Here is a 288,358-nt window from a genome sequence, read left to right on the forward strand (position 1 = left end):
CATTCTCGAGACAACGTGCTACTTGATCGTCATATAAATATTTACTCATTTTGTTTCAATATAATAAAAACCTATTAATTACATGTTAGGTGATGATAAAATAAAGCATGCGTAACTAACACCCTGGGGTAAATTTCTACCCCACCTACCTGTAAAAGCCAAACGGATGATTTTTGTCACATCCCGCGTCTACGAGCTTAAAGCACACACTCTGTATTGAGAATACACAAAACGACATTGCTCTAGCTTCACTAGAAAAAAAGATATGCCAATTTTTATACGCCTGGGGTAAAAAATTACCCCACGGTGTTAATTAAGGGTTAAAACTAATATATCTTGAGATCTATTGATTAAATGTCTACTAAATAAAGATGGATGGATGCTGTAACTCTTCCTGTACCAAATCAAGTAAAAATAATATGATAAATATTGGTCATTATTTTACAATCAATTATTTTCTAGAAGAAGTGCAGTGTTACAACTTACCTCGTGCTTGGGGCAAGTTGTAACATCTAGCGGGGCAAGTAGTAACGCCAAAAAAACGACAATAATACCTTTAATCATTTATACTTTTCTTGTTTTTTAATAAAATTCACATCTTTCAAAAGTAAGTATTATACAGGGTGTTAGGTAAATGGGTTTATGAGCCGACACTAGCCCATGTTAACATGGGCATATAAATGGTATGGTGAAGTCAGAAATTTGATATCATCATTTTAATTTTTTTAATTTTCATACAAAATAAAGTTTATAAAATCCGATTTGTATGAAAATTAAAATAACTAAAATGAAAATGCACTTCTTTAATTGAAAATTAAAATAACTAAAATGAAGATACACTTTTTTAGTAAGCAATACCTAAAAATAAAATTATAATAAAAAAAACTTTTTTAAAATCAAGCTTTATCCTGAAATGCAGTTGTACTAAAACGAAAAAAATCATTGTATGCCTGGTTCAAAGAATTTCGAAAGCTTGTATCGCGCATGGAATTTATTCCTCTGTTTTTCTGTTTGCGCTACAAGCTTTCGAAATTCTTTGAACCAGGCATACAATTAGTTTTTTCGTTTTAGTACAACTGCATTTCAGGATAAAGCTTGTTTTTAAAAAAGTTTTTTTTATTATAATTTTATTTTCCACTTTTTAGTTGTATCTCAATCTCTGGGTCATTATTTAGCACCAAAGTGCTCGAGAAGTCGAATCCAACGAACACAAACTCGATAAGATTCCGCCGTTTCGTTTAGGAGTTCCTCTATGGCCACCTCCTGACTCCATCATCAGGACCCTGGACATCATCTAGCACCCATAGTTTTTTCATTGTACGTCAATGACATCCCCAAATATCCGAATACGGATTTAGCCCTCTTTACGGAAGACACCGCACTCTACAAGTCCGGACGTAATCGGAATTACGTCATCTTGGCGCTCCAATGCGCAGTCACACAATTAGGCGAATGGTTCAGGAAGTGGCGCCTCGAGGTAAATCCCGAAAAAAGTGCAGCAGTGTACTTTTCTAGGGCTTTGCCTGCGAAACGTCCTCCGGTTCACATTCGTCCTAATCTCCCTACCCATCTCACCTTATTTGAACAAACTATTCCTTGGAAGAGTGAGGCCAAGTACTTAGGTGTCACCCTCGACCAGAGATTTTCGTTCGCTCCGCTCCAATTTCTGAAAACAGACATCACTGCCTTAAGCACGCCAACTACTCCACAACACAGTAGCTCGTTACACCGTACTCGCCGGCGAGTACGAGGCCCTGTATTTCATTTCGGACGGTACAGACATGTACCGGGCCGGTTCTCCCCAATCCGTCCCCCGGACACGGCCTGAGCCCAGGTCCGAGCCTACCGTGGCGCCCTCAGGCCGCGTCCGTAGTCTCCCTCGATCGGGCCCACTCGAGTGAGCCCACCGTAGGCTGGACTTTGGTCCAACACCGCGGTGGGCAACCCTCTAGTTGGGTTCGCCACTGATCGGGCGCCTTATGCGCTCGATACGGCCCGATCGCGAACGTCGGTATGCGACCGACGCGGACGAACCTCGGCTTCGCTTCGTGAAGCCCACGCTCGGCCTTGTTAGCACGCGCACCAACGATTGCCAAACGGCTAGAGTACCTTCTGTACTCGCCACTCTGCCCGGTGAAGCTGGAAAAGCTCTTCAAGCTACGTGCGCATGTCCCTTAAAAAAATCATCTAGCACTAAACTGCTTGAAAAGACAAATCCAACGAACCCAAACTCGATGAGTTTCTGCCTTTTCGTTTAGGATTTCCTATGGCCACCTTCCAAATCCATCATCAGGACCCTGGACATCATCTACCACTAAACTGCTCGAAAAGACAAATCCAACGAACTCAAACTCGATGAGTTTCTGCCTTTTCGTTTAGGATTTCCTATGGCCACCTTCCAAATCCATCATCAGGACCCTGGACATCATCTAGCACTAAACTGCTCGAAAAGACAAATCCAACGAACCCAAACTCGATGCGATTCCGCCGTTTCGTTCAGGAGTTCCTATGGCCACCTCCTGACTCCATCATCAGACCAGCTCAATGGTACCATAACATTGCATTGTCATCGTACTTACATAAGTATACCAAATTTCAGCTCAATCGGTTGAGGAGAAGTGGTTTTAAATTGAGTTGCAAGATTTGTCCCACACATACTAACAAGTGAAGTCAACAATATAAAGCTTGTAAAAAATAATAATACCTATTTGAAGAAACACTATTATAGCAAAGTAATAATTATTAAAATTTAATAGTAGGTAATGAAATGAACCAAGTAATAGTTATGCATTTACTTAAATCGAAATAACAAAACAAGTTACTTCAGTCAACTAAAAAAAGTAATATCATGAATTGTAAGGAACATTGAGAGGCGTGAGGAGCCCTACTATTTATACTCATCGTCACTGGTAAATAAGTGCTGGCTTGGACTTAGCACGCCGACCTTGTTTTCTAATGGGAATCATTTTGCTTCCAGTGGTAGTTAGTCCAGTCAATAAAGCATTATAGATGGAAATCCGTGGAACACAATTTTTGACTTCGGGACTTTATTGAGACTAGTTAGGAGGTGAACATAGCAAAAGTCCCCGCCCTTAGCCCTTTGAGCCGCCGGGGAGAGGGGGGTTTAAAGGTACCACTTTTCGGTTTTTCGCTTAATCCTCGGAAACTATGCGTCCTAGTGACATGATTACTATGAACCAAAAAAAGCTTATTCAATTTGCTACAGGTGAGATATCCAAGTTTTTCTATATCTTGTATAGTTTTCGCGGCATCTGTCTAGAAGGTCTGTAATATTGGAAATTTTATTTTTGTCTTACATGTTCCCATCAGGAGAAAATCGACTAAATCAACATTGAGCAAACATTCTAGACAAGCGGGAGCATGTTAAGCCTAATTCCAGGGAAGGGACTGCACCGTGTGTATGGCTAAGGGCGGGGACTTTTGCTATGTTCACCTCCTAACTAGTCTAAATATAGCCAGAAAGAGGGTCAGAAATTGTGTTCCACGGATTTCTCTCTACACCGTCGTTAAAGCATTCATTGACTGGACTAAGTGTTGTTAATTTCAGCCGAATTGCTTGATCCAAATGTATTTGCATACATATTTATTGTAAAAGTCGGGACAGTCGGCCAGTCCAAATTTGGCAACTGTGTCACTTTCTGGAAAGCAACTGACAGTTTTTTATACTCGCCAAAAGTTTGCCAGCTATCAGTGTAGTTTAAATCTTTTACTGTAGGATCTTTAACTATTTTTTTGTAGGATCAGATGCTATTATTTTTATATTTATGCCTTTTTTTGCCCACAAGTAAGCTTCCGTCCATTGTCCAAACTCAATAGTAGGTGCCTCAGGTAACGTAGAGGATTGTAATGACTATATTGGGCTACCATATCGGTAGCAACAGACAGAAATCGCGACAGAGGAATTCTATTATGAAGTTAGTTCATTAGAAAACATATCAAAATAAAGAACATAAGACCTCACATGGAATATCAGTAACCAATAATTATTAATAATGCAGCTTACAAAACTTTGCTTGAAGTGAACTTTTTAGTAGTTTGTTGGAAATAACTTCAATTGGAAAAAATCGAATCTATCTTAATATTGAAGTTGCCCTCTTTGTATTTCTAGTCGCTCACTTAGTAATGTAGTCGCACAGACAGAGTTTTAATATCTAAAATGGTTTAAACATAACACACTTTTTTGTAAGTTCGTTCTGCATTTGATTATTAATCAATATTCGTCGTTAGTCCCTTCAACTGGTATAGAGAAAAATATTTTTCATCAGTTTTGTACCTTATGTTTTCTCAATAAGGTTCAAAATATGGTGGCAACAATTCTGCCACTATCAGGTAAAGGTTTAATGATAGATTGCCCGGAGTCCTGCTAGCAGGACTTAAAGTACTTCCGGAAGGACGCAAAATTAAAAGATCACAGTTTCATAAGTATACATTGTACAAAGTTCAAATTTACACGAAAAAATAGAGTGTTTCTCTCTCTTTCACCCAATAGTGCCCAAGATCGAAAAACGCGACTAACCGTTAGTCGGAGCCCGATGGCGCACGAGTATACGCGGGGGCAGCGCGTTCGCGCTCGCGCGACACATTTTGACGCGCGCCGGGCCTGGAGTCGGCAATATTTTGGCGATAATATTATAATGAATGTGAAGTATTCCAGCCTAATCAAACATTTATAATTTATTTCTTGTTTTTGTTTTTAATTTGTAGTGTATTTGTAAGTGATAGGTGTAATTTCTAACTCGACTTGGTGGGGGCACTACCGTGCCCCCAGATACAAAGTGACGTACCAAAGTAATTAATTTAAGTTCTTTATTATATAGTTCCTATTAGTTAATTTAAAAGAAGATAAACAAGTTTATAATATATTAAGAAAAGTAAAAGACTGATTAAACGAAATGATTCTACGACATGACTTTTTATTTAATAAACACTAACCAAGTGTTTACTACTTCAGTAGGCCTAAGATGCGCGCCGCGATAAGCGGTTATCACGCCATTTTATCGATTTTGCCCATACATTTTGACGTCGATAAAAGTTATCACGGCGCGCATCTTAGGCCTACTGGTGAGGATGAGTTCAAATTTGAAGGTCACCGTACTGCTGGAAGGACCAGCAAGCAAACACGTACAAATTGCGTACTTGCGACGGGCAGGACTTGCGACAATCTTCTGGCAGGACGTTTAGAACAAAAAACCAGTCCTTCCAGAAGAGCTTCCAGCAGGACAAAGCACCGGGCAATCTATCATTAAGTTAATTTTTCGCTTACTCAAATTCATACCGCTCAAGTTATTAAAACAGTATGCCATCATCAGTCAGTTATTTTTAGTCGATCGTTTTATAAGTCCCCATTTTAATGTTTGGTAATATTTAAACATCAAATAAACATATTATAATTTTAATATTGCATTTAAATAAAAACCTACTTTTGGAGTGAAGCGATCTTTTCTTCGTTATTTCTTTATAGATCACTTAGCAATCTGTTTCTATAGCTAAATAGTAATTTACGAGTTAGCTGTAGCAGCAATTACCCAGAAGTGGTAGAGAACGCTTCAGGTCCGACGAGCCCCACCAACGTTGACAGTATGGATATGTACGACCAGGCTTTCGGGTCCGTGGCCGAGTCCCCCAGTATTCGACGCACCTGTGGTTGAAGCCCCCCGATTTAAATAAATTTAATATCATATTTTTTTCGGCTTTTGCACTAAGTACAGTCAACGAAAACCATGCATGTTTGACGCTATTTAAAATGATGTATTTATTTTTTTGTTAAAAATACTTAAAACTTTTATAATTAAAACTTTTATTTGTAGTTAGTTAAATGAAGAGAGAGTAGAGTTATTTTAAAGACTGATTGTTACAATTATTTTGATTAGGTAAAACGATTTACATGTTATTATAGGTAAATAAAACCTATGATAAAATATGATAGGTTAAAATAAAACCTATTATATTTTTAGGTATCACTATGGTAAAATAATATTAAACATTTATTTGTACGATCAGTATAAATATTTATTCGTTTATAAATATTTTTGTGACTGACTGTACATTTGATTAAAAATTGCTTCTATCTGACCGGGGGCGTCGACCACGGGTGCGTCAAACACAGGGGGACTCGGCCACGGACCCAGGCTTTCTGCAATATCTGTAAAAATATTGTGAGAAAAAAAATACATAGAACCTCCTCCTTTTTTGAAGTCGGTTAATAATACAGATTCTGGACTATTCGTAGACGTCTACGAGCTACGAGCTACGACGCGTGAGCGTAGTCACTTACGCTACGGACAGCTACGGCACTCTGCCTACTTTGGCGTAGCCACAGAATAAGTAATAGTACAGGTACAGAAGGATTACTCCGCAAGTCTTGCTACGACGCGATACAGTGGAATTCAGCTCGCACAGCACTACGTACCTACAATTTTATTCACCTACAAGTTTTGTCTCTTTCTATCGCGTGCCTCTGAACTCTTCTTACGCTGTTAGGGTTTCTGTCTAGTGAAAAAATAATTAATCTAGGTACTTATTTGTAATGAGGTACGTATTTAGGTAAGTATGCATTCATTATGGAAAACCTTGGGAGAGGCCTTTGTCCAGCAGTGGACGTCATTTGGCTGAAACGAACAAACGAATTCTGAGCAGTAGTCATGGTAGGTTAGGTTCCTATACTATCCTAAGAATTATTGATTACCTTATGGCCTACATACCTTTCAGCATCTTTGGGAAGCGAAAAAAAAGATAAATCCGGTAGATTTCTTTTCGAATTTTAACACCCGAACGCCGCATAATATTTCTTTCTCTTTATGTCAATTTTTAAATAATACTTCGATCATAGAATTNACGTGTTAATGTATTGAGCCAAATTAAAACACACAAAAAAGTGGTACCATATGGGACCGCTAGTCTATAATGGGTTAACATGATTGTTTGTTACTCTTTCACGCATAAACTACTGAACGGATTTTGATGAAACTTTACAATATCATTTTTATAACCCAGAATAACATAATATAGGCTATAATTTATGACGATCTGTGACAAACTAAATTTCACGAGGGTGAAGCTGCGGGCAAAAGCTAGTATCTTATTATATCTATACTAATACGCAATAGCTCTATCTCACTCTTACAAAGAGTGACCGAATGGAAAGAACGGTGTATGTCTCAGATTAAGTGTTAGGTGGATGTGCATATTACGTTTCGTTACTTTTGCTATATGAAAAATTTCTTTTTCCAAGGTAATCCTGGAATAGCCTAAATAGCCCGATCTTTTTTTCTAGGTAGCCTAAATGGCTACCGGTAGCCGTTTGCATTTTTTGGTCGCCATTTGACCCCCGAAGGTAGCCTAAATGGCGACAATTCGCCTAATCTGGCACCACTGGTGCTCGCGCGCCCAGTAAGTAGTACCAAACCGACACTACAGAGGGCGCCACTATCGGAAAGGAACCGAAAAAGCTGACTTTAGGTAAGAAAAACAGGTGCTAACTCAATGATGGATTCCGGATATTGATACTAAACAAATAATANACAGAGGGCGCCGCTATCGGAGAGGAACGAAAAAGCTGACTTTAGGTAAGAAAAACAGGTGCTAACTCAATGATGGATTCCGGATATTGATACTAAACAAATAATAAAAACTTTTAAAACGCAGAAACTGACTTTTATCTAAAGGTAAACTAATTGATAACCTTTAAACTGTATAAAATCGGAAATGTTTTTATTATTTAAAGTTTATAAATTGGGATTGCAGAGAGCCGTGGTTTGCGTTCGTCAGGCAGTCAGTCGAGGCACCTTTTCAGTCCTGAAGGCACGGCGAGATTCCGGCACCCAACCCCACCACCACCCTTTGCCGTGGCACCACGGAATGGGGACAGGGCGCGTCCCGAACCCATAAAGAAGATTGTCTTCCCTCCACTAATTGAAACAATATTTGTGTAGACGGAATGAACTTTGCAAGTTGATGAGCGAGGTGTAAAGATTTGTTGACTAGCTGAATGGAACTAACGGTATCTAAAATCAATCGATGGATGGGAATTTTACCTTGGTGTTTTATAGTAAGTTAACCATGTTATGGGGCAGGAAATTTATTAATAATGTACTTTATGTATTTGGCAACTGTAATCAGGTACAGCATTATTTACTCTGAGGGCTTTTCTTTAATCAGCAGAATTCATGAACATTATTTTCACGTTTTTAAATATCTTCTCCTTTACTTCTCTTGCAAGTGAGAGTCTCTTGATATTAAAAGATGAGACTAATTAGTGAAGTACGTATGCAAGTAATTTATTAATAAAGAATCTAATTAGGTTAACATTCGACCTTCACCACACCTGCCTGAGTGGTGCATAGTCTCTGCATTAAATGCTCTTAATTATCTGCAATAGCTCATTAACTCTACATTGTGTGCCCACTTTTGAAACACATAGAATAGAATAGGTTCTTCTTGGTTCTCATATTTGTCCTTTTAAATATCGTCGAATTTATGGACCTAATAGTGCTTTCTAACATGCCGTGACCTAAATACCTATCTAAACTCAGACACTGCTCCATTTAAATCAAACAATCTGCAAATAGATGAAGGTTATATCAACAAATCGCTAACTCGTAAGTGCTAATAAAGCAGATGTTACGACTCGTCCGGCGAAGCGGTGGCCTATAAAAGGGGCGCTAAAGGTAACGAAGCCCATAACGAAAATGCCGCGCGATTGTCCCGGGCTAACATTTGGGACGTCCAATTAGGGTGGGACACTGCGGCCGGCTACCCCTACAACGGCTAGTTTATGGGGAATGTTTCGGTGAAAACTGATTGCGAAGGGGTTACCATTAATTACAATCAGCGATATAATTTAGTGTGACCTTTAAGATTTAGCAGTGATATCAATATTAGGAAATATTAACTATTAAGAGTTTTGAATTTATACTAGATTGGTTTTTTAGCTGAAAACGTTTACGCTCAGGATTCAATTCGTTTTCGTTAGTTTAGTTAGAGATGCGTATTTTATCTTCACACTACTACGAGTAGATGGATTTAGATGAAAATCTATGCGTAAGCGTAGGCTATTTGATCGACATTTACACGAAGGAAGTTGCCGGCAAGAGCTAGGCAGTAAATTACTGCAGCAAAAATTCGTTAATTTTTATGATATTGCGAAATGTTTATACGTAACATCACCGTCTAGTATAGAATGATTGATGTAAAAAGTACCTATCAGTCAACCCCGTGTCCCCTATGCAGTCAATATAAGTGTTTTGCAAACACACACATGGTGGTTGTATAGCGAACAAACTTTTTTACTAGGGAATACCAACAGAAATGAAACATCAAACCTTCTTTCTTTCTTCTTTTGTTGCTTATTTGATTATTCTCAGTGGTTCTTTATGTACTTCCTTCATGAAAAAAAATGTAAGCATCACGCAGTCACGCTACTTTATTGAAATAATGTTTTATCACTTTGGGTAGTAGGTATGTGTAAAGGAGAGTTATAAAAAGACAAAATTTTGCAAACATGTTTAATTAATAACCGAAAAATGTACATTATTCATTTAAAATACTACAACTTCATACATAAATTACATAAATAACAGGCAGTACATTCAGTAACAACTCTGATTCACAGGCTGCGGCCAGCGGGGCAGTTACACACGGGATCGATTACTCAACTTATAATATCAAATAATTTTATACCGATAATTAAGTTTTTTTTATGATTATCCATCACAGTGAGTAACTGCATTTGTAATTCAGAGTAACATAGAATAAATACGTTCAAACACAGTTTATATTATGCAAATTCGGATAGTAAATTTCAATACACGAATAAATAACTTTATATTGAGTCAGATTAAATTCTCTGATTTAGGATAGGATACGCCGAGCACGTCAGGTGCAAAAATATGGACACACTTGCAGTGTAATAATATCGGTGCAACTGTTCACATTTTTGGATCTGAGTGACAAAATATACGGCGTGTTAAAATATATTTTGCTAAATGAATTATCTAATTGGTTGGGCACGCAAATCATAAGCTGCAACCGTGGGCTAAGTCGGGCAAGATACAATAATACCCAAAAATATCAGTAATGTAATTAACGCCAAAGATTGCAATCTTATACAAAAAATGTTAACGTGGCAGTATTTACGATAATATTTAGTTAAATTACAAACAAATACATACATTCAACGCACATACACGTCTCTTAGTTTAAAAAATAACAATATACCTACACACAAAGTACCTAAAACTAAAATATTTTACCGTCTATGACTAATATATACAAATTTACAAATATTTACCTACTTTGTCTAACCTCTTCGTGTTGGTTACAGAATATTATTGCATCTGATTCGGGAGCGATTGTTTAATTCGAAACAAAGTAGCAATAAGGGTAAATTATTTATTTAAATGCTTCATTAACAGGTGCAGTAATTAAATAATAAACATAATTATGTAACTTTGTATTAGAATCACATACATACTTAAAGCAAACCAGTTCTCACTTTTCTGATCAGGTAATTTGTAAACGATTTGAGGAAAAAAGATCATTTAGATTTGTAACAAGTTCGTGTGAAAAATGCAATACCTTTCGAAAGTTTTCAAAAAGTGATAGCGAATAAAAGAAGGGAGTAAGTTCGGTTTTCACTTTCCTGATCAGCCAACTTTTACTCCAACATAAAACATCAAGAAAGAAAAAAACCCTATAACATGGGCCTGTGAAGTTATGACGTACGTTTATACCACGCGTTCTCGCGATTTCTACCAACTACGCCTTTACAAATAGTACTACAAAACGTTATTCATTTAGGGATATGTTTGCTATAAACAAATTATTATGTTACAATTTAAAACGTTGTAATCTCTTCGAGTTTACAAATACGAGATCTGATTGAAAATAATATCAATTCCGCTCACAGTTCGCGGATCGAAACATAAAATATATCAAATCAATCAATAAATAAAAAAATATTCTGTTTTATTTATAAAAAATCGTACAGTTAAGTTTAAGATACCTCAATAGTAAACTAGACTAATAAACGACTATCGTGTTTAGTTAATAAAATTAGCATTTTATGATTCTTGGTTTTTACTGGACTTTTAACAGAAATGTTGCAACTTATTTGTTTCTCTACATAAGTGCAAAAACAAATGTTGTATGAAAACTACCATGAAACACCACGAATCATAAAATCGTATCATTTTAATATATTAATAGTTAAATGTGTATTTTATAACGTGAAATTTCTAAATCACAAACGGAAAATATGATTTGTGCTTAAAGTACAGTGATAATGCCCGTAACAACTATATTGGTCACAAGTGCTGAGCCGTTTTCGATACACATCCACATACAATTGGACTTAGATACCATTTCAATGACATCAGAATTACTCGGTAAATGAAGCAGGAAAATTAAAAGAATAGAGGCGTATTTTTCAATCAGCTTACGATATCATACAACTTGGTTTCGTATGTGAATTGGAGATTTAATATTCGTAAAATACGCCGCTCTTTTTCAATTGTTTACGGCAGTCTATATTCGCATTTCATGCAGTAGTAATTAGGTTCAATATTTTCAAATGGAACCTATTTTTTATGCTGTCTAGAGGACTTTAAGCCTTACTGATGCGTTAAGCTTATAAGTTTTATCCCTCTTATTCATAAAATTTCAAACAGTGGATAAATACTTTGTCACTTTCTGGCAAATGTTGATTTCAATAAGACAAAAAGAGACAAAATTATTGCAACTGTTTAAAATTTCATGACTATGTGGGTTTTAATGTCTGATATGAGAATTGATATAATATGAATTGATCCTAAAAATATTCGTTTCGTCATCATTTTCTGTAATTGACTTGAGCAATGGTAGCCGCTTCCACAATCGCTGTTAGTTCTATGCTTTATTTAATAACCTAGCGTGTATTTTAGTTACTTTTAAAATCGAGTCATACAATGACGTTTTTATGTTGGCTCGTCATATTATTTTGTTTAAACTTTTACTTATTATAATTACCTAAACTACGATTCAAAAAGTTGAGTTGGGTTACAAATGTATACAGGGTAGAATATACATACGATATTAATTTTATACGTCATAAGAATAATGTTTAAGGATTTGAGAAAATGTACTATGCCATATTTTTAGTTAATTTTTTTGGGTGATTGAAGAAATAAGATATTTAAAATAAGTTTTTGCTAAGAATAGCAGTAGATTATGAGCAATTTGATAACCAGATGAATATAATAAGTCTACGAATCGTCACGTCTTAGAAAAAGGAATATCATTAAAGAAAAGTGCAATAGAGTTACAAAGAAACAGAGTAAAGTTATGATTTTTAATAAAAAATCACACTAAAAGAATACAAAATAATATTTACAATTGTCACAATCACAAACCTTCTGCGCGCTTTTTCAAAGATTTGTACTACATAATAAATAAAAGTGTCAATTTTGTTGTACCATTATCTGAAGTGTGATCTCTCTTTTTCCCCTTACTATGGTATTAAAATAACATTTTGTTATTCAGCAAAGCTATATACGATATATTAGAGTTATGCAAATAAAGAATTGAAATTAATGAAGTTTAGTATATTTCCATTTTATCCACCAAGGCGAAAAAGAGAGACTGCAATACTATGTGGCACAATTTATAAGTTCTAAAAGGAAGCTAAATAAATAAAGCAATCATCATGAAATTCGTATCAAATCGCAGTTACATTATTATTAATGGTCGAAGTAATTTCTTTTATTTTATCGATTTTCACTCAAAGTTTTCATGCAGACCTGTTTAAAACTTACGTGAATTAAATTCTTATTTTTTTTGCAATTTATTAGATCTAGTTTAAACTAATTAGAATAACAATTAATATGCCATTGATGATCCATGAGCTGTGTCCATTATTTTTAGGCAACAAATACTATTTAACGTTAATGAGAAAGTTGCCAGTTCATGTTTTTATACAACTTAAGTAAATAGTTTTATGGAAAAAAATAAATTAGGAGACTAATCTCTGTTGATATAAAAATTGCTTGTTTGCTTTATACCAACAAGAGATGGGTCACAATCAAGAAACAAAGGAGGAATCTATTGATCAAAGTTCAAATAAATGAGCCGAGTCTTCGAGCTATATTGCTTAGCAATATTGCGCCAATATAGCGTACAGCAACATTCGAGTATTGCCCAAAAAATGTCCGTTAGCCAAGACTATATTTCCACAATATTATTAAACATTTTACTCGTCCACAAATGCCCTATTAAGCCTTGTATTTACTAGGCGACAAATGTCACGTGTCACGTTTTACTAAGGGGCAAACGACATCATATCATTCAACATTTCATGCTGCAGTACTCTTGCAATTTAATATTAGACAATGCTATATTTACTAGTAAGCCTAAGATGCGCGCCGCGATAAGCGGTTATCACGCCACTTTATCGATTTTGCCCATACATTTTGACGTCGATAAAAGTTATCACGGCGCGCATCTTAGGCCTGGAAGTCTTGCTACGTCATGTTACCAACACATGTAACATGTATCTCCTACCGAATACAAGGCTAAGAAGTCCGTCAGACTAGATTACCTCTCAGGTGGCTACTCGCTTGGGGCCTGAGAGGCCTCACACGGTATTGTCGTCTGGCCTCGGACGAGGCGCGGGCGGCGCGGCGCGGTACAAAGGATTCTTGTTCTTGACTGGGAGAGGATGCGCTTCTGTGTTGAGAACCCACTCGTCTAGAGATAATAGGCTGTCGTCCGCGAATAGTAGGTAGAGGTACTGGAAAGGAAGATTGAGTTTAGATTGTAGAAGAAATGGAGGTATTTCAAGCGGTTTTTGAAAGGCTTGACTTCAAATAATATTGTTGGTATGTGTTAACTAATTTTAGCTAAAGAACTATTTGCCAAAGAACTTGAACAATTGACAGTTCCAATTAGCGTATTAAAAAGCGTTTGAAATCGGTGATATTATTTCATCATTATAATTCCAGCTACAGGACGTCTATTGCTGAACATAGGCCTCTTCCAATGATTTCCAGAATTGCCAGATTCCAGATAAACTAGGCCAGTTGCTAGCGGCCTGCATCCAGCGCCTTTCTGTAACCTTTATAATGCCTTCTATTCACTTTGTGGGTGTACGTCTCACGCTGCGCATTATTTATAAAAGCAATACTATCAACAAGACCGTTTAGAGATGCGGTACAGTCTTCCATCGACAGTCAATCGATTACACGGGACTATTCCCACCTTTCGTTCCCATCGCTGCAACTCCTGTGTAGCCAGGATTTAAAGCTTGACCGCCAATAAAAACCCAACCAGTGAAGGTAAAGTTTATCCCGGAGAAAATTAAACGGTTATTCAATTTAATCGATCAGCAACTAACCTTGAGGAGCCTAACGAAATGAGGAGATCCGTAAACGAACTAAAGTCGCTGACATAGCCCGACGGATTAGCAAGCTGAAGTGGCAATGGGCAGGGCACATAGTACGCAGAACTGACTGTTCTGGAATGGAGGCCGCGTACCGGAAAACGCAGCGTGAGACGTCCACCTACAAGGTGGACCGACGACATCGTAAAGGTAGCAGGGAAGCCTGGACGCAGGCCGCTACCAATCGATCAACATGGAAAGCATTGGGGGAGGCCTATGTTCAGCAGTGGACGTCCTATGGCTGAAATGATGATGATGATTAATAATAAATAATTAATAAATATCCTTAGACATTTTACACTGCGCTTCTAGTCCCAAACTAAGCAAAGCTTGTACTATGGGTACTAGACAACGGATATAAACATACTTAAATACTTTTTTTTTGTAAATACATACTTATTATACATAGAAAACACCCAGTTCAATACAAACAAATATGTTCATGCACACAAATGTTTGTACTGTGCGGAAATCGAACCCGCTACCTCCGGAATAGTAGTTCGTTTCGAACCACTACCACAGAATAATAATAAGTACTACGTACAGAAGTTTTACTTCGCGAAGGTATTTAAAAAAATGTATGCTCAATGTCATTAACAATATGGTGTAATTTAGCCTGTCTCAAGAGTCAAGCACATTTTGTTGACAAACGTCAGTGATCGGCACTGCGCCGAAGCTATAGGGCTGACTTCGGTAAAATGATGTGACGTGAGGTGCCAAACTGCGGAAAATGGCGGAGGAAATACATGATTTAGCATAAATTATCATGAATAATATTAACTACTTATTTACCTCTCAGTGTCTTGAGGCAACTTAAAAAAGTACATTCTGTGTTTTTATTATTATTTAGGCAGTTAAATACTGCACAGTATTTAGAACACCATTTTCTTTATTTTCTTCCATCATACACAAGAATACGCGTGCGTGAGTCAATGTTCGCTCGTATGTGAGGCCTTGTCGAATAGTATCCTGTAGGTGGGCCATCGTGCGTGTTTTGTTTTCGATGTAAACTCGCGGAGATGAACAGGCCTGCCACTACACCAAACGGCCGATAAATGATGATGATGATGAACTAACCTTGAGCGTCTCGGCGAGGAAGTAGCTTTGCTGTACGTCGTCTCCTTGCGGGCTCTGGTGGTACACGTTCACGAGCCCCGTGTAGCCGCCCTCCACGCGGCAATGCTTCTCCAACGCCTGGGAATTATTCATAGGTTTTAACGAACGACGTCGAATCTAAGGACTGGGAAAGATGATCGACTTTAAGAGTAGGCGCACACCGTTGATTTTTAGTTGGCCGATAGTTGTGCCCGATTTTAAATTGTATGAAGAATCGGCCAAATCGAATCGGCGTAGTGTGCGCACTCCCATACATGCCCATACTGATCAACTGCCCGACTAAACTATCGGCCGACGAAAAATCAACGGTGTGCGCCTACTCTTAAGGGTCAACGTCATAACATGCTAAGGACTCGTGTATCTTATAAAAGTAATAGGCGTGGTTTAGCATGATTTTGTTTGATATTCTTTTTATTTCTTTTGGTTTCGGTTTCGGAATTAGACTGTCATCAAAATAAACATCTAAAATTAACGTCATAAATTGCTGTTACACTAACACAATATTGCTGAACAATATTGGCGAACAATTTCTGCTCCTGTTGTTTACTTAGATATTTTGCCAAAATAACCCAAGCACTGTTTCGAATTGAATTCAGAAGGGAATGTCCCCACTATATTGCCGTGTCTGGACTGTGACGACAATATCGCGTGAATATCCGCAATATCGTTGTGGAGTCGCAACGACGCAATATCGTCACTATAATGAGGCAGCATTGTTGTGTTCCGGCAGTTAGAGGTAAGATAGCCAGTTCCTCCGTGGTTGAGGATTCCGGGTGAAGCTCGCTTCCACCTTCGGCCTGATCGTCACTTACCATCAGGTGAGATGCAGGCCAAGAGCTTCCTCGTTGTGGATAAAAAAAATATATCGCCACTATATTGAAGCAATATCGCCACTATATTAAGGCAATATCGCCACTATATTGAGGCAATATCGCGACTATATTGAGACAATATCATCACTATATTGAGGCAATATCGTCACTATATTGCTTGCTCGTACCTGCACAGCCTCCCAGCCCCAGTCGCGGTACTTCTGGTCGCGCGTGAGGCGCCACATGATGAAGTAGCTCTCGAAAGTCTCGGGCCGAAGCAGATAAACTTTCTCGTTGCTTTTCTGCGCGCGCGCCTCGACCGCGCCGCTGAATCTGAAAACAATAATTACCTATGTTAACAAAATATTATTCAAAACAATATGATAGGGTAGGTAATAAATATATGAGCTTACACACAGCACACGTTTCACGTTGATTCCGCCACTTCTCAGCGCTAACCGATATGCTGTTCCGAAGCGATAGTAGGAACAGCTGTATTGGGACGGGTTAAGTGCTCCGTGAAGCGTCTACATTACTAATTAAAAATTTGAATTTGAAATGGTATGGATAATATTATGGTTTTTGTGTGCAGTGTCGACCCTGCCGCTGTGGAAATTCTCGAAGGAGGTCTTTGTCCTTTGTCTTCTATTGGCTGAAATGGTATTTATTTTTTATTTATTTATTTTCCATATAAATACACACAGTAAACATTAATATTTTCTGCCAAACTGTGACACAGTTTGTCGGCAGCAGTTCTCACAGTACTGTTATTACATAGCCTCTAAATAACATTATACGTATAGGTACAGACGACGGCACGCCAAGTAAAACACTTAGGTTGAATTGCACGACCCCACCCCAATCGCGACCACAACAACCGGTCCCTTCTATATGGAGTTTGACAGACCCTTGACGGGATTACTAATGTTTGGCCAAAAAACGTTTCCCAAATTATCACATCGCAAACAACGTTTCGCAAATTTTCATTTGGCAAATTCTCATTTAGCAAAACAACTTATTGCAAACTTTTAATTCGCAAATATCGTTTTTGGCATATTATTGTTTAGCAAATTATCGTTTGGCAAAGTATGTTTTGCCAAATGTTTCATTTGGCAAAAATATTTCACGATAAACTATTTACAAAATAATTTGATTGGTGCATAAAATGGAATACAAATTAGCTTGTGGTTATTATTTTGTTTAGTGGATAGTTAATATAAAATTTGTTCTAAATTAATTTTCATATTTCATTCTTTTTATCGAAATTTCCAAATGATTCATTAACAATAGAAGTGATTCTAGCGCTCGGCGGCCGCTGCCGCGGCACGCTTCGCTCGCCTTCGCGCGTTAAGGGTCACTGTTCTAACCTAACCTAACCTACTATTTTCTGCAATACCTACTTTCTGCAACCGTACTATTTTCTGCAATGCAAAAACCATGATCATCTGCCTTATGCTTTTATTTGTGGGAAACGGTGGGTAAGTATTAAGTGAAGTATCAATTTGACCAAACAAATTATTTGGGATATAATATTTGGCAAAATAAAACATTTGCTATTTAAACATTTGCCAAGTAAAATTTGGCCAAATGATATTTTGACCAAATGAATTAGTTGCGAAAAGTACAGTTGCTAAAAGTTTATTTGGGAAATGAAACTTTGGCGATAAGTTGTTTGCGAAGTGAAATTTGGCGAAAAGTAATTTGGCCAAACGGAAGGATACCCCCTTGACGTTTGTTAAAGTTAAAGTAAGATGGTGTAACCCACCCCAAGGCCTCTTTTCTTACTGATAAAATGGTGACCGCCGCTGACTTTTAATTTTTTGTATGTAAAAGCACTTTTCACTTTTGTATCGCGTAATACCTGAAGGCCTCAGGCCCAAGCTTGGTGTCCGCCCGCGCGTAGCTTTCATGGCAGGTGTGCGTCAGCTTCTTGGCGACATCCATGTAGCGTTCCGATAGGCTGTTCTCGAGAGTCGTCGATGCCAGCGCGAACATACCACCTGTAAAATGAAGTTATTTAACTTATTTATTGCTTCAAACATTTGCATAATATTGTTGGGTAATCCACTGCGAAGTTAAACAGTCCACCGGTGCCACATCATATGGAAAGCCGACCCCACATAATGTGAATGGACGAGGGCAAAGGAATATTTAAAAGATAGCCTCATAGCGTTATATAAAGTTGTGCCGTCTCTTTTAATATTTCTTTTAGGTTTCTGTTTTCTAGTACAATAAAGTGTATTTACTGTTATTATTATAAATATTCGGTGTTAGAGCGAACATGGTTGCTTTAGTTATTCATTGCATTATACATGAGCATATTATTGTATTCAGGGCCGGATCTACCTATGGGCTGATTGGGCTGCAGCCCAGGGCCCCGGGGTTACAAGGGGCCCCCAGATCCCGCTAAAAAGTAGACAATAATTTGAAAAAAAAAAAAAAATAGTTGTCTGTAAAGTCGGTTTACGGACGATATTTTTACGTGATAACGTCATAAGAAGTTTCAGCCCAGGGCCCCACAAATTCACGATCCGGCCCTGATTGTATTAGATGCGTTGTTGTTATTTTACTCTTGTTGTGACATAATCTATAGTTCGCTTTAACAATTAAGTGTCTAAAGACTAGTAGGATTCATATTAGGATATTCATCACGGTAAAATGTGTTGTAACAATGAAGAATGGTAATAATTCACAGACATTTAAAATTTTGAATGAAGCTATATGATTGCAAAAAAATTAAGCCGAGATTGATGCCCAGCGGCATACATACACACACAATTAGATGATAAAAAATACAATTACATACATTACCATTATTCAAAATCCATAATTCAGTAATGTATCATTGAAGCATTATGTTTTGGGAAATTCATTGTAGTTGACTAGCGAAGCGTGATGAACCTGTTTGGGTACCATGCATTATAATATACACCGACGGCCAGTTTCCGTGTCCTTAATTGGCCACGTGTGTCTTGCTAATGGCGGCATATTTGCGATAGAGCGTTGGAAATTATTTCAATAACATAATAGCTTCGTGGGTCAGTGCCTATTGTACGGCCGATGACAATTATTTGCATTTTAACGGTTAAAATGTTCAAGGGCGAGATCCGCCATGGAATTATTGTGTTGACCTTATTTATTGTTGAAATTAAATTCGAATTTATGCATGCGTTCGTTCCTTAACCCTTACATGAGCATCGTTGTATAGTCACGAAGCTGCTCTTAAATTTATCCACTTTAACACGCAGCAACGTGCAGTGGACAAATACGGCTCTCAACCCTATCGATACTGATGGCGATGGTCCACATCTATTCGAACACGCAGCAGTAGTGATGTGCAGCGACCAAATATCGCCTCAACCCTATCGATACTGACATGTAAATCACGATACTTAGTTGTGTTTCATCATCTCAAACATGTGGCAATAGTGACGTGCTGCATGCAAATACCGTCCTCGATAACATTATCTATACCGACCTGCGAAGCACGAGAGGTGGTCCATCTTCTCCTCGAACACGCGGCCGTACTTCACCTCGGCGAGGTAGGCCAGGCCGGAGGGCGACACGCGTAGCATCTTGTCGAGCGCGGCCTGCATGGCGGCGTCGAACATGACGCGCGCCTGCGAGTCTTCCCGGTCGGACACCAGCCAGGCCTTCAGCAGGTACTCGTAGAACGAGTCGCCGAGCGCGCCCAGCGATATGTGCTCTGGAAACAGTCATCAGTCATTTTATTTGATTTTGATTGGTTTTGCAATATCGCGAGCGGATTCGTGCCACGTCCGATTCGAAATCGTGGGAATACGGTCCGGAGTTGTCGTAGAACTATCTCATAAAGGAAGCGCTGGATGCAGGCCGCTACCAAATCTTCTTCTTGTCATGTCTACAACAAACCCACACAGTATCAGCCCAAAACTCTGCTACAAGAGTGGCCTGCGTGCCCAAACAACTGCACGCAGGAAGATTCAATGAATGCTACTGACAACGCTACCAAATGGTCGATATAGAAATCATTACGGGAGGCCTATGTTCAGCAGTGGATGTCCTGTGGCTGACATAATAATGATAACGCACTATTCCGATATCCGTCAACAGATTTCTCTAGTAAGTTTTCAAGATTGACGGATTCGGATCGTACACGTAGTGCCAAATCGCTCTTAGGCTAATCACAAATTTAACCACGGGAGGACAAACATCCCGTGATATAGGTGACCCACGCTGAACTGTCCCACCAAACTCAATGACAGGGGGGCGCTACCATCGTTCAACTATATGGTTTCCAACATGGCAAAAATCGGAACTAGCGATCCGGTATTGACGGTGGCGCCCCACTGTCAATGTCAGGCATAGGACAGTTCAGTATTTTGGAACTATAAGAAATTCATTCAAGACACGCGTAGCAATGTGTCAATGTCTGTTGCGTATATGAACATAAATGTAAGTCATCAAGTGTAAACATTGGTGCGGCGAGAAGTGAATGAGTAACAAAATGTTAGAAAAATGGTTGGGCTATTTTTGTTTGTTCTTATTTTACGCTTAAGTATCTAAAACGTAAACGCTCATTCTTACGCTTCAGTATCTAAACAAAACAGTTTCAGTATCTTGCGTGCTTAGCACATAAATAATGTAGAGCCTATGGGACAAAGTAATGTGCGTGTAGTAACCGAGTAATAATTGATTAAATTAGGAAGAGCCTTGGAGCACGCACCTTGTTGGTTCGTTAATAGAAACGACTTTTGCACTTGGATATTCTCGAAATGGAAGAAAGTCATGGGAAACCATTCGATAGATAAATATGTGAGCTGGAGTTTCTAATTTTAGAAATAACGATAGTTAATATGTAACCAGACAGACTTAATATAGACTCTTAACAACAATTTACCAAATGAAACATTTGACCTTTACTATATCGAGCTAAACTCAATGGACACTATTCCGATCTATTTCAATTTAGAAAAGATTTACATTCAAAATTAACTGGGCTGGTGTTCGAACCCGTGACCCTTGACCCCAAGGTGATTTGCAGTCATTGAGCCTTCGATCTGACTATCGTCGTGTAATTTAAATGTAGTAGATATAGTACTAATTTAAAGCCATGGACCTATAAAAAAAGGCGGACGGAACTCGCGCTACAACAAAACTGTGACGCAAAATTTTGGCGTTTGTCTATTGTGTGAGTGAATTTAGGGATGCCATGTTAGCCAAAACATTTTACCCATTTATCTTAAGAAAAACATATCTATGGGCAGATATGTTACTTGGAAATGTAGACGAAATTATATCGTGCCATTTGAAAAGGATGAAAGATGAATACTTTGAGGTAGACGCGAAATTTTCAAATTTTCTTACGTTGTTTGCAAGTCAGTGTCAGGTACGATTCACGCAGTTACAAATTATCAATCTTGTGTACCTACGTAATCATATTCTTATGTATCATCAATATTATTATCTCTGATAGATTTTAACATACAACCTGACACTGACTTGCAAAAATATAAGAAAATTTGAATTTCGTAGTTCCACGCCCTTGGGAAGGATCAAATCTGCCTACGAAAATATATATTATCCCATTAAAACACAGTTATTATGATACATTATTTTATTTCAATAGTATGCGTAATAAAAACCTAAAAAGTCTTAAAATTATAGATTTCCCACTTTTCGGGTAATTTTCCCACGTAAATAACTGAGAACACTGGCTTTTGACGTATTATTTTGTCGGGTGATTGACGTTTGATTTTAATATTTTAATGTTTATAAAATCGGGGAAATAAGTGATTAGATTATTAGTTTACCTGTGAAATGTGATTCCTTGATTTTTGTTCGTTCGATCAGAACGGTTTTTACACAATTTCACCACGCAAGACATGTCGTATTTGTGTTTTTTTTTCGCCGCGTAAATGTGTCAACTGTGTGAAGTTTGCACTCGAAGTGGTGTATCAGGGTATGAATGTGTGCGTGCCGGCCTGTACGTACAGGCGAGCTGGTATATCCTAATGTCACAGTATTTTGTTGATGAGAATCCGTCCGTGGACGGCCCCTAACCAGTTCCGACTTTCAGAGTCCGCTGGCTAATAATAGACGAGGCGGACAAGCTCTTCGAAGGCTCATCAGAACAGGCCTCCGACTTCCGCCAGCAGCTGGACCAGATTTTCACCGCGTGTGGCCATCAGCAGCGAAGAGTGGCCATGTTCAGCGCCACGCACACGCCGCCGGTGGCCAAGTGGTGTCGTCATAACATGCGTGGCTTGCTCAACATCACTGTGGGACAGAGGTGAGGTTCTTACACTGTAGCAGTCATCAGACAGCAGCTGGACCACATCTTCAGCACGTGCGGCCACCAGCATCGGCTTATTCCACTATTCCCCATTGACAATACCCGTCAACGGGGATTAGTAAACTTTATGTTCACTATTCCCCGTTAACGCCAATTGGAGCTTACAATAAGATAAGATAAGATAAATTTATTGAATAAAAACTTAGCCTAAATACAAGAAACTTAAATGGGACTATGAAATTATTTGGTTAGTAACAATATGTTAATTAAGGTAGTATACCTAAAGTAATTTAACTAATAACTATGTTAAAAAAAATCCTAATATAACGGGGAATAGTGAACAAAAAGTTCACTAATCTCCGTTGACGGGGATTGTCAACGGGGAATAGTGGAATAAGCCCCAGCAGCGAAGAGTGGCCATGTTCAGCGCCACGCACACGCCGCCGGTGGCCAAGTGGTGTCGCCACAATATGCGCGGCTTGCTCAATATCACTGTGGGACTAAGGTGAGACTCTTACACTTTAGCAGTCATCAGACAGCAGCTGGACCAGATTTCCAGCGCGTGCGGCCACCAGCAGCGGCTTATTCCACTATTCCCCATTGACAATCCCCGTCAACGGGGATTAGTAAACTTTATGTTCACTATTCCCCGTTAACGCCAATTGGAGCTTACAATGTTAAAAATAAAATTCTAATATAACGGGGAATAGTGAACAAAACGGGAATAGTGGAATAAGCCCCAGCAGCGAAGAGTGGCCATGTTCAGCGCCACGCACACGCCGCCCGTGGCCAAGTGGTGTCGCCACAATATGCGCGGCTTGCTCAAAATTATATCGTGCCATTTGAAAAGGATGAAAGATGAATACGTTGAGGTAGACGCGAAATTTTCAAATTTTCTTACTTTGTTTGCAAGTCAGTGTCAGGTACGATTCACGCAGTTACAAATTATCAATCTTGTGTACCTACGTAATCATATTCTTATGTATCATCAATATTATTATCTCTGATAGATTTTAACATACAACCTGACACTGACTTGCAAAAATATAAGAAAATTTGAATTTCGTAGTTCCACGCCCTTGGGAAGGATCAAATCTGCCTACGAAAATATATATTATCCCATTAAAACACAGTTATTATGATACATTATTTTATTTCAATAGTATGCGTAATAAAAACCTAAAAAGTCTTAAAATTATAGATTTCCCACTTTTCGGGTAATTTTCCCACGTAAATAACTGAGAACACTGGCTTTTGACGTATTATTTTGTCGGGTGATTGACGTTTGATTTTAATATTTTAATGTTTATAAAATCGGGGAAATAAGTGATTAGATTATTATTAGTTTACCTGTGAAATGTGATTCCTTGATTTTTGTTCGTTCGATCAGAACGGTTTTTACACAATTTCACCACGCAAGACATGTCGTATTTGTGTTTTTTTTTCGCCGCGTAAATGTGTCAACTGTGTGAAGTTTGCACTCGAAGTGGTGTATCAGGGTATGAATGTGTGCGTGCCGGCCTGTACGTACAGGCGAGCTGGTATATCCTAATGTCACAGTATTTTGTTGATGAGAATCCGTTCGACTTTTTTTATAGGTCCATGTTTAAAGCATGAATTGCTCGACATGCTTGTTAAATAAAGGTCATCATCATTACATCAATCATGGACAAAAGTTAGTCCTTTTTTCCTCGTCTCTTTTGCACTACAACTCCTGTACGAGTATATCCAGGTTCAGGACTCTTTTGGATGCCAATGAAACGCAACCAGTGAAGGTTGAGTAGTCTGGGGGATAGCAGACTTGAAGTTCTCGTCTGATACTGGACAAAAGCTCCCCACGAATTTCCAGTTAGCATCCAGGTATTTGATTGCCCATAAACGTCACCAGATCGTCAGTCTAGCTAGGCAGTTAGAGGCCCTGTACTATGTGTTCCTTCTTGAAGAGTAGTTAAATAAGCGTGATAAAGTAATGTGGACTCACTCTGTCCCCCCTGTCCAGTGCGCGGGTTGATAAAGTCCTAGAAACCCAACCGGTGAAGGTAGTGAGTAGTTAGCTAGCTAGAAAGAAAACTCTGTCTGTCTTAGCATATGGATAGTTAACTAAGGGTGATAAAGTGGTTCATCTCGACAGATGGATAGTTAATTATGCATGATAAAGTAATGTGGACTCACTCTGTCCCCACTGTCCAGTGCGCGGGTTGATAAAGTTCGGGTAGAGGTCGTTAGGTTTCTCAGCGTTGTTCAGCACCTCGCGGATTCGGTCCACCTTCTGCCTGTACACTGAAACACGAAAACAAATGATAATGTTAAAATCTCAATACGATTTCTGTCTCAGCCGGGCTAGGATGCGCGCCGTGATAATATCGACGATTTATGTCAAAAAGTATGGGCTTATCGCGTAAAATCGATAACTGCTTATCGGGACGCGAATTGTAGGCCTACAGAAGTTATATTTGTGTGCAATGTGAAACATTCATATGAAGAATTCCAAGACCAATTCTGCCAATTAAGGTATAAGTGAGGTATCCCATGGTTCCATAAATTTAAGCCTTATGCCTGTAGAGTAGAACCACAAAACCTTGGTATAGAAACCAAAGTGTTCTAATAAGTCTTAGAAATAAATAATTGACAATTAAGTATTTTTTTTGCTCTCAATGAACTTGTGCAATTAAGTCAAATAACCGGCTTGCAAAATTACCAAATCGACTGGCACCATTTACATAACAACACAAACAAAATTGTTTACCCAGCTGTAATGATTTTATCGTCATACGTCATCATCACACATGGTATTGTGTAAAATGAATATGCTCATGTATTTTTATAATAGAAGATCGAGATTCGAGATATAGAATGAAAGAAGTTATTTATAAACATGAAGTTAATGAAGAAGATGTTTATAAATCAGAAAATATAGAGATATTATTATTTAAAAAAAATAGTGGACATCTATCGTTTTTCGATAATATTTTCAAAGGGAGTTGTAATAGACAATTATTATTATTACTTTACTTAACCAATAAAATGGTTTTAATAATGAAATGAAAATTTATATATACAAATTTCATAGATACGAAATAAAAATAATTCCCGCTGCTGACTTTTTGTGGAACAATGCAAACGGAACAAACCTCCAGCATTTCCTCATTCAACCTAATAGGTACATACCTATGCAAGTCATATTTTATAAAATAAATTGATTTATTTGACCAATAAGGATTGTTATGCTGGCAAAATGAGCCAACGCGTTGTTTTTTCCTTGACGGTGTTGGCACGTTCGGAGACATTTATTTATGTAAAGTATCCTACACGGTATCATTTTGTATTTTTTTTAATTTTGCGTTATTTCTAGCTTACGATAATGAAGGACGGAATTTGATAGCATCGACAGTTCGACACCCAACGAGATATGTATCGTGTGAAATCGCAGTGATATGTCACTAATTAAAATTTTCATCATATCGTATGCATATTGAAAAATATCAATCTTAAAATATGAAATAACAGGCAGCGAACATACAGCGTATCCTTTTTGATACAATCACAACAGTAACACTTGATGTGATAATTTATATTTATTAGAAAACAGATTTTCTAAAGGTTAATTCATGTATAGCCTGACCAGGAACATAAAAACCCTCGCCATGTTGCGGAAAACTAATGGTACTAATTTCTTTTAATGGCAACAGTAACTGAAAACTTCATTGACATGTCACCTTGCATGTCAGTCTATTGTTGTCAAAGTGTAAACAAACTTTATTTTAAATGTTTGCAATTGATTTTGTGAATTAAATTGCTAAAATATTTTTATAGTCGTGAAAGAAAAGTGGTTCACGATGTGTTAATGTATTTGTCGAAGAGAAATACTAAGGGTTCGGACAATATTTTCATTGAATAATGTTTCCGACAAAGGTTGTCAAATTGACTGACATGTTTATCGTATAGTACAGTCCACTATGAAAATTAGCTGTAGTCTGTTTCAACTACCTATTTTAAAGTTTTTTGTCACTTTCTAAGTTTTGAATTTTATGGAATTGGGAAAGAAGTACCGAGTTTGAAGCGTTCATGAGCAGACATTGCAGTTGAATATTCAAGTTCTGAATTTGATTATTGATGAATAATAAAATAAATCCTACTAGCTCGATTGATGGTTTCATTTAATTTATTTAAACCAGGTTACCTTTAATAATATTTTTCGTTAATTTATGAAAATATCAAATTAGCCCGTAATCCTGAATCCTGATACATAAATTTAGCCTATTAATTTAACACATGTACGACTGTACTCAGTGTTGCACTATCAAATGCAATTGAAGCGCCTCTATGCCAGGGTTTTTATGTTCCTGGTCAGGCTATATCTAGTGATCGCTAACTAATATAATGAAATGTATCATTGGCGTACCATCTTTGCCGGTGACGTCACTAAGGTACGTGAACTCCATGTGAAGGGTGCCCACTTCGGAGAGGATGCTGTTGGGGCCTGACCAATGGTACTGACGACCGACCTGAAAATATCGCACATTTAATTAGTATTGGAAGCGAATATCGCTTGCATAATGTACGAATATCGCCCTTTAGTTTATTCAAGCGATATTCGGTACCTATGATAACTATTGCCGGTGATGACTTTTCGTGAGTCATCCTTTGCTTATGTTTGTTGTTGTATGGATATTTTTCTAATTAGTTTCAGTTGCTCCAAATTGTATTGCGTTAAATGAAATCATCATCATCATCATCATCTCAGCCATAGGACGTCCACTGCTGAACATAGGCCTCCCCCAACGCTTTCCATGTTACATGAAATACGTCTTACTGCAGTTAGTTTACATTGGTAAAGTAACGGTATGTTATGCTAATACATATTTATAAAACATAATACTTAGTCAAGAATGCGGAATCAATTAATGTAATTCAAAATTTACTTTCCAATAAATCCGAGTTATTAGTATTTTTTTGTTGAATTCATTCGTGTAATATACGAAGATGATGAATTTTTCAAGTGAATTTTGTGCAATACCACTAATTATATCATTTTCATTTCTGTTTAGCCGCATGCGTAAACTAATAATAAAAAAAACTGTATTCGAATAGTTTACTTGAATATTGTGCTTTATTGTAATAAGTATAATTGACATAGGTTTAATTTAACAATCAAATTAATTTAATGTTTCAAGTTTAAATGCATGGTTACTGAATTAGGAAAAAACCATTAAAGTATCCTTTCGTTCCTTCGTTTCAGCCGAATGACGTTCACTGCTGAACAAAGGCCTCCCCCAAGTATCCTTTATTGCGAGTAAAATAAAACAGCTATTATGGAATCGTTTCTATATCCTTTATATTGACCAACACGAACCCCCGAACTTTATATCCGGCGGTAATATGATTTCGGAGTGATTACAAGACCGAAACTAAGTTACTTCGCGCCCTCCTCACAATCTTCTTACACAAGTTTTGTTGGTTCTTTGTGTACCTTAAGCCCGTATTAATAAAACAATCTTACTTTTGAGCGTGGTTTACAAGTTTTAATAGCGTTTTTTAATTTAATAAAAAGTTAGTAGAGTTTTAATTATTAAATACTCGTAAGTGGCGGATATTGCGTTACCGTTTTTGCCTTATTACAAAAATTATCCAACTATGACGGCGTAAGAGGTGCTCCTGTTACCTGCTAATATGATATCTCAGCCCCTATTAGGTGTTCAGTGGCTCTTAAGATTGTTTAATAAGCACTTAAAAGTTTTTGCTTGCTTAATGTGTGTTACTGTTACGTACTGTTTTTGTTCGCGAACACCACTTTAATTAATAGTAGAGCCACTTGAGATGATCAGCGGAATTGACGCAGCTACCATTGTCAAAACAAAACAATAAATAAAGATGTACAAAAGAAGTACAGTTTCTTGCAAGCTAGCAAGAAATGTTATTTATACAAGTCGTCGATATTTAATTTTATTTTGCTAAACAACAAAATCAGCTAATCGCTGAGTTTAGTGCACTCATGCTCAAATAAATATTGAGTTTAATCAGTAAATCTATTATCACTATCAAGATACTCAAGATAAGTCAAGTCAATGTACCTACGAGTATAATTATGTTACAGTCAAAAAAACTAATTTCGATCATAACTAATCTTGACTGTAAAAATCAGACAAAAGTGGTATTGACCGATGCCCTTAGTTAAAATCAATTCTAACTCATATTTGCAGTAATAGTAAAACTATTTCTGACCAAGAGCATCGTCAAAATCACTTGACTGCAAAATATTGGGTGTTAATGGGTGACTATATCATATCGGATCTAGTGTATAAACTACCATACATATAAGTAACAAGTTCCAAGTCTTCTCCGGGCCGTATTTTCACGGATTCGGATCGGGCCTAATACGAAACCGCTCTACAGGGTGTTAGGTAAATGGGTATATGAGCCGACACTAGCCCATGTTAACATGGTCATATAAATAGTATGGTGAAGTCAGAAAATTGATATCTTCATTTTAATTATTTTAATTTTCATACAAATCGGATATAATAAAATTTATTTTGTATGAAAATAAAAAAAAAAATGATGATATCAAATTTCTGACTTCACCATACCATTTATATGACCATGTTAACATGGGCTAGTGTCGGCTCATATACCCATTTACCTAACACCCTGTATAGATGGCTTAATCTAAGATGAAGCTACACCCTGTATAGATGGCTTAATCTAAGATGAAGCTTCAAGACAATCTTACCTTAGTAGACGGGTTTATGAGCGCATATGGCAGGCCAGTAGGTGTCTCGAAGGCCGGCAGCAGAGCGTCCGCCACTTCCGCCGCTTTGTCCTTGAACACCGCATCGCCGGTCAGCGCGTAGCACGAGAGCAGACCACCCACGAATCGGATGGTGGTCTCGAACACTGAGAGGTCGGAGTCCTGGGTAATAAAAAAAGGTGTTTTAGAAACAAGCCTCAAAAGATCCCACCACTGCAACTCCTGTGCGACCAGGATCTACAGTTTGACCGCCAATAAAAACCCAACCAATGAAGTGTTAGCAACGAAAGGATTAACGCTGATTTGGCTATCAAATTACACCTGAGGAACGCGGGGAGTCGTACGGGATAACAAAAAGATATTCCTTGTGGCATTCGAACGTTGGCCGCGAGCTAGAACGCCATTGAGCCGAGAGCCTTCTAAAGTATTGAGTGTGTTGTGTACCTATGATTGATGGCTTGATTTGTCAAATTATGGTATTGGTGAATAAGTGGGTTTCAGACTATTTGTATTTAATATCCAATTTGTGAGTGAGTATGTGTACGAATCTAACATAAGGCCAATCTTTAATTATCCTGCTTTCGCCTCCGAGATTTAATTTACCATGTAGTACCCCTGTACGACAACCCAATCCGCACACAATATTCAGCGCAGTAGTAGTAAAAAACAAAAGAGCGGGCAACCCCACCCCTACCACGCTGTGGGCTCGGTGTCCGAGCGGTCTCATTATTTTAAGTTGTGCAGTGTAGTGACGAGAATTAGACCCAACACAAGGTTGGTTGTAACAACTATTTTGTGCAAGTGCTCGTACATTTTTATTATAAGCGTTGTGACACGACGCGTAACTTTGACCCATTTTTAGCTCCAAGTTAACGCGCGATGTTAACCAGTAGCCATTTTTTGCTCCGAGGTAATGCGAGATGTTACCCAGTAGCCATTCTTTTGCTCCGAGGTAATGCGAGATGTTACCCAGTAGCCATTTTTTNTGTTAAGGCGAGCTAAAATCAATAATTTTAACAGAAAATCAATAAAATTGGCTGTTCAGAATAAGGTCACATTCTTTCAAAAATGTTTAATCAATATAACTGCAACAAAACTGTCTTTGACAAGTTTCAGCAGCTCGACTCTATCTCACCTTAACCTTTTATATGGTGATTCTCTGGGAATATAAAATAAAATGGACTCCCATCCAAACCTAGATCTATTCTTGCCTGTCGATAGACGTACAAAATAATACATAAATAGGGAACAATATTAACAGGAGCTAAATAAACTATGTATTTAACATTTATATCAATCAACATAGTTGTACCACCTTAGGTTATTATCAGATATAGTAATAAGTAGTGCCTATGTTTATCTTACGTTACTCGGAAGCGGAGATGAGTCAGTCGAAGCGCTTAATTCCAAAGTGCGTCGTTTGCTCGGAGGCTGCGCGCGCGCCGCGATTTGTCATTAGCCACAATTACTAGCTCTAGCTGTACTTAATTACCTAATGGGCGCCGCTTAATATATCTAGGATGAGACGCACCCGAAGAGACGAATACGTCCTGGATATCTTAAACATAACTGTTTGAAAAACTTTCTGTAATAAACACATAGAGTATGGATAGGAAAAAGCGTATCTTTGAAAATATAGATGACTAAAATTACGTCAATAGGTCAGCAACTTAAGATGATACTCGGTTCTGAAAATGGTATTTAGAGGAACAATGAGTTACCTACACGAACACAGCGGAGAAGCGGTCTCTCAGATAACAAAGAATGTAGAGAATCACTACATAGACAAGAGTCGGGTAACGCACTTTTCTCTAACCCAATTTTATTTTTCTTTGTTAATTCGCTAACTTGCATACAACATAAAGTAAAGAATTAAAATTTTATTACTTTACAACACCAATAAAAATAACGTCACGTACGTAAGTACATAACGGGACACGCTACGGACGTATTTGACCCAGAGTAGCCGAAAGTGAAAAGACGATTTGAAACCGAATTCCTCAGAGAAGACATATTTATTTTTGGCTTGGATCATCATCATCAACAGCCCTTTACAGTCCACTGCTGGACTATGAGCCTCCTCCACTATAGTGGAGGGAGGCTTGGATAAATTGTTTCTTTTTAATCAAGAAAAGCATTCACAATAGATAGAGGGTGGATCGTAAATATCGTATTTGATAAACATTTATACCTGATATTTCCCATCTGGTGACCTAGAACGAGGAGACCCGACCCAAAATAATGGGAAATAGCTAGGGCAAAGAAAAAGATTTCCCCTTATGGAAATAAGGGTCTAAATAAACAGACAATAAGGAAATCATTATATGATAGGTATAAAAAAATCGTTAATCTAACAACAACTTCATATTCACTAACAACTTAGCGCCTACAGCTAGAGGCGTTTCGTAGTATGCATTGGAGCAAAAAGTCCAAAGGAACTACGGGATTAAATGATCAGGTTGTGGTAACGGCGCGGGCGCAGGAAACTGTCGTCCGGCGCAGTGCGGCGGCGGTGGGTGGCACTTGACCAGGCGCATAGGCCCGCATTACCACCGATTGTTCATAACTAGGGCAATCACTCCCACTTTCAATGATATAGCAACAACGGCAAAGATATTTAATATTCCCCATCCGTCCCTCTCATTCAAGCTCGCAATCTAGAATGAGTGAAAGCGAAAGATAGAGTTCGAAGTTTTCTCGGAATTGGTGCCTAACTGCCTAGTGTACCAAACGTTACTATTACAGATACTTTATTTTGATTGTCATGGTGCCGGAGCGGGAACCCTAATTATGCGAAGTGTTTATGGGTGATACCGCTAGTAACAAAATTATGTTTATCTCATACAAAAGAAATTATCCTGTTTTCGCCTCCGAGATTTATTTTACCATGTAGTACCCCTGTACGACAACCCAATCCGCACACAATATTCAGCGTAGTAGTATTAAAAAACAAAAGAGCGGGCAACCCCACCCCTACCACGCTGTGGGCTCGGTGTCCGAGCGGTCTCAGTGACGAGAATTAGACCCAACAAAAGGTTGGTTGTAACAACTATTTTGTGCAAGTGCTCGTACATTTTTATTATAAGCGTTGTGACACGACGCGTAACTTTGACCCATTTTTAGCTCCAAGTTAACGCGCGATGTTAACCAGTAGCCATTTTTTTGCTCCGAGGTAATGCGAGATGTTACCCAGTAGCCATTCTTTTGCTCCGAGGTAATGCGCGATGTTACCCAGTAGCCATTTTTTGGCGAAAACAGGATAATTTAGATCGAACTTCACTTGGTAAGTTCGTTTGATCATTTAATAATAATCATCATCATCATCAGGTCATTTGGTCTTTAATGCAGAAGGACGACCCTCTATTTAGCCAGAGGCAAATTGAAGATTTGGTCTCCACTGGCAAGTCGGATTGGGGAGGCATCTTCCTTTTGTGTGGAAGGAATGTTTACAACAAGTAAAACAATATTTATGAAGAATATCGCGAGGATCTTCTCATTCCTACATCTACTGAAAAAATTCGTCACGTTGCGCATTGGCATCCTGACACGTCGGCTCCAAAATGGGTCTTCGACTTGAAAAATTAGCCATCACCAAGCGAATAGGTGGGCTAAAATAAACTTATCTCAGTTATTATTGACGTAGAGACAATAATTTAATTCATTATAGGAACCACTTCATTTCATTGAAGAGGATTAATAACGTGCTGATAAGCATATAAAAGCCTGATGTCTATCTATTGTAGTATCGCACTTGTGAATGCTGATTGCTGACACATTGGTATCAAATAACGTTTCGTCGATAAAACATGCATTCATCACTCGTTAAATGTTATGAAATACTATTTTATTTTAGGATTTTGTAATCAATCTTGGTCTTTATATCGTACTGAACAAAACAAAGCAATAATTTCGCAACAAATCTTACCGTTATTAAGCCACCGAGTTGTCACGTTGAGAGGAAATTTAATCCGTGACATGTTAGCTGATTTGTTCAAAGTAGGTAATGTTTTTGTTACCGAATAAAAATTTAAATAACCAAGACTGTTTTTGTAGTCGCTAACGCGAAAATACTCGATAACCATGTTACGAAACGAACCGCAACAGTGATAAGGAAACAGTCAAAACATTTTATCAGAAAAAATATTTGTAGCACTGCTCACATAGAAGTGGTTCGGCCTAATTTCATCCGAGATGCTAACAACAGGTTAGAGGGCAAGCCTCTTGGCACATCGCGGCATCGGCGTGATAACACAGACGTGACCCACTTCCAGGGTAGGGAGGTCTCGGTCACTTAGAAGCGTAGGAGTTCCCGGCGACTTAAAAGAGCGGGTCAATTGACAGTCAAAGGGATAAAAAATACTAATCCTGCATCAGAGATAATAAAATGTAAGTAATTATTACAAAAAGTGATGAACTTTCACGCAGTCAAAATAATATACAAGATAACAGGCTCTATCTTTGTTTATGTAAAGTAATAAACTACAGAAGTAAATCAATCTACTCGTAGAATGGTGATCAAGATAATGCAATTAAACTTTTATGTGGACCATAAAATTGTCACTTTAAAGTAATTTAAACGGTTACCGAAGGTATTAGCTCCAAGTAATTAAGTACCTACGACAGACGCTGCGGTTCTTCTTGGAACGTGACGCGAGGTTAAATCTTGCAGGTGTTAACTAACTAAGCTTGAAGTTTGGCGCCAACTTACTCGGAGATCGAGAGAATCTCTAACTAAATTTAGCTGGTTACAAAGCTCGATGGAGAACGAGTGACGTTAAGCCACAGAATAAAAAAAGCGTGATCGATATCGCAGGTATTGGAGATGAGACCTTTTTCTGGCTCCTGTTCTTAGATTTAGGAATAAGGCATGGAAGAACAAGTAAAGAATTGAACGCGGGCGATCAAGCGGTCAGGTTTTGTCAAGCTACGTCTTGAAAAACTGTTGTAAAACTCATCGTATTATACAGGGTGTTGAGGCCTTCAAAAATGGTAGCGCTGAGTTCTCCACCGCCGAAATCATCACCTATAGTCAATGGTTTACTATGGAACCCTTACCACTTCCCCGATGTACAGATGTTCAGCAACCCAGTCGCGTCCCTCTTTGAATTCGTCGTGCATTCCCAGCAGGTACAGCGTGTCAAGCCCATCGACGATGGTAGCGCCGAGTTCTTCACCATCAAAGTCATCTCCTAAAGTCATGGCTCCTAGTTTACTATTGATTCCTTACCACCTCCCCGATGTGCAGATGTTCAGCGACCCAGTCGCGTCCCTCTCTGAATTCGTCGTGCATCCCCATCAAATACAGCGTGTCGAGCCCATCAACGATGGTGGCGCCGAGTTCTCCGCCGCCGAAGACGCTCGACAGATGCGCACGCTTCGATATCGGCTTCAGCTCGTTCTTGCCCCACGCGTATAGCTTGTAGTTGTTCCACGCGTGCCGCATCATCTGAGAACAAAGTATGACGTTTAGACAGATCTAAAAAAGACTACATTGAGAGATAAAAAATAAAATAAGTGCGCATTCTGGAAAGGGCCAACATAAAGAAATAAGAAATTTTAATTTTTTCGTAACCTTTTAACGTTACTAGAGAGTGAAACAGTATGCTATCGTGTAATACTGGAATTACAATTTGCGAGTTAATGTAGAGCTGAAATGGTAAATGGAGAGATTTACGAATTTATTCACACATAAAATAAATAACGACGTAGAATCCATAAAAACAGCTGTGAAAACTGAAAATATTGTATAAATTCGTTGGAAAACGTAAAAAGTGAGTTCCGATCGTCGAGTCAAGAGTTCTTTTATCGTTCGTTCGTTTCAGCCGAAAGACGTCCACTGCTGGACAAAGTTCTTTTATAAATAAACTCAATTTAATTGGGTGTTACTGTTAATATTTTATTGACCGCTTGCACAGTGCTAAATTGACATTTAGTATGCAATATTAAACTACTATTTAATCAAGGAGTAAAACAGGGCTACGTCGTACGTAACATTTACGTCTCAAGATTAAAAATGTGAGTCCATTGAGCGTGTAAGATGGGCGCACTACAGCCCATTCAGCCTCGCTCTTAAAAAACTGCAGTCGTTTTTCCCTGCAAATGTGGCTATAATATTTTCATAAACCAAAGGCGACATTTCACGTCTCAAAGGCGCAGCATGAACGGGTCTATTTAAAGCGCCGCAAAGCCTTCGCCGGGAACAAGTTTTAATCTCGGCCGGACCGAGGCGGGACTCTAATGAAAGGATATCGGACTTTCGTCGAGCCATTAATTATTATTAGGTCCCGAGAACTTCGCGAGTAAATCACCAATGACTTGGAAAAACTGAAGACTTTACCAATTACAGTTTAAATAGACCGAGAAACGAAAATTTACATTTGTAAACGTCGCTTGACGATCTGCCTTCGCGGACCTCGCTTAAGTGGAGGTTCAATAATAGCAGTTTTTAATGGCGATAAATTGCTGAGATGTGATAGTAAATCATTTATATGCTGCTAGCAATTTATTATTATGAAAAATGTTCTCATAATAAATGTCCAGGTATCCTATTTTATAACTTTTAGATTAGCTGGAACACGTAACCAAGCTTTAGTACAACAATAAATTAGTTTTAACAAACTTCACATAAGTATATTATTTGCAAAATAATATGAAAAATACTGGTATATTATAATTGCACACTAAACAAAACATCAGTCAGAGTAACATTTTTGTTGCAAAATTGAACCTAATACAACTACTATTCGTATGAGTATTTATCTGCTATACTACGAGTACAACAGATTTGCATAGCGTAAATAAATACGGGCACGGTTCAATGGCCACAACCTTTTTATTTTGCATACGTAACATACTCGTACCTGCACTGTCATGGGGACGAAAATGGATAATGGCCACAGTAGGGTTGCCAGGTTTTGAAAATCGACAACCGGTCTGGTACCCAGCTTGGCTGGTCATTTGTATGAACAGCGACTAGCGCTAAGACCTCGAAGATCTTTGTCAATTTATTTGTGATTTTTTCAACTAGTCGTAAATTGACTGGTCAAGCGTTTTATTAAAATGTCAACCCACGGCCTACTTTTTCCTGGTGATAAGTTAGTCCTGTTATGGTTAATTATAACTATGTAGTGAACATACCTAATAATTTATGCTAATTTGATATAATATTACACTCGAAATCAAAAGATATTTGCAATTATCTTATTAATGAGTCATATGGGCGACTCTTGCCGATCGGTTACCTATACCAATGAATTTTTACGATTTTAACTCGTATCCCACCTGAGCAACATAGAGTCGTTTCTGCGTAACGTCTGTGATCTGATCCAGGGGTATCAGCATCGTCTGCTCCGCCGCGCGCGAGGATCTGGCTGCGCGGGCGCCGGCGCCGGCCGGGTGCTCCCTCCCACCCCCCACGTTGGATAGGTTTAGCACGAACAAAAACGTGAGAGCGAACGTCACGCTCGCCATCAACAAACGGGCCAGTTTACGCATCTTCATTGGCAAAACTTATTAAACACTAATTAAAATATTTATTAATTTGATTTGAAATTCGCGGAAGCGGGAGACGTGCTCACGCCCCGGCGATTGGGCACTGTCTGATTGATAAACGCGAACACAGACTTCTATTACTACAGCTAACGCGAGCCGATAGACGCGTGCCGACTAACCGAGCAACACACATTGTTATCAACACAAATTCCAATTAAGTTTACAAACACTAGAGCCAACAATTACGGCTCGTGCTCATCAACTAACATAGGTCGTTCAATTAACATTAAAACTATCTTGGCTGAACTGCTTGGTGTAAACGTCGGCATCTGATATCAATTTGCTGTTATTACACATGGTAATATGACATATTTCCTATTAGTTATATTCTAATAATATTATAGGACTATTATTAGGTATACCTTAATAGAGTATAAGTATAAATTACGTTTTTATCTACCTCAATTACAGCAGTTTGTGCAAAGTTGCGATGTTATATTAAATAAACATTATAATAAGCTCGGTTATAACTGCCTGTGGTCTCGCTTCCTGCACTTGTCTAAAATTGTCGGGGCTATAAGGAAACAATCTGGTATAACTAGCAGCCCGTTAGAAACTCGATAATAAGATATGTATTGCGATTAAGAAGCATAACAATTTAAGTGGAATATGAAAGAAGTCTAAGATCCTAGATTATAATCGCGAGAGTGTAACTCTATCAAGCAAAAGTGAACCACATTTGATATACTGTAAAGTATAAAAATGAAGTATTAAAAGAGTCTAATCAACCTCTCACGTCGAGGTACAAACAGGATACATACCTAAATAGATCTACAAGTCACAGTTCAACAATGAATAAAGAACGAAAAACAAAAATGAAAGCTTTATAAAGTTTATTATTTATGCCCAATAAAATACAAGTAAAACCCGATACACGCACGCCCGAGTTGAACTTACGAACTTTTAATAGTTGCAGGAAGGTTTAAATAAACTGTGTTTATTAACGACCAGTTATTTCACAATTTCTTGGTAATCTTTGCAGATGAAATAACAAATTGATAAAAAAGTAGTCATCGAACCATCTCTATGTTTAAGCATTTCCAAGAAGATTGATAACCTTTGGTCATCGTGACAAAGGAGATTACCTACCGGTTGAGACACAAACGCCTTTTTAATATTGATTAATCGTGTGCAATTATCTAGTCTTTTTTTCTATTTCTAAATTATTTATTATAATTCCAATAAGAGAAATGGCATGTTATGCCAATTAAAATTTTATCGCCTATTGATAATAAATGTTGGAATTAATATTCTAATGTCTGAAACGTATTAAAATGCATTTGCCAACGGCATTAATACTGCTTAATGGTGACATTATTCATACTGAAATGGGAAATAAAGAATAATTGTCCGCATTTATAACGCCACCAGGACACCGGAGGACAAAGCGGGATAAATTAACGAAGTCCAATAAGACTGCTGTCAGCGAAATAAGAAACGATGAGGGTGATAAAAGATTCATTAAAATCGTTAATACGTCGTATCAATAGCCTCATTTGAAAAGGAGGGCCGGACAAATTATTGGACCGATAAACGGTCCGCGTACTGTTAATGATAATATTTAATTAACTCTACTTAAGCAAAGTTTCGACATTCACTGAAATTGCAAAGCTTCCATTAGCTATAGATATGATGACTGAGGAAGGAAAAGTCAAACATAAAAGTCCACAATAGAATTACTCTGAATGGAACTCCGAGTCATCTCTCGGGTCCGTCTTGGAGGCGATAATAATGAAACGACGTATTACATCGTGGCGGAATAAAGCTCGAGGAAATATAACTGAGAAAGCCAGTGTCTTCGTTGGCCGAAAACGAGAGTAATCCGGATAGTGGATGATAGTGAAAAGTTAGTGGCAATATGCCGACACCAGCGCGCGGGGTAATCTCGGCGCCTGTAATTAAGTGTGAGAGCGGACGGCGAGTGCACTCCGGACCAGCGTAAATCTGAGCCTCCTCCAGATTTACTGTTATGGCCCGCACAGCGACCGTAAGACCGTTTTCTCGGCACACATCTTCAGAGTGACTTATCGTCTGTGCGGTCGTCCAAACTATCACTTACTGCCGTGCTCCGCCACTAAACGCGTACCGATTCCCTAACTCGGCTTATTTATCGCAACACATCGCGGCTGTCTGTTCGTTTCAGTGTACCGCTGAGTTGTATTATCACAATCGGATCCGACCCCGTGAGTAGGGCGGATTGCTGTAACGTAAACCGATACAATTTAACAAAGGAATCAAATGATTCATCATTCAGTAATGTCCTACTTATTGTTATGATTTTAATTTATTTATTACAAACAATAAAATTATGAAAGTATTACAGTAAATTAAAAGATCTCACATAAAACAATTCATTATTAAATGTTATATTTAAAATGTAATTCGCTTATGTAATTATTATGTATTGAAATCGTAAACAGGAAAATCTTTGGTCGAACAAAGTATAGAGTGCAGAATGATTACACAAACATACTTCTGTAGAGTATAAATAAGATGTCGCGTCGACAGCATCTATGGATGGATCGCGATGAAGCTGTCATAATGTCAACGGGCTCGTTCGACACGGAATATACTCCCAAGGAATATCCAGCGACGTTCCAGCCCGTAGCTGCAGCGCGGTGTCAATTGACGCCTTGGCAGTGATCGATTGTTCTTAGCCCAGAACAACGACCGCCTATTTTACTCCACGTCTACAGTTACGCAGCACATTCGCGACGAAAACACACGTTTATCTTGATTACTTCGACGTTGACGGTACCAAATGCGAACTAAGAGTCCGTAAAATTAAAATTTACGAAGATAGGAGCACAAAAAGGCGACGGCGAAAGACGTCGATTAAGCGTAAGGCGAGATTTCTCTATCTCAGACAGGGCTGCTGACTCCATATTAGTCCATATTTTGTTGCTAAAACATTAAGAGCTCGTTTGCAGATCTACTCATTTTTCAGCCATAAATCGCTGTTGCTTAATTTACTGCTTACTGCATTGCATACAATAGGGTACTTTGTATTTAATTACATTTTATGTTATAACCGGTTATTTATAATGCAATACATCAAGCAAGTGAATATAATAAATAGCTGCCATCTTAGACGATTTGTGTTGAATCCGCGCTTTAAGCATGGCATTACGGATTGAGCTGTTCTCAAAAACAAGACAAGGGCTCATTTGAGTCCCTGCTCCCTGCCTCCGAGTGGCATTTATTCACGGGCCATCAACCCGCAGAGCAGCAGTGATCGGGGATCAGCGGCGACATCGCGATAAGGCCAGCAGACGCGGGCGCCGTTTGACTTTTTCCACTAATGGAAAATCTACATAATGGACCACTCCCTCCGCTGATTCGATTTGTTCGGGGCTCTGATGCGCTCAGCAATTTTTGGAATCGATAAGTCTGTAAACAATAAGGTTTATAATTGAAAATTCTAGACTTGAACAAAACCTTGTTAGCTGATATCGATATCACATTTTTTTTTTCGATATTCATCTCCAGTGGTTGAATTATTCGTGTTAATGATGTACTCAGTAAATTATAGATTCGATTGCTTTGAGAAATACGGTTAATATTTATTAAAAGCTCTACATAAATCTTGAACTCCAATACTTACACCAGTGTTTGTTTATAGCATTCAGCACAAGAGATAAGTATTCTGAATAAAATATGTACAATTTGCTAACGAGCAACTCATATTATACAAATACCAGCAAGATTGATGATGATAGTTACACTTTAAAAATAACTAGACTTACTGCAAATGTTTAGAGAGTGAATCGAATCATTCGAATACTACATCGAATTCATTCTTTATTCGAATGATTTTATGTTGCTCAGTTTTTTACCTTCAGGAAGGCGACAGTTTTGACGTTATTTTTTAGCAAAGTGAGCTCGCAAGTGGCCTGCCTTTGTGACTTAACTTCCTTTCATGAGGATAAAACGAGCGATCGGCGGGTGTCTCTCCGGCAAACATGGGAACCCTTGTAAGCGATATCCAATAATGTTGGGCCCTTGAGCGCACTCGTGTTTTATGACCATTACGGGGCACCCGGTCCAAAAGATTTGTTACCAGTTTCCGGCCAGCTGATACGCGAGACGCCAAGATCGAATCGCATCATCATTCCGGTAAACATGATAAATATTTAATACGACGTGGGAACGCGCCAGAACAATGAAGTGAGTAATTAACGTACCATTGCACCGCCAGTTTTGCGGATTCTCAAACCGATCCTACAAAGAATTCTATTTACAAATAATACAAACAGTATTGTATGAATAGAACAATGCAAATTTATTTTTATTTGGCATCCCGCTGGCGCGAAGCGAGGGGCGGAATCGGAAAAAATATATTTGATAGAGGTTTGCGTACCCTACATTTATCATTATCACATTGACGCCATGGCAGGTTGCCGCACCTTCGCTACGCGTAGTAAATCAAAAAATTTGCCAGTTGTGACATGCCAACAGGAACCACTCAAGTCCGTTTAGTGAATTATGTTTCTGCAGCTTTTCGTCTGAATGTATTGCTTGAAAATTGTATAAGAGTTTTCACCTTAATCCCAGGTAATTTAGTTTCGGTTGTCTCAAACAAACAACAACAAAGGCAAAGAGCCGTAGAAACTAACGGTCTCTATTTGGGACTAGGAGTTCATAAAAGAACAATAAAATAATACAGAGGAAACGTTCCAGTCGCGTAGAAAAGGAAAATGTGACTGGAGGGCATTTATGGAGGTGAGTAGTTAGCGTGCGAGCCGGCAGGTGCGCGAGGAAATATTTTCACACTTCTGTAGCTCCGCGGACGAAAAGGGCGCCCGAAAAAAGCGGAACTACCTACCAAAAGATAAATCGATAGCTCCGACGCACTTCATCAATATTTGTCGCGATTAAATAACGCCCTAGATAAATAAAAGAAAGTTTCCGCTTAGGGACAATGTTTTGATACAGAAATAGGTTTACCTTTGAGGAATAATCATGAGAGAAATGCTAATGTTTCTAAAACATTCACGTGCGTCACGGCAAAACAATCATCCCGTAAAATATCTCGTCTAGCGACTACGGCGGGCCCTAAAAAGTAAATCGAGCCTCCTTCATTACTTATTCCTGTCAAGGACCTTATTTTGCATTGGAGATTTGACGTGGCCCATTCCCGAAAAACAATGCTGAGAAACTCTGGGAACTCAAGTTCATTATCCTGTTATTTTTTAGAAAATCGCCAGTCATTGTTTTTAACCTGATCATGGTTTTAATCAAGATACAGAACAATTGCTTTTCGCTGAAAATATAAACGCAAACAGAATAATGTTTCACTTGATGTGCACTAAACAAACTGCAGATAAGATGTGTACAATAAATCAAGAGATGAATCTATCTCCAGAAGAAATAAATTTATCGAGCTGAATTTATGAGCTGACTATCTAAAGCAGTATTTTATTCAATAAAAGAAGCTTTATTGTTGATATTGCGCATTGGCATTAAGTATTTGTTGCTCGAATATAGCCGTCACGCTTTATTTGGATTTTGAATTTTCCCACAATTTCACGAAGCAAACTAGTCTATTTTATGAAGGCCGTCAGCGGCATTGGTCCTTGTGGTATAAAAACGTGAAATGAGGTTAGAAGTAGGGCTGGTGCGGCATTGTGGCGGGCATTCATTTGAATTTATAAATGGGTGCATGCATGTAAGCGCGGGCAATGAAACCGCCCATTCACAGGGCTGTAACACCGCTCTATTTGTTCAGGACAACGTAGACGGAAGTTCGTGTAGGCGCGGATCGCCGACACCGGTGCGTTTCCGCCGAGTCGGCCGCGCGATGCCAATGTGCTGCTGGCAGTGCCAGTGCTGAATACTAGTAGCGTTCTGCACTGCTCTAGAATACAGTTCACCAGGATTATCAATGAAGCCAACATATGGTGAAACACACCTTTGTTACCTCAACTCTATTGAGTTTATGCTATAGAGACCTGAAGGGTACACACATTTCAAATGAGTTGTTCTGACTGTGCGCTGCTTTAGATTACAGATTCACCAGGATTGGAGTCGATAAAGGTGGTAAAGCACAAAGAAGACGAAACTGCAACTCTATCTACTTTTGAGATTATGCCCGAAAGTAGAGGCTCGAAGGAAACAAACCTAAAGAGGATTTAGGACGCTATTTGGATCAAATATGTAATTGCTCAATAATGAATAATAAATAAATAAATAAGGTAAAAAACTTTTCAAACCAGCTGCATCTTACTTTGTTTTCTATGTCTATAAGTGTTTTCCCGTGTCTAAGTATACGCTTCTGAAACCTCTAGCATGAAAAAGATTTAGGTCGACGAAGACTAGAAATAAGAAGAATATTTTCTCATTAAGGAATACACCAACATTTTACCACTAACAACTCACAAATTTCAACTACTGTATCATGCCTTGTTCAACAACACATTCGTTTCGATAATTCCAAAAGCACCCACATTTACCACAATGGAAATAGCAAAACTGCCACCCGATGCACCGGCAACACTCAATAACCTAACACGGGGTATAGCACAATGGCCACCTATCTGCGCTGAACCACGCTATTGTTGGGAACACACGAGCGTGTCATTTATCTTCAAACCTAGATAAATCTGAAAACCGCAATTGCATTACTATCATGCTGTTTGAGCTGTTTGCACTAGTTGTAGTGCGACCACAGGTTGAACAGGCTTTGAATTTGTTATACGAGCCAACCTTTTAGACAAAAGTCAAAAGTCAAGAAGAAGGGGTAGTTTTATTTGGACACATGGACATGCAAGACATTCTCTCAAAATAGAAGAATAGGCAAAACTATAATTTTAAAGAATCGAGCACATTTTGCCCAATATTCGGTATCATACCTGCTTTGGTAATGCATTGCTTTAAGCTAATATTAATTATTATTACATTAAAGCTTATCATAAGCTTCATATTGAACCAATCACATGCTCCAAACTCAGTTCGAATCAAATCATTTATCGTTTACGAATAAAAAGTAGCGCATGTAGCGCAATTTCTTGACGTCACTAATAAAAATTAATGAGACTTGGAACCACGAATAAGAATAATAGACCAGGTAATAAAAACTTATGTACTTAAATATCTTCAACAATATTTTTTCAAAAATATAATAAAATCATTAAAATCATTAATTGGATATGGGCAATTAAAATCTGTTGAGGTGTCTGAGCTTTTTCATTACTCATGTATTTTTTTAGGAACTTCAAAGGAATGTGTGAGGTAGGGGTAGGTGTATTTCACCGAGCCTGAATGCTACTTCTCATTCGCTGAAAAAGGTAACGTCAGCACATTACGAGATATTATAAGTAACGTTTGTGTTAAACTAGAAAACAATGAAAAACTTTCAATAAAAATGAACATTATTCAAAAGAAATTGTAAAAACTTACTTCAGCAATTTACTGCGCTATACTTCAATGGCTTTCGTGACTACTGATTGTAAATTAATCAGATTTATGTGATCCAATGCAAACGCTATTAATTTTAAATGTTAATAAATCCACTGAAATGGGCCTATCAGGAAAATATTACTATTTATTCCTTGAGTTTATGAATAAAATTAATATAATAGTGGATTTATATGAGCTGATTATTATTTAAATTAAATTTACATATAGTTGATATTATCATCAGTAAATATTATAGAGTAGGTAGGGTATGGGAAGGAAGAAAGGCTAATCTGCGTTATAGTCGAGAGGCGGGCGGAGGAAGCGGCGAGTTTATCTTCAGTGTAAACTTTCATTCGGCGCCTCTAAGCGCGGATTTAAGGCTCGGCCTGCAGCGCCTCGAGATGCACTATAAACTAAAATGCAATGTTCACAGCGAGAATTTACGAAGTTCAGCAAACAGCGCAACGCTTAAATGTGTAAGCAAGCAACGTCAGCGAATACAGCTGACGATATGATTTGATTATTCTGCTTTGTAGACTTTTACAAATGTTTGTGCCAACAATATAATGTCATCCACGGAAATCTTCAAGTATTTTGTGCGCTGCTTACACAAAGGAACTGATGGGCGTAGGAATTGAAACTAGCACAATAGTCAGGTAGAGGGCTTTGTTGTTAGGTAGCGAATTCATACAAACCAAATATTTGAATTCCGGAGTGCCCGGCACAATTTTAATCACGGCCAATGTAAAAGCCTCTCTGAATATATCACGGGTTTGTGTTCTGTTAATTTAAAAGTGAAAGCCATCGGACTCCCAAGTGCAGTCTCTGTTTGTGAGATGCAAAGCACTGCGACTTGAAATAATGCAGATTAAAATGAAAAAACGACATATTTACGTATATTACTAATCTGCATAATTCCCAAGCGTTTAAAATAATTTGGTAAAATTATATGAACAAATACGTAGTTCAAATCATGTGAATACACGCTCGCATATTGATAATAATCTTGCAATCATTAAATCTGTTATCTGCAGTTACTGACAGCCGTTACAATAATCATTCTTAGTAACCATCATTTTATCACCTTCGTTTTAAATCCCTAAGGGACCACTTTAATAACGAGTTAACTTATATCAGAAGAATCTGTTATCTGATTATGTTAGATATAAAATATAATTACATATATCAAAATACCTAGGTTCATCTTTTATTCGGAAGCTAATAAGAATAACATAGGGGAGAGTTCGGTATATTGTACCGCCGGGTAAATTGTACCACCCTCATATTTCGTAAAGTATTTATTGAATGTCTGTAATTGCAACACTCAGCGATACACAACTAAAATAAATTAATATCGGCCATGTGGTTTTTGCCGTGACAACAATAACGTGTGTTTTATTTTGAAAAGTATTTTTTCATTGTTTTCAAGTAACTTTTGACAATTCATGTTTAGTTTGTAATTTTGTTAAATTTAATCACAGGGTGTTTCTAATATATTATTTAGAAGCGTAAATTAGTGTGGATTACAATTATTTGAAACATTTTTCGGTATTTATAAGCTATATTTTTTACCAATTTTGTAAAGGCACTATCACCTAGTCGGCTAAATTGTACCACACCAAATTGTATGGAACTTTACCAAAGGATTTTGAATTTTTTTTTAGTAAATCATATTTTGAAGTTATAATAGCGTAGTTATGTTTGACTAACAATAAATGAAAGCAAAAGACTGGCAAAGTAGATTAGGTACAAGTGTGCGTTACGATAATTGGAATTACAAAACTTGTACTCAAAATCGTGATAACGTGTAAAACAATATCGATTGTCTATGTTATTAACTACTGTTCCTTTTCGTTTCCTAATTTGTTAAGAATGTATCGTATAATATTTTGCCATAGTTTTTTTATAGGCTTGAAATTTATTGAAATTCAATTTAGTAACCCTGTGGTACAAATTATCCAACCGGTTGGCTAAATTGGACCGAAGCTCTGAACTCGTACTTTGTTGATTTGTGCTAAATATACAACAATCATGTTAATTAATACTTATGAAATAGTAAGTTGAATAATGTATCTTTTATTATATACCATGGACATTAGCAAAAACAAAAGAAAACTATGTGTAAAATGGGATTGAAAAAAACTGGTCCAAATTAGCGGACTCTCCCTTATCATAATCTACGACGTAATAAAAAAAGTTATCGCGATTGTAAAATCAACTTCAAAGATTTTTATAGCGATTGAAAATTAATCAATGACACAAGAACAGTGATGTATCAGAAAACAAGGTATAATTTTCATATAAGATACTTCATTATGATCAAGTTTTAAAACCAGTATTTTTATTAATATAATTCGCTTAACAGGACACGACTCAACATTTCTTCCAAGATCGAATGAGAATCATGAAAGAGTACATTATAATAAAAATATGACAATCCATAAAATTATATTGAGTTGTAAATTTTTTATTCAAGTATGTAAGCATAGAAATAAAAGGAGTTATATTAGACAGAGCTCTATTACTGTGGATATTTATAAGGTTTACAATTTACAGACTGTGCAGGAGCTGCCGTTCTTTAATATCGCAATTAAAATAATAATGACACACCGTTGACTAATAAATTTAATGTCAAATGCGTAGTAACATCGAAGGACATAAAATACCATATTGTAATAAAAATAAACAAATAATGTAGAGACATAAAACGAGCATGTGAAAATGTCTCTTACGCACGAAATAGGGTGAATTCAATATGGGTTGTCCCAATAAACTCGGGAGACTAATATGAAACTGGGACAAAACCACCTGGGGTTTTAAATAGACGAAAGTTTTTATGAGTGTAATTCAATTAACTAGTTTTTTTTTACTGCGACATCTGAAAAAGTTCATTTAGCAAAATTAAACAAGTCATTTCAAATATTTGCAGTATAAATCTTATTCAACCAAAATACAGTTCAAAGTGTAAAGTTAAATAAAGCGGATAAGCTATGTGGCTTGAAGGCGCCAAGCCAAGGCGGGTGAAGCAGGACAGTGGATATTGGTAAAGTTTAAAGGGTTTCTTGGTGCATAGTTCGACGTCTACCGCCGGTATATCAAGAGTTTTACAAGTGCAGCCCGCGCTTATGAGACAATGACCAAACTACAATAGCTTATAGTATAATAGGAATTCGCATTCAATGAGATTCGATTTCAGAAAGTAAATAGAAATTCGGAGAGCGCAAAGTATTTGGGAACTCGGATTAAACAAACACCAAATTAAGTCACAAATCTCTTGACAGTATTTTCATGGTAGTTTAATCAAAGTAATATGAGAGTTAGAAAAAATACTCCTCCGGCAGTTGGACAAATTTCTCCGACTCCGCATTGCCGAGAATGCTTGTACCATTGGGCGTCGTATAAAAACTGTCCGGGTACGTGTCTCGCGTAAGCCGAATGACAATAAGAAGCTGTGGAAACTCGATTTGTCGCAGTGGACGAGTGCGGACGGGCCTAACGAGTGCGCCGATGGCGGCGAACATGGAAAGGGCGGTCCGAGGATGGCCCTCCGGAACTGTACAAATACCATTCTGCATTGCCATCCTGTAACGAAATACCTGTAACATTCCACATCTTTCATTTATTTTCGCCAACAGACATTAAAAATGCTGGTGATTCCGCAAGAAACTGCAAAGTCAATCTGCCGTAGTGGACACTGGCGATACTTAGTGCCTAAACACGGAAAGGGCGTTTCAAAGACTTGCTTCTTAGAGGCAAACCGACGTTGGCAGAGTGCAACTGTCAAGCGTTCTAAAACCATTTAAGAGGTATTTTTGGTGACCTGTATTTAGTTTATAAAAACTGGATATTTAAAAATAGGGTCCTGGGTCAAAAAGCAAGTTTAATTAGTCCGTCAGTTAACTTACTCATATCAAAAAATACTGTACACGTATGTTTCACTTCTTCAAACTAATGAAAATTTAAAGAGATAAAGCGCCCCAAAGTTCATAAGAAGAGGCCCGTGACGTCAATGAGTGCATAAAAGTGCCGCACTTTGTGACGTCGCGCGGAACTTCAACGCACCATAACTATGTAATTATTTGTTAGATTGACAAATAAAAATATAGGTGTCCAATATTTTTTGATATTAAACATGACGGACTAAAAATTTTTTTCTAGGAAACTAGCGTATTGTAACTGCGTTTGATAGGGTAAACCACCCAATTATTGGCACTTTATTAAGCAGCTACTTCACAAAACCGGTAAAATTTGCATGTAAAAATATGTTTTATCAAAGAAAACAACATTTATATTGGTCTTTTAATCTTTGCAGAATATTATAAAGTACTTATCATTAATAAATTAAATCATTTATTCAATATAGTGTACCTTTTAAAAAAATACCTCAAAATACCAGTTACTGGCATAGCCAAACCTTTTATTGGCAGTGATGATTACCTATTATTGGCACTGTTCTCGTAAGACTGAAAAATAGCTGCTAGGTCTTATGTAGAGGTTTTAAAGAGATTCATGATAGATATAAACAAAATAAAATCCTTTGTTATAAGAAAAGTAACATTTATTTGTATAGGAACATACCATATCAGTTCAAACGCTTATATTTAAATATGGTTTTAAACTTTCCATAAACACTTTTATCTCTTCGGAAATACTTTATGCTACTGATTTTTATTTTATCCCGTCAACAAAAAGCTGTTCTTACTCGTCAGTTAAAATTGTGAACGGACCGGGCTTAGAGCGATGACCAGGATGTTTCAATCTGAATCGTATAGTAGACCGTGGTACCACTTTCAAAGCCTTTCAAAGGCTTATTCCACTAATCCCGGGGATTAGTGAACTTTCATTAATCCCCGCTAACGCCAATGGAGCTTATAATGGGGATTAATGAACTTTTTAGTTTATTTTATTTTTCTTTATTCAGAAAACTACGTTAAAAAATAAGATACTAATGTAAGAATCATGTACCTTCTATTCATTATTGGATAAGAACTCACTTATTGAATATTTTAATTATCAAATTAAATTAAATTTAAGCCTGATTACAAAGCTATTAATTTACACCATTTTTATCTTGTTACATCTTGGCCCGTATGTAATCGTTTCCATCTTCTTTTAAATGATGAATGGGGAATAACGATTCAATATCCATAGCGCTTTTGGTTAATCAGGTAAGTGTTAATTTTTTTAAAGTAAATTGTAATCAGTCTTAAATTTAATTTCATTTGATAATAAAAACAATAAATGAGTTCTTATCCAGTAATAAATAGAAGGTACCTGATTCTTGCATGAGTATTTTATTTTTAACGTACTGGGGATTAATTAACTTTTTAGTTCTTATTAATCCCCATCATAAACTCCATTGGCGTTAACGGGGATTAATGAACAAAAAGTTCACTAATCCCCGTTGACGGGGATTGTCAACGGGGATTAGTGGAATAAGACTTTGAAAGGCTTTGAAAGTGGCTGAAAAGATAATATTTTTTATTGGCACCTTTTTAACCAATGTTTGACACGCGTGCCAATAAATGGATTTTATATAATTGGCAGTGGGCCAACATTTGGATTGGTGTATCCAAAACGTTAAAAAATATTTTAAATGCAATTTAAACTCAATTTTGAGACAAACAAGGTATAATTTTTAATAAACTCAAATTATTTTAAATACCCTTTTATTGGCATGTGTGCCAATAAAATGGATAAATGGATTTTACGCATACCAAATGTTGGCACACCACAAATAATTAAAAGTTGGCGGTTAAATTATAAAATAATGTTTTAAAAAGGCAGTTAATATATTCAATAATAAGACAAAATGATTATGTATAGGGACAACAAAATAGATTTGCATTTTTTTAAAAGATTATGATAGCTCTTACCTTAGTAAAAAACGAATATTTCGATTGTTTTTTTCGCACAAGTCCCGGTTTGTCAAACAAATGGTTGATGCGCCGCGATGTTTGAGAAAATAAAAAACGTGTGTAGCCAGTTGAGTAATAATAAATGATATTACTGTACAAATTCTACTAAAAAATATAAGGTTTGGCTACAAAAAACCTTAATTTTCTTAAAAAACTGGAGCATGCCAATAAATTGGTAGAGTGCCAATGATTGGGTGGTTTACCTAATTGTAATTTGAATTGATGAAATTATTAAATTTTTATTTATGTACAGTACATTTCAGCAAAACCCGTTTTTATCTAACATTGTCGTGACCAGCCCATCTGGAATTACTCGTGTAGCTATCAAATTGAAAAAAAAAAAAACACGAAATAAAATAACAAATCGTGGTCGTAGCAACAGACACGTCGGATTCGTTTTTTAACTGTCACCATCCATTGCTTTCAATAACGTTCGATGAATTCTGTTGTATCCACTTTCAGCATCCCGAATACCGATATTTGTGAAACAAAATCTATTTAAAACACTCTAGTGCGTAATTTCCATGTTTTCTCTTGCAAAACTTTCATGGAACCCTCATGACGTATCCTTAGGGACGCAGTCGGAAACTGCTATAAATAATTGAAAACGGTGTGAATCATCCGACCAATCGATACGTCTGCCTTCGAATAGGTGTGGAGTTCCACCACTACATTGGCTGTTAAAATGATAGTGCTCGGACGCTTTTATCGGTGCTTTAGCTAGATAATCCTTTTCCAACTATTTCTAGATGTGCCAATAGCAGGGACTTGTAATGAATGGCCACTTGGACTGGACAATAAGAGGGTTGAGGAAAAAAATATGATAGAGCACATCAAGTGTATTTAAGAGCTGGGACTGTGGACTGCGGTTGAAGTCATTACTTTCATAAGACGTGGTTAGAATTTTGCGATAGTCGAGATCAGCTTTCTAGCAAGTCATTAGCTGGGATTTTATAAAACTACAAAAACTATGTTCTCATTAATAAACGTGAAAGTTTATTGGTGATGTGGCAAAAACGAGTAGATTAATTGCCTTGTTTTTATCATCATTACCACACCATAACAATTGTACCTCTTTCGAAAAAAAAAAACCGCCCGTAATCTTTTCTATAATGCTTGATGTTAAGTCCCGTGATTTTTACTTCAAAATTACACCAATGCGGGATGTTAGGCTAGCCGGGAACACGTAGAAAGTAGTCGGGCTGCATCGTAGACGGGAATATTGCGGCCTGCACGTCCCGGCAAGTTTAATATTCCCGGTGGTAATGTGACGAGCGAGCACGCGGCGTCCCGCTGCTCATCCGGGAGTTGCGCTTAGCGTAAATTTGACAACTTTATCTTTTCTTTTTCCTGGTTAATCTTGGGGAAGGCATAAGTTACTTAAACGGTTAGACGGAAAAGTTGGTTCGTCATGAACAAAATGGAAATAATACGGTATTATTATCATTGTTTAAATTCTGAAGAAAACCTGAACTCGTAGACATTAATAGTATATTGTATATTTACATTTAAGTATGCTTAAACGTTAAACATAAAGAAGAAAGTAAACTACGTTAATATCAACATCTTAACACAACTTATAAATCTTTTCAACACAATGTAGAGTCACCTGTAATGGCATGTTTAGTGTTTACGCATTTCTATTGAACGTGAATTTATTGTTTTTCAAGAGCAATAACTCTGTGTAGCTGTAACACAAGTGGCAATTTGCCCTAACAAATATTATTCCAATATCTCTCATTCTTATTTTCATGCACGACTTGAGAGTCAGACTCAAAAGAAATCGCTTTACATCAGGAATGTAAGTAAATGCTCTACTACTTGATTGTGAATTCTGAATGTTAAAACAGCCCGGGACTCCCAGTCAACTACCGTCGAACAGTGCTAACATTTCATATTCCTCTCTTAGGTTTTATTTACTTTGCTCTTACATATTTATGTAGATCTCTGAATTTGACGATATTACTAAACGCTGGAGTACCTACTAACGCGGTAGAAAAAGATGGCAGGTACGGTACACACACCAAAAGCAATTGAAGCCGAAGTAAATAAATAAATAATACTTAAATACTACAATTATAAACCACTGTAATCAACCCCGCTAGCTATACAATAATATGGCAATATAATAATATGTAATTATTTCAAAGTTATGCTTGATGCCCACAAATAAAATATTTTTTCAAATGTTTCATCTTCCGGAGTAATTTACTCGTAGCTTTTTAAACATTCCTACAGCTAAATATAATTCGGTTGTGCGTATCTATGTGTACAAATGTTTAACCTAAATATTCGAAGATTTGGCACTGAATTTATAGTTAAGTGCACGAAGCAGATTTTAATTAGATGCATGAATGAAGTATATTATTTTATGTAGTTTATCAAGCAGTCAAATTATAACAAATATTTACACTCAGACATAAATTAAAATGAACATAAAAATGTGTAGATACATCCATCAAAATAAATTGTTCAATGTGTATATTAACTTTAACTGCATAACTGCTGGCACAACTTTCTAACAACGCAATTAAGAACTATACACATTCAGTTGTTTATGGAGCATTAATAAAGATATCTGAGCAAAACAATCACATAAAAGCAAAGGAAAACACTCCCACCCGAGAGTATATCAAATAAGTTAAAAGCTGAGCCTTTAAATCGTATTAATCTTAAGACAAAGCTTTCAGCAGAGAAAAAAGACCGCAAACTTTCTAGCTTTCAACGCGAGGGGTGCTTCAAAGTCGGCGGGGTAAGACTTCGCGACACTCAAAGAAATTGCTGATTTATGTCATGTAAGGTTTCTCTTTGACACGCACACACTATGCTTCCAGCCAGTGATTTATTTACAGACCAAATAAAAATGCTCTCAAAAGTTAAGCGGGAATATCTTAGATAGCGGAGGCAATAAAAATTGAAGGATTCAAACCGGGAGGGACACAATTTGGAAATCCTGGAGAGTCCGTATAAGAAACTAATTGCTTGTACAGGACGCGTCAAAGGCCCCGGCACGATGGATGTGCATTTTTGACGGACATAATATCCTGTAGGCATCTCTTAGCGGCTGTTGTGTGGCAAAAGTTAGTTTTTCTGGAGCGACGAATATACCAAATGGCAACAGATTATATGATGTAACTGAAACGCCTTTGCAGCGGTAGATTAGGTGAAATTACTGACGTTGACTTCTGATGGACCAAATTAGCCTCGGTATATTTCGGAGAAACAATGTTTATTTGTAAAACGATCTTGAACTGTTTGACATTGTTTCCATAACGATTCCAATTGCCATTTGGTGGGCTGGGAGTTAATGGCATGCCACAATGGCGTCGCTCCGGCCAGATTGGCTAAGTTAGCATTTAGCACGTACATTATCCATTCAGCAGCAATGAGTAAGGGCCGCGCTCCAGTCACGGCTCTCGACGCCGAGCACCCGCTGGAATTCCGCTTCGCATGCAATTACACAACGAGTGCTTTGTCTTTATTTACCCACTTTAAAGTCGCTAATTGCTTTATTTGCAACATTCGGTGTAGCGGCGCCAACTGCCGAAGACCGAACTGCATTTTAAATCCAAATGATTCTTCGCGGCATTCTCATGACCGCAAAAACTCTTGAATCATTTACGATAATCGAAGGCCGTATTTCTCAGGTGAGCCTACATAAATTACGGTCCAGCTAGATTCTCCTTCCTTATCGATATAATAAATACAAGGGGATTTATGTCTGAGTATTAATCGGTAGACAAAATCGCTGGAAAGTCACGAGGCGCATTGTTGTAGGCAATAAGATTTTCACACGACCGTCGCGCGTGCTCGTCGTAATACCGATCTATAAACAAACGCCATAATTCAGTATTTTCATCTTTATTTGGATCAAGTCTTGCTTGTTTAAATCTATATTCATGTTTATATTTTACTAGTTCTGGAGTGGTGTTAAAATTTTCATTTTTCCCATGATATCCATAGATAGAGTCTATAAAAGTTATTCTTATTATCTATCATTGGCACAACTATACCATAAAACACAGTAATCTTAGCAATTCAGTAAATCGCGTACATGCAAGCGAGTTTGCTTTAATGTTTCAACTTGCCTGGTATGTAGTGGTACTATTGCGACACCTACACTTGCCGTATTTGCTCATCAACCCACTATAGTCAGCGCTACTACTACCATACGTTGAATGACCACTTTCCATTTCGTCTCCAACAAGTAATTTGCAGAAAACCTATCATATTAACGATAATGGTATTGCTGTCCTTTATTAAATAGGGAATAACGTTTTCTCCGTGATTTATCCGAAGTTACTTTTAATATATCGCTCGCAGTAATAAAACTAAGTAAAGGAATGATACTTGAAAAAGTTACTTGTATTGTAATCGATTGTTCGCCTTCCTAGAACGCATTTTTCCTTATTTTATTCTCCTACCGAGACATGACAGAGAGGCATCGACAAGAAAACCGACGCGCATTGCTCACACGAATCGATTTGGCAAACTTAATCATCTTTTAATTGATTTCTCGTTGCATCGATTGGTTAAAGACAAGCATTGCAAACGATCCGGAAAAAGACATCTCATTCGAGATCCAATTTAGTTGGAAGTGGAATCAAACCGCATATATCGGAGCGGAGTTGAGGTGACTCCGCAAACAATTCATTTCAATTCCAATCAGACTGTCGGTGTGTTGTACATTCCACACTCTATTATATTCGATGGATAAAAGTTTCTCGGCGAACGGTAATTGGTGGAATGACATAAAAGGTAGCGTTTTAAAAACATTCTCGCTGAAACAAAATGGGTTTATTGAATCAATAACATCGAGCCTCAATTTTGTTTGAAGGTTCATCAAGCTAAATAGACAGTATTTTGCATCCAAAAGTTCTGAAACTAATTCGTGGAAATAATAAATTTTCCACTCTTATATTGAATGTATTTATTTGTCACACACAAGACACCATTAAGTATAATTTTGTAATTATGACTCATGAATAAAATGCTGTGAGTATTGCTGTATCGCCTACAATTAGACACGTTTAAGATAAGATAAGAGAAACTTTATTTGACACAAAAAGAAAAAAGAAAAAATAGAACAAAGGGACTTAAAACTATACACACGCATATTTTTGTGTCAAAAAGGCGCTCGCTCAGCATTAATCGAGCCACGCGTGCATGCACGCGTTTAATATATGACATAGTTAGATTATTTTTTCATTAAAGAACAAATTATGCCAAACAATGTAAATTCAACCAATCCTAGACTTGAATTGAACCGTTCTTGAGTTTGAAACGCGTATTGAGCGTCGATTCTGAATACAGGTTTTTAACGTTTCATGTTGTTCAAGTTCAAACGTACGAGTTAGCGCTCGCTATAACAAGACCACAATAATTGCACATTTTCCCACCGTAATATCTACAATCATTAGAAAATCTCACACTATCCTAGTCATAATTATTGTTATGTGACTACCGTAAATATTGCTGAACACTATATCATATGCTTATTGTTTATAATGAGTCAGAAACAAACTGATCATTTAGAATTCAATGATAAGTTTAATTATTAAAACAACCACAATTACATTCCTGTTGTTTCCCACACTAATCAGATATCAGATTATGTTATTTTCCGTTAATTATAATAATATTTAGTGGACTAGTGATGGTTTCAACTAAAATTAGATTTTGTAGATTCATCTCAGCTACAGAGTTTGAGGTACAGATTATATCACTGCCAATCATTACGTATTCCGTCGCAAAGGAAAAACCTGCGGGTCGAATTAATGGCTCCCTTTAAAATGATATCGAAGTTCAAATTAAGCAATCAAAGTTCGCGCCACACCGGAATTAAGGGCCGAGGGCGCTACAGGAACCGTCCATACATCTTAATTTAAATTCCAAATAGACTAATATCGGAATTTTGGAAATAAATAAGTAATACAGCTAACCAGCGTTGGAATCTGGAATTTAATAACGCATGCGTGTTCCAGTTACAGTCATCTCAATTATTTACAACGAAGGCCAGTTCTGTTGATCGTCAGATCTAACTAATTTTACTACACATAAGGATGATTATTATTTATTAAAACAACTAGATGTTGCTAGCAGCGTCGCTAGCGCTGCGTCATTTTAATAAAATATGTTTTTTTGTAAAACTTGATGTTCCTTATTGATTTTGAAAAATTCTAGCGGATGCTTACGCTACTAAAGCCTCAGTAATTTATGCTGTGCGTTGTTAGATCGGTTCGGTAAGTTAGGACAAAATATTTTTAGGTAATGTCAAATAAAGGTTATAAACAATTCAATTTAAGGTAAATGCTGATTTTTTTACAAGAATAAGAGTAGTTGAAAATAAGCTCTACAAATACTGTGCTCGTCTTCTACTTACTAGTGACACAACGAACAGAATAAGAGGAAACTTCTAACTAATTCGCAGTACTCGCAGTCCCGAACGATTTGGTTATTCAGCATTTCTTGCTCTAGGAAATTATTCCGCATAGTGTTAAATGTAAACTGAAGTCTTTCTGACTTCTTACAAGCCGGGTGAATGGAAAACAGGGTGCTTGAACCATCTCGGGGTGGCGAAGTTGCTCGTTTTATATGCAAATTTTCCACGTCCTTATGAATATGAAAATTTTCTATTAGAACGTGTCGCTGTCAGCGTTCCCTTGACGTACTGCGAGGAACCTCCGTCTCCATAGATTTTCGCCGTTCAGCGATTTGCTCCCAAGCATGTAAATTGGAGACTGTAATGAATTGACCTTAAAAATTCGTCACATTTTGTGACGTAACTGAGAATCCGAGCGTCTTAAGTTGCATTGCACAGAAGTGTAATCACTATCAGCATGAAACGTACAAAATTCCTTATCATCAATTCTGAATAAGCCTTGCCCTGATATTTATAAATTACTATGTAGACCAGACCACCGGCATCGTAGCTTCATGCATAAAATTAATTATTATAATAACCTTCCTAATATGGCGAAGAAATGCTTATGGTGCAGCAAGTACTCTGGAGGATAAATAATAACTTCCGTTATTAATAAATAACGTTTGATGTAAAACTTATTTTTGGGTGATGGGTTTTGGATTAAATCTTGCCTATTTTCCAACGAACAATAGTCTCCTGGAACTAGGTCTATTTATTTATAGACAACACCTACTTACACCGCTTAAAGACAGATTGAGGTCAAAAGCGATGAAACCTTACAACTGGCTCCTCTTACTAGCAAGCAACTAACCTTTACCCAAAGACGATGTCAGAATACATACAGACAAATAGAATATTCAACTTTAAATGCATGTGTGCAAACATTTAGCGAAATGTCTATTTCCGGTGGACTCCAGCTCAGTGCAATGGAACCGATCGTTACTCTATCTTAAGTAGCCGTTACGACTAGTACCGAACGATCCAGCAGTAAAGTCGGAGCGTCCCGTTAAAAATTCAGGATACGTGTGAAGAAGGGACCAGCCGGCCTGCATAATGCGAGGACCCGACTACATGCAAAAGTAAAATAAACGCATATTACACTGTAAAAATTTACGGTGCTTTAATAGCTCTATCTTAAGTTACTGCTTAGGCATACAAAAATAAACTTCTAAATTGGATACCCATTACATTGGCGTATCTAGGGTTCTTTTCAGGGGGGGTGGGGGGCTGGCCCCTGATATGCCATGTCACGGTGCAATTAGTATCATACTTAGGTCATCAGTTAGTACTATCAACTATAGAAAATTTGTTACCTCTTACTTAACCAATGTAGAGTTCGTTGTTTTTAAAACTAACTAAAGTAGTTGCACTATCAATTTTAACGTACGGGACGGCACATAAAGCAACACACTATGCATTTTATGCAGTTGTGATAGGTGCGATTTTTGAACAAAAATACAGTCGGATGGCAAGTTTGCCGTGATGTAAACAATGGACGCTTCCTCGTCGTAAAAGTAGGCAACTAATAACGTTGGTGTCAAACACAGTTACGGGCTATTACAGGCAGATCTACACAGGCATGGGGATGGGAAACAGACGCGACATACGTAGAGGTATACAGGGTGTTAGGTAAATGGGTATATGAGCCGACACTAGCCCACGTTAATGGGCATATAAATGGTATGGTGAAGTCAGAAAATTGATATCTTCATTTTATTTATTTATTTATTTATTTTTCATACAAACCGGATTATATAAAATTAATTTTGTATGAAAATTAAAAAAATAAAATGATGATATCAAATTTAATTTCTGACTTCACCATACCATTTATATGACCATGTTAACATGGGCTAGTGTCTGCTCATATACCCATTTTACCTAACACCCTGTATGTCGCATATCCACAAGCACAGTAAAACTTTTAATGTCCCGTTTTATTACTCAGTGCTTTAATTACTTTCTCATCCATCGAATCTTTTAGGGTACTTGACACACTAACTAGTCAGTTGAGCTGTCAAAACGCGACTCTACCGGAGATTTTGTATAGAAATGACCTTGTGACATCACTAGTTAGCGAGCTCACATAACTATTTATTGATTTCCAAGCCACTAAACCTATTTTTACATCGAATGGAAAAGTGACTCAGATTCAGGTCTAAAATGAAGTGTTTTCTTTTAGAAATTGGGTCTTGGAATTGGTTAAAGGGCCTGTAAACCAGCAATTCACAATTTTCATATAAGCGGTTGGAAATCTACTGTTGTAACTTAGAGGAAATTCTCGAAGCAAAATCATGGATGTCACGTTAAAAATTCAGGATACGTGTGAGTGAAAACGGCGGGAAAGATTGCCTGGCTGCAAATACGCGGGCGATTTGAACGGGTAAACCACACAGACAGTTTCTTTTTTCACTATGTAAATATGTGAGCGGTGAATCCGTTCATCTTTTTATTTTTTGTTTCGGAGAGAACTTAGAAGAGAGCGTGTTCGTGCATCGCAATATTTGCAATGTAGAGACGACTGCACATCAAGTCAAACACTGACATTTTTATGCAGTTGCATTGGATGCTGTTACGCAATAAAAATGTCATATGATATCTGATGCGCTGTTGACTGTAGTAATAATGCAACATTTATAGGTTCATATTGATGCCATCCTTTTTGGAATGCACAAGTAATTTTTGGTTTCCTGTTTTGTGTTAACATTTATTATTTGCGTTGTTATGTATATTTCACAAAGCACAAACAAAAAATTGTAACGTGTGCATTTGTGAAATGTTTCTCCAATTAACATCTATAATAAGCTAGACCATTTCTAGTTTTGAGTTATAATAATAATAATGCAGCATAAATATTAATTCTCGGAGCAAAACATAGGAGGAGTTAGAAACAATTTTGGGGACTAGTCTAGACTTTCGGAGCACCTGAGACCCTCCAGTGACACACTACTTAAACTTTAGCAACTGAAGTCTACACTTCGCACAAATAATGCACTAGTGTTTGTAACTAGATGATGCTCTTTAGTCATCTCATTTATTAGCGTACTTGGGATATTCGGTTTAGTTCTAGAATGGAGTAGAAAAATATCAAAATGAGTATCCCGAAAAGAAAACGACTGAGACAGTTCGAAGAGCAGACCGTCGTATGTAACTCTCATGTCAGACTCCTACTATCTGACACCAGAATTCTTGTAAATGTCTACGAGTTAGTCTTAGTTTTACGGAGTTCCAATTTGATCGAATTTAATATACTTACACAACCATATTAATTAAGAATACTGACTATCAAACCAAAACATACTAATTCAAAATAAACCCGTCTTTATATTAACTCATCAATTATCCCTTCACCACAATGCAGTCACAAATAACTTAAGCGTTAGTTGGACAGAAGTTCAGTTCGGTAGAGTTCGGGCAACAGAGCGGTAGCAGCCTGCACTTTCGCACACCTGAGGCTATGCGTCTGTCTAGTGCACTTTCAACACAACTTGCACTTGCACCGTTAACTCGAGGCGTCTGAAACGGTCAATAGAGGCATGCGGAACTAAAACTGTACAGACTGTACTGTAGAGTTAGCTTTGAAAACTTAAACACCAAAGTATATTGGTATTTCTGTTTCAGTGCATCATTTGCAACATAGATCTCAAGATAAGCATAGTTGCAATCATGATATCAAGCAGAGAGTTGACAATAGTGTATGGTACATAAAAAGTAACATAACAAATCAAATCAAAAGTAAATGGAAAATTGCTTCAAGTAGTTACTACGCAATCCAGAGGCAGAAGAGTGCACAATAAAAACCTGCACTTAAAAGAGTTCCGCTGTGAATGGGCGAGCGCACTGTTCTTGGCATGAACAGTTCTAAATTTAGATAAATAATCCCCAGTTGGTGCGGAGGACAGCCGGAGTGAAATGCCGGCGAGGTGCTAGTGGCATCGCGGAGCCCCCACCACCAGCCGCTCGCGAAAACAGGCACTCTGCCAAACGACCGCCTCTCCTATGTTAAGCACTTCCAAATTACGCACTTAAAACAACCTCACTAAAACGCTAAAAAACTCTAATCTGCTTTACTTCACGGCCCTACTCTAAAAATTAAGAATAACCATTTTCAAGTCCTCCAGACACGTATGAAAGAACTTTGGCAATAAAACGAGAAAAAGAGGCTTTCCGGGCCATAGCTTTTACCGAGTTAAACTTGCTCAAAGTGGCGTACTTCGGTGGGAGCTAACTTAGCGATGGTCAATAAACTTAGCCGCCGTCGGGATGAGTCGTGCAACAATAAAGCGGAACTTTCCCAACAGTTTATCTCCTGAAAATCTTACAAAACGCCTTTTAATATCAATCTTTTAACTTAGCAGGCGCTTTTTGCGGCGCTCCGGTGTTGGATGTGAAGAAGCAGAATTAATGTTGACAATGATGTCGGGAAATGGTCGGAGCTAGGGGCATAAGAGAGTCGGAGTGTTTGCCAAGAATTCAATCGGAACCGGCGGGCGCAGGCAATATGCGCTCAGCGACGGCGCCTCCCGCCCATTAATTGAGCTATCAACATATCTGGTGCAGTAATCACAGGCGGCGAATGTACGCAGCTGCTCAAAACAATGCGCTGCTCGTACGATTATACTTAAATCAGCCCTGGAAGCGTGTTCTAAACAGAGAAAGAACTAGCATATCGCATAAGACGGATACAATTCTGTTAGCAGTTTGGGAGTGTATCGCGACATCGCTTTTATGGCGGTTCATAAACGTTGACTGCTGGAGGTGGAATAAAAATTTTGTTACGAGTACGAGCACAAAAATCTCCGGTGTGACAGGAACAATGTAAAATCCAATTTTCTCTGAGTCTCTGGAGATTCGGCGAAGTAACGGCGAGCGCCTTTACGACCATGAAGACACGATGTGGTTTTACTTTATGTAATCTATCAGCGCTGAGCGGTGTCGGTCAACGACGCGTACACTCTACGAGCATTATGTCACTGTCTATTATGGAATCGCTTGAATATATCGTTTATATTACACAATTTACAGCCTAGGACTATGACTCAGTAATACATTAACATGAAAATAATCTTGCATTTACTCATTTAAAACAATGACACAGTGAAACGTGGATGTATTAAAATGATGATCAGTATCAATTTGCGAGATCTGTTAATTTAATTTCCAATGAACCAGCACGGTGCACCGTAATGTGTGAAACGGGATCATTTAATTTTATCATGCAACGTATCCGATTAAGCTCTAATTTGTGAATTATATCCTCTGAACGAGTCCAATATACCGCCCGGCGAGACAATGGGCGGCGGGCTCGGCCGCAAAAACCCGCACGCAGCCACATCTCCCGCGCAGCCCACCGCCGCGGAATCGCCAAACAACTCGCGCGAACATGCAACATGATTAATGCTCGCCGGACTCTAAATATGATTTATTTAACGACGCGACGAAAACAAACGCCGTTTAAAAACCCAACGAAAAAAGCCCCGCGACAAATTCTACCCGCGGCACCGACGACACCACCAAACGAAACATTTAAAAGATAAAAGCAGAATTAGAATTTCAGTCGGTGACTTGAGATAATACGATAAATGAAACACGACGTGTGACGACGGGGGGTCATGTTTTATGCAAGGTTGCCGGCATGATGCGCAGCTATTTGACTTTCTTATCAAACGGCAAAAAGTTGAGATAATGAAAGTGAACAATGGGCGTGAACACAAGATTTTGGCAAATACGGAATGTTTCCTCACCGGCAATAATTTATCAGACAAGTACATGTTTAAATTGCAGCAAAAACATTCCATCAGTGTAAAACTTTCCACAACTACTTAGGTACTAGGTATTTGGAAAAGAAAATCCACAGCACTGAAGAACGAAGACAAATCTAGAGAGGTTACGCGACAAAATCCTTCAAGCTACTCTAAGTGAGAGTCTCTATATTAACCGTTTCTCCAAGGCTGTGCGAACCTAAAATGGGGACAAAATTGTTGCTGACAGGCTCAGTTTTATAAATTTGGACAAGCCGTGTCGGCTAATGGAAAATGCATACGCTTTTCTTTCTGGGTTCGTGTAAATACTATATTAGTTAGACTCTACATTAGGTATTCCAATGGTGCAGTTAAATTAATGAACATCTTAAGGCTTCTTCTTTCTTTCTTTCTGCTAGCTATGTAAACTTAAAATCATATTCATATTTTAATAGTACATAGTAACAAGTGAATTTATTATTGAAATAATGTAAGATCTTTCTTTCTCGTACTTTCAGGAAGTCAGAGAGGTTGTATACTTTTAAGAATTAAACACAATACAGCTACAACAGTGAAGGTGCGTGCCCCGTCTCAAAAATCCACCCTACAGTAAACACAAAAGCTTTCGACTTTTTGTTTCGCAGACGGCGCGGTTCAAAATCTGCCCATATAGCATCACGTACAAATTGACGCAAAAACGTAAACGGGTTTTGAACCAATAAATACATGTAAGCAAACATGCGTTTGTTTGGCTCTCTCATATGTTTTTCAGGGATGAAGAACACAAAAGTTTACAAATATTTGGAAAATTTAACTAATTTGTAGTCATTATGTTTTTGAAGTTTTAATAAAGTCGACACCGTTGATTATATTTTGCATGTATAAGTTCAAAGTTTCAAACAACTACTATTTACTTATTCGCCAAAACCAAGCTACAGCTATTGAATAAATAAACAATGTTATTGGCCGCAAGTAACCTTTACGGTTAGTTCCATGCCCGTCTGCGTGGGCTCTGTTCTAGACTTGGATCAGTTAACGCCTAGCTGTAGTATCCCAGAATCATAATGCAAATGCAGGAATGTAAACTGTTTGTTTTATTCCCTCGTCTGTATATTACGAGTAGAGAATTAACCTGAATGAGTTATGCCTTTGCGTTATTTTTTTGTCTCGGCAGGGCAACCCTGCGTGCGCCGGAGTGCGTGCAAAAAGCGCCACATCCGCAGCGGCATCTGGCCGAATGACGTATCGGCCGCGGCCAGCATCCATCACGGGTTAAGCCAAGGGCTTGCATGCTTTCAGGTAGCGCAGATTTAATATTGTGGCAATCTGTTGCAGATTACTATGTGTTATTGTAGTTAATACTTGATATTTTATCTGTAACATAGCAGCTGGATGCGGGCAGCGCATGACCGTTCATTGTGGAAAACCTTGGGGGAGGCCTTTGTCCAGCAGTGGACGTCATTTGGCTGAAACGAGAACGAGAACGAACATAGCAGCACACACATAGGTTACTATGTAAGAGAGATCTTTTGAGTGCTTTGATCCATTCAATCTGGGCAAAAACCAAACAGCCAAAACCAATTAAGTGGTTATTGAATTAATTGTTACTTTTTGTTTATAATTATACCACCGGGAACCCCAAATAAGTGGACATACACATAAAATATACGAATTCAATTAAAAGATAAGTAATCAATTAGATTTACATGTTTCTTTTAAAACTTGATCAATTAGCATAACAATTGAAAACCCTTAATTATTCGCATTCATTAAGTTACAGTAACAAAATAAAATAGGTCTGTGTGGGTTGAAATGTGGAATCTATCTCTTGGCCTATACGGTGGTTTTGAGTGTCCACAAACATATTGTTCCATTTCCTACGCACCCTTCTCACATTTCGAGTGATATCTCTATGTCGTTACCGTAACATACATATTAACGTCGTAATAGACCTAATAACAACTCTTACCTGGCCCTCACGTTTATTCAATTATAACCTTTGTTCTTAATGGGATAAGACACGTAAGAGAAAGCAGGGTTCCGCAAACATAACAGATACTTATACAACTGTATAGATGATTTCTTTGTAGTTGTAAAACAGAAACCGTGGTTTGGTCAAAACTTCGTTTGAATTTTGCATCTAAAATGTGCGTGCATGTTAAATGTTGTAGTGCTTTAAAAGACTGAACTTACGAGGGGCGGCTGAAAAGTTTTGAGCCTAAGTATCTTCAAGTGTTATTATTGATTCGCACTAAATTTAATTAATTTGCCAATAATCTCCTTAGTATATGTACAAAGTTTCATTCCATTAGCGTCATCACACATTTAGTAATTAATCCGTAAACATCATCAAGTCTCAGTCATCCGCGCAATGTACGAAATTGAAGTACACAGTTGTCATAAACTTCCTCCAAAAGAGGGACAAAACGCTGACGGTTACATTTGAAGAGATGTCTACAGTTTATGGGGAGTCTGGGCCTTCATTTGCCACCATGAAAGATTGGATCCGATAGTTCAAGCATGGCAGGGAGTCGCTAAAAGATGACCGCAAGTCAGGGCGGCCAGATTTCGCCATTAACGAATAAAATAATGAAAATTTAAAGAATCTTGCTTTAGAGATCCGCGAATTAAGCTGTGACAGATAGCTGAAGCCATAGGCATTAGCAAGGAACGTATCGGCGATATTTTTCATACTCATTTGCACATGAAATAGGGGTGCACGCGATGGGTGCCAAAAATGTTCACGGCGCTCGACAACCAGCGTCGAGTCACAACTTCGCAGGAGTTTTAGGACATCTTTGGCCATAATCCTAACAATTTTTTTTCTCACATTGTCACTATTGATAAATAGTAGATCCGGCAGTAGGATGTAAAGTCAAAATAAGAGTCAATGCAATGGATTCAAAAGGGAAAACGCCGCCGCGGAAATTCAAAGTGGAGTGATCGACACCCAAGCTCATAGCCACTATTTTTGGGATTGTGGAGAAATTTTATTCATTGACTACCTAATTAAAAAAACTACAATAAACGGGGATTATTATGCTGTACTGTTGATAAGAGTGCGTCAAGTGGTTGTTGAAATATTAAGAGGCAAACTGGCGAAAGGAAATCTGTTATTGCAAGACAATTCGCCCGCGCACACCGCGCATGTTGCATGGCTTGCCCCGGGTAAAACTGGATTTCAAGAAATTAATCACCCACCACACAGTTTAGTCCGAATCCCTAGCTATTTTGTCTAATTCCCAAATTGGAAAAAAGACCTCCAGGAACGAAGATTTTTGAGTGACAAAGAAATGAAAGCGGCGTTAAAGGCTCATTTCGAAGGCAAAGATTGCGAATTTTTTTTCAGTGGGTTAAAAGCTCTTTTACACAAATGTAAGAAGTCCGTTGTAGTAGAGGGAGATTAAATAGAAAAATATATTTTTTATACTTTTCTATCGGCGTTTTTAATACCCTAGGCTCAAAACTTTTCAGCCGCCCCTCGTATGTATTCTTTACAGCTAATGATTTAAGATAAGGTGCAGTAATTACAACACTTCACACGAAATTATCGGGGTTGTTTGTTAATTTGTTATTGGCTTGCGTATATTTTTTGGAAATTCATTGCTGTTTAATTTTTAATACGTGTCCTCTATTAAATATTGCGATAAGAGTGCTCTCTTCCCTTGGAATCTCGGGCAAAATTTTGACAAATTTACATAAAACAATATTAAATCAAGTGAAAATTAGCGGGCGTCCTTCTGGTGCGTCGTCAACGATCGGGGCATACGTCACATTATGGCGGAGACCGGGGCCCTGCGATATCTTTATTACGATCTAGGTAGTTTATATAATGGCGGGAGGCAAATTAATTCATCGCACGGAGGCGGCATCGTCCCGGCTATCTCCCACGATAAGTTTCGGCAGGCCTCGGGGTGCCGAATACGGGAACTAACTATCGTAACGAGATCGGGATTTCTCAGAACGTTAGTCGAATCGTTGCGGCGGACGTATGAGCCTTTGAACGCTTATCACGATTTTCGCGGTATCTTTCCCCGACTGAAACGTTTGAAGTTTGCGGACAATTTAAAGGGTAAGATCGCTGAATGGATTCAATAAAGGTCCGTGCGCGTAGAATGTATAGACGAAGACGACGTTATGTCGCTAAATCAACTTAGAGGCATAATGAACTTCGGTAGACGCGCCTAGGCAACAAGGATGTCGACATGACAGGGCATAAATAGGTTTTCCCCTAGTTAAGTCGAGAATAGGTTGTTAGAGAAGAGGAATGTGTTACACAGGATGTACAGGTTTACGCTTTAGTAGCTCTGATCACTACATGGCTTCCACATACGAGATGTCAGCTATATTAAAGGTTAAGAGATGGGAAAGATGTTTTGTTTGCTTCCGGAGGCGGGTAGCGCAGTTGTTTACGCCCGCATATTCTTGTTTGCCCTCGTCGAAAGCAAACAACATCCCGAGGACTATTGCGAAGATGTGAGTTTCTGTACACATCAAAAATCATGTACTGTATCTAATGTACTGATGTTACTATGTTAACAAAGCATGTAACGATATTGAAGTCCATAAAATAATAGGAGTTTGGCACAAAAACTTTTCGTTTTTTTAAAACCACTTTTTATGATCCATTCTAATACCAAATCTATCGATAACTTGATAAGTGCCGCACAAAATTGAATGCGACTCAATGATATTATAGAACTATAGATATGTTACGTTCATAGAAATTACGATTTTAATCCGTGCCGAGCTATTCCAAATTGCACACATTGACAAATGTAACTGATAAGTGAAATAAAAGATACGAAATAGCACGCAAATGAAAGAGATAGCTATAGTTTTAACGATTCTGCACTAACTAATCCCATCAAAAACAATACTTGTCAAAAAAACCAAGTCTCGCAACTCAGTTGTTCTACGGTAAAAAGTTGTGAGATCCATGTAATACCAAGTCCAGGCCAGGAAATCTTTAACGTTTTACATAAATTATTGACTTGGCCATCGCACTAAATAATTTAATTTACACGTGTTTTCATGCGATGGCCAAGTCAATATATTTATGTAAAACGTTAAAGATTTCCTGGCCTGGACTTGGTATTACATGGATCTCACAACTTTTTACCGTAGAACAACTGAGTTGCGAGACTTGGTTTTTTTGACAAGTATTGTTTTTGATGGGATCTCATTTCTTTTTGTATTTTGTAGACAGCAGTTATGTATCTAGAAAACTGGACCGAAATTGAAAAATTTTACTCGACTTGGCGGTTGCACTACCGTGCCCCCAAATATTTTAGTTTTTCCTTGATTCATACACCAAACACTACTTATATTCCAAATTTGAAGCTTCTAGGTCTGCTAGAAGTGCCTTAGAGTTTTGATGATCGGTGAGTCAGTGAGTCAGTGAGTCAGTGAGTGACAAAATTAAGTAACTTTGACCCGTTATAATTCTTAAACTACTGCTTCAAATTGAATGAAATTTTAAATATACCGTGTCTTTACAATGCCTGCATAGCTAATGAAAATTCAGCCTTCTAGTTTTATCCACAACGAAGTTACAGGCAGTCGAAAATGGCCTGAATTGCTTCGAGAAAAGGATGGTACGGCCGTGCCGCTTTTTTGCTCGACTTGGTGGGGGCACTGCCGTGCCCCCAGATCTATGTCCGCAGCGCACGCATCCTTATCGCTCTAACGTCAAAACAAGATCGCTTTCTCTTTCTTAACTTGAACATGGCGCATGGCGTCTTGATTGTTTGTATAAATAATTGAAAATATAAATACTAAATAATTTTGCATAATCACATGTGGTAAGAGATCCCTTGTATTTTTTTTACTTTAGAGTCATAATTGGTACATTTTCGAAACACACACGATGGCATTTTTTATTTATTTTGGTAAGAACACAGGAACTTACAGTGTGGTACGCACGCGATTGCGTACGAGACTAAACACAAGACGTCCCAATTGGGACGTATTTGAGTATTCACAGCGCGAGCGCTTATAACATATCTGCTTTTGTTTTTATATAATATCATTGATGCGACTACTAAAAATGTGCAGGTACTTATAAATATGTATAGCCCGAGGTGTCGGCGAGCGCTCCGCGCCGACAGGACAATTGCCGATTTATCCCCCGGGGATCCGCGCGGCCCAATTTATGATCTCGACTCACCGTTTGGTTAGTTCGCCAAATCAATTTATTTACCGTCCCCATTCATTACGGGAAGGTACTATGATCGATGCCGCTTTACACTCGACGCCGCGTTTGATTTACGGTCACGGCGGTCTATAGAGATGATGTGTGGCCGCAAACGGTGTCGAGTGTCGGAATTTGTGCTGTCCATTAATATCGGCCATTAGTGCCGCGCGCTTCGCGATCAATTTGCTCAGTCTCCTTGATATCCGAGGCTGGAGCGGCTCGCGGCTGAATCCGTAAGCTCCCGATTATTTATGTGGACGAGCACGCGCCGACCCCGCTCGTGTCACTCCGTAAAGAGGAGTAATCGCCTGCGGCTGCTGGCTGAGTGAATTTTTCCATTCGGAAAATGGCCGAAGGAATTAGGTACCAGAGCGTTTCATATTTCAAGGGAAGCCGGCCCTCCCCCGCGAAGCTTTGTATCTGCATGGAAGTACAACCGTTTCTTGAGTTGTTTTTTATGTTGCTCGTAAAATGGAGCATACAAAAATATGGCGGAAGTGAGCAAATCGGGAAACGCCTCAATGACGCAGTTACAAAGCGGTGAAATATAAAATAGGGCGTAAACCGAATTGAAACTAAACAATTACATACTTGTGCCATTTTCAAAGACCATAGCGTGTGGTTTTCTTTTATGTCGGGGTTTTTTGTGTTCTTTACGAAAACGCCTTACCTGAAACAAAAGCAAAGTGGAGATTAATCACTCGACCATAAACAAATGAAAGTATTCAACACAAGAACACGTGGATAATATTTACATTTACAACAGCATAACATTCAAGGCGCACAAGTCGCCTACACGCAATGCGATATCAGCAGTCAGCACCAACACGAGTAGTTTTAGTGTTACTTATGATAATAAAATCGCTCGTGATGCGAAATAAACTGATTATGTGGAAGCCATGGATAATGTACAAGCTATTTCGTCGACGGGGTTATCTAAATGGTCGCTTTATTTCGCTATTAACGGGCCGGTAACGGTTTTCATGCAGTTTTGGAGGCGTTTAGGAACCCGTGTTTTTTCGATTAAGCACACGTCGCTGCTTCATAAGAGTTCTGGTTTAAAAAAAATTCATTTGCAGCGTGAATAAACAAATCAGAAAATGTGAACATTTTTATTAAAATTGTGTCGTATATTACCTAATTGAAATAGTTTTTAATTTACGGTAACGCAATCGAAGTCCTTTAAATCGATATGGTAGGTATAATGCGTTCTTGGTTTTCGCAATGATATTGTATGATTTCAATAGCATTAGTAATATTAAAAAGAACTGTTCTCGATGTAGGTAATATTATCAGATCTAAAGAGACACAGATGATTCACAAATCAATGAACACGTTCCAGGTATTTTTAAAACAATGAATTATGTACTTGACAGTTACGTAACTCCACAGATAAATGTGGCATAATTACAAGCCATTTGTAACATAACAATTAAGCTAAACGTTACTCATCTCGCTTCCGGAAACGTTACATAAAGTGGGTTAATTGTTGCAGCAGCGCTATGATAATTCGGTTTTCTAGTCCACTATGGATCGAAAGTGTGCGTAATAAGTAACTTTGTATCTTTTATGTTATTTTACTTAACGTCAGGTTTGATTGTGGTGAAAATACATGTTATTTTCTGTATAAAAATAGCTCTACATTGAGTATTCTCCAACTGATAACAAGTTAAGTCTTAAAATAGTTAACTATTAATACCCTAAAACCTTCAGCCATCAAATTGTTTGGCAAACGCCATCAAGGCAAGTAACAGCGCTGAACATACGTTTAAAGCGCAACGACCTTAAGGTTGGTTGATCTCAGTGCACGCGGGATGAATGCTTGAATATTTTAAGTTACGTCTCCATAACATCTTGGTATCAGACGTGAGTATGGTCGTAAAGTTGACATTTGGAGAGCGGCGAGGCAGCCGGCGTATCGGGCTAAAGAGCTTCCCGCAGGACAAACGAGCTAGATAACGCGGGGCACTGCGCTCGAGTGCCGTAAACCTGTAAACCTCTAAAAGCAACGAATCTTAACGCCAGATTTTTTAGCCTTTGTAGCCATTTAGCCAAGATATTTTTTTGTGTCAAGGCAAAAAAATCGGCATGCTAAGACTAATAAGACAATACACTTGGTTGTCATATTATCTAGGATAATGCCGCTGGGCCAAACCGAACTGGTCTTAAGTTTTCTGCAGGACAAACGAGCTAGATAACGCGGGGCACTGCGCTCGAGTGCCGTAAACCCGTAAACCTCTAAGCAACGAATCTTAACGCCAGATTTTTCAGCTTTTGTGGCCAAGCTATTGTTTTTCTCGGCAAGTTAAGGCAACAAAATAGGCATGCTAAGACAATGCACTTGGTTTCAAAGTTGTCATATCTAGGATAATGCAGCTGGAGCAAACCGAACTGGTCTAAGATTTTCACTGGACAAATGAGCTAGATAACGCGGGCACTGCGCTCAAGTGCCGTAAACCTCTCGAGGCAAAAATCTTAACGCCAGATTTTTCAGCTTTTGTGCAAGTATTACGGCAACAAAATAGGCATGCTAAGACAATGCACTTGGTTCCAAAGTCGTCATATCTAGGATAATGCAGCTGGGGCAAACCGAACTGGTCTAAATAGCTTCCCGCAGGACAAACGAGCTAGATAACGCGCACAGCACTGTAACCGCAATGCTGGCTGATCGTAAGCTTTAAATTACTGCTCTGAATCTTTATTATGAAACCACGTTTAAAAATCTCCATTGCAGAACAGATCTTATATCAAGTGATTGATAAGGCAAACCCTATTCAATCTCAAGCTCCGCTCCAATCAGCAGTTTCAGAATAAATATTAGGCCTTGGTAATAAATAAAACATGATACATTTCTTATACTTACACTAATGGGAATCAGTATCTCAATCGCAAGAAGTATTTTAAAATTACACATACAAAAAATCATTTGACTTTTTGTCTTCAAGAGTACAACGTCTAACTAAATATGGTAGTGGAGTGAGTATGTAAAGTTGGCATTTCGAGATGATGGGAACCAAAGCACGAACGCCGTATCGGGTAGAGTTTTCCGCAGAACAAACGAGCTAGATAAGGCAGCTATGCCAAGCACTGATGAGTCTTAAAAAGCCACTTGAGGCGCCAAAATACACCACGAATCTCCATAAAACCTCCGGTCTGTCACATCGCTTTCAAGTTGTTAGCATTTAGTTTTCTTTCGCCGCCTGAATTATGCACATCTAAAAGAAGGCATTTTCTTTTCTTGCAACATTTAGAAATTACGTAACACAGTAACACTCTTCTTAAGAAATGTATGAGGAACACTGTAAGAACAGTTCTTTGAAAGATAAACTTAAATTAGTTTTCTACTTTCTCGTCGGCTGTTTTCGATAGGAAACGGGTTTGGCAATGATCATGGTGTTTCGAAGAAGGCGAAATTTCGCAAATATTTCAGTATACGTCTCCATAACGCCTTATCAGACAAGTAAAATGGTCTCCGAATCTCGGCGAGACATTACCCACATACATTCATCAAGTCGGGAATCCCATTCAAGCTGCGCTCTACGGCAATTTAGCAATTGTTCTAACGTCTAAAATACACTTTAACAATGCATTTCCGTTGTACACTTCGCGTGTTTTCTTTTTAGATTCTTTATTTAATTGGGTAATGCAAAAACATCATTGAGTTTTGTTATTCTGTTTTGCATTTTCCGAGCTGGTGATTCATGCATCTAAAGCGGTAAGTTCATGGCATGATGACTCATCGCGATCTTTATTTAGGATAATAATATCAACCAATAATTCTGTAGTCGCTAAGGCGACATAACAACCTTAGGTTACAGGACTTACAGGACCCTTAAACGTGTCTGTACGTTATATAAATAAGGGATCCTTTTATGATTTCCAATAATGGATTCGGGGCCAAACTAATAGGACGGGTGTGAATTTGAATCCTTATGAGTATAATGGATTGTGACCTTTTTATGTATACTTATTCATGATGTCATGTAATCAGTGATGTGTACAGAACACGGTGACATGATAAGGTGTTTACGATTATTAATAAACCGCCCTCGTCTCAGATTACAGCATTAGTGGCATCAAAAGCCATCAGCGAGGGTACGTGCCAGTATCTGCTTGATGGATGACTGCGAATATATCGCTTTCTATAAGTGAACCTCTTGTATTGATAGTAATTAGTGAAAACAAAAGCTCATTTACAAACTAAATATTGGCTAATACAAGAAAAAAATACTAAATTACATTTATTACGGTAGCCACATAGATAAATTGATATAATTTTATAGGATTTCCGTCAATGCTAACAGTCAAAGTAGATTGTCTTCTGAACTTACTTCAATGACTAAAATAAAGTGACGAAAGACAAATAACCCGATCCTTGAACCTCATTTCGGACGGAATTTACATTTCAATGCCTCTAATTGCAAGTCAAATACGAATTTTGTGTGAAAATGGTTAATATATTCTCACTTAGACGTTCGGGCGATAGATTAGCCATTGTTTTCGTGGAGGGTTTCTAGATTATTTGGCTTCCTTAAAACTGGTCGTGGGGTTCATTGACTCGGAGGGAACGCCAGGTCGCGTTGGACAATGGGAGCAGCGGTCAGGGGCGGATGATGCTCATTACGAGATAACCTCCCAATTAGTATTAACAGCTTACGGCCAGATCACAGATTGCGCGATCGATACAACGTAATCGCAAATTGTCCTGTCCAATGGTATTAAGTGCTCTTGTCAGAATAAACCTTTTATTCTGTGAGGTATTCAGGTTGCTTTGTGAGATGTGATCATGTGTGTATAGCGACAACAAGAGATTAAGCCTTTATTATTGTTTAAACACTAAGTGCCATTAAGTCCGTATAATATAAAGCAGCAGTCACAACACAAAGGTTGTCGCCTTATGCTAATAAAACCAAAACACATGCAAACAACTTGTGTGAAATTTCATAAAGACACGAGTGCGCATTATACATATTACGAGGGATAACAATGTCGCGATGAGTAATAAAGCTATGTGTGTCGGAGAGAAATGTCGGCCGACATGAAATTAACATTTTTATGAGGCGGTGGGATGACGGAGAGCGGAGACGGGCCCGTCCGCTGGTTAAACGGCCGTTAAGTGACATTTTGCCGATTTTACGCCATAAATTATTATGGACAAAAAACGTCTATCATGGTAACAACATCGTAAGTATCGTAACTACAGCTACAGTTACATAACTGAATCGATCGAACTTAATGTCTTGGATCAAACCATTTCGAATTCAATCATATCAGCAGTTATGATCAGATTAATTTGGATTTGTCAACCAATCATGTAATTGAAACGAGATTACGTACAATTAATCGGCGTTAGTGAACCCGACCGTAAAGTTTTCAACTGGCTCTACTATTAAGGTGAATATGTTGAACTTCACATTTCGCAAGTGTTTCTGTGTAGAATATAATAGAACTTTATTGCGATGTAGGTATAATTTGAATCTCACTTGATGACTAAGCTTATCACAGTAAGATGCTTTATGAATCAGTGACAAGAAAACTATACAAACCGAACAGTAATTTAAATTCTGTTATTAATATTCATATGTTGTTGATCTCAGATATTGAGGAAAAATTTCGTTTCGTTCTACATTACTGATTCCAATATTTAAACCGAACACCTAATCTCGAGTTGATTCATACTTTTGATCGTTCCAGTACTGGCCATAATCTTCGTTGTCCTCTGTGGTCTGTGCTGTGTACTAAGGCCTCAGCCTCGAACTTAGCGGGCAGCGGGGCGGCGGCGGCGGCGGCGCGGGAGCGGGGCGGGCAACGCAGACCCGTTCTCGAAACAAGCGGGCAGCTCGCGCGGCGCTTTAGCGGCGAAGTGTTGTGTTCGGGGTTGTGTTGTCGAGATATTTGTTTTTATTCGCGAACGAAATGTCTGAACAACGGCGACAATTTTATTTCGATTCAAATTTATTCCTTACGCTCGATTTATTGTGGGCAAAAGAAGGAGTGCGCTGCCCGCTCGTTGCCCGCTCCCTCGCCGCTGCCCGCTCGTTGCCCGCTCCGGCGCCGCTGCCGCGCCGCTGTTTTCGAGAACCGGTCTATTTGATTTTACGCATAAGATCCTGCCGCTCCCGCGCCGCTGCCCGCTAAGTTCGAGGCTGAGGCCTAACTCCGGACCGGGTCACCCGGCCGGGCGGGCATTAGGCGCAATGAAAGAGTTCCGGGCGGTCGCTTTGCTAATTACCGCTCGCATTAGGCGGCGCCTTTCATATGATTACTGCAACAAATTATAGCGCGATCCAGCTACCGACCGAGACGTGGGATAAAAACTTTGAGTGCCATGGTTTTTGGGCAAATGGGCCTGGAATATGGGTATAAGTAAAGTGCATAATATGGAACATTCGTATTTAATTGGAGAATGACAGCTAATGCACAAAATCTGAGATCCTGATGGTATTCCAAATTATGTGAACTGATGTACGGTAATAGTACCAGAGGTGCATTGGTGAAGGACCTTTAATTATTGTTGTATGGGAAAATCCCTCTCGGTGGAGAAACTAGCACCTAGAGCTAGAAATTAGCTTTTCCTGTCATTAATGTAAGGTTTCAGACATTGTTTTTACAAGCACGCAACCTTTAAGAATTTATTTTTTACTAGTAAACTTATAGGTAGGAACGTTTCATGATTATTATAATACGGTAGCTCGGTCGTAACGTACTGAGGCGATAATAATATTACCTAAGCACGATCGCGTTTAACACTGTTTTTGGTTCAGAAGCATTTTTATTCCAATTTTAGAAAGTTAGATCAGTTATGTAGGTAGACTATCAATCAATAGGTATAAAAAAAGGAAATATAGTCAGGCAAAGAGCTAAGTAAGTCTTTTAATTCGTTAATTAACGTACTTAAATAAAATGACTATTCAAGCCGTCGGGAATCGAACCGCGTCTTTGTGACGCGAACAATGGCGGATTGGCGGCAGACAATCGGTTGGTAGCACACTGTTAACATCCATTTAACTTTGAGTAATGAAGCTAGTTACAGTGTTCTTAACAGATTTCATTATTTAATCAAAGAAGCTTTCAGCTTTTCCTTCACAAAAATGGCAAATAAGATAACAAAATCCAATTAATTTAAGTAATTTCCGAAAATGTTTATTATGCTGGCTACTAGTTTAATACTAGTAAGTACCAGAATACGACAATGTCATAAATACTTTATGAATTGCCATCATCTTATTTTTAGAGATACTACGTTCTGTCCGCGGCATCGTCCATCGCAGCATCTTTATCAAGCACCCCGTGGACAAAAACATCACATTCTGGATCACTAAATTGTTATTAGCATAGATTAATAAAGGTTGTTAAAACAGCACCCTGAAAGAAATATTCCACGCTGTTAATTTTTTTAAATCATTAAAAATTGGTTACAGTTTTAGACGTCAGTTTTATACAGGTTTCGTAATCATCTCTCAATTAAATGACCCACAAACAGAGCATGTTTAAACATAATATTATTATATTAGTTATACATAATATTATTATAACATAATATTATTATATTATACAGAGGGCCTTTGTGGAGCGTGCCATACTTGGAATTTCGCTAGCTGACCGTTAAGATATGACGACAAAGGCCGAAGATGCCAAGCAAATTACCGCAAAGCCAAGGCAAGAACTGCCGCTGGACAAATGTTTTATACCATAGCATAAATCCTAAAAAGGTAGGCACTACCCGCGGATTATCGGCTTCTTTGATCGGCATCTTTACGCTGGTCTTAATGGAAGTTATTGCCATAGATCGGGAAGGTGGCAGTTTACGGGGTTCCAGAAGAGTGTAACTACAGGTTAAATGGCCACAAGAACTGAAAAATACCTAATCACTATTGACTATTAGTAGTCTTCTAAAGGGTTTCTTTACATAATTCAAAGTGGTAAGTAATAATAAATGAACTGTTGTATATCTAAGTGCTGATAATAGACCTAAATCTTTATTATCATTACCAAGATTACGAGCTCCACGTGGCATTTGTTCATAACAACATCGGATATTTCGATAAGAATTTTACTAATATGGAATCAAAGGCAATAATTTAGAAGGCAGTTCCGTTCCGGGTGGAAATTTAGTTAGCAACGCAACCATTCTGCATAGGCATGGGACACGCTACAGGTCATCGCCCCCCAACAGTACCGACCTGGAAACTGATGCTCATTTCTGTTAACTCTAACTGCAAAAATATTAAGGGCGATATTGAGACATGAAAACAATACTTACTACAGAAAAGCTACACTAGTACCTTACTTACTCTACATATTGGGGGATTTTCAGTCTATGTGCCAGAAATTATCAGGTACATCTGAAATTACTTGAACCTGATTCGCTTCTTAAGTAGGTATATTCTCGGGCAGAGTACATGAGAGCAGACAAAGGATTGCAAATCTTATGGTGAAAGTAAATATAGAATCAAGCGTAACATGCGCCTAATGGAATGTAAAGATTACAACCACAGATTATTACGATTATACGATATTGATACGATTACAGATTATTTCTGCTTTTTCTCATCTCATCTAGTCAAAGCGTTTACAAAGCTATGCACCTTTTTGGTCGAAAGTAGGTCATCTGTCATTATCTACGGTCTGATACAAGCATTGCCTGAGGTGTATCATGGAGTCTTTCCATAGCGCACGAAACTACATCTTAGAATGTCAGAAGAACTTGGCCCAGTCAATTCATGCTAGTAACCGAGCTTTGTTTCTTTTATCATAGTCCCATAACGTCACATAATGTTGATTAAGATAAGAGTGGCAAAACCTAATCTGTATCATATTAACCGATTGTAAAATACAGATGGATATCGATTATTTTTCATTCAAATTAGATTACGGCAGAGAATCATGCTTTTACAGCTTAGCTAATTTTGAGGTCAGTCTTGACAATTAGTAATCATCTGTTATCATGAAACGTGACATGATTACAAGAACACTACTGTTTGGTCCTCTTATTCCTGCATTTGATAAGATATCTGTTAACAGGCTACAATGCATGTTATTACGCGAGCACTCATATTACGATATTATAGTCGTGCCGAAGGCGCTTCGAGGCCCCTAATTGCACCGCTCTCAGCCTGCCTCGTCGGCTTGTTTGTTTTCCTGATAAGGTTGCGATCGCCATTAGACATGTTTGCCTTAATCTTAACAAAAAACAATCGCAACGAAACAACATGAAACGATCTGACAACCGTTAGATCATTTTTAAGATTACCAAGTTGCGTAAGAAAAAGTCCGTTGAAAAAATTAGACAGATTAGAGGACAAACGACCGGTTACCGATCAAATGGAATTAATTCAACCAATTTGTAAGTCAGTTTTAAGAACGTCAAAAGCTACACTCCATTGGAGAATCTCAGTACTGGTAAAACCTGATTTCATTCCAGGACGAAATGTGTCCTGTCGGTTTGTTTTTGCATGTTTCTTGCAATGATACCGATGAATTCGTCTCGATGTTTTAGCGCGGCAGATGTCATTGGTTTATAATAATGATTCGCTTCGAATTTTAAAGTATGAAAAAGTGTTCAACGAAATATTTGATAAAAATTAAGGATGCTCCAAGAATTGGTCCTATACATATTATAGTAACTTCCATAAATATAAGATTTTTCCAGTTTCCACACATTTGAGATACCTTAGTAGAACCCCGATCCCGAAGTTCCCGAACCCAAAGTGATCTAGGCAAAATTTCCTGCTACCCCATTCATTGAAATTTTTGTGATTTGGAGCATATTTCCGCAAGTCGATTCGATGCTTATCGATTCGATCAATGAAGAGTCCCCCTTCTATTCGACTAAGTTTATCAAATGATACCACATTTGAATGTAACATCAAAGCTTTCACAAATTATTATGTCGCATGCAATGCTGAAGTTATGTTGGAAATTGGAATCAAAAGTATAGACTATTGAAATAGTATAAACTTTCTTGAACATAATGACACACATTACTATGGTTTAGTTAAAACAAAATCAGTTTCTTAGTTTTGCAGGTAAATGCAATCTGAAGTTGTATGTATGACACGGTCAGCTCTCAAGAATGTAGTTGCCTTATCAGGTTGACGCCGAAAAAGCAATTCTACTAACGACCTATTCACATGTGCATAAACATAACTGAATCTTTTATGTAACACACAGCACAGAAGCAAACAAATATTACTGTTATTGTATTTATTAAGAAAAGAAACTGTCACTCGAAAATACGTCGGGCTACTTTCTACGCAAAAGAGGGCAAAACGTGTCTTGATAATAAAACGCAACCTTTGTCAGTAAAGAAACATCTGAATACAGGCGACGTCTTCTATTTCAATAGCTAGTAGGTAAACTGAATAATACATATTACCAAAAGGTGCTTAATGTATTAATTTCAGTTAAGGGAGAAGTAGAGTATTTTGAAGCCTTGAAGTAAAAAAATTGAGGTGAAATGTGATCTTACAGGAACCTCAGGTAAACAAATACCCATAGTGGGTATTGTTTTGTTACAATGCTCACCATTCTGTAACAGTTACACGGAAGCGATTGCCAACATCCTTCACATTCGATTGACAGCTCGAAGTAGAGTGCGTAACGATTTGGCGATTTGAGCCGGTTCCGAAACCACGGAGGACGTGAAATGGTCAACAAAGGGAAGTTTCTGGGTCTTTTCAGCACCAATTAAACGTGACATGGAGTGGACAAACGCAATACTTCTAGAACCTGTTGAACACAACAGTGGAGGTTTCAGTTCATAAACATCTTCTGAAACGAAAGTTACGACAGTAAAAAGTGCCAGACAAATGTTTACGACGACGAGCACTTGAATAAACTTCAACCTCATAATTTATACAACTCATTTATTATGTGTTTCAACTGACACTGCTAGACAACGGTCGCGAATGACATTGGTGAAAATGTCGTCGATCGTCGATAGGTTCTGTTGTCGAATGTGTGCCGGCGGGTCAACGACACGAGACGTCGCAAGAATGAGTGCCGTTAGATTTCGCACACTATGGCACGGACTCGATATCATATCTGGGTCTACGCAGAATTTCTCCAAGAACTGTACCGTACTCCAATGTCAGCGTCACACGCTATTTGTCCGTAAAAAAAAAAGAGAAGCGTCCGAAAAGGGCCCAGGAGCTAATTTCGTAAGAAGAATGGTGCTCCTCAAATATGTAGGACGTCATCGGTCACAGGAAATGTCAAAAAATCATCCAGCAGTAGGTCAAATAAAGGAAGGCAATTTCCTGACAGTTTATTATTGTTTATAAGTTTATAACACACTGATGTGCAAAAAATAAATGATGACAACATTCTATGAGTAGCTCGGTGTTAAATATTCCCTTCATTTTGACACCTTTGAGACTGAAAATATGCAAATTGTATGAATTAGTCAGGTAAAGCACCAGTAAAATGTATGGAACATTTTCATGATAAAATGCAACAGATCATTAAACTACATAAAAGGTAATCACAGAGCAGAATGCAATGGTTTGCTTCGGTACCTCATCTCCTCTAATTACATTAATTTCGGGTACACACAACGACCTTCAGTTAATTTTGCACACAAATTATCCTACATTTTACCTACTGTAATTTCTCGAGTCTCTCGCGTTGATTCATCTGCATTCCTGCATTGCAGAGTTGAGTGAAACGTCAGATCGCGCATTTTAATGCGAATTAAAATTCCGGCTTTCAGTCCTGAAACCTGTTTTTATCATATAATTTTTACATTAACATATTTTTCATATAAATAGTGTATGTAAAGTGACATATTTAAACACCTGTTTTTAAAAGATTCTGAAAGATATCAACGATTGCATTGGAAAACGTACGATCAGCAGTGAATGTATATTTTTGTTTAAAACAAATCTCATTGTTTATCATTAGATTTTTACATAAATAAAGTCCATTGCTGATTAACGCGCTGTAAATATCGATTATACATAGCAAGTTGAATGAAATGTCAAGGCCGCCCCTATTAGGAGTCTCACGGAATATTTAATGTTGTACTGTCATTCTATTTTCGTTGGTCAGCTACAAAGCTCGGAAAGAACAAAGCTTAGCAAATACAGCCCGCATGTTGCGAGGTGACACAGAATTTATTTAAATTATAAACGTGGAAAACTTTTACCATTACAATTCCACGCGTGACTGTAAGAATTAGTGATAATGGTGTTTTTGAATACATTTAAATAATTAGTGCGTCGCATGCGGCAATTAACGGTTCAGGTGGCCAATTTACAGTGAATTGGTGTACCAAATATACCTATCAAGTAGATAAGTAGCAAGAGTAGTTAGTGATGGCAGGAAAAATAGGCTCAAGCAAAGAAATCTTTTAGATCTTAGTAGGTAGTTTTATTATTTACACTAACGACCAGCCCGCTCCTAAGACCACCAAGCGATTTATTTAACGACCTCACTTTGGCAGCGAAATCCTTCACCTTTAAAAAGGCCAAAATACTACGTTGTTCTAGTACTTATTTCGATGCAATCGCAGTTAGACCGATCACATCCTAAAATTCAGCGTTTTGCATTCCAACTGCATCAACAAGCCTTTTACCGGTGAGGCGTCGATTAAGATCAGAACCGCTTCCATTCCATCCGCGTTACCTCGGCGTTTACTGAGCTCCATTGTCACTATTCAGAAATGTACTAGTATCCAGAAACACTTCGTTTTGCTAATTACCTTCTACCGTGGGGTGTGAGTAACTAATATGGTTAAGAAAAAACTAGTTGCTTTTCGTCAAAACTAGTAGCTGGCGGAGTTGATGACTCCAATACATCATCAACAGACCTTTGCGTTTAAAATTAAATAAATATGTATAGTTTTTTCTAATAAGAAATGTAACAAATCAGAACAACCTCTTGTCGTGTTTTCAGTTAATTAGGTAACTAACCACTGAACATGGAGACGAACACCAACTAAATGAAATAACGTTTTTTGCATGTTAGTCAGGCTCATTTGTTTAATAATACCTTTTCTATAGGTGTTCACAATAAATAATGTGTACGTTATTTATATTCACACCTGATTGCATAATGCATTAATCACCTGCACGTATGCCCGGTGGATGTTTGCGATAAAAATTTAATTTGCAAGTGTGTACGACAGTGTCAAAAGCACGTGAAGACTATAAAAGAATACCGTAAAAGTACAACGAATAAGCTAGCTGTTTGTTAGTTAGCATTAGCACTTGTTAACGGTGCTATTTCATTACTTTTGTGTCAAAGTAAACGCCCGTATACTGATACACATGTAAAATGAAGTGTGTTACAGAATGTTTGCTGTAACGGTCTGTGACCCGCCAAATATTTACACAAAAGCTATCGAGCGTCGAAATAATACCACCCTGATTGGATATTTGCGCACCTCTTCAAATAACACGCCGTTAAATCGCTTCGGAAGGTGCTGGGTATAATATTTTTAATTTGGTAAGCGAATGACACCGACACCTGTTAGAAAAGATGTCTGTCTTCAATGTGTCTGCCGGCCTCACTAATATCTTTTGTTGTTTAATAGTGGAAGCTGAAAGACAGAATTTGCAACATTAAAATGGTCCGAGTCCGGTCTTTCGTTCATATTGTGGTTTATCACGATATTTAGAAGAATGTTTCTCTTCTCTACGATGTAGAGTCCTTTCGTTCTCATCGTATTTATTGATAATTCTTTTCCACCCTGCGGCGGTTTGACCAAATTTCACCTGTAGCATTATTTACCAACACCTGCATGAGGTAACATTTGAATAGGGCGATGAACTGACCTTGGTACCCTCGCCAAGCTCTGATTCATAAAAACAAGTGTAACGGGAAGACGTACACAAGACACACCCACAAAATTAGTGTCAACTCAACTGTCCAGAATGAAAGTCTACTCCGTTTATAGAGCGCAGTCATTCATGAATAGCCGAGTATGTTGTGATTTGACTGACAAGTAGACGTACATACCTACTTCATCGTATTACTAATTAGGACTAATGTATTTTCAATTGCAAGCCCATAATGATAGTGAGGTGGCTATCCGAAACACTTTCACAGTAATTAATTAGCTACCAACACAATAAGGCAGGGCGGACTTGATATTAACATCGAATTGCTTATTCATATTGCTGCTGTTGTAACTTGATGGTTTTTACATATCTCGTAGGGTTGCCAAATACAAACAAGACGGGTTTGATGCTAAATGTATGCAATGCTCTCTGATTTTGAGGTGACAGGTAAAGTTAAGCGAAAGCCCCTCCTAAAAAAGGGTCGATTGACTTTTCAGATTAAGATTTTTTCCTAAGCCTTACCTGTAAGCACCGTTAACCTGCCGTAAATTGAACTCTAGCCACCTGGATATCTAACCCCTACAAAACCACACGGCAAGTAAGGTGGGGTAAACGTTATTTGATACTATATTGATTGCCTGCCATTGACGCCGTATATATCCTACAGGATGTATGGTGTGGCTGCATTTCCGACAAAGGTATTCCGTCTAATATTTCCCCTAGCTGCAAATAAATATAAGAAGCAGCTACAACTACCACAAGCCCTTATTTTATGCAGCACATGAGCCAAAAATTTTCCTTTTATCAGTGCGAAGCCTGAAAATTTAATTTCGTCTTTGCTTTGTCATGTCTGTGGTCTTCTGGTCAATATCTTAGGCCAGTAGGCCTAGGATGCGCGTCGCGATTAGCGTTTATCACGCCATTTTATCGATTTTACTCGATAAGCCCATACATTTGTCGTCTAAAATCATTGATAAGATTTTATCACGGCGCACATGACTAGTCCAGAAAAACAGTGATAATCGCACGGTAGCTGGGCAGTTCTCGTACACTTGCATCAAATCGTAACCGCAAGATTACCGCCTCAATGCCTCGCTAATGAGAACCACCCAGAAACTGCGCGGTTATCGTTAGTCTGGATAAGGCATATTTAGTGTCTGTACTGTCCTGTGATATAATGAATGCGGCATCATAGGAAAAAGGCAGTTAGTGTTGTTATCATAGTATTTTTACTGTGCATACCCACATGCAGTAGGGTATCACATTTTTTCATATTTAATATGGTCTTGACTATATTGCTATTTTTTATTCAGTTCAAGTAGAAAGGAAAAATTGTAATGGACTAGAATTAATGTGGATTTTGTGATAAGGATAAAAATATATTGTTCTATATCTAAATAGCTCGCCTGTTTTACCACTGTTTTCTATGTGTGCAATAAAGATTTTAAATAAATAAATAAAATAAATCTTATCAGATTCTTTTTGCACTGTAGTATGTAAGTTAGTATTTTTCGTGATAAATGGATAGAACCTATGTACAGTGTGTACCTTCTATTATTTTATTTTTTTATACGAATAAGTACTATAACCATATTGAAGGACCTTGATCCATTTTGCTTGAATAGCAATGTAATGTAATACATTTACATTCAAATGAATTGAATTGGACATTGAAAAAAGGCAGTGATGCATTCAGTACAGTTGGACATAGTATCCATCAAACTGCAATAAATTGAACAAAACCACGCAGATAGAATCAAATCACCTAGGCCAGGGTTTCCCAAACTATGGATCATTATGAGTGAACATTGAGTGGGCCCTGCCTGTAGAACAACACACCAACCTACCGATCCAACCACTGGGCGGCAGGCGAAATTTCCTATAGGTGAGTACCGAGTTTGGGAACTTGTATTAGATGAGTCGTACAGACAACTTTGGGAACCGCTGACCTAGGCTATAATAATACAATAGATGAAACAGTCACGGTGCAATTTGTAGGTAATATCAGTGATTACCACAAGTAACTATAGCTACACAAATTAACCTTGGAGTTGCAATAATTATACATTTTCCTATTGTGCTCATTTAATTGAGTATCATTATCTAAAAAAAATATTAGATTCATATGATAAGAGATAATGACTGAAAAATGCCATAGCTACCTATTCTAACATACCTACTCAACAATATTAAAGATTATTATGATCAACAGAATATTTTGGTTCAAACCATTACTTGTACTTGTACCTACAAGCTACCACCTTCATGTTCCAGTTGTGGTGGTTAAAAAAACCACAAACACTCGAATTGAGAACCTCCTCCATTTTTGAAGTCGGTTAAAAAGTAAGACTGGCGTAGCATAGGTATAACTTAAAGGTACCTATGGAGTTTGATTTCCAGGTGGGAAAGGGACACAGATAATGTAAATTGAATTTGGTTGTTTCCAGTTTAGTGTTTTAGTTTAGTAACTACTACTCTTTTATTAGCACTAGCGATCTAGTTCTCAGTGTTATCAATAAGAAAATAACCTTTTGACTAAATTATTATAAACTTTTATCTCCAGACAAATCATTATAGTAACAATAACTACATAATTTGAACCTTATTATGCCAATGATAAGTCTTAAAATAAGATAATTTAGTATTGTGTTATCCTTGAAACAAGGTGAATGAAATAATAACAAGACGGTATCCTCATGCAACATAATTTTATATGTAAAACCTATTATTTTTACATAATAACTACCTACTAGGGTCCAATTTGCAAAAAGTTCATAACAATTGCATCACCTCAGTTGAAAGACATTAAAATGGTTAATAATTCATAAGTAAACAAAGCACGACTGCACAAACCTTTCACCTCATCTTTTAGCTTCATTCATGCCAGTTAAATGTTATATCAATCTTAGCTTACCTCTTTAACAGTTTCCAGCTTATGCCTGATTTCAGGATCGGCATCAGAAGTCAGCGCCACAGCTACATACTTGTCAGAAGCTTCTGCTTTGGGTCCAGATGGGGACACATCTTTGCTGGCAGCATTATTCCCAACTGCTGGCTCCTCAAGAGCATCTACAGGAGCTTTGCTAGGCCCACGGGATGACGACACCGAAGGGGCAGCATCAAACTGAGGTCTCTCCAGCACTTTCATACCCATATCCTCCTCTATCTTAGCTCGTAAACGGTTCCTGTCTTCAACGATGTGGGGATCATCTCCTTCTTCTCCGTGACGAACGATTCCTACCACGGGGAAGTCTCCCACATCGTTCTGCGCCAGTGGTGGTGGCATCAGCAGTTCCGGACCAGCTTTTTGGATACGTTTGTACACATTATACACACTGTCGTTCACACTGGTGGAACTTTTAAACTCTGGCAAGTAAAACAGTGCTCCTAACCACACGATTCCGAATGTCAAAAGTACTGAAACAATCAAATATTTCTCTCGCAGACGGAATGAGCGCCGAGATATGGACGGCACCGGGACTCCATTCACAAAACGCTGGTATGTGGGCAAAATCCCCGTCATGTTTACGTAAACACAGTCCTAACACCTAAAATTTGTATTTTAGTCGAAGTCAGTTATTCAGAGATAAACAACCCGTCACTAGTGGTAGCCATTAAAGAACTGCCAACTTGAAGGCCCATTTAGGGATACCAGCTTTGTTTCCAAAAACTACCATATTATTAAAAGTAGTGTTTTATAAAAATTATAAACCGCAGAAGATGGATAACATAAAATCTTGTTGGTTGTCCAAATAAATAAAATAAAAATTATTATGATGTAATAAGACAAAAGTGGCGCCCACGCCCGTTCGACTAATCAAATTAACGCTGGGTTGCAATAACTATAAAAAAGGCAAAAGTAAGTCAAAACTCCATACGAAAACACCGGATAAGATTATAGTAGTAAATAAGTAGTGCAAGTAGCTTAAAAAATGTAACACACGATATTCGAATTCTTATCAATATTTTTAGACATGTTTATTATTAATGAGGATCAGTACTGTTGTAGAAAATTCAATAAAACTAGTATCTACGTTAATCTTTAAGACATAAGAAAGATATATCTTTTTGAATTATCCAAATCGGACCATTACTTACGAAGATATTAAGTAATAGGCCGTTTTTGCCGCTAAAAGTCAACGTACGCAGGGCCGCGTGACGTCACTATATCCGAATCGAGCGCAGCCGCCATACTATTGGGATGGAAAATATTTTTTTCCAGCTTAACTATCAGTTTTAGAAAAAAACTTTTAATAACATTTATTCATCAAAATAAAGTAGGACCTATCGACCAGTAATTTTTAAAAATAAAAATTGTGAAAAATAAGTATCGCTATGTCCAAAAACCACATTTTTATAGGATTCGATGGAATGCGGAGACGCGGTTGGGGCGAGTGTAACTTTATGATTGTTTGTATTTAACATAATAATACATAATAAGAGTGCTAATACCCAGTTTCTGGCCTAGAGGGGGGGGGGATAAGTCATACCCGACTTATAGCCTGGGGGGAGGATTCCTTTACATAGAGGCGTTTTGTAGATAAATCAAGTTCTTATAATTTGTTAATCTTAAATATAAATTTTCAAAATATTTCAACCTCTGCATAAATCTAACTGATTTTAATGAGAGACAGAAAAACTCCCCCGCATCGATAAGGTCACTGGGTCTTCTTGGCGCATTTGCCAAAATCATTTTGTCTACTTCACGTTGGTACTATTATCGTGCATTCCCTGATATGAATGTGCATAAAGTTAATTAAGGTTTAGCTGTCTGCTGCACTTAGGTGTTTAATTTAGCTTTGCGTCTGTCTTTGTCTGGGCGCGTAAGGTTGTTGCACTCCTAATTCCCGTCTAGACCTGGGGTAAGGACCTGGATGCAATTTGTGCTACCCTTTTGTCGTCGGGGTGCTTGAGCTGTCGTCGCGCCGTATTAACAATGTGTATCACTTGAAAAAACATTTCACTTCAACAAAATGGCCTGCCTCGGATCTTCGGTCATAATAATTTTCATGTTATTTAATTTATTGCACTTTTGTTTTTTATTAGTTTCACTTTCATAATACGGCGACGATAGCATGTTCCACAGGTGCCTCCAGGCAACTCATTATTTTTTTTAGTTATAAGAAGTCCGTATTTTATGTAGGTGATAAATTTCTCTATTTACTTTACTTTTTTCTGTCAAATAAGGGATTGATGTCGTCTAATGTTACGTTCAATGAAGGATACTTGGTTTAAATGTTATTGTGTAGGTAATTTTTTTTTTCATGAAAAGGAAAAGTAATTGTTTTAATGATAGTGTTTTTTAATGACATATCTACGTATACGTTTCTTGGTCCTTGGGACAACGAGGCCGACGACCTACTGAACTCGCCGCACTTGTCCTCATTCTTCCTTGGACAATGCTTGCTGGACTACTTTATCCAGAACAGACTGGTTAGAGAATAATCCAGGTCATGAACAAACGACTTCCCAAGGATCAGAAGCAGTCGCAGATCCACTATAAGTCACGATGGGCGCGTGACTCTTCTGAGGGCTAGATCAGAAACTCTTCTGTTCCTCTTTCATTTTTTTTCAATACCTATCTATCTATATGATTAGAAGAATTTCTTGTTTTAGGGAGTAAAATAAGCTTAGAGTTGCTGACTTTGATTTTGAATATCAGAAATGGGGTAGCCGCAGAACACAAATCGATGAGAAACTAATTTAACACGTAATTCCTACTGTGCTTTTAAAGAAACGTTATTATGCCGCCGGTTAAGCTCATTGTAAGAGCCTGAGAGAGCCATATTATCCGGCAATAGCGGCTATAAAGCTTGCCAACAAGAACTAGTCTAGCTAGGACTGATACAGCACCATAAAAGCGATAATTAGATTGACCTAGGATAATCAGTTTAATCAGTCCGTGCATTATGAATGACATAAAATGCTTATAGGATGGATTCTTTATGGTTGGACTTGGCACTGAAGCCGTGCTCTCATTTCACATAATTTTATTTCACTGATCACATTTCACATAATTTTATTCCTTGTGGACTCTGCAGCAGGAATTTGTAATTTCATGTCCCATAGTCACGTTACCACAGAATATGGTGTAACTTACTACGAGCAAGATACATTGGTCCATATTTGAATATGGCGAAGCGGTTCGCCGCAACCTTCTGGGATTAGACTTCGGAAAGCGCCGGAATACTAATGAACACAGCCACTTAAGAATTTATTTGAAGTTTCTTCTTCACATGTGTGAATCCACGCGTAGTGCTGGAATCAATTCGGGCCCAGCGTATTAAAATTCAAGTCTGACACGTCTCCTCTAAATAAATAACACGCAAGTAAGTCATTTGAAAAGTTATGTACATAGCTGATATGTCATGACAGCAGAAAGCGTTAGGTATTTTTTACTTTAATTTTTATTTAAACAGTGTCTTTGTAAAAGTTTATTCAAACTCCCTAGTCCCTATAACATAAAAATATCGTCTGTAACATGTTGATCTATTATTCCGAGACAATGAATGATATTCGCCGCTTACAAATAGATTTTCTTTCGATTGTCCCCGAGTTCTCATGTAACGTAACTCATCAAACGACACGAAAGTGAAGCTTTCGAATGCTCGCTCAAATGGTTTCGCCAGCGTGAGCTGTTTCCGTTGCGAACGCTCGGGGCTGCACGACGACGCTGTCTCTGTTACGGTAATCATCTGTACCGAATTACCGATACAATAAACAGATAAGGTTGCATGTTTGTGAGCGCTATTCTCTAGATCCATTTACCAAAGGCCATACTCTACTAAACGAAAAGGATTACTTTTACCTAGATAAACTATACAATTATGAGAATGCTATTATACGAGCTGAAGCTGAAAAATTAGTATGCGAATGATTTATTTATTTATTTATTTTATTTATTTATTTAATGAGCAACATAATAAGCTTACAGAAAACCCAAAGCGCTTACATGTTTAGTCACCACATCGATTACAATAAAATTATATATAGTCAAAAAAATACACAAATTATTAAATTAAATTAAAATTAAATTCTGTTTAAACAGAATTAATTAATTAACAAATTCTAGATAATAAACAAATCGAGATAAAATTAATATAGATACAGTAGAACAGAAAAATTATGGATTAATAATGTCACATGTCAAAAAAAAAGCATCATTATATCAAGCAGGTCATCATTATAATAAACAATGAGTGTCATTGAGTGATATACAAAAACGTTTAAAAATAAATCCAATATGGTCGGCAAAAATGTCAATATCCTCGTGTTAACTGACAATGCCTCTATATTAACTGACAATGCCTCTATATATACATAAAGTAATGTATAACACAATTCGATTTGTTGTCTGTCTGCTTGTCTAGATCATCCTAGACTAGAGAGATAGATGACTGATGAGTATTTAAATTGTTTAATTCATTTATTGAGTAATACTATTGGAACGAATAATGCCATGCTAAAGTGAAATAAATACTAATTTGCATAGATTCACCTAGTTACAAGTTAACTGTTGTTCTAAGTTTTTCCTGATTGTGAATCATATGACATGCTAGTTAGTAGTCTAGCTAGTCATGCTACATACAAGAACAGTTGGCATTGTCTTAATCGAGGTACCGTCTATCTTTGACGACATCTCGATACAACAAAGTCTGAAAAACCTTTTAGATGTATGCCAAGCGCCAATCTTAATAGAAAGATCCGTTTATCTTTATGTACTATCGGGGACTCGAACGCCTTGACACCTTAAGGGCCTAAATTGTTTGCACACACACGCTCGATTTTGCTCCGCCCCCGTTCATTCATATTTCGGGTCTAAGCAGCGTCGGCGCACCACTGTAGATGTTTGCCCTAGCAAACCAAGCTCTATGTAAAGCAATTAGGATTGAGTATTGCTTATTACCCGCATCCGTAGCGCTGGTTTGGCAACGTCGCATTTTAGTCAATTTGAAACCCAATAAAGAATCGCTACAAAATATTATATGAGGCTTCGTGTAAAATTTGAACTAGCGATTGCCCGCTCGGGTCACAAAATTGCTATCGCACATTCCGAGGTAACTATGCAATTTCCCGAGAAAAAAGTAGCCCTTTCTACAATTATTGTTGATATTATGAGTGTAAATCTCATGATATTAGTTTAGCTAGTTAGGGCGAGAAATACAAAATCATACAGTTGCTTTCGAATTTTACTTATTTAATAGGTATTTAATTTATTCGGAACTTATTTAAACAATATGTTATTGAATTAATTAGTAAAGTGTTAAGGAATATTTGTGGCTTAAAACAATCATTGTAAGATCTGGCTATAACTTTCTTAAATCCTTGAATGTAAATAAAAACTTATACCTGATAGGTTTCTATTTATTTTTAATGCATATTTTGTTTTCCGTTTTAAAGAAACACTTATCTTTAAAACGGAACATCTCACATCCAGGTAATTGGTTATCGTAAATATTATAATATTCAGTTAGTTTTATTTCAAATTCAATTTTTTATTGCACATTAAGTGTCTTTACACAAGGTCTTAAATCAATAACAATTAAACTTCAAACTAAATAATACTTAAACAGTTAACAATGAATAGATAAGTTTGTAAGTAAATATAAGAATTATTTTGAGAGGCATGGTTCAGTAATCGAGCGGAGTTCAATAAAAAGGCAATCAAACAGTCCAATTACTAGCACGGGTCAACACAAATCAATCGGTTATTGATCACGAAACTTCACAAAAATCAAAGGAGAGAATATGTCGACAGATCGCCAAAGCAAAAAGCAGACAGACCTCGTATAAAAACACAATATTAAAAAAAATACATATCTATTTGTTTGTAACCAAATTCTATTATTAAAATTCTAAGGCTGAGTTGCACCATCTTACTTTAACTTTAACAAACGTCAAAATTCTGTCAAACTCCATACAAAAAGGACCGGTTACCGTTATAGTTACGGTCAAAGTTAGGTGGTGCAACTCAGCCTAAAACTAAGAAAGATTGAAGAAAAAGAAACATTTCGTTTTAAACCTTAACCGTATGACAATAAAGTGCACAATGGTATTTCGTATTGCAACCTAAGACCTGATTGTCTCTTATTGGTCGTAGTAAAAATATAGTAAAATGCGTAACCAATTAGAGACGCGGTGAGCACGTGACCGGAGCGATGCGCTTACGCTAAAATTTCTACAAAGTGGTCAGGCGGAAGAGTCCCCGATAGTACAGCTACAACGTGTAGCGTACCAAAAGCTTTTGCGCTGAATTTCCGTCAATTTCACCGTAACGCAGTTTCCCTTCGGTAGCGTTTCGCCTGAGGGCTGGCCGCGCGTTGATAATATCGAGAGCATGGCCATATTTCAACCGTATTTGATGTAATTCGTATTTGGTAGTTTACATAAATAAACAAATTATTATTTACATTTATTTTGTCAATATAATTACAATAATAGGTTGAATTGTACTTACTAATACTATTTTCTAGTGGCCGATTTATTACCAAACTAACTTATGAATGTCATATCCTACCTAAAGCAGACTTTCAAAATGTAATGAGCCTTGTTGTTTTAATAAAGGACGAACACGTAAACGTTTCTGCAAATTTTACGTTAAACGAACTGGATAAACCTGGACGCCTACCGAATCGCTGATGGACTGGCAACATTGAGAATGTAAATTATACTGAAAGACCCAAATACAAAATAACAACATAACTAGGGCCTGGTCTGGTACATGTTACCGACATTTTATCCTGGATCTTGACGAGAGATGCTTTAGGTAGATTCATCGAGCATTGTCGATTAATTATAGTAGATGAGCCCGAATCTATGTCTGAGATCTATTGGATCCTTGCCTGTAACTAAGCGATGCATCTGCTGTATTATTAACGATGTAAGTCCCAGCCATTAAATTCTTTATCTTTGTGGAGGATTTACATGGTATTCCACTGAACATATTACGTTCAGAAACATTTTTTTTTACTTTATTCGTTCGGCAAATTTATTTTTAGAAATATCTGTTTCTGAATATCGAGTTGTAAATCTAGTGAGAGAGCAAATACGCAAGACAAGTCTTCAACAAGCTCCCGAGACAACAAAACAAATAGGTGTGATGAAGACATTACCCTAAGCAAACACTCCACGGGGATGGAGGAGACGTACATTGTGTGACAAGAACATCGGCAAAGGGATTTCAGTTACAACACTGTTTCTTTAAACTTGAGACAAGGAGCTCCTTTGTCTTTTTGCTTCTTTTCTATTGTAATTTTTNAGTGTATAACAATAAACAATAATAACAAGTAGGTATTAAAGTATGTAATTGTCAATTAATTGAGAATATAAAAAATGCAATTTATTTTTTTATTTATTTACAACTGAATTAAGGCCAGTTCAACCGATTGAGCTGAAAGTATACTTATGTAAGTACGATGACAATGTAATGTTATGGTACCATTGAGCTGGTCTGATGATGAAATCAGGAGGTGGCCATAGAAACTCCTAAATGAAACGAATCGCATCGAATTTGGGTTCGTTCGATTTGTCTTTTTGAGCACTTTAGTACTAGAATCTAGATGATGTCCAGGGTCCTGATGATGGAGTCAGGAGGTAGCCATAGGAATTCCTAAACGAAACGATGGAAACTTATCGAGTTTGGGTTTGTTGGATTTGTCTTTTCGAGCACTTTGGTGCTAAATTGTATTGTAATTGTACCAAGGCTCTGAGATTGAGATACAACTAAAAAGTATAAGTACTCGTAATAAAATTATAATAAAAAAAAAACTTTTTTTTAAAACAAGCTTTTATTCTGAAATGCAGTTGTACTAAAACGAAAAAAATTATTGTACTTATGCAACTTTCAAATAATTTCGAAAGCTTGTAGCGCAAACATAAAAGAGGAATAAATTCCATGCGCGATACAAGCTTTCGAAATTATTTGTACAATATTTTTTTTTCGTTTTATTAACACGTGTTAACGGATTAACGATTAACATTAACTTGAGTTAAATCTTCCGAAATGTAACGTTTAACGAAGTTAATTTTTTTAGTAACGGTTTAACGATTAACGAAGTTAACTATTTGATTATAACGGTGCCCAGCTATGGACATAAATATTAATTATGTATGTACTTATGATGCTAGCTTAGGATTACAGAATGAGATTGCTCTGAGCGATCAAAAGCAGACAATTTTAATCTTGAATTTATGTTTAAAGTACCTACTATCGGCAACAGTGTTAACTGCCCATTGATAGGTCCATGTCGTCAGGCCATTTTGGTGTTATAATTTAAACATCACAGAAGTTGAGAAGTAGAATAATTACTTATTTTCTATATATTATAGACTCTTCGACTGCTTAACTGGTGTGATTAGTAGATTAACAGCATAATTTTAAATATAGGGGTACTAAAACATTTATGAAGTTGGGAATAAAACACCAAAAATAATTGTCATTTTTTAATCTTAAATAAATGATGTTCTCTATTATATTATTATACATGTTACAGTAAATATTATCTCGTTTGTCTATTTCACAATTTTAAGTAGCACAGACTCGCATCCATTAATCTAAAATTAAGTATCCATCCTCAAATGAGATCAGTCAAGTTATTTAATAATAACAATAGCACTAACAATTTTCATCCGTCACATTATATCAATCAATATCGTGTAATTATTTACATAAGTCTTAACGATACAGTTAGATTATTTTTGTACAAAATGAGCATTCATTTGTTGCTATGAGTGTGGCTTGAACCTTGACATGTAAAAGTCGCAGTCGGGGCAATACAATGCCGGTGCGCTGATAAACTTTTTGCGACACAGATTACACGGGGCTTTGGGCATTGCCAGGCCTACATTCCCCGGGCCTTCCCCACTAGACATGTTCGGGTAGTTCCCATTCATCTGTGGAGGCACCGGGGACTCCGTGCCACCCTTCGTGCCGGGTTCAAAAGACACGGACTTCTTCTGTATCTGTTTGGGAGCCGGCTGATACGCATAGTGATCTATCGTATCTATACTCCCGGGGTTGTCCATGTTAATGCCAGGATTATACGCTCGCTGTTGTTGGGAGTTTGCGTAATGGCGCATTTCTGAAGCTCGTTGATTCGAGCCGTCGTGGTAGTTCGTCATTTTCTGGTAGGTGCCATTGTAGTTGTCGATGGGTATTTCCCCGTGAGGCAGCGGAACTCTCTGGTAGGGGGAGGGAGCCGCGCTGTAGTGGTTTGTACTATTGGAATTCACCGGGTAACGACTAGAGTACTCGGAGCTGGCGTAGCTCGTCGGTGGGTTTTGGTAGGCCGGCGAATTGGTGGGCACGCTTTGGTACGGCGAGGGATTGGGCTGGACAGTCGGGTACTGCCGGCCGGCGTTGTAGCTGTTAGTGTGCAATGAGGGCGCCGCGGAGTGCTGCGGCAGTCTGTGGTAGTAAGCGTTGTTCTGCGCTTGATTTATTTGGTGAAGCTGACTCGGTGGGTGCGGGTACGTGTTAGGTACACTTCGCTGCAAGTTATTGTGCTTCGCTTGGTAAGCGTGGTTGTGCGCCGTCGGAGTCAACCTATTCGCGGGATTTTGACTAAAGTTCGGTGGGCTCGCGCTGTGGTTTTGGTAGACTGACGGTGGCTGGTGGTATGGTATCGGATTGGAGGGATTTTGAGCTGAGTTAGATGGAAGCGCCTGATAAATTTGATTGTTGCTCGGGTTGCTTTGATTCATCATCGTTTGCACGGGAGCCGTTCCATAAACACCTGTATTCTTTTGGGCGTTGTATTGCTGTTGAGGACGAGTCGGGGCGCTCTGATACGCAGGGTACGTATTCTGTAACCGCACGTAGTCCGTGTGGCTACCATCGTTGGGCACAAATGAGTTTTGGGAGAGCGATGATATTGTCGACCGCGAAGACTGGCTGTCGAAAGAGTCCTGGCGCTGTAGCGACGGCTTTTCCGACTGCAGCGGCATTGTCGTTAGTTCCGGCTTATTCATCGCCGATTTTAATACCCTCTCTAAAATAGGGTTAGGAATATAACTATCGTCTTCTTGATCTTCTGCTGTCGATACTAAGATAACTTGATCGCAGAAAGATACCGATTTCTTCTTAGGCTTTGAACGATCATTGTAGGACATGTTGTTGCTAGTTTTCTGATCGTTGTAGTCTTCTTCTATCTGTTTAGGGTCAATGGAAGATGATGACGCTCGGCGATTGTATAAAGAGTTGGATTGGTTGGAGCAATTGATGACATCCCTGTTTCCAGACATTCCAACGAATCCAATGTGTGTCCTGTCCACATCATGGACAGTGTTTTCAAATCTAGAGGCGAGACTTCTCACATTGTTGCTAAGATTTTCTACAGTGTTCGATGATAGCTGGCCTTCTATCGATCCCGATCTTTTCAACTTGAGAGCTGCCTGCTTGGCCTGTAGTTCTCTGAGCCAGGTGTCACCAGAAGTGTTGATGGCTTCCATCTGATTTAGCTTGGCTATGCTCTCCTCGTTCTTCAGAATTTGATTACGTTTTTCTTGGAGTTGTGCCAGTAACGAGCCCTTCGGTATTTCGACTTCATTATTATTCGCTACATCGATTTGTCTCGAATGCTGAATATTGTTCAGTTCATCTTGAAGTGGAGTCAAATCGAGTGGCGGAGGCGGAGGTGGGAACTCCTCGCTCGGTTGCCGAGAGTGGTTTACCGAGTTCATAGGGCTAGGGTAAGGCGGCAACTCGAACATTTGCGGCGATCTCCGCATGGGCATGGCACAATCAACTACGTCGACACCGTTGTCGAAAGCGTTACTCAAATTCTGAATATTATTGTGAGAAGGCTGTATATTCTGCATGATGTCTCTCTTCACTGGACTTTGCTCCTGATGAATCATAGCCTTTGTCACGACCGTGTGGAAGTTTTGGGGTGGCGAGTCGTCTAGCCTGTTGTATTGGTTTACAGGTTTTCCGTCGTAGGTAGAGGGTAGAAAAGGTAACGATTGAGGTTCCTCGCCAAACTGTTCAGAGAATCCACCATCTTCCTCCATGTCCTGCGAATACCCGTATTGAGGCGCTTCGCTGGGTAACGGCTGCGGAGGACGCGACTGAATATCATGATCGATCACTTCGGAATCAAACTTAGGCCCGCTAAGCTGGGAAGTGGTACGCTGCGGCAGCGGCGGCGGCACTTTGCGAATCTTCACAGCGCTGCCGTGGAAGCTCTTTCGCATCAACTTGCTCCTCTCCAGATTAGGATTGGTGCCGCTCGCTGCCGAGTATTCTAAATGACCTTCAGATAAGTAGCCGCTCAAATTGGATTTATCGTCACCCTTTCTCCTACCCACGTCACCATCATCCACTGACGACACGCGTTTTTCTTTACTGACTTCATTGTTGCCATCGGCACCCTCAGTCAAGTCGGGCATCGACCGGTTCTTTCTTCGAATCAGTCCACCCATTAACAACTTTCTCCTGATTTTGTGCTGCTTTTTGTTTGCTTTCTTGTCTTCGGGAGCTTCCTCTTTCTTTTCAGTGACAATCGGAGCCTCCTTCCTGGCTCGACCTCTGTCTTCACTTCGAGACCGCTTTTCTCGAACTTTTTCTTCCTCGCGAGACTTGTGTCTCGGGGGACGCTCCCGAGGCGGGCAATCGATATCATCATCGATACACTTAGACTTCTTCGACGAGCCTTTCTTTTTGGGCAAAGTTGCGTATATCTCTATCGTAGTCGGAGTCGATTCTAAGCCTCCTTTGGTGTTTCTCACGGGGACTGTCTGTTGTGATTCAGTCATCCTCATCGCGCCAGCCATCCGCCTTTGAAGACTTCGCGCTCGCATGATGCAAGTGTTGTGTTTCATTCGGGCGAAAGTCATCGTGTGAGCGTTATTGTAGGACTCATCCATCGCCGCGCTAGCTTTGGCCGCCGCGGCTTCGCACAGCGACAGAGCTCTTTCGAAATCAGCAGCATTTTCGGCTTGTCTAGATTTATCTAGAAGCAAATCTACCTCCAAGCACAGTGCTTTGCAATTATCGACCGTTTTTAGCTCGGGAATCTGCATCATAGGGTGATTGTGGCGGAGAACTTGCTGGAAGGGCAAGCTGTCGGTGGACGACAGGGAGTAAGAGTCGTAGCCGGCGTCGCAGGAGCCGCCGCTAGAGAGTTCCCCTTTGCGCGTGGGGCTGCCGGGGACGCTGCCCGGTCCACGGCCCTTGGTATACATGTAGGGGCTCTCGAACGTGGAGGACGAAGCTGACGACGCGCTATTTCTGTCTCCGCTCCAATTTCCCGAGTCACGTCTCGCCCGCGGGCGGTCAGCTGTATCGGAGCCGGAACCGGTGCTCAGACTGCGGCCAAGCTGCGTGCGGCGGTTGGCTTCCAGCATGTTCTCGACGGCTTTCCGACTAACATAATCGTTATCGTTGTCGGGCCCGGGCGTGACGGCGCGCCGCGCGAATCCGTTGTTGGGGCGCTCGGGCGCTGGCGTGACAGCTCGGCGCGGTTCCGGCGCCGGGAACGGGACTATATCCTTCGGCGCATATCGCGTGTCACAGGGAGTTCCATCGACGGCCGCGTACAGTAAAAGGAGCGGTTGGAATCGTCCTCGCCGGCATTTGTCAACAACGTGCGCCCACTCGGGGCCGATTTCTTTAACGTCGGCGTCGTCGAAGTAGATCCAGAGACGGAGCTTGCTGTGGAAGAAGAAGGTGGAGTAGTGCTTGCCGTAGTAGGTGACGAGGCCGACGAGGCGGTGTTGCGCGCGCGCGGCCCAGGCGCGGTCCACGCACTCGTGGAAGGCATCAGAAGGCAGAAGTTCGGTGCCGAGGGCTGCGTACACGGCGGCGACGTCTTCGGCAGCCGGCCGCTCTGAATCCCACACCATGCCGATGGATATCACTTCTGGCCGATTCATTAACGTCCGGCAGATCTGGATTTTGGCTCCGCAGGCGTTCTGGAGAAGAAAAAAAGGAACAATCTTAGTCCAATTGCTTTGTAGTCACCTATGCTAGGTCTAAAAACAGTGTAGGTACACATCAAGGTACTAAGGTGATAAAAACAGTTAGGAACTTACCGGACAATCTCTGATATCTCCCATGCCGCCAGCCTTCTTGAGAAGCAAACCGAAGCTGTCTCCGTGCTCCCCCAACGCCGCCTGCGTCGTCAGGGCCGTCGCTGACACGTAATGCACCATCTGCGAATGACACAAAGGTAAGTTTAGTAATCGTATAGCTGTAACATTCCTTAACAAACTTAAAGGCTAACTGAAAAAAGATTTATGGAGTCTCCCTTTAGCTGTTTCAATTTGCAGTTTCGTTGATTAAACCGTGTTTATCGCCTTCATTGCCTTGAGACTTTACAAGTGGCTCAAGTCTATATCTCACACGCTTGCAATACGAAGTGCTCGATGGTCCCATTTTATCGCTCAATCGTGGCATCGTGCAGTCTCCAAGTTATTTTGTTTGATGCTATCATTTATTTCAAGAAATTGCTTATTCGTGCAAAATCAAGTTAACTTGATTAAACCGGTCCAGTTGGATTGGAACTCGATAGCATGACTTCATAAAATTCTGATAAATTAAACTTGAATAATAAAATACGTCTTTTTTCAGTTTAATGATGATGTAAGACGTTATGTCTGTTTTTTCTTACTTTATAACAGGAAACAGTAGACATCTAGACTTCCAAATGTGTTACAAGCTGGTTACAAGTTTTATAATATTTTGAATATCATTAAGTAACGTCTGTTCATAATGTCTCTATCTCATCCAAGAGTGCAGATGCAATCTATGAAGAAACCAGAAGTCTCAGATGGTACATAAAACTAACACTAAGATCTTCTCTTGTTATTATACATATTTATCGTGAACACAGTTAACAAGAGGTGTATTTGCACATCTACTTAGTAGGAGACTAAAAATTTTTAATAATTAGTGGAAAAATTTACCTGTGTGTAAGGCAGAGGTTCGCTCGTCGCTTGACAGGCTCCACAGACAGACTGTTCCACGAGCATCATCGCGAACTTTCTGTGAGGGACGCAGTGCGGCGCTCTACACGCGTCATCTTCTCTTCTATCCGCACTGGCGGCCACGTGTGCATGGACTCTTAGTAAGAGGTGTTCGAAGCATTCGCTGGCGTCGGCCATGCATCCGAGCTGGAAACGGGCGCCGACGCCGCCAAGCGCCCGTCGGAGGCTGTCGGCAGCGGGCGCGCGCTCTGAAGACCATTGTAGCTGCGTGAACAGCTCCTGTTGGCAAATAAAAGATATTGTTAATTTTAAATTCATAACATTCAAAGGTTAATATGAGATTGCCATATATTGTAGCAATGAGTCCACCTTTTGGCAGTTTAACCTTCAACTGGTGACGTGAATATGGGTCACAGTATTGGTGAGGTGACGTCATTTTGACGTAATACTAAAAAGCCGAAATTCAGGAGACTTACAGCATAAGCAATGTATAAATTACATTATTTATAAGAATATGAGTTTGTTTTCGTAAATAAAACACACTGGTCGCAATAAATGTTGAAAATTTTAATTAAATAACGCTTAGAAACATGGCAGTCATTTTTGGTCTGTTTTTGTAGACATGAGATCAATCATAATAGAATTAAAAAAAAAACAAAGGAATTTAACAAAAATTACTTTCTTCTTAAAAAACAATAAGTAAAAAATAAGAATCAGTCATTTTTAGTATTTTGTCCCATAGAAAAAAAAATAGGATTAATTATGGTAACAAACAGCACAAAAATTTTTCTAGGCAATCAAAACATGCGGGTTTCTTGCACTTTTTGCAGAGGTATGATGTTCTTTTCATCTTCTTAGTTGGACATATAGTGCTGGATCTTGATTTTCTATGTCGCATAGTTCACTCGCAGTATTGTGATCCGATTCTAAGCAGTGAGTGTCGTGTAAAAATCGATCTTCCGTATCGCTGATGTCACTCACATTTTCTTCTAATAATCCCGATACAACACGTTTGAAATCCTCGTCATTTGGATTCGATTTTTAACCACTAAATGAAACAGATCATGAAATAAATCACTGACACTAATGGTGACGTGACGTCAAATTGACGTTTGATATCAATCTATCTCACTAATTAAGCGCGTGCAACATCCGATTTCAGTCACGGCGGACGCCAAACTAAGAAAGAAGCAGCTACTGAGGGGTGCAGGGGCGGGGAACAAGCCGTTTGAATAATATGTAACGTTTTCTCCTGTGCGACGTCAATTTGACGTCACGTCACCAGTTGAAGGTTAATCATTGGGCAAGTTAGTTTCTTTGCATCAACTTTTGTAAATTACTGCTAATGTGTGGCTAGTGGATAGAATAACCAAAACCATGTTGTCGTAATAAAAAAAATGTAACGATTAAAACAAGAATGCAAACATCTTTGTTTAGAATTATAGTAGGACTGGTAGGTATTAGTTATTCATTGCATTCAAATTTTCTATGCATGTAATTTGTATAGTAAACAATACCTCTCGATACCAAACGTATTTGTGATGACATCGTCGCCAAATATTAGCTTTATCGGGGACAAGGCACAAACATTGATTCTGCTAAAAGGTTGAAAGGAAAAAGGCGCGGAGCCTCAAAAACAGGCTGCCCACGAAGAAAGTTTGACCAGATATGCCGTTATATGATTTTGAATTTTAAATTGCGGCCCGTAAGTTCGAGAGTCGGCCGGGGAAGGCGGGCAGACCGGTATGGCACGAATAGGTCACAAGCGCCGTGACCTGCGGTGATGCTGTTGTAGACGTTTGCTGTTTTTGTGACTTTCGTAATCGCTTGGATGGTGTTGTTGCCCTTGCGTCGTAGTTTAGCGCCTCTACAGGTGCACGTACCATTTTGGACTCTATCACGCATATGAGATGTAGTTACAAGGTCTATTTACTGACGCGTTGGAGTCTTTTTGAAATTTTAATGAGCAAAACACGAGGTAGGCTTTTATCATAGTCCCTTTTTTCACAATTCGCTAATAATAAGTACTCTTATTAATTTGCTCTGTGCTAAATTGTCACTAAAACCAATCGTTTCCACTTTCATTCTTTTGTTGGTATAATTAGCGTGAGTTCAAAACGAATCGTTTCCGCCATGATAAATGTCATTGAGCAAAACCAACAGTCTTGCGGCGCCCGCGCAGGGTTCATTAGTGCGGGTAATTGATGATCCGCTATCACGCGTCGCTCTCACAGCATCAATGGGGAAAATTGTGATTTATTGATATTTTTCTTTATAAAACTTGGCGAAATGTCATCATTCATTAGAATCGTTAATTAATGGTGTGATTGTTTTGTAAAATAAACTCTCTACTAACTGCTCTGCGTGAATATTATGCGGCACTAACTACACTCTTGCACCAATTCTAGAACATAACAAAAACAAAGATGAGCTAATTTATTCTGCAGCTCCATGTCTAAGAACAAGTTGTTTTTCTTTCATTTCCTAACAAGGCATTTTCACGTGGAAGGAAACGAGTCGGAACGGTGCAGCACCCAGGTGGCGTTAGTGGCACACCGCTGTGAACCGCGCTCCCATTGTCTCGTGAGAAGTGCACCGCTCCCACCGTGACTTCTTGCGATTTCTGATCGCCTGGTACATCAACATCAAAACCATAAGTTTTGCCCTCTATTTCTATGCACATAAAGCTCGTTATTTCCACTTTTCACCGTAAAGTACACATCGAGAAAAGCAATTGTTGATTAGTGGAAATCTTCATAGCTACACATGTTTTGCTTGTGGAAACTGACATAAATGTACTCTAGGAAACACAGAAAAAGATCGCATGTGAGTCATCTCAGCTGTAAATTCCTTGTAAAACTTAGACTGGGGTTTAAACCGATCTAAAAGATATCCTAATGATAGGTTAGGATGAACCTACCTACCTGCTACATTGAAGGGTTATATTTCCGGTTATTTTTTACATTGACTCAGTAACTTAAATGTATAGGTACTCAATTCTACATAAGCTGTTGTATAACCTCTGTTTTATTAGCGGGCATGTAACAGATATAAGATAGTCCTTAACATAATCAATACGTGATCCTTATATTCTCGGTACACGACTGTAATATGAATAGTATATTTTATTGTTAATTCGTCACGAAATTTCCTTTAAGAGTCGATAGAGAATTCAGGCGGCGAGCTAGGCCGGAGGAGTGCGCTCGCGCATGCATACGAAATCAGTGCGTTAAGTATTCTCTTACAAACAAATTGCCTTTGGAGTCTTCTACAATGCTTGGGTCAGCGACGGGCCGTCCATGATAAACGATAGGACAACTGTAATGGAGATATTGGAACGTATTGTTCGTTGGCTATTTTAAAGACCATTTTAGTCGACAAATAGAATACAATAAAAGAATAAAATACAAACTTACTTGTATTCTCAGTAACTAAAAGCAACATGATTAGAAGACGTTTATTTTCGCAAAAAAGATTTGATACAGACTCTATCCCTCTTTGTAACTTGCAAGTCTTCCAGCGACTTGGCCCACTTTTAGCTTGGTCCACGGGCCTAGTAACCGGATTGAAATTTTACAACATTTTTTCTTCCGGCAACTGGCCCACTCTAAGATTACTTATAGAGCATCTCAAAATATGTTATGACGAAGAAGATATAGGTACTTCAAAGCAATCGTTTAGTTAGTACCAAAAAACTTCCTTATCCATTGATCAAAGATTCTGGCATCATTGTTATTTTTAACTTCAGTTCAAGATTAATTAACCATAATTGACCGCAGATTCGTTTAGGCAATTTGCTGATTGATGCTAATTTCCACCTTAATTGAACAATTCACTATAACAACAGGAAAAAACAATGAAAGTGGAAACTTGGAAAGTCATTATCTAATTGATTGAACAATATGATTATAACAATATGACATAAGGTTTTGTACAGGTAGTAACAATTTATTAACAATTAGGTAATACGAGCTTAGTACTTTGTCTTCACTCACATTAATGCTAGACTTCGTAATTACTATTTAGTAGACAACTAGCTTTCAATTAAGCGAACGGCTATCTGCAATTTAACGATGGTTAATCGATTGAAATTTAAATTAATCGATTCTTGTTACTAGCGATTCTGCATGCACTCGATTTATGTATCAAGATTTGATGGAATGATTACGGGAAATATTATTAAGCGGACAAAGTAACTAAGTAATGGTCTATGGCAGGGGTTCCCAAACTTTGAGAATAAATTAATTTTAGCGCCCCCATTTTTTCGCCTACTTGAAAACGACTATAACTTCAAATGCCCCGATTGTTTTCTTGGTCTCTTACCGCCCCCCTTTAGACCTGCAGCGCCCACAAGGGGGCGTTATCGCTCACTTTGGGAAAGGCTGGTCTATGGTCTATGCAAGCAAATTGCTTCGTTGATGTCTTTTGCTAGTCGTGCCACTTCGCGTGGTCGGGCAGACTCATCAGTCAAACTCGACGTGCTCTCTTGTCTTAAATGAGGACAGTTTGTCATTATCATTAAAAATCCTGTGCTTAGAATAACTTAAGGTATGAGGTGAGTCACATTTAAGTTGTAAATACAAGAATAATGGCAGGTATTTTTCCGCTTATGTATAAACAAAGCGATGTTATTTATTTATCAGGACTTAATCTCGCAATTCACATGAATATACTCGTAGATATTGAACGAACATAAGAATTGAACTTACTCTAAACAGCGATAATGTAGTCGGGCTGAGCAAGGAGTGGTCTTCCCTCCTCGCCGCAGAAGGTGGCCTGGACCTCGGAAGGGTGTTGTTCCTGACACCAGCCACCGAACCCGTCATAAGCAGGTCTTTGGGAGGGAGCAGCTCCCGATCCCTCAGCCCCTCAATCTTCTGCTTCTGGATGGGGGCTTTGGTTTTCTCCCCATCATTCGTCTCCTTGCGTTTGTACCGAAACTTTATCATCTTGACGGCTTTGTCATCTCATTGAACCAACTGACATTTCACTGCCTCGTCACTACACTTTTTGTTTTATCATTTCGTTTCACTGGATCACACAAGACTAGTCCGCATCACTCGCCAATCACAATTCAATCTTCAGCCGATAGAACAATAGCTGCGTGCTAAATATACATAGCAATAAGTAAACGAGACACGTACGCTTGATACACTCGAATTCCACTGGACTCTACTCGACTAGTGTTCGAAAACTTTTATAGTCAATACGATTAGAGAATGGTAATTTCGGCGCGAAAACCGCGCTACCTGCCGTGTTGAGCGCCAGGTGGCTAACAAAACTAACAACTGTCGTTACTCCACGCCACTCCAGTAATTAAGCATTAAGCGCCTCACAAATAACTTTAACGATCACTTGATAACTTTCCGAATTAATACATTAAAGTTTAAAGTAGCTTTCGAAGTGTACGAACGGCGCGTAGAAAGCTTTCTTGTAGACTGACTGAACTGACACCGGCGCGGGGGCGGGAAACCCGAGCGCTGTCTACTCGTACCTTCCAGGTACCTACAGGTTTTTGTTAGCTATTGTTAACGTAGCTCACGTGGGCTCCGTGCTATCTCTTTCCCGCGTAACGAAAACCCCATAAGCCTCTCTCTATCTTAGACGGCTACGCGACCGCTTTGTTTATGTTTCAATAGCGATAACCAAAGTAGAGTTCGGGTAAAGTTGTAAAACTTACGAAATGCATGTTTGCTTGGAACACGTGCGTTATACAGATGTGTACATATCTTTTTATCTCCCGAAAACAATAGTAACAACAAAATATTTTAGAAAAACGGACAGTTGTTCCTTTGTGACCAAAGAAAGGTTGTAAGATAAAACAGACATTGGCATTCGCTAATCGTGCAGTGTTGCAGATTACAGCCTATAAACATGGACGTTTTTACGATCTTCAAAGAATAAAAGGCCACAAAATACCACAGTTTGTCTTATTTTAAGTCCAAGAATCTTTGTAACCCCAATGACTCATGTGTCGAGAATGTGGGGGAAGATTTGACAAACAAACAAATTAACCCCTCAAATACATATTACCATATGATGGATCGAATATTTTAAATTCTCGCTCAGACCGCTGATTGTAACACTTGAAGGTTTTATTTTAACATGAATGGACTTTCTCAACGTGACTCAGTTCTTAAGTATGTCGATGTTATAAAATGTGTGGTCAGTTTCCTCTTCGAGTATCGAGTACTTTTCGAAACACGTCATTTCGGTTAGTTTCACAGGCACTTGAAGATTTACTTACATTTTACGCGTCAATTTTATTGCGGCGTGAACGAATCTACGGCTTGTATTATAAAACGACTATAAAGAAGTTCTAAACTCAATTTTAACTTGAAAAAGTCAAGTTTCGTTCTCGTGATACGGGCGTATGAATCGTTCTTTTGCTCTAAAAAGGTCGGTAAAAAAATTGGACGCACTAATTGGATTTAGGCCCACTAACTTAAGTTGCTTGTTGATTCATGGCATTACGTGTTTACGATTTGCATAACTTTATAGCCGAAATCCGCGGACTTATTTCTTAGAACTATAGGTACGTTTAACGGGGCGTTCAAATGTCCGTATAAGGAAAACCGTAAAAAAATTGTGCCTACGCGCAGGCAAATGAATGCACGCGCAAAGAATGCTGTCGAGTTCCTGCGGCCAAGAATGTAGAAGCAAAGGTGCACTGCGTTAAATAAAGTCACTATTTAATGCATGTGATCCAGCAGGTTTCCCTACAAGGAAGTTTTACTCATTCAAAGCGCCAATAGTTTACATAGATTCTTCTAATAGCAAATGGAAAAACTTGGCATATAAAAAGTGTCGCTAGTTACTAATAGGCGATGCGAAATTTCTGCCAATTCAGTGCAAAAGTCAACGAATTTCTCAAAAACAAAAAACTTAGAAATCATGTAAAAATAAAGACGCAATGATATCAATAGAGGCGTGTGCGCAGGCCGTGAGAGGTTCTCACATGGCGCCGCGATCCAGTTACACCGCGCCTAACTGACGACTGTGAGAAATACGCCATTTTATTAGATTCACTTCCCGCTTCATTCAAACTGAGTGATAAACTTATAAAAAGTTAATAATATACCATGAGCTCTTTGCAAAAACAAGTGACTGGAGGAAAAGTAGAAGTTTAGGTCTTAAAGAGGACAATCACGATTTTAATTGTAGGTGATAAATGGTGAAAGATGTTATTTCTGTATTAAAGAACTTTAAACAGTAACTACTGTTTTTAAAACGCTACAAAGTGCATGATATTCATAGGGCGCTATTTTAAGTAGCTCTTGGTCACAAACTAGCACAAATGTCTTTGATCCACTACCGTCACAACCTTTCCTCCTATTTCGGCAAGCAGTTTCGTCACTGCCCCGGACCATTCAAGAGGCGGATCCTCGTATCTGAGATCGGTTAGTCATATTCTTGCGACAGAGACCTTGCTAAGACCAAACCTTTTCTCGGAAACTCTGAAAGGAGTTGCCATTCTCACGATTTTTGTGTTCGTAAGACAATTGTTTTAATAGATGCTTTGTCAGCGGCACTCGGTGGAGATGCTATTGTGATTTACTTTTGATATTCTTCGTTTCACAATAAAAGTTATTTTAGTCTCGTTTTTTGATAATTTCTAAACAATTTTATGCTAGTAAATTGACATGACATAAATATGCAGTAATCTTAAATAAATACTAATAAAGGTTACAACGCAATCAATTGTCATTAGGTCATCCTTATTATCTCTATTCTGCAGAATTCAACATCACATGTAACCTATAGTAAACCTATCAAGAAGTGCAATTCGCCTTCAAGTTTGATTAGGATTCACACTATTTCACACATTCATAAATATAATGACACAATATGTGGTTGTTATTTATTTTTCAACAAGGACAATAGCAGAAAAGCGTGATGTAGTAATTATGTACAAATATGATTGATTGCTTTGACTTATTTCCAACCAAATAGATACAATTAAAAGTACCTACTATTAAGCCCAATGTCCAATATGGAGCTTGCAATTTATATTCAGAAACCTTTTGACATTTCCTGATACCTTTATCAAGTCACAAAAGGTCTACAGTGTATAATAAACGAGTACCGAGACAAACTATTACGTGAGCGGGTAAAAGTCTATAGCGAGAAGTGGCGCTATCGACAATCGCGAGAAGTGAACTATAGTTTCGCGCATCAAAGTGTGATGAACTCTCGCAACCGAGATTGAGGCATGTTATCGCGCTAATCGATTTTCTGTGTGCAATGACTTATTGAATTAAGGCAATAAACGATTATGCAAGGTGATAAAGAAAAGTAGATTTAATGAAGATATTGGTTTTGGTTATTGTGCAGAACTATGTACCTTGGGCGAGAATTTTGTCGCGGTCAATCGGTAATGCGGTGAACTCTCGATTTGACTGGTAGGGTATTTGAATACAATGATAAAATTGAATTAACCGATTATCCGATTAGAAATATAACGATCTGCTACGGAGATAATAAACGTCTAATAGGTTGGATTTTGGATCTATAAATAAAGCAGTTTGATAGAGACCTTAATATTTGATAGAAACCTTAATTACCTTAAAGGCTAATGAATTCATTCAAGAGTTTACACGCGGAGTCAGGGAATTCAAGAACCGCGTTTAAGATTTAACTTAGCTGGGCAAATTGAACATTGGTGATCTTTTATCGTTGATGAGGCCTAATTAAATAGATTTGGCAGTAAGTCAGGCCTAATGTGAGCCAGTTCCACTTTCAGACAAGTGTCTCGGTGCAGGTAAGCCGTGGGAGGGGACCGCATTACGGAGGACAATGAGGCTGGGTGACAAACAACTGGCGTGGGTGTTCGCGAATGTTTACACGTATAATAAAGACAATGCATGCACAGGGCTGCTAAAGACAAAATATCCTGTGTGCAAAGCACCCATTAAAGAGTAAACAAACACATCGCACCCTTAATAATGAATGGGCACAACTCCAAAATTCAATTTTTTGGGAAAAGCCAAAAAACCAATCGGCGGATCGCGGTTTTTTACATAATTGGCTCTAAAATCTTTATTTTATCAGCTACAACTTTCAAATTAAGCATACTTCATCACTGGTATCTGTTATATAATTTGACATGAGACATTTTTGAAAATATTGATTATAAGTATGTAAAAAAATTGGTTAAAAAAAATTTCAAAGTTAGGCCTTTATTTTACTATTTCTGTTGTTGTGATTTTGGGTATTACTTGTACTTGTGCCCATCTAATCCTTAGGCTGAATTGTTTTATATGGCATATTCCCTAATATTGCTCTCTAATATTTAAAAATAAGTGTATTATTCGATTTTTATATTGATTTACGCCCAATAACATTGGGGACAGTTATTGTGCGGTATAGTAGCTTATAGCCAATTCANGTAGTTACTAGTTTTATTGAATTTTCTACAACAGTACTGATCCTCATTCAGTATGAGTAGGGTGCTGAATACTAGAAAATTATTAGATATGTCGAATTAGATTAAAATAAAGACTATTAGCTATTTCTCTGAGAAACCCGACATGAAAATAATAATTTTATGCATTCAAAATATTTTTACTTAGATAGATAGGGACTCTTACCCTATAAAAAATATGCTTTTTATCAAATAAAGAAAAAACCTACAAAAACTTTTTCTGTAAGGTTTTCTGTTATGGATTTGTTCAGGATAATCACTTATTAAAGTCCAACAGCCAATACCTTGCTATCTTTTTTTAAACTATCCTGCTGTCCTGGTGGAAGGAACCGTTCTCCTTGTCCCTTACTATAATCACCCACATTATGTGGGAATCAGTTCAAATGGCTATTGTAAAAAATACAATTTAATACTCAAATTGGCGTGTGTAATTTTTGAAGGATTTTAGCAACCAATTTTGAACACAAGAATATCTATTCTGGTGTTCTAACATTCCCCAAAAAATATTTTACTACTAAAGCACCTTAGCCATGCTTCAGATTCAATTTGTGTTATATGGTTTACAAATACAGTCTTTTATAAGAGCACGGATTTGCAGTCCATCGAAGATAGCTGCTTTTAATTTTTCCGTACTCATCATCATTTTGCTTTTGATCATTTTAGTGATTAGAAAGCTCAATACATATCTTTGGCCCTCCAAATAGAAGCCCTTTACGTCCTGCTTGACTTCAGTATTGCAAAGAGTCTAGGTACACAAGGTTTACGACGATATTGGACACCCAATATTTATTATTTTGTACAATTTTTATCCCAGAGTATGCTTGGTTTGTTATCACAAACTCCGTGATCTTTTTTCTTTGCTTTTGTGTACAATATTTGCCACATATTAATAAAAACTGGTGTTAACACAAGATTACATTACGAACTCACATTTTTAAGACAAAAAGCACTTTAGAACTTAAATTTAGACAAACTGAAAATTTCAAGGTCTAATAGCTGATCAGTAAAATTGTAGTAACTTAATACGTGAAAAGATAATTTTAAAATAAATTCGATGTATCCTCAGTCCTCAGAATCTGAGTGATTAATTAGCATCAATTTATGTGACCGTAATAAATTAAAGAATATAATTATAAATTATAACACTAACATATTAAAGTAATTCACCTTTTGGCTGACTAGTGCGTTTATTCATGAAATAAACAAAGAAAAAAGCCAACCCGAGCCCCGAGCGAACGTTAATAGCCTTAACACGTAGGTATGTCTCTTATTTTATAAATCATTAGTTTATTTGTCGGGAAGTATTTCATAACCACCGCTTTATTTCTTAGCATCGCGATAAAACATTCTATAGGCTCCTAATCAACCAATAGGTATGAAAATTAATACCAAGAAGCAAATTACTTTTATAGGAGAGTTATAAATTTAACTACAAACACCCATCCATGGTCCGCCTAACTAAAGTTAAAGTTATATTTTATAATTTTCTATGATTAACGGGACTTTATCAATGTAATAAAAATGAAAATGTAACATATTATTAGAAATATATGGAATTAATTAGACTTAGCTCACTAACACTTACTTAAAAGTTTGTCACACAAAGGCACAACTCCAAATTGGACCACAGTCGCGGGGGCCGGATTCGACAAATATCGGCATGTCTCTGATTCAGCCCTTCTAGCGGGAAGATAGATGAAAGTATGGAAGGGGCACAAAATGTAGAACTCTTTAATCTGATCATTGTTTTCGATTTCTGTGAAAGCCATCTTGTAGAACTGACGAAAATATGCCTCTCTAGTACAAAAAGTAAAAAACCAAAAATTTTGAGTTGTGCCCCTATATTATTAAGGGTGCGACATGCTTTGTATCATAAACGCGTCAACATTGTCGTTCTTGCAGGTGACTATAGTTCTTCTAAAGTGGTAGATCTTCAAATAAGGTTTGAATGCAAGAAAATCCTGGAATACGTTGCTTGCTTGACTGATTTGGTAAGTTATTGACTTGCTAAAATCAATAGCTCATATTCGAACCACCCATTGCTGTAATGTAGAAAATATTGCTTTATTAGGGTGCCGGCAACCCTATTGCTACCGAATAATAGCGTAATTAGTGACGCATTACAACAACTGTTCCATGTAGAGGCGTCAAGTTGCTGGTAGCGTCGCTATCATTACGAAAAATAGATTAGACACGATCCTGATGCATATTGCAGAGCCTATGTTGTAATACATAGGCGCGACTAAGGCATATAGCCGGCTTTCAATCTGAATTTTCCACTATGACTATGCCAGTGAAATCTAACCAATTATGTTAAGTGTGTCAAACCACCTAATTGATTTCAGTAGTTTCGCAACAAAACACAAGCAATTTATTATTTCAATACATCGAACCGCTTGACCCTGAAATGCGCCGTTCTCGTTTACTTATTGCAATAGGTACTTGTCAGACGAAATTTAAATAATCCATGTATGTATATTTAGTATGCCTTAGAGCCGTCGTAGACAAGGCGAACAACAAACCACTTCACTGCACGAAGTCACTTCCAAGGATTCCAATGCGCAGATACAATGCCGATCACTTGATTAATAAATGGTAATGATTGTCACTGCACTGTAAGCACTTCACTGGCGAATCTGCTGAAAAGGCGATTTCAGCGGATAATGCTGTGTGTTTGTTTGTCACCGATTTGTTATCGAACGATGTAAGATCGAGCGTCCACCCGCGGCAGTAGTGAGACGGCGTGTACGCAGCGAGCGTAGTGACAGGCTGCGCGAGAGTGTGCGACAAAGATAAGCGACGGAGGCTTTGGCGCCAAGCCGCCCGCGCGTGGGTGCGAGCGAGACGCAAAAGAGGTTCATGTGGGGGTCCGGTTACGTATTTTCTTGATATAAACTTATAGCACAGATTAAAGCTTTTGTAGAGCTTAATCCCAATTAAATAATTCGCAGTTTCTTGTGCATCGTTCGTTCGTTCGTTCGTTTCAGCCAATTGACGTCCACTGCTGGACAAAGGCCTCCCCCAAGGTTTTCCACAATGAACGGTCCTGCGCTGCCCGCATCCAGGCTCTTCCCGCGACCTTTACCAGATCGTCGACCAGAATTGCTAAAATCAAGTGGCAGTGGGCGGGGCACATAGCTCGTAGAGACGATGGCCGTTGGGGCAGGAAAGTTCTTGTGCATGTGTAGCAGAAAATCATTAATGACGTTACTATAGGTAAGTTTAGATTTGGAAAGTACATAATTACGGTGTCTGAGGAAGGCTTCAGTTCTTTTTCAAAAGCTGCTCATGGCCATTTGGATAATGAGGTCAACGAGTGAGCGAATTAAATGACTTTGCCATTTAAATGTGTTCACCAGTAAGTAGGTTATTCAAATGTGATTTATGGAAATCAACGTTACTTATACGTTTTTAACTAGACTCAAAGCTTTTTATTGTCACTTGACTTGTATTGTATTTTCACCGTTGATCTTCACAAGATTATTTTAGACCGATTTGAGCACTGATTGAGCACAAGTAATTAAGACTCGTGCTAAGCCGGCTAGGCACACACAGTACCTATCTATAGTACTTAGTTCTAAGCTCTACCGGAGCATCGACCGAGCGGCCATCGCGGCGACAATCTCTGTTGGTCACACTTCGATATCATAAAGCGTTCTTAGAAACAATTGTGTAACGCAATGACACAGAAAAGGTCTAATGAGTTGAACTTTAAAATAGGATTGGGAACAGATTAGAGATTAAAGTGCAGTGCTGGACGGTAGCTGTGTACATTAAAAGATTCATTGAACCCAGTTTGTTTTATAGCAATTTAAGGAAAGTTATTTATTACCTCGATTAATGGTAACTGCTTTTGATTATTAAGGTACTTACTTAAATATGCAAACAAAAACTGACCAAACTAAAAACGAAACCTCAAATTATCGCTCTTAAGAGAGTTACAATAAAGACCTCATCCATTGAGGATGTTCACCATTATATTAATGAGATGGGCAAGCAAACCGGATCTTTAATTCGTCTTGTATCATATCACATTAATAAAGAACTGAATAGGTCGTCGAGTTCACGGGCAGCCGTTTCTGCAACCCGACGCGGGCGCATCCAGGCGTGACGTCGCGTCACAGTGATAACGTAATGCGATGCCGTGTTATCATGTGATGCATTTCTTCCCACTAACGGTAAAGGAAATAGGGTCGGGTTATCGTTCGTGCTACTTGTCTTGAAATTAAGGTGTCGACACAAGTAACGGTTAACTTGAGAGGATAATTAATGCGATTGTGCGGTTATTAGACTGACATTTATTTTAAAGCAATGGATCGCAATTTATTAACTATATGTATGTAATTAGTTGATTCAATGCGGTACTTGACCTGTACTATTTTGTAATTATGCAATCACGTACGCGTTAATCGCATATGTCGTTATGTGATTTACCAACGACTAACGGATACCTAGAATAGTGTGGCTGTAGAGTACATATATTATACAGTCAGTCATTAAAAGTAAATTAGAAATAAGTCGTTCTACCGTAAAGCTTGACTGAAATTGATTCCTGAAATCCTGAATTATAGCCTGTTGTTTTGTTTTTGTAAGTTTCTGTGAAAAACTGCCATCCATCCATTCTCACAATAACTTGTTTATACATCAATTCGCTTGTCCCTCACAAGTCTATCTGAATGAATACCCATCACGGATTATCGAATGTTTTGAATCGTTCTATCGAGGTTGCTCACACAAGAGCTCGTTAGATGTTCAGCAATCGCTGGCAAATGTCAGCGTGCGTTTGCGCGTGTTTACGAAATAATTGCAGCCGACAGCGCTAAGCGTTCATTACATGTAAAATTGGCCCCATAAGTACTACTTGAAGCTAGGAAACTTAAGCTCTAAGCTCGGAGTTGTCATTATGTTTTTGTCCTTTCGGAGTGTGATTGAGGCAGTAGAAGCCATTAAGGTATGTAACTGCATGGCAATTGAGCATAACGTGCATTGCATTTAGTTTGACATTTTATTTAATGAACTATAAGCATATGACAAGACATTATTACAGTTACTTTCTGATGAAACATATTGGTTAGCCACTACTATTAGCAAACGTCAGAAAAAAGTGTTACATTCAAACAGGACCTTATTTTTTCAATCAAAAATTTTCAATGCGTCTTATAAATCTTCAATAAAATCAGGACAAATGTGTAGAACGAAACCGTACCTATAAATAAAAAGCCGATTGTGCACTATTGAATTGCGTCGACATACAAAACCGAGCGGGGGTGGAACTAATAGATGTCACACAAAAGAACTGTGGGAGACGTGCGCGAAAGTATGAACTTGATCTTAGTAAAAAGTTTTTGTTGATCTTGGCCTTTGAACACATTAACGACAAAGCACCTGCGACTTCAGTTCACACGGAAACTAACATAAATTGCAGTTAAACGTCTTTGCCTCAGTGGCCACTCAATAGATGGCCTGCCGGCTTCATCAATAAATAATGACTTGGCCCATTGAGATTGTTAGAGCCTTGGTGTTATTTTCTTGCGTTAACTGTGAATATGTTGGACGTTAAACGTTGTTCAGATTATGACCTATGAGTTATAGTAATGCAGACTTTAAAATTATTAACAGTAGAAAACAGAGTTTATTTTACTATAGGTAGGAAATTATTTGTATCTATATGGACACATTTGCATCATTTTCAACTGGATCATAATAAATATAATTAAAGTATCAAAACATATAATTTTCTGCTTGTTAAAGATTTATCGTTCACCAAATTACCGGTATCAAGTGATATTATGACGAATCGATTCCGATGCAATCGCAAATCGATTTTCGATGTCATCTCGATGTGTCGACTTTCGTATGTGTCCGCGTCCCACTTATTCAACCTGTTCCAACCACTAACCAAACCTGAATATTCACTTATAATTAATCCACTGTTTTAGTGACAGGTTAATCGGTAATTTGGTTCGAGTTACTCGATACTTCTCACTGAATTACTAAAGTTTCGTATAAAACTAATTAGAGCAACCTATTATCTTTAGGATTTATGATTTTGGTAATGAGAACCTCGAGTTTCTTAAATTTTATAAAACAACATTTTCATCTTGAAGTTTCAAACAATTTTAATAGTAGTTATAGTTTCGAGTTTTCATGTACATACTTTTAAAAACGTCTTCAGGGAAGTGCTTAAGGTGCCACTAGCTCATGTTACGATAGATCGAAAAGGCTAATAAATATGAAATGATGGAGTTTCGTCAACACAAACTTAGAGACAATTGCAGTAATTATAGACAACACCAAGCAATGGCATAACACCTTGCATTCCACAGCCCGGCCCCTCACCGCGGGTGAAGGTTGAAGGTAGAGTCGGATTCAGTAACAATAAAGCAATATTGCAGTACTGCAACTTCATTAAAAACAAGTTAAAGACAGAGACAATCTTGGAGAAGAGTGTACTTTTTCTAAGAATGTAATTTTTAAAAGCTTAAGTTTCCGCAACTGGTTGCCCTCAAGCTCTGGAGCTTGAGGGCTTTTGCTCAAACTCGGTGATGTAAGAACTCCATTAACCATTAAATTTTTTAAGCATTTGCCATTTAGTGGTTCTTTTAACTGCTTCTTAATTGCGAAGATTTACTTTAAGATAACCTATTGAATTTACAAAATATATAGGTACGAACATTTGGGTCAAATCGATGATCACGAATTAAATTACATATAAATAGGAGAACAGCTGCATAGCATGCTAACTAATATACCTACATTGATCAAGAAACCAGCTTTAGGTACCTATCCAACTGTACACTCAATAAAACATACAATGTAAATTAATAATACCTATTGATCAACCCTAATGTATCTTTCAGGCACATTTTACTAAACCAATTCTTGGTAACTTCCATTGCTAACTGCAACTTTGCGTAATATTGGCGTTCATTGTTTCACACGAACTATTAGTAACTATCAATTTAGTTCTTTACTGCTATAGCAACAATTAGGAAACAATGATGGGGGGAAATAATGTACCTAATGGGGGGAACGCATCTCACTTATTCCGAATGTGTGAAGGTCGATGTTGCAATGGAATTTTTGTGGTAAACAAAACAATGAATAACATTTTAAGATGGAAAAACAAACGCAAATAAGAATAGCGATGACGAATGTTGAAATCAAAACTACATTCTCTTTATGTTTGTTAGACAGAAGTCCTTTAACTCACCTTATAAGGTATTCATTTATGCAAATCTCAACACGTGAGCAAAAAGTAAAATAAGGAACTACCTAGTAATCGTATAAACAGGCAATATTGATAATTTTTTTAACATGATTAAAAAACTAACTACGGAAGGCTACTAACTAGGTTTGACTAGAAGCTCTACCGGACCGTAACTACTAAATAAAAATGTAAATAATAATGGATGTTACATAGCAATCATCCTTGACAGTAAAATAACAGAATGGGAAAAACAAATGCCGCTCGCGTGTGTCAGATGGCAATGACATGTGCATCGATGACTGACGTTCGGCACTTGCACAACACGCAGTGCGTACAATATGTTCGCACAATCTTGCGGTTGATAAATGCCTACATTTTTGCCGATAGTAAAGAGAATACAAACATAAGATGTGAAACATAAAATCAACTTGTTAGAAACAAAAATCCTTCGTCAGTACAAAACGTTTAAAATAAAATAACACCTGAAGTCTGAACAAAGACAAAAACTGAAAATATCTTCCTGAAACAAAACGCTATCAAACGCCCGCATAGCCTAATTTCAATACCGCTGTGTTACATTACCTTCGGTTCAATAACGTAAAAGTTATGTTACAAGTAATAAAACGATTTCTTTTTAATCTATTGCTCTTAAAAGTAAAAATAAAACAAAGATTCCCGCCCACACGGCTGCCTACACCTCTATGAGACGGTGACTGTAGGGAGCCCTTAATTACTCAGTGAATCAAGTGGTAGATGGTCCCAGTGTGATATGACGTAATTCACCTTTATTTATGGTCTAGCACTCAACAGATTGGAAGGTGTCTTACCGATTACGGCGATTAGTAGGCAAATGCGTTCGAGATGATTAAGAGTGGAAAGCACGGGCATTTATTTGAAAGATATGATAACGATGATCATTTGAGATTAAGTTTGAAACTACTTAACATATTGAGAAAGATTTAAAAAAGTAATCGTTAAATACCTTGGTAAGAAAGGCAAAACATAGTGGTTTAATTGCTCCTTTGTTCGTGGCTAGAACTTTGAAAATTATTTTAGTCGAACATAGTGAACCCCAAAGCTTTCAGCTATCCAAATATGAAGAAAAAGCTTCTGAAAACACATAACGCCACGAAAAAGGTACCTAACTATACAGATGGTACAAACGTGCCTAGTTTTTAATATCTTTATTTAGAACCCTTTTAGTGCCAAATTCTTTACCTCTTTTCTCTACCGAGATTGTCCATCTTTAAAAATGTTTTGCTCTTTTCAACCGACTTCAAAAAAGGAGGAGGTTCTCAATTCGACCCGTATGTTTTTTTTTTCTATGTTTGTTACGCGATAACTCCGCCAATTATGAACCAATTTGAACAAATCTTTTTTCGGCGTATAGGTAATACCTCAAGAGTGGTCCCATTTAAATTTAATAATAGAAAAAAAAAACCCCAAGGGTGGAAAATTGGGGATGAACTTTTTTATACGCAATATCTCCGCCGATTATAAATCAATTTGAACGATTATTTTTTTGTTGAATAGGTATTATCAAAAGGGTGGTTTCATGAGAATTTGAAGAAAATATTTCACCCCCAAGGGTGGAAAATTGGGGATGAACTTTTTTATACGCAATATTTTTAATTTTTAGTTTTTTTTTTGTGTTCACGCATTTGAAGTCGGTTTTATTTTTTTAAAAAGTTAATTATCTTCTGTGGATTTTATCACTCTCATAGCTACTTCTTGCAACGCCCTTCCACCAACGCGTGGTACCTAAGCTAACAATCTGATCTGAATTTGTCGTGCTAATTGCAGAGGTGGGCGAAAGCCTTGTTTGCTCTCGAGTGGGAGGCAGTGGGATAATGTGGAGCTGGATATGCCAAGTGCTAGCCTGACTTCATTAGGTAGCGGCTAATTTGACAAGCGTAAACTGTGGAGGCTCTGTTTTTGGTCCTTCCGTAATTTTAATTGCGTCAAAATAAACGTTGTTAAATAGGCTAATTTTCAGTGAGCATATGTTTCATATTAAAACCACAAATGGTCTCGTAACTACCTAATACCATTTAATTTTGGGTGAGCAGAATGCAAATGGCCTCACTGCCGCACGCTGTAGCATTTCTTTGAAGATAGGAGCAGATGACGAAAGGTAACGTGCGGAATCAGTAACTAAGTGCTATTTATAATAAAGTATGTACATTATATTTATGTATTACAATTCACACGACTGCCAATTTAAGGATGAGTTTGTGTTTGCGAAATAATCGCACACCATTCTAGCATCTACGTAATCAGACCCATCTCCGATTCCACACGAAACAATCAACTGTAATTCGTGGAAACACGAGCACTTGTAACAGATAGCATCTATTGTCGACCACAATGCACAGGATGCACAGTTCATAATGCACGTAAACACACTTTTTGCAATAACGCCGTTTGCTCCTACAATGGTGTTCTATTGTGAGCCCAATAAATAGATCTCTTCCTGCCATTTTCGTGGTGATTTGGAGTAATCGATATTCTGTTGTTGCGTACGTTTTTTGAAAGTACTTAAACCCAAGTAAGGGTTAATTCAAAACTGATCCCTATTAAACGTTCTTTTTAAAGAAAATAAGACAGTAGTTTTGCTTGAAACGAGTGCCTAAAAAAGATCACTTTTATGAGCTTTTAATACAGTTTGTTTAAGTTGGTTACGAAATCATGTAGACCCAAGAATTATGAGAACACATCGTAATGCTCTCAATTACAAAACGGTTTAAACAAAATTCGTTATTTGGTTTACGCAATTTGACTTCTCGGAAAAATATAACTGCAACTCATCAAACAAACAGTTGGCGTACCTACTTGTTTAACTGGTAGAGCATAGGGAAAATGCAAGTAATGCGCCTTTTTACCCGACTGCGTCAGAAGGAGGGTTATGTTTTTTAGAGATGCATGTTTGAAATATGATCGATTCAGCTATCGCAGCTCAGCGGTCAGAGCAGTCTACGGCGAGCGAAAAGTTACTTTAAAAGTTTTAATTTTCACCAATGGATTTTTACAAGTTTCACTAAATGAACAAATCTAAATACGAAAAGGAGAAACTGACTGACTGACTGACTGACATATCAACGCACAGCCTAAACGGCTAAACGTAGGCACTTGAAATTTAGAAGGGACGTAGCTTAGGTACCGTAGAGGTGCACTAAGAAAGGAATTCCCGAAATTCCCACGCGTACGAAGTCGCGGGCGGCCGCTAGTCATCAATAAATGTTCAGTTCAGGATGATTTTGATACCTACTACTAGTACTACGAATATTGGTCTCTTGACCGCAGATTATGACGCTGTGCGCGAGAGACACAGAACCGGTCCTGCAGCTGCGCGTGCGCCGCTATATCCGAACTCGTCGTACATCCAGATGGAAAAGTCCTATGCTATTTTGGGATGACAACAGATCATCAGTGTTGGATTGACCCTATAATCAAGGTGGCGGGTGCCAGCTGGTCCCTAGCCTGTGTACAACACTCCTATTCTTCCTACCTTTTGGCTGATTATGAACGTTTATAAATCAGTTTTACACGACGCAATCTAGATGCATATTTAGCTAGAGTATTGGCCAGTTTCCACCAGTATCGGCCAGGTCCAAATTTTATTTATTTGTAGGTCATAATATGATTTGCCTCAAACGCACTAGTCTTATACCAAGATACTTCCTTTCCATTCCTGAAATCTAACCTTTAATGGCTCTATTTAGTCTTTTAATAGCAATAATCAAGTTTTGTCCCCATCTGTACACCCACCGCGGGATGTGCGAGGCTGTGCTACACGTTTCGCGTGACACAAGCCCGTGTACTACAGCGGACGCATCAATTAAATCGATCCTACGATGTTCACGCATTAAACCGACATCGACTATTAGTAAAACGACCGCGGAAGTGGAATGCCTGGAGTAGTTAGTGTAAATAAAAAACATTCCGTTAAATTGCCACAATTATCGTTAAAAGTTTTGGAAATTCAAATTGTTGTAAAGAATGAGATGCTATAAAAATGATGCAAAATGGAAGATAAGTACATCTTAGTTATTTAAATAAGTCTATCCAATATTTTGCAAAACAAAATGTCGTAAGCTCAAAACATGGCAACACTTTGCTGCTAGAGACTCATTGCAATCTAATGAGATAAATGCCATAAATTCGATTACAGATTAAACATTAAGTAAATTATTCAATAATGTCATTATAAGGGTACTCCAGTCTCTCGTAATTTTCATTAGATTTAGAAGTGGATCAATAAGAAGGCCTCTCATGACTGCAATACGAGTATACCTTACTTTCACTGCACGTAGAATTGAATGCTACGTCGGATAGTATGATTAACGAAACCACTAATCATAGTTTTGGAAAATCATTTTCGATCAATCTCTTGCCTCGTGGTATGCTGTTAGCTCTAAAAATGACATATCTATACGCTTACTTAGTAAACCTAATGAATGTTAGCAATACAAAATCTGTGATCTAGCAACGAAATTGTTTGTTGTCAAGTAAATTTTTAGTTAATCTCCTACACAAGATAGAAAGGTACAAGTTGTAACAGTATGTATAAACGCACATTCTCTTAAGAGGATTTAAGCACTGCAAGCACCCTTCATGAGAATGTTATACCTTGTATAGGTACATGTAATTAACGAGAAACAATACATTTGGTATACGCAAACGATCCATTTAATAAAGTGGCACGTGTATGGCAAGTATATTTCTGTTTTATTTCAGGTGGATTCGACCAAACAAGAGTAAATATTAATCTCAGAAATCGTCAGTTTTGACATATTTCCCATACTGAAACTGTCAATGGGCCAGTTATACCAGGAGTATTCTCGGGTAAAAGTTTGGTCGTATCGGGTCTTATACGTTTTGCTTAAACGATTTGGCAGATAAAGTAATAAACACAGCCTCAGTTGTAACCAGATAATGCGATGTAGAGACGCAGATATACCTCTACAAAGGGAAAGGAAACAAAGGCATTGAGTTGCGACCTGGCTCGCTCTAGATTAGCTCTTGGGAGATTAGTTAATATTATACATTTATTTGGCGGTACATGTGTAATTATTGGCTAACTAATTGTGTTGCTACAGGATAAAGGCCAATATTACAAAAGGAAATCTACAATAGGTAGACAAACCCTTATTTTATATCATGTAATTACGGAATCATACTCTAAGCTCGATTTAATCAAAAGAATTTTGTGGTTGAATTCAAATTTTTACTTTTGGATCAACGTACTTATCTTGAATTATGTGCTATCGTTGTGAGCTTGTAATCATAAGTTTCATTATGTGTGTATGGAGGATTTGAAAAATATACTTTTCGGATTTCACTGGGTAGTGAGCGTTAGCCAATTAGTGCTCTATTCCCGACTCTTAGCGACAAACATTACACCCTTTTTACTTTGTGGTTGCAAGTTATGAACTATTATTATGAAACAGCTACAGATATTAGTTGAAACAGTGGTGTAACGACTACCAGTAATTGGCTGGCCCAGTTTGCATGCGCCTGGGCACGTACCGCCGCGACACAGTTCGCGGGACGTGCCTAGATCAGCCTCGATCTGTCTGTACTTGGAAACGAGATACTTAACTCACTATGTGACAACATTTTAAAACAAAACGCTACCGACTTCCATTTTTGGCTGGATTGGCAAACAGTCGGCCCACGGCGCAAGAGCATTTTAGCTTAACAAAAATGCAAGACAGTTAACTCTACAATGTATTGTCTTGGCGATATTACTTACATAATTGAATAATGAAACTCTGAATCCACTGTTTTAAGTGGACGTTATATTTTATATGCTATTTAATTTAAATTACAATTGCTAAATTAAAAACATGTTACAAGCTTTCTGTATCTCAATGTCCGTGAAGAAAGTAGCAACAAAGCAAAAGTTTTAATTAATTAGCGACGTTTAATTTATTTAATGAACACGAGCAAACGCGAGTTCAAAATATTTCTCATTCGATTTTATTGTTTATACAAAAGACTGTTAATGAAAAAATGGCATAGGAATTTCTAAAAACGCAACTGTTTATTAAACTATAGTTTGTTTTAATTTGTGCCCCATTCTTCCGGAACTTTGGCCAACTTCTTTCTTGAGACCTTTTCTTATAGATATTACTCAATACTTTTTACAAAGAGCACAATAGTAGTTTAAAGCTGGTCATGGCTCTATGTCTGCTGGTTGAAGACTCTAGTTCGATGCGCGTCTGTGGCCTCGCAAAACCAATTCAATTTTCACGCCAGACCATTACACCCAACTGTCCCTGGTTCAGTGAGGTCAGACTCAAAGCTCAGTTGGTAAAAAATGTCTAGTATTTTTAGACCGTAGCGTAATTTTAAGACCCGCCAACAAGGGCTTTATTCGTATAGGTACCTGCCAAGGGGCTTATTTCAAAATGGGTTACTAAAGACACTTAAAAAAATACTACTACCTATGCTAATTTGTTTAAAAACGTAATATATAAAAACTACTACATATTACCACGAATTAATGCAAAAAAGATAATAATCGTAAATAAACTACCCAATTTTAACAATGCCGCTAATGATCTAACGAAGACCCAATGAAATTAACAGGCCAGAAGCTGGTGTTATTATTATTTGTGGGTCTTTAATGCGATTATAAATGGACAAGTAACACAGATTAGTTTGAATTTTCGCCCACTATCTCCGGTCATAAAAATGGAGTGGGCGAACGGATGTCGAATTGCAAAACGGCTGTCAATAATACCCAATTTAAATAATAATCTACATTGTCATTTAATAGCAGTATTAATAAATCCATTATTGACTCTATCCTACAATATTCAAATGACGTAAAGATACCGGGAATCAATCGCGTTCGTCATCAAAAAACCGCTCAATCTAAGCTTAAGCACAAAGAGGTAATCACAAACAGCTTCGTGCGCCGGCGCATCGTAGTGAGCATAGTAAAAAGTTCTTGACCAATCGCGCGCGAGGACAAGAGTTCCACGAACTCGCGCACGCGCCCCATTGGTCAAAAAGGGCGCCAACTTCGAACCAGTTTGGAACGGTTGGCGGTTGACACGTGCGCGAGTTGCGCTAGTGTGCGTAATGCGTATACTACACGATGGGTACTTGCGTAGAAAGTTGTTATGACGGCAATGACAGATCGGGGCTCTTGATTTTAGGCTCTTCGTGTTGATTGATTGTTTTATGGAAAAATAATAAAAGCCTTTCCAATTGTACATTTTCGATTCTTTTGTTGTTTTGACGTGCTCATTTTAAGTTTGAGAAAGTATGAATTTAATTTTTTTAATTTAAAGGTAACTTGAAGGTAAGGAATACCGCCTTCCATGAAAAACATAATTATTATTATGTTTGTAACATTTCAGAAATTGAGTGCAATTTGTCTCAGATATCAGAGATTTGTCTCTACAATATACCTACATTAAAATGAGTAAACTTAAAAAATCCTAATCCTAGGAGTAACTTTCTCAGTGAACGTACGCGAGAAAATATTGCAGTTTGCAATTTCAGCCGTTGAATTTCAAACAAAGGACTGCTACTTGTTGCTTTAGCGTCGCGTTCATAGCACCCTGGCGCCGTAGCACCTAGCTAGCTATAAGATATCAAAATCACGACTCCAACTCGTCCTATTCTGCAGAACCAGTTCGTGGTCGGTTACCCTGGACGCGTAATAAAGCAGCCGAGTCTGTACGCGTTAGGCAAATTGCCACTTGAAAAACTTGACAAAGTTTTCGATTACAGGTTGCATCGTTATGCAAGCTTAACTAGATTTAGTTCTAAGAAATTGTAAGATGAGCCTGCAATACAAGATTAAAGCATACTATAGACGCTGTTTTTATATTAATTTAAAGATTTGTGTCACATTCACATCACAGTATCTACGGCGGAAAAGCTAGTTCGAAAATTTTATAGTACAAGAAATACAGTTACGAGTTTAATTTTTAATCATAACCTACTTGTTTATTAAAAGCTCATAAATATTTATGACATAAAAATGAGCTAAACAATGACGTGATACAAAAGCTCGTTGGTATCTCGTCGAAAGCTCTCGTATTGTGATTTGTACGCCCGTCTATTGTTAAGTAAAGGTCACGAAGTCCACGGGCACTACGGGCCACTGAGGTCAGACATAGACTGTTCACTTATAAGTACATCAGACTATACACTTTTGTTGCAAAACACTTCCTATTACAACCGCATAAGATCCTACAGTGATTACTTGACGTGCTCCTTACATTCACCAGTTATACTTTTTGTTACTTCCAAAAGGTGGACTTATATGGAACAGCTAATGAAGCGGTCTGACTTTATTAAGTGCTTAGTTCAAGAAAAATCTCGTTATTCTCATATTAACACGCCGGTAAAAAGGCCTAGTTTATTTTGAAGGTTTGCATCAATTCACAGCTATTTTCACTTTATCACGGACGTTGGAAATCAAAAAGAAAAAGCACCATCTCAAATTAGCCTTCGTAAAAGGTCAATAGATCAAACTTTCTTTAATTAGATATGAAGACTGTCCTCAGGCATTGTGACCTATATTTTTATCTTGGTACCGCGGGCGGTGACATATGAAACGTGCAATTACTCTCCCATCTGCGGTATCAATCAGGTAAAAATAGTGCAGTTGCATCGCACATCTGCCTTTTAATACGGCCTAATTTTGTTGCAGGTTATAAATAGGCTGCAGTTGTAATTATGAGTAATTGTTAAAAATGAGAGTTACTTACCTTGAGAGCGCAGAAAATGCACGAGGGGCCGAGACAGGCGTGCCCTGTGAGCTCGCGGAAGCTCCGCCGGAATATATCCAGATGCCACAGCACCTGCGAAAGAAATCATCATTAAATTTCACACATAAAAACACTAATTGTTATGAAAATTAAAGATACGTAGAGTTAAGTGCTAAATCTTGATAATTCGTTTCATTTCAGTGATGTAAAATACTAGTATAGTTTAATTAATGGACTGTAAAAATTGATTAACAACTGCTAGTAAAGCGTAGTTGTTATAACAACAATATAATTATATCTTAAGGAAGAGCACCTGCACACAATCTAGTGTAGTCTGCATTACTTAATTATCTCATTTTTCACAATTTAACTTTAATTTATGTTTTCAAAATGAAAATGTGCAATCAAGTAGATTTATGGGTTAGTAAGGTAAACCGACCGACAGAAGAGCCACACTTATTGAAATTTTACAGCAACATTCGTGCCAGCAAAATAGCGGGTAGTTTTTTAAATTGCTTTTGATAAAAGCGCGCATGAGGATTCCGTCAACTGGGACGCAATTAACTGGGACCGCGGTCCCAGTCGCCGGATGCGTAAAAATTAAATAATTTTCTTCCGGCGACTGGGACCACTCATGGATTTTAGTACTGTACCAATTTTAGATTGAATAATATTTTCTTTTAAGTTATCTATGAGTGGTCCCAGTCGCCGGAAGAAAATTATTATTTTTTTAAGGATCCGGCGTCTGGGACCGCGGTCCTAGTTAATTGCGGTCCCAGTCGCCGGAAGCCTCCGCGCATGCGCATGCGCTCGCAGATAAATAATAAATTAATTCATCGATGTTTATTATCACTGGTCAGCTGTGGTGGGTAAAAACGCGAATTCGTAGAGCCCAGTTGTAGAGCCATAGTAACTTACGGCACATGCCAGGCAGGTGTGTTGGCTACGATAGTTAGCTGTTGCCTTATTTTTCTTCTAGGCAAGTACTAATTAGGAGTTAGTTGCTAACTTAACATAATTGAATGTAGGTGAGTGTGTTATTTCTTTGGAAAACAGTGTAGTTTTCTTTATACATAAACTTTTAATTCAATTATTGAATAATTTACTGTCTACCTGTTGGTAGATTATAAACATCAATCAAGCACGATATATGACCGGTATTAGAGGTACATATTACGTCAACCTTTAAAACCCAAAGCGAATAGTGTTAATCTTTGACTCAAAACCATATGACCACAACAGACCATAAATTGTGATTAACCGTAATTCAAAAACGCCATATATCTAACGCACAAATGTTAAGACGAGCATTTGCATAATACAGCATGCGACACCGGCCACATGTCGCGGGATGTGGCACGACACGACGCGTCAGGTGGCACGACATGTGTCGTGGCAAAAAGTGAGGTGACGAAAAGGGAGAGACTCGTGCCTTAAGAAAATATAATTACTTGAAAGACCCCAGTTAAATGGGGATAAGTACTGTGACATTTCGTGAGCTGATGATAATTTTCAGCTTTGATAATCGTTTTGACGCCGCTATTTAAAAAAACTTAAGTAGGTTTAAAAATCATGAAGAGTTACAGGTCTTAAAGGATAGGTAGAAATGTTGTGATCGTTAAAAAGTACACTGTTTGTTGAATTTGAATTTGATAAAGTTACAACACTAAAGGTAAAGTTTATTTCTTTAAGTTAATATTTAAGACTTGACGAAATGTGGTAGCAGAGGGTTGATGCGAAGGCAGTTTTGGAAGGGGATGAATACAATGGAGAACTTGTCAGTTGCACCTGTTACCATCGCTTTCATTTGTTTTCATAATCGATTCCTGAGCTTTGTTAAAATATGTTCAGCTTTTGTTGAGTTTCATAACCATACGTTTATCGCCGCAACATTTTATTCTGACTATTTTTAAAGTATTACATTCCAATGCCGAACATAATTTAGGTAGGTGTTAAAAGAAACATAAAACTATCAACACAACAATGTGGCTATAACATCGACAGTGATACGATAATGTCTCTATTTGGCTTTCGTAAGTGTTTGACAATAGAGTCGACCACTGTACCAATGTTATTAAATCCGATGCTACGTAGGTGAAACGATACAGCGTATCGGTTACACATAATATCATCTATAATGTCAATGATCAAGACACGCCAACACATTTCCTGATTCGCCCACGCGTGTCTCGTAAATGTTGCCTTTTCAACACTGTCATTGAAGAAATCAAGTTCCAAGGAGACAGGATATTGGAAAATATTGCATAGATAAGGCAGGTTTTATTGGACAAGCAGTTATTATATTTATTATAGAGAAAAATTGCGACTTTATCTTCTAATCAATATCGGAAATCAATTGGAATTAATCAACTGATATTATTCAAGTTTCACGTACTATTACTTAATAAAAAATACATTGCCTCTGTAGTCCTTTTCAATTTAAAAATAAATGGGAATTCAAGCTGAATTAAAGAACCCACGTTCGCCCTATCCGAAGAATCGTTAGTTTACCATTTTATGCAGGTTCTGCTAGTTTGTGATGCAAAAGTTACCCTGAACATCTTCCTATTAACAAGTCTAACCCATTGTAATACGAGTGCATTATTACGAGTAATAATATTATGTATACTATGGTTAAATTGACTGCAGGCTACATGCAAGCAGCCAAGGAACGTGATTTCTTAACAATATTATGTGAATCAGATTATAAATATGACATTCTTATGCATTACAGATTACTGCCATTAGATCTATAAAAGGCGTGAAATCACCCATTGATTCAATTCAAATGTTATAATAAATTAGCTCTGTAACATATTCTGTTAAATAAATAAGAGGATCAAGTCAAACAGGATTAATTGACAAACAGGAAACAGCATTATTGTTAGCAATTTGTATTGCCCAAATTACTACTGTGTTACGAGTGGGCTCACCACAATAGACGAGCGGCGGTGGGATTCGAATCCGCGTTCCTCGGATCTCGAGTCGGCCAGTCCGACCCATTCGACGTTCGGCTATCGTGGCTATTAAATTACATTTATACCACAGAATAAATACTTGTCTACAGTTTATTAAAGATCTAAGATATTTCCTCAAACTTGCAAAGCGCCAAGTTGTTCTTAGGTGCGCAGCGCAGGCGCAGGGCAGCTATCATGGCCTGTTATGGTTCGCAAGCTGTCCGAGTTTTTCGCGATTGTTTTCGGGCAGGCAGGTGCGCAACTGGTTCCCGGCAGATGTTTGTTACAATGCTGCTCTCGGAGTCTTTTGTTTTATTTTCACGAGCGCATTGTCTGCTCAGTTGTTGTTTATGATACGTGGTCCAATTTGCGAGTTGTAAAAAAGTTGAAGGTGTTAGCGACGCAATTAATTCAGTGCAATTAATCGCAGGTGACTTTATACTTAAAAGAAAAAATAGGTCAAAACCAGAAGACACATCTGGGGGCACGGCAGTGCCCCCACCAAGTCGAGCACGGCCGTACCATCCTTTTCTCGAAGCAATTCAGGCCATTTTCGACCGCCTGTAACTTCGTTCTGGATAAAACTAGAAGGCTGAATTTTCATTAGCTATGCAGGCATTGTAAAGACACGGTATATTTCAAATTTCATTCAATTTGAACCAGTAGTTTAAGAATTATAACGGGTCAAAGTTACTTAATTTTGTCACTCACTGACTCACTGACTGACTCACTGACTGACTCACCGATCATCAAAACTCTAAGGCACTTCTAGCAGACCTAGAAGCTTCAAATTTGGAATATAAGTAGTGTTTGGTGTATGAATCAAGGAAAAACTAAAATATTTGGGGGCACGGTAGTGCAACCGCCAAGTCGAGTAAAATTTTTCATTTTCGGTCCAGTTTTCTAGATACATAACTGCTGTCTACAAAATACAAAAAGAAATGAGATCCCATCAAAAACAATACTTGTCAAAAAAACCAAGTCTCGCAACTCAGTTGTTCTACGGTAAAAAGTTGTGAGATCCATGTAATACCAAGTCCAGGCCAGGAAATCTTTAACGTTTTACATAAATATATTGACTTGGCCATCGCATGAAAACACGTGTAAATTAAATTATTTAGTGCGATGGCCAAGTCAATAATTTATGTAAAACGTTAAAGATTTCCTGGCCTGGACTTGGTATTACATGGATCTCACAACTTTTTACCGTAGTACAACTGAGTTGCGAGACTTGGTTTTTTTGACAAGTATTGTTTTTGATGGGATAAAATTTTCAACAATTGATGAGCTATAACACAAACTACCACATGTTTTTCATAATTTATGAACAGCCTTACTTACCTACTTTATTGAATCTTCTTCGTAACTATTATGCTGATTTCGATCAAATTAGCTATGTTGTTTCACCTGTGCATTCTTCAAGCTTATTTAGATTGCTTAATTAAGATTCAATGCTCAGTTAAATAATGTAATGAATGTTTTTATAAAAATCCTCATGAAAGCGGAAGGACGACAGATGCACAGGAGTTCTTGTCCGACGCGCAATTACTTCATAATCTAAGATTTTCTTGTAGAACCTTATTAAGTTGGTTATAGGATGTAAAATTACGTAACACGGAGTTTCCTTTGAGGAACCAGTAGTCACATAAATAGCGTTCAAGTTGGTCACGTAAGGGTTACTGTTAGACGCTCCGTGCCAACTTAACTGGAATGGCATTAGCAAAACGGACGCGGCCGCATTTTTAGATCACACTAATTTATTAAAACAGTAAAAAAAACTTAAATAATATATAACTTAAAGGTGACTGACTGACTGACTTGTCTCTAGTGATCTATCAACGCACAGCCCAAACCACTGGACGGAACGGGCAAATTTGGCATGCAGGTAGATGTTATAACGTAAACATGCGCTAAGAAAGGATTTTACGTAACTCCACCCCTAAGGGGGTAAAACGGGATCCACGTGTACGAAGTCGCGGGCGGTCGCTAGTAAATAATATACAGGGTGGAAACGTTAAGTGATCTCACTTGATTATTTCTAAACTATACAAGATATCGAAAAACTGATTACTGATTCTGAAAGTGCTTCACAAGTTCTTTCAAACGGTATCAATGATAGGTTACAGAATAAACTGGATCTATCCGAAAATTCAATGATTCCAGCTTTCATACATTTAGTATAGCCACAGTCATGGCACTCATGTCTTGATAATATTATAGCAAGTAAAGCCTAAAACCAATGTTTTCAGAGAATAATTTTAAATAAGAATGCAATTTATGAGTTCATTTTAAGTGTTTATTATTTAATAAAAAAACTTAATACTTTTAATATTGTTTGGCTGGCATACATTTAGTATGGAGGCTGGAAACATTTATTTTTTGGATAAATCCAGTTAATTCTGTAACCTGTTATTGGTGTTATTGGTACCGTTGGATAGAGCTGGTGAAGCACTTTCAGGATCAGTAACCAGCTTTTCGATATCTTGTATAGTTTAGAAATAATCGAATGAGATCACTTATCGTTTCCACCCTGTAGAACGTAATTATTTAATTTAGTTTAGAAATGTGTGCTTAATTAACTAAATTACTTGTCTTAGAATAATGTTCTAGTCTTTAAAAGAAAAAAGTTAAACGTATAAGATAAACACTAAACAGTTGTTGTCAGCAGTTAGATCATTTCTCACAATTGAATCCGTCTAAAAGATATTATCGGGTGTATTCCGTAACTTTTCCCTACAAAGAAGGACATCACGAAAAAGCTTTCGTTTGCACAACTTTTTTACTCTACTCGAGCTTTTCGTTGTATCTATAAAAACATGCTAAATATCCATGCTAATTACCCCGCGCGCCCCGCGTACCGTGCGGTTGTGTTTAACTGAGCTCCGTAATAATTTAACTGTCTTCAGTAGTAAATAGTGCATTTGATAAATAAATTTCATACAAAAACGAAGAAAATAGTGATACACAACGAACAGTGACATTAAATAAGTTCAATATGTAATAATCGTGCAGCAAAATAAACAAACAACGCAAGTGAATCGTTGAACAGTGAATTTTAAATCGACACAGTACAGTGCGGCGCTTGAGTCATGGAACGAGCATGACTCACGAAGTTGTGCACGAAGACTCACGACAATCTTGCCCGTCCACTTCGAGTCTAGACGGCGAGTGCGAAGCGCGATAGTGAGCGGCAATTTCGCACTGTACAGAAAAGACTTGGTGGCGCAGTGGTCCGGCCGGCGGTTTCTACAGACCGGCGACTTCAAGCATAACCCGAGTTCAAAACCCAACAACTTCGAAATTTTTTATTTTTTACTTTTTTGTTGTTGAATCAAAACATTACAACATGAATAAGGATTGCAGCGGTTGTAAGAAAAAATGTAAGAGAAATCATTTTATTAAGTGCAGCTCCTGCAAACAAATATTATGTATTGATGGCTGCTCTCAGGTCTCCTGGAAAAGATACGATCTTATGGCTGCGGAGAAAAGATTATATTGGAAGTGTGATAAATGTATTATGAAATCTAGTACTCCGCTAGCAGCTAACCCACTAAAACAGAAACCTAAATCAATTCCTAGGGAGAGACAGCTAACAAGAATGAAAGAGACGAAACCTGAACAATCTGTTTCTAGTAACCCGTGTCTTGACTCTCTTGATGTCATTGCACAAAATTCTGAAACATCAAACAGCACACAAGTTACGACACCCATAGCCTCATACCCTGCATCCCCAGATCTAAATGAAGAAAAAGAGAGTGAGGAACCTACGGACTTTCACAACGGCGCCAATGATGTTCTGCAACTATCTGACATTCGTAAAAATTACAACGTTACTACACGCAGAAAAGGTTTGGTGGTAAACATTCCGGTGAAGAATTCTTTCGACTCTTTATCGAGCACAGATACATCAGATGATGAGGATGAATATGGCTCCAGCAACACAACTTCGCTTGGCCTCCCACGCAGTAAGAGTTGTTTGGATTTAGACGAAATCACTCAAAAAAACGAACTGGAGTCCTTAAGAGAACAAGTATCAACCTTGAAAACTCAACTTCAATCAGCAGAGAATGAAATCGAAGCAATGTTATCGCAGAATAATAGTTTAACATTGGAGATAAAGGGATACGTAAAAAAAGTACAGCATCTCACAAAACTATGTCTGAATACGAACAGAGTCAGCAAGAGAAAGAAAACTAAAAGTGCGAAACACATTAACCACACCATGCCTAACATGGACCCCCAAGATGTGCTGGATACTGAAGACATGTCTTTGGAACAAGTCCTGGAAGCTGAAAAGACTCCCTTACTGGCCTCTACTCAAAATGTTAATGTTTCGTCGGCAGGAGAGATAATGTTCCAAAAACAGGCCCTGCGAGCATCGAGAATACACATTTTTAGTAACATAAAACGAAGAGATATTCTAAGAACAGCGAAATCATACTTAGGTAATCATCAAATCTGCCACTACATGTACCCTGGCGGAGACATTCACCAACTGGTTGCCGGATTACATACAAAACTACATGATTTTACGTTGGACGATTTTTGTGTCTTAGTAATAGGTGAAAACGACTTTAAAGAGTCAAAAAACCTTTCCCAAATTGTAAACGACATTCGTGATAAAATATTAATGGAACAACATACAAATGTTATCATCATGTTACCTACCTTTAAATGTCGCACAGCGGTAGATTTGTTCAATCGCCGTATAGAAACCTTTAACAATCTACTTTTTATGGATAACAGTAAATATGAATATGCTTATTTAATTGACAGTAATAAGAATTTGGACTACTTCTCAAATATTATGTTTAATTCTTATACAGGACGCCCTAATAATAAGGCGCTAAGGACAATTTTTTATGACTTATTTAACCTAATTTCAGAAATTAATAATAGTAATGACATGTTTTTTCGTGACTGAGGATGAAAGTTACTATAATTATAACGTGACTGATAAATCTTCTATTAAACAACAATTTTCGAAACAAAATCTAAAAATCTTTAGTCAAAATGTTTGTGGAATTACATCAAAAAAGGATGATTTTGAATTGTATCTAAAAACTTTTGGAGATAATAAACCACATTATATCTGTATAAGTGAACATTTTTTGACTCAATTCAATGTAAACTTATTTGCTTTAAATGATTATAATGTTAGCGCGTACAATGTAAGATTTAAGAAAAAGCGCGGAGGTACTTTGGTCTTGGGGCTAAGTGGCCGCCTAACTGAAGAGGTTGATATTTGTAAAAAATTGTATGTTACTGATTCCTTTGAAATATGTGGTACAAGAGACGTAGATACTAATACAAATATTTTCTGCTGCTATCGAACGCCTCCAGATAGGACTTTTGAGCCCTTCTTAAAAAACCTAGAAAAATTGCTTGATTACCTATTTGACAAGAAGGGAGTAATTTGTGGCGACTTTAACGTTGACGTTATGACTGATAGTGACAACCATCAAAATTTCAAAAACCTATTACAATGTTATAATTTTCGATATCTGTATAACTGTGTTACCTTTAGACGAGGGAGAAATCAGTCGAGCTTAGACAATATAATAACCAATATTCCGGATGATGATGTTTTAAACTGCTCATCTGACGACAATGGCTTATCTGATGGACACTTCGCTCTCGTTTGTGATATAGCTACTCCTTTTATTCGAAATAAAGATAATGGAAACGAATTTGTCTGGATTTCCCGGAGAAATTACAGTGAGGAAAACCATATTAAATTCCGACAAAAAATTATAGTAAATAAAGAATGTATTAGTAAACAACATTGCTTTATTGATACGTTTATGGACGCCTNTAAAGGAACAATTCGGTGAAGAAAGGTTGTAAGGTTGATTTCACACTGTCCTTCCCGTTGGATGTTCACTCGTTAAATGGTTTATAGAGGTCGTGTGTGCTCAGTTTATTTATTTGGGTTCGTGACAAATAGTTTGACACTAATGGAAATGGGGCCATGGCGTCGGGAGATAAAGATTTGGAAACGGACCGATGACGAAAACAAAGCTATTTGAACAGTACTAATACCTACAGATAAGCTTTTCAGTCCTGCAGGTGCGTTTACGCCATTTAAATTTAAGTACTTATTGCAGCGAAATGACCATGTAGGAAGACACTTGAAAATTAAATGACAGTTATTAAGAAAATGTATAATTTATCTTAACAACTTCTCTGGCGAATTATCGGTGTAACTATACTTATTTGAGATTAATAATTTATGATATGTTAAGAACGCTTACATATAAGGCCATGTGACAAAACAAGTAACTAAAAAGCTACAATTAATTGCAGTAAGCGCAATTACCAAAGACAATTACCATTTTGCAACTAAGGCAGTAAAACTTTAGCAAATAAACGCCCGTATTCACAAACGATGCTTCCTTAAGTGAAGCAGATAATCGAACGCACAGCCTTTAATAGAGCTCTGTGATTGGTTTGTGTGTCACCCTGTGCGTCCACGCGCACTGTGAGACCTCATGGTAATGTTTGTGAATACGGGCGTAAGTCTCATTTGAGTAGATTAAAAGTAGATAATGTTAAGAATAATCGTCATACAAATATCATCAATTGCTTCTGAAGCAAATATAAAACTTAATATGAGTCCGTAAGTAAGTCGCGTTACGTCCCTTTACGCAGTATAACGGGATGCGACGCCGAGTGTAAGTTCAAAGGTAATAAGTTCGTAGCTGTAATAGTTGTAGCTGACATGTATATTTATGAAGGAAAACTGTGCTACGAATTCAAGAAGGAGACAACTTTTGTATAATAAGTAAAAGTTAGGATTTAGAATAAACATTTTATTGTTCATTTTATAGAAATAATTTTACTTCTTTGTAGTTATAACTGTTCTGAAGTACTTTCAGCGAATTTACTTTCTATATATGTATATTTTGTAGGCACGGAAAATGGAAAATGCAGCGGCGCCGCAGTGTACAATTATATGCTCATAAGAATTAAATATCTCGTAATTTTTCAATACAATTTAACTTCTTTACGAATGAACCAAGTTCATTAATCTCTTGCTTATACATTTACGAGCAAATTGTATTTAAATTGAGATTAATATTTGTAAGAAATTATGCAGATAGGATATAAGTATACTCGTACATAACATGCATTAATAGCATATTAAATAATCTAGTAAACCTCACGCTTACTTTCAATGTTATAAAAACATCGATTACTTTAACCATTATGATTACAGTAATTACAGTATTGTGTGATTTATTACGCGATTACTTCAAGTTAAGGTATTAACAAATCGGTTTCTTTTGCTAAATCGCGGCTTGTAAGGGGTCATGAGGTGGTTTCCACACGTTTTTATAGGGAGGGAGGGCAGCGATGCGTCCAATCCAACATATTGAATTCATTACTAGAGAAAAACCACGATTTGACGGCCCGTGCGCCGCGTGGGAACCGGCCCACTCGCACGATTCGTGGTTTAATCGCAAACTAATCTGTTTACGTTACGAAATGTTACTTTGAACTGTAAAATTGGGTGTCGGCATAATATTATAATCCAAGTTTGACTAAATTTTATTATAATAAAAACAAAACGAATGCCCGAGAACATAAAACGAATGCTTGGCTGAATTTTGATTAAGATTTTTTGCCTATAGTTTTCGGACTCACGAAGGCGAGTGAGCTTTACTTGTGTGTGTACGTGTACATGCACATAACGATAGTGCAATCACGGAAATATCATTACTGTGGTGTAATGTCTATCAAAACTTTTGAAAAACGAACAGTGTGCCTACCATGAGTTTACGTTAGGTGAGCTCGCTAGCGAATACGTCAAAAATTTCTATGAAGATTTTATTTCTTGAAAGTAGCCGCTAGGGGCGCTGTACAATATGTCATACATTTAAATGTCATTTTTTTACGCAGTCGCTAGCGAGCACACCTAACGTACCTAAACTCATGGTAGGCACACAGTAGCGAGCCATCACACATGTAAAGCTCACTCGCCTTCGTGAATTGCAACAACTATAACCCAATTGATATTGCGACTAAGAAAGGTCAATTAAAATTCTCTGCCAATACTTTTGCTACATCCAAATAACTGATCTCCTACTCAAATGGATTGTTTACACTCACGGGTACCCCTCCCCCACCGGAAGTGCATTTGAATCGAAACATAGCCGGTGCACTTCCCCGCGGAAACGACGCGCACCTTTATTTTTATTAATTGCGCGCCAATAAATTATGATGGCTCATTTTGGAGGGCACTTGGCATGAGTGGCAGGTGTAGTGGTGACGTCATGCGCAATCAACGCAAAATAATTAGGTAAAGGACAATAGTTGATGATCAAATGATTAGCTTTTCCATCAGTGTAAAGGTATGTACTTAGTTACATCATCATGTATTTTTTATAATATAATTGATTGAATAGATTGTAATATTGTCTAGGTACCTACTTTAGTTTTTAAATGCCTATGTTGTGCAGGAGAACTTTATGTATAGCTCACATTAATTCAGCCTGTTACATTCACTCAGACTTTTAATTATGATGCTCGCAGTGGCGGACTAAAGTTTTGTTTTCAAGCAGGACAAGTTTCCACTGATTTTCTTCAATAAAATACTTAGTTACTTCCAGTTAGGCACACCTTTAAAAGCCGCATTTCCCTGAACGCACGAGGCTATATTTTTAAGTAAGCCGTACAACTTAAATGCACTTAATTCTTAAAACAATAGCCTTCGTAAGTTAATTGCGTCCAAGTAAAGTCATTGGCCGCTACAATTTGCCTACGCGTCACGCACCCTTGACTTTGACCGGCTAATCAAGAAGCAGGTTAACTTGCATAATGCTAACACACTATTTATCTGGTTTACGTTGCACTTTGCTTATTGCATCAATTGGCTCTGTGCACGATTACAGCGCCAACTAGCGTCCACAAATTTGTGGGCTCTGTCACATTGACATTTAGGTCGTATATTTGTGAAAAAATATCGAAATGAAAAAATAACAAATATTTTCGACTAATAACATTGAAGTAATATTACTACGTAGTACATTATAACTCAATGACTAATAAATTGTTGCGATACTACGATTTGGGTGGAAAAAAGGTTTTGAAATCATTTTGGTCATTCAAGTCAAATGAGGTAAGTCCAAAAAGTGTGTTTAATTTTGATTGTGTCAGGGTTTGTTTACTTCATTTATAGTTGTTAGTCCAGTCAATAAAGCATTATAGATGGAAAACTGTAGAACACAATTTCTGACTTCAGGACTTTATTTAGACTAGTTAGGAGGTGAACATAGCAAAAGTCCCCGCCCTTAGCCCTTGAGCCGGCGGGGAGAGGGGGGTTTAAAGGTGCCACTTTTCGGTTTTTCGCTTAATCCTCGGAAACTATGCGACCTAGTGACATGACTACTTTGAACCAAAAAAAGCATATTCAATTTGCTACAGGTGAGATAAACAAGTTTTTCCATAAATTGTATAGTTTTCGCGGCATCTGCTCTAGAAGGTCTGTAATATTGGAAATTTTATTTTTGTCTTACATGTTCCCATCAGGAGAAAATCGACTAAATCAACATTGAGCAATCATTCTAGACATGCGGGAGCATGTTAAGCCTAGTTCCAGCGAGGGGACTACACCGTGCGTATATTTAGACGAATCACTTTGAGCCACTTTTGACTCCTCATCACTCAAAAACTACTGTGCATTAACACTTCAAATTTGGCTCATGTGTTGAGACTTGCAAGATATACATCAGTTTCAAATTTCATAAATATGCCTCAAACGGTTCTTTAGATATTGACGTCCAAAAATCTACATGTCTGACCTATAGACCAAATTCTAACCACTTCCAGATGACCTCGAAGGTTCAAATTTGGCATCCAGAAAGGTAGTTATGTAAATACAAAGGAACAAATAAAAAACCAGTAAATTTTAACATTTCACATGTGATAGATAGATTTTAGTGCTCTAAATATCGATTTTTGAACGTCAATACCTAAATAACCGTTTGAGGTATATTTATGAAATTTGAAGCTGATGTATATCTTGCAAGTCTCAATACATGAGCCAAATTTGAAGTGTTAATGCACAGTAGTTTTTGAATGATGAGGAGTCAAAAGTGGCTCTAATTGGTTCGTCTAAATATACGCACGGTGCAGTCCCCTCCCTGGAACTGGGCTTAACATGCTCCCGCATGTCTATAGTGTTTGCTCAATGTTGATTTAGTCGATTTTCTCCTGAAAGGAACATGTAAGACAACATTAAAATTTCCAATTTTACAGACCTAGAGCAGATGCCGTAAAAACTATACAAGATATAGAAAAACTTGACGGTCTCACCTATAGCAAATTGAATAAGCTTTTTTTGGTTCATAGTAGTCATGTCACTAGGACGCATAGTTTCCGAGGATTAAGCGAAAAACCGAAAAGTGATACCTTTAAACCCCCCTCTCCCCGCCGGCTCAAGGGCTAAGGGCGGGGACTTTTGCTATGTTCACCACCTAACTAGGCTAAATAAAGTCCCGAGGTCAGAAATTGTGTTCCACGGATTTCTCTCTACACCGTCGTTAAGGCATTCATTGACTGGACTATGTAGTTTTACAGTAAAACAAAAAGAAAAAGCTACTTTAACGGTTTCATTATATAACAGTAAATATATTTAAATGTTCCTGTATCGCTAGTAATAAATTAAATATCGTTTTCAGATGGAAATCAGTATTGTTTTGAAGACCGGGTTTGTGAGTGTTACAATATCAAATTCCAACTACAAACCGTATTTAAAGGAAAGTTGTTGGTATTGGCTGGACAAGTTCGAGATGTAGAAGAATTAAGAACAAAACAAGGGCAGAGTTCAATAATTCACGCTCTCATCATAAGGCAAACATCTGTGCACAACAACTACTGTGACTCATTTTTGTACTACCACGTTGTATAGTCTAGTTATTTCCAAATTGTAAACGGCTATTAAACCAGCCCTATCGAAATACAGTCTACTCTTTTATTTAAGTTCCCAGTAGGACCCTTTTCATGCGATTAATTAATGATATTAAAATGTATTAAGTAGAATCGCTTTGCCATTGACAGATACGTCTGATGACAGAGCTTACATTATTTCTACTTTTGACCACCATGAGCGCTGCGATAGATTATGTTACCCCCACCTAGTACTTCGCACCCAGCGAATAGGCTGCCTACGGTTTGATAAACAATAATGTTTATGAAAACAAATGATTGCCAGAGCCAGTGGAAGTAATACAATGTAAACTCTTTATTTATTTATTTTATTTTATTTGTTTAACAATGTTTCAACAGCATTTAATAAAATGTGCAGGAAGATACAACTTGAACATAAGACACTCAAGGGACTGAGCATTTTTTGACGTTATAGAGAGTTGTCGTTGTATAACGTAACATGGTTAATCAGATAGAAACATGGTAAACCAACGAGGTCAAGGAATTGTGACGTTATAAAGAATTTTACGTTAAAATCGAGTGACGTTATAGAACACTGTAAATTGAAAACTTTCAACTACTCGCACATAGGTACAAGAATTATGAAGTTTTAGTAAAGAGACCTAAGTATAACACTCCATATTATTCAGAAACAATATTAAATGATCAATTACGGTGCATTTATATTATGTGCTTATGTGGAAACATTGAGGTGGCCATTTTGACAGACACTGAGGTAAAAAGACAGGTAGAACACCGCCCAAAGCTATATTTACGGAAGTTTAAGAGATATTTAATATTTGGTTTTGTTTTCGACCGTCAATTACTGGCAGCTGTAATTTTCATAACCCATTTTTTGAGTCAACTACCGGGTTGCTGTAAAGCACCCATTGTGGATCTGATTTCATTTTATTTATTTCCAGCAAGATTTATGTTGCTTGTAAGTGAGTAGTTATAACGGATTTTATTCAAAATGTTGTAAGTAAATAAGCAATACAAAATATATCAATTTTACGCACCAATAATATGCCTCCTCGTATGTACGACTACAAGTATTGCATTGTGTTCGGTTTAATGTTCACGTGCAAAATCACTTTAAATACAACTTTATTTAACAAACACGAAGATCCACTTTGATGTATTGCGTTTAAGAATGGATTTCATGCACGATGGGAGCTTAACATATGACCTTTTACATCAGCATTCGTTTATGGGAATTTGCGTGTCAAATAACAATACGTTCATTTACTCAGAATGATGAAGAGTCAAACAAACATTCAAGTCATTTGACGAACCAGTAGGAGGAGAGAGAGCGAGAGAGAGCTGTCGAACACAGTAGAGATACATATAAAAGGCTCTACTTCTTCATATCTCCACCAAAAATTTTGAATCAGTTAGTGGTGATCGTAAATGATAAATTGACATTCAAATTCAATTAGTTTATTCAGTACATAGGCCCTTTCCAGGGCACTTATACACGTCTCAAATGCTTATAGCTTGCCCTACCACCACTTCGGGACAACATATATGTGCTGGTAATGAGAAAAAGTGGCAGAAGAAACTTAGTCACCTTTGTCAGCCTCTTTTTCAATCCAATACAGTAATTTATAGCTTACATGAAACGCAATAAGTGCGAATTCAAATGATTGTTGATTTTTTCATCAGAAAAAATCTATCAAGATATTGCTTGCATGTCTTAAGTCTTAATACTATCTAGCTGCCATAGCCAAAGCTTAAAAACTCGGCTTAGTTTGAAGCTCAATTTAAACAACATTTATTTTTTTAATATCCTTGGACATTTTACACTGCGCCTCTAGTCCCAAACTAAGCAAAGCTTGTACTATGGGTACTAGACAACGGATATAAACATACTTAAATACTTTTTTTTGTAAATACATGCATATTATACATAGAAAACTCCCAGGCCCGTCACAGAAAAAAATATTTTGGTAAAAAATATCACGTTTAGGCCAAAAACAAGCACGCAGGCTCTTCGTGGCAACTTTATATGTACATCACGATTAAAACTGAGTCTACTACATTTCTCCTCACCGCTATAACTCTTGAGTTACAAGTTACGAACCAGCGAATGACCGCGTTCGAAACCGGTCAGCGCGGAGTTTTCTGAGAACTCTGCATACATATATCTGCCAATTTTGTTTTTTGCGGTGTCTAATATAATCGGAGTCTATCCTCATTAAAGATAATACCGTTTGGAGCAAATGATGGTGTGTGAGCTTAACCTCGAGTGCTAGCTAACATAGCTAGGATGTATGTAAAAACATATCAGACAATACATTTTTGTTGCAAAAACGCTTTTATTACAACGCAACTGTATAAGATGCCGCAGTGTTAGCTTGATGAGCTCTCGTCTGCACGTACTAACGCGTATTGAAAAAAGCTGAATGTTCTATAGGCAGTACATAAACCTTTCATCATCATCATCATCATCATTTCAGCCATAGGACGTCCACTGCTGAACATAGGCCTCTCCCAATGCTTTCCACGTTGATCGATTGGTAGCGGCCAGCGTCCAGCGCTTCCCTGCTACCTTTACGATGTCGTCGGTCCACCTTGTAATACACCATAAATCTTTACTACAGTGTTAATCCTTTTCATTAAGCTAGTCCTTTGTTATTTTTACTCAACAGCCCGAAAAGATAATAATGTTTTCCCGCGTCCTAACGCTGCATCAAATTATGTTCGCGTTATGATAAACAGCTTTTACTCGTATAATAGTGTCGGGCAGATTATTGCTGCATCCTGTTGCCCCCTGGTGGGATGTTATTAAGTTAAACGCTTGGGCTAACCTAGAATTAAACTCTTTTGTAGCTAATTTTAAATTTGATAAAGACAAAAACTCTGAAAAAAAAAACTATTTTGAATACAGCGATATACGACGTCATAAAAATTGAATGATTTTTTATCTTATCATACCTTCGTTCGACTTCCTATTCGAATGAATAATTATTCTTACATTCCCATTGCGTGATGGGTTCTTAAGTAGCATTTAATGACTTTGACACAGTAAATGATGGCTTTCTTAAACCCCTAACGATTCTGTTTAACGGGAAGTTGGTAAATTAGTCCAAAAACTTTGAACCAATGATGAGTAAAAGAATCATTCTATTCATGGGCCATTGGGTCTCACCGGCCGAAACGTTTAAAAGTACGCATTTTACATGACTGTCAAAATGCCCTATTAAAACGTAGAGTCGACCATCCCTTTAGTAGGGGGACCGTCCATCCGTAGAGTCCACTACCTGTACAAGCGGACCTGAGCCCCGATTACGGTAATTTTTAACGTCAACAATCCAGACACGCTTCTCGATTCTGCGATACGATTGGTCGTTCAACAGCGTACGTCAGCTGTTTTGACCAATCATATCGCAGAATCAGAAACGCGTCTGGATTGTAGACGTTATAAAAGTTACCGTAATCGGGGCTCTGTATAAAATCAAACTACAATCAACGTAGCTATAAACAAAACAACTATAGGCGACATCCGTCTCGCTTCCGCAAACACGAATACTACTAATAACATCTTCCCTCTCCCTCGCACGTGCGCGTTGATGTCTTTTGCTCCCGGCCGGATTGTAGTATACGCAGGTTTCAGATCATTTTCACTATGTAGCAATGGATTTTTATTATTATAATAATTCTATCCTACGTGTTATCATGTAGACTTAAATAAGAACGCACGTTTGAACGAATAGCTGGTAAATAGATGTTCTAAACATGTTTATATGTTGCTACAAAAATTTGTTAATGTTTTCATTTGAGGAACATTTTCTCATTAGAACACAGTTCAGCTTCAATGATACTTATAACATACCCTGAATTTCATGAAAGCTTAACTTATGTGCAAGCTTTGCGTGTACTACGGGAGGTTGAGTCGTTTATTTTAAATTAAAGCGACGAAGGTTTGGGAGGAGCGCGGGAGAGGAGGGATCAAGATTCACGATGGACGCTCGGAAACCGGCCTCGGGTCAAATTACCTTACGGCTGGCTATTTTGAGAGAGAAAAGAAATTTTTTGAGAACATATTAACATAGATTTAACTATCATTCAATATCTTTTCGGACATAGGTACCGTTATTAGAATACAAATACATAACATAATAACTGTTTAAGTACTCGTACTTAAGCGCATAAAATTGAAGTAGATAATGGCTGTAAAATGACAACTCTACCATATATAGAACGCTTTTACTGTCTTATTTGGTAAGTGAAATGAAAGTCTGTACCTACTGTTTACAAAGTATGATTTGCGCCGACAATTAGCATAAATATCACGCTAGCTGAACATGGCGGCTATTCTTTTGCAAATTAAATCTCTTTTTAGATCCGAAATATAAGTTTTCTTTAAAGAATTGAGGGCTCACCTTCGCGCTGTGGTACAGGGCACTGTTCCTAGTCACTTTAGTTTTCGTCATGGTTCCTTTTCACTCACACAGTATACACAGTACATAAAGGCACTTGCACATAAACTTTCATAGTAGAAGATCGTAGGGTAAATAAATAAAGAAAGTTCGCGCGGCACGGAGTTGTGTTTACCGCGGCAGCTTGCGTGTGGGAGTGTTGGTTGACTTGACTTGACGTGCGCCGGCGCTCGCGACCCCAGCGCTGTGGCGGCAAGCGGCAAAGCGCGGAACTACGCGCCGCTAGGCTGTGAAAAGTTGCTACGAAGGGTTCGAGCCTTCGGCGGCCATTTTGTTTACAAAGCGCTGACGAGGGAAGCAGCGATGATGCGATGATGTGTAGTGCGTTAAAGGTACTCTGTTATTAGTATGTAACTGTATGTAGGTGTGTTAATATGATTAATGTTGATTTGTCAATAATATTAGAGAAAACCTTGACCACATGGAAATAACTTTCTTCGTATTTAGGTACCATCCGTTATTTTTCTGTTATTAAAATGAATTTCAAATAGTTTGATCGTAAATTTTACTACGAATTTTTTAAAGCATACCAAATGCCACAACCATACTCTAATAACGATGAAACCATTACTCGCATAGTCACATCCAAAAAAGTAATAATAGTACCTGCTTTTTGCTCCCCTGAGCAGGTGGGTTCGGGAAAAAAGTTCCCGAGCGGGGGAGAGATGATACGACGATCAAAAGACGGGGATATGGACGCTTTTGATGTGTTCCACCTTGCGATACGGGGGCGATATCGGCTTTTATGGGATTAGTAAATAGATTTCTATAGTTTCAGCTTTGTGTGAAACGAAAGTTAAAAAAAAATACATGATGTTAAAGTTCGAATCGCAAGCTGGCAACTTATTTTTGGAATACTTTATATTATAAGTTATAACTTCTAAATACAAAAATGAACAAAATTATACTGACTCTTACGAATAAAGTAAGCTAAAATTGGCAGCTGCTTGAAAAACAATTGTAAGGGCTAGTTTAACAATTTTAGGTATACATTATTCACGGTATACCGATAACTGTATCGTTAACCCAGCTTTAGTTATACCGAATAACTATACTGCTAGTACTCCAGATTCCTCTAGCTCCATGCTGTGGTCGTGACCCTCAGGGCAGACCGCAGGGTGCAGGCGCGGTCGCGCGCACCTCTTAGGTTTCCCTCCTCTAACCGCATCTTACGACAGAAGTGCGACACATATCCTTCACTTTATGACATGCGAAACGAGGTTTTGGCACGAAGCTGTGTTCTTGCTTGGTTAGAGCCTGTTTTGGCGCGTGCTTTACCTAATTACTAATTAGAAATGCGAATTATACTTGCGAGCGGCGGGATAAGGATTTTTATATCGTTGTTTGTTTACATGCCTTACTCGGGCAATGGTTGAAAAAAAGGACAAAGTGGATTACCGTCGCCCGCAGACCCAGGGGCGTTACAGGTGCTAAAAAACTAAGTCAAATTGGCCAGAAATAATATACTCTCAATTAAGTATGATAGAGAATTGCTCACCTAGTTTGCTCAGTTAACTCAGCTTTCCCACATTGTATATTTTCACATGCGTTTGGATACATTTTAGCTTTGCCTTTTGAGGTTAGTAATTTGAAAACGCCTCTGGCGAAACATCATATACTCGAATTTAAAGACTTTGTTCTAGTTTGATCGTAATACACTAAGTTTTAACTTTTTAAGGCGTTTTAAAATGCAGAAAGTAACACTTTCACGAGTGCATGAATAATACAAATTATTATGCAGTCATTCTTATCTAACACTTTTTGTATTTCCACCTAACGTTCGCAAAGTTTTTGCAAATAACAATATTCCTAATTTTCCATGCATATTTTCGCATCATCATCATAATCTAGTACACAATACCTTTAATCAATAAATCAGTTGTTTTCCCTGCAGGAGTATGACCCTCTAATTCACCAGAGACGAATAGAGGATTTTATATTTTTGCAAATTGGACTGTTTATCACAGAACAACAAGGAACAGCAAAACTATATTAGGCTGAGGATGACCTCTCAAATGCGTCTATTTTCGTCTATTTCCACATACCTACGTAGCCATGTCGCAACCCGCAACCTCAGATCCTACAATGGTGTGCGCTGGCACAACAATACAGCGTTCCCTCTTTTGTCTATGCGCACGTGCGCAAACTGCTTACTGCGGTATACTGTGTAATATTCTAAAGGTAACTTAATAACGGTGTACTGGCAGTTTTGACACGAGTGTATGTGTTTAATTGTCTACCATAGAAGATATTAATGATAGTAAGTTTGTCTATTTGGCGATCGCAAACGGTTCAAAATCAGTGATGTTAATTAAGTTAAAGAGGACCTTGGAATAGACCGAATAGGACTAGCAGCCTAGGGTACAAGATTATTTAGGCAAGAGGCTAGCAAAAACCACTAGGTATTTCAACGTATGTTTAATAGAATCATCATCTTTTTCTTACATTCTCTTTAGAAAGTGTTCATTGCCAAACTTATGTAAAGCATATTTTAACTCCATGATATTCAAACATAGCTAGAACATAGCTTAAGATAAAAATAGTCCAGGGCCTAGAGATTGTACCCAAACGGTAAGCAGTCCGACTGGTCCGCGGCTCTATTTTCATTCCATAGTAATTGCTACGGTCGAGGTCCAATTACGTACTGCGTCTAGTTAAGTGAGAAGTGGATATCTGTCGACGTCCAACAGTGTAATTTGGGCCTTATACGAGGGCTGCACTAAAAGTATCGGGAATGGAATATTTCCACTGTTCCAGTCATATTAAAATCTATTTAATTGCAAACTCCAGGGTTTTAAAAATCGTATACCATTTATTTATTTAAAAAAAGATTCTCGGTCGTATCACAAGGTCTTGTCAAACTTGTTTAGTCGTTGAGAAAATGGAATTGACTCGAGAAAATTCAAGAGCGATGATTTATTATGACTTTTGAAGTGGTTTAACACAAAAACAGTGTGTTGACCGGATGATTTCTGCATTTGGTAATGAAGCCCCATCCAAAACCACAATTTATCGCTGGTTTCCTGAATTTCAACGTGGACGTGTCAAGCTCAGTGATGATCCCCGTCAAGGTCGTCCAAAAACTGCAGTCACCTAAGAAAACGTTGATGCTGTGCGTAAGCTGATTGAAGAAGATCGACATGTGATATACCGCGAAATTCAGGCAACTTTAGACATTGGCATGAGTCAAATACAAATAATCTTGCATGAACAATTAGGTGTAAAAAAGTTGTTTTCCCGATGGATACCGCATTCGCTCTGTGAAGAGCAAAAAGCGGCTCGCGTTACTTGGTGCGTCAGAACTCTCGGGAGATTACATGCAGGATCCTCAAATGCTGTATACAACATCGTATCAGGTGACGAATCATGGATATACGCGTACGAACCCGAAACAAAAAACCAGTCACGAGTTTGGGTGTTCGAAAATGAATTAAAGCCAACAAAAATTGTTCGTTCACGGAGTGTTGCAAAAAAAATGGTGGCCACGTTTGTCTCCAAAACCGGCCATGTTGCGACTATTCCTCTTGGGGGACAAAGAACGGTTAATGCAGATTAGTATGCTAGCATTTGTTTGCCACAGGTCGTTTCTGAACTCCGTAAAGAGAACTGCAACCGCCGCATCATCCTCCATCACGACAATGCGAGTTCTCACACCGCGCACTGAACAAAAGAGTTTTTAGAGCAAGAAAACATAGAATTATTAGTCCATCCGCCGTACAGCCCCGACCTAAGCCCTAATGATTTCTATACTTTCCCTAAAATAAAGAATAAATTGCGTGGTCAGAGATTTTCATCACCTGAAGAAGCTGTGGAAGCCTACAAAACGGCCATTTTGGAGACCCAAACTTCCGAATGCAATGGTTGCTTCAATGATTGGTTTCGTGTATGGAAAAATGTGTCAAATTTCGCGGAGAATACTTTAAAAAGCAATAAATACATTTTTAAATAGTAATGTTGTTTCACTTCCTTGATTCCCGAAATTTTCAGTGCCGCCCTCGTATACGAAAATTGGGCCAGTTTAGATTATAACGAAGTGGGCACTGAGCCTACTATTACATTATTAGATATCTAATTTTTATGCAAGAGCAAAAAACTGACAGAGAGTTAAAAAGTGAACATAGTACTTCAAATTTTTTCTATGTTCAAATACCTTTTTTATACAGGGTGACCTGAAATAGACCCGCCATAGCTTTCCATACAATTAATACTCATATACCTTTTAAGGGCACATGTTTACAAGGAGCAAATAATTAATAAACAAGAGTCAGCTATTCTAATATAATCTATGTGTCAATTAAATCTTGTCACGACTGTAAATAATCGTTACATTTACATAATTTACGGCTCGTTCATTATCTTCGTGATGATTTGATTGTTACCAAACACCCTACGAGTGAGTCACGGCGTGAAGCCTTAAGATGATCAACATTGCTCATGAGTCAAATTCCAAGGAGCTAAGAATGCAGAAGGGACCGAGAGATGACAGGCTGTGTATGAATCCTTATGGTTATATTTTTTTATACAGATTAATAAGTTTTATACAGATTACCCAATAGGTTTTATACAGATTAATCAACCTATAATCTACTTATAATAAAGAAGCACAAATTCAGTATTGAATATCGGTCTAAATCCGAACTACTTAGTGTCTTTTTTGAATTGTATAAACGGACACAATTCATTTCCAGAAAACATGAATATATCGCTATAAAATAATTTAAAATGTAACTACTTCTGTAGATCTGATGCTCTCATCAAATTAATCTGAAACCTCATTCAAAGCTATATTTTTTTTAATAACAAGCTTAAATTTTAAGTAAAGCTTGCTACACACTTAAGAGCGTTGTAGCAAAAAGTTGGCGTTCGAATTTTAGGTTTTTATTGCTTGACGTCGCGTAGTGAGTGCGCAAACTGCATTTATCTGTACAATTTCAACGGTGCGTCGACTAAACGATCTTAATCCGTAGTTGTATCGTACCTAAGACAGTACATCATACATAATAATAAAGAAATAATGTATAATTTACTTATTTGATTTTTTCTCAGATCAGACTTTTAGAAAAATCAAGTTACGTAATTAATGTATTTTTTACACTAGTAAATCCCGCGACAAGTTTTTAATCTTTAAATTGAGTAAAGTAATATGTTGATGGGTTTGAAAGAATTTATGTTTTATTTTATTCTTTTTACAGCATCAAAAGCTTGTTTATGAAAAATATTTACTATTTAAATTTTACTTTTGACTTTTTAGTTTTTATGATGCGGGATGGAAAAATTAAAATTTATTCTGATTTTGTGACGTTTCCGCACATAAATATGGATAGGTTAAATAAATAGAATGAAATGTATGAAAACGAGCGTGCCATTTTTTAAACGTTATCTATAATATCTGTGTCCATCAAAGAGCTCGTAACTAAACATCGTAAGCGCCATTCAAATTTTATCTAAAAGTTAATAATAAATATTTAGTTTTTGTAAATCTAAACAAGTCAGGAAATCAAAGAGGTAAATACTGATTTCATTGTGATTTTATAGAATTTATTATTATAAACCACGGTCGTATTGACGCATATACGTCAGTGGGCAGTCAACTGACATAGACCCGGCGTCTACGAGTGCCAAAGCACGACTGATTTATGCCATTTGATGCACCCGATTTTATAGTATTTTCAAATTAATTTTTCATTTGAAGATTGAAGATAGATATTTTTTCTTTTTCACACAATAATAGTACTATGTTTCTTCTTAAGTATAAAGTAGTTTATGTTGCCAAATGACTTTTAGATTATGAGATGTGACCTGTTTTCTTGCAGTAATTTTCTCGAATTTTGACTATCTTAGACATGATAAAAATGCATTTTAATGAATTAAACATCAAAATTTTCTCAATACACTTTCTTCTTCAGGGTATGCTTATTCTAATGAATACATTCTATCTTCTTACTTAGAAATAAATTTGTTGTAATATTAGTTCAAAGTTGTGCCTTCGCGAGTTACCTGGAAATCGGGCTTTCGAAATTCGCTGTTTTCGTAGGCAAAAATCCAATTTGAACGAGATTTTGTCAATAGACATTCCGTAAAAATGTATAATAATTACGATGATATAAGTCAAAAGAAGCTCTAACAATAAATTATATGACTAAAATCATTTCGAAATCTGCCAAATTCTCGATTTCTGCATGAAAAATGTGACAACGCTCTTAAATAGTTTTGAAACAGTGTACAATTATGCATTCTCGTTTTTGTTAGCTGTTAACCCTTTCACAACAACTCAGAGTAATAAGCCCCTCGCTCTATTGAGTGGGTAATTAAAGCAACGTGTTAATTGCCCGGGGTGTCTACAAATTAATCGTTCTCTTTGAAAATATGTTCCTGTCTAATCATACTATTTCATAGCTCACTACACATCTACCTAGATGGATCGATAGTGAGAAAAACTCATTACGAGCGTGAAATTTGTATGAATACAGGCTCATTTTCAATACATATAGTAGTTATGTAGTAAGTTTCAAGTATCAAGTCAAATACCTGCCTTATTCTGCATTAAAAAAAACTTATGACAACTTGGGATATATTTCAAAACACAGTTGGGATTTTTAAGAATCTTATTTCACTACTGAAAAACGCATCACAACACCGATGATGCCTTCTAAAATAATATTACTCATCCAAAACTAAAAAAATGGTTTTGTAGATCATTAATTAATTTCATGCTACCCCTTTTGACTATTGTATCGTATGAACAAAAAATACTTTATTACTTTTTTGTAACATCACCTGGGTTCCATTCTACCTTACGAGTCAGCTCCTTGTTTTTTGATATGATAAATTGAAAACGTAAAGAATTTCAAAACGTCACGTACAATCAAGTTCACAATATTGTTTTAAACTCTTGTTTGTAGGGCGATAGCACATAACGCGAAACATTTTAGCAGTTTATTTACTTGTAATAACTGCGATTTTTCCAAGGTATCTAGTATGCTGTCGACTCTTCTTTATATAAAAATATGTTAGTAATATAACTTTTTCTTGGTTTTATTTATTAGGTAAAATATACATATATGATTACGGCTATTGTTATTGAATATGCATAATATAATAGCTATAAAATATACCCCACTACATAATGAATAGAGTTATATCTTAGCTAGTTATAATGGACACGTGCTAGTACATTTCTGATGGTAGTATCTACTCCACAACATCATTGGAAACCGGTTATATCTTGCGGTCTACTCAGACAATGCTCCATCACCTTCGCACCTCAAGCTTTTTTGAAGCTTATCTTAGTACAAAGCAATTTAAACCTTACTATCTTTGAATTACGGTTACATTTGTCTGGGCATACTGTCCGTTGTTGACGTAGTAGTAAGTCGTAGTAAAGCAAACGAGTTTTGTGCTAAGAGGAAGTGCTAACTTCACTCAAAAAGACTTTTACCGTTACATACACGTCCAAATATAGCAGGACTTGAACTCGTTTACTGCAAATGTGATATCATAAGTTGCGATCTAAAAGGACTAGACTATAGTCTATAGAAAAGTTATAAATACGTACACAATTGCTAATGCATTTTGTTGTATTTTGTTGTTGTAAGCAAACATTAATTACTTTTGTACTGAAAAACGAAGCATGTTAATGTTAATGTGTAAACTGAAATTGTTCATGACAATTAAGAATCTAGTGCTGAAACTTAACAAAATAAAATTAAACTTTATTTAATATTCCAAACATTCTCATTTTCTGTACTGTACATAGCTCTACACTTCGAGCAAGCGCCTACTGAATTCGTTTTACACGCTACGAGTAAATCTTTAGGCTGCGATTTTGCCGTGGTTTTCTTGCTAGGCGCAGGCGTTTCACAATCTACACTTTGATGATACAATAGAGATGTTGTTTTGTACAGACTATTTTTGATTTTAGTAACATTGTAAACGAAACAATAGGCCAAAACTTGCTTGTACTAGCGAACAGCTTACAAGAACTCCGGTAAAACGATACAAGTGGCTATTGTGACATGTTTCGCTCATCTACATGGAAACTATAAGTCAATAACGCTACCCGAGTAAGTGGCCCCATTGTTTCGGAGTTAATTATTTCTCAGATTAGTAAACTTTCCACAAACGTGTACACACGAGACTATGAAACATGCGGGTGTTACGGGGTGCAAACAACGGGGTTCCCACGACGGTACTGATTAAACAAGAGCATCTCGCAAAATGTACGCAAAAGAGAGAAATAACGAGCAAATTAATGCTCTTTCAACAACTCAAACAACGGGGAAAGATGTTACTTTCTGTAATAACTAACATCCGCATTTGCAAATGCTCCAACTTTTACTCCAAACAGATTATACGTTCCGATAACCATTTCCTAACTAGACAGTTTGGGGTCAGTAAACATTTTGATACTATCTGAGCTACATTTGACAAGTAAATCTTAATATCTATAATCGACACACAATAGTCAAATTTCGAGGCCTACACAATTGTGCCTACGTAACCATTCCGAACTTATGTTGTCCTCGACCAAATTGGTGGCACGAGCTGATAAACATATAAAGTGTTTTTGAGTCCATTTGTCAACGATTTACATAAATGATGCTCGGCCCAAGTGGACCATGGAGTTTCTCCTAATCTGACCGGTTTGGCCGTGCTTTATGGAACTTTTTCTAATTTTTTTAAACCGAACTGACCGGTGGAGGTGCCCATTTTATCTAAGAGATAAGTTCGTTTATACGGCTGGTTTGTAGAGAATGTGTTGACCAAGTTTAGCGATATTTATATCCTCCAATCTTGGCTTTATTGTCCAGCGAGGACAGGTTAACGTCCAATCTATGGCCGCCCATTTGCATTTTATAATTATAGTGCGTTTAATGATCATTTAATTTCCGTTACGTTAAAATTCATTGTTTTTGTTATTTGATTGTTAATTATTATTATTTGATAGTAAAACTTAGCCAGCTCTTATATCAAAATCTACTTAGATTAGTAGATTTTGATAGTACTTACTACCAGTACTACTATTTGAAAGATCGAAGAATAACAGACGCACAGTTTACGCTAACTGAACAGATTCCAAGGTTCTTCCGTAGCTAAACAAAATTATGTTTCGGAAGCTAATCAGTTTTTCAGAGACGAAAGTAATTACCAGGAACTTTATTTTTTAGTTTCATGCAGAGGAATACCGCAAGACGATTTCTTCTTAGTGTAATCGAGATCTCTCGACAAAAAATTAAGAAAAGGCGTTACAGCGATTAGAAAAGTGAGCGTGAAGGAATGCCCATACAAATGGGCGTCTGCGTAGATCACAATACACGCTTACGTCACTCCAACACCGTAGTTAATATACGAAATGAATTGTTATGATATCAAAGGGTATCAATGTAAAAGTCAAATTGAAATAAATAATACCGCCATATATTTTGACAATGGTACTTTGATAACTTGTAATTTTTTATATTGAATACATAGGTACGAGTACATGTTATATGCAGGTTTTCTTGCAATCTGTAAGACATATTAAAATTTATAAAACTATGCACATATAATTGTGATTTAAGAAACCGTTATAGGAAATATCTGCGATAAATAGTTACTACTTAATAACCGCAGGGCGGTTAAACTCGTATGGTTTAATTTCTCCAAGAGCGCTGTAAGGCAATAAAGATTGCACTCACTTATTATACGAGTAGTATCTAATGGATTCGAATTAACTTATTTTAAGATCTCTATATTTTCGAACATAGCACTAGGCATAAAAAATCGCAAAAAAATATCAACTTGAATATTGTTTTTACCGGTTTAGATGAATACAAGACAAGATACCAAAATTGAGAAAAAAGCCTTCATGTAGATGAAGGCATGTAGCACCAAATTAGCTTTGATAAAGTTTCTAGTTGGATAACGGCTCACTGGATAGAGTTTTTAATTATTAAGGAAACTAGACCATAGAAACGAACGTTAACGCTCTTGATATAATTTCTTTAAGGTTTTAAAATAGTACGAGTATACCTATTTACAATTACTTATTTTTCTCAAAATTACCTAAGTCCTACACAAAGGTTTTATCAAAACTAGACGAAGATGTTACTCAAATAATTACATTTTTATTCACGCGATAACATGTAGATTGTAGATATTATAACATGGTGTTTTTATGATATAATGTTATACGGGGTGCCGTGAACCGCAACACTGTGTTCTCACGGCGATCGTCTCGACGTGCGCGGGCGCCGACACGTAAGACATATCTACCCATTAGGAAACTCGGACCAAATGTGGAAAACTATACATGGGCTTAGGCTGCGAAATTGATCATGAAACGTTTCCTAGAACTACGTATAGTACTACCAATGACTCTACTAAGTTCTACTTGTATTGTTGAATAATAGGGATGTTTCCTGGGTCAAAAAGCAAGAGTTTTAATTAGTCCGTCAGTTAACTTATCAAAAAATACTCTACACGTATTTTTCACTTTTTCAAACTAATGAAAATTTAAAGAGATAAAGCGCGAAGTTCATAAGAAGAGGCCCGTGACGTCAATGCGTGCATAAAAGTGCCGCACGTTGTGACGTCGTGCGGAACTTCAACGCACCATAACTATGTAATTATTTGTTAGATTGACAAATAAAAATATATGTGTCCAATATTTTTGGATATTAAACATTACGGATTAAAAAAAATTTTTTAGGAAACTACCCTATTGTCTTTGAAGTTGATAAAATTCAGGAGATATTTGCCAAAACGAACCTATTTCTAAGTCCTATTAAAATAGTAGAGTTGTTAGGATAGTTCAAGTAGATTCAATGTTGCTTATAAAAAAAATTAATTTATATTCGGGTTTTTATTGGCGATCAAGCTGTAGGTCCTGGCTTCACTAGAGTTGCAGCGGTGGGCCGAGAGGTGGGAATAGTCCCATTCGTTCGTTCGTTTCAGCTGAAAGACGTCCACTGCTGGACAAGTCCCGTATTTCGGATAAATAAATAAAAATTAATCCGAGTAAGACTGAACTGAGGTAACCGCAGTTTGTATTACAATCACATACACAATATATTTATTAAGGCGTCGAAGCGTCTAAGGTACTTATTCCAGCTTTTTACCCCTTGCATCATATTGTTCCCATGTTTCATGACTGTTCAGTGGTCTTTTTGTATCACTTAAACTCTATTGGTAACCACATTATAGATTTGTGCAAGCGGGAAGCGAGCTGCGACCGCGGTCCCACAGCTATCTCAGGACCATAAATTGATGTGATCACTTCACTTCGCTTCAGATTCAATAGACTCTATTGGAAACAAATGAAAGTGTTATTGTTTAGAGCTGTGCGGTTTAGACATAAGAAAAGACGGAACGGTAAATTACATAAATTCTGCTTCACAAATTAAAACGCGAACAATGCCGTAATGATAATACTCTTACAACAATCGATATAACGATATCTATGACTAACAGATTTGAGAGTAGGTATGTGTATTATTGTCAAAAGCAGGATAAGATTTGACTGACAAAAATGATTTATGTATTCTTAGCTGTGAAATCATCTCAAGCGATCTTGCATTGGCAGAAAAACCCACGAGATTTGAAACTAATGATAGTGCAGGTTTCGTTACCTGCACTATCATTAGTTTCAAATTAGAGCACACATGCTCATTAGCATGGACTAACAAAGGGCCCGTTGTTACGGCTTTCCTGTCTCATCCTTCGACGGCTTCCTCATTATAGGGCGCAATCGTCAAGTATAATGTGGCCAACCTTTGGCCAAGCACTGGAGCAATTAGACACCAGCCAAGACCAAGGCCCAATGTTCGTCGCGCTCCGCTGCCGATTCCCACACGTCTTGAGTGCTAGCGCCCTCACCGATCGGGAGATTAAGCTTTTCAGTTACGCCATAGTTATTTTTTTGTTTTGCATATGGTGCTACAAATTGTTGGGGAAACCGAATGTAAAGGATTAGGTTCTAAATTATTACATGACGTACTACTTTCATGACTCACATAGCTATTATAGGAATCGGTAGTTTTAGTCCGATTATACAGCTCGTATGATCTTCAAGCGAGTTCAAGGCCACAATAAAAATTTCGAAAACGCATTTTTGTCTACGTACAACGTCACAAATGCTGTAAAAGTCAAGAGTAATCTACTTAAAATATTTAAACCTCAAGTAACGACGTAAAAGTCGAGTCAATCGAGTTACGGGCTCTCCGTTACTTTTTTGAGAATCGATTCGGACAATGGCTGTTTTTTCTCGGTTAGTCACAGGAGGTAGCGTTGGCCGAATCCTGGCCAGGAAGGATGAGTCAGCGTCGGGGTCACAGTTCAGTGCACAGTGAGCCAATTCACGTGCACACTCGCCCATTGTGCGCCAACTGACTTCATCGCGGTAAAGGAGGGTTCTCATTTACTTAAGTCGATTTGTACATAAGTTGATTCACGGCATGGTCGGTTGATAAATTGATGTTGAGTAGTGTTTACTGGGGCGATTCTTTATTCTTCAATGGCACCATCTTACTTTTAACACATCAGTGTAAAAAATTGGTTAACAAATGGCTTTATAGTTTAAGGCGATGATTGACCTGTGCAGATGTGGGCTGAAAAAATGGCACACTACATCAAACCAGTCAGCACAACCAACTCGTGTAGATGCCGCTTAAATGAAGACGTTCGGAATTGCGCCTACGGCTATAATTAATTCAAAAATTAACATCAGCAATTAGGAGGCCTCACATTGAGACGCATTGTAAGTTAATTAACAGTTGATTTCAATAAATTATTTGGGATGCTGTTGAACGAGAAACAAAATCATAATGAGCTCATAATCATAATAATAGAATTAAATAGGATCAGGAATTCAGGAATGATGAGCGAGCATAAAAAGCTTTACAACATTACTCTACCAAACCAGGAAAGCTCTCATTACAATATAGTTCGGAAACAAGGGAATTAGTTGTTACAAAAAGGATTAGGGGCAAAAAACATCCAATGAAGCGTCGAATGGCAGTGGGTCATGGAAGGCGTGGCGAGGGTTGACAGGGCACAATAATTAATTGGTGTCACCTTTTTGTGAGACGTTCAGTTCATTTAGGGATATTGATTTCAATAATGCGAGAAAAAAGTGAGACTTAAAAAGTTGGGAACTTGACGAGCTTTATCTGGAGATCGCGAGAGATGATTTATCTTTACGTTTCACATAGCTTATGTTAAAGATACGACTACGAACGTCACATACGAGTAAAGTAAAGGTATCAACTTTCACACAATTCATTAAAACACGAATGCTTGGGAGACTATTATTTCTCTACTATTCGAAGATTAGCTCTACAATAAAATACTACAAATCGTAGGAAATCCTGCATTAAATTACGTATTTATGTAATAACATCCGGACACCCACGTCGTCCAAAATTGTCATCAAATTGTATGTTTTACTGATGTTGTTTTAAATTGAAACGTAAACATGTCGTGATGTCATCATCAGAGAGCAACTATATCCACTTGATAGTGTACTTCCGATCACACGCAGTTCATGATGAAGTAATCAGTTTCTTTTATCTTACATCACATAATAATCATATATGACTGATATTATGAAATGGGATCGTATAATAAATAGCCTTCATTCACTTTTATGGAGACAAAAAAATTTAATAGAGCAAGATTTTCGTAGTTTCCATTGAAAAACTTTTTCGTGGACAGTTTTCTACATGCAGGCGGTTTATTATTGTTTCCCCGAATATATGTAATTATTACTACACTTGCGAGCAAAAGTATGGAATCACTTACATGAAGTTGTTTCCACGCGATCTTGTGTGCAAACCAATTTGTTAATAACAAAAAAAGTAGCACCATTTTAAAGATTAAACTTTTAACTTTAAATTGATACCAAATTCATTTAAATCACACCAGTATTTAAAAAGATATCCCGGCTGATGTAAAGAAGTAAGGAAAAATACATGTATCAACTGTTTGATACGTCGCGAGTTGCGGCCTATTTACCCCCCATAAAAGCAAGTGTTTTCGGATTTTTGCTTTCACACGTTGATCCATACACATCTCCGCTTCTTTTGACACTTTACCTGGGATTCTACACCTTCAGAAGCAGCACAAATCGTTGCACTATTGCAAGAAGGGCTCAGCCAGAGGGCTGTCGCACGTCAGCTCCACATAAGCCAGTCCTGGGTTTCGAAAGTTTTAAGACGCTTTCGGGAGACTAGTGGCTTTATCCCGAGACCAAGTTCTGAACATTGCCGGTGCACATCGCAGAGGGAAAACCGTTTTTTCATGTCAACTTCTCTACGAAATCTTCATTTGACTGGTGTCGACGTCCAGCAAGAGCTCAGAAATGTTCGTAGGATAGCTGTTAGCGAGTGGACAGTTCGTCTAAGATATGAGCAATAAAATTTGACTCCAAAAAGGCCTGCCACAGGCTTGAAACTGACGGCAGGTCACCGATAAGCACGCTTTCAATTTGCTCCTACACATCTCGATGGGAAGTCGAGCAAGCCACCCCCATAAGCCAATGTTTTAGCGAACCAGGACTGCACAAATCGCTCCCCAGGCCGTCTATAGACCCGACCTCTTCGACTGCTGCACTGCAAAAACAGTCTGCATTCATCGGAGAACAAAACTCGCCTCCATTACTCGCCTTCCGAGTGCGAGCTAATTGAAAGCGTGCTTGTCGGCGACCTGCCGTCAGTTTCCAGCCTGTGGCAGGCCTTTTTGGAGTCAAATTTTATTGCTCATATCTTAGACGAACTGTCCACTCGCTAACAGCTATCCTACGAACATTTCTGAGCTCTTGCTGGACGTCGACACCAGTCAAATGAAGATTTCGTAGAGAAGTTGACATGAAAAAACGGTTTTCCCTCTGCGATGTGCACCGGCAATGTTCAGAACTTGGTCTCGGGATAAAGCCACCAGTCTCCCGAAAGCGTCTGAAAACTTTTGAAACCCAGGACTGGCTTATGTGGAGCTGACGTGCGACAGCCCGCTGGCTTAGCCCTTCTTGCAATAGTGCAACGATTTGTGCTGATTCTGAAGGTGTAGAATCCCAGGTAAAGTGTCAAAAGAAGCCGAGATGTGTATGGATCAACGTGTGAACGCAAAAATCCGAAAACACGTGCTTTTATAGGGGGTAAATAGGCCGCAACTCGCGACGTATCAAACAGTTGGTACATGTCTTTTTTCTTACTTCTTCACATCAGCCGGGATATCTTTTTAAATACTGGTGTGATTTAAATGAATTTGGTATCAATTTAAAGTTAAAAGTTTAATCTTTAAAATGGTGCTACTTTTTTAGTTACTAACAAATTCGTTAGTACACAAGATCGCGTGGAAACAACTTCATGTAAGTGATTCCATACTTTTGCTCGCGAGTGTAAAACGCCCTACATTTAGTCATTACTTTGTGTAAGCCTCAAATAAAAATAATCTCGTGAAGACAGTTGTAACTTTAAATTATTAAAAAATATAGCCCATAACTTGAAAAGCTCGTTAAACTTTCAGAACACAATTGTTTATTACTAAACAATAAAAGTGGTTGCAAGTTCACATGGCACCGAAGTTCGAGCCCTTGCTCAAGACAAAGTGCGGACCAATTAAATCGTGAACCATGACGACTGCCCCCGCAACCGCTTATTAGAAATGTAATAAAAATGACCCAGAATTGAAGAGGTATACTGACCGTGGGACCCGTAGTATATTACGACGACTACCGAAATAATAACCCTTGCGTGATGGACCCATAAGTATCTACATTTTGAGTCCACGCTGTCCTGTTAGAAAAACAGCGACTATCTATTCTAACGCCCGTATTCACAAACAATGCTTGCTTAAGTGAAGCAGAAAATCGAACGCACAGCGTTGAATAGGTTTGTATGTCTTCCTGTGCGTCCACATGCACTGTGAGACCTCATAGTAATGTTTGTGAAGACGGGCGTAACTCTTAAGGCCGGGTAACAGAGAAAATGGCGAAAATGAGGTTTTCATTTTTCATTTTTGAGGTACTAAACAGTAAAATAAAAGGCTAAGATTTTTTTTGGGCATAGTTGAGGATATTTTCTAGGGCTATTAACGGATGGAAACACGATTTGATGAAGTTGACTCGATAGAATAAATTCCCAAAGTTACCTCTATTCGTTTTCTAATAATGGTTTTATTTTTAAAATAAGCGATTTGAGATTCTGAATCTTTTACTAAACTAAAGTTCAGAAATAACTTGAGGGCTTTTAACGGATGAAATTTTTATATTGCGTCTTATTTAGTTACTATGTTAAAAAATGTGGAAAAAATCGCCCATGACGGCTTGGACAATCTCAATCAGTCGCGCGGTGGCGCTTACGGAGGACGGACGCGTGCNATACAAACAAATATGTTTCTGCAATTTTAGTATGATATTTTTATTTATTAATAAACAAAGAGACTGAACAAAATTGATGCGTACCTATACTGATTAATGTTATTAACCACATGCAAAGCTTCGTGAATTGCAACAACTATAATTAAATTTATTATCCAAGCTCTAAATAATCGCTACTAAGAGTAACTTATCATAAAAAAAATCCAATCGCTCAAGCTCCCAAGGGCCTACCGATAGGTCGGGTGACGTAATCTTGAAATTCTTTAAGCCGGCGCAGAACTTCCAGAAGGTCGGGCGACGCCACGGCCACTTTGAACAGTGTTTACTTCTGCAGTTATATTTTATATTTAATCGATTCTAGAATATATTCCCAAAAAGTCTGAAAGGTGTTTTAATTTGTATAACTTGGATATGATTTCTATTAGAAAGTGTTGTGAGTGTGACGCTTGAAGGGAAGGAAGTCAACCTAACCTAACCAACTGCGTATTTCTATACTGTGTAGCTGGAAATTGTGGCGGGAGCTCTTTGACGCGCTGTTTTCGGCGAAGAATTGCGCGCGCAGATTTTGACAGCGCGAAATACCTACTTTAGAAGAAATACCAAGCCTTAAGCCTATGCAACACAGTTAATAGGTAGTAGGAATTACAAACTCTACGCCACTGAGATTATGTAATTAAATTGTTGTTAAATAGATCATTCTACGAAAAATTTGTCATTATCTTCTGAAAAGTCCTGGCACTTTAGTAAAGTCTATATTTCAACTAACTCACCAATTACAATATGAGGGCTTGCAGACTGTATGTATTAAATTGAACAGCCACTTTAGATTTTACAAATGTATATTAAGCGCATATTAGTTCAGCTTGGTGCTGATCATACATTGACGTATGTTACGTACTTGAAATTTTCATTCGTAACATTAAATACATATGTATAGCGAATAATGATAATCACGTCCCAAATATATCTAGCCTTGATTTCCTCATTACAATCATTTAGCAATTATTAGTAATCAATATACGCGTACAAAATATCAAATCCAATAGATAAAACAACTTCCTCATGATGACAATACGTAATCAATTACACCTGTTCATGATGAGAATACGTAATTATTTTTTATATTATCGGACACGACCTCCGTCAGGGCCTATTTCACGGCCGAAAAAAATATTACAAGCACGTCATCAAAGTAAATTGGTATCATTGTAGAACGATACCACGTCCTCAGTCGCAGGCCACTCGCGGCAGCATGCGACGCGCGCCGCTTATCACCGCGATAACGCGGTATTTCGGACGTTTCATTACTACAATATAAAATGGCCACTAAAACAATGTTAGCACCTACACAAATACTCCAAGTTGTGTCCTTTTTGGTGAGTGAGAATTGTGATATTGCTTAGTAAATGTTCACGTGTGTTATTACGGGAATATTCGTGTGTAGTCATGGTTTTTGTGTTGTTTCCATCTAAGAACAAGAGTATAGTGCGGAAATGTGCATACTTTAGTTAACTTAAATGAACGATGTTCACCATGTACATGTATCTGTTTTTATTTTCCATTAACGTACTTATGTGTATGTATGAATAAACTTGAATCAGGCAACAGCTACGTCTAGTCTGTTAATGTTTATAAATACGCTACCGTCTGTCATAGTAGAATCGTTAATGAGCCGTGATGGCCACAGAAAACTATCGCACAATTGCCACTACCTGCTAAACCAGTATCTTAGAAGGCTGTATTGTATACAGTAATGTATTCAACTAGTGTTGAACAAGGCCTTTGGTTTGGCTGACAATACTCATAAGACCTATACCTACTAGTAGTTTAATTTTTTAAAAAATCAGCTGACACATAAAGTGAATCTGCTGAACCAAAATCTATGAAAAAACGGTTTTCCACGCAATTCATGGGTAAGACAAGCACTAGATCTTGAGTCTATCAGGCCACTTGAAAAGCCCAGATCAAAGACAATTTTTCAGAAAAGAACAGGCATTTAGAGCCTGGAGTATCAGTAATTTAATTTGCACTATGTAGTCAGAATATTGTAATAAGATATACATAGTTTGTAAACTTCCTTGATTTGCTGAAAAAATTGCTAAGGAATAAAGGTCCATCGCACACATAACTTCGAAAATTGTAAGTGCATTTAAAATTTAAATTAGGTAATAATTGACATTTAAATGTAATTCCAGGACATGTTTGGAGCTGGTATGCTGCTCCCCCAGCTTCAGAACCAAGCCAGATCGCTGGGGTGCAGCCACCTCTTCATCGGGACCCTGGGGGCCACGTACTACGGCACACAACTCATCGCTGGACCAGTGATAGTTAGCAACTTTTATTTTGCTTAGTACAGTTAGTCAAATAATTTATGACACCTAAAGTTGCCAAAAAGTCTGTTACATGGATTATGGTTGTGTTGTCAGTTTTTTGATTGATCACTTTGGGTTTCATGTGTTTTTGTTGTGAAATAGCATCTATTACAATATGAATAAGATGCAGGAGTGTTTATCATAATATGCAGTCGCGACGTCGTTACATTATATCTTTATGTACGCCCGCTGCTGTTAAAAATGCAAATCACGCTGGCCTTGTGATCTAGTTATTAAATAGATAAATTTCTACTTATGTACGATAATAAGTAATTTCGATTTAAAATTGACATTTCAAGCCCATTCGTAAACTGCTAATATAGTAGCAGAAGACAAAAATTCTAAAGACGATATTTTGGACTCTACTGTTCCTAAATAAGACCGATGAGGTTTCCGGCCACTGGGACCAGGTCCCATTCGCTGGATCCGTAAAAATTAAATATTTTTCTTCCAGCGACTAGGACCACTCATAGATAACTTAAAGAAATATATTATTCAAGCTAAAATCGGTACAGTACTAAAGCTTATGGGTAGTCCCAGTCGCGCCGGAAGAAAATTATTTAATTTTTACGGATCCAGCGACTGGGACCGCGGTTAATTGCGGTCCCAGTCGACGGAAACCTCAGACCAACTATCTAAAATTAGAGCAGAAATACATAGATAAATGCCATATTTACCTAATTTAAATACTTCCATTTTGTTACAGGGAAACCTGAGCGACTTAAAGGGAAGAAAACAAACACTATTCATGTGTTTGTGTATTTGTACATGTGGATATTTTGTATTAGGACTAACGTCGTCTATTGTAGTATTCTTCGCAACGCGAGCTTGTCTTGGTGAGTAAACAAATTCAATAAATTGTTATCACATTGTTCGCATTGACTAGTGATAATTTTATGTCTGTAATAGACGGATATTTTCATATCTTATCGAAACGTCTAACGAGTTTGAGTACCCACGTATTTAGTATTAACAATAATGTACCTAATAGAAATTGAAGTGGGTATATTGATTTAGCTTATTAATTGAGATAGGGAATTGAAACGTTTCTTTATCAAACAAGCAGTTATGTGGCTTATGTTATGTAGATATTCAATAGAACATATTCAAAAGAAATTACTAAGCCAATGGTAGTTATGGCTAGCGCCCAATTTTCAAACTTTGGAACTTGGAACAATGAAGATGGCACTGTGTACAATGTCTATAGTTATATATAGCAAACTCAGGCCAAAACCACCTGCGACTGACGTCACCATAATATATTTTACTATTAACACACAGGTTTCTTCAAACACACGCAGCTGCTAACAAAGTCAGCAGCCCCAGACTACGAGCCTGACCCGTCAAAGCAGGCCGTGGCCTTCGGTCGTCAGGCGACTATATCGGGCATAGGGATGTCACTCGGACCGATGGTCAGCGGACACGTCGTTGAAGCCTACCCTGAGTATGGGTTCACAGTCCTCGCTTGCATAACGGCTGTTCTCTTCGGTGTTAACGCAGGTAAGATCAATCAAATTGAGGCAGAGTCGTTACAAGATCGAATTTTATTCAAGTCTTAGAAGTATCTCACCGAAGTTCCGATTTACTTGTTAAAAGGCACAAATTCGCCATTCATCAGGAACGTGCTATACCCTCTATTCCTTGATCCACTGAAAGACATTGTTGATATGTCGCAAGTTCAGTAGAATTGAAAAGCCATGTTTTCTTTTTCAGGCCTAATGAACTTACTGCCGGACAAAACCAAAGAAAAACAGGGTACTAAGAAAAATCAAGTTCCAGTTGCGCCAAAACTTATAGACTCAGTGAAAAATAGCTTTAAAGAATCCATAGACGAATTTTACAAAGTAGACTGGACCGTTTACGGGGACGTTTTCCTGTTCAAACTCATCATAACACTATGTTTGGGCATGTACTTCACGAATTACGCTATATTCTTGAAAACGAAACACGATATGTCACCAACAAGCCTTGGCTATATCATAGCTTTTCAAGGCGGGGTCGGATCGTTCTGCTCATACTTCATAGGCTACATTAACCAATTTTACAAGAACGACAACGACGCTACATTGAGAACGTATCACATATTTATAGCTATCACTGTATCTCTAATAGGAATGGGGTTGTCCCCTAATATTTACTTATACTTGTTATTTATTATTCCTTTAGCTGTAAGCGGTTCTGTTGGTAGAGTTTCAGGGTTGGAGATGATAATGAATAAAGGTAACGCTGAGCATAGAGGTTCGGTGATAGGTGCTACAAGTAGTATGAGATCTCTATCTGGAGTGGTCACCCCTCTTTTAGGGGGGGGTGATTAGCGAATACGTGGGTGTTTCGTATGTGATATTCGTAGCAGCACTGTTCGGTGCTACGGGAATAGTCGTAAGCTATAAAATAATGAAGCGATCGATTGAGGCCAAGTCTAAGAGCGATTAATGTTTTTAGAAACATATTAGACCAATTTAATTTTAGATTATTTATTTAAAGTACAAATAATGTTAAATAATATATTTTGTTAATGAATGTTTTGTGTTTTATTATGATACCCGGGTAGTTGATTAAGAGTTGCATAGAGTTGACAAGAAACATGATTATAAAATTGGTCTTAAGAATATTTTTTATGACTTTCACTCATAAAAATCCACATCAATTAGCTAATTTGTTTATTTAAGACACCTCGATCGAGGGATCCTAATTAGTTAGTATACACATAATTACACCTTTTTAAATATTTTTCATTGCCTTTCAAAATAAAGAACCCAAAATAATTCATTTCCAAACCAATTGTAACTAATTCCCCGCGATTATCTGGTACCAAAATGCAGATTAATATCATTAATGACGTGTATTAATAGACTAATTACCCAAGCGGCGCCCGCGCAGGTGTGTGGGTGTTCCCACGCCGGTTCCTTCCGGACGCAGCGACCCGCGACGCTACCGTCTCGCCTGAGCCTCCCATTGTCTCAGGGTATCTACTTGACCACATAATGTTACGTCTTTAGATGCATTAAGGCAGTGTTCACACGGATGATACCATAGATATTATTTTGATGCGTTTGCGTAGGAGATATAAAGGTTGTGAGCAAGCAGAAACTGTCAAACTTAAGCGGCAGTGGGTGGGGCACAAGTAGAACATAGCCGTTGGAGCAGAAAAGTTCTCTATTAGCGGAAAGGAAGACAGGAAGATGCTCCCACTCGGTGGATCAACGATCTGGTGAAGCTTAGAAGGAAACCATTGAAGAAATCTCTAGGGGAGGCGTTAGTCCTCTGTCCTGGTGACGAAGGCAATGTTTGCAACTGCGAATAGTGATGGTGTTCTAAAAAAATACATATGGGTAGTAGATGCTTATCTAGAAATGCCAGGGTCGTTATCAACTAGCTGGAAGCTTCTTAAGGGGCATTAAAAAACTGTTCACAAGGATGCTATGTGTTATTAAGGTACTTCGTTAAGTACCTAATCAACAGCCAGATTTCGCTTATCAAACTTAAAATCAGATTAAAAAGGTTGCTTTTTATAATATTTACTATGACTTTTATAAAATAAGAAACAAACGTTTTTCTCTTCATCAATATGCAGCATTCATGGCCAAGTAAAAAGCTCTTTAATATTTAATTATTGTTTGCTTAGTGGAGTCAAAAGTTTGCGTCTTGTTCTGGCGCAGGAAACGTCGGGTAGCAGGATATGTTGTTGGAACCTATGAATTCTAATGACGGTGTTCACAAAAGAGAAACTAAAGCCTTTATAAAATAAAATAAGTAAAAATAAGTTGCATAAGGTGCTCAAGTTTTCAAACAGATAGAAATTGCAGAAGTGAATGAAGTAACGTGAGCTTTCCGCGTGACTTCGAGGTGTTGTGACCCGATCCCATTTGCATAACAGTCAAGTCCAGCCGAGCGGGACGCCCTCAAATTCGAGTAATTACGTTATTAGATACGATGAGAGTACTTAGAATTGTTACTATTTTGCTTTATACAAACAATAGCATTTTAAATAAACGTTTTTCTTTTTAACAGACTTCTTCAATAGAGAGACAAACAAACGGGTTTGTGAACAATCACAGTCGGCCCTCAAATCTTATATTTACGAGTATATGTACCAGTAGGCTCGCAAAGAGCACTTTTGCACATCCCAACCAAACCCTACCACTGCTTCAGGACAGTATTATGGGCCAGTGCCCAGTGGTGAAAAGAAGCAGCGTAAGAACTCAGTCATATTTCGCGTACCGTGGGTTGCCTAACATTATTATTCGTGATTATTTAAAAATAAGAGATGGTAGATGGTTTCAGATCTTTACCAATTAATTAAACATACAAGTCAACAATCTCAGTTACGTATAAGACAAAAATAGAAAAATTATAATACATTTCTACACAATATTCTACAAATAACATAAAGCTCGGACAAAGCTGCACAACCATTTCATTGTTTATCGCGACTGGACATTAAAACCTGTTGATAAATAGTCCATAAATAATCGCCATTCAATCAGAAGTATGTTATAAATATTAATGTTAACAGGAATCAATGAGAAACGACGGAAATGCGTGAGCGCAGAGCGGCGCGCGACGGAATGCCCGCTACGCGAAATAAAAACCTTCAACAAGCTTTGACAGTTGTTTGGTCAGATTAATTGTATAAAAACTTAATTGATTCATGAATTACAGGTTTTTTGCAAACATTGTCCATTGTGCTAGGAGACTCATTACAAGTACCGTACTTACATAAGTCAATCATTTTTAAGATTTTCTTTCATAGTTTTTCAAGTGCTCCAATTTATTTTAGCGTAAATATCTCAATTCAGGCTGCTCACTCTATCAAAGTCACCGGTCAAAGTTTTTTTGATTTTTTTTAAACGAAGAAAGCTGAGTAACTTTGTATCGAAAATGACACTTCAAGTTTTACATTATCTTTGTACCTAATAGCTATTTGCAACAAACAATTGAGGACTTACATGTGATCGTTTTTTATTACTACGAGTATGTAACATGTTTTTGTTTACCTGCACACAGTAGTAGTAAGATTATAAATAGACCAATAAATATGGAAATTGGTGCAATGACAGGCACATGTCAACATTGCAAGTGAAGCTCGCAAAACCAATAAATTTATAATCGCCTGCATACATTAATGTTGCAGGACGCTTCATCCCGCTGAAAACACCTTTCCTCCTGCGTACTTATTATGAACAAATTTTAATGTTAATTACTCGGTTGACATTTAATTACGAATCAACAAGGGCACGTGCGCACGACTGGACCTATGTGTAATAGAAACAGATTCAGAAGTTGCATTACCTTATAACGTTAAGCTTTTAACAAGCAGTTGCATCATAAAAGTGAGGCCAGACGAGAAAGCACAAGTAGCAAAACTTGAAACGCTAACTAAATTTAATTTAAGTCTGTGTTCAAATGAAAGGATGGATTTCAATAAGTATTTCCAGCCAATTATTGAAATCATGAGAGAGATCTTTTGACAAAAATCAGGATCATGATGTTGGCAAATTGTAACTATGTAGTTACCATTCCGAGAGTGAAAGAGACATTACCACGTTTAGTAATTATTTCATTTAAAATGGCTTCTAGATATACCGAGACTATCAGAAATATCGATCAACAGATTTTTAAGTCTAGTTTCTCTGAAAGGGGTTAGGGACTTCAAATACATCTTATCTGGAAAACGAGCCCACTGAATCTACTTCCATTACGGCACTAGAACCATGAAATATTGTCTACACTGGTGCCTAAAACCATGTGCCATTTTATCCCCATAAGATGTTACATGAATTTATTCGTACATAATTTTTCATCAATCAATTGATAGTTATGTCCTTATCTTTTGTAAAGATAGAATAAAATATAGCTTGTTGCGTGCTGAATACATAAATAACTATTTCTAGTAACAATTTATATTTAAAGCTGTCATTTTGCAGTATCGATGGTTCGGTTTTGTTTTGTGTTGCGGTAATATTTCTGCCACAAGATGATAATTTTAGCACATGAAATATTAGTAATTTATTTATTTAAAACATGGTATTTACTGATAGAGCGCTCATGAAACTCTAATGAAGTAACGTAATTAAATAAAAAAAGGTTTAAGTTATTTACTCTACAAAATACTCTGAAATACCCTTCCACATTTTTAAACGCTGTACTTGTATGAATATTAAGCAGTATTTACTTAATTTTTTTTTCATTTTTTCATCTAGTTTTTATTTCATTTCCATATTTAATCCCAACTAATATTATAAATGCGAAAGTAACTCTGTCTGTCTGTCTGTCTGTCTGTCTGTCTGTCTGTCTGTCTGTCTGTTACGCTTTCCCGCTTAAACCTCGCAACCGATTTTGATGAAATTTGGCATAGAGATAGTTTGAGTCCCGGGAAAGAACATAGGATAGTTTTTATCCCGGTTTTTGAAACAGGGACGCGCGCGATAAAGTTTTTCTGTGACAGACAAAATTCCACGCGGGCGAAGCCGCGGGCGGAAAGCTAGTAATACATAACAACATTCCCACATAGAAACAGCGTAAATTAACCACGATGGTATTTTCTATGTAACACACATGTGAACAGCACTTTGCATTCAGTCGCGGGCGCAGGAGCGACGTATCGTGACACAAACTTTATAGATTCATACATTACACATACATACGAGTACTATGTTCATCGACGTGATTGAAATTATAAACGTTAGTTTGATATTCTATCTGAATAGTTAAAATATTTTATGAGTGTAGATAGAAGTAAGAGTAACCAATGTAGTCTTATTGAGATTGGTTTTACAATACATATCAACTAATGTGTTGAAATACTTCATAGTAAGTAGATAAATACTGGTTACTCATGTAGTTTTTAAGACATTGTTAATGATTTACATTACATTAGTGTCATCACATAATATGTTGTACTTAACAGTGTCAATGGTTAAAACTACGATTGTAACAGCTTTTACTCTACTTATGCATATTATTCATATTTTCATGAAAACTGGAATATTGACGTCCAAAGACGTTTATTCTGTTATCATTTTAATAATAATAAAATAATCATTAATGCATATTTATAACAGAGGACCTAAAATTGTGCCTTTACGAACGCCAAGATTATTCTAGACAACAAAAGCTATGTGCTAACGTCAGGGCAGATTTATGAACAACGACGTTCTATAGTTTATCGACGACATGAGTTATATGCCTTTGTTAACACTAGAAAGCCTGTGTTTCAACCAATCAAAAAACTCTATATTGTGATTCGCAACATCAGGTTTTCAAACAATACTCGTACACTAAAGTGAATTATGTATGTACTTAAGTACAATAAAAGCTTTAATTCGGTACCCAGTAATAGAAAAAGTTTGTGGTCAATTCTACATTGTGAATACAAAGAACCACATTTGCAAATCAGTCTACTTTGGTTACATAATCGCACCGATTAAAACAACTTATAATGCCAATATTCAAGCTTAGCTTTTAACATGCTGGTCTGTATTACACCAATGAAAGTTTTGTATAATCACGAATTTATCCTGTGTTGTCTTTAGACCGCAAATGAGAATAACGGGAAAACTTGTATAACAATATACCTTAATGGCAGTACAAAAAGAAGACAATACACAATCCCTGATTGGACAAGAGATGTGTCATAAAAAGCATCAATGCTAAGTGCGCGGTTGAAATATGACGCGGCACGGGCAGCCATCAAGTAACGAGCTCGCATTCATCACCAAGTTATTGTTTTGAGCATTCCTCTGATTCTTTGAGACAATCACTGTTTTTAATCATTTTAAAACTACATTCGAATGTTTTAACGAAAATAAATCCACAGAATCCACTCTACAGAATCTACCATTGCTGTTTAAGTATACGTAATTAATTACAATACTAACTCAAAAGTTTTGAAAGTACCTATGTATCTCATTAAGTAGATAATAACAGAAGGTAATGGAAACATATTTTATAATACAATGAATAGCAAACTTAAATTATCTTGTAATTTTAATGAATACTTGAAAATGTTCATGTTGTAGGTAACTTCATTATGCATTTAATATGCGTAAGGTGCTCTCTTGAAGGAGTCTTTTAATTTTCTATTACTTCGAGTATTTAAGAAACTACTCTCTTGTTTTAAAGGCTGAGTTACACCGTACGTTACGTTCTCGTGCAGCTTTTCGTGCAGTTACAGTACTAACATTGCACGACTCAAATTTTGGTATATAGAGATGTGTTGTCTCTAGCAATCTAACCCAGAATCTCAGAGTCGAGAGAGTTTCACTCTTCGCACTAGACCATGGACGAAGGTATCAAAGCAGTCATGAAACTCTATGCACCTTTATGTAGTCCAGTATATTAATGATGCTCCATAGATTCATTTAAATACACTCTTACATCTTCACACATGTAATGTTCATACCCTGATCTTTTAATTTTCCGCTACTTAAAACACTCATTGCCAACCGAGATAAAACTGCATTTCCAATTAAAAGCAAAATTTTTTATGGTGTGCAGAGGTGCCGACTGTAAACACTCTGGAACGTGGGCCGAATGGTTGATATTATATTATGGGATAGCTTGAGCAAGCACACGTGCACCTGTTCAAAGACATTTGTTTAGTAAACGCTGCCGTAAGGTGGGTACAGACTAGAGCAGTACTTGCAGCAGAACACCGGCGAGCATTCGCTGTTTTTTTTACTACTTGATTTTAAAAAGGAATGAGCGTTTTGATGTAGCAGTTTGCCGAGCAAAAGCATGAACGCCGGCACACGCAACTTTATAGGTTCGACATTTCAACAAAGAGTATACGCAAATTAGTAAGAAATGTTATGCTCACGCCTCACGGCAAATGAGCATACAGAGTCGAGCATTCCCCAGAACACAGAGTCGAGCTTTCCCAACAACGTTACATGGCATGGAAATGCACTCAATAATGTAGCATTTGCCGGCATTGTACCATTCGTAAGAAATAATGTAATGCTCTGGCAAATGCTCTAGTATACACTCACCTTAACGCGTAACGTCTCCCTCACACACGCACAGGTGGAAAGTGATAGCAGATAGTTTTGAAAATATAGTTCTGTATGCATACTTTTATGAGTGTGGCGCGCAGCTACGACTTCAGGCTCAGATTTCAAGATAGAGGTAGCCATAACAAATGGCCGTAGACAGAAACAATGAACGGTAGCCGAGTATACACAGTTCTAAGTACTAGAAGCTTGTACCTTAACTTTTATATACTGACATTATCGTTTTTAAAGGTGAAATTATACTTTGTAATGTAAATTGTATTTAAAGGCAGAGACACCAATCAAAAAACTACAAATAAGATATTTACAAATAACATTCACAACAAATCCCAAGAAGGGCGAGTAAAAAGTAAATTACGATTATTGTAATCCAAACCAAAATATATTTCTACGATAAAAACTTGAGTCATCCGGTAGTATTTCGCAAACGTAACTCAATTCATAACAATGGCTGTGAGAGTTGCACAACGAGTTTCCGATTCCAAACGCTGCTTTTTCTCTAATAATAACTATTGTTGAAAGGAAATGCCATGTTGCCGATAACAAGCCGGTGTTTAAAATAGTTTAACTCTTTCTTCTGACAATGGAACAAAAACTCGAAGCTTGCGTCGGCCGCTGAGCAAATTCGATGAGATTTTCGATTAACCAATGTAGCGTAACACATTAATGTGCACCTCACGAATAAACTATAGTTAATTATGGAAATGGCTGCTTTAAGTAAACTTGGCTAATTTCCCATGCCTCAGACTTTGCAGAATGGCTAAGCAGTTAATTCCTTTAAAGTCCATTTTTTATCATAGCTTTAACAGTGCATGTTCTTTAGTTAAACAATAGTAAAATAATAAAGCAAATAATGATATACATAGATTACGTACGGTTCCTACCTCCTTATGTTTTAATATATACATACATTTAAATACCTATCATATATACTTTATGCACTTACATTTATTGCACAAAATTTTAACTTACGTACTATTGTATTCTTTTAAATTATTTACAATATATTTACATAATTGGATGAATGATTGGATGGCGCTTTCCCTCTTTAACAGGTCCGATATTTCAAAGGGGTTAACTTTAAGGTATTGGCATATAGCCATGTGCTGTACTCTTTGCCGGGCAAAACGTGGACATTCTTTGAGTAGGTGAAGTATATCCTGAACAGCATTTATGTCGCAATTGCACTTATCGGTCTCGCTCGACTATCTTGAACCGATGTAAGTATTGTCGGTGATAGCCGTGACCGGTAAGAATCTGTGTCAGGTGGAAGGAGTGTTAAAAAAAAACTACTGTAAAATGTTAAGTTCATTTTTTAAATTTAAAACCTTGTACATAAATAAAAAAAAAAAAGTATTAAGTATGGAGACTACAAGTTTGCTCGTAGACATTAGCGAGAAACTACCACCATTTGTTCTAAAAAAAAAAAAATATACATTATTGATTTAATATTCAACAAATTGTTTTGTCTGAAACCGAACTCCGGCAATTTCAGCCGGAGATTAAAAAAAAAAAAACCTCCTTATGTAGTACTGCCCTAGCTAACGGCACGTTCCGCCAAGATTTAGTACTACTACTACGAGTAATGCCTAAATATAAGAAACGAGTTCTCAGGTCCTCAACGGTATACCTTGTTAAAAATTTTATTAAGGTATTGCCTACATTGCTCCTAAGCCATTCACGGTACTTTGTTATCAACCTGCATTTGCCATCCGCAACCAAGCGCTCACGAGTCAAACTAAAATTTCTCTTTATAAATAACTAGCTGACCCGGCGAACTTTGTTCCGCCTTAATGGCAATAAATAAGCAGACTTTTTTTTATTTCGAACGGGATAAAAAGTATCCTATGTCCTTCTCCTGGCTCTAAACTACCTCCCTGACAATTTTCAGCTAAATCGGTTCAGCCGTTCTTGAGTTATAAGCGAAGTAACTAACACGACTTTCTTTTATATATATAGAAGAAGTCAAGTATAGTAGAGTAAAACAGTAAGTCTGATAACGGTTTAAGAAACATTACAAAATAATTTCGTAACCGGCTTAGCAGCTGCACTGTTTTGCTCTAAGAAATATCAGCTCCAAAGTAAACTAGGTACTTTACACTGCACACGGAAGAGATAAGGGTCATTCGGTAAACAATGAGCTCACTTCCAGTACCCAAGCTCAAGATCAAAGTTAAGTCTGAACCTTCTGTCCTTTATTGCTTTCGACATAGAGACCTGTTTGAAGCGCGAAACTGGCTATCGGATGCCATTACCACTTTTATGAACCTGAAGTAACATTCATAAAGCGATCCAGCTTACGAGGAGTTATCAAAGCATGCTTCCAATATTGAAACACAAAAGGAATTTGAATTTTAACGAAGTTTTAACGGCTCTACCTTGCACCTGTCATGATTTTGTAAGTTCTTTTCAGGCTTCGATTTGTTACATGTGCGTTAAAGAACTACTTGTGAGCATATCTTTCATTATCTTTTTCACTTTGACTAGTCCGTTAACGACAAAATTAGGCATCAACCTACCCATTTCTCACAAATGTTTTAATTGCAATGGGATTTACATTATTTAATCGCAAATTGCCCTTAATTTGTATATCCCTAAAAAGCTTGAAGTAATTGTAGTTTCGATCTTAAGTCCAGGATCAGTGTATCAATGCGAGCCTCAGATAACGTTGTAGGTTAAAGGGCTTATCTCCGTCTAATCGCTGGTATTATTTTTAAATCTCTTCAATGGAAGTTCACTGACCGCGTAAGTTTAATTCAATTAACCGCCGGATGGTTTACAATGAAGTAATTTTAATATTTCAAACAGTTACCGAGAAAGATTGATAGGGCTATCGCGTGCTCCAATTAGATTCTTATGGGAACGAGACATTATTAAGAAGGTTCCGAGGTGAAGAATATATCATTCACTTGATAGAGTTCACAGGCGGTATTCTTATTAATACGCAGTAATTAATATCTGGCCGTTTTGTATTCTTCTCGAAGAATACACAATGTAACGTGTTACAGTTGACTCTATGAATAACAAACCGTGACCGTGTGTTATTTAAATTTTGATTAGCAAATTATATTACTGGCTACCGAATTAAACATAATTATAGGTACGCTGTCATATTAAACAATCTGAAATGTATATGTTGTTCGCAACTTTAAAAAAATCCCAGTCCTGTAATTAGTTAATCATGTAAATAAAGCCTTGGTACCTATTTGTTTATTTTATTACGTCAATCCATTCTGCTACTGTAGAATTTATCTCTCTGTAAGCAACTTAGCTTGAAACTGGTATTAACTGCTAAGAAAAGAATCATTGTCTCAAGACTTGACGATAAACCGCCAGATCCCCAAAACAATCGCGTCCATTGTAATGTCTGTCACACGAAATCGCAAATTCCAAGATTTCCATGCATACTATAAGAAAAACGCCCCAATCAAATGCAAATCGAGTGTCAAGCACTCGGCGGAGTTATTTTACATTTCAACGGGCAGGTGATCCATCATGGAGCCACAATTTTTTTCTCGTCAAGTGATCGCATGTTCGCAGTTTCGCACAGCCCTTCGTCGCGAAACTATTTTTCGCATTCTTGGCTCGTGGCGATAATTTCACGGGTTATTCTGTTAGACATGCTCCTGTTAGCTTAGTGGGATACAGCCAGGACTCTATGGAGAATTGAATTTTCATGCCCCGAGCGTTGAGTGGAACTGATTGTGCACGTGGATAGATCGCGTACCGCGCTGTTATTGTACCTACATTCAGTACCTATGTGGATGCGAATGTTGTAATTGAGAGATATTAAAAGTGAATCAATACTATTATCAGGAATAATTTAGTCATAACATAACAGATGAATATGATGTAATAGTATCAAGTAATATTAGTAAATGGAAAGAACCAATAGCCATGTTGCTATTTACGCAATTTTTAACAAATTGAATTAGGTGCATGAATTTTCTAACAAAAAAAGTTAAGTAACTTAATTTACAATGATCAAAATAGTCAGCCTATTGATATCAATAAATTGAGCTTAATGCAAATGACTCTATATTAGTGTCTGAAAACCATTTCTACAAATTAACTTCTCATAAATCTTAAGTATCTTCTCCCCATCGAGAATATTATGCACAGGTCACAAAACACCACAACCATCACAGTTATCCAATCTCGTACACAAACTAATAACATCACAATCATGCGCCATACCAGGATGTCATCATCTTGTACGAGTAGATGGTATGACATCATTTTCCTTTTTTCGTAGAATCCCCGCCACGGTACGCTGGCATTTTGATGGGAGTTTGATGCAGCACCTTCGGTACAGCCATTAGGTGCTATGGCCATAGCAAGCCATAGCAATTACGCCTATGTAAATTAGATCAGATTTATCAACGTACAACGAGCGCGGAGGAATTTCAATCATGCGTGTGTGTTGCGTGGTGTTGCCCCACACTTAATTGTTGGTGTCGTTTGGCGTTATCGTTTTCATGTTACGTATCAAGTTACGTTAGTTCTGTAAACTAACGTGGAGATACCTCATTAGTTTGCTCTTTAGTTGGATACTTGCATAAGTTATTTGATCAACGTAACTTCACGTACCTACGAGTGTTTATAGCGTTTTTAACTAAGACATTAATTGCTGGGTGAATTATTTTCTATCTAGACTAACTAGTCTAGTCTACATCGTTTCGTGTTGAAATTATCTGTCCTACTTGATATAACACTACGACTTCGAGTTACCGTATTTAGATTATGAGATATGTAACACGGAACTCGATGTTCCTACAACCAGCTAGGTCTATGTCCTTGTCATCATCAAGCATCAGGAACAAATCCTACAGAATCTTTTTATGGACATAACAAGTTCCACTTTAGCTCAGTAGCTTAACATCAATAAAATATTTAAATCTAAGTGAAGTATTCCAGTTTAGCAAGATACAGTTAATGAAATGTAAAGAGTTCAAATGCCAATGGTTCTCTTTTATAAAGTCGTATTTTTTTTTAAACTGAACTTATTTGATCATTCTCTATCAACTTTAGCCATAAAAATATTAATTTGAATAAGATTCCATCAATAAAAATACTGTTAAAGTACAATCGGAAAATGCTTCTCTCTAACTCGAGTGTGTTATGGGTACAGAAGTCAAGTCAACACACGACCCCTACGGACTTAGCCTTGGTGTCAACTGTACATGTATCGGAAACTGAGCTTTATGCTCATCAGAATATATTTTCATATGGTGTGGCTAGGACAGTGAAGAAAAACCGGTGTAAATGAGCAGGCACCGTTAAGAAGATGCGTGTGTCACCAAGCTATATTGTTTAGTGGGACCGCTCGCTGTTTGCGTTGCCATAAGGAATTAGCGCGTTGGCTGCTTGCTGAGCAATAACTATTTAGAAATGGTTCGAGATTTTTTGTTTGGACAACCTTTCTGATTTTTAGAACAAGTTCTTTCGGTAAGATTTATGAAGGCAAATAGAGACTATTTTTCTTTGCCATTTTTTCTAGGTAACTAGGTAAGTACCTATTAACAAGTCAAATTATTTTAAGATGTTCTTAAGTCCAACCTTGAAATAATGTGTGACTCTAAATGTAATAAAGGTCAAGTGTAGGTAATATTAAAAATTCAAGAAAGTGTTAGCAAAAGTGAGATAAAATCATTTCAACAACAATCCTTGTCGACGATGAAGTTTTTTACCGTTTTTTTTTCGAAGGTTCACGGCCAGCTTACCGGCTCCCGTTGAAATTTGAATAATGCCCAAACCTTAAGTACGCACCTCGATTATTTATTCTGCCGAACCCGCCGACTACTAATGCCTCCCGTTTATCATTCGAATTATCTCCTAATATTTTCTACGGCTTACGTCAGCTCAAAATGGATTACCGATCTGTCGAAGTGTCGACTGAGGACAAGGCTTAAGAATAAAACGCGTTTGTGGCATTGGAAGTTAGAAGGGCACTTAATTATAATTCTTGTGGAATTCAAAGGGTTAAATGTAGAGCTTTATGATTTTTTTAGTACCTAGCGAATAAACATTCAAAGAACTTGTAAGGAGGTGTTTTACACTTATTGTATGTAATGTTGTTGGTATACCGTAAATAAATAAATTAATATTCAATTCTACGTAATAAATGAGAACGAAAAAGTACTTTATGTAATAAGTATGTAAATATTCCTAAAGCAATTATTTGCAGGTTATTCTGTAATGTAAATTATAAGTAATATTTTCCCTAAAACCTGTGAACAGCGTTGATTACACCTTTCCCGAGAAGCACACAATAAATGCGCATACGAAAGATTACTTATTTGCATATTTTCAAGAACTTCTGTTTAACTGAAATAAGTTTATTGACATGGGTGAGTCTGTGCTCATTAAAAATGGTGAGAAAAAATCTCACGATTATCTCATCACCGGTCACGTATTGAATATATGCATATCTATGTCAATACGAGCGAAACGCCCACCGTGGCTGTGCAAACAAACGATATATTTGCGGATACCATAAACGTTTAAGAATGTTGTCGAAACTCTTGAAAACATCAAACAAAATCGTCAGGTTTTCGTAAGCGCGAATTTTTAAATTGACATACCTGCACAGCGCTGTTTAGGAAGCAGTTGTTAAGTCCTGGGGCATTCCAGAGTCCTTTCGTGGTGTGGAATATTCCAGAGTCCCTGGAGTCATCCCTGGAGTGCTGCGGCCGGAGCTCGTGCGCCGGAGTCGCCATGGCGGCGGCCATTACAAATCACACGCCTGCCATTTCCACTGTTAGCAGTCTCTGTTGCCGTAGCATTGTGGAGGTGTACCTGAAAAGATGTAACAGAATAAGTACTAGTTTTTCTAGATAACCTAATGGCGCTCAAGTAAAGGTCTACTAGACTCGAACTTAACTTTAATTCTTGTTAGGACTCAGTAGCAAACTGACCTCCAGTGATTGGGTTTTTACAAGCGGTAGGTAAAGCTGTAGACCTGCTACACAGAAGTTGAGCAGTGGGAACGAGAGGTGAAGGAGTACATAGGACTGAAAAAATCTAAAGAATGAAACCATAGCAGGAATAAAATCAGCCATATTATTTGATTCCTGTTGCTTTTCTCCATGAAGCCTATTAAGAGCCGTGTGATTTAGATGCTGAAACATAGAGAGCAGTCTGCAATCTTTGATGATAGTGTGTCAGCAAATTGGTGCGTTCACACAGACAGATGTCTAGTCCGCCTTCCCAGTGCTATAATTGTTCGCATCGGGGTTAATAAGCCAACTTTTCATATTAATTGCACAATGAGTCGTTTGCAGTTTCCTTTCACTGTTAGCGGTTGGGAATGACAAGAGACAAAGACAATGAATCGATTCATTTAGTTGCACAGACCTTTGTCTACACAAGTTTGTGTAACCGATTGTACGAGGTATGGTAATTGTGATTGGCAGGTCGCGACGGACCGCGAAAATTAATCAGCCAACGTCGATATCGCGTTTTGAAGTCACTAAGGTCTATATTTCTTTGCAGGTACTGCACTTACTTAGTTTGAATACCAAGTAACTTTATTTACTTGCTTGTTTCGTATTCAGCACGTAAGCTCAAAGTTATTTTTATGGTCTTTCACTCAACGTCAGAATTCATCGCATACAAAACAAACAGTAAAAGCGGTCTCTACCTTAAAAGACAAAGCGTTGTTGCCTTCGTATCTTTTATTTGCATACGTACATATAATTATTGGGAAATGTAAGTAGACACTCGTATCTGTTCTGAGAAGACTTCAAAACGATTTAGACAGCACAATGGGTTTTTCCAAGGAACGTTAAGTATGACTGTGGCAATCAGTCGCGAATGCAGAAAGTAAAATCCTAGACATTGCATAATGAGGTGGATACTTATGAAAGAATGCACACGGAAGACGCCGGGTTGAGGACAAAAAGTGAATCGTAGCAGTCACTGGTATTATTCTCGCTGTAATAGGCATTCCTGAGGAACTGTCGCGGCTGTAATTGGACGTGATGGTTCATTTTCTATGATTAAGTAGTAAAGGTTTAAGAGCTAGTTACGAAGAGTGGTGAAAATTGTAGAAGTAGAGACTCTACGTCCATGAAGAAAAGCATTGCGCTGATAATTTGTTACGTTGTGTACGTTAGAAGAAATAGCGCACAAAAATACTTATATCAAGATTTGTCACACGTTGTTCTCAAAGGTATTAAGTGTAAAAATAACACGAGTGACGATTTAAAAACATAGACAACGCGATCGGATTCAATCGACACTAAGTACTTGTGCTGTCTCCCCTAATGAAAGAGCCACAAGCTCCAATGTAGGACTTCAGAATCCCTAATTCGCAAGTTGCCCAAATTGGTACGGGCAGACAGCGCACGCGTACATGTGCTCGCTTCCGCGAAACCGCAACACTAAAACCGTTTATTGCAAACAAAACATGATTTATGGGTAATTCATTTCGCTCTAGACGTGTTTTTGAAAATTATACGCCAGTCATGTTTACAAAAATTATAATAGTACACAGAATTCGGCCGCGTTTTATTTTTCAGGAAATATAATTTAGTTTTATGTAAAACTAAAGCTAAACAATCTTGAAATATTTGACCCGTATCATAGAAATATTTTTCATAAACGTATCTTAAGATCCTTATCTTTTTCAATGATTGCCTTTTAATTGGCTTGACATTTAAAAAAACTGAATTCAAAAGGAAAAACATCAAACCTGGTTTGGTTACCGAACCTTGGGATAAGTTATAAAACAATTAAGTCAACATTAACTCTTTAACATACAATGTAGATGCAAACGATGAGAAAAATTATAACGAGTGTGAACACAAAAGTTCAAGGCTTGAGATTTTGTTTGAAGAAACCAACAACCTTAGTATGTATTAAAGTAATACAGTAGCTACCATAAAACGTGTTTCGTATACGATGTAGAGTCGACAGCACGTCATATTACTTAAACTTTTTGTTGGTAAGTATTAAGGTATTTTTAAAAATACATATTCGAAGACTTGAGAACCTGAAAGTTCATAAAAAGAACTTGAAAGCTCCGAAAAACAGAAAAATCCATCGGAAAACGTGAGCCATACCTAGTTGACACATAAAGAAAGGGTCACTATTATCAGACAGTGACTATTTGTCTGAGAATATTAAATTAATTGACTTAATTAATTTGAGGATATTCACCTACAACACAGAATAATAATAAGTACTCCTACAACTACGATTCTTATTTCATCTGTAGTAGTTACCTCCCTATAAAATTACTTTTGGTTTCCTCACATTCAGTGATAAAGTTTTCTCCGAATCGGCCCAATGTTTACGTTATTTTAATTTTATTTGTACGTTATTTCTTCGGCTTCCGATCGGGTTCGGTTATTTTCTAAGATCTAGGTTAATCCGCGCATCACTTGCGCAAGCTCATAGGCGTTACTTTTATTTACGGATTGCGGATGCATTGCAAGAAACGCAGATCGTGATTGCGGCATATGGTAAATATTTATGGGATTGTTCCATCTCATCCTGAAGACGACATGAGGAATGTGATGTGAGCATCTTTTTTTACCATTGGATACTAAACAGGTCGTTCAATTTAAAGTTGGGTTCATTTTTACATTTAGAGGGATTCAACATATTTTATTCTGGTGAGAGTTAGTTCACAGAAGGACTGACTAAAGGCACTGTTAACAAATAATCATCTGCTTTTTATTGGAGTTAATTGAAAAATATAAATAGGTTGTTATGGCCGTAGGTGTAGAGCACTAAGAAGTATTTACATGAACAATTAGATAACACATGGAGTTAATGAATATCAAATTGATGCGTTGATTTGTAAGTCCTATAAGTTTTTATTTTTGTAAGTCTGGCAGTTTTAATTAAAAATAACAATAACAAAATCCGTTGTTAATATCGGTACGTAACTGTTGACTAATTGTTCAAACTTCAAACTCATAAAACAGGTCCAATCAATGGCATAATAACCAATGCCCTGGTCAATTATAATTATTTCTGAGCAGTGGTTTTTGAAAGGGTTAAAAATCCCATCACATCTCTACCGTGGTTAATCCACGCACCCAAAATTACTTTTGAGGCTTACATTCTTCCTGTTACAAAGGCGTAAGTGCTGTTCATTTGAAAATGGACTCTAAATATTGAAAATTAAAGCACAAATGGTAAATTCATCGAAGTTCCAAAAGTTACCAAAGATATTTTGGTTTAATTAAAGAATCGTAATACTTTTTAATGCCTTCCAACCACTCGACTTATAAAGTCACATTTTAGGATTTTAACGAGATTATCGTGAAAGTTATTAGATATTTCGATTAAAAATGTATTAAATGCTCTGCTGGGCTTGGAGCTTTTAGGTGCATACAGCATAATTAATTTGACTAATGTTTGGATTATTAAGGGACCACCACCATTTTCAGTACAGTTTGAATTATGAATGCAGAAAAAATATTGCATAAACAATATGAAATCCATCCGTATTCCGTATCTAGGAATGATGCTAACATCATAATGATTCATTATTATCTTTGGAATGACTAATTCTCGCATCACTGATGCGAAAATTACATTTACAAACAAAATCTAAAATAGTGCTGACATAAAGGTTTTTATCGAATCATCTAATTTCCTATAATTTGGGCTATAAGTCGAGTACTGTGAGACGGATTAAATTAGTTTCATAAACAAACGAAGCCTACTTTCTGTCGCCATAATGACGGCAGGGAATGCTAGCGTGATGCGCGAGGGCATCCATCTACGTAATCAGTGATGATGATAATCACCGAAATGATCCCCGCCGCAAACCGCATTCCACACTCGCCCGAATATCACTTTTTTAGGCACTTTTTCTTTCCAAATATGGGGACATACACTTCTGTCCGTCATTTTAACCGAAACTTGTTTAAATGAATAACATTTTTAATAAATAAAGTTTTAAAATTTCTCGTACGACGTTTTTATCGTCATTATAACTAACTAGCAGTGCCCGCGACTTCGTACGCGTGAAAATCATGCACGCTCCTGCACCTATTACTCGTAGCGTGATGGTATATAGCCTATAGCCTTCCTTGATAAATGGGATATCTAACACTGAAATAATTTTTCAAATCGGACCGGTAGTTCCTGAGATTAGCGCGTTCAAGTAAACAAACAAACAAACTCTTCAACTTTATAATATTAGTATAGATTATCTCAATAAATTCCTGGTTTTAGTCTTGAACCGTGGCATCTTTCGATGAAAAAATGCCAATGATTGAATAATTGCCTACCAAACAAACTTGCCCGAAGATGGACATTATAAAAACGATGACAGCACAAAGCTTTTGTCACTAAACGGTCGATAAAAGCTTTAATAACACGTCTGTTTGGTCTCAAATGTGAAGATTACGGCCATCGAACGCAAGTCACGATCCGAATGATTGGGAACTATCACAAAAAAATGACCAAAAGACATAATGGTCGGTTGGAATGAAATTGTTTGTTTACTACAATCATGTACTCAATAATACTGTATGAATCAGAAAGTAATACAAAAACACGAGATGTTTTTCGGCTAAAAGGTCCCTTTCAAGTGGCTTCATCTACTCAACGTCGCGACACTTTTTTCGCATAAAAAAGGATGTTAACCCGAGTGATCCCGATTCTCTGGGAACGTAGTTTATTTAAAAAAAACATTGCACTCAAGTGTCTGAGCAATAAATAATTTGACTGATAACCTAAAAGCATTCCGTCGCGACTCGGCTCAAGTAGGATCGTGAAGTTCAAGGATCTTGAGTTTAATCCTGCGACTGCGAGTTTCAACTTCAACTATGAAGCCCTTTCATCTGTTCTCAATATTATTACAATTTGAAATTGTAGAGGAATCGGCAGATTTTCATCGTCTCACGTGATTTCTGAGGACGAGACTTATTCATTCAGTAAAACCTTACAATATATGTATTTTAGATTTTGTCTTAAACAATATCTAAAAAGTCAATTTCTGAAAATGTAAACAAGTAGATATAATAGTCACGCTAGTAGCTGAAAATGTACCCTTTTTCCCAATTTATAAAAAAGTAATTTCAGCATTTCAGCCCTAGTTTTTTGGTAATTTTCCAATAACACTGCCACCGGACACCGGAGCTTTTAAATTGGAACCAGTTGTGGAGTAGCCGTTTATATTCAAAATTCTGGACGGGTCCAGATTAAAGTAGCACGAAACTTAATAAAATGGAATGCGTAGTCTCAATTTGAATTGCATTGCGTTCTACGGCATGATTATTATTTTATATTGCGGTCGCTTCGGAGCCTCAACCCGGACCAAAAGAGAGCAGCAAAAACTCCGCTCGTGTGTTCACGCCCTGCCTATTATATTTTAATTGAAACCTTGGTTGAGAGCGGTGTCGATATTGCTTTTTGGTGTTCATAATTATGCCCGTAATAGATGGGTAATTGTTCGCCTCTCGCTCTGCCCGCGTTTCCCCACTTCTGCAACTGCAACATAATTCGAAAAGGGTGCCGACATCTCATAAATTGCTTTCAATGAAGAAAACCGCAGATTATTTCTATTTTAAACCTTCACCATCATCTTCGACTCTGCTAATAAAACACAAGTGAATCCTTTCAAGGCGTGGGCATACATCGGAGTGTATGCAGTGTACACAAGCGAACCTTTCTTATGGGGCTTTGTAGTCGGCACACGTGTTTTACAACACATCGTATCAAAGACGCACACACGGGCACTCTACGGTGGATTTTATATACGTGGACGTGACACAAAAGGAGCAAGAGCGGAGGCTGCGCGTGCGCCGAGTCGCCGACCCGGCCGGCACGAGTCAAACACGTCTCGAATTCATATTACTGCCGTTACTACGCCGGCTATAAATATCGGTTATGCAAATTATAGACAATTCGACCAATTCATAAAATAGTTATCAATATTGAATCGAGAATAGTCGATTGATAGACGACACTGTAATCGCTCGACCACCACCGTCGCTCCATATATCACTGGGTCAGATTAGTAAATTGAATTCACGGTGCCGAAGTAAGCGTGGCTAAATGGCGTGACGTCGATGCTATTGTTACCAAAATATATAGGTTTGGTACATAAGGTAAAGACGCGGTGACAACGGAGTGTCCACCGACCATTAATGATCGTCATCCGTCAACGTCGCGACACAAAGCATGGCAGAGGACTGTCCAGCATCACAATAAGTCATTCCCATCAATACAGACACAGATACAGCTATTGGAGGCGCGCACAAATCTTTGAGAACGTAAGATAAGCAAAAGAACGACTGAACTCTTGAGAAAACATACGCGTTGAAGATTAGCACGCGATTTCAGCTTTAGTCTCGTCTCTAAGATACGTTTTAATGTTTTTTATTTTTATTCGATGATTATAATCGGATTTAGCGCGTTTAAACATAACGCAATCACGTTAAACGTGCGCAGGTGTTCAAACTTTAATGGCCCATTAAATTTTCACGAAATAATAGAGTCACTAATTCTTTGTCGATTAGAGATTTAAAGGTACACTTTTATAAAAGGTGAGTAACAGCCAGAAAAAGCTTCCAAACCTAACATGTATAATGTCACTGTTCGTTGATTGTGGTGTAGGCTGTAGCAGTAACAAACAACGTGTACGCCCAAGGCGTTTGATACGGATCACCATTGTCACCAGTCAGATTACAATATCAGGGTTTCACAATATCCCTACGACATATTATTACTATGCATTATGCTGTACAAATTCATATCTTCTAAGTAGTAGGTAGACTAACTTAAGTCAGCTTCCAACGAAGATTTCACGGGAGAACCGTATAATAAGGCCCAGCATATGACTAAAACTTGTTTCCCGCATATTAATACCGTTTCGCGAGAGTTCCCGCCATTGTCTGTGCCACGTTCAATGGCAGATCAGCCGAGATTAGTAATGTGGGCCATATCGCGATGAAAGCCACGACTGCCACCGGGGACACGACAGACGTGTGACGACGTCACGAAACTGGCGCAACGCTAATTACATAGACATTGGACCTACTAAAACATAATGTATGTAGATTAAGAGCAATTGCAGCAAATCGATTCATGATCATGAGCTTTTCAATCGTGAAACTTACATTATTTCTGCGACAGAATGTAAAAACATCTGACCTAGGTGTATCAACTTATTCGAACTACATAATTAGTATTCCAAACGTAACTAAGGCTGACATTTTCATTTCAATATTTTATGTAAGTAAATATTAAACATTCGATCGAGTCTACTCTACTGCAATGTCAATAGTCATCACGTACAGACACTAAAAGGCAACAACATAATAAAAATATCACTATTCACTAACGTTCCTTTTATAGTCGAAACAAAGTTTATTTAGGACTTATTTTTATCTTGTTTGTCTCCTATTATAAACAATCGCCTATGTTGTTTTACGACGAAGGTGTAAAAAGCGCCAATGGCTTAACATGCCGCGAAAACATCTTGTGTTTTATGTATACGAATGGGACGGCGCAAAAAATACTTATACTGTAGGCTTGAAGAGATAGTGAAAGGTCACCGACTCATGATGCTTGACCTCGCTTGTGACTGGACAGACCGCGTGAAAGACTACTAAGTATTATGTAGAAAATTAAGTAGTAATAAAGTGGACACCTAAAAATAAGACACAAATCTTCACAACACTGTATTAAAACTAATATTCGAAAGAATAGAGTCGCAACTTTCGTTTAGAAAAACTTTTGTTAAAATGCTTCAAAACCTGTTTTGATTTCGCAGTGCTGGAATTCGAATTCATAAGTAAGGCCAAAAATTAAGCTTTCGCATTCCAATCACAATAATATTTACTCACATTATAAAATAAATCCGGCAAGATTGTCATAAAGGTAACGTGAGAATCAGTCAGGTTCATAACTGGGACACTTGCAGCTGATTGATTTGAACTAGGCCAAGCAGCATTCATCGCAATGATACACATGAGTCTTGGTATAATTGTGGACCTTGGGTAACTGTCAACAAATTGTAGGATATAGATCCGATGGCGTCCAATTATCCGCATATTAGCGAAGTAACGGTGGCGCGTCCGCCTCGTATGGGCGCGCCGTGCGCCCGCGCCTGTCCCGGACCATCCGATCAATACGAGCCAATAAAATTCATGCATTAATCGAACTGGCTTTCAAATAGGCTGAGCTTTTAACGGAAACTTTATTTAAGTGCTGCCCATAAACAAAGTTCGTTTAGAGTCGTTTACAACTCTACACCTGTGAAGTTTAAGTATTTCAAAACACTTTTAAGTATTTCTAGTCGAATGGGAATTAATTTAACGATGGAACTCTTTCGTGTTGGTCTGTTGGAGTACCATTTCTTTTCGTGTTTTTTGTCGCAGAGCAATAATTGACACCACTAACCATTTGACATACTTTTTATGAGCGGTAAAAACGCAACTCTACATAGATTTGTTACTGCAAATGGGTCCCATAACGTCACTAGTTCGCGAACTCAATTGACTAAAACATATTGATTTCAGTTAACTAATTTTACAGCAAATTATTGAAAACTTGATTTTCAAGAACGAAGTATTTTTTAAAGAAGGGTGCTTTTGAATTACTGATTAACGGTGTCAACTAGGCCTACCTAATTCTAGTTACTTTACTTCATAGTCGAACTACAATCCATAATGTTTTGATAAGGTTCAGTCATTGAGTAAATTTATTAAGTTATGGAAAATATAGAGACTATTAGAGACATTACAATTTATTCTGTACTAATGGATTTGCATGAGTACCAATGCTGATTGCTGAGCCAACCACTCATGGCTTCAAACACGAAATGACCAACCATTATCTCCATAGACATTCTACTACTTACCTACTTAATAATAATTGCGGGCTCAAAAAACTGCCGGCTGTTCCGCGGCACGTGCCACATACACCTGTTATACTACATCCATAGCCATACTTATACAAACAAGTGCCTATTTACTAAGCTACAAAAATAACATGCCATTATTTTTTGTCAGGGATACAAAATTACCGCAATAGTAACGCGGTTATTATAGAGTAAGGTGTTTAGGTAAAATAAGTAGTAAGCACGAATTTTGAGATGGTGGAAAATTAAGTATGCGACATCCGAATGACTCTCCTTCAATATGTTCGAGTGCATTGCATAATCGTCGTCTTTAAAGTCATTTAAATAAGTATGCATATTCAAAGAGAAAGTACTGAACGAAATGGTCAAGCTATTTGTATCATACGAAACGAATTGGAGACAAAAGACTCTACATCTGTATCGCAGACGAACTATAAGTTTTTTTACCAAACACCTTCTCAATAGCTCATTGTGTATCATAAAAAGCGTTACAATTTCTAACAAGAATTTCAATCACATCCTTCCTACACATTTTTCGACACGTTTGAGCGTATCGGTAGCTCATTTTAACTTCGACCTAACGGCCACATAAAAATAACATCTAATAATTCCGAAGCTTGTTCCTATGTGGGAGTAGGTACTATGGCATTAGCCGAAATTACAAAAATCATTAGTTTTACGACACCATAGCTATAGGTGGCTCGTAGGACGCGATTTGGCGCCGGTCGGTTCAAATTTCGTTAGCGAAATTGCCATTAACGATCAGCATTACGAAATTGTAGTCGGCTCCTTAAATGGAAAGCTTTTGACAATTTTATATGATTTAGATGGCAGTGTTATAGTATTATTCAAATAATAGAACGTAAGAGCTCTGTGGGATGTAAGTAGGTAGAGATTCTCACAAGAGAAAGAATCTTAGTTTTCAATCTCATGATCTTCTAAAATTTCAGAAGATTTATGTAGAATTTTCGTGATAAACTTGAGGAGAATGTCGCTCTGCTACAGTCCATTATATTACTCTATTTAGAGTCTATCTAACAACGATGAAAAGGAATCTGATTTTACAAGGAAAATGTAAATAGTAAAGAAATGCTTCAAACAACCATGTAAAGGAATCTGATTTTCCAGAAAAAAAATATAGAGAAATGGTTCGAAAAGGACAAGTTTAAAAAAGGTACCTACCTAACCTAAGTACTGGCATGACGGCTGAAACACGTAGAGTATGAAGGTATGATGAAGATTATGGATGATTGCTGATCTGTGGTTACACAAGACTCGATAACACCCTTTCGTAATCTTCCCATAAGCCTCGTTGGGCTGAAAACCACTAATCTTATACAATTAGGATTATCCAAAAAGTGTCCTGGACAAGCCAAAATTCTGCTGCCGAAAACTGCCACCCAGAACATTAAGGCCGTTTTTTATGTAGGTACTATTTCTGAGAAAGGATTATAATAATACCCATAGTGGTGATATCATTTCTAAAATAATACAACAAGGTTCTCTTGAGTTAATAGAATAAAACCATATTGGAGCCGATTGGAAGGTGAATTGAACTTTTACAGTTCACGCTTTATTTGATTAGGATCATTTCAAATAATAAAAGAGCATTATTGTTAAATAAACAAGGAATAAAATGATGCTTTAACTTACCAATAACTCTTCAGCAGGTAGCAATTCACACCTCTAAGTGTCCGTTTTCTCACTTTGTTCCAAGAAAAAAATAATCCATAGCACCTAACTTATATCACGTTTGAGATTAGGTCCAGTCACTCTAACACTGTTTTAATCAGAATACATTTCTCTACACTAGAACCATATCTAATCGAACTAACGAGCAAAAACACCAATTAAAATAAGGATACTTTTATGTAGTTCAGTTCTATCCTCAAAAACTTTATATCCAATTGTTCCAAAGACACTGAATTTAAAAATTAAAAAGTTTATATTCCAAACAATGTTTTCCCGCCAACACAAGTTTTTTTTTTGATCGCGAGAAACCGGCTATGGAGGCACAACACACGCGTCTAACCGCGAAGGAAGCCGGTTGAGCGCTGTTGATGTTTTATTATTTTGAGTCGCTACGAGTTACGGCGACGCTAGAGCGAGCGATCCAGGAGAATAGGGATGCAACAAAAAAACCTAAAGGGCTACGCTTGCATAAAAAACACATTAGTGGTTCTTGTAGAGGCCGGAGATGTAATTACTTGGATGTAAGTACCCATAGGACTATGTTTCTGGGAACCTCGCCATGCAACGATTGAGATGTTTTTAAGGAAATGGTCGTAAGTGTACTAAAATCAACTACCTCTCGTTCCCTAACTAGTTGAGATTTTAGGCTAATTCGATACTGAAGCGTAACTAATAAACTAACTACATAACTAACACAGTTAATAACGCTACCTCTACAACTAATGCCCTGCTAGTAGTGCACATACATTTAAAATTATTCTACACAATAATTATGTAAATACATAGAACATTACATTAATTACAGTCGCAACAGTCAATTCGATGGAATCTTATTCACACACACTTTCATGGTGCAGCCACTGACCTCGACTCGCGCCATTGCATAAAACCAGTAAGTTCAAAAATGTAACATAATTAATAAAAGTAATTTTTAGATGTTCCGCTCAAAATTCGTAAGTATGTATATTTGCTATAGTTATTATGCATGGGACGCCCCGTGAAACTATCACGTTTTAATCAAAATCTAATCGAAATTTTGTCTACTCTAAAGGTGGTGAAATGGTCGACCAAGTTGTGTATCTCCATTTTGCAGATCTACCTCAATCATGATAGGCTTGCGTTTAAGATTTTTAGATTCTGTAAGGAGTACAGTCAGCGTCAAATAGTTCGTGACGCCCAAAGTGGGAAAAAAGTTGACCACACAACCTTATTCCAATTGTAATAAAGACAACTTTTTGGCTACTTCTTTTAGGTGTCACGAACTATACACATCGAAAGCTTGATGGGGAGTATCGGTGGGTTGTAGGTGTAATAAGAAATCTCAACCTTAGGTGAGAACTTATCACGCAACAAACTCCTTTAAAGTCAGAAACATAGAGTGCATTCGAATAGCGATTTACTAAGCGATAACAGCAAATAGCGATTGACGATAGCGTCAGTAAAACCGTCATTCTTCGTTCATTCAAATTCTTCGTTCGAGATTATATTTTTGGTATTTTGGTATTTATTTAGCAACATCAAATTTCGCTATCTCTTCTAGCTGTTATCAATGCCAAGTTAATACTCGTACTTACCTTGTAGTTGAGCTAAGCTGCCGCCGATGTGATGATGTCCTAGTCGCGATAGTTTTCACCACTTGGTGGTTTATGAGTGAGAACAAAATTTGTGTCCCCAAAGTTACTAGCTAGCTAATGCAAAAAGAACTTTATGCACTACATACAATGGTGGTATTAGATGGCGACAAACATCGCAAATATTGTTTTACAAGTGGGTATTCAATTGAATGTACAAGATACAGCTCTAGAGATCTAAAAAAGTGTGTAATACATGATTCAAATGATTTATTCCTCATTTAAAATATAAACAATTATGTATTTACTTAGATGAGAAACTACTGTTAAATTATTGTGGGTAAACAATTAAAGCTTATGAGAGGTAACAAATTAAATTAATTATAACTATGTACCTGATTAAGTTATTTAACTTTACAACAGTATTATTGCTTGTGCTATTATTAGAATAAACTTACATACACAATACTTATACAAAAAATAACAAGCACACTCACAAAGATATTTAAAATCAGCTCCCTTGATTCTCTTCAATTTCTGTTTCAAGTTTTTCAACATCCTCAATACTTATGTCCCCTGAAAATTCAGCTTCTTCATTCTCATTCTTTTTAATATTTCCTCTTTTTAGGAAAGGTTCATGTAAAGCTTTATACAGTTTCTTGGCCTTAGTTGACCCAAAGCCAGGACATTCAGCCAACCTACTTTCTGTAGCCTTAATTATATTTTCTAATGTACCAAATTGTGTTAATAGTGTCATTGCATCAGTTTTGTTCACAGGCTTTATTGAAGTAAGTGCATTTATGATCTGAAAAATTACATTAAAGTTATAGTATTTGCTAAACAATACTTCATTTCAAAGAAATAAAGAAAGGAAAAGTGTTTATTTGATATTAATTAAACAAAATGAATAGAAGAGTTGATACCTTTTGATGTGGATCATTCTCCACTTTCTCCATGATTTGATCTGGAGGTTTATTTTCAAATATTTTGTAATTTTCTACAACTTTTCCTGCTTCCTCTGGACTCCAAGCTAACATGAGAGTCAAGTCTGTCAACAGACATATTCTTGTTAAATTCTTCAAAGGTGTGTGTGGATCTTTTAAATCAACCTACGGACGGAAAAAAATGGAAAACATGAACACTTACAGCAGACTTAAGAGTTAGAATGAACTTATAAGTTTAAAATTTATCTAACCTGTACCAATAGCACCCGCAGTTCATACTTTTTACCCAATTCCTTTAATCTATTGTTGATATAATCGGGATTTAAATTGTGATAACGCAACGAAAGGAACAATATGCATATTGTTTTACCAACTTCATAATCAGGTATAATGTCATCATACTCCCAGGGAACGCTTGTGATAAATTTCAGTAAAGGATTTCCTCTCTGTAACAAAACTTATTAATGCAAAAATATCTTAGACAAACACAAAACAGTAAAAATATGAATGCATAAAGACATACAGACCAACCTGCTTTTGGTTTACTAGAACACAGTGAGTTTTAGATGAAGCTGGCTTTGAAACTGTTTCTTTTGAAGTACCTGGGAATACAATATAACTACTGAGACACTTATCGTCATGGATAACGTTAATGAAAACGTGAAATTCAAGTAAAACATTTGGTAAAAAAGTTTAAAAGTTAGAACCTACCAGGTTGTTGAATTTCTGGATTTTGTTCCAACTTTGGTTGTTTTGGAGACGTAGGTTCACATACATCTGCTAGCAAATCATCAAAACCGTCGTCCATTTCCATCTTAAGAAATAATAATACCTTGGCTTTTACAAAAAGAGCAAAAAAGAGTTCAAACAACAACAACCACCCAAACGACGAACTGTCACAAACCATAGAGAAAAGTAATACATTCACAAACTGTCACTCGCTCGCTGAACTCATCTGTGGCTGAAACAAAACTCAATTTATTTGACAGATAGCTAGCGAAGCACCAAAAAAATTAAACAAAACGTAGCCATACTCCAAAAAAAAAACACAATTTCCGAACGAAAATATAATTGTCAAAAAGTAGTCAGCTGTCACCTATCTGCCAAAAAAAAAGCACAGATAAAAAAAGTGCCAATTTGTGTTTTTGCAGTTTGTTGGCAATTTTGTTGGTTTGTTGCTGAGTCGTTTTTTCAGTCCTTTTCCGTAATTATTCCTAATTTTAGGTTTATTTTAAAACATTATGTGGAAAGTACAAACTATATAATTCATGTATCAATAATGATTTGGTGTAAATTATTCAAAAACTTGTCCTAAGACGTCTTTGCTGATTGTTTACAAATGCATAACCTTACACGACTGTTTTAACATGTCGCCTTAGATTAATTTAATTTATTAATCTAAGCATGTCGCTATCATGAATAACTTACCGAAAACAAATAAATCCAATTGTGATTTTGAGGACGATGAAGTGTTCGACGACTCTTCATTTCTGGCGAAGTTTGACAGTACTTCGGTCAAAGAATCCAGGTTTTCCGAGATAAATGACTCTCACAACAAAAGTGACCTCAACGTCAGGTAAATAAAGTCCAATGATAAATTACTTTCCATATTTATTACCTTTAGATTTACTTTTTGAATTGGATTAGTCCCTATTTGCTACTTAACTTCTAAATCCTATGACCAGTCTATATTGACTGTGTTGTTAATGTAGCAATTTTTTCAGTGCCTTATGCTGTGACGAAGAAATCAGTGGCTATGACAAACTGACAGGGAAGACATGGATCTATCCAACAAACTACCCAGTGCGGGACTATCAATTCAACATTATCAAGGCTTCCCTATTAAAAAACACATTAGTAAGTACTATAATTTGATGTAACTTGTTTGTTCAGCCATATTTTAGGTATTATGACATGCTTGTTATAAATATAGATGTTACAGTCAAACTCGTAAGTGGTCAAAACCACTTTTGACTGCAAAAATCAGTCAAAAGTGGTTTTGACTGATTATGAATTTTGGTAACATAGACATGTAAATAAAATCCCCTATTTATCAGAGTACAGCTGATGGTAAAAATAATTATTTTTGTTGTAAAATAGGACCTATTAGAACTACCACTGTTTTGCTTGAGGTGCAGTACATTTATTAAAATTCATTTTTTATTTCTTGATGTTTAGCTTAAAGTTATTATATTTAAAAACTAGGATGAAGCTGCAATGCAGGACATTTTGTGAATTAAAATTATTATCTACATTTTTTTCTACAACTTTTAGGTCAGCCTACCAACAGGGCTGGGCAAAACCTTCATAGCTGCTGTGATAATGTACAACTTCTACCGCTGGTACCCTCTCGGCAAGATTGTGTTCACAGCGCCCACCAGGCCTCTAGTGGCTCAACAGATAGAAGCTTGCTATCATATTATTGCCATCCCACCAAATGACACAATTGAAATGACAGGTTGGTTAAATAATTTCTATGTTTATTCCTAATATTATAATAACATCAATGAAACACCTGTGTAGTGAAACTTGAATTTTCACTATTAAAACAATTCTCCAGTGTATTCCAATGTTTATTTTATTCTTGTGTAATTTGTTGCTTTAAACCAAGAACATTATTTCAATTGCAATTTTTAAAAGCATCAAATGAGAATTGATCTCCCTCTTTTATTTTAGGTCATATGCATGTCAACACCAGAAAACAGCACTGGCAAAACAAAAGAGTGTTCTTTGCAACACCCCAAGTGATTTACAATGACATAAAGTCAGGGATATGCCCAGGGGAGAAGATCAGATGTCTTGTCATCGATGAGGCTCACAGGGCCAGAGGCAACTATGCCTACTGCCAGATAATGTCAACCCTGACTGAAATGGGACACAAGACTTACAGGATACTGGCTCTGTCCGCTACACCTGGGAGTAAAGTTGATGATGTCATCAGTGTAAGTGTTTATTGAGCTTTTTTTTTTTTTTTTTTTTTTAAATAAAAGATTATTAGTAATTTGTTATTACACAAATTACTAATACCCCCGTTAGCCCCTCGTACTAAGCTAAATATGCTTGTGCCACGAGTGAGCTCACCACAATAGTCGAGCGGCGGCGGGGACCGAACCCGCGTTCCCCGGATCACGAGTCGGCCAGTCCGACCCCTTCACCGTTCGGCTATCGTGGCTACAAGCTTGATTGAATGTACTGTTTCATTTTAACAGGTTTCCTGAAATCCATAAATTAGCAGGACTTAGGCGGTTATCACACTGCGCCGCGCTCCGCCGCGGAGCGCGGGGCGACAGATTTAATAATTGTATGCAAGTATCTCAGTTTGTATAGAAAACACGCGCGGCACTTCACACTGACAACGCGTCCGTGTGAAGTAATTTTTTATATGAAAATCACGCGCTCTGCGGCGGAGCGCGGCGCAGTGTGATAACCGCCTTAATTTTTAACCTACTGAGCATTTCAGAAACAAAGGGGCCCTTTTCCTCTACAAAAAGTGAAATTATATTAGAACTTTTCACTACTTTGGGGCTCTGGGCAAGGGCCCAGATTGCCCAGTGGAAAAGAGGGCTCTGTAAATTAAATTAAAGTCTCCTATAATATCTAAATGACTTGATTTTGGTATTAATTAAAAATATACATAACTTAAGCATTAAAGAGAACAAGTGCTTGTATCTCAATGGCAGCAACTTAGATGACAGTCCACAGTGGAGATGTGATTATATTTGGTTACTTTACAAGCTCTCCCTGTTTGATATGTTAAAATCGACCATCCATAAACTACGTTAGGTTCTGCTGTACGAATTCATGCAATCACATTGAATACATTTGGATTTGCATATTCCTCAGGTAGTGAAAAGCCTGCACATATCTCACTTAGAGCTGAGAGCAGAGAACTGCATCGACGTGGCGCCCTACAGCCACTCGCGGAAAATCAACACCGTTATCGTCCCACTGGGGCCTGAACTCACACAGTTGAGGCAGCAATATGTGGAGGTGATGTATTAAATGATAATTTAATCATATAGCTATGACTAGTTTAAATGATAAAAAAAAATATTGATTTTGCTCATCAGGGTTTCCTTAATAAATTATTGCGCTCATGAGTTGGCGCCACTGGCGAGTGATAGGACCTAATTGACAGTGGCGCGAACCTGGTGATTGCAGATGTATAGTACGTTTCATTCACGAAGACGCGCGGGGAACATGACATGATCCGACCAATCCGAGCGTCATCATTGTAGTTTTCGCGCGCACTCACGGACAACAATGCCAACAATGACGCTCGGATTGGTCGGATCAAACTTTATTTGTTAATTAATACATCAACTTACAGTTGATAAGACTTTTAACTTTAAGACTAAACTAATCACCCGTTTTCTGCCACAAATATAGATATTGGACAGTTACGCGCGTCGCCTGAAACAATTCAACATACTCCCGCAAAACTTAGGCAACCTGTCAAAAGGACGAATCGTGATGCTCTACAAGGAATTTCAAACAAAAGATAGGAGTGCCAGGTAATTTGACTGACTTTTTAGAACATTATTCATCTGTTAAGTAAACAAAAGTATTCCCTAAGGGTATTTCACTACGACCGGTCCTGCGCGGGCCGCGACCTTCATGAGATCATCAGTCCGCTAAATTAGAATGTATTTCACATTTTATTAACCCAATGAATGTCATTCTAACGCCTGTGTTTAGCACTAGAAGCTTAGAAATCTACGAGTATAAAATTCGCGAACTATCTAACATCATAGGTTCATCTTACCAAAATCTATGGGAGAGTCGCGTTTTGACCACTCATAAAAAGTTAGTTACGATATTAACTAACGTGTCGTCATTGTTCGCGCACGTTTACTAACAAGATTGGCTACTGCAGCCATATTAGGGCACATGATAGGGCAGCACAGTGTAGCCCTGTTATTGCGGGCTAAAGGGAATTTTTGGCAGTTACCGTAGCCGAAAGCGGCTTGGGAGAGTAGTAGTTGTATTACCTACTGTTGGGATCAACCTCACATCACTATAAACTTGTCCAATCTTCTTACAGACACCCCCAACACAGCTACATAATGAAAGACTTCACGATCCTCATCGCCTTGTACCACGGGCTGGAGTTATTAGTCAAGCACGGCTCGCGGGTGTTTCTCAACTTCTTTGACGAGCACCCGGAGAAATCCTGGATCCAGGCGGACGACCGATTGACGGTGCTGTTGGAGAGACTCCGGGATGATTTGGGAATCAACCCACTGGCACTGGATAGGAGCATACTGCCTGATGGGACTATTCCTGACGTAAGAATTTTCTATTAAATTTTTCTAGAGCAAATTAATAGTCATAGTCAACGAACTCCTAGTATGTTCTTCTGATTAATTCGTTGCGGGTGCAATGGCAGTTTAACTTTCCCCCGAGACAAACTTGACCTTCATTGGTTGGGTTTTTATGGCGGTCAAGCTGTAGATCCTGGCTACACAGGAGTTGCAGTGGTGGGAACGAGAGGTGGGAATAGTCCACGTTTAGTCATAGTCAACGTTTTTTAGACTAGCTGTTCAGTATAAAGAAAGATTTCTTATTAATAAAATGTTCTAAAATTTTCAGATGTGATTTTTTATTTTTATTTTTTTTAGATGCCAAAAGATTTGTGTTTCGGACATCCAAAATTTTATAGACTGAAAGAAATAATGATGGAGCACTTCACAAGAGCTAAGAAGAATGGACAAGATACGAGGGCAATAGGTAAGTCAAAGTAACTATTTCTAAGAGCTAGTGAACACCAGACCTACGTCATTTTATAAAAGCTGAAAGTTTGTATACCATAAAAGCTGTTTTTTATAAATCATATTTTGGCAATAATAAGGAGTAGTTTTATAATAATAATAATAATAATAAATCTTTGGACAATTTCACACAGCGCCAGCTAGCCCCAAAGTAAGCAACTTAATGCTTGTGTTATGGGTGCTAGCTTAACGGATATACTACTTATATACTTTTTTTTTTAAATACATACATATTATACATAGTCACACCCAGACCCGTCACAGAAATTAAAATTCATCATTTCAATTTCTGCCCGGCCGGGAATCGAACCCGGGACCTCTCGGCATTGTAGTCCGTTCTGAACCACTACACCAAACGGCCGACAGATTTTGCCATCAGCCAGACAGTTTTGACAGTTCCAACTCCTTGCCAGACAGTTTTTTAGGGTAGCAGCCAAAGCCACGATGACCCAAACTTCATAATTCACCAACATTATATCCTTTATGGGGAGCATACGCTGACAAACTTTCAGCTTTTATAAAATGACGTAGGTCTGGCGTTTACTAGCTCTTAGTCTATTCTATAGTGTTAGTGTCCGTCTGAAGTGTTTTTCAACCCTTTTAAAACGATTGTCCCTCCTTTGCAGTGTTTTGTGAATACCGCGAAAGTGTGAACTTAGTGCACTGCTTACTGCTACAGTGCAGACCGCTGATCACGCCGCAGATGTTCGTCGGGCAAGGGGCTTCAGGTAATCAACTATGTATAAGAATGAATCTATCAAATTATCGAAATATTTGAAAAGATTATGAATAGATTTTTCAATAAGTGATTCAATAGGGGCTATCGTTTTTATACTTAACAGTTGGCACCCCTGGCGATTGACAGGACCTTACTCTACAGTGGCGCCATCTTGATGAGTGCAAATGCGATAGTCCTCCTACCACTTTAGCGCTCACCAGTTGGTGCCACTGTCTTCGCTACTAGCAAGTGACAGGACCTTACTCTACAGTGGCGCTAACTGGTGAGCGCTAAAACGATAGCCCTCATTGAAACTACCCCACTTTTGATAAAAGTTTCCATTGTTGTAACAGGTTTTGTGGTTTCTGCCTTTATGTGAAGTGGAACAGTATGGGAGTGGTGTGTTATATGTTACGCTTATTACGTACGCTAAACCTACGTCCAGATTTTCAGTGACAGCTCTGTTAGGCTGCAGTTAGACGACGCAAAAACTTTAACGCGGCCGCCGCGTGTTAGACTAGTTACTAGGTTTCGTTCATAGAAAATTTAAACTGAATATTACCTAGGTTAACGTCAGCTACGCGGCCTTTTGGCGTACCAAATAAAGCTATCGCCCGGCCGCCGCGCGGCCTCTCAGCATCCCATATAAACGGGCCCTTACGATATGACGTAACAGTAACACCCTTTCTAGACCACCTTAGTAACAAGCTTTTAGCCTCCACGACTCACTGTTTTCAAATATGCCACCTTTTTCAGGCAAAGACGGCAAAGCGGTGGTGTCCCAAAAGCAACAGCTTCGCGTAATGCGCGCCTTCCGCGAGGGCGCCTGCAATGCACTCGTGGCCACCTGCGTCGCTGAAGAGGGACTGGATGTGGGCTCGGTTGACCTTATACTGTGCTTCGACATCTCCTCGCGGTCGCCCGTACGACTGGTGCAAAGGTCAGTATGTTATTAGCGCTCACCAGGTGGCGCCACTGTCTAAGACACTAGAGAGTGACAGCAGACTGTTGAGTTGAACCCATTATGTGTAATAGACGTCACCTTCCTCTCCCCTGTACTACTTGCGCAGAGTTCATTATGACGAGTATTAGCACATACGAGATGGCGTCACTGTCTTAGACTAGTCTCGATAGTGCGAGGGCGCCTGCAACGCGCTCGTGGCCACCTATATCACCGAGGAAGGACTGGATGTTGGATCTGTTGACCTCATACTGTGCTTTGACATCTCCTCGCGCTCGCCCGTACGACTGGTGCAAAGGTCAGTAGAAGAACTGGCGTATTTGTGAACAACAGATGGCGCCAATGTCTTAAACACTAGCTAAAGACAGCGGGTCTAGATGTTGACGTCTCCTTTTGACTATGGTGAAAACGGGCATTAGAAACTTTCAGCATTAGTCGACCTCATACTGTGCTTTGATATCTCCTCGCGCTCGCCCGTACGACTGGTGCAAATGTCAGTAGAAGAGCTACCGTATTTGCACCCACCAGATGGCGCCAAAGTCTTAGCCACAAGAGAGTGACAGCAGGCTTGTGACGTCTCCTTTCGCTCGCCCGCGCGACTAGTGCCGAGAAAGAGGTCAGTAGAAGAACTACCGTATTTACACCCACCAAGTGGCGCCATAAAATCACCATTATTTTAGACATTAGCGAGTGACAGCGGGTCTAAACGTTCACGTCTCCTTTCGCTCACATGCAAACAAAGGTAAGTACTTCCAGTATTAGCGCTCACCAGGTGGCGTTACTGTCTTAGACTAGACGTGTCTTCCGCGAGGGCGCCTGCAACGCGCTCGTGGCCACCTATATCACCGAGGAAGGACTGGATGTTGGATCTGTTGATCTCATACTGTGCTTCGATATCTCCTCGCGGTCCCCCGTACGACTGGTGCAGAGGTCAGTATGAATCAACGAAGAAGAAAAGAAGGCTACCGTATTTGTATTCATAGTCTGGTCTGTGAGCACGTAGAATTTTGTCCAATGACCCCATGCTACCCATCCTTATCGCTCGTGCGTAATTATATTGCTATCGCGACTGTGCGACGGGCGCCCGCAGTGAGTGTGCGAGCGCGACAGCAACATAATTACGCGCGAGCGATAAAGATGGGTAGCTTGGGGTCATTGGACAAAATTCTACGTGCTCGCAGACCAGACTATAGTAGGCCACTGTCTTAGATACTAGCGCCATTGCCTTAGACTAAAGCCTGTGGACGTGGGCATTCTTTACCTCGTACTGTGCTTAGACGTCACCTGTTTCCCTATACGACTTGTGCAAAGTTCAGTATAACCAGTATTAGCACTCTCCAGATGGCGCCACTGTGTCATACTAATGTCTCGCTAGTGCGAGCGAACATAAATGCTAATTAGTAGCTGTAAAACATTTCTTATCAATAGATGCGGCCGAACGGGTCGAGAGCGAGGCGGTCAGGTTCACATACTTGTCACAGAGGGCAGGGAGCACCAGGTATGTTCATAAAATGTTACATGTATTACTGCAAGATCAAATATTTCATTTGACCTAAAGTATTATAATATATAGATGACCCACGCTGAACTGTCCCACCAAACTCAATGACAGGGGGGCGCTACCATCGTTCAACTGTATGGTTTCCAACATGGCAAAAATCGGAACCAGCGATCCGGTATTTACGGTGGCGCCCCGCTGTCAATGTCATGGATAGGACAGTTCAGTATTTTGGAACTATAACTCTATTTATCGCTTCTTTCAGACGTTATTAGATTGCATGCGCCAACGGGACGGGTTGAACCAAAAGATATTACAATCGAAAGAAGTAGAGAACAACCTATACAAACAGAACCCGAGAATGGTGCCGCGCGACTTTACGCCGCAGTGCCAAAAGATGTTCATCGCTATCGCTAAGAAAGACGACCCCAAGAGCAAAGACAAAGAAGCTGATAAGGCTAAAAAGGTAGATATTCGTTTTTACAGGTACATGTCACAGTTACACAGATTTTATAGTTGGACGACACTTTGAAGACGGCAGACGGGGTCATAAATTACCTTTGTAATAGAGACGCAAATTACTGGAATATCGATAAAAGGCAATGGGGTTTTAATCATCGCTAATATGGTAGCTGGTAAAAGAATTTGCAGAAAAGTTATTAATGTCTTTGCGCCGAGTATAGATTTTTTAAATGAGTAAGTGGAGAAAATAGGCAATTTACATGTTTTCATATTTTCACAACTGGAATGTTTTCCTTAGGGCCAAAAGGATTTAAGAACTATGCTGCTGGCTAAGCCTTCTACTAGCGATTCGCGCACACCCAGTAAAGACACGACACCTCTGGAGTTGATCACGGAAAATGAGTTCCAGGAAATGTTTACCGATGGTTTTGCACTAAAGGATACAGAAAAAGCGCCCCAAGAGTTATGGGCTATGAGCAAAGGTAAGATCATCATTTCAGCCACAGGACGTCCACTGCTGAACATAGGCCTCCCCCAATGATTTCCACAATGGCTGGTTGGTTAAGGTAAGATAATTTGTATTAATCGAGACATTTGTTACTAGGTTTAATAACGATGTCATGAATGCGAAAGTTCATCAAGTAACTTTGCCTATGCTTTTGTCAGAATCTAGCTGAGATATAGCTATAAATTTTCCTCATTTATTTTCCATTTTATGCTCATTTATTATATTTTATTGCCATTTTAAGCAGAGAATTTTTATTCTTTTTTATGTACAAACTTCCAGAAAGAATCAAATCACTCAGCATGGAAAGTCAACAGACGCTTTCAAAGTGGTCTACATGGCTGGAATGGCAGCGAACTTTACAGAAAACTGTCAACATCGGCCATTCGAAGGATAGCGAAATACTTGCGTCGCTTCTGCAGTATAGTGACGCTAAACGGTTCGAAATGCCTGCCTCTACGCAAAATCCAAGTAAGTTTATAATCCACATGGTCATTAATTTATTTGCTTGGTAAGTAACTCGGTTAACTTATTTATGTATTTCTTGCAGCTTTCAATACCCAAGACATCGCAACACAAAATATTATGCCCTCACCAGTAAAAGCGAAACCGAAACAGAAGAAAAAAATAGTTGCAACTAAATCACCGATGAAAAAGATCAACAAATCACCTGCAAAAAAGGACGGAGACATAAGAGCGCTTTTCAGTACTAACACAAAATCTACGACAAGTTATACAAAACTAATCAATGATTTAGGTGTACCTAACGATGGTAGTATACCTACGCGACTGATCAATTTGTTAGTGGATTTGAATCTAGAAAATTCTAATACAGAAAAGGAATGTTACATTTGCCAAAACATATGCGATTGTAACTTGATGTTGAATTTACGAAAACACAGAAAGAAGCCAAACTTTCCATTAAAATTTATTACCGATCCCCAACTACCTGACCTTGATTTAATCGATGAATTTGACGTGGAAACTGTGCTAAAATGCGCCAAAAATGACACGATTATGAACCTTGATGAAGACATGGATCTACCACCTATTTCTTTAAGAAATAACATTGATTTGAATGAAACTAATATTGGAACTTTACACAATCAAAGTATAAAATCTAACGACAAACACAATAGCAGCAATAATTTCGATCTGGAATTTGATTTCGGATCACCGAATTCTGTATGTATTATAGAAAAAACACCCGAAAAAATCAAGGATGTAGCAGAGAACAATAATAACAATTTTGATTTGGAGTTCGATTTTGATTCTTTAGATAACTTTAACACGCCTGTAACCCAAGAGCAACCAGAAAAAGTCAAACTGGACACTGTGGAGATCAAACCGGAGAAAATTGTAGTAAAGGAAGATTTAGATAAGAACTTTGAAATCGGAGATATTGAAGATATATTTGCAGAAAGTAGTCCCGAAGAGGTAGCACCACAACCTAGTCAAGTTAAAGAAGAAGAAAAATGTGAACAGCCAAAAGAAGCCTTGGGATTCTTTGGGCTGGATAGTATCGATGATATATTTGCAGATTATGACGATAGTATTGAAGTTAAGCCGGATGGGGACAGCAAAGCGACTACTAACGATAAAAGCCAAGTAATAAAACTTGAAGATGAAAAGCCTAATCTTTTTGACGTTAACCGTAATGGTGTGAAGTCTGATTCAAATGTAGTGAAGCCATATGAAAGCAAACATGAGGTCGAGCCTCCTCGCACCTCCGAATATCCTGTCAGTCCCTCAATTTTGTCGGGCAGGCAGAGAAATAATATTCCCTCCTCGCCAATACTTTGCACGCAAAAACGAAGATTTCAGCTAAGTACAAGAAAAGGCATGAGCTCAACACCCGCTAGCAATGCTAGAAGGCAATTAATTAAAAGCCCAGGAGATGTCAGTACCGTAGTTAACGAATCGAAGACTAACGTTTTACAAGAAAGCAACGATAAAAGCATGTTCACAATAACTCAACTCATTCAAATGATCAATAACCCAGATGACAAATCTAAATGCAATCAATCATCTTTTATGAAAACCAATAACGATGTCAACATAAGAAATGATGAGGAGAGGAGCACATCACCGATACTTCTAACTCAAGCTGATAGAAAAAAAGCAAATAATGCAACCGATACTAAAATAACAACTACTCAAACGAATAAAAGCGTGAGTCTCATTGTATTGGACAGCGACAGTGATTCATGTAATGAAACACAGGAATACGAGTTGGACGAAGAAATAAAAATTGGTGCATCGACCAAAAATGAGACAACAACTGCAAGTCCTGTCAATTCCAAAAGAAAATTGGACGTTGAAGATGATTTTATATCGGCATCGCCGTATTTTAATAAGAAGCCAAAATTGGACAACAATAAATCGAAACCACTCACTTTGCAGGAAAAGGTTTTAGCTGCGTTGAAATCCAATAAAACTGACATACCAAATAATTCCAATGATCGTATAGTTAATTTCAGCTTTTCTCCCCGAAAAGCATTTTCCCAAAAGGAAAATAAAGATCCCCAAGTTCTGAATGGATCACAGTGTGGCAGTGACGATGAGAAGGAGTACGTTCGGAAAAGCAATTTAGAAATGTTACAAATATTCAGACGAGACAGTAAAATCCAGAGCCCCAAAGATAAATTCAATCTTATAACTTTGAACACAAATGGTGTGACTAAATCTCAAAAAAGGAAACTTACATTTGATGATAGCGATGACGACTTCGTTGATGCTGACAAAAGTAGTCGAAATCAAAAACCGGTTAACGGAGTTGATAGTAAATCCTCAGCCAACTACAAAAAACGGAAGGTAAGTAATCGCACACGAAAAAAGGTTACGAAATGTCCCTTTGACTACAGACAGACAGGTAATTTACTACCGCCATGTTAATTTTGTGTCACGCCGCAAAACTATTTAGATGGGAGCTCTATCCAATTCTGATTGAGTATATTATCTATACTTATAATAAATCTGTATATTTTTTCAAAATAACTATCAGGGGGTGATTAGTGACCGATACTGATGCCAAAAATGCAATCAGTAAAATTTTTGTCTGTCTGTCTGTCTGTATGTTCCTTATAGAAACAAAAACTACTCGACGGATTTTAACGAAACTTGATACAATTATTCTTCATACTCCTGGGCAGGTTATAGTATACTTAGGAGTATCCCACGGGAACAGGAATAAGCGGGAAAATCCTTTTGTATGAAAAATCTAAACCGCTTAAGTTAGACTTGAAATTTGGCATGCAGGTACCTTAGTAAACTTAAAGCTTGGTTACAAGAGGATATTGCAAAATTCCCACGGGCACGGGAGTTAGCGGGAAAAAACATTTGTATGATAAAATCTAAACAGCGTAAGATAGATGAAGGGGGTAAAACGGGATCCACGCGTACGAAGTCGCGGGCGGCCGCTAGTTACTAATAAAATCAATAATTTTCAGAAAAAGAAGCAAAAACAAAGCAGTTTTCTTGATCTGGAAGCGGAGCTGTCAGACTCCGCTAGCGGAGACGAGCTGTCCGACTCGAGCGCAGGCAGCATCGTGGACTTCATCTGCGACGACAATGACGTCACGCACCATGTCGACATGCAGGCGCATTACATGCGATCTGTCAAGTAAGTACAAAATAGAGATTTCGAATATTAGCACTGAAAAGATAAATAGGCGTAGATTGAAGCCTGTTTTGGTCGTATTGGAATATTCGCGGTTTTATTGTCTGTGATTATTTTACAAGCCATAAATTTATATGTAACTAGCTTTTGCCCGCGGCTTCACCCGCGTGAAATTTAGTTTGTCACAGATCGTCATAAACTATAGCTTAGTTATTCCGGGTTATAAACAATAATACTGTAAAGTTTCATCAAAATCCGTTCAGTAGTTTTGCGTGAAAGAGTAACCAACATCCACACAAACTTTCACGTTTATAATATTAGTAGTATTAATAATATTTTGTGCATGTTTCTCTTTCAGAAGTCCAGTAAAAGGTGTATTCAAAATTCCCGAGCTACCAAAGAAATATAATAACATGGAAGTGTTTTCGCAGTATGTAGAAGAAGATAATTATGAAATGGTACTTACATTATTCTTCAGTTTTTATTATACAGAACTCAACACTTTATTGCATTTGTGTATTTATACTTGCTGTTGTCTTATTTACAGGATAGTTTTTGTGTTGATTCACACATCGGTTTGACGCAAGTAAATGATGAAATATCAGAACTGGAGTTAGCTGAAATAGTTTTAGAAGAGAAGAGGCGAAAAAAGAAACCTAAATCGCAAAATAACGAAGACAATGGAGACAGCCCTATAGTGAGGAGGAAAAATAAAAACGCGAGGCAAATACAGAGTGATTCTGACGACAGTAGTTAGTAAAGAAATGACTATCTAAGTCCAGCTGGTTTGGACTGCCAATTTTATTAATGCTGTGATAATAAATTATAGTGTAATTTTAAATACGTTAATATTATGTGCCTAAAATATTCTCAGTTACTATTTTGTGAATTCATTTTATTTATTGTTCAATTTATTTACTGCATCCTCATGTAAATATAAATGTAACTTTAAGTTTTAATTTTAATCGTGTCATGAAACGTGATTTTAATGATGAAAAAAAAAAACAATGTCCATTTTTTATTTTATTTAATTTATATTCAATTACATTTCATTGTATTTTGTTGATAGGTCTTGTTTAGAGTTGTTAAACGGGGGGTCATTGCAAAGCTCACTTTAATACAATTCTGTATGTACTGTTCACTGCGCCCGTAACACTGAACTTTGTATCCGACTATTATAGCATTATATAAATTATTATGGAACACTTTAATCTTTTACTATATCCTATACATTATTCTTCTATCGCCTTTTGTTCGGGCTGCTTAGGTTGCCTTCCCTTGTGGATTTCCTCGAGTTCTGCTTGGAGGTCACTGTATTTCTTTTGGAGTTGTTTCTCACGGTCCGTCTGACGATTCACGTCTTCTGTTAGAGACTGAAAAACGAAAAACATTAATGAATATCTCTGTAATATCATGGCTATTCTTACCTCAATAAAGTTTTATTTAAAATTTTGTAAAGAGCTGGTTTAAAAATAGTTACCTCTATCCTACGTGGAATGGCAGCCTTCTCCTGATCAGCCAAGAACTTGAACGTGGACAGTTCCAAATTGGCTTGTTCTATCTGGTCCTGTAACTCCTGGAACTGCTTTACGAGCGACGCCGCTCTGCTTTGGTAACCACCTGCGAAAATAGATAATTTAATTATTAGTTGATATTTAGACGAGAATCTCGAGGCCAGCTACGTAAAGTCTGGTCGCCGAGCACGTAGAATTTTGTCCAATCGCGCGTAATATCGCTCGTGCGACGGGCGGTAGCAGTGAGTGTGCGTGCTTCAAATAATACACGCTTTTAAGTACAATTTGTTTTTGTTACCTGTGATGACTCGAAGTTTCTTCTCCATCTTTGAACACTTCTTGGCCTCCTTGGCCATGTGATTTCTGTTTTGCTCCAACCTCTTCTCTGCGGATTCTAACCGATCCTTTTTACTGGCCAAATTAGCTCGAGTGTACCTATTTTGTCCGGGCAAGAAGAGTACCTGTAATAAATAATAATTCCACGTCAGTTGGAGCAAATTCCTTGCCGATACTGTTTTAATAAATTGGGTCTAACGAAAAGTAATGAAAATCCGCCTCGAAGGACCGACATTTTTTTTGTGAATGATAGCACTTGTTAAGTAGCTGTAACTGCGTTTATTGACCGAATTATTTTGGACAGAGTTACTTATATGCGTTGCGTATAACGAATGCATGGAATTAGTGAGTAAATGAATGAAATTACTAGTATTCGTAATAAACGTAATAGTACTGTAGCAAATTGGACTTTATTGCTATCGACTAGAATCAAAACCCACCTAGCACTCCTCCCACATTTGCGTGTACGCATCGAGGCTATCTTAAACTGTAGTAAATTAGACCTTGTTACTATCGCCTTAAGAATCAAAACCCACTTGCGCCAAGCACTCCTCCCACACTTGGGTGTACGCATCGAGGCTATCTTAAACTGTAGTAAATTAGACCTTATTACTATCGACTTAAGAACCAATATCGTACCTGCGCCAAGCACTCTTCCCACACTTGCGTATACGCATCCATACTCAAGTCGCCGTGTCCCATACCAGCGCGTACGACTTCCATTTCTTTCTTAAGCTCCTGTTTAGCTGCATCCAGCTCAGACGGTAAGAAGTCTTCGTACGGATGCTGTTCTAAATAGGCCAGGTGGGCTGCCTGTAGCTGCACTATCCGCTTTTTGTCTACGCCTGGAATGAGATTACGATGTTATTTACAACCGGCAATCAAAATCAAAAATATTTATTCAGTTTAGACCACAAGTGGCACTTATGAACGTCAAAATGTACATAATAAAAAAAATTGAGCGGATCAAAAAACGCATCTATTTATCTATCTCTAATACACTACTCGTTTTGATAAAGACTCGAGCAAGTTAGCCGAACGTAAGTTCGAAATTTTAAAAGGAAATGCATTCTATAAACCCTCTAATTCAGGGTTTCCCAATTTTTTTCCCAAGGAACCCTAATTGATTATACTTTTCCTAGCGGAACCCCCGTACTACTCCGCCCGCACGCCCTGCCCCTCCCTTGTTCGTAAACAAGTCGGTGCGTGCGAACAACGTCGGTCACGAAAGGATAATATTTTTACGGAACCCTTGCGGCCTTTCCACGGAACCCCAGGGTTCCGCGGACCACCTTTCGGGAACCGCTGCAGTCTAATTCTATAAACTCGTGAAGTTTATCGCACGAGTACGAATCCAAGTGAAGTTCGTTTCTACACTATCGATTCGATTCAACTTCGCGAGTAGAAAGTGAAGGCTTTTTTACGCGCAATGAGCTATATGGACTAGTAATAAGGTCGAGTATCGTACCGGGCGGCGGGTCTCGCAGCGCATCATAATGCAGCATGGTGACCATTTCAGCTTTGAGCAGTTCCTCAGCTTGCTGCAGCGCGGAAAGCGCACCGCCTCCAGCGCTTGATCCACGTAGTACGCTGACGTTGACTTCTGCTGGCCTGGCTAAGCCACGCTGCACGGCTGTCGAGCGCAGAGCAAGCTCCGCAAGACCTGTCGGACAAAGGATGGTTTACAAGAAACTGTGCGTCGTCGTCCATAAAAGTGACTGGTATACATTGATCGTTCCATGACTCGGGACTATTCCCACCTCACATTCCTACCGCTGCAACTCCTGTGTAGTCAGGACCTATAGCTTGGCCGAACCCAACCAATGAAGGTCATTGCCCGAATCGTTAATGGTGAAGATTGGAATAGCCAGACTCTTCAATGGGAATTATTGGAATATGCCGACATGTCAATGGCGATTATTGGAATAATCCAATTCAAGCTTCTCCTCTAACGCAGAGTGCGCATTTGGGACGGGGAAGAATACCTCTTACTACTAAAAAATCTATAACGAATCCCCGTTGGTGGCAAATAATGATGACAATAGAAACAGTCCGTCTCGTCAAGTAACGGCGCATTAGGGCGTCAGAAGAGCGACGGCAACACGTCAGCGTGTTTATAATGTGAAGGCAGGCACCCGTTGTTATAATTAAAGTCCGGTCGCCGAGCACGTAGAATTTCGTCCCATGACCCCAAGCTGCTCGCTCGCGCGTAATGAGGGCTATCGTTTTAGCGCTCACCAGTTAGCGCCACTGTAGAGTAAGGTCCTGTCATTTGTTAGTAGCGAAGACAGTGGCACCAACTGGTGTGCGCTAAAGTGGTAGGAGGGCTATCACATTTGCACTCATCAAGATGGCGCCACTGTAGAGTAAGGTCCTGTCAATCGCCAGGGGTGCCAACTGTTATGTATAAAAACGATAGCCCTCATTGCTGTCGCGCTCGCACACTCACTGCTGCCGCCCGTCGCACAGTCGCGACAGCAATATAATTACGCGCATGTAGCGCTGCTAAAGTCGCCGAAATGTGAAAGCGCTCTAACAAAAGACTCACGCTTCTCTTCCTGGTCACGTAGAGCGCGCGCAACGGCGTCGGCCTGGTCCTTGCATTTGTCGCGCTCCTAAATAAAGTTTCCGAAATGTGAAAGCGCTCTAACAAAAGACTCACGCTTCTCTTCCTGGTCACGTAGAGCGCGCGTCGGCGTCGGCTTGGTCCTTGCATTTGTCGCGCTCCTAAAGTTTCCGAAATGTGAAAATGTTTTAACAAAAGACTTACGCTCCTCCTCCTGGTCACGTAGAGCGCGCGTCGGCGTCGGCCTGGTCCTTGCATTTGTCGCGCTCCTAAATAAAGTTTCCGAAATGTGAAAGCGCTCTAACAAAAGACTCACGCTTCTCTTCCTGGTCACGTAGAGCGCGCGTCGGCGTCGGCTTAGTCCTTGCATTTGTCGCGCTCCTAAAGTTGCCGAAATGTGAAAGCGCTCTAACAAGACTCACGCTTCTCTTCCTGGTCACGTAGAGCGCGCGTCGGCGTCGGCTTAGTCCTTGCATTTGTCGCGCTCCTAAAGTTTCCGAAATGTGAAAATGTTTTAACAAAAGACGCTTCTCCTCCTGGTCACGTAGAGCGCGCGTCGGCGTCGGCTTGGTCCTTGCATTTGTCGCGCTCCTAAAGTTGCCGAAATGTGAAAGCGCTCTAACAAAAGACTCACGCTTCTCCTCCTGATCGTGTAATGCACGCGCGTCGACGTCGGCTTGGTCCTTGCATTTGTCGCGCTCCTAAAGTTTCCGAAATGTGAAAATGTTTTAACAAAAGACGCTTCTCCTCCTGGTCACGTAGAGCGCGCGTCGGCGTCGGCTTGGTCCTTGCATTTGTCGCGCTCCTAAAGTTGCCGAAATGTGAAAGCGCTCTAACAAAAGACTCACGCTTCTCCTCCTGATCGTGTAATGCACGCGCGTCGACGTCGGCTTGGTCCTTGCATTTGTCGCGCTCCTAAAGTTTCCGAAATGTGAAAATACCCTAAGGCCGGGTTCCCACTATGCCGGACCGGCATTTCTGCCGGAAACCGGACACCGGACAAGGGTGTTCACATTACACCGGATCCGAAATCCGAGCCGAATGAAGCACGCGCGGGGCGGGGCGGGAAGCACGGGCGCGGCGGGGTGGGCCGCAACTCGTTCACATTACTCCGGTCCGGAGATTTTACCGGCATTTTGTAGCGACAAAACGCTCGGTAAAAATGCCGGACTCGGCGAAAAAGCCGGATCCGGGATAATATGAACAGCTTCATACAATTTGTACTGCCGCCAGGCCTTCCGGCGATTTTACCGGACCGGGAGATCTGCCGGTCCGGCATAGTGGGAACCCGGCCTAACTAAAGACTTACGCTTCTCTTCCTGGTCACGTAGAGCGCGCGCATCGGCGTCTGCCTGGTCTTCTAAGGGCGCGGGCGCACGCTCCGCCTCAGCCGAGCCGGCGTCGGCCTCGGGCACGACGATCTCGTAGTCGTTGCGAGGCTGCGGCAGCGACTGCAGCGCTGAGCGGACTGATGCTTTCAGCTGTAGGGAATAGGAGTGATTTTGTCAGTTTAGGTCATTAATTGCCATGATTAGAAAATAAAAATCACCACATTTACGGTGACGGTTAAAAAATAAAATCTATATATATAAAAGAAAGTCGTGTTAGTTACTCCACTTATAACTCAAGAACGGCTGAACCGATTTAGCTGAAAATTGTCAGGGAGGTAGTTTAGAGCCAGGAGAAGGACATAGGATACTTTTTATCCCGTTGAAAATTAAAAAAAGTCTGCTTATTTATTGCCATTAAAGCGGAACAAAGTTCGCCGGGTCAGCTAGTTTTATATAAAAAGAATATGAACCTTTTTTAAGAATTAGCAGTTCCGTAAGTCGTTACACTATGTTCGAGTGCCAGTGGGTTCACCATCATAATACTCGAGCGTTGACGAATGTGGAGTAGGCTAGTCTAGCCTGTGTTTTTCAACCTTTTTCATGACGCGACCCCCTTAGTATGAAAAAATATTTGGCGACCCCCCCGACCGCTCGCTTTTTTTCATGCATTTTATAACTTTTATAATGTTACAAAGATGTTGTAGGAATATTTAAATCCATACAACATTTATGCATTTGCATAATTAGATTTCGGATAAATCTATCGTTATAACTTTACTGATTTTTTTTACTGAGGTAGTTTTTACGACTTCTCGCGACCCCCCTATAGAGGCTTGGCGACCCCCAGGGGGTCGCGACCCATAGGTTGAAAAACACTAGGCTAGACCGATACCTAAGATAGCTTTCACCGTTGAGCTATCGTCGCTTAACTTACTGCTACTGGAAAATATTTTACTTAAAAATAATTACCTGTTTCTGAATCTGATTGGCAATTTGTGGCGTATCCCCTCCACTTATTCTATCTTCTGGGTTGATGCTCAGCTTATCACGAAGTCCAGGAGTCTGTAACGAGCATTCATTGAGCATATAATGTCACCAACACTCGCCCTATTTCTAAATCGGATTATTCATAAGACAAATAATTACTCTGTAACATGTAAATCGGAGACAAAGCTGTTGAGTTTCCGAATTAATAAAATAAAAAAAGATGTAAAAAGATTATAATTATGCATAAAATGCATCATACACACAGTCAATGCCGTTTGCCCGGCGGCGTGGCCAGGGGTGTTAAAACTTCCAGGCGTAGACACCTCACTGCGGGATGATCTGGAATAAATAACTTTTTGAGACATTTTAAAAATTAGTATTTCAGTCCCTACTGGATGTGGTACAGTTCACACGTAACCTTAAGGCGATTAGAGTCCTCAATCCGCGTCAAATGGGCATTTTGTAAAGCCTACTCCTCTTTTACTGCTGGACAGAAATAGTTGAAAAAAATATATGTTATACAACAGTTCAAGGACTTCATTTGTGACGTTTGAATTTTCGCTACGTCTCTTTGTTTTGGATTAAAAAAATAAATACGGGACATCGATTTTTTGGTATCCTTCCGTTTGGCCAAATTACTTTTCGCCAAATTTCACTTCGCAAACAACTTATTGCCAAAGTTTCATTTCCCAAATGAACTTTTAGCAATTGTACTTTTCGCAACTAATTCATTTGGTCAAATTATCATTTGGCCAAATTTTACTTGGCAAATGTTTATATAGCAAATGTTTTATTTTGCCAAATATTATATCCCAAATAATTTGTTTGGTAAAATTGACACTTCACATACTTACCCACCGTTACCCACAAATCAAAGCATAGGCACATGATCATGGTTTTAACACAAAGAGATTGCAGAAAACAGTACGGTTACAGAAAGTAGGTATTGCAGAAAATAGTAGGTTAGGTTAGGTTAGAACAGTGACCATTAAAACGCGCGAAGGCGAGCGAAGCGAGCCGCGGCAGCGGCCGCCGAGTGCTAGAATCACCTTTATTGTTAATGAATCATTTGGAAATTTCGAAAAAAAAAGAATGAAATATGAAAATTAATATAGATTTTTTTTATATTTACTACTCACGAAACAAAATAATAACCACAGGCTTATTTGTATTCCATTCTATGCACCAATCAAATTATTTTGTAAATTGTTTATCGTGAAATATTTTTGCCAAATGAAACATTTGGCAAAACATACTTTGCCAAACAATAATTTGGTAAACAATAATTTGCCAAACACGACATTTGCGAATTAAAAATTTGCGATAAGTTGTTTTGCCAAATGAAAATTTGCCAAATGAAAATTTGCGAAACGTTGTTTGCGATGTGATAATTTGGGAAACGTTTTTTGGCCAAACATTAGTAATCCCGATTTTTTACTTAAATTCCCTACTCCTCCAAAACGGCTAAGTTAATTTAAAAGATTTTTGCACGAATAGATTAGGAATTCTTTAATCTTTAAATGACACGTTGCGTTTTTCAATCGAACATTACTTTCATTCATAAATTTTACTTTTGATAAATTCCGAACGTTTTGCTGTTGAGGGGGCCTTCGCGGGGTGCGGGAGGCAGTCGGCCGCTGGCCTTCAGACGGGGAGGTTGTGTCACTCGCTGCAAACTGACATTAGCGATCAAAATGATTTTTTTCTTTGGCTGAGTTGCACCACCTGACGTGACCTAACTTTAACCGTAGCTTTGGCGATAACCGGTGTTTTTTTGTATGGAGTTTGACAGATTTTTGACTTTTGTCAAATTTAAAATAAGATGGTGCAACCTAGTCTTTGTTTGACAATAGTTTTTATGTCAGAGTTGTTCATAGAGCACGTTAAGTCAGACGATACGATTGAACTAAGNAAAGGTTGGGGTAATCAACAAAATAATCCAGATCCGGAGAATGACCGAGGTACTCAATAGACCTTGTTGTTGCCACTGAAGGTGCATAGGTACACAGTACATTGATACCATATTTTTCATGTTAAGTGCAAATAAATTTCCCTAAATTACCTAACCATGAAACGTACCTATAGGCTATAATAATTTAAAAGTTTCGTCGATAAAAACTGAAATCCTCTTTTAAGATGACGAATTTTTGGAGCATGTCATGAAACTAAAATTATTGGCATACAAAAACTTGTTTAAAAAAAGGTTTTTTCTTTTAATATATTTTTTTATTTATGATGCGGAATTTGCTGCGGCGTAGTAGCAAAGAGTTTTCATTATGTAGCTCGTAATAATTTCGAAGAATAGGGATATTTCCTGGGTAAAGCAAGAGTTTGAATTAGTCCGTCGGTCAACTTACCAAAAAAAAATACTTTAAATGTATTTTTCACTTTTTTAAACTTATGAAAATTTAAAGAGATAAAGCGCGCCAAAGCGCTTTTAGGCGTGCTTAAAATTGTTGCGATATGTGACGTCACGCGGAATTTCATCGCATCATAACTTCGTAATTACTTGTTTGTTGACAAATAAAAATATCCCGTGTCCAATATTTTTTGATAGTGTAATTGACGGACTAAAAGTGTTTTTTTAAGAAACTAGCCTATTCCTACGGCCACATTCCAGCTCCATCATCAGACCCTGTTTGCCTTTGAGAATTGAAGTAGGTAGGTACTCGTGATTTTTAAAGTACTTAGCTTACTTACGTAATATTACTTACTTATATTTATATAAATAAATAAATACAAATCAAACGAGCCTAAACTCGATGGAATCGTTTAATCCCGGAGTTGCTATAGGGCCACTGGCATTTCAGCTCTATCATCACATTGACTCCATGTCATCACAATATTGCATTGTCATCCGAATTACATGTATATCCAAAATTTTAACTCAATCAATTGTTGAAGGATTTCTAATAAAAAGACGAGATTAAACACATTTTCAGTTCTTCACTAGCTTTCCGCCCGCGTGAAATTTCGTTTGTCACAGATCGTCATAATTATAGCCTATATGTTATTCTGGATTATCAACAATAATACTGTAAAGTTTCATCAAAATCCGTTCAGTGGTTTTTGAGCCTATTCATTACAAACATACAAAAATAGGTACAAATCTTTCCTCTTTAGTATATAATATTAGTATAGATAAGTGACACAAAGAGAATGACAATAGACGAAAGAAGAAACATTTGCTTTTTTAAACCATAGACAATACTACTATGTGTTCCAATACCTATAGTTGTCGTCAGGAAGTTGGTCTAACAAATTCAGCTTGCAAGATTCCACCCGAAGTTACCTACATATTACATGTTCAAATTTCGAGAACGGCTGAACCTACAAAAACATTAGAAATTTACGAAAAAATAAAAAAAAAAATATCCCGTACAAAATGTTCATGGATTGTGTTATTTTTATTAAATACCTTTACGCCTGAGTTAAATGACACCGACATCAAGGTTCATCAATTCAAGTTTAAAATAATAGGCAGTAATGTCATGAAAAAAGAGCTTCTATTCTGTATCTACCTATGCCGGTGTAATTTTGATCGGTGTCAAATCGGAGTTTTCGTGCGGGGTGCGCGGGTGTTTCGCGCGGCGTGAAGGTCAAACGCCCAAGGTCATTGAGGACTCTAATCGCCTTAAGCAACATGTTCCTAAATTGATAAAAGGAAACTAGAACATAAAAGTTACCGCGCAATTCTAAGGTATGTAATTCGGCATAACTATAAGGCGGTTATCACACTGCGCCGCGCTCCGCCGCGGAGCGCGTGATTTTCATATAAAAAATCACGCGCGCGGACGCGTTGTCAGTGTGAAGTGCCGCGCGTGTTTTCTATACAAATTGAAGTACTTGCATACAATTATTAAATCTGTCGCCCCGCGCTTCGCGGCGGAGCGCGGCGCAGTGTGATAACCGCCTTACTGAATAAAATTCCGAGTGGAGATGAGGTGCAGCTAGAATCCAGCTGGAAGAATCTTTAAGACTAAGAGTAGGCGCACACCGTTGATTTTTCGTCGGCCGATAGTTTAGTCGGGCAGTTGATCAGTATGGGCATATTGTATGGGAGTGCGCACACTACGCCAATTCGATTTGGCCGATTCTTCATACAATTTAAAAATCGGGCACAACTATCGGCCAACTAAAAATCAACGGTGTGCGCCTACTCTAAATATACCTCTAGAATCAGTAATCACGTAAAAAAAACGTTTGCTATCCTATGCTGTCTAAACTTGTGTTTATAAATCTTCATAAAATATTTCATTTTTAATTAGAAAAACCATGTCTCAAACAAAACAAGCCATGACTCATTTTCAACTTATTTACCTGAAGGGCGTGGCGAGAACAGTGTTAGGTGTTTGCGGCGCAGGCGCGGCGGCCGAGATCTCAGGCCGGTGAAGCGGCGTGTTGAGCCCGCCTTTTAGGGGCGTGTCTACGTGCGTGAGAGCCATCACGTTCTGGGCCTCCATTAGGATTCTGAAACAAGAATAATATGGTGAGTAATTTGGCAAATCAATCATCCATCAGCATGCACCCACCAGTGCTGCTACCTTCAAGTCTGGCTGACGATCTTCTATCTATGCAGCTAATTAACCCCCAGTCTTGCAGAATAGGCCATATCCGCCTGTCTAGCTTGATATCTACCTCCTGTCCAGCTGACGAACTTCTAGTCCTACTGGCGAACCGTATGGCTAACCATCCTCTTTCTAGTTATCGTTCCAGGCTTGCTAGCTACTAGCCACCTGCCTGTCCTGGTGCTGGAGGGATGGCCTTTACTTCTGATAACTCATTTATGTTACTAGGTGCCAGTCTGTGCTGCTAGCCACGCCCTAATATTGCTACCCGCCCATTTAGCTAGCTACCCCCCCAGGCTTGCTGGCTACCCCCACTCTTACTATCTACCCACCTATAATTTAGTTTCACCACTCGCTGCAACTCCTGGGAAGGTGTGCCTTTACTTTCCAGTCAGTCTAAAAGCAACTCCCAGGGCGCTTGGCTAACCTCCAGGCCTTCTGACGACCCCCGAGTTACTGCCTACCCATCTTGCTAGCTACTCCCAGTCTTCTAAAGCCCGGTCTGTGAGCACGTAGAATTTTGTCCAATGACCCCAAGCTACCCATCCTTATCGCTCGCGCGTAATTATATTGCTCTCGCGACTGTGCGACTGGCGCCCGCACTGAGTATGCGAGGGCGATAGCAACATAATGAGGACTATCGTTTTAGCGCTCACCAGTTTGCGCCACTGCAGAGTAAGGTCCTGTCACTTGCTAGTAGCGAAGACAGTGGCACCATCTGGTGAGTGCTAAAGTGGTAGGAGGACTATCGCATTTGCACTTATCAAGATGGCGTCACTGTAGAGTAAGGTCCTGTCAATCGCCAGGGGTGCCAACTGTTAAGTATAAAAACGATAGCCCTCATTACGCGCGAGCGATAAGGATGGGTAGCTTGGGGTCATTGGACAAAATTCTACGTGCCTTCAAACTGCTATCTACCTGTCCTGGTGCTGCAGCGGCGTACGAGCGGCGGCGGCGGGCGCGGGTGTTAACGCGTAGTCCGCTAACAAAGCGTCTGTGGGCGCGCCCGCCTCGCCCGCCGATTCACGCGCCGCCTCCGACGCTCGGCCTAGCTTCACCACTTGTTACTGCTCTTGGGAAGGTGTGCCCATTCCTCCAGTCTTACAAGCGACTCGCTTGTAAAGCTAGCCAGCCGCTCAGCCTTGTTGGTTACCCACTTATGTTCCTGGCTACTCCCCAATCTTGGTGATTATCTACCTGCGCTGCCAGCTACTCCCCAATTTTTGGCTACCATTTAATCCTGCTGACTACGCGCCAGTTCTGCTGACAATGCCGCTGGCTACCTTTCCATATTGCTGCCTACTCGCTGGTGCTGTTAGCCACGCCCCAATCTTGATGGCGTCCCGCCCATTTAACTAGTTACCGCCCAGTTTTCTAACTACTAGCCTGTGTGCTCTTGGCTACTTGTCTTTTCTGCTGATAACTCGTCTGTGTTGCTAGGTGTCAGTCTGTGCTGCTAGCCATGCCCCAATCTTGCTGGCGACCCGCCCATTTAGCTTTGTACCCCTCTGTACTACTCCTTATATCTACCCACCTGTCCTGGTGCTGCAGCGGCGTACCCACCTATACTGCTGACTAGTCACCTGTGTTGATGACCAGCCACCTTTGTTGTTGACTAGCCACCTGTGTTGTTGACTAGCCAGCTGTGTTGTTGTGTTTTTGACTATAGTCTGGTCTGCGAGCACGTAGAATTTGGTCCAATGACACCAAGCTACCCATCCTTATCGCTCGCGCGTAATTATATTGCTGTCGCGACTGTGCGACGGGCGCCCGCAGTGAGTATGCGAGCGCGACAGCAACATAATTACGCGCGAGCGATAAGGATAGGTAGCTTGGGGTCATTGGACAAAATTGTACGTGCTCGCAGACCAGACTATAACTGCTATCTACCTGTCCTGGTGCTGCAGCGGCGTGCGAGCGGCGGCGGCGGGCGCGGGCGTTAACGCGTAGTCAGCTAACAAAGCGTCCGTGGGCGCGCCCGCCTCGCCCGCCGATTCACGCGCCGCCTCCGACGCCCGGCCTAGCTTCACCACTTGCTGCAACTCCTGAGAAGGTGGGATTTAGTTTGAGAAGCTGTTTGTGGCCCTAATTGGGTAAATTTAATGAACACAAATATCTAAGACTCATGGCCTCCCCAACCCATCTGTGGGTCTAGACCAGTGGTTCTTAACCTTTAAGTCATGAGGGACTATTTCACCAAATTTCTGCCTTGTCAGGGACCACCTCATAATCGGTCAAAACCAGTTTGACTGCAAAAATCAGTTAAAAGTGGTTTTGACCAAGTTGTGCAAGTACACTTCCTGGACCACTTGGAATGCCTCCAGGATCCAGGACCACCAGTGATCTGCGGACCACCGGTTAAGAACCACTGGTCTAGACAAAATGCACATTGTAATCGTAAACCAGTCTAAAAGTGGTCGTAAGGACTTTCTTATGTATGGAGTTTTGATGGATTCAATTATCGATTCGATCAAAAAGTGCAACTTGTCTAGGGGGGCTGGAGTGTATGTCAAATGTGGAGACTAATAAATAAAATATGTATGACAGCCAGAATAATTTTAAGCATTTTTTTTATTAATTTATTAGGTACACCAACGATGGGTACAACAATACACAATATGTTAAAAAAATACACAAAATATTAAGCTAATTGCACTATCACTTAAAGGTATACACAGCTTGCAAGAAATATAAGTTGCTGCTTAGTTAGCGTAGCGTTTTCAGTAACTTACCTGGTCTGAAACCTGTGGCTCAGGCAAGACTAGCTTACTGCGCTTGCGTGCTGGCCCGTCGTTCTGAAGCATCGCCTGGGGCATGTCATTTTCCTTGCGTTGCTTCAGCTTCTGTTTGTCCTTGCGGCGATCCCTCTAGAAATCAAAACTTGGATTAACCATCATGATAATTTTTCAGCTTCTTATCTATTTTTTTGTATAGCAATATTTTACTAGTAAATCTTAATCAATTAGATACAAACCTCTTCCTTCTCCGACTGTAATTCTCCATCCAAATGTTGTTGACGCAGTCTTGAAAAGTCGGGCGCCATTGGGTCCACCACCTCAGTAGAAGTATCATAAAATCCAGACGATGGTTTCTTTTCAAACGGAATTTCGGCATTGTAATCTACGCCACGCTTCTTTTTACGTCTGCAATGTAAATGAAAATTAAGTACAAAAGTAAAATAGTCAATACCTGCCAATTCATCATTAGGGCTCACTATTCTGCCTTTTTGGCAAAACTTAGCCATGTATTGATTGAGAATCAGCATAATGAGGTCTTTCAGATAAGCTGACTGGCATTTAAATAAAAGCTGAAATTTATGGGCAAATGCAAAATATATGGGCTATATTTGGGATTATAAAGGGCTTATAATGTTTCCATTCTCCTTCTGCCTATGCCCAATGCCCAAACCTGCAAATTCTCATGCTATTTCATGAGTGACTTTTTATCATGACTACCAAAGTACATAATATGCAGATTACTACAATGTAATAGGTACATGTTGATTGCAGTGTATTGTTTAATGAGTTCCAAAAGTAAAAAATTGAACAGAAATAACACACACTACACTACCTTATCGGGACAGCAATTCCAGCAGCACTAAGTTCCCTCCTCTTCTGCAGAGCTGCAAGCCTCCTAGCTTCTTCTAGCTGTTTTTCACGGGCCTTCCTTTTTGCCTTCTTGCCCTGAGTGTTGGCAAGACGAGCACGGGCCTCGGACAACATCTCCAGTTCTGTAAGACAATGGATGATTTAGTTGTTAAAATTTCTTTGCGTTTAGTTGCATCTCAAACTTAGATTTGTTAGCAAGTGAGCTAGGCACATCAATATTGGATTTGGATGTTGTTTTTTTTTTATGCTAGACAAGGCAGTATTTACTTGTTTTATTGTACAATTGCACATTTTTATTGCAAAGTAGCTCATTACAAATTTACAACTAGCTTAAGATGCCACATATTTTTGGATAGGTAGGGGTTGGGTGTCATTCTTTACCTAGCAATACATTAATCTATTTTAATTCATTTTACTGTCACTTGATGGGCCTTGATTGAAATCATAAAAAAAGTACATTTAAAATTTTGTAAGCAATTCAAATCCTTCTAGTCAACAATATTTTTTGCATGATCGTTTGTTTCAGTCAACTGATGTCCACTGCTGGACAAATGCCTTCCCCAAGGCTATCCATAACGACCGGTCTTGCGCTGTCCTCATCCGGGTTCATGACCTTTTTCGTATAAAAGTCAATAATTTATTCCAAAGGCTTTCTTAGCCAATAAAACTTACCATCTTCATCCATGTCCTTTGGATCAGGCCGGGCAGGCTTGGTCTCAGGGTTAGGGTCAATCTCACCGGGCTTTAGCTTCCGAGGGTCATCACCCATATCCTCTCCCTCTTCTTTCTTTTGGGCTTGATCCCTGAATAATGACAATTAATATGTCATGCTTAGTAAATAATAACTATAATAACTTTAAGTGAGTATCTCAATGATAAATTACTAGGCTCTAACTTCTGACATCTTTCGGTTGATCTAGGGTGGTCCTCCTCTCTCCTAATTGCCGTGCCCTACAGGGCCCATAATGTTCTAATTTTAAGTACATAATGGATGCAAAAAAATATTGAGTATTAACTTCATTCTCTATCCCTGTTTATAATTTGACTGTGTCAGTTAACTTTTAAAACTAATCTTTAATATACTGAGCTTAATACAAAATGGTTGTTAATGTATAACCACTCAATTATTGGTTCATGAAAGTGACTACACAGACAAATGCATAAAAATTTGTGCCCTAAATGAAGTTTTGCATCTAAACTTGAAGTTAAATCTGCACATGATTGTTATAATGACTGAATAGCTATAGTATTCTGACTTCTTACAGTAAATATTCGTATCTTTCCAAGCATTGCGCTGCCGTGCGCCCAATGATAGGCGCGATGGTCCTCCACTGCGTCGGCATCAACTTGGCCAAGTGTAGCAACTTCTCGTCCTCCTCCCGAGACCACTCGGTCTTCTTGATGCTCGGATCCAACCACTCGTACCAACGAGCCTTGCATTGTTTGGCTGATTTTCGATGTAGCAGCGATGCAATTCGGGACCATTGGTTTTTCCCATATTTCATCACCGCCGCTTTGAGGATTTCATCCTAGAAATGAAGGATGATAAATGACGAAGATTGTCAAGTAAAATGATACACTAGGGCAGACAAATTAAACACAAACCTCGGTGTTGCGCCAAACACCACCTTTGATCATAATCCGCGGCATTGTGGATAGTTATTTAAACTGCTACAAGGATAACAATTATTCACATAAAATAACTACAATATTTGTCAATTAAGTTTTCGTCAGTTTCCACACATTATTAATCAACTAAGTTCGATAAAACACAAGCAATGAGGATAAAATCGAACGAAATGGACGTGAAAAGAAGCCAGCAACAACAATGGCCGATGACACTTCTGACGTTATTTTTTTTAAACATTCCTGGCTCTGGACCGCTGAGTAATTAGAACAATATTTGAACGTTTGTTTGGAAGTCACATGTAAATAATAAAATTACTCACACAAAAATTCATATCAATAAATAAAAAGGCTAGTTTTTGTTAAATTACTTCTACTTTTGGGAAGCATCCTACCTTTTGGTGGTGAGGAGAAACACAGAGGGAGGAGTCACTTTTTAAGCAATGGCTAAATGCATGATAGCCAAGAATAAATTAAAAAGGTTTACCAACTCACAGGAAAAAAACTCCCATGCTGCCAACTGCAGAAAACTAAACGTCAATTAAGTGGTGAATGGCGTTTCGCAGGCACTCCCATTTGATAATTTAGTAATTTACCAAATAAATCTGCTTTTGTGCTTCTACATTGTAATATAATGAATATTACATCGAATTGATATATTGTGCCTAAATTATGAACAGTCTTGCATAGTGTGAGATTGCTGTTTATCCATTGAAGGTATGAATCAGGGCAGTGCAACATTTACTTTATTTATCGCTCTATAATCGTGTTTTTGATGATTTCATACATTCTTGAAATAAGACAACACGTCGAAGACTTTATGTCGATACTAAATAACAAGAATTTTATGCTCATAGGGAGATATTCAAGGATATTGCGGATATTGCAAAATGCTATCTGACATGTACCGGGAATTCACAATTACGCATCCTTGCCTTAAATAAATTGTTTACAAATGTATTCTGTTGCTTTTCAGAATGTCTACGATGTCGAGGTCTGTCCACATCAGCCAGCAGAAGCTGGCTGAGAAACTGATCATATTGAATGACCGGGGTATTGGGATGCTTACTAGGATTTACAATATCAAGAAGGCGTGTGGCGATGCGAAGTCGAAGCCCGCTTTTTTGTCCGACAAGGCCTTGGAGTCATCAATCAAACACATTGTAAGAAGATTTCCCAACATTGATGTCAAAGGACTCCAAGCTATCAACAACATAAGAAATGAAATAATCAAGTCCCTTTCACTGTATTACTATACTTTTGTTGATTTGTTGGACTTCAAAGACAATGTTGTTGAACTTTTAAATATTATTAATGCTTGCCAGGTAACATTAGATCTAACTTTGAATTTTGAACTTACAAAAAACTATTTAGATTTGGTCACAACTTATGTTTCTTTGATGATTTTGCTGTCCCGGGTTGAGGACCGGAAAGCAGTGCTGGGGCTTTTCAATGCTGCACATGAAATGGTTCATAACCAGATAGATCAAAGTTTCCCCCGTTTGGGTCAGCTGATTGTTGACTATGATGCCCCACTCAAGAAGCTGTCTGAAGAATTTATACCCCACCAGAAGATATTGACCACTGCCTTGAACTCCCTGTGGCATGTGTATCCAGCTAGGAATTTGACTGCTGAACATTGGAGATCAGAGCAGAAGTTAAGTTTAGTGAGCAACCCTGCTCAGCTCCCTAAACCTTCTGAAACAAATACAATGTCATGTGAATACATCTCACTAGAATGTCTTGAGAGATATGTCATTTTTGGCCTAGCCCTTTGTCACCAGATGCTGCAACAAGAACATGCAAACAAAATGTGGGTCAGTGCTTTGGAGTCAGGGTGGGTGGTTGCTTTGTTTAGAGATGAAGTCATTTACATACACAGTTATATACAGGGCTTTTTTGATGGAATTAAGGGTTATGGCAAAAGAATATCTGAGGTAAAGGATTGCTACCATCATGCTGTGCAGAAAGCTGGGTACAAACATAGAGAAAGGAGAAAATTCTTGAGAACAGCATTGAAAGAGCTGGGGCTTATCCTGTCTGATCAGCCTGGATTGATGGGCCCTAAAGCTTTGCTGGTGTTCATTGGGCTCTGCTATGCAAGAGATGAAGTATTCTGGCTCCTACGGCACAATGATAATCCACCCCAAAAAGTTAAAGGAAAAGCAGCTGAAGACCTAGTGGACCGTCAGCTACCTGAACTGCTGTTCCACATGGAAGAGTTGAGAGCTCTTGTTCGCAAATATACCCAAGTAATGCAGAGATATTATGTTCAATATTTATCTGGTTATGATGCTGTTGCTTTGAACCTTATGATTCAAAATCTGCAAGTGTGCCCAGAGGACGAGAGTGTTATTCTTTCTTCACTCTGTAACACTGCTGCTAATTTAAGTGTGAAGCAAGTTGAAGACAGTGAAATTTTTGATTTTAGAGCATTTCGCTTGGATTGGTTCCGATTGCAAGCCTACACTTCACTTTCCAAAGCTCCATTAAATCTGGTGGACCAACGAGAGCTGGCACAGTACATTGATAAAATGGTCTTCCATACCAAAATGATTGACAACCTCGATGAAATGATGGTTGAAACGTCAGATTTGTCCCTTTTTTGCTTTTACAGCAAGATATTTGAAAGCCAATTCCATTTGTGCCTAGAGTTTCCAGCACAGAACAGATACATAATTGCATTCCCCCTGATTTGCAGTCACTTCCAAAATTGTACTCATGAGTTATGTCCTGAGGAAAGACACCACATTCGGGAAAGAAGCCTGTCTGTTGTGAATATATTCTTAGAGGAAATGGCTAAAGAGGCAAAGAACATTATCACAACAATATGTGATGAACAATGCACAATGAGTGATAAACTGCTTCCTAAACATTGTGCACAAACTATTGCCCATTTGGCCAACAGAAAAAAGAAAGATAAGAATAAGAAAAATACCATAGACTTTGTTAAGCCAGGAGCTGAGAGTTATAGAAAGACAAGAGAAGAACTGACTACAATGGATAAACTACACATGGCACTAACAGAACTTTGCTATGCCATCAATTACTGCCAAACTGTCAATGTGTGGGAGTATACATTTGCGCCCCGTGAATATTTACATCAGCATTTGGAAACTAGATTTTCAAAAGCCTTGGTGGGAATGGTTATGTTTAACCAAGATACAAGTGAAATTGCCAAACCATCTGAACTTCTAGTGAGTGTCAGAGCTTACATGAATGTGCTTCAGAGTGTTGAGAACTATGTTCACATAGATATCACAAGAGTCTTCAATAATTGTCTGTTACAACAAACACAAAGCATTGACAGCTATGGTGAAAAAACCATAGCATCCCTGTACACCCAATGGTACTCTGAAATATTACTTCGAAGAGTAAGTGCTGGAAGCATTTGCTTTTCAATGAATCAAAAAGCATTTGTGAGTCTCACAGCTGAAGGGGCAATCCCATTTAATGCTGAAGAATATTCAGACATCAATGAACTTCGCGCACTTGCCGAATTGATTGGCCCCTATGGAATGAAATCTTTGAGTGAAACATTAATGTGGCATATATCTAGCCAAGTGCAAGAACTCAAAAAGTTGGTAGTACAGAACAAAGAAGTACTTCAAATGCTGCGCACCAACTTTGACAAACCAGAGATAATGAGAGAGCAATTTAAAAGATTGCAGCATGTGGACAATGTGCTCCAAAGGATGACAATAATTGGTGTTATTTTGAGCTTCCGTCAAATAGCACAAGAATCTCTTTTAGATGTTTTGGAGAGAAGAATTCCATTCTTGATCAGTTCCATCAAAGATTTCCAACAGCAACTGCCTAGTGGAGACCCGATGCGCGTTATTTCAGAGATGTGCTCGGCCGCAGGACTGTCGTGCAAGGTCGACCCGACCTTGGCATCGGCGCTACGGCAACATAAAGCAGAAGCAGAGGAAGAGGAACATTTGGTTGTTTGCTTACTAATGGTGTTTGTTGCTGTTTCTCTACCCAGGCTGGCTCGCAGTGAAAGCTCGTTCTACAGACCATCTCTGGAAGGTCACGCCAATAACATACATTGCATTGCACCAGCTATCAATCATATATTTGGTGCGCTGTTCACGATATGCGGGCAGGGTGATATTGAGGACCGAATGAAGGAGTTCCTGGCTTTAGCGTCGTCTTCTTTGCTGCGCCTCGGTCAGGAAACTGATAAAGAAGCAATAAAAAACAGAGAATCGGTGTACTTGCTGCTAGATTTAATTGTACAAGAATCTCCATTCCTTACAATGGACTTGCTGGAATCATGCTTTCCATATGTTTTAATACGTAATGCTTATCACGAAGTTTATAAGCAGGAACAGATGCTTTTGCATTCATAATTAACTGTAAAGAGCAAAAAAAGACAGGATATTAATTGTCATTATTTGTAATTGATTTTAATAATGTTAATTTTATATCCATGTATGTATAGACACATTTCCAATGTAGTTATTAAGATGATTTATTTTCGACGAAAATGCATTTGAGATTAATATTGAAATATTGTTCTTCTCGTACGTACATACTATGTTATATAGACAACTAATTTGAATTCAACACAGTATTGTATTCCAAAAACATTTATGTAGGTTTAATGAGACTGGTAGAATATTCCGTTAAAAATATGAGATGATCCAAAACTTGTGAAACAACTAAATATCAAAGTACCTAAAGAAATGCTTTGTTTTATGGAAATAAACAATGTTTATGAAATTATGTTATAAGGAATTTATTTTGTATAAGAGTTTAAAATATGTTTCCATTTATTGCGTTAGATATGAAATATTTTACCGACACACGTGAGCGCGATTAGCGCTGCGTGTGGTCTTGACTATTTAGGGCACTTTTGTCACATTTTATTACTAACATTAATCTAAAGTTATTTATAACCCACCTTTTATAGATTCAAGCCTCCTTACCAAAGACCTGCAGTTTAACCGAGTCGGTTCTTCTAATGAGCCTGCTGAATAAATGGCGATTAAGGAGCGTATGATATCGTGCTTACGACCTTGATGACCCCTCCCGCAACGAGTAGTTTATCTGAAATTCGACTCTGTTAAGCAGTAGGCCTTTATAACCTTGTTTATCGAATATGAGTAGCTGTGCGGGGTTATTTTCATTCAGCTATTCTTCAGATAAGCAATGATTATTCATAATGGGATATTTAAATGTATCGTAGGTTAATAAAAAGTACATTTTAGGAAAGATAATTTTTAGTTAAATACTATTAAGTCTATTAAAGTTTTTTTAAACAAGCTAGATGTAGAATGGAAGTATTTTATGTGCGAGATTATTATATTCACGACCTAAGTGCAAAATATTGGATTTGTAATCTAATGTTTGCTATTAAATTCAATAAGTAGTTATTAATAGAACACATTGTCATAAAGGAGATGTGCTTGACTCATATAAAACTATATTCCATATCATTAATGATGAAATGTTTTCAATTTAAATAGGTTTATGTATGAGTAATATTATTTATACTTTGCTTGTAAGTACATTATGAGTTTGTCTAAGCAACACACAACAACTTATTACAATAAAGAATATTTATGTGAAACTACCATTTCACTTTTGTTAATGTCTATTGAGTCACTGAAGGTGTTAATTACTGTTGTTTCAATTATTTATGCTTCAAATACCTACAACTAAGAATTATTTATATCAGTGGATGTCCAATTCGTCCCCACCATAAGCAAAATTGAAAAGAAGGGTTTTTTCGCTCTCTGCAGACAATAACATCTATTAGGTTGCAGGTTTTCACATTGTAATCCGTGGTTGTTGATTTCAATTAACACTATTACAACGACAATACACAATATAGAATTTTATACGAGCTACCTAAACTTTTTTGCATAAAATGTGCTTTGTTAAGAGCTCTAGCATGCTGATTGATATAACGAAGTGTCCCGTTAAGCCTAGTCGCAGGTTACCGACTTTTAGTTGGCCGATAGTTGGGTCGGGCTGTTGATCAGTATGGAGATGTATGAAAATGCGCAAATTATACACCGATTGGTATCGGCCGATTCTTCATACAAATTCGAATCGGGCCCATCTATCGGCCAACTAAAAGTTGGTGGTCTGCGGCTAAAAGCAAAACTTCGCGCTCAGTTCACAACGATGCAATGTGTGTAGTGTGCTGAATGAATTTTGCAAAAAAAAATGTGTGCTGGAGCCCTTAGATAGTGTTATTATTTTGTACCTTGTATATATGAATACCACCTACGCATTTAATAAAATCATTTAATATAAAATAACACTGTTTCACTATTTTTTTCCCTATAGTATTCCATAGTCAGCTCACAAGGGTAAATGACAAATGAAACTTCAGTGTTCATGTAAAATTTATTGTTTTTTTATTATTTTGAAATCACATGTTGTAACATTCATCTTGTTAATTAAAAATATTCACATTGTCATTTAAATAATCTATAACGGTAATCTAGCTTACACTTAGGAGAAATAATGCCATTGAGTACTACTAACGATGGAAATAAATGCAATCCATCAATTACACGATTGGTCAAGTCGCTCTACAACGGAAACATTACCCTCTCGGTTTACATACAAATATACATTATAGTACAGTTACGAGAATTTGCGTATTGTTTCAACATTCACTAATAAAATGGCATTAATATGGTATACTTATAAGATCGACCCTTAACGTTAAATGTATAGAAATAATAAAAATACATCATGCTCTTTGGCTTGCACGACGGAAAGTAACTCTACGTAGTTGATTCATAATAAAAAATATCATTACTTATCAAAGAGATCAATTCAGCAGAACCGTACAACAAAATATTCGTCCGATATACATAATACAGGAGTTTTGTGATATGCAACTTTGTGTTCAAAACAAATATTTGTAAATTCAAATAAACAACAATATTTGTATTTGAGCCATCTCTACGCACAAAACTCATACACACAACTACAAAATAAAAAATGCATATTACAAAATTTCATTATTAGCAAGATTGAAAGATTTTTCTCAGTCTAATTTACATTTGATCATTTGGCAATACTGTTAAAATTTCGTATTTAGTTACATAATACTTAAGATACGTTTAAATAAAGTTTAATTAATTCAAAAAGTACATTAGCTGTCGTAGGAAGACTAAATGTAATTTTAAATGAATGTATTTTGAGCCCATACATTTACTAATACAAAGTTTATGGAAAGATTACAATGCGTTTTCTAATATCAAACTGAAAAGAGGACAAAACAAAGGAACAGGAATACAAATTGGTATAATGGCACCTCGACATTCCACTTACGTTAATATTAAATATGTTTAAAAATAACTTTATATAAAAATTATTACACTTACAGAGATTCGAATAAAACAATGCAGTATTTATACAGTACTCTAACATCGGTAAGAACGATTACTTTTGTATGATATTTTTACATTGTAGCCTTTGTATACCTCTTCATTTATATACAAAAATATACATAAATGTCCGGTCGTACGAGCAACACATTTATTTATTGAGTTATTCTCACTAGTTCGCGTGAACAGCATGCCGTCTCTAAAAGTATTTCCCGTTTCCGTAATATAAAAATAATTAATTTTATAGAACACCATATCGCTCGCCGGCAGCGGGCGTTGCGCTCGGCACTTTAGTATCGGATCGATTATTACTTTTTATTCGATTGAGCAAATAATTTATTATCTCTTAAAAACGTAATTACTGTATTCGTCGAATTCGCTGAAATTATTACACATGTTGCGTGAATTACGTATGCAACAACCAGCAAAGCTAAGTGCATTTAGAACTACTAACGACTGAGTCTGTAATGGTTTACATCATCGTTGGTAAATCATAAAAGCACTGACATCACGATTTGTATGTAGAAAATATGTTAATTGATTATGGAATGCTTGCCCGTCTATCCGAGTAAATGCTATATTTCTCTTGAGTCGTCTACATCTTTACGTAGTATGCGCTAGTCAGGAGACACCCTGAACCCATCGAAATAATAAAAACCGACGTCGCAGGGCGCTTCTCTCTTCCAAACGATGTCAGTATTTTAAATATCCATCTGTATGTCGCTTACACTTGAGAGAAATGTACGTAATAGATGGAACTACTAAAATACGGACATCATTGAAGAGAAGTCTTTACATGTACATGAGAACCTAGGCTCGAAAGTAGCTTTATCGAGTCGTGGATTATTCGAGAACTTAAATAAAATAACAATTCCCAATATAAATTGCTATGGTACATTTCAGCTATTTTAATTAGTCATTGATTTTAGTAAATCTAATACTATTATAATACTTCTTGGCAGTGCCGGCCCACCCCTAAGGGTTAGTAATCGTCGACATAACGTCGAATTTATTTCAAGTATTATTTTCAACATACTATGTTTTATTTTCCGTATCGTTATCTCCAATTTCCTATTATTAAAAAAATACTTTCATGAAAGATCTTGAATCTAGTATGGAATCGACCGAATTCTATTATCACTTGTGCGTCTAGGTACGACATCGAAAACCGGTTAAGCATGAGCCGTATAATTTGATGACACAACTACCTATGTGTCGAAAGACATCAATTATACAAATACAGACAAAACAATATTGAAACTCTGGTCCTATTTCTACAATATCCATGGTATGTAATATAAACCTGCTATATCGATCGCACCAATAATGTAATTAGCTATCAAACACGTAGCTGTATGGAATTGTATTGTGATATGTCAACCATTGATCAACCATTTGATCAAGGTATTCGACAATCGCGTCGTCAGTTTCTCCTTTTGATATATTGTCAGTCTACTCTGTGATCATATACGAGTATGCTGACGTCAGAGCATTGTGTATATCCGTTATGGATCGTCTTTGTAGGCTTTATAGGGGAGGCACAGTTGACGTTATATTAAAACATAAAGTAGGTATAGTACGTTACGAGAAGACTAGCATGATGAAGCCGATCACTGTCACGCTATGGGTAATAATACGTCATAGAAAGGGAGTCTTAATAGTTCCTGTAAGTTTCTTGAAGGTTTTTAGAGCTCTAATACGCGATAACGACACGAGCTTGATAATGCTTATTCACAGTCACATGCTGGAACCTACACCTTGAGCTAGCCGATACATTAGTCTTTCAACATCAGGGAGGATACTAAAAGTGATCACTCTTCACTGGTCAGGTAGAGCAGTCACTGACTGCCGATGGGTTGCAGAGATGTGACGCGTTAAAAAAACAATTGCACCGCACTGCTTACGGCGGGCGGCTACAAGCACTAGTCGCAGCGTGGCGTGGTGTGCTGACCGATATAAGAGCGCGGGCGCGCGAATTCCTTGCGGAGTCGCCTATGTCATATGCAGGAAATGTGAGACGCTGATTGTGGCTGTATCGTCGAAGTGATTAACCTTGAGCTAACCGATTCTTTAGTCTTACTCGGACGATACTAAAAGTGATCACTGTTCACCAGTTGTTGGGCTCCAGAGGCGTTAAAACAATTGTATTGCGCTGCTCACGGCTAGGAGCTGTCGCGGCGCGCGTGCAGCGTGAGCGTGGTCTGTGAGGCGACGGAGGCGCGCGGGCGCACGTATCCCAATAGCAACGGCACGCCCGGCGCCGAAGTAATTATCCTTGAGTTGGTCGCGTCTTTAGCCTTTCAAAATCAGGGACAATACTAAAAGTGATCACTGTTTCGACTGTCGATGGATCCAGAGGTGTGGCGGCGCGTCACGGGCGTTAAAACAATTGCATTGCGCTGGCTCACGGCTAGGAGCTGTCTCGGCGCGCGTGCAGCGTGAGCGTGGTCTGTGAGGCGACGGAGGCGCGCGGGCGCACACGCAGGAAATGTACGACGCTGATTGTGGCTGTATCATCGAAGTGATCAACCTTGAGCTAGCCGATCCTTTAGTCTTTCAAAATCAGGGACGATACTATTTGATCACTGTTTTTGTGTTTACCACTGCGATGGGTTCCAGAGGCGTTAAAACAATTGTATTGCGCTGCTCACGGCTAGGAGCTGTCCCGGCGCGCGTGCAGCGTGAGCGTGGTCTGTGAGGCGACGGAGGCGCGCGGGCGCACGTATCCCAATAGCAGCGGCACGCCCGGCGCCAACGCGACCAGCTCCAGCGAGCCGCCCGCGCAGTACTCGTACTGTCAGACCTGGGCAATGGATATTAGTATTAATCACGAGGCGGTAAGACTTAAAATTACTGCGAGGAAAGTAGCGAGCCTCTATCTAGTACTCGTACTGTCAGAATTGGGTAATGGATATTGGTATTAATCACGAGGCGGTAAGACTTAAATTACTGCGAGGAAAGTAGCGAGCCTCTATCTAGTACTCGTACTGTCAGACTTGGGTAATGGATATTAGTATTAATCACGAGGTGGTTAGACTTAAATTACTGCGAGGAAAGTAGCGAGCTTCTATCTAGTACTCGTACTGTCAGACCTGGGTAATGGATATTAGTATTAATCACGAGGTGGTTAGACTTAAATTACTGCGAGGAAAGTAGCGGGCCTCTATCTAAGAGCCTCCGCTAAAGCTCGGTCTATTCCACTTTGATCACCTGGCTTTGATGACCCAGGTGATCAAAGTGGACTTCCAGCAATAATTTAGTGTCCTTTGATCACCCACGGATACGATTCCCTGGGTAATCAAAGTGGACTCCAGTTAAATTATTATTTTAGTGTCCTTTGATCACCTACAAACAAATCACATCTCCTCTTAATAGTCACATGTCCTACTAATTTTCGACACACATCCTCCTAGCGCCCGCGCGAGTATTAGCTCAGACTCTAAACTGGAAAACTATTTGTATTATGAATTCAGTTGAAATATAGGACAGTACCTATGTAAGTGATATAAAACTACGTCATTATTGGTCCGAATTAAAGCCTACGCTAAAACTTGCGCAAGCGCACACAGACGTGTCTGTATCGACAAATAATACGCAGAGTGGCGCGGATGCATGTGACGGGTTTCCACACGCGTCACGGGGCCATCCGCTCCGTGAAAGTTTTAGCAGCATAGGCCCTTATCAGACGTTTAGGGCGGCCCAACACATATTATGTCCAGATCGTGACGTCACTTGTTAAATTATACCACATGAAAGAAAAAGGAGCTTACCTTCTGCGCAGGTCGCATCTCGTACGACTGTGGATATGCGTTCGCGTATGGTTCACCTCGTGACCGCCCGCTCGGCCCGGGCGGGGCTGACGCTGTAAAGAACAAAATTATTTAGTATGGCGATTATCACACTGTACCGCGCTCCGCCGCGGTACGCGGGACGACAGATTTAATCATTGTATGCAAGTACCTCAGTTTGTATAGAAAACACGCGCGGCACAACACACTGACAACGCGTCTGCGCGCGGGATTCGTTATATGTATGTAATACTAATCACGCGGACCGCGGCGGAGCAAGGTGCAGTGTGATAATCGTCTATAATAGCAATTGACTATGATCAGTCTAGGAATATTACCCAATACTGAATTGGGTAATCAATACCAATAACGTCAAGACACAACTTCTTAAAAAAAAAACCTCTATTTTTATTTTGCTGTATAAATCGACTTTAAAATAGTTTGTAATCAATAACTACTTAATCAATAAGTTACCAAAAATATTGTGACGTCATAACTCAGAAATGATACATAAAATCTTGGGGTTGGTGCGTTTTGACAGCTCATAAATAGTATGTCAATGAGGGCTATCGTTTTAGCGCTCACCAGTTAGCGCCACTATAGATTAGTGTAGAGTAAGGTCCTGTCACTTGCTAGTAGCGAAGACAGTGGCACCAACTGATCAAGATGGCGCCACTGTAGAGTAAGGTCCTGTCAATCGCCAGGGGTGCCAACTGTTAAGTATAAAAACGATAGCCCTCATTGACAGCTATGTCCAGTAGCAAATTTTCTAAAACTAGAGGCCTGCACAAGAAAGAAACTAGGTAGAGGGTGGGGTCAAGAAAGGGGCGCCTTAATTTTATGACGTAGCGGGTGTGTCAAGAAAGGGCCTAGGTTATCTTTATAATGTAGGGGGTAGGGTCAAGAAAGGAGTTAGGTAAGCTGAATAATAACGCAGGAGGTCAAAAGGGCCTAAGTAATATTTATAACGTAGAGCAGTGGTTCCCAGCGTAGAGCAGTGGTTCCCAAACTTATTTAGTCTACTGCCCACTTTGAGAATAAATTATTTTTTAGCGCCCCCCATTTTTGTAGTCAAGAGTCGAGCTCAGTCGGTGTCTAAGAGTCCTCCTAGTAGATGACGCCTCCCAAGCCTCTACACAACGTCCCGATTTTTTTCTGGGTCTCTTACCGCCCCCCTTTAAGCCTGCAGCGCCCACACGGGGGCGTTATCGCCCACTTTGGGAAAGACTGGCGTAGAGGGTAGGGTCAAGAAAGGGGCGTGTCTAACTCACCGGGCGCGTCCCTATGCGCGTACGCAAGCGGCGCGGCGTATCCTTTGTGCGGGCGCGCGCGGCGGTGGCCGGGCCGCGGCGCCGCGCGCGCGTCCCTCTGCGCGTGACCCGTGGGATACCGCATCCTTCGCAGTGTGTTCAGGGGGCGTTATCGCCCACTTTGGGAAAGACTGGCGTAGAGGGTAGGGTCAATAAAGGGGCGTGGTCAACTCACCGGGCGCGTCCCTATGCGCATACGCAAGCGGCGCGGCGTATCCTTTGTGCGGACGCGCGCGGCGGTGGCCGGGCCGCGGCGCCGCTCGTGCGTCCCTCTGCGCGTGACCGGTGGGATGCCGCATCCTTCGGAGTGTGTTCATCGGCCTTCGGAGAGTTTCGGATAGCCGTCTGTGGATAAGTGATTGGATTATTATGCTGGAGGTACCGAGAGATAAGACTAAACATTACTTCTGGGTTGCAGCGCAGATTCAGCTTCACCTATGAAGCTAAATCTGCGTTTTCATGGCGATATACGACACAGTAGTAAACTAATTTACGTGTATAGCGCCATCTGTGCCTACTTTGTCTCAATTTTGTTAATTGCAATTAAGTTTTAAACAAAACTTGTAGATGACGCTACTGTACAGAAACCGAGGGCTCAAAAACTGAACTCCGACAAACGTCGGAGTTCAGTTTTTGGATAGGCAGGCAGGCTTCGACACTACACTACTTAGACAAAGGCGATGGATATTCGCCTTTGTCTAAGTAGTGTAGTGTCGAAGTAAAGTCATGTCGATATTCAGTAGTGTCGGAGTAACGTAATGTCGAAGTAACGTTTGTCGGAGATCAGTTTTTGAGCCGAAACCGAGATCTGTATTATACGCGACGACTGTGATAATATAATAATACAACTCTTCAATGGTGTTTCGAGCTCTGCAGTCTACTTTTAACGTCGATTGACGACAACAATATACAACTTTCAATACCGATCTTGAGTTTTTTATTCTCCTGTAAGTTCTAAATCACAATAGCGTCTTTAGAGCGTAGTCATCTAGCTATGGCCTGTACAACATCGACGCAGCGCTGGCTCAATGCAGGCGCTGGTGAATCGATGACGTAAGCCGCTAGTGTGGGGGAGTCGTTGAGACTTCTATGACAATCTTGAGTTTTCGATTCTTCTCCAAGTTTTGCAACTTGTTCCATGGTTGATCTTTCACCGACCTGGCCGGCGGCCGCTTGGGGTTGGACGAGGGCGTGTGCACGGCGCAGCACTTGACGAAGGCGCCGCAGCACACCACCAGCGCCACGCCGCCCAGCAGCACGCACCACCACTGCTCCGTGACCCACGCCTGCACCGTCTGCAGCGTGGCGCGGTTGAGGAGCAGGTTCTTGAGGCGGGCCAGAGGGCCTTCCGCGTCCACCGCGCGGCATTTGAGGAACACGTCGCAGTAGCCCTGGTAAAGAAAAGTTGTTCTTAGTTCTACATTTGATTAAGAGATGGCGCTGTTACGTCTTACATAGCGATATTACCAGGCTAAAAAAAGTAACCGTATCTTCACAGCATAAAGTTCAAATTATCCAAGGCCTGGTTAAGGGATAATTAGATTTCAAACATTTCACCGTGGTTGTTGAATTCAAGCTCAAATGGTTGTAAAATGTAGGCTACTTTTAACGTCCCAAATATAGCTTGCCCTAACACCACTTCGAGACAACATTATCAGCCAATACTGAGAAATGGTCAACCTTTTTAACTCATTGTTTGACGTTCATAATTTAAAATAAAACATTTCATTCCACTTCATTTCAAAAGCTGAAGGAACTCATTCTTTTATAAGTAGCCATGTAGATACTAACCTGGAAGTTATCACACGGCGATCCGGGTCGCAGACTGATCCCGCCCGCGGGCAGCCCGACTCTATGCGCGAAGTCCGCGGTACTCCGACACGAGTCCGGTCCAGGCCCGGTCTGACACGCAAGTTGACATAGCGCTCACCGGTCAACTACGGATTGTGTGACGCCGTCACACGCACGTGTTGGCGAGGATTATAGGGAGCTATCTTCCTATCCGTCACCTTAGAAGTAGCCATGTAGAAGCTATGTTCCTATCAGTCACCTTAGAAGTAGCCCTTCTAACTAACCTGGAACTTATCACACGGCGATCCGGGCCGCAGGCTGATCCCGCCCGCGGGAAGCCCCACTCTATGCGCGAAGTCCGCGGTGCTTCGACACGAGTCCGGTCCAGGCCCGGTCTGACACGCAAGTTGACATAACGCTCGACGATCTACCACGGACTGTGTGACCCCATCGCCGGAACGTGTGGGCGAGGATTATAGGGAGCTATCTTCCTATCCGTCACCTTAGAAGTAGCCATGTAGAAGCTATCTTCCTATCAGTCACCTTAGAAGTAGCCATGTAGAAGCTATTTTCCTATCAGTCACCTTAGAAGTAGCCATGTAGATACTAACCTGGAAGTTATCACACGGCGACCCGGGCCGCAGGCTGATCCCGCCCGCGGGAAGCCCCACTCTATGCGCGAAGTCCGCGGTACTCCGACACGAGTCCGGTCCAGGCCCGGTCTGACACGCAAGTTGACATAGCGCTCGCCGGTCAACTACGGATTGTGTGACGCCGTCACCCGCACGTGTTGGTGATGACGATAGGAAGCATTCCTTCATGTTCCATGCCAAGCAGATGGAGCCACTGCACTCGCCGTTTATGCAGAGTTGCGTGCCTAGAAACACAAGTAACGAAACGCGTCATTACTAATTCTCCGTCAGTTATGGTCATAGCAATAAGTTTGTGTTAGTAATTTTAAGAATATAATATGAGCCATGTCAGGCGCTTCGGTCGTAGTTTGATCAAGGCTGTGACTTCATTTGTTAATATAGTTGCAACCACACAATAGAAGATACAAATGACTTGAACGTATGTATATTGTAACCAATGATGCAGGAAGATTTTCAACAATATTGTATTCTATGTACTGTAACTGAACCTATTTATAAATAAATTAATATATAAATTAATTAATTTATAAATATATAAATTAATTTATTTATAAATAGGTTCAGCTTGTCAAGACAAAGAGTTTATAGCCAAAGTAGAACACTATTATATGTTTTTCTTCGTCTGCTAATTTCGTTATGGGTCCAATGACAGTTTGACAATCCCTGAGGTGACCTTGCCGTCACTGGTTGGGTTTAAAGTCAATTTGTAACTTTTGGTTGGGCATGGCTTTTAATGTTCACCAAGAAAACACTGCTTAATCAAACCCACAAAATTATTCGCTTGATTTTGTCGACGTCATAAAGCCCCTTACTCACCATTATTACACTTAGTGTGGTTCGGCATTGCTCGCGGCTCAGGACACTCGGCGGAGGCGCCGGAGCAGAATGCCGCGTGACTACACTCGGTGGCTTCCCGGCACGTGACATTCGCACGCGCGTGCGTGAACTGGCACGTCTGCGACTGGCAGCACGGGCCTTGTGATGGACTGAGGGGAAAAATAATGATAATAATGTAACTATTTGTGAAAGCTCTTGGATAACGTAAAATTTTAATAATTCCATGGAGCCTTGCGATGGGCTGAGGGGAAAAGCTGCAATGAGGTGTGAGAATAACATCAGCAAAGACTTCTGGGGTGTAGCGTTTCAACCTAAATGCCGTTCAATGTTATACAAAGGCCACACACACACCACGGCGGGGCGTGTGCTGACCGGTTTAAGAAGTTGAGGGGCTGTTTAGAATAAAAACTCCTTCTTGTTTAAGAAATCCGTGTGAAGCTAATTTTCACCTTGGTCCTGATCATCACTTTCATTACTTGAGATTCAGGCCAAACCTACCTGCATTGAGTGTTAGCCTTCCTCGTGCAGCCTTTGGCAGTGATATTCTTCTCCTTGTCGAAGGAGCTGAGCTGGCGCGGGTAGCAGCAGTGATCCTTGCACTCCAGCTCGTCGTACACAGTCGCAATCATCTCCGAAATCAAGTTCAGTGATTGATTTGTACAATAAATCAATCACTGAACCGGTCATCAAGTTTCTGAAGCACTATTATGTAACTGTGAGCAAACCTACCTGCACTGAGTGTTAGCCTTCCTCGTGCAGCCCTTGGCAGTGATATTCTTCTCCTTGTCGAAGGAGCTAAGCTGGCGCGGGTAGCAGCAGTGGTCCTTGCACTCCAGCTCGTCGTACACAGTCGCAAACCACGCCGACCTCAAGTTCAGTGATTGATTTGTACAATAAATCAATCACTGAACCAGTCACCACGTTTCTGGAGCACTATTATGTAACTGTGAGCAAACCTACCTGCACTGAGTGTTAGCCTTTCTCGTGCAGCCTTTGGCAGTGATGTTCTTCTCCTTGTCGAAGGAGCTGAGCTGGCGCGGGTAGCAGCAGTGGTCCTTGCACTTCAGCTCGTCGTACACAGTCGCAATCCTCGCCGACCTCAAGTTCAGTGATTGATTTGTACAATAAATCAATCACTGAACCGGTCACCACGTTTCTGAAGCACTATAAGTAACTGTGAGCAAACCTACCTGCACTGAGTGTTAGCCTTCCTCGTGCAGCCTTTGGCAGTGATGTTTTTCTCCTTGTCGAAGGAGCTGAGCTGGCGCGGGTAGCAGCAGTGGTCCTTGCACTCCAGCTCGTCGTACACAGTCGCAATCTTAGCCGACCTCAAGTTCAGTGATTGATTTGTACAATAAATGAATCACTGAACCAGTCACCACGTTTCTGAAGCACTATTATGTAACTGTGAGCAAACCTACCTGCACTGAGTGTTAGCCTTCCTCGTGCATCCTTTGGCAGTGATGTTTTTCTCCTTGTCGAAGGAGCTGAGCTGGCGCGGGTAGCAGCAGTGGTCCTTGCACTCCAGCTCGTCGTACACAGTCGCTATCCTCGCCGACCTCAAGGTCAGTGATTTATTTATACAATAAATCAATCACTGAACCGGTCACCACGTTTCTGAAGCACTATTATGTAACTGTGAGCAAACATACCTGCACTGAGTGTTAGCCTTCCTCGTGCAGCCTTTGGCAGTGATGTTCTTCTCCTTGTCGAAGGAGCTGAGCTGGCGCGGGTAGCAGCAGTGGTCCTTGCACTCCAGCTCGTCGTATCCGCAGTCGCACTCCTCGCCGACCTCCACGATTTTGTTGCCGCAGAATGCGCCCGCGCTTGCCGTCAGGCAGTTCCTTTTTTGAAAAAGAAATATTTTTTAATTTTTATTTTTTAATCTGCTTTGGAGTTATTATTTTTGAGAACCTAAAAGGTACCATTGACATAATTTGTCACTTAGCCGTATAAGGGACGATACCCATTGACCGGCGCACGTCGGAGCGCACTTACACGGCCGTAAAGAAAATAGTATTTTATTAAGAGCGTTTACGTCTAGCGTGGCATGTCAAGTTTAGGTAATTTCGATGCTATTTTTATTCACACTAAAATNAATGTTTGTTAAATCTTTTTCACAGTATTTTTATAAAAATTTCAGCTTGTAAACTGACGCTAAAGTGGAAATTTACAAAACCTGTGTGGACTTATCTTGATATAATTCTTGAATACTAAACTAATCGCAATATTTTCTCAATTACCTATTTAGACGACGAAATCGCCTAACTATTTATGCCTATAACATATTTGTAGTATTACTGGTTAATGATTGTAACGAGTTGAAAAAGTACTGTTTTTGCGCCAAACGGCGTAAACGCTCTTAACAGTTTTTAGAGTCGTAATTGCTTACAACTGATTAAATGACATTTCAATCCGCGAGCATGCTTCGGAAGCCGGTCAGCTCCGAGCGTGTTCCAGCGGATACACGCGCATACGTGCGCATTCCACCGCATTTTTAGCCGAACGAACGCTGCACTGCGCGCCGACTCGCGCCGGTCAATGTGAATCCTGCCTAAATGAACTACACTGCACCGTCCCACCCGTGTAATTGACAGGAGGCGCCACCGTCAATACCAGATCGCTGGTTCCGATTTTCGCCACTTTGGAAAACACTGAAATGTCATTTGTAGGAGGGCGCTGCCATAAATGCTGGGTCATTATTTCCGAACTTGGCCATTTGACGTTTCAAAATCGTTCAACTATAACAACAATACTTATAAATAATCAATTTTCTTTATTATTGACCTCAATATTCGAAGCACTCTAGCGCGAATATCGAGTAAATAAACGCATGGTTTACCTGTTATACCAATTTGCATTGCCATACAAAAATAGTCTTTAATTTCTACTGCCAAACATAAATTCAATTTTTAATAACCTAACTTCTAACAAGCATTACAATTAGCTAAGCTATTACATTTATAGCTTGCGGTTTACGAGCTGGGCTATAAAAACAAACTGGTTAGCAAAGGAAATATCTTTAGTCATGACCCCGTGTGGGGACCCGCGTATTAACGGCGACAGGTCGCTCAAAGGGCAGGCACTAACTGCCGATAATTACTTCCTGTTTTGACATAGAGCTTCCCGGTGGAACTGGAAAGATTTAGTGGGTAGAAAGTTGACGTTTTGTTGATGCGGGATTCATTGACTAACAACAGTAACAATAATTCAGACGCATGGAGACATTGTCCATTTCTTTGAGTTAAATTTATATACCAGTTTAGAAGAATATGGCCTTAGAAACTAATAGTTAGATACCCTACATACTACAGACTTTTAGTCGGCCGATTGTTAGGCCGGGCTGTTAATCAGTATGAACATGTATAGAAGTGCGGAACACTACACCGATTTGGTATCGCTCGATTAAAAGTCTGCAGTCTAGTGTGAATTGTCCGGTGATTTCTCGTGGGCGTGATATCACTGCATACATAGATGCAACGTTAACGCGACGAGCAAGCAGCATTATAAACTTTGCCGCGACTAAGGAACTACACTAGCATCTTTCGACGTTCAGTTCGTAAGTAACGAAACCCTCTCATCCCGCTGTGCGTCGCATCAACGCTGCGCAGGCGCTAGCAAGACGACGCGCGAAAGACGCTAGTATCTTCGTCTTCGTCACTAGACTCTTGGCAGAGTGGTCGTGGTCGTCACACCTGGTTTAGTGGCAAACTTCACAATCCGTCGCCATCCCTCCTTCGTCGTAGCCTTTCTTGTACACTCGTGGAGTGGACCAGTGGACCATTCATTGCGGTTTTGACCTGATCAGTCCAGCGTATGGGCAACCTGCCGCGCGCTCTTGTGCCTTCAACCTTCCCCTGCACGACAAGTCGTTCAACAAGGCGCTAGTATGAGAGAGGTCTAATAAATCCTTCCGATGAGGTGCCCTGAAGTTTTTCCCTAGTTAATAAAGGTATCATACCTCTTGCGGCCGTCGCGCACGGCTTCTAGCACGGCGTTGATGTTGCCGACGGGACGGGTAATGAGTAGGTACCACGTATAAAGTCTGGTCACCAAGCACGTAGAATTTCGTTCAATGACCCCAAGCTACAAATGCTTATCGCTCGCGCCTAATTATATTGCTGTCGCGACTGTGCGACGCGATGGGCGGCAGCAGTGAGCGTGCGAGCACGACAGCAATATAATTACGCGCGAGCGATAAGGATGCGTAGCTTAGAGTCATTGCACTCCCTGCCTCCTGCTGAATGCGCCCCCACCCGTTGTCAGTTACCTCACAGTTACAGAATGACAAGGACGAAGCAGCCGCTATGTATTGCAGGCAAGAAGGTTTCTTGCGTCCTGCATAGAGTACGGCGGTCGTCATGGCGACGTAGGTTGTAATGTCATGAGGACGTTAAAAATTTGTAATGGATGTAATAGGTATGTTATCTACATTCAAATACAATGTTTATAAAAGCGGAACGTGGATCGTGTGTTACGCCTCCTTTAGACGTGATTAGAAAAGGTGGTGGAACGCCAACCCTAAAATGTCATATCTCACTCACACAAGCATGGTACACGTTCGCCTGCACGAGCTTTATGACTGTGCTTAGAAGGCATTTCATACGAACTGTCGCGACCGCGAGTAGCGTCCGAGGTGTGGTTATGTAAAGCCTGGTCCGTGAGCACGTAGAATCCCGTCCAATGACCCCAAGCTACCCATCCTTATAGCTCGCGCGTAATTATGTTGCTGTCGCGACTGTGCGACGGGCGCCCGCAGTGAGTGTGCGAGCGGGATGGGTAGCTTGGGGTCATTGGACGGGATTCTACGTGCTCACGGACCAGGCTTTAGTGGCGTACCTCTTGCGGCCGTCGCGCACGGCGTCCAGCACGGCGCTGATGTTGCCGACAGAGCAGGACGAGAAGCGGCTGTTGTTGGGCCGGTCGCCGGACGTCGCCGACGCGAACATTATGTAGTTGCCCGCCGCGCCGCCCGGCCGGCACTCAGATGGGTAGTCGTGCTGTACACAACAATACATAATCGATTATAATATCCACTTTGTGGAAAGGAAGAACTTTACAATCGCAACTGTCAAATTTCAATATGTTTTTAGTCAAAATATCTACGGTTTTTGTTGTTTTCATATTATTTAAACTAATTGACGTGGAAAGCCGTGTGGTGACGGCAGAGTAGAATACATTTGTCACCAACCCCTACTCTTCCCACGGGTGTCGTAAGAGGCGACTTAGGGACTACACATCAAACAGAGAACGGGCAGCAGCGCTCTCTGAAAAACATCAATCTTTTAAACTGCGATCTCCAACCCGCCTGCCAAGCGTGGAGATTATGGCAAAACCCTCCATTATAGTGGAGAAGGCTCATAGTCCAGCAGTGAACTGTAAAGGGCTGTTGATGATGATTTAAACTAATTAAACAATATTAAAGTTGTAAACGCATCGAAAATTGTGGATATTTGATCGAAAACTGATTAAAATGGCAATGCCAGATTTTGTATGGAAGGTGGCGTCTTTTTTTTTTCGCGCGGCCATCGGCCAAACTTTGTTTTTTGATTACAAAATAGTGGAATAAACCAAACTTACTATGGCATGTATACCTCTAAACTCAGTCTGAACTGAGTTACGAGCATTAGAAGTTTAATGATTTTCATACTAGATTTGCTTTTTGCCCGCAAGTTTTGTAAGAAATTGTAACAAAATATTGCGCTATTTTTTATTGCGCTGATTCTGCTGCACACTGATGTCTGGATCCTTTAATGGATGGTATTGTTTGTTTACACATACAATGTCATTATTTTGTTGCAATTTCTTACAAAACTTGCGCGCAAACAGCAAATCTAGTATGAAAATCATCAAACTTCTGATGCTCGTAACTCATTTCAGACTGAGTTTAGAGGTATACATGTCATAGTAAGTTTGGTTTATTATATTTTCTTGATACTGATCGCAATCTATGTATGCAGTGATTTATTCTCAGCATAACAACTTACCGGTGATCCAAAGTTGTGTCCAATCTCGTGAGCCAACGTCAGCTGGCTCACTTTAGGCGGCACACGGCTGTTGTAGTTCACAAACGTTATGATGCCCGTATTCAGAGACCGCTTGGTACTCTGGTACATGCCGCCAATTGTCTCAGTGTAAGTTTTGTATTTCTCGCAAATGCCGCCTGAAGCACCGCTCGCACTGGCCACCCATGCTAAGCCTTTAAAGAAATAATAAATAAGTATCAATATTGAAAACACGGGATTAATTCCAACACTGCAACTCCTGTACAGCCAGAATCTACAGTTTGGTCTCCAATGAAACAAAATCAGTGAAGGATAGTAGTCCTGGAGATAGCTTACTGTCTATCCAGAAATGATGCTAGGGTACATTGAACTTCTAACGTAATTATAAAATATTGCCAACAATTTTCCTTAATGCAAATAAGGTCATTGAATTAATGATATTATTGTTCCATTAACATTTCAAGATAAAGAAAACAATAGTATTTCAATTAATTAAACGTATAGGAACCTCACACAACATGATTCATGTTATCCCTAAGTAAATGATAAGTAATTCCATTAAGGAAATAAATATTATTCAGGGTTCGAGGATATATATCAAGGGATATATATCAAGATATATATCGGATATATATCCGATATATATCAAGCCGGTTTTGATGATATATATCAACTTTTAAAATTTATTACTGTATTTGTACTTTTTGACATAAGATTTTTATTTTTTTAGTTGATTTTGCCGTATTTCAAAGATATTTTATGTTTTTACTTTATTTGTCTGATTTTAAGTTTTAAAAACATTAAAAACATGTTTATGTAACACATATGCAATAGTATTCATGAATAATACAATAAAATAATACTATGGCTTTCATACAAAATTGATATATATCAAAGTTGATATATATCGGATATATATCATAAATATCCGATATTTTGATATTTATAATAAATATCGGATATTTTCGAACCCTGATATTATTATCTTTAATGCATATTTATTTAGACACGTTAAAGTAAACATTGTTGATAAAAACCCTTAAGTTTTTTAAACATTCACTCTGAAGTACGCCCTTCGACCTTCGTAATGTTTATAAAAAAATACAATGCGATCGTTTGATAATAATGGTCGTAATTGAAAAAATATCCATTCTCGTATCGCTGTCTACGCCATATCTCGAGTTGGAGCTATGACTCATGCCTTGGACTTCACGCGTTGAATCACTAAACAAGTTTATGCATAGGTGCCCCGTCAAGATGTAATCATACGTCTTATTGCACGGTACGACTCGCTATGAAACCTTTGCCATGTTATTATGACAGTTAATTTTAGCATTGTACAGGAAAAACTGGTAATAACGTAATAAAGATTGTGATAGAGTCAGATAAAGCTAAGTAAGGACTTTATAAAGGAGTTATACTCGTAGAAAAATACTGTTTGTACATTCACCACAAAAAACTGACACATTGAAGATATGTACCTATACAAAATCGAAACAGCAATATTAAGGCGGTCTTACAGCAAGGAATCTCTTCCAAACAACCCGAGATATGACAACTGTGTGAGATAAAAGGGGAAGATGTAGCTAAAATAAATTATAGCTAAAGTACACACTTTAGCTATATTTTAGCGTTCATTCTTTGCACTGAGACACTAACCGATATCTTGTCTGAACGCACTAAGAGGGTAAAAAGTAATGGCCCGTATGAGTTTAATGGCTCTTATCATAATGGACATGAGGGTAAACACAGCAAGCTATTTTGTTTTACAAATGCTGTATTTTAGATAGCACAATACATTACTCCCTCATAAATAGTGGCAGTAAATTGGACCCTTTTTGTTAAGGCCTACAACGATCGAGTTATGAGAAAATATATTTATCGTCATCCAACTTATAGGCATTTATATCACGTGTAGTTGAATCTTTGAAATATGAAAATGTAAACACTACATAGATTAACAAAATTTGTGTAATTTTACATGCAACAGACCCAAGCCAAAGTAACAGAAGTGACAGTTATAATTTTGAAGTGGCTTTGCTCCGGCTATTTTACGTAGTTACTTCGCTCAGTGGAGCGATTTCCAAATTGCATTTTGTCAGAAATTTTACTTTGTCCATGGTATTCAGTTATTATCTATCGATTGTAACAAAGAGAACTACATGCCACTTATACCACTTACCAAGAGTCCCTCCAGTGAAGTCTCTGTACGTGAACACGTAAGCGAGGCAAAAGTCCTCGTGGTTTCCCAGCGAGTGGAGATTCAGGAAGTTCGACACATCGATGTTCTCGAGACAGAACTGGTTGGTCTCAGTCGCGAAGTGAACTGAGTTGCACATTGAGTCATCGTCGATCTGTTTGGGAAAAAATACAAATAATCATTTTTTCCTTCTTTCTTTTTCAAATAATTAGTCAAAGAGAAACTGAAGAGGAAATACAGGTAAAGTCATTGTTAAAACACAGACTTCCTAATTTGGAACCTTGACAATGGTGTATTGTTTAAACACACATTTCGTATTTAAAATATATCACGGCCATTGTCATTCAATTAATTACGGCATGTCCGTGAATGCGTCTCGTTCCAAATAATGCACATGGTAATGACACCAAATTAAATATGTGGACCGCAGCCATATTTATTGCGAGCATAAAATAAACCAAAACGACATACGGGATTTGACACCACCAACCAATTTACGTGATTTTTATGAGCTGTCAAAACGAGATTTTACCACAGCTTTTATATGGCAATACAAGCTAATGACGTAATTTCGCCGAATCAATTCACTACTTTTTTTGCAATTGCAAAGTAGATTCGCCGTTCATTGAAACCAGAATGTGTTTAGAAAAGTTGTGCTTTGGAATTAGGTATATTATTGTGAAATGGTATCAAATACCCAATTTGAAATAGTAATCTTTTAAAAATAATAACATAATAAAACTTAGCATTTTACATTCGTTAGTCGTTCTCTGGACAACGGGAGGCGTACGAACCTTGATCCTCTGGACCTCAAACTTAATGTTCCTGTGCTCCATGCGGCCGTCAAACTTGGTATCCCGGTATATGTAGTTCACAGCTGTCACGTGATGCGAGATGAGGGACAGGATCTCTTCGCGAGTCTTCATGTCTACTTCGCTCTTTTTTGACGGGTCCCGGTGCTGCAAGACCAATGTTTTTTTAAATGTACAGATAAAAAATCTACATATGGAAAAATCATATTTCATTACATCATCATGATTTAAAACTATATAATTTTCACATAAAGCTTGCAAGAGTTTGATATGTGTAGTAGTTTTATTTATTGACACAAATTTGTTTCCTAAGCGCGTAACATCAAACCAGGTTAATCAAATATAAAAAATAGTGACGAATGAAATATAGTTGGTAAGTAAAAACACATTTGGCCATCAGATAAGTAATGTAACTTTCACTAAATCTCTCTCAGTTTATTATATTTGTTGGAGTAAACTCGAAATAAAATTCTAGATTAAGTAGTTAATTAATGCTACTTTTACTTGACTTCTAGACTAAATTGCTTATCCTTCGCACTAAGTATTTCTTTTAAGCGTCACTGAAAGCTCTTATTCGCTTTAACGTTATTGTAGCTGCCCTAGAAAATACACGTTACTTAAACCGTTTTCCAGAAGACTAAACATACAATATTGAGCCGAGCCAGCCGCTGGAAACTAAACAATGCATTATGAACCGTGCCCAGCCCCGGGCGACAACTCTCAGCGAGCGCAAACACTCACAATTGATACAATTAAAACCCGCTGCCTGCTTATTGACGTTTAATTTGCCAATTAGCCCCACTCGATACAAATGTGGGGCCGCCCTTCACGAGTCAAACGTCTTTGCGTATATTTCATGCTTAAAAACATACCCTTTGAGAATTAAGGACACCGAGTAATATTATTTATACATCGAGGCTCATATCTTGATGAAATACATTAGACGTGTGGGCGTTATGTTCTGAGCAATAAGGCACATGATCGTGCGCGAAGGCGGGTCCGGTCCCTTATTTCATTTCGGCAGGCACATACACGTGACTGGCCGCTTTTCAGCTGTCTTCCTGTTCGGACGACGGCCAAAGCCGAGGGTCGAGAGCAAGCGCCTAAGGCCTATTCCGATTTACCCCGATCCGTCCCACTAGAATTGGGCTCTGAGGCGCTTCTACATTCAGGGCACGCTTCTAGTTGAGTTTGCCTTTTGGTGGGGTGCCATAAGCACTCGACACGGCTCGATCCGCGCCCATTAATATTTGGTCCGACGGAAAAGAGTCGTGAAGTAAGGTTGGCAAGTAAGTACCCGAAAGTAATAGGACCCACATACAAAGAAATAGATTTATTTTTACCAATCTGAACCGTTTACGTAGACTTTTAAGCTACGGATTTTGTTAGCTTTAAACAATTAAACCACGCCTTATTATAACATGTTGAACTGCGACCCGACTAAAATTAACCACCACGGTTCCACTAAACGCTACAAATTTTATTCTTTGAACTATAACCTACACGCAAACCGTTCAATACTAGGATTGGGAAAGCCCTAACGTGACACAATATTCCTATGTCCCTAGCTGTCGCTACTGTACTGTTGCGGTTATCCAGAGTCGTGCGTGCAAATATTCGCGGTTTTCTATAGATAAGTTACTGTTCCTGTACATTTGTAGAACTGCCAGTTTCTAGTGTTACACAATCACATTCCCAACCGGCCTAATGCGTAGGTGCACTGAGTTACTGACTACAGTAATGGTAATAGCTGATTTGCACAATGTTTATCATATACATTACCTAGTGACAAATGATAAAACATAATATAAACCTAACACATCTAGGTGACCAGGTTGAGACACTGAAAAACGTGATCAGTCTACGCTACAGAGTTTCTAAAGCTATAATGTTACAAAAACAATTCGAGACAAAGGCCAAATTAGTGCGTAGGCGAACTAAATTACTAGATAGATACTGGCCGTAACAAATCCTGTAGACTAATAATCCGCATTAGTGGAGCGTTCGATACTTACGTCGGGAAAGCCCTCTCTAACGTGCCGCCAAATGAGCGGGTCTGTTTGTATGTACAGCGAACACGTGTTGCGGTTGTCCAGTGTGGCCGTTGCGCGGCGAGCGCGCGAATGCTCGCCCGTGTTCGCCGCACGCGTGTACTTGTTGTGGAAATCCCAGTGCCTGTGAAATTGGAACGATTTGTTAGAATATTGCGACAGCTTTAGTTCACGTGCTCGTTCGTTTTTGGAGCTGATCTAGTATCAAATCTACCAAGGCAAAAAAGTTGTGGTTGGGATTTGCCCTCGTAATATTTAATGATTTCTTTACATAAAAATAATCTCTACTAAACTTCATTTTTGGACAGAAACTTTGTAAGAGGTGGCAATTTTAAAGGGGAATAGGCACTCGGGGCTATAAAAAAATAGTCCAACCAAACTGAAAATAGCCCCTTTTTAACAGACGCCCCTCAAATGATATAATAATATGACATTTTCTATACTTTCAATAAATGTTAAGAAACAAAACAATCATCATCCAGCATCGTTGCTTTCAGACAACAGTGTATTCCTTTTCGACGCTGTTTTAAGATTCTTGAGTGATAGACACCTGGATCCGGGCAGCGCAGGACCGGGGTCATCATCATCATCATCTCAGCCATAGGACGTTCTCTGCTGAACATAGGCCTCCCCTAATGCTTTCCATGTTTCCCGGTTGGTAGCGGCCTGCGTCCAGCGCTTTCCTGCTACCTTTATGATGTCGTCGGTCCACCTTGTGGGTGGACGTCCCACGCTGCGTTTTCCGGTATGCGGCCTCCACTCCAGAACGTTGCTGCCCCATCGGTCGTCAGTTCTGCGTACTATGTGCCCCTGACCCTGGTCCGGGGTCGTGTTGTAGAAATCCTTGAAACCTTTGCCTAGCAGTGGACGTCATTTGGCTGGAACGATGAAGGTAGGTAAACTACTCCATGGGGGAGGCCTTTGTCCAGCAGTGGACGTCATTTGGCTGGAACGATGAAGGTAGGTAAACTACTCCATGGGGGAGGCCTTTGTCCAGCAGTGGACGTCATTTGGCTAGAACGATGAAGGTAGGTAAACTACTCCATGGGGGAGGCCTTTGTCCAGCAGTGGACGTCATTTGGCTGGAACGATGAAGGTAGGTAAACTTAGCTCACCTAGGCGGATCTTCCCTCAAGCTATTCGGGTGCGGCGGCGGCGAATGATGCGCGTGCGGCGCGGACGGCAGAGGGGGCGACGCGGGTGTGGTGGGGGGCTCCTCATCCACGCCCGAGTTCTGGATACGCTCCATCCACTGCACCACCTCGTCTGTGATACCACAACCGCCTACGTGACCTGGACAATGGATAGACTCATCAATAAAAGGCTTAAGATCCTGTTTATACTTTCTTTTTCTTCTTAACGTGACGACAACAAACCTACACAGTGTTAGCCCTTTATACTTTTAGATGCCACGATTTGTAAAAGGATTTAGGTTATTTAAAATTGAATGGGCGATTAGATTGTGAGCCAGGCACCTAAACCTTGAACGTCATACATATCTACGGAGATTTTTTTTAGGAATACGAAGGAAAATCAATGTACTCGAAAAATTCGGCGCTAACGTTACCTTTAAACGTGAGATACGCCTAAAGTAAAGTAAGTGAGGAATTTTACCAAATAAAAAAACTAGTTCTTACAGACATAACCTAAATAAATCACGCAAAAAGTATTATCGAAGGTTGCAATTCGCAATATTAATTTAAACAAGTTAATATTTACTCGTGCGCATTTGAAATAAATAGTTATCATAATAAATTATGAAGCGAAAATACAACATCGTAGATTATCTTCAAATAGAAAATATTCAGAGATATCTTCACATACATCAAAACCGCAAAACTGTATCAATGGTAACAGATGCCCCGGCCCTAGATATCCTGCGGTCGCCCAGTAAGCCATTTAACAACCAATGGGCTAACTTTCAAGGGTACTTCGAATGGCAGCGATGGGGGACGAATAAAGTCGACCCATTGCATCGAGATGAAAAAAACTTCGACAAAGTGCTTAAGCGTTGCGCTGCCAACTAAAACTTTCATAGCAATGGACGAAAGTTAGCACTCAAAAGAAACAGACATGCACAATTCTTTATTTCTAATATTAGCTAGACACTGATATGTAAGAATTATCAAAATTCGTATAGCGCGACTATGGTCATTGGTGTAAAGTTGTAACTGTGTAATACCCTATTTCCTGTAATAAATAAGTCTGACAAAAGTGTCTGAGTTTCTTCCGCCACTTCTCAGAATCAGCTGATAGGTTGTCCAGAAGTGTAGGTAACCTACCTATACAAGCTATACATATTTGGGACGTGGATATGGGACAAGAAATTTGAACAAAGAAATAAACGAACCTATATCATCAACATAAGCATAACATTTTTATATTCGTCATTCAGAGGTCAATACAGTACCTAGTACGTCCATTGCGTGCAATACGTTCTGGTACCATACATTACTTGGATTACAATGATCCAGTAGCATCACACAATACCAAATAACGTCGTACGTGATACGAATACAATGAGACGATTTAGCGAGATTTATAATCCGCACGTACCTTCGGAATAAAGAATTAATTCTGTATGCCGTTTTTGTAAGACGGGTTAAGCAAATCTCCCGTAATAAATCATGGAATAAGTCGTGTGCGAGACAAAAGAGAGGTCTTAAGAATTCGAGCAGGTAAATAGATACATACGTCTCGACAATGCAAATTATTCATAAATAAGCATAAGGATTTCATAGTTTTCTTATGATAAGACACAGTTACCTATACCACTTTCGTAGTATGGACAAGTTATGCCACTAAAGAAAAAGCTCTGAACGATTGATCTACATCTAAACTCACCTAAATGTTACTTCAAGTATCGAAGAAAGGTTCAAATATTCTGAATAATAATATTGGATCTGATGATATTTTAAATTATTCATGACAAATTCCGAGTTGGCTACGAGTTAGCAAGTTGGGAGAAAAGAAAAATAGGAGGGCAACGTTCGAAGTTCGAAGCACTAGAGGTTGAATAAACAGCAACGCTGACGTCGCCTCGCTCCGTCAAGTTTCTGCTGTACTCGCTACGTGTTCGCAAGTTTGTTAAAATCTTGCATTTTCCATACAATTCACATTATTCATATTCAAAACAGGCATTAATTTGGTGACTTTGTCATGATTTTTAACTCGCTCATTTACAGCAAATTCGCACGCACATTCATCACTTAAAGCGTACACAAGAATGTGTTATTTACAATTAAAGCTCGCAGAAAAAGCGCAATGGCGCATAGAAAAGCACAATACAAACGAGGCGGTGGATTCTAAAATTAAAATACTGAATGGCAGGGGTGGTATTTTTCCCGTGTGTCGTGTAGAGCACATTGGTGCGCCCCGCATCCGTTGCGCTGCATTTTAACGAAGCCCGACTCCTGTGCCACCGACCGCCAGATAACGGAAATTACCGGCTGACGTTCACTTAACCACATACACCACCACACTGATGCCGCTAATGTGGACTCTATCACCCAGACTCAAGGCTAACCACGACTGCACAACAGCACCGTGCTTGCAAACATCTCGCAGCGCTAATACCTAACAACCATTCATATCTGATATTACGGGTTTAGGTTGAGACGGTAATTTGAAATTTTAATAGCTATCATTATGGAGAACATTTTCCGCAATACTAATCAATAAACAGCTCACTGAAAACTTACATCAATTGGTAAGTCCCAGTGTAATATAAATCAGTTTAAAAGACGATAACGTGTAATTGATACAATTATTGTAAAACTAATTACGCTTTTTATATCAATTACATGGAAACATGAAGGTATGATGACTTGGATCTGAGATTCTTTTATTATGATCATGATATAATTGAATTAGGTATTTCTGTTGTGGCAATTTATATTTTAGAAATGGAGGAAAAATCTTTTAATTCGATATGTAGGTAGGTGGGCAAACAATTTCTGATATCATACTGGATTTACCATTAACGTAGGCAGGCTTATTTGTTACTTTGAATATTTTACCTACTTTTACTTCCTGTCACATTTGGTTTATCCTGTTATGACAGTGAAATGTTGTAAATAAATAATAGTAAAATGACAGAGTTACTTTCTTAGTCTGTTTACTTTTGACACATACCCCCAGAACTGCTAATTTATTTATTTATTGATGCAAAACACTTGTAAGCTTACAGAGCAACACAACTTTAATTGTGGCTGAGAAAGATAGATGGAAGATAGGTATTATTACAGACCAAAATAAATATTTAAAATCGAGTCCGATGCATAAAAATTCTTATTGAGAACCTACAATTTGTAACAGACCAAAACACGCAGACCATGCCGCGTGCAGGAGCCTAATGCAGGTTCCTTTACTCTAATCTAGTTTCTATAATTAATGCGGAATTCATTCCGTTAGCAGGTACATAAAACGAATGACAATTAGTCCAGCCTCCAATACCAATGGCGCGTACGCAATGTAATGTAGAGGGAAAGAGCAGCAAGCGACAAGTTCCAACAAGGGCCAGCCCAGATGAAATATTGCCTTAATTACCAACTCGGCGACACCCTAAAACACTCTGCATAGTTCACAGCATCGAGAACATGCCAGGTGGCAATGATAAACTGCTATTAATCTGCCATATAATTATTTTCCAATAACTTCTACTTTTTGGCTGCGTTATAGAGAAGAAAAGCAGGTTTTTGTATGTCTCTAAGTACAGCAATATTTTTCCCGATTGCTTATGATAATAATTTTCGTACCCTATCATTTGATTCGTAGACTCGTAGTACAGAATAGTTATATTTATGATAATACAAAATTGCTGACTCTACATGTAAAATTAAGATTAGATTTCTTATTTATCAACATCATTACAGAAATCTCATGTGGCTGGCTAAAATAAAACCTAACGTAAATCGTAATGATGACTATGCTGGATAAGTTTGATAAATCTGAAAGCTAACGATGTGTATTGAAGCTCTATTCCGAAGTTATTTATCTTAAAAAGAATTCTCCACAGGAGTCTGAAGATCATCTACTGAACCATCGTAACATACGTTTGTGTAGTTAGTTACAATAATAAATGATAAGTATCTTGAGCAATTTAGTTTTATACTACACAATAATATTTACTTTGAGCGCGACTCTACGTAATAAAATCATAAAATATATTGCTATTGATTTTCGACGTTGTTTCAGTTTTGTTAAATCTATTGTTACAAGGGATGCTTGTTAGATCTAAAATTGGAAAACGAATATGATAAAGGCATCAATGCAAAATTGCAGGGGTAATTGACTTCGCATAATATTCAATATTCGCTATGCAAAGCCGTCTAGTCGAAGCGTGCCGACAGTGAACTCTGCGGAGCACCTACTTAGCTACCTCCTGTTTGCATAGAACATGGCAGTGTTATCGAAGCAGTGCGGTTCCGGGACTTCTTGCTGAGTAAACAACCGCTAACGACGTCATTTTATTTTTCTTTTCACGGAGTTATAGTGCAGACTCGACAATTTTTCACGGTATTAAACGTTTTGGAGAGGCAAGGGCGCGCCCGGGGAACGTGGCATTCTGATACACATACGTGCATGAAGCGCCTAAATGAGATTGTATACGATTGTAATTTACGTTCGCATAACGGTACGCGAAGTTCGCGAGCACCAGCAAATTAATTTAGTCATCCTGCACGCAGATTTCGTGGAAGATTGAAGTGTTCTGCTTGAAGTTGCTTTGCTTATTGAAACAACAAAATATCTCATCGCCCTTCTCACAACAGAGACTAATAACATTCGTGAATCCACTCGTCTAGACTAAATTGGATATCCTAAGGACTGTAAGGATCAATTATAATAAATAACGAATAAAGCCACCGCAAATACGATGTGTTTGATAGTACTTAGGTTCGTACATAAATGATATTGTATTCGTAAAAATGTATTTGTTTGCCGTGGCCTGTATTGTCAGATTACTAAGTATGCTACCTACGGGGAAGAGTCATAACAATAGCTAAGTCGGGGATATTTCCGGACAGCATAAATAAAACATGTGGAAGTTAGCGAATTAAACCGTGTGAGGTGGGCGTATCGTTTGTAACGGGAGTTCGGGCGCGACGCGACGCTTTAAATCTAAACTCCGCTGTGGGTAAAACCTACATACATTTATTACGAATAGAACTAGAAAGCTTTGAACTCCTTTTTATATCGTTCAGTATTTTATTTGATGTGGGAGCAGCTGGTCATCAAAATGACGAATGTTATTACAACGAAACCAATGAAATCTAATGAAATTGTTTTAATAACGAAATTAACATTGTAACATGTAAAATCTGTATAAAATTAGCATAAATCGGTTTATATTACCCTAAATCCTAAGTTATTTACAACAACATTATTGTAATTCATCAATGTGGAATAATATTCTAATAATATACATCTCAATTGTGAACTAAATACATAATGACAAAGCGGGGAGTAACAATGTTATCTCATTCGATTTACAATATGAATGGACCTTCACGTCTGTCGCAGGCAGCTAAATAAGTTATCTACTTTATAAGAAGCTAAGTTATTTCATATTCAAATAAAGGCCCCATAGAGACGCGTATAAAAGGGACCCACCCCCGTACGACTGTTCAATAACTCGTAATGAAAACAAATGTAGCTACGAACGCGACCCTTCCTGTTTACCAAAGCCTGCCTACCTATTTATTTCTTTTCGATCAAACGTAATTTTCGAAACAACAACCGAAGCAGACACAGCATAAATAAAAACATGACTTTATTAGGTATACTCTCGTATATTAAAGTTTCAATGTGTTCCCAACGTAATGTTGCGTTACAAACAACGCGAACGAATGTATGTACGAGTAACACAAAAGAAAAAGCTTTCGCTACCTGTTCTATTTCTGAAGTAGGATTAATAAAAATACAGCTTCAATTTTCGTAGTCGTCCTTATTTACATATTGTTTTGTTCGTATAACGAAAATAGTGAATATTATGAAAAAGCTATCAGCGTTGGCCTGGTATCTTGGTGGAGCTCGCTTAACAGGAAAGGAGATTGTATTTATGCAATTCAGCCAAGTCGTGTATTCAGGTGGATCGTTGTTGCTGCTGGTCGCGCACGGCGGAATTGCATCTACTACGGCGCGGTTGTAACGACAAAAATGCTAACACGGCAAGCGGGGGCGTGTTGTTGACGCGAAATTACCATTCCGGCCCGGCCTACGGACGAATGAATATGTAACATGGAATTTGGACTGGTTTGATGACATTGCGAACCGCGCTAAATTCCGCTCACAGATATTCCATCGGTTCGTAAACAACGCTAAGATAAAGTATTTTAGGTCATTCACGGCGACAATTGCGACAAACGATACGACGAGTCGAATGAGAATTGACAGCTGAGTAATGAATTTATGACAGTTGCGGCGGACAATAAACGGTCTGCGCGGTCTGTGATAAATTTGTGCGAATTTTCCGATGCAAGCGATGTTGCAATCAGCCGGTGACAGCACACGGAGCAAATGGGATTAAACTTTGTTAAACGACCTTGCGTTGCAATCCATTTGCCGCGCGACACGCTGCGGCGAAACTTCCACGCGAGATGCCTTCCATTCGCTCGGCTCGCCGGTTCCTGTCTACAAACTGTGCGCACTAAATTCTATAGATAATTCTGTTATTGCATGTCAGCAAGGCAAATTTAATCGTGGACCGTAATGAGATTACGCTGAGCAACTGGATTGCTCGTTTTGTACAATACGAAGCTTATTATGTAATTACTGGACACAAATTAGACGGCGTAATTGTAGTTCGTGATGGGAAAATCAATGTAACAACCGGATTATTACTGTCTTCGATCTATTTAATTAGCGTGTACAACTTGACGTCTTTATTATTGAAAAACTTATTACCTACTTACTTACTTTATTTAAGTTAATAAATGTAGAGTAGTAGAGCTATGTTAATTTCTTTTACTTACTAGACTGAAATTACAACTGACGCGATGACGTGAATAAGAAAAGTCTCATCATTAAAATTTATTTTAGGCACAGAGCATAGAAAGAGGTTCAATGTTACTTCTGTGATCTTAGGTATCTCAAAAACTGAAACACAAAAATCTCGTAATGATGGCTGTCGTATTGTTGATACACTCATATATTATTTAATTTACTGTAAAGCAACTTAGCAAGTTAAAGTTTATAGACAGGACATGTAACGCAAACAACCGATGGCCGATAGGGAGAAATAATCTCGAGTAGTGGTGACTCAAGGACAGCGTGTGACCACCGGCCGTTAGTTGGGCCTGGTAATGGCTCCCGATCGCAGGCTAGATAACAATCTATGGTCAGTTGCACGACCAGAATGTTGATGAAGGCTGTTAATAACGGCCAAATGGGGAATCAATTATCATCACGTTTAATGTAGTGCAGAGTACAAATTTTCGTGCCGACTTTCGAAGGCTGAATAGGAATCAGAGTGTGGCAGTAGTGCCACTACTTACATAACATAATGAAAATGCCAGCAATTCATTTTGGGAAAGGCACATTTCAAGAAATGTTGTTTTTATATCACAGACACTTCTAAAACCGATATGCATTAAAGGAAAGGGACATTATGAACCAGAAGGTTTTCCATGATTAGCAAGTTCCTATTCTAGTCTTACCGAAGTAGGGGTCGGTGACGTCACCGTTTAGGTAGATGACGAAAGGGGCGTGCGCATGTTATTAGGCAGGCAATAACACCACGGGAATAGACTTTCGGGAAAGAGACATTTCGAGAAAGGGACTTTAGGGAAATGGATAGTGGATAGTCAGGAAAAGGACCTTTTGACACCAATGTACATTATTATGAACCTTAAGGCTTTCCACGACAAGTCTTACTTACCATGTCTCCGGTGCGCGTAGGGGTCGGTGACGTCACCGTCGCGGTAGATGACAGAGTGGATGCGCGTGCGCGTGCCATTGGGCGGGAAGTAGCGGCGCGCGTGCTCCACGTAGAACGCGCCGTCGTGCGCGATGATCTTCCCCTCGAAAACGCCGTCCGTCACCGAACCGAACACCTTTGATTGTGGGTCGTCTGTGGAAAGAATTTGGGTTTAGTATACGGTGAAATTTGGGCGGATAGTGTGTCTGTAAGGTCTTTAAAGCCTGCATCATGAGAGATGTAGGTATTCAAGGATATGAGTGCAAGTCTTCTGGAAACAAGTTTACTGATAATAATAAATTGCCATTAAATTATACATTTTCCCAGCCTTGTGACTGTCCATTCTCAATACTTAAAATATGATTTGAATTTTTGAACTCTAACTACCCCATCTAATCAACCAAAGCAAGCTTTATTTTGAAGCTTGTAAGCCTTGGACTTGCTCTGTAAGCTTCTGTACAAATAAATAAGTAAATCCGGTTTCTTTCTTATTCTGGGAATCAAACTCAGATACTCTCCGAAAAGTCTCCGAATAGAATTCCAGAAGACTGTCACATTTTCCCAGCCTTGTGAGTGTTCATTCTCAATACTTAAAATATGATTTAAATTTTTGAACCGTAACCAAAATCCAATGTTCTACCCCATCTAATCAACCAAAGCAAGCTTTATTTTTAAGCTTGTAAGCCTTGGACTTGGCTCTGTAAGCTTCTCTACAAATAAATAAGTAAATAAGGTTTATTTGTTATTCTGGGAATCAAACTCAGAAACTCTCCGAAAAGTCAGCAGATAGTTTTTTGGAACTCTATATTTTGATTGTCATCTTTCTACCCCTTTCTATATCATTCACGGCAAATTTCCACCCGATTGTCACAATGTATACTACGAGACGTCCAAGATAGTTAGGGCGCTTGACGAAGTTTGCAATCCTACCCGCAATTTTAATCCGAAGGATTACTATAAACTATTGACTTAAAGAAAAGGGGTGGCGTGAACTTTAGAAATGAAATGCAAAGCGTACTTTACGACAACCAAGTGAGTTACGAGCAGTAAAATGGATATCGCACCACTTACTCATTTTACTGGTTAATTAGATTTTGACGTGTCGGGGGCTGATAATAAATGTTTAAGACGCATTATGGGGGTTTATGTAGCTGTGTCAATCCATATTGAAATTAAAATTAGCGGTATTTTTATATACGGGACTATTCCCACCTCTCGTTCCCACCACTGCAACTCCTGTGTAGCCAGGATCTACAGCTTGACCGCCACAAAAACCCAACCAATGAAGGTCAAGTTTGTCCCGGGGGAAAGTTAAACTGTCATTGGACCCGCAACGAAATTAATCAGAAGAACATAGGAGGAGTTCGAAATTAAGGTTCGACTTCCCTCCATTGCAAAGCGGATGACAGGTGACAAACAAAGGTTTAAAAACCTTTAAGAAAAAGATTATGCACCACGGACAATAAATTAAATTAAGGGGGCCTATCTTATGAGTAATTAGCAACTACCTGCCAATAATATTTTTTTCGCAAAATCGCTTAAAAGCACGGAAATTTTTCCTTGTCGCGACAAGATCGGTGTAATAAATTGCGGAAACAGATGTATGTTGTATTGAATTAAGCGTTATATCACGTTCATGTTTCCAAAGATCACACTCCCACAAGATATGATGGGCAGACTGCTCATGACAGACATCATCAGTGGAACACTCGCAAAAAGGAGACGGAACTAGTTTGAATTCGTAAAGTTTATGTTTAAAGTTGCCATGTCCCGTGAGGAACTGCGACGAGCAATGGTCGATTTCTAACCATCGCCTTAGTATTTTTATATGTGAATAGATCAATTAAAGTCTAACTTTTATTCTACATCGAGGGATGTGTAATATAGCGACAGACATGGCGAAACCTAAGCTAGAGCCGTAAGCAAAAGTCAGTTCCGCGTTGCATAAAACCTCAGTGATCTGAGCATAAAACGCATGAAATCATGAATAAACTCGCGATAGGTCGAAAATTAAAGAGGGCGTAGCCGCGGGCAGAAGCTATTTAGGTAGGTAGTGTATTTTGGTTTTTGTTCATGATTATAATTTACCGCACTTTATACGAATAAATACAACTTATTTATATGTTACTAATAATTTATTGAATAAATATTCATGTTTATTTATTACTCAAGAATATTGTTACGGCCTCATTCACCTAAATTATAGTTGTTACAATACAACGTTATTATTTATTTATCGTTTGTAATTAAGGAAGACAGAATGACGATTTAAATTAATATGGTTTACTAATAAACCGCACAAACCCACTTGCTCATTAATAGAACTAAAACTAATATCAATAAGTAATAAATCGAATGACAAATCAGCGCCGTACTAATTCAGAATTTCATTTTACTAAAACACCATTTCGTCGTAACATTATTAAGAATTTAGGTCTCAAACTTTAGTTGTACAAACGACATGGGCGTATCAAGCTAAATACTGTAGCATCTTATGTAGTGATAATAAATGTGATTTTGCAACAAAACTGTCAAAAACAATAAAGGCGCAGTTCCTAAAACAGAAAACAATATACAATCGAGTTGTTCGCAATATCCCCAACACGTGTTGAGCAGTGTACCTACCATGAGTTTACGTTAGGTGTGCTCGCTAGCGAGTACGTCAAAAATCTCTATGAAGATTTTGTTTCTTGAAAGTAGCCGCTAGGGGCGCTGCACAATATGTCATACAATTAATGTCATTTTTTTACGCAGTCGCTAGCGAGCACACCTAACGTAAACTCATGGTAAGCACACTGGTTCGAGGTTCCATACTTATTGGTCGGCGGGGGCATGCCAGTGACGTGTTGATTAAACGTGGCCTATGCCTGCACTGGATGGGCAACTAAGCTCAGCTCGTGTTCTTAATTCTTGTAGAGCTTAGTACAAAACTACATCGGCCGCATGGGTTAAGTTTCTATCGCAAATACATTGTCGCTAAAAGATGACCGCAAGTCAGGGCGGCCGGATTTCGCCATTAACGAATAAAATAATGAATCTTGCTTTAGAGATCAGCGAAATAAGCTGTGACAGATAGCTGAATCCATAGGCATTAGCAAGGAACGTATTGGCGATATTTTTTATACTCATTTGCACATGAAATAGGGGTGCGCGCGATGGGTGCCAAAAATGCTCACGCCGCTCGACAACCAGCGTCGAGTCACAACTTCGCAGGAGTTTTAGGACATCTTTGGCCATAATCCTAACAATTTTTTTTCTCACATTGCCACTATTGATAAGTAATAGATCAGGCAGTACGATGTAGAGTCAAAATAAGAGTCAATGCAATGGATTTAAAAGGGAAAACGCCGCCGCGGAAATTCAAAGTGGAGCGATCGACACCCAAGCTCATAGCCACTATTTTTGGGATTGTGGAGGAATTTTATTCATTGACTACATATTTAAAAATCTACAATAAACGGAGATTATTATGCTATACTGTTGATAAGAGTGCGTCAAGTGGTTGTTGAAATATTGAGAGGCAAACTGGCGAAAGGAAATCTGTTATTGCAAGACAATTCGCCCGCGCACATCGCGCATGTTGCATGGCTTGCCTCGGGTAAAACTGGTTTTCAGGAAATTAATCACCCACCACACAGTTTAGTCCGAATCCCTAACTATTTTGTCTCATTCTCAAATTGGAAAAAAGACCTTCAGGAACGAAGATTTTTGAGTGACAAAGAAATGGAGGCGGCGTTAAAGGCTCATTTCGAAGTAGAGGTGGGCGCCGATATAGAACTAGCCGGCGGCGGCGCGCCGACTTTTTGACTTCGGCGGCGGCGGCGTCGGCGGCGTGACCTTGACCTTTGACCTTGACTTTGACTCATTATTTCTTTAAAAAAATCTGTTTATTTACAGTCTATCGTCAAGACTATAATTAGGTTTGAAATTGGTTGGGGTTTAACGAGGTAGAGCCACTGCTCCGTCTCTCCCAGTAAATTAGCTTATCAGCTCTTTTGATCATTTATCATATCTTGTTCAGGGCCGCGCATGAGCGTAGTGCACGTCGAATCGGTGTCTTTTGTGCTCCCCCATACCTTTATTCCCTCTCATCCGCAAATATCCTATCCATAAAGCTAATCAAGTGCTTGTGTGAGATGGACCTATAATCTTCTGGTGCCGACTATGCCGACCCCAGGAGACCCATCCTTGTTCTCGCTAGCGCGTCGCATTCGCGCAGTAGATATTTCATAGACTCTGCATGTTCAGCCCATCTTGTAGAGCATGTGGTTCGTAGTGTAGTGTCCTGTTAACGCACCCGTGATCACGCGAGCTTGCCTTCTGTTTCCATAGAATATGAGTTTTTCCCATGATCTGAGTTTCCTTTTAGGAATAAGACTTTTTTTATAGGTCCATGACCCTAGGCTCAAAACTTTTCAGCCGCCCCTCGTATGTTTGAAATTCGAATTACAAATCGATCCGTTCGAATTTGTAATTCGAATTTCAAACATACGAGGGGCGGCTGAAAAGTTTTGAGCCTAGGGTATTAAAAATGCCGATCGAACGGATCGATTTTTCGGGACACTGCAAATGGGATGTTCATGTGAATGTCAATATTAAAACACGTACCTACCTATGTATACTACTAAACAGGATCCTGCAAAAAAATATCTGTGGGAAAGAGCCCTTAGTGCACTACCACATTAGCCGCATGTCGAATTGGTGAAGTATAGATTTCTATCGCAACCATACCTTGTCACATGCTCAAACATTACACGCACTGCATTCGTAAATAATTGATTTACAACTGTATAAATCAATTACGTAATTTTCTTTACGAATTCATAATTGTTGTGTTTAATTTTCTTCGTTTGAAAGTTGATTTCAAGATTTTACTCGTAACTAAAATTCAGCCTTCAAAACTTTACGATTAGAAATAGTATTTTTCAGCTGACTGTTAGTTTCTTGTTGTTCATGCCCGCAAACATAAAGTTAACTACAAATCTCTTAAGAAAAAGTTCTGAAAATTAAGTTTTCTTTCATGGAATCCTTCATACAAAACGGCGACTTCATAATCATAAAAACACTTACAAAATTTATTTGCACGAAATACAAAGGGCTGCGCTTTTGTTCAACTCTACTCAACTGAAGTTTTATTGAGTTTACAAGTCACATTAAATTGTTATTTAAACTTTAAAACTTAAAGACTTCGGTATCACGCTCTGGGAGAACTTCGAATAATTTCTCGTCAAACGTTCAAAGGCTAAATGGAAGCCGTTTTGCGCAAGATCGAAACAATAAGGTCACGTGAAGGGTCACATTGTTGTAGTTTAATCAGATTTTTTATCAAACAATCGTTCGGGGACGCTTTCCATTGTCAATGTTATTCGACTGCCTAAGGATTTACGAGGCGTTCAAGATATTTGAGTTGGCTGGCTGGTAAATAAGCTGATAATAAAATTGTTTTGCGATAGGAAATTTTGATTATAATGATGGCTTCCTTGTTTGCGTGGAGCTTTTGTAAGCGTTACTCAAATTGATAACAAGCAGGAAGTGGGTGTAAGTTTTGTGTGGTAGTGAAACCGTTATAGAATTTAATGACGATGTCGTGCGGCAATGTGGGGTTAATAAAAGTAATGATTGTGACTCATTTGGTTGTTAGGCACTTAGGCAGGTGACGGGGACAGGGGAACAGTCGGGGAACTATCAGCTGAGCGCGGAACTTGTAATGCATTGGAAGCGGAGAGCACGTGTGAGCTCACACGCGTGGCGCCGATGCATTATTCACGCTCCGATCAAGCTCAATGTAAACTAATTCGTGCGGCAAAACGCTGTAATACGTCAGTTATTATGAACTGAGGAAAAACCTAGACATTTTAATAGTAACATCTAATGAACTATACCCGTTTGATGAGATTTCATCAAGTTGTTTTGACGTGAACTTCCAATTACACTGGAAAATTGTACTCTGACAGATAGATATAGGGTTTTCCTCAATCAAGTTTCCTGGGATGTTTACACCCAAATCTGTTATGAAAATCTCTGGCGAGTTCAATATAACATGGAAACTTCTACATGCCAGATTTTACGAATTAAACATAGTTATAATAGCTATGTAACCCAAGAAATTGTAAGCAATATCGACGAGAAAGTAACGTGGTGATAAGAGCACGTGAACATTTTGCACGGGAAAGTCGAGCTTATTATTTAAAAATCACGCACGAGTTGTTGCATGATTCATTAATTGCATTTGGTATAAATGTTGCTTGATGCATTAATTTTAGTGATGAGATGGTGTAAGATTTTTTTGCGTAGGTTTTTACGGAGTGATAATAATTATTGTGCATTACATCATCTTGGTCTATCCAATTCCCAGGTTTAAGCTACGATGGCGCCTCATTGATCTTACGTCTGTCTTTTAGATAGATAAACTAATATCGTTGTTCCTTCGAATTTTACGTTACCCCATAACTATTAGCTCGCCATTCGTATTGTGCGAGACAATTTGTTCGAATGACAATGGCGTCGATATTGTCGAGGCCACCGCTCCGAGAATGTCGAAACGGCGAGCAAGAGCTCAATAAATTTGCACGTGCTTGTCATTATATTATTCGACGAAAGAGACGACGATTGCTTGCCCATTGTTCCTACTAAACCATTTTATAAACGAGAATTAACAACGAGCGATTAGTTAATCCTGTGGTCTATCCCTGGTCCCTACATAATATTTATAATATCAGATCCAAAATTACGAAGGTATGGCAAGTAAAATAGGAAAGAGACGTGAAATGTTTTCCGCACAAACCGCAGGGCCCGAAAATGTTTTCAGTAAAATTTAAGAGCGGTGGCAGAAAAATTCGCGTACATTTTCTGAAGTCAAGAGAGCCGGCAGTCGGCGTACCTACTTTATTTTATCATTGAGTAATTTTATTTACCTCGCCGATGTACTGAAGAATTTACGGGAAACGTATTTATTTTACATCCCCGATACTCTGTGAGTGATATGCGTGTGCTAACAGAAAATAAATTCGACGTTTTATCTATTTCTATTTAGTAAAAATAAAAATAAAATTCATAAAATTCATAAAATTCATTTATTTTTGCAAATATGCTTTAAAAAAGCGCTTTTACACGTCCCAATATTAACCCTACCACTGCTTCGGGACAATAAATGGGCCAGTGCTAAGAAGAAGCAGCGCAAGAAACTCAGTCACTATTGTCAGCCTCCTTTTCAAGGTTTTACAGTCTTTAAAATATCAAATTATAGTCATAAGTATTAATGCGAGCTAGGTAAACATTCCAAACATTTTTATCCTTTATATAATCATCAACTTTATAGTAGCCCTTTTTCATTAAGGTGCTTTTGATATGTGCTTTAAATTTATGAATGGGCAATTCTACAACAGTTTGTGGTAAAAACAGGATAATTTAACACAAGCAAGGTTTACTCGCTAATGCTTTACGTTTACGTGCACTTGAAAGCATAGATGCGTAAACAAAGCGTGCACCGAAATGTTTAGAGAGGGTTTATCGACGATCAACAAACTGTGAAATTAGATCAGGTGCGAGACTCGTGAGCTTTTATGATTTTCATACCAAAAATAGACCAATGTGAGTTGTATACTCCGGTGGAGAATGTTCCGTACATTTTCATCGGTTTATTGAACAAAAATCGTAAACGCTCTTAATTACAAAATATAGGCTCAATATTTTTCACAACAGATCCCTAAAAATAAGAACCCAACATTTTTGGTATAAAAGTACGAACCTACGTTCGAAAACTTTTATTACACAATCAATGTAAACAGTTTCGTATGCTTGGAGAGCAGTTTTCAGCTGTTTCTGTGCCTATAAAAAGTTTGAACTTTAACTCGCGGTCTTCCCAACAAATATCAAGTCTGAAAACATCCCTAAGGTATGGTAAATAACATTTTCTGGATCGTTGGTTCAAATGGTAAACCCCGACAATTACATTTGCAGTGTTTTACCCATTCTGGTGGCGAATGGCGAGTCCACGGTAAGTCGGTAAGTGCATCCATCGCTGGCCGCGCGCGTAAGTAGGGCGACGAACTGCGATCGATGCGCCCGCCCTCCGTACAACTTTATCCATTTACACTGTACCAAACTTTAGCGATCATAACAGCCGATGTATTCCGACAGTATCACAATACGCACCATTGGTGATGTATCAAGTATAACAATATTCAATTTAACTTGGTATTTTTCTTCGCAGAAAACTTTGCTGGTGCCAGTCGGCGAGGAGTTCGTAATAACGAACCGACTCCAAGACGCGGACGGTCTACTTATTATTTTCATTTTAAACTTTTTCAGCCAACCAGACTGCAAGGGTTATCTCTGATATAAACTCCGGTTTCCGACAATCATTCATTTCTCTTCACTTCAATACAGAGTCGAGGATGCTTTGTAAGCGCAATGCCGACGCGAGCCGTAAACAAAATGTTATGACTCTTTTCCATGATTTACATATTTCGCGAATCAGGAATGCTGTGTAAATTTCCAACGCAGTAATTATTTACATTGCACCGAGCAGGCGAGCGGCGGGCGGGCGGCCCGCGCCCTCCGTCGACGTTAAAAGTCGAGTGGCCGCCGAAAGCTCCCAATTAGCTGGGACTTTGACGCCAGTAATTGCGAAAAGAAATATGTTTTAGTGCTCTCGAGGAATTATTAATGTTGACTAGAGGATCGTCCAGTCCTCCCCAGTCCCCATTCACTGTCGACCAGACGCGAGGCGGGAGCGTTTAGCCCTGTTTGATTAAAGAGAAACACAATCGCCGTCGACATACCCGGAGCGGGGACTTATTAAATTTCCCCCCGGGCAAACAATGGCGGTCTATCTTGGGTGTAGATAACAGCGATGTTCCTAAGGGTACAATGGGTGCCGAGTTGCGGGTGCCAGTCTTCCGTGGGCTTGTCTGTCTTGTTGGGACGAGCACTCAGTTCTAAACTGTTCGAGCGCTACCTCCACTACCTCCACTGTAAGTTATTTTCCACAGTACCTCAATTCATTTGCCGCTAACCAAAACCATAACACGCTCTGTTGTTTTGCAATTACCGCAGATTGTTGCTAAGGTCCGGTTCTGTCTAGACGAGTTAGATAAATGTTGTTCTTAGGCTATGACCTCAGAAGCTTGAATGGCTCAATTAACTATTGTATTTCTAAAATATGTGGGTAGTTGTAGTTGAAAAAAGTGAAAATTTTCTTAACCAGTACAATTTTCATTAAAATTGTAATCTTAAAAAGTCGCAGTTTTACACATCTACTTAATCTTCTCATTCTAAAAATTTGCAACACGCACGAAGTACTTGGTAAAAATTGTATTTATAATTAAGTCTGACTTTCAGCATCGCTGTAAGCTAAGCTTTTCATTAAATCTAGATACTTTAAAAAATCTCTGCGCTAGACTAAATAAGCCCTTAATAAATACAGTCATAGAGGTTAATAAACTTACAAACAGTGTAATAAAATACATAGTCTCTTTTGCTTACCAGCCAATTCGCCGTGATAGAGATGTGACGTATCGACATCGTGGAGCTGACCTTGTGTGCCTTCGACCTGTGAAAAAGATTTAATTAGCAGTCAAACAACATAAATGGAGGCACTACGTTATTTTTTGATTACAACGTTTGGACTTTGTGGCCTCAAAATCACCAGTAATCATATTAAGGAAAACAGTAATCAGCCGTACTCGGGGCATTCCAATTTCATTTATTCGAATGTTAATGAATTTTATTACTGTTAAATTAAACTTCTGATAATTAATAAATCCGTACATTAATAAAGTGAGGAGAGGCTAATTAATAGATAAAATTTTGGGATCTAAGTTTCTTGGAATCCAAACAAAGGCTAGAAAATGAACTCAGTATGTATTAAAATATCATCACATTGATTAAATGCTGTGTAAGTACGTATTTTTGTTTTACAATATTACCCACAGTTAAGATAATACAATTTTCTATTAGATAGGAGATAAAATTGCGAAGCGAGTTGCGACGCGCCATCGTGATGTCTACAGGTCTTTTGTGATTGTCTGTGAATTTTATGTTTTTAGATGTATAGTAATGAAAAGGGACAGCTGTTCATTCAACTTATCAACAAGATTCTTGCGAAAAACAATATTCGGTACATTTAGATACCGAGCTGAACTCTCAGTTTAAATTAAAACAGATGGGCGACTGTGGTTTTCTTTGTATGTAGTATCATGTTAAAGTCGCCGCAAAAATCACACACGTCCCTCGGAAATCGTAAATAGAAGCACGGAGGTGCACGTCCGAAGAGACGTGACCGCAAGTACCACTCCTCGTTCCTCACATCTGTGGTCACCCACCCAGACTTACTCTGCATAGGGATTACCAAATCCACCTATTGCTCGCTTCTCAATTTTAGGATTGAGTAATTATTCCACTTTGTTCACCTGGGTGATATCACCTGGGAGAAGAAAGTAGATTTTTAGTGTCCTCATGTCACCTCGGAACCTTATTAGCTTCATTTTCCGGGTGAATTGAGTTGACTAAAGCGGTCGCCATTGTTCAACTAGGAATTAATTTACTCAGGTGAACAGATGCGAAAACATGAGTGCATTAATTCCTAGGTGAACAAAGGCGACTGCTTTAGTCAAATCAATTCACCTGGTTGAAATGGTTCCGAGGTGAAATGAAAACACTAGAAATTCGAATTTCTTCACCCATGTTAGCCCAAGTGATATCACCCAGGTGAACAAAGTGGAATAATCGAGTGTAGAGCAGATAAGTCAAATAGCAAACAATAAGGTCTGCATGCTTTTAGCACACAGTAAGAATTTCAGGTAAAGTCGACAAACTGCGAGCGGAAACACCAACGTCACCTCGTGCGATTATACACCGCATCCCAACAGCATATGGACCTTATTTGCTTTACGAGATATTATTTCTCTGCGTTGTCTACGGCTTACGCTCCCCTGACATGCCTTGACTTTGAAAACGCGTAGCTATAACATGGAAATCTTACCTTAAAGTCGTCTGTGAAAGCTGACAGGTCCCTTCGCAACCGTAGGTGGAACCTTCTGCTGTGCGCTCGGAAATGGAGATGCAGGTCAGCTGGCGCGTCTGTGGACCGCCGCGTGCGCAAGTGCTGCTCGTGTATCGCTCGCGAGTCATAGTCGAGCGGCTCGTAGTGGCGGATGTATTCGTTTAGCTCACGGTATGATGCTGCAACAAAGGAGACAAGGACTTTAGTATGAGCAAAACGTATGACTACATTTTGTAATGTAACAGAGCTCAATCATAATATCATCCATATAGTATAAGCGCTAGTCAAGATACAAATTATAATAGACACTAGAAAATACCTATTTTGTTGGTAAAATAAAGGTTCAAAGCCCACTAAATACAGCAGATTTTTCAAGTGAATAAATCGAAATTAAGATCGGCCGGGTTCAGAGTTCAACAACCAGTTATAAATTAATATTTATGATATTCGTAATACCTATCATTTACGTTTGAGATGTCTGAGTTTATATCAAATAAACTCAATTTACTTTTAAATGCGTACCTAAAGTTATTCACGATGAGCTTTACGGCGAAAAGGTCTTAATCTGTGTAGATGGCAAAAGCAGCTTCTATTAAAGCAAGAATAAAAAGACTGAGATAAAGGTGATGCGGATGAATTAGAACAAAGGATCCCCTTACAAACACACGAAACCACTGAAAAATACGGCCAACTTTTCTTTCCAACTCCAACAGAAAATGCAATTCCATTTCTTAGGATAATAAATAGATCTCGGAACGGACATCGATCGAGTGTTTTTATACAAGTAGGCCAATTCGAACGCCACTAAATCTTAATTCGATTCAGGCCTCGCCACGGGATTGGCAGAATCTTTTTCAATGTCAATCGGTATAGGTGGAAAGCGTAAAAACCCAATACTTTACAAAAAATCCGAATACCTGAAATAATACTTTCAGTTTCATAAAAATGAAAACAACAAAATCAGAAATTCAACCGTACCATAAAAGAAAATATCCAAAGTTTATTCGTGGAATCAATCCTCTGGAGTAATAAATAGAGCTATCTATTTCTTCCTACAGCACTTGTCCCGAATACATAAAAGCGGTATGAATATTATGCTAATGGGGTTTATAAAGTCATCACGGTGCTCAGAAGTCGAACGGACCGGCAAGCCACTGCACCAAAACTCAATTTTCAGACTGTAAATCTTGAGTTTGATTAAACGACACTTGAGCAGAATTCGATTTTCTCAGTTCGAATTTTTCCGTAACGTTAATTATAAACTTTCCGGGACCCAAAATTACATTCAAGTCGGGGACAATGGGCGTAACTTTGTCGAACTCAAATTCATTGGTACGGTAACAGTTGCCGTTTCACACTTCATTCATCTCAAACCTAAATATCATTGGGACCGAGAAAAAAACGAAAGGAAGTCACATGGCGAGACGAAATGCAAGTGTGCACCACGTGTTGTATTTTACACTTGCTGTTGCCATGTTGATGTGTTTGCTGAACAGTCTTCAATAAAATATTAAATTGGACCGCACGGACTAGTTTCTTAGTAGAGGAAGGCTTCGTGAATTTATTGTGTGCGAGGTGTCCAGTAGCAAATATGAAAGTAGTTACGTGGCGAGCGCGCCAAGCACGTAACCCAAGCCCGACCAAATAAATAGCCCATTTATTCTAGTTAGGCCTTCGTTCCAAGAAAATGCAGCATGAGGAAATGATAGCGCGGCGTTGTATGGAAGAGATTAAAACCCGCTGCAATACTGAGTCGGGTGGACAGTGATGTGCAGCGGGACATAAGTTACGACACAGCTGCAGTTGAATGCAATCCGAAGGCGCGAGACGGGAACCGAGGCTGATTTATTTAACATGCCATTTGAAACTGATTCCCTTATTCAAGATCGCAAATAAAATATGCAACTGGTAGAGTTTTCATTTCCCGCTAAACGGCAGGGTATACGGAAAATACGTTTAATACATATTTAAAAACAGGTTAAAATATGCGAATATAATCAGCGATAAATGAATGAAATATGAATGCAGCTCAACCCCTTCCTATTTATGCAGTACTAGCTTTCCGCCCGCGGCTTCGCCCGCGGCTTCGCCCGCGTGGAATTTTGTCTGTCACAGAAAAACTTTATCGCGCACGTCCCTGTTTCAAAAACCGGGATAAAAACTATCCTATGTTCTTTCCCGGGACTCAAACTATCTCTATGCCAAATTTCATCAAAATCGGTTGCGAGGTTTAAGCGGGAAAGCGTAACAGACAGACAGACAGACAGACAGACAGACAGAGTTACTTTCGCATTTATAATATTAGTTGGGATTCTATCTACATATTGCAAGCAAATTAAAATAATAACACAGCTTTAATATGCATACTATTTAAATTGGCGTGTTATTTTAATCAGCTGAATACTTGTATTTTTAGATTATATTTTTATTAATATAAGGTCTAGTTTATCACAGCGCCTACGCATAAATCATGGCGAGCTTAAAAAAAATAAATCATCCGATTTTAAAATGGCCGTAGTCGAGGCCGTAGTCAATCATTCATCGCAGCCTGTTCTGCCTCGGCAGCATTTGCGGCAACTCTCGGCTGGATTATTTACACATCCACGTTTATTTGTTCGGTCATACAGAGGGGTTTTTGCTATGAGCGCGTGTCAGTGGGTCAGTGGGACAGGACCACCCCCACCCCATCCGAAAGTAGTCACAAAGCCAGGCTTAATGCCAGCGCAATGCACAGGTTCTTTTAACTAACTAGCCAGTTAAGTGCATTTGCTTTCGCAAGTTGCTTAGTCGGGCAATAAATAGAAAATCTGCATAATCGTTCTTGTGATACTGCCCCGATGCCTTAAATACTGTATTTGCTTCGTAAGTGAATACCCCGATTGTTTATTGAAGCGTTTAGCTAACCGCAATTTAGGTCTAGGTTAATTAATGTGCTTTGCTGTAAATTACATTGTGTTAACTAACAATTTTACGTAACTAGCAGGTAAACAATGTAAATACACGAGATGGGTAATTGTTTAATGATTGTTTGCGTAAAACAAAGAATAGTTGATGTGGTATGGATTACTTTGGTACTTGATGGTGCCTTTTAGTGCCAGCAATAATAAAGGGGTTCGTGAGCACAATGCCTGACACCGACGAGGGTCAAAAGCAATTTAATTAGTCAAGTGTAGTTTAGCAGCACCAAATGAGGAGACGGCGGAGTGGAGACTTCTCGCAAACTTTAACAATGTCCTCTTGCGTTAGGCAACTTGTCGATACTCAGACATGCCCAAACAACTCTTACTGGCACGTTGTAACTTACCGAAATTCATTGGATTAATTATCACATGCTACCAATACGTTGTTAGGTAATTGAAATTAATGTAGCAATTAGTAGTCTTAATTTGCAATTTGGTTTTACCTGTAAAGCTCTATGAAGCAAAAAGGTAACTGAAAAGGCGAGTTAAGAGAAGCTAAGTTTTGGTAGAATATGACACTTGAAAAAGTTTACAAGACAGGGGGATCGATTAGGAAAAGTCTATGTAATATGTTATTTAGATAAAAACCGCATTCATCATTAATTATACAAATAATAGATAGGTTTATTTCCCGTGTTGGATCAACAACTGTTGAATGATCAATCATCCTTCAGATTCCATTCCAGATTAATGGCGCCCATTCACACCATCGATTACTGAATATAAACTAGAAATTATTGTTTAAAAATAAAATGTCCCACAATCTTTTAAAGTTACAATAAACATAACCGCAAACGAAAGATTAAACATCACTTGACGTCACTGAATGCAGAGTTCACTGCGGTTTCCCTTGGGTACAGTGGTCGGCATATCAGCTGAGATAACTTCAATTATGGCATGTATGACGTGGTGATAAGAGCCGTAAGTCACCTCCAATGTTACACCCGACACGTACCCTGTCTGTACCTGAAACTGTACGTGACGACCCAATGTTTGGAAGTGAGAGCGAGCAGGACTCCCAAAGGGATTAGGGATTACCCGGCTGTCCCTCGGGATTGCAAACTTTGTTCAGTGGAGGGTTTTAACTTTTCTTGTTGTTCTGAAATCGCTCATAATTACATGTTTTCAAAGTTTATTATACTTAAAATAAGAACACCGCACAGGCACAGCACGCGCATCTTTGTTTATTTTATGTTACTAATATTTTTATTTGATACGATTTTTTGCGACAATCCTGAACGGTTTAGTGCACATCACCGAACAAAGCAGACCCATTTAATTAAACTACGGGTTTCTGAGCACGAAGGGATATAAATAGTTAATTTTATCTGAACTAAGATAAACATCCACTGTTTAATACAATCCTGGGTAATGAAACGCCACTCAAGTAGCGTAGCGTCCTTTTCGTCGCTTCAATAACACTAACTTTAGACAAGTTTTGAAAGGGTTGACTGTTTTATACTGTTTCCAACAGATTGTAAGTGAATAAAGAAATGTAATTAGTTGGCAGTGAACAGAAAGTGTTTACGCCATCACAAACCGAGCCGGAGCGAAAAGTACCCAAGGGACGGTGGCAATTACTTAGCGACCAGTTACGATACAAGCTTTCCCTCCAAGAAGCCACTTCTATATTAACCATCCTTTCTATTGACTGGTATCACACAAAAACGACATCGATACATGTTATTTATTGAACGGGATTTGAGCTTTAAACACTGATTACACACTTTCAAAAACTCGTAGTAAATTGAAAGAAATGAAAACAGTTTTATAGAAATCACGAAATCGGGTTTAAAAATATTGACTCCACACGTGCAGTTACACAATACACTGAAACCTAATCCAGTTTGTTGCGATTGCATTCTTGACTATAACATCTACCAGAATTTCGGAATCAGCGTAAACAACATTGCTGTTTAAAATAAAAATATTGTACCTAACCTACCTACGTCACCATTTCAGAAGCGCAGTGGTATACAATACGATTCGAGGGAAGTGAGTACCAGAATTGCTCAATCGGCGAACAACAAATACTGATAGAAAGCAACGACCGTGCCATACGACCTAATTGATGTACTGTGTACAGAACGTAGCGAATTTGAACTGCTGCTCATCCAATTAAACTGACGTAAAACCAATCCCAAGAGCCGCTGCTACTAGCCTCCCCGTTTTATTTGTTAAAAGTTTGTTTAAACAACGCTCCTAGCTCAGCTCCCAGTTGTTACAGCTTTTAATTATTTTTATTGTAGGGAGCAAATTATTTTCAGACCAACGCTTGTGAACAAGGAACTTATTAATTTTGTCTAACATTATTAAAGCGAAAGTTTGTGCGGACGTATGTTTGTAACTACATTTCATGCTTGAACTACTGAACATTTGCGTTGATAGGGATAGGGATAAGGATAAGTAATCACATCACACATTTTATAAAAATGAAAGAAATATATGCCGTATTTCGTTATCTCAAACACCAGCTGTTATTAAATATAGGTAATCATACCTTACATGCAATGAACACAAAGGTATTCTCCTCCATAATTATTATGCATGGAAAATGCTGTAACCTCAGATCATAGATATGATCTGAGGCTGTAACAAACCCTTGGTCGAAGGGGGAGCCAGGCAATTGAAGAGAACTGATGAACTGAGCTGACTCAGCTGGGTACACAAATTATGTTTTACAATATTTGCTTTTGTGTTTGAAGACTGAAGGAATTACAAAATCCATCACGTCCACATAATTTTCTGCACCATCGACATCGAGTGCATATTAGATTGACAGCGATAAGTTAGTGTTGAGCAGTCGTTCTAGATTACAAACTACCTAATGGGTTCTTACATCGCACAGTTGGTTAGCTGGCAAGATTACCCGGGTAATTTTAAGCGGTAAGCGAGAGTACAATATAGGCATTTACAAGTGGCGAAGTTTCTTACTTTGTCATTGCAGAAACGATCGTGTGTCGATAATATTGTTGTGCGCTTCAGAAAGCGTATGGTGTAAAGTCACTTCGTTCGTTTCGCAAGGAGACTGTGTCGACATGTGTCGCTAATGAGGAAGATGAGTGTAATTATTTTATAATGNCATTGCCCCGCAGCTCTTGGGCAGAGCGTCCCGCGACTTACACGCGAACATTGTCCTTAAGTAAATTGCTTTCGTTGGCGAAACTGTGCTTTATTGCGCCGATGTGTTACGTGTAATGGCTTGCATTTACTTACAGTCGTGAACACATAAAGAATAGGTTCGTTTAATCATACCTTCTCGCACAGGTGTTTTAAATGAGCTTAAGGAAGAATAGTAAATTGTTTTTGATACAAGAGACTGTGGGCTGTATACGAGTAAACTCTCGCATCGCAGGTCAAAATTGGTATAATCGTAAGATTCTAATTCTGACGTATGGGCAGTTGGGCACAGACTGGTGTGGGTTGGAAGTTGCAGCAAATGAAGTCGCTTACATTGAGTTGAGTCACATTATACCATATTTTTCGGTATCAGATATTCTTCACACAAATAAGCTTTTTTTTAACATCACAATATGAAGAACTCAATAACTGTTAAAAATGGTGTCAGCCAAATCCGAAACTGATTTGTTAAAATTGTTACAGCTGCGAATAACTAAAACCGTCTGTGAAAAATCCAAAAAGATAATCTCATATTTAACGGTGTCGTGACGTGAAACGCGATGCGGCGTCAATGTGATACCGCGCTTTTCATCTCGGAACACGTTTTAAAGCGACTGCGAAAGAATCCGATATTACATATGTAAGGCCTCAGCCTCGANAAAGAGTAAATTAGATGCACTAACACCATAGCTTCCTTATGGTGGTTGAGCGTCATGTTCCACAACTTCAGCTTTATAATATTAGTATAGATTAAAATGAATTGGAAATGTGCTACTTACGGATAAAACATGTTCCCATGCACTTTCTTCGTAATTCCAGTAGCATTCCTATATGTTAGAACGGCACAAGACGGCAAAATTTAATTTTAAAGTGTCAATCTGACGGATATGTAAACAATGCGCGCGCCGGCCATTGACTAATTGCTCTAAAGTCAAAGTAGTGCGTTTTGGAGTAATTTATATGAATACACATTTACGCCCGTTGACGGTTTCTGGTTTGTTCCGTATTCTGAGTAACCAACAAAACCAACCATATCTATATATATAAAAGAAAGTCGTGTTACCACTTATAACTCAAGAACGGCTGAACCGATTTAGTTGAAAATTGTCAGGGAGGTAGTTTAGAGCCAGGAGAAGGACATAGGATACTTTTTATCCCGTTCGATATAAAAAAGTCTGCTTATTTATTGCCATTAAGGCGGAACAAAGTTCGCCGGGTCAGCTAGTTGGTTATAAAAATACGTTTGATGATTTTGTTTTGTATTGTATATTTATTAATAAAAACTTTTTATGTAATAAACACTTAAATAATTTCCAATTTATTTACATTTACAGTGAAAGTGTTACGTGTCCCTAATTAGTTGTCCATCCCTAGGTCAATAAATGTGTAGGTGGCAATGATTTATTTATTTTAAAAATATTGATCGCAACTAGCTAGTTTCTTTTCTGACCTTTAAATATTTAGAATACTAGCCAAATTACTTGTTATTAATAAGCACAAGCTTCAAAGCCTCGTGAAGATGTTTTTTTCGGACTGGAGAGACGGTCTTGTGTTTTAGTCATACTTATAACGTCCCTAATTAGTTGACCACGACTGTATAAAAGCGAAAGATCACTGACACAGTCATCACGAAATGCTAGTAGAAACTATGTACAAGTGCTAAGAGTCTCAAAGGACATCATCCATTTTGGTCCAAAATCAAAAGTGCCGGCCAAAAAATAAAAGTGCTGTATTCTGATAGAATACGTCCGCCTTAGCATTTATTACTATGGCACCAAAGCTGTAGCACCACTGTGCATCGTAGTATTTGAGTTCTAAAAATATATGAAACGACTGACTATGATCTCAAATACTACGACGTACAGTGGTGCTACAGCTTTGGTGTCATAGTAAAAAATGCTAAGGCGGACGTATTCTGTCAGAATACAGCACTTTTTTTTTATTGGCCGACACTTTTGATTTTGAACAAAAAATGTATGAATAGTCGATGACTTTTAGATCTCAAATACTCGACGCACAGTGGAGCTACGGCTTTGGTGCCATAGTAATACCTAAATGCTAAGGCAGACGTATTCTGTCAGAAAAAAGCACTTTTTTTTGTTGGCCGGCACTTTTGATTTTGGACCAAAAATATATGAAACGTGGATGATGTCCTTTTCCTTTTAGAACGTAGGTGCTCATTAAGACGGGATTTTACGAAGTTCCACCCTGCTACTTGATATTTGATGATTATCGAAAAGCTTCTTTTACAAAACTTAGACTTTCAGGTACCTGATTCAAAATAGTCAGACAACTTAATTTCAAAAGGGATAATAAGTGTGATGTTAAATAACTTTCCTTTATTTAAATGTACAAAAAAATTACGCAAAATTTCCTCGCAGGCTTACCACAAAAACGTCTTGTTACCGAATATTTAGGTTCGCGTTTTCACTTTTAAGATAAGCCTCTCAAACTGTATTTCATGAGATTAAGCCAGTGCAAGGCCTTTGTTTAATCTGTACCAGTTCCTGAACGAATCTGGCATAACATACCTTTCCGAGTGAAGCTCGCTTCCACCTTCGGCTTAATCATCACTTTCAATCAGGTGAATTGCAGGCTGAGAGCTTGCTCGTTGTGGATAAAAAAAATCAACAATATTAGTCACAATTATATTTCATAATTAAATATAATCTATTTTTTAGGTATAGCAACAAGAAACATAGGAATATTTCTGATGCAAGAGGAAAAACGCACTTCAGTTATGGTAGAATTAAAAGTAAACTAAGCTAAATTGAAAACCAATGTAATAGCAAAAATTAGGATCAGATTCTCACAACATTATTAAAGTGCTAAATGTTCAATGAAAACTGCATCAAAATCCTAACTACTGCTTTCAAAGACTCGTTAGTTTATAGTCACCATTTAAGTCGGTGCAGCTTTACTTTGTAAATGGCCGCCTTGAATTAGTCAGAACGGTCGTAACAGCGTACATTTCGGTAGTGCCAGGACGTAATAGTGTTTAATGTAACGTGACAGCCGCTCAGATGGCGCTAGCATTTTCCGGGCATAATCTCGGGTGCACGCTGTCCACTGCTGTCCTGCTACCTTAGGGCACGTTCTTGCATACGCCGGACTTAGCGTAGGGCATGCATTTAACATTCGCAATGTAATACACACTTATTTAAGTCATTATGTATTTTTAAATTTTTATACTCGTCATTTTATCCCTGAGGTACTGCACCAAATGCCGCCTACGTTCAGTCTGTATTGAAACTAAGCAGTTTCACGAACATTTAAGCTGGGTTGCACCTTCTTACTTTAACTTTGACAAACGTCAAATATCTGTCAAACACGATACAAAAACCAAAATTATCGTTATAGTTGATTCCGTGGAGGGTAGTTGAACGGGAAGCATGGTCGATCTGTTTTAATGGTTTCAATTTATTATTTAATGGACTTTAGTGTACAAATTTGGTGTTATTTTGTGTTCTAAAGTGCAGTGAAGTGATAAATTATAAAAAACATTGAAATACTTCGAATTTGAGCGCGCATCGAGTGTCGAGTGGGTTGTCGTATGAACAACCCGCTTTGGACCCGGTGGCATCTCGAAACCTGCTTACGGGCATACTTAACACCACGGAATCCATGAAAAATCAATAGAACTGAAACACCCACGTTCTATTGATAACTATGTCAATATTTTTCACTCGACATTGGCAGAAATAAACCTCCCAGAGAGGTTTGGTTGCCACAAATAAAAAAAAAATCGTTATAGTTACAGTCAAAGTTAGGTGGTGCAATTCAGCCTCCCTTTAAGCATTACGTTACATGTACTTGATCTAATCCTGTCTGCTTCGCGAATACAGAGCAAACTCACGCCCGTATTCCCAAACGATGCTTGCTTAAGTAAAGTAGCAAATCGAACGCACGGCGTTGAATAGAGCTCTGTGATTAGTTGTCCACGCGCACTGTGAGACCTCATAGTAATGTTTGTGAATAAGGATCCACAAACATTACTATGAGGTCTACTTTTACGCCCTGTCTAAAAACGAACACTTAGAACTTTGGAAAACAGTCCGTAAATGGCCCTATGACTATAAATTAATGTCATACGTTTGATTCCGTAGGTACTAAGCTGCATGTGCACGAAGCCTTAATATTCTGAATGCGAGAGTGGTCTGAGTAGTTTGTTTAATTTGTGAACATCGCTAGCTAGAGCTGTCTCGTGCTACGTAATTGCTTGAGTGTTAATTCTGATAACTGTCACTTAGTTCTTTGTATGACTAAGGGTGGGTTGCACCATCTTACTTTAACTGTGACAAATGTCAAAAATGTGTCATATCCATACAAAAAACACCGGTTATCGTAATAGTTACCGTTAAAGTTAGGTGGTGCAACTCAGCCTAAATAGACAGATTGATAATTATGGCTGTCTTACGGAAATACATTTTAAATTATTGTCCCTGTATGACTAAATATATTGAAATGGCTGTCTTACGGAAACACTTTTAAACTTAGATTTCTATACCCGTTGTAATAACTAACTACGAGTTATCTAGCTTGTTAATTAGCAATATATGAAAACAACACTAATGAGAATTGTTTAACCTCACAGAAAAAATAGCTTAGTAAGTATTCACAAATAAAACATTCTAATTGAATAAAACCCCAAAAGCAGAAAGCAAACCGTTCTAAATTATTTTAAAACCACTTCAGGGTGGCAAATGGGAATTATCAGTGTAATTTGATCGGCCAAAGTGCAGCGGGGGCGTGACCAGGAAACGTTTTGACACACGATTTATTACTGTCTGGCGAATGCAAAGGTATTGCGGGATTGCACATGCAGATTAGTTCTGACCCAGCGTAAAATGCTCCCTGATTTATTAAACTGAGGGTAAAATTAAGCTTGAGCACCCGCTCTATGTAGCCTCCAATCGGTTAAATGGAATTGCAGAACGATTTTCACATTCTAGTGTTGATTAAGCCATCTAATCCAAATTTACTCTAATTTGAAAATGTAATATCTTGTCACCAACCCCTACTCTTTCCATGGGTGTCGTCGGAGGCGACTTATGGACTAAACATCAAACAGAGAACGGGCAGCAGCGCTCTCTAAAAACATCAATCTTTTTAAACTGCGATCTCCAACCCGCCTGCCAAGCGTGGGGATTATGGCAAAACCCTCCACTATAGTGGAGGAGGCTCATAGTCTAGCAGTGGACTGTAAAGAGCTGATGATGGTGATGAATATATTAGACGCTTTTAATAATTCAATTATGTGAAACAAAGAGAAACATATGATTATTATTCGAGGATGATGTTAGATAATATTATATTTCAAGACGTTATACAACTTTATAAACGTAGATATTTTTTTTCATTTTGTGAAGCTATATTAATGTGATGAAAAAGGTAATTTGCGTTTTAAAGGCTTTTTTTATTTAGTTTATTTCTTTTACTTTAGCAAAATTATCTGCGACTTTGCACGTGCGACGCATAAAGCTCAGCGTATTGAAAACTTTATAGAAAATAACATTATTTAAGTTTTAATTAATCTCCAGACTTTCCAGAAACGGAAACTTACTGAAACTTTGATGTTTTAAAACGACATTTGATAACCCAGTATTTTATTGAATTAGAACTTTATTAGATTTCTGAGTATTACTAATTCTGGCGCATTTCAGAATAAAGATTGAGTCTTATCGTGGGCGTGATTTTCCTAAAGTAACTTTAAATCACGTTAACAAAATGAGCATGTACTCGTACGAGTAGAAGTTGACTTCGTTTAGTCAGTGTTCTTAAACATAAGATCGACTAAACGAAACATATTAATTACCTACAACCTTCGTGGAACGTTATCATACACCTCTACTCTTTTCACTCTCTCGCAAACGATAAAATGAGTATATGACACACATTATGAACTCAGTGAGCAATATGATCACCATGGCATCTTCTTCTTCTTCTTCTTCGTCGCTACACTCTTGCCAGAGTGGTCGTGGTCGTCACACCAGGTCCGGTGGCAAGTCTCACAATCCGTCGCCATTCCTCCCGCACTGCAGCCTTTCTTGTGTACTCGTGGAGTGGACCATTGAGTGCAGTTTTGATCTGGTCAGTCCAGCGCATGGGCGACCTGCCGCGCGCTCTTGTGCCCTCAACCTTCCCCTGCACGACAAGTCGTTCAACAGAAGCGACGTCTCCACGTGTTATATGGCCAAAGAAAGTGAGTATACGACTTTGGACGATGGAAGAAAGACGCTGTTTGACATCAAGCTCTTGGATGATCGAGACGTTGGTTCGGACCTCTGTCCAGGTTATGCCAAGCATCCTTCTTCAGCACCACATCTCTAGAGCGTCTATCTTCTTCTTCTCACTTTCTCTCAGAGTCCACGTCTCAGCACCGTAAAGAAATATGGGAAACACTAGTGCCCTGACAAGTCGCATTTTGGTGGCCTTTGTGATGTTTCTGTTTCTCCATATTTTTTTTTGAGCCGGTCCATGGCGGACCTGGTAATAGCCATACGCCGCTTGATCTCATCCGCACATCCACCACTGTTCGATATCAGTGCACCAAGGTAGACGTATGATTGGACGACGTCGCAGTTCGCAACTTTAATGACCTCCTGCGAGTTATTGTTAGCCAACCATCCATGGCATCATTAAGCAATTATTTGGTGAAGCCTATTTTACGTTAAAACCTGTGCTCTGATATTCTTTCGACTGTACTTAGAAGTATTTGACTATAGCAAAGACATACAGGAAAAGACGAAGAAAATGTACCTGGCTTCAAACCCTCGCATTTCACCTCTTTAATACTATTTCGCGGCCACTCAAACGGTACCGCGGCGTTTAGAGACAAAAGTTTCGTTGACGACATAACTTTAGCATCTCCCCTTCAGCTGTTAATGGACAAAGGAAAATAAAAATCAAACTTTTCGTCTAAAAATCGCGAACATAATCTGAGTGTTGACTTTGTTTGAAACTTTTAAGTTGGTCTCACCTTGAAAATTATTTAATTTATTCCTATTTCAGTCGGTGGTGATCATTTATTAAACTTCTTTCTTGTCTCACCGTTAGAATTAAGTATTAAAAAGAAGTAGAGTATCTATGGCACAGATAAAACTAGCTATATGATAATATTTTAATGTAAGAAAACTTAAATAAAACTTGACTAAAATAAGAAAAAATCAATCGTTACATAATCCACCCTAAAAACTTAAGCAGTTGGGATTGAAACCTCTTTAACACATTCGTTTTAAAACTAAAAGACTTACAAAGCAGCACTCAACCGCAAAGAACAGAAGGAAGCAGTGATTAGATGTACCCTAGTGCTATAATCAGTTTGGTTCAACTGCAGAAGGAATTCAATTGACCGGCCACACTCGTACTGGAACTTGCTAAGTGCAAACATTTTCAGGAATGTCCGACACTTTTTCACATTCATTGATTACGATACTTTCTGGTTTAATTTTCTTTGGCACGGTTTTTTTGTTCGGCAATGCTGTTTAGATTTATCAGAATTCATTTGACTTTCACGTATTAAAATATCTTTTTTCTCGTAGTACCTATTTCATTTTGACCAAGTTCTGGTAGCTTATGAACGTCAAAAAAGGTAGCCCTTATGAGGCTTTTTTCAAGTCTTCTTATCTTTTAGGCCTTACCAGCACTTCGAGACTTACAAACACAACAATTGCAAGTAGGTACGCCTAATGAGGGTTTTCGCGTATGAAAGATCCGCTAGATGGCGGGACGTGAATGTGAGGTCTGACTGCTGCGTGATTGGTGGATTTTGACATATCTGTCAATGTCATGTCAAAAATAAACAATCATGCAGCATTTGGACCTCGCGTCTACGTATTGCTATCTGGCGGATTTTTCATACGCGAAAACCCTCATTTCCCACAATAATTAAGTATTTAAATATCTATCAAACAAACATCTTAGCTCTGTCGCTCAGATAACCGAGCAACTGTCGAAAAGTTTTATCAGGTCGCTGGAGAATGGAACTTCCTATCAATAAATTACATTTCAAATTCTGATCAATACCCCCGCTGGCTTGGTATCACAAGAACAGAACGTAAACTCATTTTAATCACGTTCCCATAATTCAAATTGGTGTAATAAATCTTGAAATAAATATCTGTTTGATTATGTTAGGTTAGAAGGTATTAGCTTAGTAAATCTTGGCACGTGGTAGAAGTCTTATGGCCCTTTCCCACGGCAATTAGGTTCCTGCATTACTGATGGCCGAATACNACAAATATCTCGACAACACATCGCCGCTAAAGCGCCGCGCGAGCTGCCCGCTTGTTTCGAGAACGGGTCTGCGTTGCCCGCCCCGCTCCAGCGCCGCCGCCGCTCCCGCCCCGCTGCCCGCTAAGTTCGAGGCTGAGGCCTAAGGGAGGTGGTGCCATTGTGCGCGCCAGATAGTGCGGGATTGTACGGAACCAGGAAGCGCTGAACTCCGCTGAAGCATTATCTCGAGCCGCTCAGCTCTAGTGACCCAATTATTCTTACAACGCTTTAGATAAAAATAAATCTCTTATAACTTGAGTTCTATCACTATGTTACGTGGTTGAACCAATTTGCTGTATTTTACAGCCCGAAACAAATTTTATTATTAGTCTCTTTTATTCATTTATGTAACAATTTGACGAAATGTCTGCTAAAGTTAATATAACAAAAAAAAAAAAAAAAAAAAAAAAAAAAAAAAAAAAAAAAAAAAAAAAAAAAAAAAAAAAAAAAAAAAAAAAAAAGACAGACAGTATTGAACTACAAATTGGAATAAATAAAGATGGGCTTGGTAATAGTAAATATTTTACATTGTAAAGTCTTTTGTTTGTATTAGAGGCTCAAAGAGAAGCAATTTTACACAAAACTTAATGGACTAGTCATTAAAATTAAAACTCGGTCAATATTGTTCCAATAAAACTATCAAACAGCATTTTCGCTGTATAATCTCTACATAATATCGAAATTTATTATTTTAAGCTTTATTGCAGAACGTGCTCCGATCCGATCGACTTAATAATTTATGTAAAACATTTGCTGACTTAACTAATACTTAAATTATCCGAATATTTAGTGTCAGTGTGAGTAATTAATTAGTTTCAAGTGCTTAAATTGTGTCTTAATGAGGTCATTTAACAAAGAAATCTAAGGTAGATACATAAGTATGTGATTATTAACGACTCCATAATGTTTGCTAAGCGTTTATATTGATAATTCGCGACTAAGTTAAAAAGTAACGATTCAGCACAGCCACCGAATCGTTTGTTTATGTTTACATGCGCGCCTAAACGCGCCGCTGCCCGCCCACGGACAACGGGCGGGCGGGGTCATCGACCGCGCACCACCTATGTATCTATTTGTATGTATACTCTTGATTTCATCTCGCGCATACATAGATCGATCAGCAAACGCAGTTGAATTCGCGGTCTATACAACCCTATCAGCCAAATAATGTTCTTGTAATGTTAATTGGTTAATTTACAGCAAGAAAAACTTTCCTATTACTACAGCATTAAAACAGCGACTCGAGCTACCAAGAAGAAACTACTTAAACTTATCGTCAAGCTATCAAATAAAAACTGAGTGCGATTGCAATAAATAAGCAAGATTGAGAAACTCAGTAATGGCATGTTTATAAAACAGGACACAACGAAGAATTGATTGAACCGTACTTACGATTGATATCGCATTCATTAATAGCCGTTGAAAGTTCCTAGAAATGTGATAACAATGTTTTATTAACATTTACAAATGCAATAAATAATAACGTACTATTCATCTCCATTCAATAGCCTCTATCAAGACAAAGAAAAGAAACGCTATTATTTCCCTCTCCAGTTAAACAACGCTTCAAACCGTTTATTCGGTGGATTATGGGATCATAATTTTTAACAACATCGTTAAGCTGAAAACAGAATGTAGAAAGAAATAATGGAAGGCGTCTCAACGCCAAGTGACATCGCATTTGTGTGCAAACTTCATTATAAAGTTGCATAATGGTGCCGTTAGAGGTCTGGCTTGCTGTGCTGCCAAGATGAGTTCCTAAGACAGAAAAATTGCGTGAGTCAATAGCTTTATTATCATAAGCCGGTGACCGAGACGTCTGCGTCGTGTGCCGTCTCGGATTCTCATTCAGTGCATTTAATATGAGTGACAGTATCCGTTGTCACAGTCACTGTGGCTCATTGCCACTGCCCATTATAACTCGAGCTACCAACTGCCCGGCCCCTCAACTTCGTAATTAGTCCCCCGCCGCCAGTTTAATGGCCAGAGATTGCAGACCTGCATCTACGGCTTGAAGGTTCAATCTTGCAGCTTGACTAAGATGACTCACATGCAGTTTATTTAAGACGTCGACTCTACAATTTGTCAAGTGAGCTTTATATTCTCACTCGAATTTAGAATTTATGTTAAAGGACAGAATACACCTAGCATAATATCTTTTTCATTCGAATTGAACATTAAATCAGTCATCAAGTTGAATTGCGACAGATGCTCCATAAATCTCGACTGGAGACAAGCGAAACCCTCTGTAAACTAAACTTAGCGGCGAGCGGAAATTGACAAGATTGGTGGCAGTTGATGCGCGAAGAGAGATCGAAATTGACCGCTTATCAGAAATTAAAGCGGTACATGTATGTTGCAAGTACGAGTATTAGCGATACCGTTACCCATAAAAATACAAGGGAAAAAATGTGCTGGCAAGGATAGTAGGGGCGAGATCGTATCGTAGGTACAATAGATTAAAGATATCGCCGCTGGGTTGGAGTCTACCGCGTCATGCTCGACGGAGCGTGCCTGGCTTCCAAGGCTGTGTAACACGCTTTAGAGCCCGCCTCAATCTAAACAGCCCTGAGTAATAGATTTTTCTAACCACACAAGAGACTCCAGATGATTCGTTCTTCACGTGTTTTATGAGGTCAAAAGCTTTCGCTATTTACATTGGAAGCGAACTTTTTGCAGGCAGATAAAGAAGACCATAATGAGGCTTGAGATTCCGCAATCTCTAAAACACATAGCTCTTCAACTGTGAATAGAGTTTCTAATAGTTTAACTATTGAATAAGTTACATAAGTCCGAAGCAACAAAATGGATTCTACAGAAAACTGAGGAAATATTAAATTTTTAAGGTTTCCAACATAACCAGAATTGTTGCATTTTTACCAAAACGACCTTGCGCCTGTAGCATGCGTGCTCTTGACTCACTGAACGAAGGCTAGCACGCATTGGCCTAATTATTCGGCAGTTATGTTTTAAGCCTCGGAAAATTACCCTACATCGACCAATGTGTTTGCGTCAGCGTACAATCTTAGCTAACGCTTTAACAGCTTTTTTGAACTGGTCAGTGTAGAGAAACTTAATGAGAAAAAGTATGACCCAAATTAGTAGACCTGTTTAATCGGTCTAGCCTAGACTAGAGCTAGACTAATGTCTTCCTATAAAAATAACAGTCCTATCAGAGGTCTTCAGTTACGATGATGAATCGATGACCTCACACAAAACCTTTGTAGTGGGTGGTACATACATACTATAACAGGAAAATCAAGAAACACCACAAGACCACATAATAAATATTTTGCCTGTTGGGCACTCCACGTAAATTAAAGTAATAAATTATGATTTATTCATACGGTGCTCTGAATTAGGTCAAATATAGAAATGACGAGTGCATGGTTTATTTCAGAGAAACGCAGCAAACGATAGATTTCCTGCAACACAAAAATGAGTTGCGCGAAATGATTCATACTTTATCTTTGAGCTAATATGAGACGAATTCGACGAACCGAACTGTTGCAAATAATTCCAAGGTACAGACGACAGCACATTAAGCTAAACACTGTAGCATCTTATGTAGTTGTCATAAGTGCGATTTTGCATCTAAAATGTATAGTCAGATGTGCCTTCAAGCGGCTAATCCTCGTTGTGTATTTTGGCAGATTTGTGGAAAGCCAGTTGCTCGGACCGTGCAATGTCATTGCTCCTTGTAGCGTGCATTAAGCATTACCCATTCAGGGATTACGCGCGTCGGGCGCTGCTCGGGAGAGCCGGGACACAGGGGATGCCACTTCGCACGGGTGCCAGTTGCACTAACTGTTTGCTTCGGGCCATTTTGGAGATTTCGCTTGACTATAGCACTGTTCTTTGTTGCCGTTTAACGGCAAGTGCAGTTTGGAAACAATGTTTAAAAGGCTTGCTGTTTGCCAGTAATCCTGAGATAATAATATGTTTCATAATCGATATGGAGCAAGTCAAAGAACAATCAGTCAAAACTAATAAGGATCTACGGAATATCTACTACCTACGGAAATTATAATAATATTCATTTTAGAAATAAAGCGCAGAAACAAAGAAGGAGTAAAGGTACTGATTTTACTGTGAACATGAAACAGGTAAGGTGGGAATATTGATGTAGGTAAGTACATCATGAATACATAATGGTCAATAATAGCTTATTGTATCCTACTCTAGTATCTTGTATGTAAGTCGTGCAATTTTGTAATTATGGGGTTTAATAAAATGACGCGCATTACTGAGAAAATTTAATAGTGCGGCGGCAATCACGAGAAGTACTGAATCACGTCAGTTATTGTGAGGTTTTACGCTATTTTATTTTAAAGTAAACTGGTAAGTATGTAGTCATCAGAAGAAGAGTAAAAAGAAAATAACTTTATTTTAACAAAGATAAGAGGTTATACAATCAACATTTATACAGATAACATTAGAACAGCGGTTATTTTGGCTTAGTTGAGCAAATTCTGTGTCATGATTATCACAGTGTCATTGAAATTACTATTTCCTGTCACACGGTTCTGTATAACAGTTTTATCTCCAAAAGCTTTAGCGTGTACGACTGCTAACCGCACCGGACATTATATTTGTTCTCTTTTTATTTAAAGTATCAACGAATAAATTAATTTAACATTATGATGAAACCCCCGAACAAGAGATGAATATTTTTATATTGATCCACAGCGTTTTTTCCATCAACATAACATTTACGTGAGATATGGACTTGCTTGCCTTTCTTGGCGCCCAAGTAACATTGAAATAATTGAAGTATCGCCGTAACAGCGTGCGAAACAGGCGTTTATGGATAGTGCTGTTATATAACATTACACCGCGAGACAATGACACGATACAGTACGGAGCTGTGCAGGCGCATCGCAGTAACATCCAATTCTCATTGCATCCGTAGTAATTGCCTCCGAGCTAGATGCTGACTGAGTCACGAACGAACACGACAAAAAGTACACATTAATTAAAGACATAAAGGCAATTCTGTTATATGAACTGGTGTTTTAACGAGGATTCGTTAAGACTTTTAGACCCAAGTCATGGTGGAAGCAAGTGTTCACCATTCTGGTAAATCATCTTGCTTTTATGTGCCATTATCTTGATCGATTTCATATCGCCTATCGTATGTGGTCAGAATTACTGGTTCTGCAACGTAGCTAAATAAAAAATTGACTTAGTTTCATACTGATGAAAGTCGTAGTGAGTCATACGCGTCATCTCAAACGCTATGTGTTTACCGCGGCACAATACCTCTGAAATAGTGAAAATCAGAATAATTTGCACAATTTAAGAGGTTATTTACCAACAAATACATTTCATTATTCGCCTTTCCAATAAAAGTTTAACGGCACCTAGTCCTAGACACCAGATTACAATAATTAATATCAAAATTGTAGCTCTACGATGCCATCGGCATGCTTGCGTTGAAAAAGGGTTTCAAAGAGCGAACTTTCTTTGAAGTCCTTTCAGCCAAATCGTTTGAATTCTTTCTTTTACGAAATGATAAAGTAAAACATGTTGGAAGTCAAGGAACCGTTCAGTGCTACTAAGATATTTTAATTGGAAACATTTTTTCGTGGCCGAATCAACGATTCAACTCCAGCGTTCATATCAGAAAGTTATTTTACAAAAATATCTAAATAGGTAGATACTTCTTAAACGGATCGTTAAAAAGTTATGGCAGCTATATTGGGCTACTTCTTCCATAAAGATTTTACGACTGAGCCTGTACAGATTGATGTCGACTTGAAATGATTGCTCGGCTTATTGTTAACTTGAGATTGTGAAAATTCGTACAGTCGTCAGATTTCGTAACAATAATGCAATTGGGTTAAGTTTTCTGTTTCTGTCAGTTCGTAATTAATCGACTTTGGCGAAATAAAATCTAGATCAGCCAGGCTGAACTCAAAGTGTCTCGACTCAATAATAAGGCGCGCCTATCGAGTATAAATCATGTTGGTCCATTTTAGGAGTGACATTTATGGGTGGTTAATCTTTCAACGGCGAGGCTGTTCCGGCGATGGTTCCTCGTCTGTCACCGGGTCGCATGCGCGCGCGCCTGGTGTTTATAACCCGCACACGTCACACGTCACTGTGGTCGTGACCTCGCCGGTTCAACGAACGCTCCGTCAGCCCGTCACCGTCACTGGTCACACTCGCTCCTCGGTTGCGAAGCGTCAACTTACGCGTGAGATACTCATTTATGATTGGACTGTCACAGCCGGCAGTTAAATTAGTTACGATAGGGACAACAAACACTATTTTTAAAGCACTTCGGATTCGCCTTTTGAAAGTTTTGTGTGCTTCAATAAACTCGGATGTTTCAAGAATTTTAACAGCATTTCCTGGATCTTTTAATAGCCGCCAGAGAGAAAATAGATCTTCGGCCGGACATCAAGTT

General features: G+C 38.6%; 8 protein-coding genes across 12 annotated transcripts in view; 3 read left to right on the forward strand and 5 right to left on the reverse strand.

Moving 5' to 3' along the window:
• Positions 1-9,516: 9,516 nt before the first annotated feature.
• LOC114361860 (mannosyl-oligosaccharide alpha-1,2-mannosidase IA) lies at positions 9,517-86,022 on the reverse strand. 2 transcript variants are annotated; one of them, XM_028317073.1, is made up of 10 exons: positions 85,308-86,022; positions 34,609-34,827; positions 29,364-29,543; positions 27,036-27,138; positions 24,806-24,913; positions 19,838-20,065; positions 18,221-18,359; positions 16,548-16,692; positions 15,509-15,625; positions 9,517-13,783 (listed from the first exon to the last, which is right to left on the reverse strand). In XM_028317073.1, the coding sequence occupies exons 1-10, from the start codon at positions 85,914-85,916 to the stop codon at positions 13,628-13,630; spliced, it is 2,004 nt and encodes a 667-aa protein (XP_028172874.1). In that variant the 5' UTR covers positions 85,917-86,022; the 3' UTR covers positions 9,517-13,627. The 2 variants fall into 2 exon arrangements, with proteins under 2 accessions (XP_028172874.1, XP_028172875.1); XM_028317074.1 differs by lacking the exon at positions 85,308-86,022 and adding an exon at positions 36,663-36,965.
• Positions 86,023-93,924: 7,902 nt separating this feature from the next.
• On the reverse strand, positions 93,925-188,629 carry ec (ubiquitin specific peptidase echinus). 3 transcript variants are annotated; one of them, XM_028317062.1, is made up of 6 exons: positions 188,242-188,629; positions 177,341-177,554; positions 124,689-124,781; positions 99,299-99,598; positions 98,426-98,545; positions 93,925-98,305 (listed from the first exon to the last, which is right to left on the reverse strand). In XM_028317062.1, exons 2-6 carry the CDS (start codon positions 177,485-177,487, stop codon positions 94,118-94,120), a joined length of 4,848 nt encoding a protein of 1,615 aa, XP_028172863.1. In that variant the 5' UTR covers positions 177,488-177,554; positions 188,242-188,629; the 3' UTR covers positions 93,925-94,117. The 3 variants fall into 3 exon arrangements, with proteins under 3 accessions (XP_028172863.1, XP_028172864.1, XP_028172862.1); XM_028317063.1 differs by lacking the exons at positions 177,341-177,554; positions 188,242-188,629 and adding an exon at positions 142,960-143,171; XM_028317061.1 differs by lacking the exons at positions 124,689-124,781; positions 177,341-177,554; positions 188,242-188,629 and adding exons at positions 104,029-104,426; positions 111,266-111,536.
• Positions 160,520-164,262, forward strand: LOC114361853 (major facilitator superfamily domain-containing protein 9). The gene is given in 6 exon segments (XM_083287612.1): positions 160,520-160,746; positions 161,566-161,697; positions 162,449-162,578; positions 163,024-163,242; positions 163,456-164,042; positions 164,044-164,262. Coding segments are annotated over 6 exon segments (1,257 nt in total). The 5' UTR covers positions 160,520-160,689; the 3' UTR covers positions 164,176-164,262.
• A 1,544-nt stretch (positions 188,630-190,173) lies between the features above and the next one.
• Positions 190,174-191,701, reverse strand: Ercc1 (DNA excision repair protein Ercc1). The gene is made up of 5 exons (XM_028317060.1): positions 191,507-191,701; positions 191,327-191,397; positions 191,047-191,241; positions 190,775-190,960; positions 190,174-190,656 (listed from the first exon to the last, which is right to left on the reverse strand). Exons 1-5 carry the CDS (start codon positions 191,607-191,609, stop codon positions 190,363-190,365), a joined length of 849 nt encoding a protein of 282 aa, XP_028172861.1. The 5' UTR covers positions 191,610-191,701; the 3' UTR covers positions 190,174-190,362.
• Positions 191,702-191,962: 261 nt separating this feature from the next.
• Positions 191,963-205,290, forward strand: Fancm (FA complementation group M). Its single transcript, XM_028317067.1, has 18 exons — positions 191,963-192,371; positions 192,520-192,652; positions 193,070-193,253; positions 193,472-193,737; positions 194,639-194,785; positions 195,185-195,309; positions 195,840-196,083; positions 196,417-196,525; positions 197,193-197,294; positions 198,041-198,224; positions 199,674-199,743; positions 200,009-200,209; positions 200,504-200,687; positions 200,993-201,181; positions 201,261-203,524; positions 204,160-204,332; positions 204,688-204,787; positions 204,877-205,290. The coding sequence occupies exons 1-18, from the start codon at positions 192,211-192,213 to the stop codon at positions 205,084-205,086; spliced, it is 5,046 nt and encodes a 1,681-aa protein (XP_028172868.1). The 5' UTR covers positions 191,963-192,210; the 3' UTR covers positions 205,087-205,290.
• A 49-nt stretch (positions 205,291-205,339) lies between these two features.
• On the reverse strand, positions 205,340-221,070 carry Cdc5 (cell division cycle protein 21). Its single transcript, XM_028317069.1, has 16 exons — positions 220,845-221,070; positions 220,503-220,768; positions 219,912-220,042; positions 219,202-219,361; positions 218,606-218,774; positions 218,364-218,498; positions 217,522-217,676; positions 215,384-215,533; positions 211,327-211,402; positions 211,046-211,138; positions 210,055-210,226; positions 207,648-207,842; positions 206,819-207,024; positions 206,142-206,304; positions 205,810-205,949; positions 205,340-205,702 (listed from the first exon to the last, which is right to left on the reverse strand). The coding sequence occupies exons 1-16, from the start codon at positions 220,887-220,889 to the stop codon at positions 205,562-205,564; spliced, it is 2,397 nt and encodes a 798-aa protein (XP_028172870.1). The 5' UTR covers positions 220,890-221,070; the 3' UTR covers positions 205,340-205,561.
• A 333-nt stretch (positions 221,071-221,403) lies between these two features.
• Hem (Nck associated protein 1 Hem) lies at positions 221,404-227,034 on the forward strand. The gene is made up of 2 exons (XM_028317068.1): positions 221,404-221,582; positions 221,842-227,034. Exon 2 carries the CDS (start codon positions 221,843-221,845, stop codon positions 225,218-225,220), a length of 3,378 nt encoding a protein of 1,125 aa, XP_028172869.1. The 5' UTR covers positions 221,404-221,582; position 221,842; the 3' UTR covers positions 225,221-227,034.
• Positions 227,035-227,257: 223 nt separating this feature from the next.
• Positions 227,258-288,358, reverse strand: part of kuz (zinc-dependent metalloprotease kuz) — a 68,698-nt gene continuing 7,597 nt past the window's right edge. Inside the window, exons 2-17 of one of the 2 annotated variants that reach the window (XM_028317043.1) lie at positions 267,572-267,771; positions 266,074-266,140; positions 256,549-256,740; positions 248,786-248,963; positions 247,635-247,794; positions 245,602-245,766; positions 244,790-244,961; positions 242,590-242,801; positions 241,442-241,602; positions 238,255-238,446; positions 236,582-236,751; positions 235,724-235,989; positions 234,480-234,712; positions 233,497-233,666; positions 231,994-232,085; positions 227,258-231,026 (exon numbers count right to left, since the gene is read on the reverse strand). In XM_028317043.1, the coding sequence (XP_028172844.1) occupies positions 231,021-231,026; positions 231,994-232,085; positions 233,497-233,666; positions 234,480-234,712; positions 235,724-235,989; positions 236,582-236,751; positions 238,255-238,446; positions 241,442-241,602; positions 242,590-242,801; positions 244,790-244,961; positions 245,602-245,766; positions 247,635-247,794; positions 248,786-248,963; positions 256,549-256,740; positions 266,074-266,140; positions 267,572-267,771 (2,636 nt within the window). In that variant the 3' untranslated portion in view covers positions 227,258-231,020. Of the gene's footprint in view, positions 231,027-231,296; positions 231,316-231,993; positions 232,086-233,496; positions 233,667-234,479; positions 234,713-235,723; positions 235,990-236,581; positions 236,752-238,254; positions 238,447-241,441; positions 241,603-242,589; positions 242,802-244,789; positions 244,962-245,601; positions 245,767-247,634; positions 247,795-248,785; positions 248,964-256,548; positions 256,741-266,073; positions 266,141-267,571; positions 267,772-288,358 lie in introns of those variants that run through there. The other variant, XM_028317044.1, reaches the window with a different exon arrangement.

This window comes from Ostrinia furnacalis, unplaced genomic scaffold (assembly GCF_004193835.3).
Source record: "Ostrinia furnacalis isolate ACB-3 unplaced genomic scaffold, ASM419383v2 OfSCF6011, whole genome shotgun sequence".
Classification (NCBI taxonomy): Eukaryota; Metazoa; Arthropoda; class Insecta; order Lepidoptera; family Crambidae; genus Ostrinia; species Ostrinia furnacalis.

Coding starts and splice junctions, on each gene's coding strand:
- LOC114361860 (XM_028317073.1), bottom strand. CDS start 85,916: ATGACGGGGATTTTGCCCACATACCAGCGTTTTGTGAATGGAGTCCCG. Junction 24,914..27,035: donor TGACGTCACCGGCAAAGATG/GTACGCCAATGA, acceptor TTCGTGTTTCAG/TGTACAGGCAGAAGGTGGAC. Junction 18,360..19,837: donor CCACCTCTCGTGCTTCGCAG/GTCGGTATAGAT, acceptor TTCATTTTACAG/GTGGTATGTTCGCGCTGGCA.
- ec (XM_028317062.1), bottom strand. CDS start 177,487: ATGGCCGCCGCCATGGCGACTCCGGCGCACGAGCTCCGGCCGCAGCAC. Junction 124,782..177,340: donor TCCTAAACAGCGCTGTGCAG/GTATGTCAATTT, acceptor TTTCTTTCGCAG/GTGCTGTGGCATCTGGATAT. Junction 98,306..98,425: donor GAGATATCAGAGATTGTCCG/GTAAGTTCCTAA, acceptor TTTCTTCTCCAG/AACGCCTGCGGAGCCAAAAT.
- Ercc1 (XM_028317060.1), bottom strand. CDS start 191,609: ATGGAAATGGACGACGGTTTTGATGATTTGCTAGCAGATGTATGTGAA. Junction 191,398..191,506: donor TCCAGAAATTCAACAACCTG/GTAGGTTCTAAC, acceptor TTGTATTCCCAG/GTACTTCAAAAGAAACAGTT. Junction 190,961..191,046: donor TGCGGGTGCTATTGGTACAG/GTTAGATAAATT, acceptor TTCCGTCCGTAG/GTTGATTTAAAAGATCCACA.
- Fancm (XM_028317067.1), top strand. CDS start 192,211: ATGAATAACTTACCGAAAACAAATAAATCCAATTGTGATTTTGAGGAC. Junction 196,526..197,192: donor ACAAGATACGAGGGCAATAG/GTAAGTCAAAGT, acceptor CCTCCTTTGCAG/TGTTTTGTGAATACCGCGAA. Junction 199,744..200,008: donor CAGAGGGCAGGGAGCACCAG/GTATGTTCATAA, acceptor CGCTTCTTTCAG/ACGTTATTAGATTGCATGCG.
- Cdc5 (XM_028317069.1), bottom strand. CDS start 220,889: ATGCCGCGGATTATGATCAAAGGTGGTGTTTGGCGCAACACCGAG. Junction 215,534..217,521: donor CCGCTGCAGCACCAGGACAG/GTAGATAGCAGT, acceptor TTCTTGTTTCAG/AATCCTAATGGAGGCCCAGA. Junction 207,843..210,054: donor ACGTGACCAGGAAGAGAAGC/GTAAGTCTTTAG, acceptor TTTGTCCGACAG/GTCTTGCGGAGCTTGCTCTG.
- Hem (XM_028317068.1), top strand. CDS start 221,843: ATGTCTACGATGTCGAGGTCTGTCCACATCAGCCAGCAGAAGCTGGCT.